Below are 257,076 nucleotides of genomic sequence, written 5' to 3' on the forward strand. Positions count from 1 at the left end.
CAACTATATAAGTAGCTAGTTCGAACTATATAATTTATCGGTTTTTAAGAAGTGTACGAATGTATACGTAGCTTCAAGCAAGCCCTTTATAAGACTTAGCAGTATAGCCGGCAGCGTAGCCGGCATTTTTAGTCCTTAGTACTTATAGAATTTTCGAATCCTACTTAGGCTACGTAGTTATATAAAGGTACTTATATAACCTCAAATCTATAGACAATTAGCTAAGGGCACTAACCAATCAAAAGCATATATATATATATATATAAGGCATTATAGTTTAGTTCGGAAACTGCACTCCTTAGGTATGAATTTCATCCTTTCGTTTACGGTTTAATTCCCTAACTGCTTAGTAGAATGTCTTTATCTAGATCTAGGCAGAACTTATCGATTTCCCTAGAAGTCCTCCTCCTTAAGAAGTTTATACACTTTCCTACCGAACTATTCGATAATATTAAGTACTAGGATAGCTCCTCCCTCGGTATCGGTATAGTATATAAAAGAGCTATAAGGCAGCTCTATAGAACGTTCTACTAGTCACTCGCTATACTAAGGCCGAATGCTAGTTCGTTCCTTAGAACTCTTAGTTATTTAGGAGATATAAAGGGTAGGGTAGGTAGTAACTTCGTATTATATAAGGAGGTAGAGGCTGCTATAGAAGAGGCCTTCAACCTATAGAAGATAGTAAAAGATATAGAGGCAGCTATAGGTCTAGGTACCTAGTTGAATTTTTAGTAGGTAGAGTATAAGGATATTTAGAGGGAGTATTAGGTAGAGTTGCGAAGGCAGGTATATAATATGCTCTAGAAAATAGGGATAGTACCTATAACTATAACTATTAGGCTCTTCAACCTTCCTTATTTTTCCCTGTTTCCTTTTTATAAAAATCTAAACTAATACAAATCAACCGGAATATCTATCTTCATTTAGTTCTTTGAAAAACCTAGCAGCGTAGCTAGTAGCGTAGCCGGCAGCGTAGCCGGCAGCGTAGCCGGCCTTTTTACTCCTTAGTACTAACGGGATTTTAGGAGACTTCTATTCCGTACGGCTAATAAAGTATACTATACTATATATATATACTTAGAGAGTATTTAGAGCGCGGTATATAGCGCCGTATAATAGCGGCTTATTTCGCATATAGAAAAGCTTGTAGATAATACTACGAATATCCTTTCTACTAGAATATCTATCCTACCTAGTACCGTCTCGAATATAGATATTCTAGCCTTTTAGAATCTGATCGAGTGCTTTGAAATCCTTATCTATAATCGTTATACGCTTCGCGTAGATAGCTATAAGGTTGACCGCTAAAATAGTATTAGTATAGTCCGAAAAGAGGTAGAAGAGAAATATATATTCGAAGATACGAACTAGGTAGGCTTCTATAGCCTCTTAAAGGGCGCCTATCGCGGAGGCTTAGAAGCGAAGGTCCGTTCTATAATCCTAAGCAATTTCGCGAATAAGTCGTTAGAAAGGAGTTTTGCGGATTAGGAGCTAAGAACTCTTCTAATATTATCGAATCTTACGGACGGCTACGGCTAAAGAAGGATTAGTAAAAAGACAGTAAGAATGCCGGCTACGCTACCGGCTACGCTGCCGGCTACGCTACCGGCTATAAATAGGACTTACTTCCTAAGCGCTATCGACGCTTCGTACGATTGCTACTAGCAGTAGAAGCGCTAGTTGTCGTCTTACGTAGAGCCTTACCCGCCGTTGTCTTACGCGGAGCCTTACTCGCGACGCCCTTTCTAGTACCGGAGCTAGCGGTAGTAGTAGCAGCCCTCTTACGTTAATATACTATACTCGTTCTACTATTTCCGGTCTTATTGCGACCCGTAGAAGCACTAGGTCCCTTCTTACGAGGCGTCGTAACTTAGTTAAGTAGACTCGCTATTATAAAAGTCGTCGAATTAAGGAAAAAAGTGCGTTACGAAGGTATACGAAGGCGCGCGCGGAGCGAGGGTATTACGGAGGTAGTAGATATAGAGCGTAGAGGTATAGGTATCGATACGAAGGTTGAATATAGCGGTAGTATCGCGGTGTCGCTAGGCAATAGAGTAAGCTTCGCGCAAGCCTATATTATAGTAACGTTAGAGCAAGGAAAGAAGGCAGGTACGGCTAAAAAAGGCAGGCACGGCTAAAAAAGGCAGGTACGGGAGACTTTGAAATATAGCCGGCATATATAGCCGGCATAGTAATAGGCGAAAGCCTCCTTTTAATAAATAGCCGGCGTAATAATAGTATCTTACTATAGTATAGATATTCTTTAGTAATGCCTTTACTAGCTATAGTAATCTTATAAGTAACCTAGGCCTATTGCTAGTAAATATAAGAAATATTAGGTAGGCTATACTAAATAAGCTAGTTATTTAGTAGGAAAAGGCCTACTACCGTCTCTATATGCCGGCTACGAGTGCCGGCTATCGCTCTAAATTCAACTCCGCCCTATCTCGGAGGCTAAGGTACCGAGCGGAAACCCTATAGCTTATATTCACTCGGTTGTCGCGGAGCGCTTATAGGTAAGGTATTAGAAAAGAGTATAAAAAGTACGAGAAGAGTATCCTAGGATATAGGTCGTAAGTAAATAAGAATAGTACGCCTAGTTATTTATATAGTACGTTACTTTATACGACTAAGAGCCTATATTATCTTATACTTCGCTTATAAGACCTCGACTCTACTAGTATACTATCGATCTCTTCCTCGGTCGCTAATACGCTATCTTAATTCTTCTTCGAGTTACCGGACTTAGTGCGCATCTATAGCTATATAATAGCGCTACGTATTATAGAGAATTTCTCGTTAAAGTTTCTCTCTCGTAGGCTTACTATCTGCCTCGTAGTATAGAGGATTAAAGTACTAATACTAAAGAATCTCCTTATAGTTAGGATGCTAGGGCTCCTTAGGACCTTTGTGTTTTAGGTCTAAATAGAGACGTATTATAAACGTTCTATCGCCCTTTCGCTTACTACCCGCTAGGTCGCGATATACGAAGAAACTAATCTAAATATAGCTCGTCTCTATAATAGCCGGGTAAATATAGAGCGCTAGGTTTCTACTTCGTACCTTAGATTTAGGGACGGCGCGGAGATAAAATCAGAAATATAGCCGGCACCTATAGCCGGTAAAAGGATGCGAAAATAGGCCTCCTCCTAGGTTAATCTAACGACTAAATACAATTTCCAACTAATCCGCTATAAACCGACGCCGAATTTTAGCTAGAAGCTATATATCTTTATTTTAAAGAGTAACCCGCTTCGTATAGATAGTAAGGAGGTTTTAAAGCTTAAGCTCGGTTACGAGAAATACCTCCGTAGCTTCCTAAAGAGTACTAATCGCTTTAGCCGTAAATCGTATACTAGACCGAAAATCTAATATAATTTCTCGGACGAGTCGCTAGAAGGGAGTCTTAGGGATTAAAAGCTCGGTCCCTCTTTTATTTTAGAAAAGCCGGATCTAGCGAAGGGTAATAGTACCTAGTTTAAAGCGCCGCTTCTTTATCGTCGAGTCCTGCCTTATTCCCTTTCTTTTAATAGAAAGATAACTTTTCTTCGCGATAGTCTTCGTCCGCCTACTCTTTTTAGCCTTCTCCTATCTACCTATAGCCTTCTTATTTTTCGGTACTGTTTTCCGAGGAACCCCCTTCCTTTATATATACTACGGAGAGCCTTACTCTTCCGATATTTCGTTCTCGCTACGGTCTCCCTATACTTAGCTTGCTTTACCCTTACCCTTTAGCCTCTAAAGATATTTATCTGCGCGTTTAGGCGATAAGGGTATATCGGTAGGACCTAGAAAATTAATAAGCATATAATCGTAAGGAGATATTAATGCTTCTTATCTTCTAGAACAAATAGTCTTCTATTAAACCGCCTTATTAGGTTATCGTTAGATTCGAATAAAGGATAGTAGCTTAAGGAAAGGGAGACAGCCGGCTTAGGAAGGCCCGAAGAGCCGAATCCTTAAGGCATATTTATCTTTAAGAATATAGGGAAAGGGAAGAAGGAGAGGAAGAGCGAATAGAGAATTAGAAATAGTCCGTAGGTAAGCGGGGTCGGTTGCTATAGCAACTAGTCTGTTTAGGTCCTAGGAATTCGAAATACATTTCGGATATATACCGGCTATATACGCCGGCTATATTACTTTATACGTAAACGCTTCGTCTCCTTAAAGCTACTCTAAGCCTATATATATTTCTACTTCTCGACCCGGTATCGCCTTCTACCTCCGCCCTCCTCCTCTTCGTTATCGCTAATTAGGGTTTCGCTTAGACTAAATTTCGCATTCTCTTCGCGCTCCTAGGTTTCTTCGATTTTAAGGTTTTCTAATTCCTCGATCAACTCCTTTAGTATAATCTTTAGTAACCTACCTTAGCGATTCTAGTAGAAGAGATAGTATCAGAATACTATAATAGATTCGAAGGTAGTAGGCGAGTATATTCGATTAAAGCGGCCCTAGTAACGAGCGATACTAAAAGACCTCTTATAGCCTATACCTACGCTCGGGATAGCGAGGACGTCCTAAGCGACCGACGCTATCGTTAGAAACTTAGGCTCTAACCGCTACTATATAGCGAGAATATCGTCTCTGAATTCGTTTAGAAGACCGGTAAGATCTAGAGATTATTAGCCCTCTTTCTAAGCCTACGGGTTTATACTTACTCGCGCGCCGATAGAGATCGAACTCTTCTTTATTCACTTTAGTAGTTGCTTCCTCTTCTACCTCTACTTCCTATCTACGAAACAGGTATAATATCGGAGCCTTCTAAACCTTCTTTTTCTTTATAGGAGCTGTATTTAGACTAGTTTCTTTCCGACGCTCGTAGAATATCTTTTCTAGAATAGTCTAGTAATGCTTCGGCTATACCTCGTCCGCCTTCTATTCCGGCCTCTGCTAGTATATATCCTTTTCTACCGGGTTAAGTAAGTACGTAATACTATAGATATCCCCGAACGAGTTAAAGGTAGTACTATAATATTTATATAACTTAGTATAGGAGGTATCTATAGCTTTCGTTATAGCTACTTTCTAGGGAACGCTCTTCTTAGCTAGCTTAGCTACGGTTTCCTCGAGCTCGTTAAAGAGCTAGTTATAGTACGTAAAGACAAGGTAGATCGTCGGTCCTCGGGTTCTTCTAATCGTAGTAGTAACCTTCGCGTAATGCTTACTAATATCGACGAGATACTCTACTTAGCGCTATTCGGCGGCGGTAAGGCCGAGCTACTTAATACCCTCGGAACTCTAATAGATCTCGAGAGCGGTACGTAAAGTACATCCCCTCGTAACTATATAGAAAGTCGAATCGAACCGGGTCTTAACGTCTTAGGTAAAACGGAGTAGGCGCTAAGGAGGCCGCTTTTGCTATCGCTTATTCTATACGATATTCTAGGTATCGGTTTTAGGGCGCTCGATTAGGTTCTTTTAAATAGCCTCGAATCGGTTATATCTCTATAAGCTCGAGTTCGTATATATTACTAGACGACGAAGCTAGAGAAAAAGAGTTAGAACTATACTAGGTTGCCGGCTATAGGTGCCGGCTACGGACAAAAGTTATACCTTATATAAAACGAGAGCGAGGCTCTCTACCTTATCCCGTCTTATTGCTATAATAAGTTTCTCGACTTTCGACTTTACTTTATCCTTATCTAGGATCTTCTATTAGTCGTCGTTTAATAGTGCAATTTTAAGCGTCTTAAAGAGGGCTCGGATCGCGATTTGAACTATATAAGCGAGGTAGGGAAACTTCTATAGGGATGTAACTAGCAACGACGTCGGCTCCGATTCAATAGGGCTAGGGCTATTAATAGGCTCCTCTTTATCGTTATTATCGTACGTATTGTCGTACGTATCCGGAATCGTAGCGAGCTTAACATTCGGAAGATTAAGCTAGATTGTAGACCTTATAATCTCCTCTACGTACTCGACCCTATCGATACAATTAGTGATTTTAAAGATATATACGAGTAAATTGTATATACAACGCCTTATATAATGTTCGATTATTACTAGCGTTGTCCGTAGTAATCGAGATTAGTTTCGTTATTACGCTAACCCTATCTATTACCGTATAGATAAGCTTCGCTATATCCTTACTAGTATAGGAACCTAGAATTTTAGGGAATCCGATTATAAGTTCCTAGAGTTTCTAATCCGAATTAATAAAGTATAGTATAATCGAGAGGAAGGAGGCTCTTATAGTCCGGCTTAACTAGCTATCGATAGTAATAGCTACTCGGCGAGTATTACGGAGGATCTCCCGAATATCGTCTAACGTAGCCTCTTTATTCTTTTCGAATATAATACGCTAGGTTGTCGCGCCGAGAAATAGGGGAGGGTAGTTTATAAGATATAGGTATGTCTTCTATATAGACTCCCTTTCGTAGAAGTCTTCCGGAAGACCGTTTATAGCTAGCATTTCGTTTACTAGTTGCTTAAAGTCTTCGGGAGAGAAATCGGTAGCCTTTAATCCTAGAGCTTCTTTAAGCGTAGCCTATAATAATTAGCTAGATCTCTACGGTTGATTTAGGTAGCCGGAATCTGTAGCCGGTAGCTGTAGCCGGCAGCTATAGCCGGCATTTTAGAAGATATACCTCTTTCTAGAACGCTGTATCTATATCAACTCTCCTCTCTCCTTAAGATTCCCGATACCGTTTAGAATAGAGATAGTTCGTAGGCGATGAGTTCCTATCCCCTAGTTTCGGGTATTTCAAGATTGAACCGTAGAAGTTGTAGACAATTACTAGTTAATCTTTAAGTCGAGAAGTCGTATAACGGTGCAATGCCCCCTCTATAAAGAACTTCTAGAATGTGTCCGTTCGCTCCTTACTCCCCTATCGCATCGAGTACTTCCGGAGTTTACACTCCTTCGAACGTAAGTATAAAGGGAACTATATCTTATAGACCTATTAATTGAACTGCTCTATATACTCGGGTTTCTAAAGATACGCCTAGCTAGCCTTTTCGAAGATTTCCGGGTTAATACTCGATATTCTTATATCTCCGAACAACCTTCTACTTAGACTCCGTAAAGGTAAGGACTAGGTAGTAGTACCCTATAATGAATTCCTACTACTAGGATTCGGAGAGGATGAATCTAGCCCTAATCGTAGTCTAGGACTCGATAGGCTCGAAGGTAAGTATACGACCTCCTCTCGACGTTATCGCAATCTCGCTCGTATACTAGACTATTTCGACTATCGTCTCGTTATTACCCTTCCTAGTATAGCGCCTAGTGTATATACAATATCGGTCGGTATGTTTTAAGGTTTCGTACGGTAAGGTAAGGACTTAGGAGTAGTAGATATATACTAGTAGCTATAGAGAAACACCCTTTCTTTTATAGCATCGTATCGTTAGGAACAGCTAGGCAGTAAATAGCTAGCTACCTTTTTTTTTGTTTCCTAGCTACCTAACTACTAGATTTTTTTTCCTAGCTACCCTAGCTAGCCTAACTACTAGAATTTCTTTCCTAGCTACCCTAACTACCTGAATTTTGCCTTCTATACGGCGGCTCTCTCCTACTAACGGAACCGAGCTACTATACCTAACGAATCTAAGCTCGTTTTTAGTCTTAATCTATCCTCTTTCGGTATAAGACACTCGATAAGCAAATGCTTAGGCCGAGTCTAACTACGAAACCTAAGACTAACTAATAGCTCTATTAACTAATCCTAATCCTCGAACTCCTTCCGCTTCTTAGTAAAGACCTTAAAGAGCGCTCGAGCTTCTTCGGGTACCTGCGGAGTAGTCGAGATAAAGCCGTATCGCTAAAATAGGTAATCCTTCGGAGGCTTATATAGAGATTTAGAGAATTCTAACGCTAACCTATCCTACTAGTAGCTTAGATTCCGGATATAAGCCCTCTCTGCCTTAGTAAAGATTTTATATAGCAGTGGCACTCTACCTTCGAGAAACGCTTTCTATTTAACTATTAGTATCTGCCGGCTACGAACGCCGGCTATATATGCCGAGTATAGAATAATTACCTATACCCCTTCCTCCTATAGTAACACTTCTGCCGTCCCTAGATACCTAGCCCCGATCGTATTAATCGCAAGCTACTTTGCCTTTATAGACGCAAAGGCTTCGCTCTAATACTAATAAAGAAACTTCTACTCTATATCGAGGATATAAAGACGACTAGTCTCGATTCTAATCCTTGCTAGCTTTTCGTAGTAGCTTTAACTATAATTTTCTAGATTGATAGGACTTATGCTTTAGCCCTTTACTAGTATCTCGTTTCTTTAACTATACTCGATCTACTCCTAGCGCTTATCGTCTATAGCGTTAGGCCCTAAGACTGTACCTGTTACTAGATCGACGTATAGTATCTCCTCGCTTTTTTCAGTTCCTTTATTCGTAGTATTAAGCTCTATCGCGGCATCCTAAACTCTAGCATTATTGTTCTCGGCTATCTAAACATCTCCGTTACTATTAGTCGTATCGATAGAGGTAGCGGCTACAGGTCTGAATGCTATTAGTTAACGTATTAAAGAAAAATATGCCGGCTATAGCTGCCGGCTACGGCTGCCGGCTATAGCTACTAGCTACGGCCGCTAGCTAGATTGACTTACGCTACTAGAACTTTACGCTCGAAAACTAGCCGCAATTCTTTCCTCCTCTTAGCCTTCTCTTAGGTTGTCTTCTTATTCTAACCTTTACCTTTTTCTATAGGCGCTAGCTATCGATAGAATGCCTTATTCCGCGCCTTTCTTCTCTTATCCTTAGCTCTTTTATCCTTATCTATCTTATCCTTTCTCTCGCGGTCTCGTACGGAATTCTTCTTCGTAGAGTACTCCTCTTTAGTCTTACGCTTTTTAGTTAGACGCTTAGGCAAAACAAACTCGCGGTCTTCAGTTCTATCTTCTATTTAGCGCGCGGCGCGCTTCTCTCTTACTATTATAAGGGAAAGGGGCGGGGGCGCAGCGTATAGTAGTTGTTGTCGGTATAGGTATAGAGGAAGAAGTTGAAAGTGTAAGAATATCGCGAAGCCCTAATTGTTGCCGCCTACGTAACGTTATATAGGTAAGCTTTCGCAACTACGGTAACTACGCCCCGGCAATAGCAACTACGCCCTAGCAACGGCAACTACGCCCTAGCAACGGCAACTACGCCCTAGCAACGGTAATAAAGCGTAGTAAATACAACCTAGTAACTATTATAGCCGGCAATCGTGGCCGGCAGTCGAATAAGAGTGTCCTTATAGCAAAACTACGCCCTAGCAACGGCAACTACGCCCTAGTAACGGCAACTACGCCCTAGCAACGGCAAAAGAGCGTAGTAAATGTAATAGAGTTACTATTATGGCCGGCAATCGTAGCCGGCAGTCGAATAAGAGTGTCCTTATAGTAAAACCAATATAGTCTCTAGTTTAAACTAGGAATCTATATAGTTCGAAAAAACCAAACCGGAACTAGGGAGCTAGTTCGCCGCTAAGAAACCAAACTATATACGTTTGGTAGTTCGGAAACCGAACTACTGCGGGGTCTATTAGTTAGTGCCTTTAGCTAATTGTCTATAGATTTAGGGTTATATAAGTACCTTCCTACAACTGAAAAATGCCGGCTACGCTACCGGCTACACTCTCGTATCTTATAAAGGGCTTGCTTCGAGTTACGTAGACATTCTTACACTTCTTAGAAACCGATAAATTCTATAGTTCGAACTAGCTAATCCTATAGTTGCTTAGCAAACTAACCTGAACCAAACTAGATCTTCGGCTTAGCAAACTAAACCAAACCAACCCGAACTACTACGGGGTCTATAACTAACGAGGTCTACCTTATATAGTAGCTCTCGACCGGAAGAACGTACGTATTATACCGCACCCTTAAGCCTAAAGTTCCGAACTTAAGGACATATACGTAATTAGTGCAAATTGGTTTTACCGTATAGCTAAACGACGAGACTACTAGCTTCTAGTATTATAGCCTAAAGATTTCGATCCTTCCGACGTATACGATGCTAGCCTCGAAGTTAAACAATTCTCCGCAATGTCTCTAGAAGACTATAAGATATTTGTAAAGAAGTCTAAAGAAAGAGATCCGAAGGACATCTTAAAGCCTCGCTATTATTACCTAGCTAATGCTTTTAAGAGTAAAGACAAGACAACCTTGCCCGTCTACTATCCCGCTAACGATTATACTATTAACCTTAAGCCGGATACGCAACCTCCTTACTAAAAGGGTTATCCGATAAATATAGAACAACTTGCTACTATAAAGAAGTATTTAAACGATTAATTAGCTAAAGGAATAATTAAGAGGTTAAGCTTATAATACGCCTCCCCGGTATTGCTAGTACGTAAGCCCGGAGGTAGGTTACGAGTATATATTAATTATCGAGCACTTAACGCTATTATAGTTAAGGACCGATATTCTATCCTATTAATCCGCGAGACTCTAGACCGCCTATACAAAGCTAAATAGTTTACTAAGCTCGATATCGTAGCAGCTTTTAATAACCTACGAATACGGAAAGGAGATAAATAGTTAACTGCTTTTATTACCCGCTACGGACTTTATTAGTATAAGGTTATGCCTTTTGGTCTATATAATAGACCTAGTTCCTTCTAGCGATATATTAATACTATCCTCCGCGAGTACCTCGACGACTTCGTAATAGTATATCTTAATAATGTACTTATCTATACTAATAGTATAGAAAAAGAACATACCTACTAAGTCGAGAAGGTTATTACTAAGCTAATAGAAGCTTAATTACCTATCGACATCGACAAGAGCGAGTTCTATATTAAAAGAGTTAAGTACCTCGGCTTATACGTAACGACTAAGGGTATCGAAATAGACCTAACGAAAGCAGAAGCTATTCGAGAATAGCAAACCCCTCGTAATATTAAAGACGTACAAGCTTTTCTTAGTTTTGTAGGGTTCTACCGTCGATTTATCTACGCCTTCTTACGAATCGTAGTACCCTTAACTGCTCTTACGAAGAAAGATACCGCTTAGAACTAGACTAGCGTGTGCGACACCGCCTTCGAGAATTTAAAAGTTGCCTTTACTACTGCCCTAGTTCTATCTTACTTTATTCTAGGAGATAAGACGTAGGTAGAAACAGATTTATTAGATTAGGTATCTATAGGGGTTCTCTCGCAGATAAGGAAAGGTATCTTAGTTCCTATAGCCTTCTTCTTAAAGAGGATGCTTCTAGTAGAAGTAAATTACGACATTTACGATAAAGAGCTGCTTGCTATTATAAAGCGCTTCGAAGAGTAGGAACTAGAGCTAATAATGTAGGATATTAAAGTAGTTTCAGATTACAAAAACCTAGAATACTTTATATCTACGAAGAAGTTAAACCGTAGATAGGCCCGATAGGTAGAGTTCCTCTCCTAATTTAACTTTAAGATTATATATCGACCTAGTCGATAAGGAACAAAGCCTAATAGCCTAACTCGACGATCCTAAGATATATCTAACAACGTCGATAACCCTCGTATCTAGCATTAGGAACGTACTATCCTTAAACGCGAAAACCTCGATATCGTAACGTATTTCGCTATATACTCCGAGGAAGATAGCGGATACGAGTCCGAAGCTAATAGAGGCAAAGAAGTTATTAAGGACAATAATAAGGATAAAGAGGGGGGTAAGACGTCCGATATAAGCGCTAATAAAGAATAGGACACCTCCGTACCTACGCAAATTAATATACAAACGGCTATAGACCTAATGTTTAAATAGGCTTACGAACAAGAAGCTACGTCGTTATTTCTAGCAAGCACCTAGAAGCACCTAGACAACGGCATAGTATCTACGTAGATGCGCGTAAACAAGGTGTTACTAGCAGACTACGAGATAAAAGACGACCGCCTTATTATTAACCGCCGCTTCTATATCTCTACGTTTAAGAATCTTCGGATAAGAATTATCTAGCGCTTCTATAATAGTCCTACTACCGGGTATTAAGGGATAAACCGTACGCTCGAACTAATTACTCGCAACAATCTCTTCTAGCCTAAGATAACCGCCGATATTGCCTAGTACCTACGCAACTGCTACGCGTACCGAAGAGCTAACCTATCGAGGTTATAGAAACCTAGTACCCTGTCCGCCTTGCTTACTCCGCCTAAACTATAGTCGTATATTACTCTCGACTATATTATAGACCTACCTCCTAGCTACGACGAGCACTTAGACAAGGACAAGACTTGCAAAAACATCTTAACTGTTACTAACTGCCTAACAAAATAAGTGCGCCTATTGCCTACCGATAGGTTAGACGCAGAAGATACGGCTTAGTAAGTCTATTACTTTATCTTCCCTACGTACGGAGCACCTTCTATTATCTTTAGTAATAGAGGCACCTAATTTGTTAGCGCTTTCTTTAAGCGACTATACGCACACCTTAGCATTACTTAAAACGTTTCTTCCGCTTTCTATCTAGAAACTAATAGACAATCCGAACGTACTAACTAGACACTCGAGCAATATCTACGAGTCTTTTATATATAATAATAAGACGACTAGGTAGAATAGCTACCTCTCGCGGAGTTTGTAATAAATAACTACGTATTAGCCGCGATAGGACTAATACCCTTCTTCGCTAATATAGGGCGATATCTAAATATAGGCTTCTAGGACCTTCTAGGCCGACCGTAGGTTACTAAGCAACAGCTAGCTAACATTGAGTCCGCTAACGCTATAGTACAACGTATACGCTAGGTCCTCGAGGATTGCCGCGCTTCGTACGCTCTAACCTAAGCTAAGAACACTAACGCAGCGAACACTAACCGCGTAGTAGTACTAGATTACAAGCCTAGCAACCTAGTTTAGCTCGATACCCGCAACCTCCGTACTAACCGATTAAGCAAGAAACTAGATTACAAGTAGCTTAGCCTATTTCCTATCGACAAACCGATAGGGCGACGTTTATATAGATTAACGCTTCCGGACTCGATAAAACTAATCTATCTAGTCTTCTATACGAGTATACTACGCGCTGCCTCTAATAATCCCTTACCCGGACAAGAATAGGTTAATATACCGCTACCGGTATTAGTTACGCGTAACGGCGAAGAGCTAGAAGAAGAATAGGAGCTAGAGAAGATATACAGCTCGCGGAAAGCTAAGGATAGCGAAATATAGTATAAGGCACGTTAGAAGGATAGATCGGAGACTAAGCAGCGATAGGATAACTTCTTACTAGATACTAAAGAGCTAGTAGCCGAGTATTACTAACGATACCTACGCAGGTTGAAGCTAGCGGCTACTAAGGACTTACTACCGGTTAAGAAATATAGACTATCGGTAATACAAAAGGGCTATGCTTCTCTACCGTAAACCGCTATACTATTAATACTAGCCTCTAACCCTAAGAAGACTCGCTACCGAGTAGTTAAGACAGAACCTAGCACTTGCCGCTATAAGAGCCTCACCGCTAGACCTAATGCTACTAGTAAGTTGCTATATAAGCGGAAGGTACGAGGTACTCGTATCGCCCCCTAGGATTTAATATTATATAGTAACGGATATAACTATAGACATTAAAGAAAGGCCTATTACACGTTACCGAGACGTCGTAGGAGCTCCTTATTTAAGGAGGGGAATACTATTACGGAGTAACGCCTAGGTCGGCTATTGCGGCCTAAGGTATTAAGTCTTAGCGAGGATACTTCCTCGTACGCTTCCTTCTACCTCTTAGATAGAACTATACGACAACTCGTCTTCTATTTACCTACCTATTGTTTATTGTCTCGTAACACTACTAGTAGGATAGTTTCGCGTTATAATTCTCTAAATCTCTATATAAGCTTCCGAAGGATTACCTATTTTAGTAATATAGCTTTATCTCGACTACTCTATAGGTACCTAACGAAGCTCGGGCGCACTTAAAGATCTCTTTTAAGAAGCGGAGAGAGTTCGAAGACTAGGATTAATTAATAGAGTTTCTAGCTAGTATTAGGTTTCGTAGTTAGACTTGGCCTAAGTATTTGTTTATCGAGTATCTTATACCGAAAGAGAATAGATTAAGACTAGAAGCAAGCTCGGATTCGTTAGATATAGTAGCTCGGTTCTATTACTAGGAGAGAGCCGCTATATAGAAGGCAAAATTCGGATAGCTAGGATAGCTAGGGTAGCTAGGAAAAGAATTTTAGTAGTTAGGCTAGCTAGGGTAGCTAGGAAATAAAAAAATGTCGCTAGCTAGTTACTATCTAGCTATTCCTAACGATATAATACTCTAAACGGAAGGATATTTCGTTATAGCTACTAGTATATATCTACTACTTCTAATCTATTCGTATAAAACTTTAAAATATACTAAAGAAGATTATATATATACTAGGCGCTATACTAGGAAGGGTAACGACGAGGCGCTAGTCGAAATAGTCTAGTATACGAACTAGACTATAACGACGTCGAGACGAGGCTATATACTCGCCTTCGAGCCTATTAAGTACTAGACGACGATTAGGGCTAGGCTTATTCTCTCCGAGTCCTAGTAGTAGGAATTCGTTATAGGGTACTACTATCTAGTCCTTACCTTTACGTAGTCTAAGTAGAAGGTTATTCGGAAATCTAAGAATATCGAGTATTAATCCGGATATCTTCGAAAAAGCTAGCTAGGCGTATTTTTAGAAACCCGAGTATACCGAGTAGTTTAATTAACAGGTCTATAAGATATATTTTTAAGCAACTAGCAAACGAAATACTAGCTATAAACGGTCTTCCGGAAGACTTCTATAAAAGAGAGTCTATAGAGAAGATATATCTATATCTTATAAACTACCCCCCCCCCTATTTCTCGGCGCGACTACCTAGCGTACTATATTTAAGAAGAATAAAGAGGCTACGTTAGACGATATTCGGAAGATCCTCCGTAATACTCGCCGAGTAGCTATTACTATTAATAGCTAGTTAAGCTAGACTATAAGAGCCCCGTTTCTCTCGATTATACTATACTTTATTAATTCGGATTAGAAACTCTAGGAACTTATAATCGGATTCCTAGAAATTCTAGATTTCTATAATAATAAGAATATAGCGAAGCTTATTTATACGGTAATAGATAGGGTCCGCGTAACTGCGAAACTAATCTCGATTACTATAGATAATACTAGTAATAATCGAATATTATATAAGGCGTTATATATACTATTTACTTATATTTGTCTTTAAAATTACTAATAGTATCGATAGGGTCGAGTACGTAGACGAGATTATAAGGTCTATAAGCTAGCTTAATCTTCTAAATGTTTAGCTCGCTATAATTCCGGATATATACGATAAGAAAGATAAAAAGGAGCGTTAGCCTAGATTTAGTAATAGCCCTAGCCCTATTAGATAGGAGCCGACGTTACCGGTTATATCCCTAAAGAAGTTTCCCTACGTCGCTTATATAGTTTAAATCGCGATCCGAGCCTTCTTTAAGACGCTTAGAATTATACTATCGAACGACGACTAATAGAAGATCCTTAATAAGAATAAAGTAAAGTCGAAAGTCGAGAAACTCGTTATAGTAATAAGACTAGATAAGGTAGAGAGCCTCGCTCTCGCTTTATATAAGGTATAACTTTAACTATAGCCGGCAACTATAGCCGGTATCGATAGCTAGTACCTATAGCCGGTAATCTAGTATAGTTCTAACTCTTTTTTCTCTAGCTTCGTCGTCTAGTAATCTATACGAACTCGACCTTATAGAGATATAACCGATTTAAGGCTATTTAAAAGAACCTAATCGAGCGCCCTAAAACCGATACCTAGAATATCGTATAGAATAAGCGATAGTAAAAGCGGCCTCCTTAGCGCCCCCTCTGTTTTATCTAAGACGTAAAAACCCGGTTCGATTCGACTTTCTATATAGTTTCGAAGGGATATACTTTACGTACCGCTCTCGAGATCTATTAGAGTTCTAAGGGTATTAAGTAGCTTAGGCTTACTACCGCCGAATAGCGCTAAGTAGAGTATCTCGTCGATATTAGTATATATTACGCGAAGGATACTACTACGATTAGAAAAGCCTAAGGACCGACGATCTACTTTATCTTTATATACTATAACTAGCTCTTTAACGAGCTTAACGAAACCGTAGCTAAGCTAGCTAAGAAGAGCGTCCTATAGAAAATAGCTATAATAAAAGCTATAGATACCTCCTATACTAAGTTATATAAGTATTATAGTACTACCTTCGAGTCGTTTAGGGATCCCTATAGCGTTACGTACTTACTAAACCTAGTAGAAAAGGATATATACTAGTAGAAGCGGGAATAGGAAGGGGGCGAGGAATAGCCTAAGTATTACTAAACTATTCTAGAAAAGATATTCTATAAGCGTCGGAAAGAAGCTAGTCTAAATATAGCTTATATAAAGAAAAAGAAGGCTAAGAAGGCTCTAATATCCTACCTATTTCGTAGTTAGGAAGTAGAGGTAGAGGAGGGACTTAAAGTAACTACTAAAGTAAATAAAGAAGAGTTCGATCTCTATTAGCGCGTAAATAAGTACTAAACTTATAAGCTTAGAAAGAGGGCTAATAATCTCTATCGTCTTAGAATTCGTCTAGCATTCTCGCTATATAGTAGCGGTTAGAGCCTAAGTTTCTAACGATAGCGTCGGTCGCTCGGGACGTCCTTACTATTCTAAGCGTAGATATAGGCTATAAGAGGTCTTTTAGTATCGCTCGTTACTAGGGCCGCTTTAATTAAATATACTGGCCTACTACCTTCGAATCTATTATAGTATTCCGATACTACCTCCTTTACTAGAGTCGCTAAGGAAAGATACTAAAGATTATACTAAAGGACTTAATTAAGGAATTAGAAAACCTTAAGATTAAAGAAACTTAGTAGCGTATAGAGAATACGGAATTTAGTTTAAGCGAAACCCTTATTAGTAATAATAAAGAGTAAGAGGGCGGAGGTAGAAGGCGATATAGGATTAAGAAGCGGAAGCGTATATAGGCTTAGAGTAGCTTAAAAGAGACGAAGCGTTTACGTAGAAGGTAATATAGCCGGTATATATAGCCGGTATATATTCCTAATATATTTCGGATTCCTAAATAGACTATTTACTATAGTAACCTATACCGCTTATCTACTAACAATTTCTAAAACTAGACCCCGTAGTAGTTCGGGTTAGTTTAGTTTAGTTTGCCAAGCCGAAATTCTAGTTTAGTTTAGTTTAGTTTGCTAAGGAACCGGTATACGGACCGGTTTGCCGGCTACGTACCGGCTACGGACAAAAACCTAACCTAAAACACGTCTAAATAGCCCGAAACACGTCTAAATAGCCCGAAATACAGATGCAATCGTATAGCATATATAATATAGGGCCCCCGTGCCCGATCCGAGGTCGTCGTATATCGTCGTAGTTTAGTCGGATTTCTCGGAAACTAGCTTAGACTAGCGGGGTAAAAAACTAAACCGGAACTAGACCGGAGGGGTACCGCTAAGAAACCAAGCTATATACGTTTTATAGTTCGCAAACCGAACTACTACGGGGCCTATCTAAAACTCTATTCGCTCTTCCTTTCCTTCTTTCCTTTCCCTCTATTCTAAAAGATAAATATACTTTATAGATTCGGCTCTTTAGGCCTTACTAAGTCGGCTACCTACCCTTCTTATAGCGACTATCCTAATTACGAATCTAACGAGGACCTACTAAGACAGTTTAATAGAAGACTATCTAATTAGTAAGATAAGAAGTATAAATATCTCTTTACGATTATAGGCTTATTAATTTTCTAGGTCTTAACGATATATCCTCGTCGCCTAAACGCTTATAAAGATACCTTTAGTACCTAGAATAAGGTAAGGGTAAAGTACGCTAAGTATAGGAAGACTATAGCGAGAACGAGATATCGAAAGAGGAGGACTATTCGTAGTATATATAAAGCAAGGGGATTCCTTAGAAAATAGTACTAAAAAACAAGAAGGCTTTAGATAGATAAAGGAAGGCTAAAGCGGCTAAAAAAAAGTAGGTAGACGAAGGCTATCGCGAAGAAAAGTTATTCTTCTATAAAAGAGGATAAAGGTAGGTCTTAACGATAAGGAAGCGGCGCTTTAAACTAGCTACTAATACCCTTTACGAGATCTAGCTATTCTAAGACAAAAGAGAGACCGAGCTTTTAATTCCTAAGACTCCCTTCTAGCGACTTATCCGAGAAATTATATTAGATTTTAGGTCTAGTATACGATTTACGGCTAAGGCGATTAGTCCTTCTTAGAAAGCTATAGAGGCATTTCTCGTAACCGAGTTTAAGCTTTCTAACCTCCTTACTATCTATACGAAGCGGGCTACTCTTTATAATAAAGATATATAGCTTCTAGCTAAGATTCGGCGCCGGTTTATAGTAGGTTAATTAGGATTTATATTTAGTCGTTAAATTAATCTTAGAGGAGGCCTATTTCGCATCCTTTTACCGGCTATAGATACCGGCTATACTTCTAATTTTATCTCCGCGCTATACCTAAATCTAGGGTACGAAGTAGAAACCTAGCGCCTTATATTTACTCGGTTATTACGGAGATAAGCTATATTTAGACTACTTTCTTTCTATATCCCGGCTTTATTCGATAGTATTCGTAGTTTAACTACGCTAAGAAGTAGAAGTAAATATAACTAAAGAAGAGGAGAGATTATCGTACGACCTAGGCATTATCGCTCGCCGCTATTTATATAACTAGGGCGACCGAGAAGAAGATCGATAGTATATTACTAGAGTCGAGCGACGACTCTACCTACGAGTCTAATAAAGAAGAACGTATAGCGTATATAAGAGCCGTAAAGAATCCTCGTCCCGAGATACTATCTCTCCCTCCCTACCGTACTTACTCGATTATATAGAATATAGTCTTATAAGCGAAGTACGAGATAATATAGGCTCTTAGTCGTTTAGAGTTACATACTATATAAATAACTAGGCGTACTACTCTTATTTACTTACGGCCTGAATCCTAGGATACTCTTCTCGTACTTGTTTATATACTTTTTTAATACCTTACCTATAAGCGCTCCGCGATAACCGAGTATATATAAGGTATAGGGTTTATACTCGGTACCTTAGTATCGAGATAGGGCGGAGTTGAATTTAGAGATATAGCCGGCACTCGTAGCCGGTATATAAAGACGGTAGTAGGCCTCTTCCTACTAAATAGCTAGCCTTACTAGTATAGCCGAACGTAGTATAGATATTTACTAGATTTCCTAGCACTAGGCTTAGGTTACTTATAAGATTACTATAGCTAGTACCTCTAGCCGGGTCTTTATAGATACTTAGACGGTATATAGTCGTATTATTACTATTATAGTAATAATAGCGGAAGATATCTAGGTAGAATTTCCTAAATTCTCCCTATAAAGCGAGTCGCTATTTTACTATCCGGTAGATAGGTATTTCGATATCTAGACGAGGAAGCCGGTTTAGAATCTAATCGAATTACTAAAGAAAATCTATATTATAGTAGGATGCTATTATTATACTAACTATTTATTCAAAGGAGGCTTTCGCCGTATTACTATACTAGCTATAGGTACCGGCTATATTTTAAAGTTTGCCGTACCTGCCCTTCTTAGCTATACTTGCCTTCTTTGCTTACTCTAATATTACTATAATATAGGCTTACGCGACGCTTATTCTATTACCTAGTAATACCGCGATACTACCTCTCTCGCTATATATAACTATCGTATTAATACCTATACCTCTATACTCTATATTTACTACCTCTACTATACCTTCGCTCCGCGCGCGCCTTCTTATACCTTCGTAACGTACTTTTTTATTAATTAGACGACTTCTATAGTAGCGAGTCTGCTTAGCTAAGTTACGACGCCTCGTAAGAAGGGACCTACTACTACTATAGGCTATAATAAGACCGGACCTACTAGAAAGAGTATAGTATATCTACGTAAGAAGGCTGCTACTACTACCGCTACCGCTAGTACTAGAAAGCGCGTCGTAGGCAAGGCCCCGCGTAATACGACGCCTAGCGCTTCTACTACTAGTAGCAATAATCGTAGTAAGCGTCGATAGCGCCTAGGAAGTAAGTTTTATCTATAGTCGGTAGCGTAGCCGGCATTTTTACTCCTTTTTACTAATCCTTCTTTAGCCGTAGCCCTTTATAAGATTCGGAGGTATTAGGGTATTAGTAAACTCCTTATCGCTAAAGCTCCTTTCTAACGACTTATTCGCAAAATTGCCTAAGGTAGTATAAGGGACTATCGCTTTTAAGCCTCGGTATTAGAAGCCCTTTAGGAGGCTATAGAAGCCTACCTAGTTCGGTCTTTAAATATATATTTCTCTTCTACCTCTTCTCGTACTATACTAATACTATTTTAGCTATTAACCTTATAGCTATCTACGCGAAGCGCGTTACGGCTATAGATTAGGGTTTTAAAGCCCTCTATTAGATTATTAAGGGCTAGAATGTCTATATTTAAGATACTAGTAGGTAGGATAGATATTCTAGTAGGATAGATGTTCTTAGTATCCTCTATAAGCGTTTCTATATATAAAATATGCCGATATTATACGGCGCTATATAGCGCGCTCTAAATAATCTCTAGGTATATATATATATATATATATATATATATAGTATATTATACTCTATTAGGCGTACGGAATCAAAGTTTTTTAAAATTCTATTAGTACTAGTCTTATAAAGGGCTTGCTTTAAGTTATATATACATTCCTATACTTCTTAGAAACCGATAAATTCTATAGTTCGATCCTCCTACTCCTATAGGTACTTAGTAAACCAACCTTAACTAAACTAGAATTTCGGCTTATTAAACTAAACTAAACTAACCCGAACTACTACGGGGTCTAAAGGTAGCTAGTTACTAAGCCTATAAAAGAGGCCTCCTTTAGTAGAGATATACAACTACTAACCTCGTATAATATACTAATCCTATTATACCCTAATAGTGCCTCTATTATAGGGCTCTAATTACTAAGGCCTAATCTATAAGTCTACTATTCTGTTTTACTAAGTATATCTACCTATACTACGATAGGCTATGCTACCTACGGCGGCCTAAACATTATAGCTAGTAGTACTAGTAGTATTAGTTGCCGTCTATTACTACTAAGATACTTAAGGATCTTAATAGTCTTAGTAATCGATAAGTTAACTACAAGTACGACTAGACGTAGTATATTAGTAAGTATAGAATTGCTATTTGTAATACTAAGACCTAGTAGATTAGGATATATAGAAGTACTATCCGAGATAGTTAGAGAATCGGCATTCCTAATAACCTCGACTAACGTATTAATAGATTTTCTACCGCCTAGACTCTTAAGTATAATAAGATCGTCGACTACTAGCGCGTATAGACCGAGGGTATATATACGCCTGCCTACCTCCTTAGTATCGATAGTAAGGCCGGTATTAGTAAGTCTTACGTTGCTAAGACTATTTCGTATAAGCTTAAGGCACTAGTCGATAGGTTTAACTACTTAGAAGCTAGTTACGCTAACTTATAAATAGGTAAACCAATCGTACGGCTTGTGCCTACTAGAGCCGCCGCTAACGGTATTAGAGGCAGTATACTATATGCCTTCCCTAAGCTATCTCTTACGACAAAGGAACATATTTCCCTTAATAGACAGGCCTAAACGGATTTCTAAGATCGGATATCGTAGATTCAATATATAATTATTAATAAGAAGTCAATATTTAACCTTACTATACTCTATTAGATTAATTAGCGCCTTCTTTAAGTCTCTTTCTAAGCTCTATAGAGTTAAGGCGACGCTACCCTCCCCTTTAGAGGTAAATATATTATACTCGTAGGGTATTTTAACTAGTTACTACTAGTAGGGGGAAGCCGCTTTTCTCTTAGCTTATAGATCTACGTACTCCTAAAGACATCTCTAGTTTTACTATATACTAGCAACTTAATAACTCTATTTAGTTAAGCGTTGTTTAGCGTTAATAGAGAAGCGATATAGCTACTCTTATATATAAAGATACCGTTAAAGGTCTTCGTAGTATACTAGCTAGTATTACTATCGATTACTAGTAAACACTTTATAGTCGTATTAGGACCGCTCTGCTATAGGTAGAATAGGACGCCTTTAAGGATTCTATTCGCCTATATCCTTATAAGAAGTAGTTTAGCGCTTGTAGCTATAACGCTTTCCGAGATAGTTATATAGCGATTAGGGTTGCTCGTACTAAGTATACTAGCGGAATCGACGCCGCTAGCGCTACCTACGACGTCGGAGGCAATTTGTATTTACGGCTTCCGGTTTGCCTTAGTACTTGTATTATAGTAATATAGAACTTATAGATAGAAGGCGGCATTATTAATAGTAGCTTAGGCAGTGTCCGTAATATTATCTAGCTAGAGATTAACAATAAACATGTCTTTAGTATACTACCTATACTACTACTTATTAGATTAGACAAGTATAGTAGACTAACCTCTAACGAGGACTTTAGTACTAACGGCTCTCTCGGTATGCCTTATCGCGTTATTCCTATTATTCTAGTCTATTAAGAATAGCTCTATAATTAGCAATAAGATATACGATACTTACCAATACAATTCCCTAGTCCCTATAACAACTATATATACTACTACTATTTATAAATCGTAGGGTATAATACTTAGCTAAGGAGTACTTAATATCTCTAAGAAGGACTTTACTATAGAGTTAACGTATACTAGTATTTCCTATATACGTAGACAAGGCGATATTATATTTAAGACTCTATTTAGCTTCTATAATCGGTTTAAGGTAGGGAAGGTACTACCTACTACTACTACCCGCTATACCGATATACTTCGCCGGCGTCTATAGAGGCTACTCCCTTAAGGCGTTATTCTCTCTTTAATACCTCTAGGACCTCGTACTTAGCCTCGTACTCGAGTCGAGATAGTAGAGTATATACGAAAGTAATAGTAGCGAGCTAGTATATAGCGTAAGCAATAACCCGCCTAGGAGGCCGCGCGGAAGAAGCGATAATTACTATACTATCTAAAGAATATTTAAGTAATTAATCGTATAGAATGGCTCTAGGCTTAGCTTTAGGCTAATCTATAGTTACCTTATATCCTTCCTACTATCGCTTAGCGCTATATAGGTACTCCTCCTAAGGCTTATAACTTTCGTTGTCTGCTCCCTAGTAGTAGGACTAATACGAACCTTATACGGGGGTTCGTTAGCTAGTTTAAGGCCCTCTATCCTAGGTATACTCCTCTACTAATTCAGGTCGTTTAGCTATAGCTACTATAGCTAGCCTCTAGTACTCTCTAAACCAATCTTACCCTATTATCTGTATTATATCTAGTATATATCCCTATATCGACCGCCGATAACACTTCTAGCTTCCCTATATATATTAACGCTAGCCGTAGGAAAGTAGTATATACCCGCTAGGTAATTACCGTTCTAGATTCTTAGCTAACTTAATCTTTAAGTTCCCTACTAAGTAGTCTCTTATATAATTAGTATAGCTACGATAATATACTCGATATAATTTAGCCTAGAGAGAGCGTAGACTTCGGTAATAAGGACTAGTATATAGACTATAATCGACCGAGGCAGCTTCTTTAGACCGCTCCTAGAATTGCGATTAGTTAGCGTAGCTAGAGCCGTGTCCCTATACGATAGGTAGCTTTTTATAATAATAAGATAAGAGATAAGTAGGAGATAGTATACGAGTAGGAGATAGTAGACGAGTAGGATATAGTAGATAACTAGTAGATAGTAGATAACTAGTAGATAGTAGATAACTAGCAGATAGTAGATAACTAGTAAATAGCTCCTAGGTAGGATATAGCTAATAAGTAGTCTATTACTATTAACTAAATAGGTCGGTCGTATACGTACTAAAGTAATTACTCTACTCTAAGTATATATTGCGAGTATAAGCGGCTATCCGCTTATAGTCGTACTATAGAATTGTAGCTAATTACTAAGCCTATTTAGCTTAAGTTACGATATAGATACTAATAAGTCTATTAATAAGCCTATTTAGGTAGAGTTGTAATATAGATACTAAGAAGTATAGTATAGATAGGCCGAGCCGCCCTACGCTACTCGCCTCGGCTTCGCTCGGCTACCCTAGTAGGTATCTATATTCTAGTACCGCTAAGGCCGTACGTGCCTTTAGAAGTACGCGGTTTATAATAATTATAACGAAATTTATCTATTTTTAGCTCTTCTTAGGGAATAGCGTAGCACCGCTAGTACCGCTAGTACTAGTAGTATCTACGGTCGCCGCCGCTAGTACTATTTTAAAATAAAGCTAAATTGTTAGTTAGGTATAAATAGTATAGCAAAATAGAGGTATTATTAACGTACTCTTACGTTAATTATCTATCTATCTACCTTACTATCGCTACTATCGCTACTATTACTACTATCGCTATAATCGTACTCGCTCTATCTACTCCTCTAATACCTTGTTAGTTAGCGCCTATAGTAGCCGTTTATCGTATTACTATTACGCGCCTATCTATAGATTATAGTATAGACTAAAGCGGCGGTTCTGCTACTATACGCCCGCGTTAGGCGGTAGTTAAATTAGTATATTCTACGGAAGGTTCTTAGACTAGCTATCGCTCGTAGTATCGATAGTAGTATTATATCGCAAACGGCTTAATATAGAAGATATAAAGGGCGTAGAAGGTAGTATCTACGCTAGGTACTATACTAGTAAGCGGTATTTACTTTTTAACGCATACGGACTAATATATTTAACGTTATTGCCGCCGGCGGTTAGCTAGAAGCTATCTAGTACGCGCGTAGTAGTTTAGGTCGTAAGGAAGAATTATAATAAGAATAATAGCGGCAGCGGCGCCTAATAAATAAACTTCGTCCTACTAACGTAGGTAGCTTCTTCTAGACTAGCTATTATATTAGGAGCCTACTTATTAATATTGCCGTCGTCTACTACTATATTACTATTAATAAAGGCGTTACGCGTTTAGTTAGTCTACGCCTATAGGTTATTATCGTCGGTTAAATATAACCTCTCGAGCTACTAATTAACTAATAAGTTAGTAATAACTGCTAAATAGCATTACTAACTACCTTAAAATAGTGCTTATAGAGATACTAAATATAGTCGTTATAGTCCTTTAGACTCCTTCTTCTTCGAGAGGTCGTTTATTAACTACGCCGCCCTTACTAGCTTATAGAAGTCTTTTTTTAAAGCTATTAATAATATTATAAAGGAGAATATAGTAGTTAAGCTCTAATACGCCTTTACTAGCTCCTTCTATAGTATCCTATATAGCAAGGTCGTCGATAGGTATACGATTGCTATTAAACTAGTCCTTCTAGACCGTTAAAGCGTTTCTTGCCTCTTATCTACTATCTATTAGCTTCTAGCGGTCTATATACTTATTAACCTGCTTCCGAGATAGCTAATTATCCTTAAACTCGCTATTAAGTAGTATATAGCTATACGGCTAGTACTAGCTAGGGAAGAAGAGGTATAGACACTTAGAAAGAGTCTCTTCGTCGACTAAAGATTTAAACCGAGACTAGGTAAGAGCGCCTTATTTAAAGCAAGAACGTACTATATTATACTACGTAGATATCTTCTTTTATAGGAAGAAGGATAGTTCCTAAAACCTCGAATAACTAGGATTACGGAAGAGTAGCAATTATAGTATAGAAGTTTTACTACTATCGGCCCTACTAAGCTAATAATTGTCTATATTAGGAGAGTATACAAGGGCGCCTACTTGTAACTAGTTACAGACTATCGACTCGTTGCCGCGCCTATAGTAGGCGTAGTAGCCCTCGATATAGCTATCTATACGATTCTTTAGGGAAGTTAGCTCTACCTAATATATACTAAATACGAAGAAATAGCTATAAATACCTATAAAACGCGTAGATTGCCCTAGCGTACGTAAGTATACTAGAGCTCGGCGTACTAAACGGTCTATTCTCGTTAGAAATAGAGGAATAAGGTATCTTACCTTCCGCCTAGTAACGAGTCTTCTACTAACTATATAAACCAACTAGCCTCCTTATAGTCTTCTATAAAATATAGAGCGCTAAATAGGGCATCTTGTGTCTTCTTCTAGCTACGTTAAATACTAAACTTCTTCCCTACCGTCTCGATAGCGTAGCCCTAGTAAAGGAAGATAATAATAGTACTATCGAACGCTATCCGGAGAGCGTTCTATTTACTTATAGAGTTATTAATAATAGATTATCGGAGGTGCTAACTACTAGGCTTCTTATAGTCGGCCTCTAGAGACAAGTACTAGAAGCTAGTCGCTAGAACGATAGTATACTAACTCCTAAGTAGTATATAGGTAGTAGGAAGGTAGCTATTGCCCTTGTTTCGTATAAGCAGGTTAGATAAGAAGAAGCTAGTATTGCTAGTATTATATATAGCGTCTTATAATAGGGACTCGCTATATCTCCCTAGTAGTATAGTACCCTCCTCGGTCGTATAGATAATACTATATTTAATCCCTTTAAAGGTCTCTATACGGAAGATCTAGTACTAATAACTACGCTTAGTAGTACGCTCTTCTACCTCTCGAAATTAGTATATAATACTACTCTTACTAGATATAATATACCGCTTATTACGATAATAATATTACGACTAGCGACTAAGATTATATAGCGTTTAATAGCTAGTAGACTTGCCGCCGATATTAGCGTAGTTATTCGTAGGAAAGTCCTTTACTCGACTCGCTCGTAGCGACTAGTCTAGTAACTTCTAGCCTTTCTCTATAAGATAGTCGTTCGAGCGCCGTATATCGTACTACTAGAGGGTATAGGTATACTAGTAGCAATAGTCGGTACGCTTAGTAACTATATTAGTAGGAGAGCCTTCCTTGCTGTCTTAATATATATCCGCTACTAGACTAACGTTATAATAGTCGTTAGTAGTAAACTCGGGTCTATAATAGCCTCTACTGCCTTCTGTGGCCTTCTTCTTCTTGATCGCCGCCGTCCGTTTCGACCTAATATAACGATAGTATACCTTAGAAACAAACCTACTACTAGTATAATTTACCTTTATATCGGTAACTTTATTACGACTATATATATTAGATATCAGCTTTATACTAGCCGTAAAATCGTTATATAGTAATAGAGTGTCTTTATCGGCGAATAGTAGCGAAGAGCCCTAGAGCTAGTATAGCCGCTAGTAGGCGCTAGTCGCGCTAGTTCTTCTACTATAGCGGTATTACTAAAGTAGTAGAGACGACGAGATACTGTGTATTTCGAGAAGCCTAAAATCAAGCCTCGAACGTGTACAAGTTCGTAGGTCTTAGCGGGAATATAAAAACGTTATTAATTTTAGGTTCTCTACGGACCGAGCTAAGTAACATTTAGCGAGGTACTAGTATATAGGTACCTAGGATAGGTTGTCCCGCGGGCCTACGGATACTTTATATAGAATATATCCTATTCTTCTACCTAGCTTATATCTATGGTTGCGTTAGCTCCTCTTACCCCTCGCTCTAGGCTCGGGAATTTAAGCTATACGTAAAATTGCGATTTGTTAGTAGGCTATACGTAAAACTCGATACTATAGTATATTATAGAGTATATAGACCGGGAAATTAAATAGAGGTTTCCTTTAGGGGCTCGTAGAAATAGCGCTTTCGCTATACTAACTCGTAGCGGCGGCGAGGATATACTAAGTAAGGCTAAATATTAGTATATATAGTATCTTCGTTAAGTAACGCCTCGTCTTATTATAGCTAGTAGAGTTAAGTATTAGGCTCTTACGCGAATAGGCTATTTAGCCGCCGCTTAGTCTTAACGTTAGTCTACGTTAGAAGGTCGCCGTCGTCTTAGTCCTTCTTTATAATCGTAGGTACGAGTTAATAGAGATAGTATTATTACTAGACTCTATATATATATAATTTCGCCGCTCTTTATCGTATAAGTGTATTACTTATAATTACTAAGAATATCGGCATATAGATTACTAGTCTTCTTTAAAGTAGAGGTATTATTAGTAGTAAGAAGACGCTTATTAAAGACGCGTTATAGTAGCTTATCGATAGACTATAACTTAACGTCTATCGACTTAGTCTTACTATTATTATTAAATATAATATAGAAGGCCTTACTATACTTTAATCGATAGCCGCGCGCCTTATTATAAGTACCCTTCGCCTCGCGGAGTATCTTCTAGTACCTAATATTAGCTATATTCTAATCTTACTAAGCAAGTTATAAGCCTAAATTGCTGCCTAATTCGTTTGCCTCGATAGTACCTACTCGAATAGGCTAATTAGGCTGTTCCTTCTACCGCTTCTTTACTCGCTTAGTAATCCGCGTAGACTAGCATTTATACTTGTATTTTTTACCCTTATAGATAGCTATTAGGGCTAAAGGGGCTATATGTAATTAGTATATAACTAGGCCGAGTAAAGCTAGGGTCTCGATGCCTTAGGTAGGGCTTAGCGCTTAGTATTAGGCTAACTCTCCTACCTTCCTCCCTCTTCTCTTAGATCCTTATCGAATACTACTTATACCTACTACCACCCTATCTACCTACTAACATAACCTATATTATATAGTATTCGATCTACCCTTTAAGGGCAGTAGCTAGATAGTCCCTATTTTAAGCTTTTAGTAGTATAGCTACGAGAATTATTAATTTAACTATATTACGCCCGAGGAACGGGACCTATACGTACTATTTACTAAAACAACCGTACTAATTATTAAGCAAGGCCTTCTATACGGCCTATTATACTAAGTTAATCGTACTAGGCTAATACTAACTAATTCCGCTATATCCGTACTATAAGGGGCTATAATATATTATTAGTGCTACCCCTTATTACAATAGCCGGCCGGGCTTATTACAAAACACTAATAACAACCGCGGCGCTTCTAGTAGCGCTAGCAATAACAACGCTAGTAGTATAGTGCCTGCTAAAGAGCCTACTAGAGGGCCTACTAAAGAACCTATAGTTCTAGGTAATAATCTAGAATTGCCTATTAACGATATTCTTAATAACATTGTTAATCGACGATATAGCTAACTAGCCTTTAGCCCCTAACTAGTAGGGAGACTTTAGGAAGCTACTTAAAACAGGCTTACTGCCCTACGTTAAGAATAGTAGCTAAAGGATAACCTCCTCGAGCTTCGCCGCCTTTAGGAAGCCCCGATAACTACTACTAAACTAATAGTAGTACCTTCCTTACTATCTATTTAGAAGAAGAAGGATGCTAAGCTTAAGGACTATACTATGTTTAACGGCTCTAGTCGCAAGTAGTATAATAACTATATACGCGATTATAAGCTTAACTAGCGAAATGGACTTAGGGCTCTTCTAGACGACTATTTATTAGTTGTCTACGCTATGCAATATATTAATAGCGACCTAAAACGCACCTAGGATAACTATTTTAACTCCCTTAATAATTAGACCGCTATTGTAATAGGGGTTATATTAGTAGGTAGATAGGGTAGTAGTAGGTACGAGTAGTATTCGATAGAGATCTAGGAGGAATGAGAGGAAGGCAGGCTAGTTAGCCTAACGCTAAGCGCCAAGCCCTGCCTAAGGCACTAAGACCCTAGCTTTACTCGAGCTAGTTATATGCTAATTACGTATAGCCTCTAATATACGCTTCCCTTCTAAAGGCCGCGCCCTCGTAGCCTTTCTATATTCTAACCTCGACCTCCGCTACTAACTTAGCGAATCTAATAGGCTGCTTAGCCTACGCTAAATTAAACACTTAACTACCTAATTATATAACCGTATCAAACCTTACCTTCTAATACAATGTCTAACTCTAACTACGCTATCCTTATATACAATAAAGTAAAGGGATATATAGCTATAAGAATTAAGGGCTATCGACTAATTATAATACGGGCGCGTCTTCCCTACTATAATAGGTAGACGTACGAGGTATTATAGTACTACCTCCGCTCTAAGTAATGTCGTTCCGAGTTCTTTGCGTCTACTCTAAAAGACCTAGCAATGTCCGCTTCCGAGGGTTTGTACGCTTCCGAGGGTTATTGTTCTTATTATTATAAGGACTATTATTTACTATCGTAGTTTCACTAGCCCTAATTAGTTAGGTTTGGCAGCCTTCAATTGTTAATCTTATCTTATCTTTTTAGAAAAAACACAATTCGTCTAGTTTCTATAGGTAAAGGCTATTATAAGTGCAATAGTTAAGGTTTGCCTCGCTTAAAGGATCGGAAAGATCGAGGAGTAACCTATTATCCGCAAGATCGACCCTAGCTAGCTTAGCTCTATAGTTTTGCCCTTAGTTAGTCTATTAGTCGCTTAACCTTTTTAGTCTCTAAGTCCTTCGAACGGCTTAACCCTTTTAACCTAGTTAGCGTAGTGCGTTCGGCCTTAGGCTATAGTATAGGTAAGGTTGTTTTTATAGGGTAGTAGCGATAACAAGTAAGGTTAGTAATAGCAGCGAGCAGGTAATATTAATAATAGCGGCGCTAGTCGTCTTAGCGCTAACTTTACCTTGCTTCCGATTTCCTTCTTCGACTAATAATATACTCCGTAATACTGTTACTAATATAGCCGCGCCGTCCTTCTATATAAGCGCGACGCCGTCGTTATTATTATTATTACTATCTACGCGCACGCGCGCCGTCCTCGCCGATCGCCTAGGCCTCGAGGCCTCGATAGAAGGAAGGAATAAGAGAGGGCGTTAAAAGGAGGGTCTTATAGGGTGCGCTAGTAAAGAGATAGATTCCTTAAAAGAGTAGGGGATTAGTCGACAGTTATAGCGCGCTCGTTAACACTTAGTACGCGTTCGCTATAGTAGTATAGTCTTATTATCCTTCGTTGCTAACAATTACTTGCCTCTAATTAGTTAGCTAATAGCACTCCGGGGGTAGCATTAATCCTAGGCCTTCTAGTAACATTATAGGCCCTTAGCCTTCTTCTTATTCTTTATACTAGTCTAATACTTATCTAACAACTCGGTTATGTCTTTAAAAGAAGCTTTAGCTTCCTACGAGTCCTACTTAGGTAAATAGCCTTACTACCTTAATAGGTATTCCTTCTTGCCCTGCCTAGTTCGGTGCTTTAGGATACGTTCTATAGACTATAGCTCTTTACCGTTAGCTAGTATCTCTTTATATTTAGTAGGGGCTTCTTTATTAGAGTCTCCGCGGTAGTAGTATAGTTTAAGGAGGGAGATATAGAAGGTGTTATAGATAGTATAGTGTAGTAGGAGCTGTAACTAATAGGCCTAGCTATTGCCCTTCGGTTCTCGGATTCGGAAGGGGCTAATAAACCGTAGTGCTAGTTTAGGGCGTGTTTTACTATTAGGCGATAGGTGTTTGCGGATACGGAGGTTCTTAGTACTTAGTATAACTATATCGCCTTACTTGAAGGTTATTAGCGTACAGTGCTTGTCGTAGTAGGTCTTTTAGTATTCTTGAGCCTTTATTAGCTTATTAGCTATCTTAGTATGAATTTCTCGCATCTTTTAGACCCTCTCGATAGCCGCTAGTATTTTAGGGGCTTAACGCGCTTCCCTTTCCTTACGCTAGGCCTCGAGCGAGGTAAATAGATCTTGTAGCAAGGCAGCGTTTTAGCCTATTACAGCTACACACAGTAATACCTTGGTTAATAAGTAGATACTATTATTGTATACGAATTCAGCTAGTTATAGGAGGTTGACCTAGTCGTTAGGGTTCTCGTTAATATAGCTGCGTAGGTACTGCTATAGGGTAGCATTTTGCCTCTCGGTTTAGCTATCTATTTATAGATAGAAGGCTATAGATAGCCGATGCTTAAGTCTTAGCTATAGGTATATCTTACTCTAATAATAAGATATAAATATCGAGCCTCTATCGGAGACTATCCCTTTAGGGGTTCCCTAATAGCTATAGAAGATATTATTCTATAGCGCTTCTGCTATATTAATAGTAGTCTAATCCTTCCGCGCCGGGATATATCGAGCGCCTTTAGTAAATCGATCTACTATAATAAGGATAGCATTATATATATCCTTACTACCCCTACGCTTAGTAGGAGGAAGGCCTATAATAAAATCTATTATAAGTTCTACGAATAGCTTCCTAGGAACAGGAAGTAAAGACAACTCGCTAAATAGCAAGTACTTTAGTACTTTAATACGCTAGTATACTATATAGGTCTGTATATATTCCTTTATATACCGTTTACTATTTAGCTAGTAGTATATACGCGATAGGAGCTCGTACGACCTCTCTATACTATAGTAACTAGCGAGCTTACTATTATAGTGCCTCTTTAAAAGCTCTTGTCTAATCGATTGTTTAGCGGGGATATAGTATCTGCCCTTAAACTTTAAGTAACCCTTGTTATCGATCGACTAGTTACTCTTACTAGATCGAGTCGTTCGCCTACTTACAAGCTTATCGATACGTTTAGTAGCAAAGGCGTCCCTCTACTAAGTACGTAATAGCTTATCTATAAACGATTAACTATCCCTATTTATAAGGTTATTTAATAGCACCCTCGCTATCGAACGAGGTACGTATTATATATATCTAATAGTACTAGCAGCCGGATTAACTATAGCAGTGCTTTGATCGCTGTTACTATATATAGCGATATCGACTAGGGAGTTATTATAACTTCTCCTATCTGTGTCCTTAATACGTACTGTTAATATAGCAAGAGCATTAATATACTTTAAGCTGTCGCGGAGTCCGGTAAGCCGCTTATCCTACGCTTGCTTATTAATAACACAGGCTATAGCAATCTTATACTACAGGGTTAGAAATAAAGAATTAATATACTAGGTCTCGCTATTGTAATTAGGTCGCCTCGATAGGCTATTAGTAGGGTTACTTACGCCTAGCCGATATAATATATTAAAATCGAACCTAGCGAGGTAGACGGCCTATCTAGCCTATCGACCTATAACCCTAGTAACCTTCGTAATTCTACGGAGGTTGTTATAGTCCGTATAGACCTAAATAGGGTGCTAAGCACTATCGAGATAATAGCGCTAGTGTTTAAAGGCTTCTACAATTGCTAAGAGCTCTTACTCGTAGGTCTCGTACCGACGTTCTATATCGATTATCTTCTGTAAAAAGAAGGCGATTAGGTACTAGTAATTGTTATTAGCCTATTGTAATATAATAGCTAATATAGCGAACTATAAAGCGTTAGTCTCTATACGGAAATGCTTGCTTAGTACAAAATAGTGCAATAAGGGGACTTTAGTAAAGCGCTGCTTTAAACCGTTAAAAGCGGCTTATGCTTTGTTAGTCTATTTAAACTCTCTAGACAGGTTAGCCTTAGTTTTAGTAAGCTTAGTTAGGGGCATTACGTATCGCGAATAGCCTTTAATAAAGCGGCGATAGAAATTAGCGAAGCTAAGGAACGACTATAGCTCCTTAATGCTAGTAGGTATTAGCTATTTAGTAATAGTTTTGATCCGATTAGGGTTAGCCTTTATACTATTAGTTAATACGAGGAAGCTAAGGAAGGGCACCTCTTTAGTAGCGAAGGTGCATTTAGAGGGTTTGTAGTATAAGCTATAGGCCCGTAGGCGGTCGAGCATCTTACGTACTATAGCCTAGTATTCTGCAATATTAGGTAAATAGGTATAAACTAGGATGTTATCTAGGTAAACTATATAGAGGTAGTCTAATAGGCCTAAAAGGGCCCGATTAATGTAGGACTAGAATATAGTAGGGGCATTAGCTAGGCCAAATAGTATAACTAAATACTTGAAATAGCTATAGCGAGTACGGAAGGCCGTCTTCTATTTATTACCCTTACGAATGCGAATGCGGTAATAGGCGTCCTTAATGTCTAATATAGTATAGAAGTAGGCGCTAGAAAGGCGATCGAGGGTCTTATTAATAAGCGGAAGTAGATAGCGGTCTTTAATAGTAACAGCATTAAGTCTACGGTAGTTAACGTATAAACGCAGGCTACTATCCTTCTTAGGAACAAACAGGATTAGTGTACTAGTAGGGCTATTGCTATACTAAATTCGACTATTAGCTAGGTTCTTATCTAGGTACTTACGTAGTATAGCAAGCTCGCGTTTACTAAGGTTATAGAGGGGCCTAAAGGGGACCTCTTTGCCCTATATAATATCGATCTTATAGTCCGTCTCTTTAAATATAGGCAATATCGATGCTAGGTAGTGTTTGAATATATTAATATAGGTTTCTCGAACAGGCTATAGTATACGAGCAAGCTAATTAGGGTCTATACTATTAGGGGGTATAGGTTTATCGTTATCTCTACCGAGAAGATTAGTAGTCGGATCGGCTAAGGCGGAGGCTAGTATTAGGTTGCTAATAAACAGGACCTTAACGTCGTTAGGACACTCGCTAATGTTAATGTATTTAATATCCTCTCTCCTAGCGATTCTAAATCGCTACTATTAACTACCTAAGTCTATAACTATAGTATAGTGCTTAAGAATAGGGTTGCCGATAACAATATTAGATAGAAGGCTGTCTATGTCTACTATATAGGCAGTAAAGTCTAACAAACGCTTATTGCCGAGGTCGTCCTTTAGAACTATAGGAATATAGTAGGCTCTGTAGGTTAAGTGCCGAGCGTTATTAAACTAAGTAAGGGTTAGTAGGTTAGCCCTATTCAATTGTCGAAGGTCTAATTACTTAGCTAGGCGATAGCTAATAAGGGCACTAACTAAATTTCCTAGATCTAGCGTAACCTTAGTCTTATAGTTAGCTCTATACGTAGCCTATATAAGATAGGTACGTATAATAGCTAGTATAATGTCGATGGTTTTACGCCGTATAAGGCTAACAGTTAGTACAGCGCTTATTCTTTTTTCGAAGGTTGGCCTATAGGGGTAGCGTTAGCTACTAAGAGGTGCTTTCGGTACTTAGCGGTAGTATAGTCGATTCGGGCCTAGTCCTTAGGTTTGTCGTATTAGCCTAGTAGATAGCTAGTGCTATTATAGTTAAAGCACTTTAATCCGGTTAGGGGATTGCTATAGCCGCTATTACTGCTATTGTTAGTTAAGCGATTAGTATTATAGGGATACGAGCCCCTTCTACGGCCTCTATTACGGCCTCCTCTATATAGCCGACGGCTACGGCCTCTTCTACGGTCGTTGTTACTATTCCTACTATTGTTAGCACTATTGTTTTAGTAGGAACCTTAGTTTCCTCCGCGGCTACGGTTGCTACGGTTAGTACTAGCTAGTCGGATCCTCGATTCTAGTCGTTACTAAAGTTAGACAGCTCGTTTAGCTGTTTCTACTTCGACTATAAATTGAATACGCGTTAGATTAGCCTATTCGAATATACGGCGGCGGTCCAATTCGAGGATAAGCTCCTACCTAAGTTTTAGGCGTATCTTAGAGATCTATATAGAATTAGTCTTAGCCGGAAGGTCGTCCTCGAGGGTCTTTAAATAGGCCTTAAATAAGCGAGCCGATTAATTAGTCTTTTACTTAGCTCGAAGGTACTAGTCCTAAGCGTATTGTTGCCTTAGTATAGGGTTTCTAAGGGTGTCTAGTATAATAGTTTTGTAGGTTTGCTACTAAACAGCGGTCTAATTAGTAAGGGAGTTAAAGTGGTTATCCTAGGTACGCTTTAGGTCTCTATTAATATATTGTATAGCATAGACGACTAACGAATAGTCGTCTAGCAGGGCCCTTAGTGCGTTCTACTAGTTTAATTTATAATCGCGTATATAATTATTATACTGCTTGCGGCTAGAGCTATTAAACACGGTATAGTCTTTAAGCTTAGCATCCTTCTTTTAAATAAGTAGCGAGGAAGGCCCTACTATTAGTTTAGAATTAGTTATTAGGGCCTCCTAAAGGCGGCGAAGCTCGAGGAGGTTATCCTTTAGCTACTATTCTTAACGTAGAGTAGCGAGCCTGTTTTAGGTAGCTTCTTAAAGTCTCGCTACTAGCTAGGGGCTAAAGGCTAGTTAGCTATATCGGCGGTTAACAATATTACTAAGAATATCGTCGATAGGTAATTCTAGATTATTACCTAGAACTATAGGTTCTTCGGTAGGCCTAGTAGTAGGCTCTTTAGTAGGTGCTTTAGTAGGCACTTTAGCGGGAACTATGCTACTAGCGTTGTTATTGCTAGCGCTGCTAGCGGCGCCGCGGTTATTGTTATTGTTGCTTCGTAATAAGCCGGCTATTATAATAAGGGGTAGTACTAATAATGTATTATAGCCCCTTATAGTACGGATGTAGCGGAATTAGTAGGTATCGACTTAGTGCGATTAACTTAGTATAATAGGCCGTATAGAAGGCCTTGCTTAATAATTGGTACGGTTGTTTTAGTAGAATAGTACGTATAGGTCCCGTTCTTCGGGCGTAATATAGTTAAATCGATAGTTTTCGTAGCTATACCGCTAAAAGCTTAAAATAAGGACTATCTAGCTACTGCCCTTAAAGGGTAGATCGAATACTGTATAATAGGGGTTATATTAGTAGGTAGATAGGGTAGTAGTAGGTACGAGTAGTATTCGATAGAGATCTAGGAGGAGAGAGAGGAAGGTAGGCTAGTTAGCCTAACGCTAAGCGCCAAGCCCTGCCTAAGGCACTAAGACCCTAGCTTTACTCGAGCTAGTTATATACTAATTACGTATAGCCTCTAATAGCTATCTAGTAGCAAACCTATAAAACTATTATACTAGATACTCTTAGAAACCCTATACTAAGGCAACAATATACTTAGGACTAGTACCTTCGAGCTAAACAAAAGACTAATTAGTCGGCTCGCTTATTTAAAGCCTATTTAAAGACCCTCGAAGATAACCTTCCGGCTAAGACTAATTCTATATAGATCTCCGAGATACGCCTAAAACTTAGATAGGAGCTTATCCTCGAATTAGACCGTCGCCGTGTATTTAAATAGGCTAATCTAATACGCATTTAATTTATAGTCGAAGTAGAAACAGCTAAACGAGCTATTTAACTCTAATAAAGACTAGAATCGAGGATCTAACTATCTAGTACTAACCGTAGCAGCCGTAGCTACGGAGGAAACTAAGGTTCCTACTAGAACAATAATACTAATAATAGGAATAGTAACAACGACCGTAGAAGAGGCCGTAGCTAGCGACTATATAGAGGAGGCCGCGATAGGGGCCGTAGAAGGGGCTCGTATTCCTATAATACTAACCTCTCGACTAACAATAGTAGTAATAATAGCTATAGCAATCCCCCGACCGGGTTAAAGTGCTTTAACTATAATAGTACTAGCTATCTACTAGGCTAATACGACAAACCTAAGGATTAGGCCCGAATTAACCGTACTTCCGCTAAGTATAGGAAATACCTTTTAGCCGCTAATACTACCCCTATCGGCTCTTTTAATTAGTCGAAAAAAGAATAAGCGCCGTACTAACGGTTAGCCTTATGCGGCGTAAGACTATCGACGTTATACTAGCTATTATACGTACCTGTCTTATATAGGATACGTATAGAACTAACTATAAGGCTAAGGTTATACCAGATCTAGGCAATTTAGTTAGCGCCCTTATTAACTACCGCCTAGCTAAGCAATTAGACCTTCGACAGCTAAAGAGAACTAATATGCTAACCCTTACTTAGTTTAATAACGCTCGGTACTTAACCTATAGGGCTTACTATATTCCTATAGTACTAAGAGACGACCTCGGCAACGAGCGCTTATTAGATTTTACTGCCTACGTAGTAGATATAGACAACCTTCTATCCGATATTGTTATTAGTAACCCTATCCTTAAGCAATACGCTATAACTATAGACTTAGGTCTCTAATAGTAGCGATTTAGAATCGCTAGGAAAGAAGACATTAAGTACATTAATATTAGCGAGTACCCTAACGATATCTAGGTCCTGTTTATTAGCAACTTAATACCCGCCTTAGCGGACCCGACTGCTAACCTACTCGGTAGTAACGACGATAAACCTGCGCTACCTAATAGCATAGACCTTAATTAGCTTGCTCGTATACTATAGCCTATTTAAGAAACCTATATTAATATATTCAAATACTACCTAGTATCGACATTGCCTGTATTTAAAGAGACAGATTATAAGTTTAATATTATAGAGGGCAAAGAGGTCCCCTTTAGGCCCCTCTATAACCTTAGTAAACGAGAGCTTGCTATATTGCGTAAATATCTAGATAAGAACCTAGCTAATAGTCGAATTTAGTATAGCAATAGCCCTACTAGTACTCTAATCCTTTTCGTCCTAAAGAAGGATAGTAGCCTACGCCTGTATATTAATTACCGTAGGCTTAACGCTGTTACTATTAAGGACCGCTATCTACTTCCGCTTATTAATAAGACCCTCGATCGCCTTTCTAGCGCCTGCTTCTATACTATATTAGACATTAAGGATGCGTACTATCGTATCTGTATTCGTAAGGGCGACGAATAGAAAATAGCCTTCTATACTCGCTATAGTTATTTCGAGTATTTAGTTATACTATTCGGCCTAGCTAATATCCCTACTATATTCTAGTCTTATATTAATCGGGCCCTTTTAGGCCTATTAGACTACCTCTATATAGTTTACCTAGATAACATTCTAGTTTATATATACTTACCTAACATTGCGGAGTACTAGGCTCTAGTCTGTAAGGTGCTTAACCGCCTACGGGCCTATAGCTTATATTACAAGCCTTCTAAATATACCTTTACTACTAAGGAGGTATCCTTCCTTAGCTTCCTCGTATTAACTAATAGCGTTAAGGCCGACCCTAACCGTATTCGGACTATTACTAAATAGCCTATTCCTACGTTAATTAAGGAGCTATAGTCGTTCCTAGGTTTTACTTACTTTTATCGTCGCTTTATTAAGGGCTATTCGAGGCATGTAATGCCGCTAACTAAGCTTACTAAGACTAAGGCCAACCCTTACAAGGAGTTTAAATAGACTAATAGAATATAAGCCGCTTTTAACGGTCTAAAGCAACGCTTTACTAAAGTCCCTCTATTATACTATTTTATACTAAGTAAACAGATCCGAATTGAGACTAACGCTTTATAGTTCGCTATATTAGCTATTATATTACAATAGGCTAATAATACCTATTAGTACCCGATTGCCTTCTTTTTACGAAAGATAATCGATATAGAGCGTCGTTACGAGACCTATAAGTAAGAGCTCTTAGCAATCGTAGAAGCCTTTAAGTATTAGCGCTACTGTCTCGATAGTACTTAGTACCCTATTTAGGTCTATACAGACTATAACAACCTACGTAGCATTACTAAGGTTATAAGGGTTATAGGTCGATAGGCTAGATAGGCCGTCTACCTCGCCGGGTTCGATTTTAATATATTATACCGGCTAGGCGTAAGTAACTCTACTAATAGCCTATCGAGGCGACCTAATTACGATAGCGAGACTTAGTACATTAATTTACTGTTTCTAACCCTATAGTATAAGATTGCTATAGCCCGTATTATTAATAAGCAAGCGTAGAATAAGCGGACTTCCGGACCCCGCGGCGGTAACAAATACTATAGTAGAGTTGTCGTTCTTCTAGTATGCGTTAGAAAGGACGTAGATCGCTCGAGCTATAATAACTCGATTAAAGACATTGCTATCTATAGTAATAGCCTATATAGCGATAGCACTATAGAAGAGGTTATAGTAGTTCCGGCTACTAGTACTATTAGATATATATAATACGTACCTCGTTTAATAGCAAGGATGCTATTAAATAACCTTATAAATAGGGATAGTTAATCGTTTATAGATAAGCTATTGCGTACTTAGTAGAGGGACGCCTTTGCTATTAAACGCATTAATAAGCTTATAAGTAGGCGAAGGACTTAATCTAGTAAGAGTAATAATTAGTCGATCGACGACAGAGGTTACTTAAAGTTTAAGGGTAGATACTATATCCCCGCTAAACAATCGATTAGACAAGAGCTTTTAAAGCGATACTATAATAGTAAGCTTCCTAGTTACTATAGTATAGAAAGGTCGCACGAGCTACTATTGCGTATATACTACTAGCTAAATAGTAAGCAGTATATAAAAGAATATATACAGACCTATATAGTATACTAGCGTATTAAAGTACTAAAGTACTTGCTATTTAGCGAGTTGTCTTTACTTCCTGTTCCTAGGAAGCTATTCGTAGAACTTATAATAGATTTTATTATAGGCCTTCCTCCTACTAAGCGTAGGGGTAGTAAGGATATATATAATGCTATCCTTATTATAGTAGATTGATTTACTAAAGGCGCTCGATATATCCCGGCGCGGAAGGATTAGACTACTATTAATATAGCAGAAGCGCTATAGAATAATATCTTCTATACCTATTAGGGAACCCCTAAGGGGATAGTATCTAATCGTAGATCGATACTAATATCGCACTATTAGAGCGAAATATGCCTATAGCTAAGACTAAAGCATCGGCTATTAATAGCCTTCTATCTATAGACTAACGGACAAATAGAGAGGCAGAATGCTACCTTATAGTAGTACCTGCGTAGCTATATTAATAAGAACCCTAAAGACTAGGTTAACCTCCTATAGCCTACAGAATTCGTATATAATAATAGTATATACTTGTTAACTAAGGTTTTACTATATATAGCTATAATAGGCTAAAACGCTGCTTTACTATAAAACCTACTAACGCTCGAGGCTAAGCGTAAGGAAAGGGAAGCGCGTTAAGTACTAGAAATACTAGCAGTAATAGAACGTGTCTAGAAGATGCGAGAAATCTACGCTAAGATAGCTAAGAAGCTAACAAAGGCTTAAGAGTACTAAAAGACCTACTACGATAAGCGCTATATACTAATAACTTTTAAACAAGGCGATATAGTTATACTTAGTACGAAGAACCTCCGCATCCGCAAACACCTATTACCTAATAGCAAAACAAGGCCTAAGCTCGTACCGAGGTATATTAGCCTATTCCGTATTCGAGAAGTTAAGGGCTCCTCCGTATAGGCCTATTAGTTATAGCTTCCTCCTTATTATACTATCTATAATACATTCTACGTATCCCTCCTTAAACTATACTACTAGCGCGAAGGCGATAAAGCGCCTACTAAGTTAGAAGAAGTCTTAGCCGATAGTAAAGAGCTATAGTCTATAGAGCGTATACTAAAGTATCGGACTAGGTAAGGTAAGAAGGAGTACTTATTAAGATAGTAAGGCTATTTACCCGAGTAAGACTCGTAGGAAGCTAAAGCCGCTTTTAAGGATATAGCTAAGTTGCTAGATAAGTATTAGACTAGTATAAAGAACAAGAAGAAGGCTAAGGGCCTATAATGTCGCTAGAAGAGAACTAGGATTAATGCTACTACCGGGGCGCTATTAGCTAACTAATTAGAAGCTAGCAATTGTTAATAAAAGACAATAAGACTATACTATAATAGTAAACGCGCACCGGTTATTAACAAGCGTCGACTAATCGCCTACTCTTTTAAGAAATCTACCTCTTTACCGGCGTACCCTATAGGGCCCTCCTTTTAATATTTAGGTCCCCTTTTATTCCTTTATTCTATCGAAGCCTCGAGGCCTAGGCGATTGGCGAGGATGGCGTACGCGCGCGGATAGTAATAATAGTAATAATAATAGCGTCGCGCTACGAGCTAGCGATAGTTAGAAGGCGGCGTACGGCTATATTAGTAATAGTATTACAGAGTGTATTACTAGTTAAAGAAGGAAATTAGGAGCAAGGTAAGGTTAGCGCTAAGACGGCTAGCGCCGCTATTACTAACATTACCTGCTATTATTACTACGCTTATAGACACAACCTTACCTATACTACGAGCCTAAAGTACTATACTAACTAAGTTAAAAGATTAAACCTGTTAAGGGTTTAATTAAAACTTTAACTAAGTTAAAAGATTAAGGCTTAAAAGATTAAGTAGACTAACTAAGGGCAAAAATATAGAGCTAAGCTAGCTAGGGTCGATCTTGCGGATAATAGGTTACTTCTCGATCTTTCCGATCCTTTAAGCGAGGCGAACCTTAACTATTATACTTATAATAGCCTTTACCTATAGAAACTAGACGAACTGTGTTTTTAAAAAGATAAGATTAATTAATAATTAAAGGCTACTAAACCTAACTAATTAGGGCTAGCGAAACTACGAACAATAATAGCCCTCGTAATAATAAGAACAATCCCTCGGAAGCGGACATTTCTAGGTCTTTTAGAGTAGACGCAAAGAACTCGGATAATATTACTTAGAACGGAGGCAGTACTACAATACCTCGTACGCCTACCTATTATAGTAGGGAAGACGCGCTCGTATTATAATTAGTCGATAGTCCTTAATTCTTATAGATATATATTACTTTATTGTATATAAGGATAGCGTAGGTAGAGTTAAGCAGTATATTACGCTTAGAAGGTAAGGTTTAATATAGTTATATAATTAGGTAGTTAAGTGTTTAATTTAGCGCGGCTAAGTAGCTTATTAGATTTACTAAGTTAGTAGTAATAGAGGTTAGGATTAGAATATAGAAAGGCTACGGGGGCGCGGCCTTTAGAAGGGAAGCGTATATTAGGGCTAAAGGGGCTATACGTGATTAGTATATAACTAGGCCGAGTAAAGCTAGGGTCTCGATGCCTTAGGCAGGGCTTAGCGCTTAGCATTAGGCTAACTCTCCTACCTTCCTCCCTCTCCTCTTAGATCCTTATCGAATACTACTTATACCTACTACTACCCTATCTACCTACTAATATAACCTATATTACAATAGCTATATTAACTAGTATATTATAGGCCTTTTCTACGTTATAAAAACATTTTTCCTAATCGCGACAATCTTGTTAATAGCCTAACAGATCGCTTAGGATTGCTTAGGATTCTTAGGATTCTTAGGATCCTTAGGATTATAGGTTAAAGATCCTATCGATTCTAAGTAATCGCGAGCGATCCCTAGAACGGGCCGTCCTAAAATTCGAGGAAGTGTAGGGCCTAGGAATACCTAAAATTCCTAGGAACGCAAAGGATACGGGATCTAGAGCCCGACTATTAGAGCCTAACTACTATTACTATACTACTACTACGAGGTATTTTGGGGCATTATGTGCTAGTATATATAATATATAGCGGTTTTATAGGTTATTTTTATAAATAAATTTTTTCGTTAGGGTTTCGCTAAATGTAGCCGAGATTACGACAAGGCTTTTTTCAAAAGCCGACGCTTAATAAGCAGAACTTCATAAAAAAGTATACTCGAGATTCCTTTCTAGATTCTAAGATAACTGCTAGGTATTAAGACTTAAAAGTATATAATAGTCTTATTAGTAAGACGAGCTTTAAGTTCTATACTTTATATTTCTTAAAATAGTAAATTGTAACTTAGAAAAAGCTAAAATACTATATTACTTATTTCTTTTTCCTAGCTTTAGTTTCTTAGGAAATCTAGAAATTTTTTATTTTTTTACAATAATATACTAAAAATAGAGTGCTTTTCTACTATATTACTAAGCCGTAAACCTACTTCAAAAAAAACATACTAGAAGTAGAATTTCTAGAAAAGCGATTTTCTTCTCTTTATATCTTTTTATCTAGAAGGTTTACGGCTTAGTAATATAAGACAAAAATATTCTATTTTTAGTATAGTATAACATACTAATTTTATTATTAGGTCGATTGATCCTATCGCTAGGATCGCTTAGGATCGCTATTTAGGATTACTCGCGATTAATAGGATCGATAGGATTATTATAATCGGGAAAAATGTTTTCGTAACGTACTTGCTTTTTAGATAACGAGCAAAATAGATCAAACAATAGTAATATAGGATTGATACCCTATAGGGCTAGTTTTAGATAAGACCGTCGGAAGTCCTTATAAGCTTATATAGTACTATAAGATACCTTAATCGTACGAGGGCTAGTCGTAGTATTAAGGAGCTATTACGGTAATTCGGAGGTCGGCGTTCGCTAAGGCAGTAGAGATAGTAACGATAGCATACCCTAAGCGATTAAGTTTTCGAGATCCCTAAGGTAGTAGCGACTATTAGCGTAAGGCTAGCCTTCTAGATCGATAATAGTAGGCTCTATAGAACGTTATTTCTTAACCGATACGATATACTCCTAGTAAGCTACCTCTGCTATTACTAGCGATTTATTATACCGGGCTTCTTTGTATACTAATTCGTCCTTAACTACTTACTAGTTATAATTATAGTATTAGTTAGTAGCCCTATACTAATCTCGAATATACTTATAAGGGACCTCCCTATTAATTAGGAATATACCTATCCTCCGGAATACCGACTTTATATTATATTAAGTAAATGTCCTAGCCCGAATAGCTAAGAGTGCCTTAATAAACTTAGATATTCCGAGTTTACTAATACTACGGTATATAGCCTCTAATACCGCTTGCCTATATCTTAGCTTATATACCTAGAATAGGGCAATATCTAAAGGCTATATAAAGTATAAAGTATATAGTTATATGCCCTATAATTAAATCTTATACCGCTTTATAAAGGCTATAAACTCCTTAAAGTAGTAGGAGCCGTAATTGTCGTATAGAAGCACCCTCTATTTTTCTAGATCCTTAGGTCTTATCTTCCCCTCGAACTAGTAGATATAGTATATTATAGTATCGTCGGTTATATATCTAGACTTATTAATAGTAATTAAGAAGTTGTCTTTACCTAAGAACGAAGGTATCTTAGTTAGTAGGTAACGTTATTCTTGCCTTAGGTAGTAGACTCGGACTCGGAAGTAGTAATAGTAGGGCTATAGTAGTAGTAATAGACTTACCTTTCTTTAGTACCTATCGTTCTTATACTATTATACCTTTAATAATTAACTAATAATCTACTATCTTACCGAAGGCATTAACGGTATCTACGATAGTTATATACGTACGGTTGCTATTATAGTCGGTCTAGGCGCGCCGCTTCGTACCTATTATAACGATATACTCGTTACTATCTATTCTAGCTCGGAAACTAGTCTTATAGAAATTCTATATATTCCGCGGCCTTATACCTAGTCGCGAGATTATCGCCTTAAAGCGGCTAAACTAGCTCCTTATCGTAGAAGGATTATAGGCCTCCTTCCGCTATACCTTAATCGGCTTAGACTTAACTTTACTAAGTCTATAGCGCTTAAGAAAGCGGTTAGCCTAGTCTATACTAAATAGCGGTATTATATCCTTTAACGTCCCCTCTAGTAATAGGCTTACTAGTATCTCTATCGCTATAATAACGATTAGCGCTACTAGTAAGAATATATCTATTACGTCTCTCTTTCGATAAGAATCCGCTAGCGCTATCTCCTAAGACTCGCCTAGTTTAGTATTAGTTAATAGACGATTAAATAGCGATCTACGGCCTCTTAACTGCTAGTAGATACGAGAATATAGGCTAGTTGCCTTCTTACTCTTATAGAGCGCTTAAATACTAACCTTCTTATCTAATTTAGCCTCTAGCTTATAATACTTCGAAATAACGCGTTCTACTACTCTCTATATTCTCTCTATTTCGGTTAACCGCTTAGCCTATACTCTTTTTACCTTTTTACCCTTTTTACCCTTTTTACCCTTTTTACCCTTTTTACCCTTTTTACCCTTTTTACGCCCTATACTAAGTTTTATATACGATCCGTATAGTAGAATATAAGGAATACGAGGAATATACGCTTTAGAATAAGGTAGACGCGCCTACTAGGGATTATATAAGAAGTAGCGATAGTAAGGTCCTATAGCTACTATATACTCGGATAAACTAGCTAGTGTAGTATTTGGACTCGTGGTTTAGTACTGCACCTGCCTGGATATCTGTGTGGGACTAGAATATACCATTTAACGAGTTTTGCGTGTGGCCTACTGAGAAAATGCGATTTTACGTATAGCTGGAAACCCCGCGAACAGCGGGGAGGAGTGTCTGACGGAACCCTGGATAATCAGACAACACCTTCGCATCCTCGTCGCAAGCTCCGGCCTATGCCTGTTCACTTCGCTTCGCTCGGATTAGAAGACGAGATGCTACAAGATGTATCTACTGTGGACTTATGCAGCATCGCTGAGATACTAAATCATCTCCGCGTTGCGTCGAAGGAGGCCGCAAACTTGCGCGCCAAGACGGCCTCGATTCTTCTTTCAAAGGTAGCCATAGAATCCTGTTGCACTGCATGGCCGCTAGAGGACACCGCTCTGAAAGCCCAATGTCGGCTTGGCGATCGCTGCTTGGACGACCATCTCGAGTGTGTCCGTCTTCGCAAGGCCAATGGTCTCGTTATCGATCTTGGGATACAGAGTAGCGCCTTCGGTCCAGATTCTTCGCAGTGTGTACAGAGCTGCCAAAGGGTTTGACTGCGTCCAAGCGTCATCTTCCAACATCTTCAGCTCGGCAAGAGTGGTGCAGTCAACACTCCATTTGGCATTCATCTGCCTTTCAAATTCACGCAAGATGGCTTGCGGAGTAGTGACGAACGAATGAACGATGATCGCCTTGCCATCGCACGCTTCTGGATGCCGGAGCACCGCAAGCAGTGCTCTGCCGCAGTCGGCCATTGTTGTTAAAGCAATATTCCCATCGCCGTCTCCGAGCAATACGGCATGCCTGCTATGGACGTCAAAGGTACCGAGTTGTGGCTCACGAGGCATCGACCCTACGTAGAGATCTGCGAATGGACCAGTAACGACATAGGTGTAGGTCAGGCGGCGAACAGCTTCCGACTCCAAGAAGGCGCGAACTTTCAGCTTTGCTTGGTGAGGCTTCTCGTTTGCCGACGAGGCATTGAAAGCGATGTCGGTTCCGAACTCAGATGGAATGAATCGCACGATGCTTGGAGACTGCTCTGCAAGCAAGATCAGGTCACATTGCTTCTCGATTGCTGTCCGGCCCAATGCCGAGACCACAGTGTCGAAGCCTGTGTCTGTCAGCATATATGTCTTTCAATGAGAAGCTTGGACGTACCTTCGTATGCTTTCAGCACATCATAATTAGTATAGTTACCAACAAGGATTTCAGCTCCACGGGACTTGAACGAGTCGATCAAGTCGGCTTTCTTCGCGCATGTTTCTTGGGTGGTGAACAACCCAATACGCTCGAACTGCTCTGTCGCTGCAAGCAATGTATTGAGAAGCGTCTTCCCAACAACACCCGTGCCACCCAGAACGAGGACTTTCTTGCTTGCAGGTGCCATGTACTTGCTCAAACGTGCGTTCGCATTGCGTCAGGTTTCTCCTGATGCCTACTAGTATTCCTCCTCTCCGTAGTCAATCTCAGCACAGCTCTAGCTCCTTACTGTATCCTTCCTTGTTCTCCTTTTGCCCGTTCGGCGGGCTTCTTTTTTGGGTTTGAGAGGCCGTCGCCCATCATCGGCCGAGGCAACTAGAGCTTCAAGCCCGATGGGGTATTTTTTTCATTTCGAAAGCATGGAGGCCCCTGAGGATCTTTGAACTTTGCGGTAGTTGGCATCAGGGCTGATGATGAGGGGTTCAGTTCGTATCAACGTATCCGAACAACGGCAAACGTTTACGCGTCCTATTTACTTCTTGATTATTGTGAACGCGGAAGTGGTCAGTCCCTGTGTGAACACTGCAGTGGAAGGAAATTTTACAAAGACTTTTCTGATCAAGCAATCAAGATGGGCAAGATCGTGGCTGCAGTTGCACTGTCTCATGCTCCAGGTGACTAGCTTCAATTGCCGGACTCTGCGCACACGTTGACTTACGAATGAAGTAAAGGCGCCCTTGGATTTCCAGAGACAGCGAAACCAGATGCTCGAGCGCGCACCGAAGCTGCTGCAACTCAGCTGGGCCAGTCTTTGTCGCGAGCACAGCCCGATGTGATAATCGCATTTCTCGACGATCACTTCGAGAACTTTTACCGCAACCACATGCCAACGATAGCAGTCGGCGTTGCTGAACATCATGTCGGCCCGGCTGATCAATGGATGGAAGCTCTTCGTTTATCGGCGAAAACATATTTTCCTGGAGCACCAGATGTTGCAGAGCATGTTCTCAAGAGCCTCGTAGAGCAAGGGTTTGACGTATCGCGAACCGGCTCTACCGAGTACGGGAACAATGTTTTGATGCCATGGTACTTACGCGTGATCCACTCGTGCGATAATTTCTGACTGTCGATCGTGCCTTCACAGGGTACTCATGAAGGCAGATCTGCCAGATGTTGCCATCATCCCAGGCATGTGCAGTGTCCACCATTGATGTATGTCTTCTAACGTCTCGCAGTGTATCTCAACGTTTTTACTCCACCATTGATGAGATATTCGCGGGCGTATGCTCTTGGAGAAGCTTGTCGTGTCGCGGCCGAATCTCTGCCCGGCGATACTCGAGTGGCATTTATGGCTACTGGCGGCCTGTGCGTTCGGTATCGTAGTAGCGTTGTCGATGAGTCCTTCTGACTGAGTCAGGTCACACTGGCCTCCATACTGGTCGCCGTATCAGAACGGTGACCCGCCGCAGGACGAGTTCCTCAAGCTGATGAAGGAGTACCAGACGGTAGGGAAGAGCGTGTTGAAGCGCGTGCCGGACCTCTTCGTACAATTCGATGCGTACGAGGTGGAGATGGCGGCCAAGAACGAGTATCCGCTGAACAGCCGGCACCCGCTGGTAAACTTCGAGTGGGACCGGAAGTTCCTGGACAAGCTTTGCAGCGGCGATGCTCAGTGGTTGAAAGAGCTGACATATGAAGAAGTCGAGGAGGAGGCAGGGCATGGCGGGTGAGTGAAGAAGCAGATCAGACGTGCATGGAGGAGGCTATGCTGACGCCGGGTGCAGGCATGAGGTGTTGAACTGGGTGGCCATGTCGGGAGCCATGGGCGGCAAAGCGTGCTCGCTTGTCTTGTACGAGCCTGTGATCGAGTGGATTTGCGGGATGGCATATGTCGACTACGGGGACGCGTTCGATGGCGCGGGCACGAATGGCGTGATGAATGGTGCGAATGGCCACTGAAGCATTGAGAGACATGCTGTTGCTGTTTGATCAAAATTGCCTTGTTCCTTAGCTAATTTTAATCAAATAGGCTCACCTTTATTAGGCTCGTGCTTTTCATTAAATAAGGCCAATTTGGTCTAGTTCTAGATGTTGTTTGGTTATGTTTGTATACAAACCGGACTGTAAGATAAAGCTACTAAGTTTAGGAAAGCGGATCCTTACTAAATCTAATCTACTATTATAATATAACTACGTATTAGTATTATTATACCGGAGTAATAATAGCGACTATCTTCGCACTTAATCGAGTCGTTTCTAGTATCTAGAGTAATATAAGAACGTATTATTATATAGCTATAGCTTCTTAAAGCAAATAGCTAGAATCTAGTCCCTTATCTATAATACTAACTTTTACTAAAAATATCTTCTAACGCGACTACTAACCCTTCCTTTTGCCTAATATCGCCTATAGCGGTATAATAGAACCTCTAACTATAACGTAATATACCTATATAATTATCTATACTACGTCTAGCTATTCCGACCGTTATAGTACCTAGTTTTAATAGCTAGAATACCGAATAGCGCGCTAATCCGTTCCCTATATTAGCGTAGGTCTCCTTTAATAAATACCTTAAAAAGAAGAAGCTAAAGGGGTACGATAAGATACTAATAACTCGAGAGTACTATCTATATATTATTTAATAGATTATAGTCGATAGTATAACGCTCGGCTACCTCGAATATACTATACTTAGTAAATCCGATTATAACGAGAAGATCTAGGCTTTATACCGTTTCTAGTAGAACGATAGCAAGTACTAGCGCCTATATATAATCGAGGAGGAAGGTAGTAGTAGGAAGGTTATTTAAGAGTATAGAATCTTTTACGTTCTAGCTACTAAATACTACTAGTATGCCTTCGGATATATACGCCGTAGCGTAGTATCGTACCTTATTTGCGAGAAATTTTACGATATAACAAAGAAGGATATTATTAAGGTCCTTAAGTACTACTAGATATATACCCTAACTAATTACTACTCTACTATATAGAAGGGCGACTTGCTATAATATATATAGGTTAGAAAGACTCTCTCTTAAGTCTAAATAGATTTAATCGACTTGTTAAACGACCCTAATAGCCCTTATCTATACCTTCTATATATAAAGGACTATAAGTCTAAATTCTACCGTATTTAGGCCCTTATTTTAAGAGAAAGCGCCGAGATTGCCTTCTATATTTAGTACTTCGCCTACTTCGGAGGAATTACGGTATTATATTAAATAGATAATAGTAAAGAGTTTAAGAAGGTTATCGAGAAGTTGTTACTATTATATAGTATAAAGATCGCTTATAAAGCGCCTTATTGTTACGATATGACACTATTGCATGTACGATAGCAGGTAGCGGTTACTATCGACCGCTACGGTCGCTATTACTACTAATAGTAGGACTATTATATAGATAGCTTGCCTCGCGGCACCTTAGAGAATATATTAACTTTTGTACCGCATAACCGTTACGATACCTTCGTACTGTAACCGTGTGCCTAGTAACTTAGTAGCTTCGCTTAATACTTAGTTGGCTTCTATACTAACTACTAGTCCTCTACCCGAATCGACCCCGGTCGTTACGGCTACGACGAGAATCGACGCGATTAGCTACGGGTCCTACCGATCTTCCGCCGATTACTACGATTTAACTCCTACCCGTTACGACGGTACCTATTCGATTTACTACCCTTCCGTACTATACCCTACCGACGCGCGAGCGCCTTATCGGCGATCCTATTAGTACCCCGAGGAGACAGTAGTAGTAGTTTCTACCTTTAGTAGCAAGTGCCTACTATACCTAGGTCTAGGGGCAGCCGCTTTCCCTAGGAGGACCTACCCGATAAGCTACGCTTCTCTACCTTTAGTCGGTTCTCCGTTGTTGTCCTCCGTTTAGAGACTATCTCGCCTCTACCCTCTTACTAATAGTTTACCCGCTTGCCGTAGCTCCTTCGGACTCGCTTCTAACTCCGGTAGAAGCCTCGAAATTAGCTAAGCTAGCGGTTTAACCGCTGCCCTAGTACTACAATCTCGGATTGCCGGATATAGAGCCCTATATCCTACGTATCTGTTCCTATATTTAGAACTACGTCGATTATAGCGAGAACTTCGCGACCTAGCTTAGGGCAAAGTACGGCCGAATCGACTTGCTTGCCTTATACGTTCTATATTATTACCCGCTCGTAGGAAATCCGCCGCCTCTATAGGCTAAAATCGAGGAGCTCTACCTAGACGCCCTTAACGGTTATAACTTCCTAGGATAGTAGGTAGTAGATAAAGGAATCCTAACCAAATCGGTTAAGGAGCTTAAAGCCGCGCTCCTAACGGTGCGCGATTTACGCTATTACCGTTAATTCTACCCGGAGATCTATCTACTACCTATAGTAGAGCAGCGCCTACTAGCCCGACTGCCTTAAGTCCTACCGCGGCCTACGGTTTCGCCTATTACTATAGTAGAAACAACTATGCCGCCGGAACAGCGTCCCGGTTCGCCTAATAGCTCGCTTGAATCGGTTTTCTTATAGAGGCTACTTAAGCTACGATACCCGGCGGACGAGAATCCTTAGAAGCTAAGGGGGCCTCTATCTAAGACTTCCTCTAAGGAACTGTTAACCGGGCCTTCTAATCTGTCGACGTCGCCGTTCTAGGATATCGGTCGTAGCTAATTGCCTCTAATAAACGACGGCCTCGCCGACCCGTAGGCTAACGAGCCGCGTAGTCGTTTCTAATATCGTACCCCGGTAGACGCCTCGTAGATAACCGAGGAGATCGATAGGGCGAATATCGCTATATAGCAAAACCGTTAGCGTCGTAATTATCTTCGCGAATTAGCTAGACGGAGAGGAGTCTATCTTAATAAAGTTGTATTAGACTTTCTAATAGAATAGGCGATTTTACTGCTATCGGCTACGCGTAAGCTAAGTCCGCCCTAGCCGAACCCGGTTTAATACAATTACTAGTAGAGGGCAGACGTATATATAAATGCCCGTAGGCATAGCTACTTACGTCGGGGTAGGTTTGCGCTAGGCGATCCGCCTAGCAATCCGCCTAGTAATCCTCCTAGTAATCTACTCGGAAATCCTCCCGACGATCCTCTACTACTACTACCTAGTAACTTCGATCCGGGTAATTCCTCTCGTAAGCCGACGTAGGGTTAGCCTTTGCTCTTTCCGCTATTAGACTTATAGGGTCTACTACGGGAAGGTAAGAAGTAACGCTAGAAACACCGTCGGTATAGGGATAATCCGAGTAAAGATAGATCTTTATCTAATAGTAAGGATTCGGACGACTCCGATTAATCCTTATCGGATAACGATAGCTCCTTAGATAGTAGTTATTATAGACACGCCCGCTGTCGCAGACACCGTTAGTATTATCGGGACTACGTCGCGGAAGCGCTAGTTTCTAAAGCGAGTTATGTCTAGGGGTACTACGCCTGCCTCTAGTAGCTATAGTTCGATTTAGCGTATCTTAGGTTCTTCGATCCTCTACTTAGCGTTACGGATTACGGCGAGGGAGACTACGCCTTAGTTAGGAATAAGATAATATACCGTTCGGTATATGCTTTTATCGAAGCGGCTAAGGATTATACTTATATTATAGGGCGAGAGACGGTTCGTCTTAACCTTTCTCTTTGCTTTCGAGGGGTAGCGCTTAGTTAGTATTATAGTTACCTTTTTAGCCGCAACCGAGTAAAGCTCCGCGGCGGACATAGTCTAAAGCGCTAGGAACGTTGTCTTAGTAAGAAATAGAAGGTCCCTCCGATAAAGGCGATAGATCTCCTCGATAAGTAACGCTACGACTAGTAGGATATCGCTTTAGAGCGTTTAGTAACGGACTTTATTATTAAGACGGTGCGACTCGCTAAGGATACTAGTATACGGAAATCGAACCGGCTCTTAGAAGCTTACCGTCGAATAGACCCGCGCCTCTAATTAAATATAGACGAGCTAAATTGTCGTATAAAGGTCGATAAGTAGGTTACGTACTACGAGAAGTAGGCATTAATCTAGGAGCATATGCTTTCGTCCTCGTCTAATCGTCGCTAAGACGCTACGACTAGGAATAATAGCCGCGCTAGTAAGGCTGCCTAGTAGAACCGATACGAAGGGAACGCCTCTTATACTCTAGTAAGCTTCGCTCTAGTAAGAGCATCCTCTAACTACCGGAACCGCGATACCGACCGACCGAACCTACTACGCCTTACTAACGCCTATTAGCAGAATCGCCTACCTAACGCCTCTTAGTAGAATCGCCTACTACTAGTAGGAAATAGTAAAGGACCGTCGAAGGGTAGTAGCCCTACCTTCCTCCCGAAAGACCTAAAGCGAGTCGATTCGCGCCTATTTAATCGATAGGATAGAAAGCGTAACAATCGAGCTCGTAAGTAGGCTAACTTTGCCGATAATAGTAAGAAAGTAGGCGATACCGTAAATAATGCTAACTAAGCCGACGACGTCTATCGGGAGGATAGTTAGGAGGGTAATAGGGGAACCGACGCGGATAATTATAGCTATTTTAGTAACGCCGGAGAAGACGCCGACTACTTTACCGACCCTTATAACTCCGATTTAGGCTTAGGAGCTTACTTTACAGGCATAGGCGATCGCTCGCTATTAGCGTTAAACTCGGTACTATAGGCTAAAGCGTCCCTACTAGCGGCGATCTAACTATTTGCCTCTACGAAGTACGCTTACAAGATCTATAGGCAGCGATTTAAGTTAGGCAACCTTCTATACTAGTATATTCGTAAGGAGTATATAGGGGCGACGATGCCTTCTACTATTATCGAACGCGTATCGGCAAACCCGAAAGTAATTTAGTCGAAGGCGCCTCTGTTAGCTTAGTAAGGTTACGCATTCCGGAATTAGCAATATATAACTTTCCCCCTTCGGTTGTTACTATTTAGTGCATCTATATAGGTTTGCCTAGATACCGGCTATACGCTTACTATTATAAAAAAAGACTTCGTTTTAACCTATCGCCCGGACGTAGAGGTACGTAAGCTACGCGAACCGATCGAAATCGGCGGCATCGCCGGCGCGTATCGCTCCGGGGAATACGTCGTATTAGACATATTTGTCCTAGTAGCGAAGACAGACGGTATAGTCTCCCTAGTACGAATAACTCGTAAGGTTTACCTAGTTCCTAAACTAAAGGCAAAAATCCTAGTCGGTATAGATACGATTACTCTAGAGGGAATAAAGATCGATGTTCTCGTATAGACGGTTACTATCGCTAGTTAGGATAACGCCCGCTTTAAAGTAGCTATTAAGCGTAAGAAAGGGAAGTCGGTTTAGCGCCCTATAAGGCTAGCGGAGGATGTAATATTAGCGCCGCGCACGGTCGCCCTCGCGCTAGTTAAGTATAGTAGTAACCTCCCTAAGGGCCGGGATTTCATTCTTAACGCCGGTTTCTTAGTCTAGCTAACTAGCAATATATAGGGATTGTCGTTACAAGCTCCGCCTTTAGTAACGGCGTATAATTAGGTCGTAGACGCTAATTTTTCTTATATATATATTCGTAATAATGCGACTACTCTAGTAACGATTCGAGCCGGATAGCTACTCGGTTCGTTAAGTAATAGGACTATTGCTAGGGCCTACTATATCGACGTAGCCGACTATAGACTAGTAGGATTGAGTCCTAACGCTTTTACGGCTATATAGGATATACTAAATATATAGCGGGAATACTAGTACGCGTTAGGCGTAACGATCTACGGTAACGATAACTAAGTAGACTAAATTGCTATAGCAGTCGAGCGGTACCTAGAGCTCTTTACTAATCGCTAGACAGTCGTTAATATTCCCGAGCACGATTACATACCTATCCTAACCGTGCTAAATTACCTAGATCTGTTGCCGCCCCCCTATATAATTAACCTAGGCAAGAGGGATCGTAAAGTAGTAGACAAGATATATAACGACCTGCACCGCTAGGGGAAGATGCAGTATATAACCGAGCCTACGCCCTTCGGCTTTCTAGTGTTTGTCGTATAGAAGCGCGTTACTAACGGTAAAGGTAGTATAATTAATAAGCCGCGGGCGGTAGTCGATATACGCGCCTTAAATAAGGTAACGATCCCCGACAGCTATTAGATACCGCTCTAGGCGGACCTTTTTATATAGTTAGTAGGGTGCTAGTATATTAGCACTATAGACTACCTAACCTTCTTCTACTAATAGGGCGTAAAGCTAGAGGATCGTTACAAATTAACGATTAATACTTATCGTAGCTAGGAATAGTATAAGGTCGCTATTATAGGATATTCGAATAGTATCTAATTCGTATAGCGGAAGCTAGATTAGATCCTTCGCAACTGTCGTAGCTTTGCGTAGGCTTATATCGATAATATCGTAGTATTTTCGAAGACGTTGCCTAAGCATCTCGATTATCTAGAAGCGGTCTTCTAGAGATTAGACGCCGTAAGGATTAGCATTAGTCCGAAGAAGACTTTCTTAGGCTTCCCCTCTACGACCCTTTTAGGTTAGTACGTTAGCGGCCTCGGTCTAGCTACAAGTAAAAAGAAAATCGCAGCGATTACCTTACTTTAGTTCCTAGAGAACGTATAGAAGCTAGAGCATTATCTCGGTCTAACTAATTGGTTGCGGCAATATATCCTATACTACGCGTAGATAGCGGCGCCTCTATAGGCGGAGAAAACACGCTTATTAAAAGGGGCGCTAGTTACTAGCAATAGTCGTCGCCGGCACGTCGCCGTTACGACGCTAGGTAAGAACGATTAGCACCGTAACGAGCTAGTAAAAGCGTTTCGCTTGTTACAATCGATGTTCTACGAGCCCTCCTTCCTATACTATTTCGACCCTAACCGTTGCTTATACGCTAATATAGATTCCTTAAAAGAGTTTAGCTATAGCGCGGTGCTCTACTATGTCGATAGGGACCTAGACCCTATTCTATCTAAGGGAAAGGCGCAGTTGTTTCCTTACTACAAGGTTTAGCCTATTTTGTTCTTAAGCCGAGGCCTAACTTAGGCGGAGATACGATATTAGCCGATAGAGCTCGAATACTCGGGAATCGTATAGATAGTAAAGAAGGTAGGCTATTTAATACATGCTTTATCGAGGCCGATAACTATCTTTATAGACTACTATACCGCGGTCGGTCTTACTAACTCGGTATCGATAACTACGACTACCGATATAGGCAAGTAGAACCTAAAATTAGTAAGAGCATTAATGTTCCTTTCCTAATATCGAGTTAATATAGTTTACCGTCTAGGGCGGATATACCTAGTTCTAGACGCCCTTAGTCGACTTCTAAGGGATATAGAGTCGCTTAAGTTAACGCCGGACGAGGAGAACTTAGACCCGCTCTCTTACTATACCGACGTTATACCCTCTTCGGCCGATCTAGAGGAAGTAGCCTACTTCTATACGATATTAGTAGAGCTAGATCCGGATTTTCGACGTCGGTTAAACCGAGCGTACGATAACGACGAACATTAGTCTAGGGTTTTATAACTAGTTCGATAAGCGTAGGCGCGGAATGCTTTAGAGCGTCTCTATTCGGAGGGAGCTAATATGCCTTCGGTAACGAAAACGCTAGTTCGGTATAAGGGTAGCAAAAATCCGGACCTATTCGTAGGTAATAAGTTTAATAGTCCGCTAGGTATTCGATTCTTCGAAAGGGACGGCCTCTTATATTTCTATAACTAATCTTTAGAGCGCGAGCGGCTCTATATCCCTTAGGCCTTAATAGGCGAGATCTTCGAGTAGGCTTACGATAACCGTTGCTACTAAGGCTTTTAGCGCGTCTTCGACCGTATTTAGGCTTCCTTCTTTATATATCGACTCGCTCGCTACCTTCGCCTCTATTTAGATTATTATTACTAGTGTCTCCTTTTGCGTATCCCCCGGTATACTCCTTACGGCGAACTTTACCCGATCTAGAATACGGAGGGCCTATACTATACTATAACGATAGATCTCGTAACCGCCTTGCCGGTTACGACCGATAGTTTTAATATACTATATACGATTACTTGCAAGACATCTAAGCGGATAGCAGTCGTCCTAGGCAAAGAGGACTAGAAGGCCTACGACTAGGGTATCGCTCTAATCGATAGGCTTTGCTTAATAGATATAAGTATACTAGTAGTACTTATCGCTAATCGTAATCCTCGCTAGCTAAGCGACTTCTTTAAGGGCGTTTTCTCCCGCCTACGTACGAAGCTAGCTACGTCTATAGCCTACTACCCTTAAACCGATAGTTAATCTAAGCGGACTAACTAAACGGTCGAGACGGCAATTCGTTACTAGTTAGCGGATTATTCTAGCGAGGATTAGACGACGTTTATCCTATAGCTATAGGCTACGCTTAACAACTCCCGTAATATAACTACCAGTTAGTCGCCGAACGAGGTTGCTATAGGCGTAAGGACGAATCTCGACTCGCTCGATATACTATACGACTACCCGTATAATAGGGCGGCAGCGCGTAGTCGTATTTAGAAGGAAGTCTAGGACGCGATTACTTAGGCGAACGTAAAAATAAAAGAACGGTATAATAGTAAGTATAAGCCCCTATTCCTTAAGCTAGGCGACCGTATTATACTTCGCCTATACCGTAGTTACGAAGTGCTAGGTTAGTCGTACAAGTTTAGCTACTATTTCGAAGGGCCTTTTACAGTTCTTAAGAAGGTCGAACGACTAGCCTACTATCTCGAGTTGCCGCTATTAATGCGTATCTATCCGGTAATATCGGTTTCGCAGTTAGAAAAAGCTCCTAAAGACCTAGATTCTTTCGAGAGAACTATTAATTACAAGCCCCTGCCTGTCGTAGCTAAGGACGGTCTAGGTTCTAGCGACGAGGGCGATTCTTACGAAATCGAGCGCTTTCTCGGGCGACGGACCGTCGTCCGAAGAGGCCGGCCTATTCTCTAATACCTAGTAAAGTAGAAGGGCTATAGGAGCGCCTATAATGTATAGTATAATATCGACGACTTAACGGGCGCAGACGATCTACGCAAAATCTACGATAACGTATATCCTCTAGAGGAGGTACCGCTATCCCGAACCCTCCGTAGGGTAGTAAAGCGGACGAGAACTCGCTAGCCTTTTTTAGAGGTTGCTAGCTCCGCCGATAAAGGCGAGGCCGGGCAATCCCTCGCGGTTCGTCGTAAATCGATATAACTCCGCGGCGCGACTCCTCCTTCGGAGTCGTAATCCGCCTAGGCGTACCCTTATATCGTTATCGTAACTACGTTACTTAGGCAACCGTTATACGTAGACGCGGGCTATCCCTTATTTAGTATTAATCTTTCTAGCATCCTACGATAAGAGAGCTTTCTATTAATTACCGACGACTAATAGAAACGGCCCTTAAGCGCGATAACTACGTCCGTCGTAGAGAATGTAAAGCAGTAGCTTTTTAGCAAAAATTTCTATAGCACCGATTACGATATAAGCGCCTAAACGTTATATTATTCGAGGCGGATTTATAACGCGCGTCTCGCCTATACTATAAGGCCGATACGTTCGACCTCCTCTAAGGAACGATAGCTAAGGAATATCGTAAAGGCGAGGATCGAGACTCTTAGGACACCGCGATAGGGAATAGTAAGATTAACGCTCCTCGCGGGGAATCGCTACTATTAGACAGTCTAGGATCGGCCGGACAGTCCTTATTTGTTACCGGCTTAACGCCTACGCCTAAGCTAGAGAGTAAGGCAAGCAATAAGGATATAGTATAGGGCACTACGGTCGGGAATTATACGGCCGCGCCTAAGCTAGAGGACCTAACGGACAAGGCGGATATAGTATTAGATACTACGGTCGAGAGTCGCACGGCCGCGCCGGAGCTAGAGAATGTAACGGATAAGAAAGATATAGTATTAGACGAAACGGTCGAGAATCGTATAGCCGCGCCGGAGCCGGAGGATATAATAAGTAGAGAGGATATAGACGTAGACCCTTCGATCGAGGTTCCTACGCTCGCGGCTAAGCTTAAGAATATAGCAAACGGAAAGGATATAGCGCCTAGCGCTACGGTCGAGATACGTACGGCTACGCCTAAGCTAGAGAATATAGAAAACTCGATAAAGGATTCGGTAGGCAAAGAAGATACGATAGCGGATTAGATCGGCGAGTATCGTAGAGAGATAGATAACGCCGCGCTCGACCCGTAATAACCGCAACTAGAGGAAAATAGTACTAACCTAACGTAGACGCTAGGAGGATTTATAATTCTCGCTACGGTAGAAGGCAATATCCGATAGATCTTTTATAAGGCGCTATAGCTTATTTCTACCGATAGTAGCTTAAGTACTAGCGAGGTTTAGACGGTATTAAGCTATACCGCCGAGGATAGGTATATACGGCCTTTCCTAATGTTTACCGAGGACAGATCCGATATAGAGCTATACTACGTATTAACAGACGCCGGCCGGCAACTATTGCAACGATACGCACCGTTATTCCTAGGTCGTAGTCGTATTAACGAAACGCTAATAGCAAGCTTAGCACCGTTGCCCCCGGCTAATAAGACAGACGCGTCCGATTAGGAATCGCTCGATATAATAGCTTAGCCGCAATCGTAGGGAACGCTAGGTAGTAAGTTTAGCACGGCGTAGCGTTAGACTATCGCTAGCCTATCGATAGTGCTTCCGAATCTAGACTATCCGCTCTCCGATATTAGACGGTTTTTATTTCTAAAATATTACGTACCGGCAGTTATCGCGGCGGTTAATCTAGACTACGTTTTCGATAGTAAGTCGTTTATATAGGCGGTTATAGCGCTTACTACGAAGAAGAAATAGTTAACGGAATTAGCGAAGGTATTATTAGACAAGGGCCGACAGATAGGTCGAGCACTCTATAAGGCTATAGCCGACTATTTTATTAATAACGGCGACCCGCCGCCGCACTATTTAGGTAAATAGGAGTTTGTTTAGAAGGGCAAAGCGTTAGAGATTAGGATTCCGGAGGCCGAGAAGCTATAGGACGCTATACCTAGCTTCTTTGCCCTCTACCGTAACGCTACGGCCTACGCGTCTAGTAGCCCGGTTAACGGTGCGGAAAGCGGCCCGACTAATCCCGTCGGCGCGTAGCCTCTTTATACGCCTTCGGCTTTAGAATCGGCACTACTTTTAACAAAACCCGCAAACCGACCGGCTTCGCTAAAATTGCTATCTTTACTAGCGTACACTCTTCCTAATTTACCGCTATTATAGGCACTAGCCTCCCTAACGTAGGCGCCGAGTAACGGCTCGCTGCAAGCGCCCGTACTAGCTCCCCCTAAGCTGCTTACTACTCCGATCGAGTCGGTATACGAAGAATATCTAGACCCTTCCTCTAAAGAACTTAAGTTCGAGCGACGGCGGCTCCGAGGGTAGCGCTCGCGCTAGACTTTAATTAACAAGCGTCTTCTTCGTACTAACGAGATATCCGAATAAGCGGCGATCCGGTAGTATATAGAATACGAGGACTGTAATAAGAAAGTCGATGCACTAATCGCCGCTAATCCTATAGAGCGCAATAAGGCTAAAGATATACGCTTTATCTAGGCCGCGAAACTCGCACGTAACGTATACGCCGAGGACGCAGACGGTCGACTGCCTAACCTCTTTCGCCTACGCCTACGTAAGCGACTCGTCGAATACTATCTAGTAAGGCTTTAGTATTACCTATACTATCTATACCTTACCGCGGGCGATCGGCGCTTCTAGATTCTACGCGAATTGCATTAGTATATAGGTAAGCTAGTTACCGATTTTAAAAGCCTACTCTTTACGTAACTATACTCCTTCCGAATTGTAAACGACGATTACGCCCGTAAATACTCTATCTTTAGAACCGACCTCTACTCGGACGGTTACAATACGTAGTAGGAGATTTACGCGATACGCTTTAGCGAGTACGTAGCGCTTATAACTGCGGGCGAATTAAAGGAGCTTCCTAACCTAGCTAACCTCGATACGAATTTTCTACTAACTATTACTTTCTACTACGCGAAGTTATAGCACCGACTCCTAGCAAATATTACCTGCTTACGCGAGAACTTTCTTAGCTTAAGCACCTATACTAGCGACCTACGATTCTAGCTAGCACTATCTCTAATCCGTAATAGAGCCGTCGGTCTTATAGTACGCGCTATCTTATACTTCCTATAGACGGTCGACCTTGTATAAGAGTAGTTCTACCGCTTCGTCTCGAAGGAACATCGGAATAGCGTTATAGTAGGCGGTTACCTAGTCCTATATAAGCGTAGCGAGAACGGTAAGGATATATCCTACCGCGACTACGGTAAGGAATACTAGAAGATAGGCAAGCGACCTATTAGCGAATATATCGGAGCGACGAAGTATTACGAGATCGACCTAACTACCTACGGCGAAGTCTAGTTCTTATAGATAGTAGCTACTAGACGACTCTCTATAGTGCGCCTACCTCTACTAGACTCCTAGCTTAAGGATTACACCGTTTAGCTACTGCTAATCGGTATAGAGCTTAGTGCCTAGTCGGCTATATAGCTCTATAAGTAGTACGAGTCCTCCCTTAACTCTAGTAGCCTGCCCTACCTATACCGTCGCAACCTAGGTCGCCTAGCTATTACCTAGGACGTCGTCGCTTATACCTAGCGGTATGTTACGGTCTATAACGTATATACGCTTCGTAGCGAGGGCTACACATCCGCCCTCTATACTAATAAGGCGCTTATAGATACTAAGGCTACTAATACGTCGCATACGGAATAGTATACTTAGCTTACTAGTAGCGGTCGCTACTAGAACGGTACCTATACCGCTAATAAGGGCAAAGGTATGCCTCTACTACTCCTTAACCGTTAATGCCTAGTAGACTTTAGCCTAGTCTGCTAGCTAACTTAGATCGATCCGGTATACGCCTTATCTACCTTTATCGCCTATATCTAGACGCTTAAGGACGGCGCTATCCCTAATAGATTAGAGCCCGCGCTAACGCTACAGTTCTACAATTTGCCGAAGACGGCCTCTACCGATCTAGTCTTCGATCCTTTAGGCGTCTAGGAGCGTATTATATAGGGCAATACTATTTTCAAGTACGATAAGATAGTAACGAATAAGAATTACTAGTAGTACAATATCGACTATACTTAGGATCCTATAGGTATATTCCTAGTACCGTTACCTAACTACTCGCTAGACGAGACCGACCTTACTAACGCGTACCTTTTTAGTAAAATTATCCCTCTAAAGCTCGCGACTCGGGCTAAGCCGGTTGCCCCGCTAACTAAGGCGATCTAGCTAAATTCCTCGCGCGCGTTACTATCGACTAAGTTAAATACTCGCTAGAAGCTAACCGCTAGCCCGTTCTTAGCGCCTCGCCTACCGTCGAAGATGCTACTACCGTCTAACCTATTCTCTACGCCTACGAAGGCTCTAGTTACGGCTTAGCTACTACTGTCTAACAATACGGTTGCGTAGCTATAGTATAAGCTCCTATCGCTTCCGATACGCTTGCTACCTTTGCCCGCCCTATAGGAAAACACTATAGGCGCCTACGGACAATACTAATACAATGCGACGGCAATTAGTATACGTAAGCTTAATTTACAAGCTCTCTACTATATGCGCTAGTCCGAGTTAGCAGCAATCGAGGTGCACTAGCTATAATAGATACTAGCTAAGGCGTAGATCCGCGAAGCAACTAAGCGCTAGATAGCCTAGTAGTATCGTCTTTCCGCTACAGTCTTAAAGGAGTCGCTTACGCTATCGCTAACCTATCTTTACTACAATTTCTTACGCGTCGCGCCGTAATAGGCAATCCCTATACTATACCTAATTAACGAGGACGCTTTTAAGCTGCTCGGCAGCGTATAAGGCAATACTACTAAGGATAAGATCGCAAAGCTTAACGTATAGATAACCGACTACTTTAAGCTATACGGTGCTATACGCGACGCCGATACGCTACTATTGCTAGGTACCGACTTCCCTAATATCCCTATCGATTAGTTAGACCGCGCTACTACTATAGCGGACGCAGTTAATACCTCGCTATCCGATAATAAGACTATAAAGACCGTCGCGCCTTAGCCGCAGCTAAAGGCGGTTTAGACTATACCGACTAGCTTACGCGACGCTCTTCGTAACTGTCGTAATAAGCAAGTATAAGACCGACGCAGTTATTACTAGAGAGACACGATTCTATACCTAGCATTACCGTTCTAGCATACTATTTAGGCTTAGCCTTTATACGACGCTATTACGCTCTTTTGCCTTAAACCTTCCTACGGTGCGGCCTGCTAAGGACCTTTGTTTTAGGACACTATAGACAGTACTAACCTTTTTTGTAGGGAGGGAGGCTGTTACGATATAATACTATTGTATGTACGATAGTAGGTAGCGGTTACTATCGACCGCTGCGGTCGCTATTGCTACTAATAGTAGGACTATTATATAGATAGCTTGCCTCGCGGCACCTTAGAGAATACATTAACTTTTGCATTGCACAACCGTTACGATACCTTCGTACTATAACCGTATGCCTAGCACTTATTATCCTTAATCGTAAGGCCTTAAAGAACTAGCTAACGGTATTCTTAAGAGGCGCATTCTTGCTATTAAACTATAACTCGGCGTTCGCGGATAGGTTATAGTAGCGTATAAGGCGTTACGAATCTATAATAATACCTTATATACTACTATAAAGATAACGTCCTTTAAGGCCTTCTTTAACCGTAAGCCGCTAATATAATCTCGCTTTATTATAGCGGAGGTTATAGTAGCGGTAACCGAGAGTAATACAGACCTACTATTTAGACCTAATAAGCTACGTATAGTTAATAATACTATAGACGATAACGAGAGCGCAGCTACTAAAGACGCTAACCGGTATAATACTAAATAGAATAGTAGGAATAGGCCTTAATTTAACCCTAAGAACTTACCTCTTAATCTATCTATAAACGATAACCGGTATAGTAATAGCGATATATTAGTAACGCCTCTTTACGACGTCCGTAATTAATAACGTACGATTTATACCTCTAGCGCTAGTATATCTTCCGCTATAGACTATATAGTAGCCGCTTAGGAAGCCGCTAATCTAAAGGCTAATCGTATATAGAAGTATAATAATCTATAGACCTTCGAGATTAGTAACATTATTAGCTTAGAGATCTCTAAGTAGTATAAGGTACTAAATAGTCCGAAGCTAATTATATACTATATAATAGAGTAATACGAGGACGATAATAGTATTAGCTAAACTACTCTATAAACTGCTATATTCCTAGAGGCTTATTAAAAACTACTAGTATATAAGGAACCTCGTTAAAGGTAATAGCTTCTTCCTCGCTAACTTCTTAGTCTATTCTAGCTATAAGAATAAGGAAATAACCCTCTCTAAAGTCGCTAAACTATAGGCTCGTATACTATTAGTATTATAATACGATACTTTATATATACGATAGTAGGTAGCAGTTACTATAGACCGCTATAGTCGCTATTGCCCCTAAGGGTAGGTATATAATATAGATAGCCTAGCTCGCGGTACTATAGAGAATATATTAACTTTATATCGTATAATCGTTATAATACCTCTATACCGTAACCGTATACCTAGTAATTAGCTTTATATAGTACCTTATACTATATTAAGAGCTATTATCGCATAATAATAATAATAATAATAATAATAATAATAATAATAATAATAATAATAATAATAATAATAATAATAATAATAATAATAATAATAATAATAATAATAATAATAATAATAATAATAATAATAATAATAATAATAATAATAATAATAATAATAATAATAATAATAAGGGTTATATAGTACTAACTAGCGTTTAGAAGAGGCGGAATACGAAGGCCTTACTATATAGAGGTAGTAGATAATAAATAGAAATATAAAGATAGTAGAGATAGTAGAAGGAGGACTATAGTATTTATTAGAGGATTTAGGGCTCTTTCTATATATAATATTAGCTAATTATTCTGTTCTAAACCTCTCTATCCTTTATAAGGCATACTATCGCCTATAGAAGCCTCTAAATATAGTTATTATCCTCCTTCGAACTTAAATATATACTTCCTACTTCTATAGATATACTAAGAAAACTATTCTCTTATATTCTATACCTACTCTTTACTAGGAGATAAGCCGATTATTATATCCGGATACGATAGTAAGTATATAGTAGTATACTAAGTATACTAAGCTTATAAGAGAGCGAATTTAGCTAAAAAGGGCTGTTTTTATTAAATACTAGGGAAGCGCTTTTTTAGTAAATTAAATGAATTCTAGTCAAATAGGCGCTATTTGACTAAAGTAGTAGTCTAATGAAACGGCGACAACATAGCTTGCACTCTGAGAATGCCAAGCCAAGAATCGAGGTCGGGACTCGGTGCCACCCCTCCAACCCTCGTTCGCACCTGCTTTCGTACGTTTCGTGGTGAAGTCTCATGCATCACCAACTCCGTATGATTATCATCCATCGCCAACTCCGTATGGTCATCATCCATCGCCAACTCCGTACGGTGAAAGACAATACCCAAGCACTAGGACTCCGAATACTGCTTGTCGCGCACCCGAAGGAAGATGACTTCAGCATGTCGCGCTGCCGCAAACTCTGCCTCGGACATCAGAGCCCCTGCCGGCGTCCACAAAGTGGTCACGGCCAAGTACACAAGAAAAGCACTGATGAAGCCATAGTACCACACGAGGTCAGCGATATACGACGCTCCGCCGATATCAACTGATGGCTTCACGTTCTTGACCAGACTCGGAAGCGTGGGGCCTCTACACACAACACACATCATCAGCAAAATGTCTCGGCGCGCATCACTTTTTGGAACTTACATGCTTACGAGCATAGCTAATAAAGCTCGCCAGTTCCACCCTGCATGGTAGGCATACCTTCCATTCGGATCGTAGAGCGACGGAACTTCGACGCGTCGTTGTTTGATCAGCCAATAGTCAGCGATACTGATGGCAATGATCGGAGCGAGGAAGATCCCAAGACTGGCCATGAAGTTCAGCAGGCTCTGCGCGCTGGTGATGATCTTCCACGGTACCATGACCCATCCACCTGTGATCGTGCATAGCACTGCTGCTCTCCGTATATTGATATACTTGGGAAAGAAGCTGGCTAGATCATTCGAAGCAGAAATGACGTTGGCAGACACATTGACGCCGATTTGAGCCACCATCCACGCCAGTCCGCAGTAGAAGGCTGCCGCGCGACCTCCTGGCGATTTCCACTTGCTCGCGAGCGTTAACGGATCCCAGACGTAGTCTCCATATAGCACTTTGGACGCCGATGCGCTGATTATCCCGAGAATTGCTATGGAAAAGCAAATCACCGGGAAGAAGGCGCATTGAAAGTACGTGGTTCTTTAACCGCGATCACGCCAATGTCAGCACAGTCTAGTCTCTGGGCATGAGCATGTTCTGCAATCATTGCAGTCTCACCTGGGCTTCTTGAGGTACCGAGTGAAGTCAGAGATATTGGTACCGACAGTCGACCAGCTGCCAGTCTGGGCTGTCAATGTAGACACAATCAGCCATGATTTCGTCCAACCTGAAACTTTTGGCTTTTGGTCCCAGATGTCGCCAGATCCGCCCGCTTGGACGCATACCGCTATTGTTGTTCCAACCTAGTCCCAATCGATCAGTAGGTGATGACAGGGTTTGAACGTGAGAGACTGACAGCAGCAGTGATCGTCACGACGGCCTTAAATACAAAGAACCACTTCAATTTGTGAGGCCGTACGAGAAGAAAGGGCAATTGAATGCACCAGAATAAGAAGTGGCTGAGAAGGCCTTGACTCGTGATGCCAGCGCTCTTTGGCAGATGGTTCGGTATGTCCAGGTAGCTTGGCCAAATGGCAGCCAACATGACGGTCAAAGCAATGCTGCCGGTATACGTCTGAATAGCGTGCCAGAACAGCGCGGTAACAATTCGACAAGCCACTGGAAATTTGCCGCCAGTGTACCCAAAGGCCGCCCGAATCCAAATTGGGAATGGGACTCGAAGATACGCCCTGAAAATCAATAACAAGAGGGTCAGCAAATGTCTCAGACCTTGGGATGCGCTCAAGTTGTTGATTTCTTACCCCGGCGCTCCATTGAACGCTATGGCGAACGACATCACCGCACTCCCGACCAAGACGCACCATATGGCCTCGCGATAAGTCAGGCCAATTGCCAGCACGCTCGCGCCGATTTGCCACGATTGCGCTGAAAGCTATACGCAAGCCTGCATCAGCTTTCAACCCACCTCTACCGAATGTTCACATCGGAGGGTGACGAAGAACTGGCGCTTACTATGTCAGAAACCCAATACCCAAGCATCGAGACTGCGGTCCAAGTCCGTCGTTCTGGAGGCGTGACATCAAGGTCAATATTTGTCCATGTCCCATCTGGAGCATAAGAGGTCTCTTGCTTTGGAAGGACCCATCCTGACAACCGCGTCTTTTCCTTGTCACGCTCTTGAGCCTTTCCGAGTACCTGAGCCATTGCAGTGCTCGAGAAGTTCAATTGTCCCTTGCTACAATTTCGAAAACGGTCAACGACGAGCTCTCTTCTCACAGAGTCCAAAGTGTGGTGCGATTCGACCTCGCAAGTACCTTCTTGTCCAAGAGTGTGCTCGTCTTCGGGCTTTAATACAGCAGCTGTTCATCTGCCTATCTTTGAGACCATATCTGAAGTGCCGCACCAACAAAGCTTTCTTACTTCTCGTGCGACCAAGGATGAGAACCACACAACAGAACTACCTGAACTGTCTATACAGGGAACACGCATGCATTGTATCCGGGTACCGAGTTGCTCGCGCGAGTTGTGGAGGCCTTATCTTTGGGCATGTCAACACCAATGATAAGCAGCCAATACCCTGTCGCTACCTGCATATCTCGACCTCGACAACTCTACCCGGCCCGGAATAGTCAACTTTGCTGTGACGGCCAGTAGTAAACATGCGATGCAAACAAAGGTCGTCGTCTATGCCACTACCCGAAAGCCCTCCAGCATCCGGACCAGCCAAGACCAACTTCCAGCATCATTCCGCGACTGCATGATATAGTAGTCGTCTTTCATGGACGAGATGAAGATAGATGTCGATGAGCTCACCATTGCACAAGTGCACGATGCGTTTCGAGATGGATCTCTTACAGCCGTGTCATTGTGTGCTGCTTACCTGGAGCGTGTCGAAAGATTGGACAAGGCTGGGCCAAGAATTAACTCGACGATGAGTCTATCTGAGACAGCTCTACAAGAAGCAGAAGCCTTGGACATGGTATGGCAGACTGCAGTAGGTAAATGCGAAGATTCCCAGCTCCGAATAGCATTTGCTGACACTTGAAATAACTCCAGAGAAAGTTCAAGGGCATTCTTCACGGAATCCCCATCCTAGTAAAAGATCATATGTCTGACCCTGAGCCAGAAAGAAACCAGGACTTCTGATACTGACTAGCAAGTTTACAGGCAGATACCAAAGGTATGGTAACGACCTATGGCTCAGCAGTGGCCAAGAACAACATACCCCCACAAGATGCATTCGTGGTGACCAAGCTTAAAGAGGCCGGCGCAGTCGTCCTTGGCAAAACCACCTGTGCGGAGTGGGCGGCGACATGGTTCAGCGCGAATGGTGCCACGGACTATGAGTTCACGAAGAACCCGTACAGCTTGGAACATGATGTCGGTGCTTCGTCTGGTGGCTCCGGCGCGGCAGTAGCAGCTAATCTTGCCATGCTTGCGGTGGGAGAAGACACAGGGTAAGTAGTGCGATGGATGGATTTGAGTCACGAGTCATCCGCTGATGTCAGCCTCTTCGTTTTACAAAGCGGATCCATTCGAGTCCCGTCGTCGTTCTGCAATCTCGTCGGCATACGTGTCACCCCTGGTCTGATTTCTCGCAGTGGCTTTTGCCCTCTTGTCAAAATACAGGACACCCCTGGCCCGCTCGCGAGGACGGCAAGAGACTGTGCCATCATGCTTGATGCAATGGTGGGCTATGATCCGCTTGACGAGTACACCTACGTCGCAGCCAATGCAGAGTCTCTAGGTCTACCGAAAGGAGGCAGCTATGCGGCCCGGTTGGAGCAAGGCCTCGATAAGCTGAAAGGCGCAAGGCTTGGCGTCATGAGGCAACTCTTCGGCTCAGACTCAGATCAGCATTGCCACGCTGTAAATCTCGTTGTACGCGACACGCTGAAAGCCTTCGAGGAAGCCGGCACGAATGTCATCGACGTGCACATTGACGACGTCCAGAGGGCCTTCGCTTCCTGTGAGCTCTACACTATCCGATCACGCTCGGACATCAACTCGTTTCTGGCAACCAAACCACATCTCCCGCAAGATCTCGCGGAAATCGTGCCTCAGCAGCCTGCGAAACCATACCTGGATCTCGTGTCGGAGATGGCTCACGGTCCCAAAGATCCTCTCGAGCATCCCGCGTATGCCTCCCGACTTCTTGCACGGGACGAATTGAAACGCAAGCTTGCGTGTCTTTTCGCAGAACACCAAATCGATGCATTGGTCATGCCCGATGTACAGGTGCCTCCACCGCTTCGCAGTGATGCCTACTCAGGGCGTTTCGACAAGGCCTCTTTTCCAACAAATACGTTCCTCGCGAGTTTGACGGGTCTGCCAGCTGTTTCGGTTCCAGGCGGCTGGACAGCGGATGGCTTGCCTGTTGGCTTAGAATTAGTTGGTCTAGAGTACCATGAGCAGCATTTGCTGGAGCTTGCACGAGGCGTGGAGAAATTGAGAGATGCAAGGCGAGCACCACGCGGTCTGTAGGAGGGAACGAACCGCTTCAGGAGCCTTACAAAGAGGGCATCCCCTCTGCCTGCCCCTCGATGGACGTCTAGTTGTCCGCACCAATCAGCACCACCTAGATAACAAGTGTCACCAGCGAACATGCCGAACAAGAAGTTTTCTGGCCAAGCGTGCTGTTCAGCAGCTTGTTGAAGACTCATGTTGACTTCGTGACACGAAATGATTGCACCACAAAGGTGAGTGGACGAGATTGCTTTCACAAGCTCCGGGTAGAGTTGAGGTACGCACGAGAATCAACCTCGACCGGTCGGTACCACCGTTAGAACTTCGCGCCACAGGCCGGCTACGTGCAGATGGGAAGGGGGCCGTGCGGCCGTGCGTGCCATGGACGAGGCCTTAGTGCGGAGCATGCATTCTCGTCTGTCGATGGCGATTTGTGTGTGCACCGACCCCTACGCCTACGCCGCACCTTTGCTCTCGACGGCTTCGGCTTCCTTTCCAGCGTCGGCGTTAGTGCTGTTGATCTCGTGCACTTCATTTTCGGTGAAAGCTGGCTCGTTTGCAATTGTTGTCTTTGCAGAGTCCTCTCTTCTCTCCACGTGCAAGAGCGGGCTCATATATCTCGGGAAGACGCAGCCAAAGACGATCGCGGAGAGGCCAAGCATGGACAGAATGAATCCAGTGATCATCATAGGATCGTATCGTAGGCGGTGAAACTCTGGAAAGGCGAAGCTGAAGATGATCGCGAGCACGGGGCCCGAGATATAGCGCAGAAGCACTGGCCAGAATACGGGTATCTTCCAGTTCTTTCCGCGGCCTACGACGAGATTGAGGTCACGCCTCAGTTGATTGCCGGAATAAAAGGCCAGGTACCAGAAGCGAGCGGCAAAGACATTCCGCTTCCAGGATCGAGCAGCTGGTGTGCTCGGTGTCCTAGCCATAGCAACAGCCAGCAGTGAGCACACCACGTACAGTCCGAAGCCCGCTCCAACACCAGCCGCAGCTATGCCCGTACCATGAGCGATGGTAATCCCGACGAGCAACCCACCAAAATACGCGAAGTTGTAGATGCAGAATGCAGGCAGGCCAGTTTCCGCGACAACGTCGGCCCACCGATAGATTGTAGTACTGCCGACGACTTCTGCAAAGACAACGAAAATGAGTGCCACATTGTTCACCCACCTATCCACGCCATCTAGGAGATAATATCTGGAGCAATGTCAGCGACTGCTCTACAGACTGTAAAGCCAGCGTCGCTCCTCCATTCTTACCCAAATTCAGTGCAGTATGGCAGACAGAGCAGAAAGGCGCCGATCGTCAGGCCAGTGACCACGCACGCACGAGAGACACGAGTATTGGCATCGCATATCATCGTGGCCACGACATCCAGCATCACGAAGGCTGAGCTGTACCCGAGGACGATCAAGGTGAAGAATAGCAGGAATGCCCAGAAGTTGGCTCCAGGCATTTGAAGCACAGCCTGTGATAGGTCAACAATGAATGCGATGTCAGCGATTCTAAATGAGGGCACTGTACCTCTGGAAGCGTGTAGAAGCCAACCACGAACGCACCCAGGCGCTCTCCGTCTTGAGGCCAGAGGCGGAGGAAACCAACGACGCCGAACACTGCAAAGGCTGCGAGGTTCTCAAATAGAAGATTGCTTCCGCAGATGAGGATGGAATCCATGACAGCATTCGAGTACTTCTGATTGTAGGATGCGTAACTCGTGAAGTAGCCAAAGCCGATGCCTGTCGAGAAGAAAACTTGGCCGACCTAGAGACAGCGAGGTGAAAGGTCAGCAGATGTCGCATGCGAGGCGAGAATGTTCATCTTTGCTCACGGCAGTCTGCCATACTGTGCCTGAAGCCAGCTGATCCGCTCTCCACGTTCTCCACAGGAGCCCAATACCCTCACTCGCGTTCTCCAGTGAGACGGCTCGAGCGACGAAGATGACGGTGGTCACAATCGGAATGCCCATGGAAAAGTAAACCACGCGTCCCGTCAGTCCAACTCCTCTTACGATGGAGATCCACATCAAGAACCAGACGAAAACACTCCATGCCACAGTCTCGCCGATCAAGGCGACATGGGGATAGTGCGTGTATGTCACGTCGCCGTTGTCGATGCTCCCGGAGATGGGCGGCGGGTTCGCAACAACCTGGTTGTCGTAGAAGTCGGTGATTCGGCCTTCCCACGGCAATGGACTTGTGAAAGAGTGGCGAAAGTAGGACATGATCCAGGCCAGGTTGACGGTAAAGTAGTGCACGACGACGAAGCTGACAAACACCGGACCGATGCCAACACCACGAAGGCGCCTGTCGATGGCATTGAAGGCGATCATGGGGCCGCCGCGGTACGCTTGTCCAATGCAGACCTCCAGCACGAGAGCGGGAATGGCGATCAGGAATACGGCCAGGAGGTATGGGATGAACCATTGGAGGCCGTGGTTGTTGTACACGACGGACGGATAGCGGAGAAGATTGCCCTGTCCCGCACAGCCTCCCATGGCGGCCAGGAGGAAAGCTGCTCGCGACGGCCATTGGTCGCGGCCATCGTTGGACGTGGGCGGCGGAGGGGCTACGACATTGATCGCTCTCCGGATGGATTGCATCGTAGCTGTGGGCGACGATGGAGCACATGTAGTGAGTGGGTGGAGAGATGAAGCAAAGCGGTTCTTGCCCTCTGTCGCTCCATTCTCTGGCACTGCCAAGGCAATCGTTTGGCTTGGCTTGGCGGACATTCCATGCTGGGAAAGAGCACGCCCCGCCCCGCCCCGCCCCGCATCGTGAACCTCGCGCTTCCCCCCAGCGCTTGTGCGTCTCCATCAACACCTGCCATTTGCGCAAAGATGACGGACGCTTCACAGTAAGCTCGAGAACATGCTGCACCACACTTTCCGCCGAACATTTGCTGATGCTCCTATCCTCGCTCTTGCAGCCTCCTCAATCACGCCCACAAGATCTTCAACGATATCGTCAGCGATGTAGAAGCCCACTTCGACTCCGTAGCATCGAGTCTACGCCATCAGTTCTCCAACCAGCCGCTCCAGCTACCGACACGACGACCGCCGCCGCCGCCGCCGCCGCCGACCACGTATCGACAGATAGAGCGATGGTTGTCCAAACACAAGGCTCTTACCGCTGCCATTGTGGCCTTCGCCGTCACGGGCTCAGTGGCTTCATACATCTACATGAGGAGTCAGAAGCTTCATCGGAAGCGACGTGCGGGGAAGTCGGCCTCTGGCGCTCGTACAGACATTGTCGTCGTCGCAGGCGCTGTCGCAAATCCCCTCACCACCGCGCTATACCTCGAGCTAGAACGGCGAGGATTCGTCGTCTACGTCGTCGCAAACACAGCAGAAGACGAGCGATACCTCCGGAGTCAATCCCGAGCCGATCTCATACCGCTTCCGCTAGACCTCGTAGATCCATTCAAAGCCGAGGGCCAGACGATGCGCTTTCGCACCATGTTGACCCGCCCGCGTGTTGCCTTCGAAGGAGCCGAACCGCACAGACTGCACTTCAAAGGCTTGGTGCTGGTGCCAGATACACAGAGCTCGCCAGCAAGAGTAGAGCATATCAGCAGCGAGGAGTGGTCGGATGCGCTGAATGCGAAGGTGTTGAACACGATCGCGACAACGCAATTGCTCCTGCCGGCCGTCGTCGAGAACAAGGCAAAGATACTGCTGCTGACACCGAGCGTGGCTCCGGCCCTGAGACTGCCTCAACACTCGATCGAGAGTACTGCTTACGGCGCACTGCAGGGCTTTAGCTCATCTCTAGCTGCTGAGCTGGAGCAAGACGCAATCACGCTGTCACATCTCAAACTTGGAAATTTCGACATTCCTATGGTGACAGCAAGGCAAAAGCGAGAAGGGATACCACCGCCGAGACTCCGGCCGACGCCACTCCGCCAGCTGCACGACACCGTCTTTGACGAACTTGTCGCCAAGCGACCACATACACGACTACACATTGGACGCGGCAGCAGAACGTACGATCTTATCGGCAGCATGGCGCCACCATCCTTCATTGCATGGATGATGGGTGCTGGCACAAGACCGAGCCTCGCTCGAGGGACAAGTGACGAGTCTTTGTCTCGAAGTGCTGGCAGTTTGACTTGGGAAAGGGTTGACGAGAACGAAGAAGCATAGAAGTGTCGCACCCTGCCTGCGGCTGCTGTCTTCGCCGAGTGTCTTGTGCGTTGCATCAACGCGATAAGGGATAGCTGGCATATACTATCAGCGCCTGCCATCACGAATCGGTCAACACCTCTGAAGATCCTCAGATGGATTATACTTTCGCAAGGGGCAATCATGAAATCGACGTTGCGGAAAGGTACCATACTCAATTTTAACGAAGATACAGATACCAGCGAGCTATACAGAATGTCCACACATCGAAAGCATCCCAGATCTTGACAGAAAGTGCCCCATACTTCCATCGATCTTCTTTATTCACAAGCCAAGCGGTACCGCGCCTAATTAGATCAACTTCTGGCTTCCCTTCTCACTGTGCTCCGAATCCACGCTACCGCTTGGCCAGCGCGAATGAGACAGTCTTTCCCGCGTCAGGTCCAAGGAATCTTTGCTCTTGTCAAAGCGGCGATCAAACTCGTCAAACTTTTGTTCGAATCGCTCTTCTTCTTCGCGATTTCTCTGTCGCTGCTGCTCTCTGATGAGTGACTGGTGCAGAACCCGGACTGCCGGGTCATTTTTCTGTGGCACCGCCGAAAGTGTGCTCAAATCGACACCGTCTTCTTCTGGCTGTGATTGACCCGCAGGTGGTCTTGGTTGAAAGAGCCTGCCGATTCGAGACACGACAGCACAGGCTTTTCTGTATCGTCGAGTGATCGAGAAAGGTCTGCGTCGCTGGGATTTTGTACCAGGCACTTTGTTCATAATGCTACACTCAGCGTCCGGGCGTAGCAGTGCCTGGCCCAAGGGATGGCCGAGGCCCTGATTCATGACTGTGCCGGTACTGCCTTCTGAGTTTGATGTCTCGTATGAGTATGACATGTTGGTTTGGATGGTTGACTCAAAGTTATGGCCTTTTGCTGTGTCGAAGAAGCTGCCCCCAGACGTTGATATGGGCTGATTGATGAAATCTATTGAGAAGAAAAGGAAGGATACAGATGCTCCAAATCCCGTGGCATATATATTCAGATCGACTTCCGATGTCCTCAGGAGGAAAATCTACTTCCTACAGCCAGAGCGAAGCTTCCAAGATTTTGGTCATAGATGAATGAGGACACATAGTGTGAGGACTTCAAACGCACTGCGACGCAAAATCGGTATAAGTATAACACTCTCACTTCCCATCAGCTTCCATCATCACATCTTGCACGAAGACTTCCAGACCACCATCTCAAGACTTTACTTTACCAAAGCCATCTGCAACTCAACAACATCACTCACATCGACCTACATCAAAATGGACGCCTTACCAATCAACAACCCAAATCAACCAGCCTCAGGCAACAAACGCGTCTTCAGCTGCAACTCGGTCATACTCTGCATGTCCAAACTCGGAGCCTTCGAAACACCCGCCGAAGAGACCTACTGCGTAAAAAACCACGTCCCGGAAGCGCTCCAAGAAATCTACCAACCAGCCAGCAAGCAACAGCACGATGGAATCAACGACAAAGACAGAAAGAAATACTCAAAGCGATTCCGCTGGGGACAACTAAAGAAATCTCCTGCGTACGGACACAATCATGAAGAATGTGATTGTGGGTGCTGCGTGAGGTTGGGAGCGTATTTGGAGAAGATGCAAGCCACCTTGGCGGAGGTAGAGGGGAGGAAATTGGGGCTCTGGACTTCATTTACGCTGAGGAGACAGTTCGGGATTAAGCTGAATAAGAAGGGTTTGGTTCGCGGGAGAGTTGTGGTGGGTGAGAAGTCTGGTAGCGAAAAGGCGGAGTAGGATAGATAATAATAATAATAAGGCTGCGGGTATTGGAAATAAAGCTTGGTAGCGCAGAATCTTGATCATATATTCCCGCATGAAGAGGAATGCAATGACTACGAAATGTCTTAGGCCTTTCCTTCAACTTCAACCAAAGCCTCAGCCCCCATCTTCACAGTCTCTTCAACACCCATCAAACTGGCAAGTTCAAAAACCTCCATCACTTGCTCCTTACTCGCCCTCTTCTCCAGTGTATTCCTAATATGTATCTTCAACCCAGGAGCGAAAAGATGTGTGGTCGCACAGTCGATAGCGCAATAGACCAGCTCCTTGAACCAGGGTGTCAGACTCGAATGACCTTCTTGAAATGGTACCGAGGAGTACTCGGTATAAGCTTCGAAGAATTCTGGGGAGAGTTGGAGGACGGGTGGCCAGGATGCAGACCAGTAGCCTCGCTGACGGATAAAGGAGCCTTTGAGTTCTTGTTCTTTCGGCGAGAGTTTTTCGTCTGATACTCGTGATTCGCCTCGTTCGGCGAGGACTTCTTGGAGGAGCGGAACTCCGACAGTTACAGAATGTACGCCAAGAACCGCTGCAAGTTCAAGAGTCTCGATAATTTCAGCCTGTGTGGCGCCAGCTTTGAGTGCTGCTGCTGTGTGAAGCTGTACTCCCGACGCGAAAAGATGTGTACATTGTGCGTCGACGGCCAGTAGGATCAATTCTTGTAGTTTTCGGGAAAGAGCTTGCTTCTGTAACGGAACTCGACGGAGGTTGTGGTAGGCGGAAAGGGCTTGCTTGAGGTCGGTGGCAGTATTCATGATGTTGATAGTCCTTTATGTGCCAGCCTGGAAAGCAATTCGTTGATCGCTGACTGTGAGAAGGGAAGGCTTTGGCCTAATACTAGTGGTTCAGACGTGTAGGCTGATGTATGATCATCAATGTTCTATCGAACATTCATCTTCGAAGAATGATTGTTTAGGGGATTTGCTGCCGAGGTAGACTTCGTAGCGTATAGTCTCAGCCCACATGCTCCTCAAAGTCATAGAATGGCCATACAGCGTATGCTCTTGAACTGACGCTCGTCGATAATTACAGATCTGGAACTACCTCCACTCAGTCGCTCCGTAGATGCCTCAGGTTGGCGAAGCCAAGGCTCTAGCGGAGCGCCTGACGACAACCTGGGCAACTCTATTACTAGATGATATTATTTCCAACCTTATATATTATATAGCGACACAACCACGCTCATTTTATATAGGACAATGCGAAAATGGACCTCGAGCGCAGCGCAAAAAATTACATACCGTAGTTAAATTAATATATTATCGAGAACTTATAGCTATAGAAATTATATACTTTCTAACCTATATATTAGAATGCATTAGCAGTTCGAGTCGCTATCGAAGTGCTATAGAAAAGATACTAACACTACTACTTCTAATACTAGTAATTAGTAATCTACGCCTTCTTTATACTATAAATCTCCTCTAAGTGTTATCTAAGTTATTAAAGTAATACGTTGCTATAGTATAGGCGCCCGGACTAAGACAGCTAAAATCTACCTTTTTAAATATATAGACCCTAACACTTCTAATACGTATATTCTAGCACTATCTAGCGCGACTAGGCACACTCTAAGAAAGTGTTACGCGTAACTGTTTTTAACCTCTTACGTACAAAGCAACCTATTTATTCCTGCTAAATATCTGCTTCTAATATCCGCAATCGAGTCGCAACGACACTATCTCGGACACCTACGCATACCTATATATATACGTACGCGTATTAAGTAAGTATGCCGAAACAGAGTAAGGCTTAGAGGGCCGCCGCCGTCGCTAGTAGATCTAGAAGAGGTCGAGGTCGGCCGAGGAAAGACGCTGCTACTACTATAGCTAATAGCAACCTAGCTCGCCTTCTAGCTAGTATATCCGTAGTATCTTATTATGCGCGCCTAGAAGGTATTAATATAGCTATACCTTTACCTAATAACGAGGCGCAATACCTATAGCATTTTATAGAGAGATACGCCGATATCCCTAATATATTACTATAGTAGCTATAGCAGGTAATCTACGATGCAATATAGTACCTACAATTAGTCGACGTCTAGCGCGATATTATCGAGGCTAGTATACGCCGTATACTAAAGTAGATATACCTAGAGCGCGATTATTCGCTACGAGACATCTAGGTCGATAGAATTAACGCAATTACCTTTAGACAGTCGGATACACTAATCGCAGTATATACTAGTAAAGGCAAGAGTATAATCTTCTAGTCCTTCTCGGTTTTAATAGGGCAAACTACGATCGTAATTAGCCCGCTTATCTGCCTCGAAGAAGAATAGAATACGGCTATTAAGGCGCTTAATAGAGACATTAAGCTAGTAACCTCGATAGTTATTAATACAGATACGAAAAAGCTAGATCTAGACTAATATAAGAAGATTAAGGATAGCAAAGTCTAGTATATTATTATAGGTCCGGAACAGGCTACATTGCTAGAGTTTCGAGATCTCCTCGCAAAGCCGCACGTTCGCCGCCGCATTAGTCTTATTGCGATCGATAAGGTACATCTAGTTAAGAAATAGAAGGACTTCCGTACTACCTTTACTACTATTAGCTAGCTGCGCTTAATCGTACGCTGCGATACTATCTAGCTTAGTATGTCTATAACGCTGTCTATCGAGGCTAGTATATAACAATACATCCTCGATAACGCCGGCTTTCGCGAAGTTAGCCTTGCGCTATATATAACGAAGATTTTCCGTAGCAGTATCGACCGTCCGGATATTACCTACATCGTTAAACCCCTTCTCTTTAAGGAGCTCGGAAATTATAAGAGTCTATTCTTCGCGATTGCATATAGAGTAAAGGACGGTAAAGCTACTCTAATAGAAATTAATAAGACTATTATCTTCTAGGACGCGCGTATACTAGTATAGGAGATAGTCGAGTTCCTTCGTAACTGTCTAGTATATATAACTAAGGACAGCCTAGATTAGAATAAGAAGTATTCTTATAATCCTATCCTTAATAGTAGCGGCGTAGATGTCTGTCTTACTGTCTCCTTCTATACCTCGTATATCGTAGAAGCCGATTAAAAGGAGCGATATAATATCTTTAGTAAGCGTAGTAGACTAATCCGAGTAATAGCAAGCACCCTAGCACTAAGTATCGGCTTAAATGTCCCTAATATTAAGATTGCGATCTAGTTTAAGTTTCTAATTACGAAGGATATCGAGGATATAGTATAGCGTATCGGTCGTAGCAGTCGCGATATTGTCGGACAGGCGTATAGCATTTTTATATTGCCGTACTAGATATTCGATAATTTTAAGGATATACCGCCGGGTACTATCTCTATCGCTATAATATCTATCTAAACTCGCTCTCGATAGCCGTATATACCTACGCGCCTAAGCTATCTACGAGTAGTCGAGATGCTAGGAGAAGGTATAGAGGAAGAAGACGAATTCCCTAATACTAGTAGTATTATAGACGATAACGATACCGAGTTCTTACAGTCTAGCCGACTAAAGACCTAGACTAAGGATAATTTAGAGCGTCGTAAGAAGGTGCCCGAGCCGTAGCGTCGTATTATTAACTCGTACCTATTACTATTACCGGGGAATCTCTATCCTCGTAAGGTAATTAACGCCTACCTCGGTAAGGCTAAGCGTATATACGAGCTATCGATAACTACGCTAGAAGGCCTCTACTACAATGTCTGCAATCCGGAGGTGTCCGATTTCCTCGATATAGATACTAGAGCTCCTACTAATATAGCGCTATCTAAAGTTACTCCGCCGTAGAAAGGTACTCGCGTAGGATGCGCCTTTCCTTTCGTATATAGTTAGTACGCTAAGCAGGCAGACAAGCTGTTTCCTAATACAAACCGACGCTTCCGGATCGTACTAAGCTTCTTTATACTAGACAAATTTATCTATAGTATATACGACATCTTTACTTATATAGACTCCGCCGAAGATTAGGCATTAGGTAAAGCGCTAGTAGTAGAGGACTTATATAAAGTTGCTCCTAGTCTTAAGCAGTAGAATAATCTAGACGCTTCGGGTAATAGTTTCCGATAGGATCGACTATAATAGATTGTTAATCTTATCGCCGAGTTGAACCGCATCGCTCTAGAGGTATACGTAGCGTAGGAGGAGGCTAAGAAGAAGAAGGCCGATAGCCGCAAGAGCGCAAAGGCTAAGGGTAAGCAACCTAACCGCGGCGAGGACGTTAGTGCTAAAGCTAGAGCTAGAGTTAGTATAGACAACTAGTAGATAGCAGATTAGGCGTCTTAGCTAGAGTAGCTACGCCCTTAACGCACCCGCTTATAGCAGCGGACCGACGACTAGGCAGCTATACGTAAAGCTATTAAGAAGTCCGCTAAGGCTAAGTCTACCCGCAAGCTCGCGATTGCTAATAAAGCTCGTAAAGCCCGTTAGCGAGAGACTACTATTATAGAAGAAGAGGCTCTAGTAATAAGAAGCACTCGTAACTACCCTACCCGTCCTACCGTATCTATATCTACCGGAGATAAGCGCCGTGCCTCTCCTTCTTAAGGCTGTAGAGTCTAGAGTCTACTACGCCCTTTAGAAGCGACTCTTCGTACCGCCGAACAGTCTAAACATCTACTTAATGCCGCTAGCTTAACGACTCGCGGCGGTTGTAAGCGGAAGCTATCTAAGCGTAGCGAAGGCTTATATAGCATAACTAGTAGCAGCCGTGCAGGTAGCCGCGTAGGCAGTAAAGAGGGTAGCTATAGTCGTTATTCGTAGTCTTAGGAGTAGGAAGAGGAGTAGGTAAAGTACTATCGAGCGAAGCGTATAAAATAGTCGTAGGTGTCGATAGTCGTAAGTATCGTAGTTAAGCTGCTTCTACGAGGGCTAGCGTGTAAGAAACTAGCTATAGCCTATACTAGAAATGGCGCTAGAAATGGCGCTAGAATAGCGCTAGAAATAGCGCTAGAAATGGCGCTAGAAATAGCACTAGAATGGCGCTAGAATTAGCACTAGAATAGCGCTAGAATTAGCACTAGAATGGCGCTAGAATTGGCACTAGAATAGCGCTAGAAATGGTACTAGAATTGGCACTAGAATTGGCATTTAATAATATTATATCCTTATAAGCTCGCTAAGTCCTTGTCCTATCCCCGGAAAAGTAAGCCGTAATACTACGCTCGATCGCGTTACTTCTACGAGTATAGGCCTAGTTGAGTTGCTTCTGCGAGAGCTAGCGTATAATGCCTAGTTAAGTTGCTTCTACGAGAGCAGGCCTAGTTAAGCTGCTTCTGCGAGAGCTAGCGCTAGAATTGGCACTAGAGATAGCGCTAGAAATAGCACTAGAATTGGCGCTAGAGATAGCATTTAATAAGGTCCTTCCTTACTACCCTTCTATTATATCCTTATAAGCTCGCTAAGTAGGCTCTTCTATTATTTCTATTATGTCCTTATAAGCTCGCTAAGCAGGCTTTTCTATCGTGTCCTTATAAGCTCGCTAAGCAGGCTTTTCTATCGTATCCTTATAAGCTCGCTAAGTAGGCTATCTATCGTGTTCTTTACGGCGAGGGTTTGTAGATAGTCGTAGGTATCGATAGTATATAAGAGCTAGTCGAGAAGCGTAAATTCGAGGAAGCGATAAGGATACTAAGTCCCGCTAAGACCCGGATTTAGTATTATAGAGCGCTTAATTAGTAGGATTAAACGTTATAGCTACTTCCTTCTACGTCTTCGCAATGCCGACTTTGCGACTTTTATAGTAGTATTGCTAATGTAGCGAGATACGTCGATTTAGCGCGTTTCTAGCAAATAGCGCTAGCGAAAGTGTCTAATACGATAACGACGGCTGCCTTAGGCACTAAGAACCGCCTCCGAAACCCGAGAAGTTACTAATACTAGCGAGAAGTTACTAGCGAGAAGTTACTAGCGAGAAGTTACTAGCGAGACTAGCGAGACTAGCGAGACTAGCACTATACTTATTGTACCGCAGCTATTAGCACTATAATATATACGGTAAGGATAGATACATAGGGCGATAACATATATCGAGCGCTCGTAAAAGCACCCTTCGAGAAGCTACGACAGCCCTCTTACGTTAACGCCCTCTATTGCTTAGACTCTCCCTAGAACGATTATTCCGATAACTAGTTACTATATAAGGCAGAGAAAACGAACAGTAGCGTCCGGGGATCTAATTAACTAGCAGCACTAAGCGGCTATAGAAGTATATACTCCGAAGTATACTAGTATTATATATAGCCTATATACTACGCGCAATGCGTAACAATTAATGCATTCTATTACTAACTATAGCACGCGAGGTATATAGGGAGGGACTTATTAAGCGAAACACGACAGCGATTACTAAAGCGACACTTATTAGTACCTAGACAACAATAGAGTATAACCGCGCCCTTAGTATTAGAGATACCGTAGAAAAGGGTTGTCGAGCGCGTTGCAGTCGTATAGCAATATTAATGCGCTTACTAGAATAGAAGAGGAGGCGTACTATAGTTAAATAGCAGTCTTAATGCGCAAAGGGCTGCAGTCGTATAGTAGTGCTGCAGTCGTATAGCAGTAAAGAATAAGACTAAGACTAAGCGCCTTCGGGCTTAAGTACACTAGAGGCCCTTACGCACTAAGGTTATTATAACTAATAGTCCTAACGAAGGCGTTACGCCGACTTAACTAGATACGCGTATATTATCTTGTAAAGAATCCGAACGTAGGAAGCCTATAGCCGCTACTTAAGGTATACCTTACTAAAGAGTTTTTACCGAGTTAGGCCTAGCCGCTACTTAAGGTGTACCTTACTAAAGAGTTTTTGCCGAGTTAGACCTATAGTAATGCTACGAACCTATCCTATCTACTTAGTAGGAAGGCGCTACCTTTAGCTACTTTCGGTATACCTTACTAAAGAGTTTTTACCGTTAGCTACCGTCGGATAAGCTATATCTATCTAAGACCTCTACGACGTTCTAACAAAAACTATACTCTTTCGGTTAAATGCGTAGTCGACGCCTACTAAAGCTATAGTATACCTACTCGCTAGGAGAGTCGCCTTCGCAACGTCTTGCGTCGACAAAGCCTATCGGAGACTAAAAGGACTAAACAAACTACCTGCCGAGGAACCTTAACTATTAGACAAGCGGCTCTATCGGTAGCAAGCCGTAGAACTAGTAAGGAATAGTGTTAATCGCTATAGAGCTACCTATATACGATAAAGAGGTATCGATACTATTACTATTAAGAGCCGACAGCTAGTATATTGCTAGGGGTATTAGTATATTAGTATGTATATATAGAAGAAGAAGAAGAAGTTAAGGTTAGAAAGCGGAGGTCGATATACGCCGCGTAGGTAAAGTTTGCCTCTACTAATAGCAGTACGACAATAGCAAGGTAATAATAACGGCTATCTATTATCGCACTTTCGAGGCAAGAGCGGCGACTATCTCCGCTAGCATATAACCGTGCCTAAGGCTATAAGGCCTAGGAGGACATAGACCTAGGACAGTATAATATTACGTCTTAGATATAGTAACTAGCCTTTGCAATACCGTCTAAATCTCGACTATTACTACTTAACTCTCTATCTTAGCCTATATCGGACTAACTGCCTCTACCTAGCTAGCTCCGGCCTTATATCTCGCTATCTAAGCTAGCCCTAACAAACAGACTGCTACCCTAATTCCTAGTTAGGTCTATTTCCTCGAGATTGCCTTCTATAAGCTTATAGAAGCTATTACTCCTACGAATCGCCTATACCTTATTATTCTAGCTAGTAGCGGCAAGAGGACTACGATCTCCTCCGCCCTCTTCGCGCTTAGCAGCATCCTTATTATGTTTATAGCGAAGTGGCGGGCTAGCACGGCCCTTATATAGGCGGAGATTAGCAGTGTTTAGCTCCTCGATAGTAGTAGCAAGCTTGTCGTATCTAAGCTGCTCGATATTATCCGAAAGAGCACCGGCCTTTCTCTACTAGCTAGCCTATCCCTCGGTTAAGATCTTCTCGGCTAGGTTAAATACTATAACAGATGTATCTTTGCGGTTATAAGTGTTGTTGTTCTTAATACTAAGACTAGTACGGAAGATCTACTTAGCTACGCGAGACGCTTCGTAGTTTAAGGCGACCTTGCGGAAGGTTGCGTCGATACTATAAGTAGAATTAGAGTACTTCTTTATATCCTTAGAGTAATCGTAGTTATAGAACTTAACTAGTTTATTAGAGGCAAGAGCATAGCCCTTACGATCCCTAACTACGATACCGGAAGCAAGGATCGCCTCTTATAATACTTTATCCGCCGCGTTACTTAACAACTACCGTAGATAGACTAGCATACGGCTATAGTTAGTTTAGCGATTACTTAAGAATAGCTAAATAAGCAGATCGACGATATAGTAGAGATATCTAATATCCGCTTTACGTACTACTTTCTTAGTAGTAAAGAAGAGGATGCATATCTATAATATACGATATATAGTAGTAAAGGCCGGATCCGGCGCGTTAGGCGGTAAGCGGTTAGCCGAGTCCGGCAGTGTTGTTAAGGAACTAGATAAGGACTTATCGCGCCCTAGAGCGCTAGTATCCGTCGAAGTACGAGCGCCGCTACGAGCGCTACTACGAGCGCTACTACGAGCGCTGCTACGAGCGCTGCTACGAGCACCGCTAGTACCTATAGAAGCACGAGCGCCGCTAGTACTCGTAGGAGTTAGCACTAGTGCTAGAGTCGCTACGCCGCGCTAGGCGTTAACCGTAAACAGCTTCTTATATATCTTTAATAGGATATCGATATATTTAACCGCTCTTAGGTCTTTAATAGCCCTCTTTATCGCATTAAGACGATTCTTATCTCCTCGAATAGATAGCATCTTGCCTTCGTCGATTAGTATTTAGGCGAATACTACGACAATGCGGCTATCGAAACTAGTTTCTACTAGTCCCTATATAAGGAAGAACTTAGGCTTCTCGTTGCTAAGATACTTTAGATTTAGGAAGCGCGCATCTTCTTAGAAACAATAATTAAGTAGCTCTCTATCCTTATTAGTATTCTAGTAAGTCTTTAGTAGGCCGTAGAGGATATTTATAAAGGTATAGAACTATGCTAGCGAGGCAAGGATAAATCTACGAGTATCGTACGCGTTCTTGCTCTTAACACTCTCGAATTAAGTGCTTCGATTATATATATTAGTTATATTATCCCCGACGGAGATAACTAGCCGCTCCTTAAAGAAGTCGCTATCGCGATTAAGGCCTATAAAATTAAGGAAGAGGTCGTCTATAACACCGTATATACCCTTAATCGTCGCCTTATCGTATATAGATAGTAGTATCGAGTATACCTTCGGAGGATCTATCTTTAGAGGCTTAATCTTTAGAAATGTTAGATAAATAAATTTAGTAGACGAAGACTAGTTCTTTATATACTAATCGATCTCTATACCGAGGAGCTTACCGAGCGCCTAGTCTATAAAATAGGTAGCGATCTATCGACTATATTAGTTGTTTACGATGTTATTAATAATGTCGCTCGGGTCGAGAAGGACATCGTACCGTAATATGCTCTACTTTAGGCTACCTTTTAGGATATATAGATTGCGGGCGATATAAGAGGTAGTAAAGCTATTAAAGGTTCTAGTATCGCTAGTAGTCTACTCGTGTATTCTACGTTAGCGATTGAAGTTGTCCTAGTATATATACTATTAACTGTTATCTAGATCCTATTTAAGCGTCCGGATTGCCTCTATCTGCGCTTTAGCATTCTCTGCTATAATACGCTAAATAGTTTTATACGAAGATACGATGCCTATATTATTAAGGACCTCGAGTATATAGCGAGGGCAACTACTAGCTACTAGATATATACTAAGGGCCTTATAAAGGCGAGAGGCATTAGTCGACGCGATCGAACGAACTACGATACCTATTAGTACGGTAATACGCTTTCGCATTATTTTACGCGAGTCTTCGAAAACGTATATACCCTTATTAGCCTTCTTATTAGGTAGTAGCTCGTTCCGTAGCATGTCGTACTATAATAGCGCCGTAGTTTTAATCTAGGCGTCGATCGTAGCTAAATCGAACTCGGTTATACTATCCTTAGAATCGTACTAGTCGAAGAACGGCGTACTAACTAGTTGCTTTAGCTGCCTATATATAAGTCGCCTATTAGTAAGCTTCTCGTCCGAGAATGTATCTATAATATACTTAAGTCGGCGGCGATAGGTTTATATACCTAGTTGTCCTACCTATCGCTAGATAAGCTTAATTAGACCGATCTAAAGACGCTCGAGTTCTTCTATCGCCTTATTAAACTCTTCTATAGGCATACGCTTCTCGCGGTCGAGGCGCTTTGCCCTAGTCTTCTTATCTTCGATTATATCTTTATCTTCTTTATCTACATTATCTACATTATCTGCATTATCTACATTATCTACATTATCTGTATTATCTACCTTTGCTTAGTACCGGCGCTCGTAGGTAGGATTAGCGTTCGTATTCTCCTCGTCGGTTTCCTCTTTTTTATTACTTAATTTAGTATCGATATTATCTTTATCGATATTATTAATCTCTTCCTCTTGCTACTCCTCGACTACCGGTTTAGCTAGATTACTAACTAGGCTAGCGCGAGCGGCCTCTACTATAATAGCTATAAGGCGCTCGCGTCTTATAATTTCTATATCGTTCTATAAAGCTTCTCGACCTTTAGTATCGTTAAAGACATCGTCTACTATCGACGTAAGCTATATACCTTTCGATATAATATTAATCTATTACTCGAGGTCGTCGCTATCTCCTATCTCTTTATCTTTAGGACGCTCGGGCAAGGCGGCTTCGCCTATTTCTTCGTCGCTAGAGGATATAGCAGCGGCGGCGGCAATTAAGGTATAGTTATATAGATCGCTCGAATTTAGAGAGAAAAGGCGGCGGAAGAGGAAGTCTTTTAACTAGAGCTAGAAAGCGCGCTGCTTGCCGGAGGCGGCGTTAGTGCTTTGTGTTATATAGAAATAGACCTACTTAACTAAAATAGGCTTAGATATTTGCCTACTATAGCGACAACAAAAGAGCTCGACTTAAACGCCTATAATACGCTTTAAGAGATAGACGCATATACGATACGGCGCCCTATATTAGAGCGCTGTTTATATAATAGTCGACTAGATAAAGACTTCCTCTATAGGTTAAGTATATCTTTAGAATACGATACGGCATATATAAACACTTTATATATTCCCTAGTCGCCTTTGTAATAGCTATAAGCTTATATACATATCGGGAATATTAGTAGTAGTTAGGGATTTGATGTTTTAGTACTAGTTTTAGTGCTAAAGCCGGCTTTAAGAGTAACCTCTACTAATTAGCGATTATCCTTTAGTACTATACTTTATACGCTGCTACCTTATATATTTCCTACTTGAAATTAGACGCGCTACAAGCTTATACTAATGCTATATTTTTACGGTATTGTTAGTTGTTAATGGATCCTAGGTATATACGGTTTTCCTAGCTAGAAGCTAGAGTCGGCTTCGGGCATCGACTATATCTTTATAACATAACGTCGCATAAATATTCTAAATAGACAGAATGATTCCAAAATGGCCATTCTACGCCGCCTAAGCATAGTATTAATATATATTGGCGTACGCAATATACTCGTGGTAGGAAGTAGTCGTTTTGCCCAGCTTGTCGTCAGGCCCTCGCAAGCGAGGATCAGTGCCTCAGGTACCGAGCTTCGAGGGACTGTGTGGAGGTAGATCTGGAATATATAAGCTCTTTCGCCCTTTTGCAGACGACCAAGTCGGTATGAGCCCTCACCCTCATTTGAGACCCGAATCAATTAATGAGTAGCGGCTCTCTGCCTTTCTCCTAGAAGCCGTTCACGGCCATCAAATGCTCCCTTCTGGTTCTTGCAAGGGATCCGTGCTCCACGATAGTGTTTAGGCGCCAAGTTGGTCTCGATTTCAGCACGCGTGTACTTGATGTGCAACTCGTCCTTTGAGCCTGTGTTGCGTATCGGGAAACCTTCTATCAGTCTCAGCTTGACCCACAGAAGCCACTTGATGGGTGTCGTCGTCTCCTTGGAACAGAACGGTGCATGGGTGCGACGGCTGATATATTTCGGTACGGCGTTGTCTGTCCGGTTGAGATACATCCATTTTTGCAGAATGGTTGAATCAGCGATCACGGGGAGGAACGCTGAGTTGACTATGCGAACAGTCGAAATGCGAAGCGTTTTTCAGCGAGACGACCGTTGCCGGTATACTTTCTGCCCCTTTGTGATTCGGCTACAGCGATCAGTATGCGCTCAAGAAATTCGTGCATCCGCTGAAACAAGCGAGCGAAAAGCATTGGCACATGCGCAGGCCCTAAGTCCCGCAGAAGGACATATCCTTTCGAGTTATGCCGAAGAAGTAAGAACCAGAACCAATGGTGATCGTAGTTTTGTCACCGACCTGCTTCGCATGATGAACACCGAGCTGACCCTCAACGTCACCTCCATCAAGCTTGATACTCCTAAGCGGCGCTGACAAAGATACAGAACCGGTGCTACCAGCCGGCGCAGTGACATTATAGACGAACAGCTTCTCTTGCCTCTCCCACTTCGCAGCAGCTCTCCCACGCACTGAGAGATACTCCGTCGAGGCGAAAGTGACATTCGGAACACAGATGGGCTCAAAATCTATGCTTCGCCAACCGATCGAGGTTTGAGATTGCTTCATCCCAGCCAGGCCATAGATCCAAGTATCGCCGCAGTCGAAGATGATATGATCAAGACTGCCGTTGCCATCATACCCCTCCCAATGTTCGGGTAAAGTCGTGGCTCCTTGCTCCAAGAAATAGCCGTAGCTGGGGTAATCGGTCTTTGCCATCAATTCGTTCAGCAGATAGTCGTAGGCGTGAGGTAGTGTCAAGGCTCGGAAGAGAGGCCCTAGGCCGACTTCGCCGACAGTCCAGTGAGTGCCATTGTCCCTGATTGATCGGATGAGATGGCGATAGACTGCTTCCACATCTTCTGGATTGACAGCGCCTATATCAATGAGCGGAAAGAATCTCAAGGTCTCCGTAAGTGACGTAGTGCTTCCATGCGAAGAGGATGATAGACACGCCCCAGTTTGGAGCCAAGTCAAAATTGTAAGGTGAATACAGACCAAACACGGTGAGCTGAGGAGCAGTGGTGGGTACATTGCCTTGCTCATTCTGCGCATCTACAATCTGCTTCATTAAATGTCTGCCGTAGGCTCGAAGGTCATATCCAAAGAAGATCGGATCGATCGCGATATGCAGCTGCTCCAGCCAGCCCATTTTCTCGCGATGCGGGCAGTCCGTCATGACGGAGTACATCTGGTTCTGAATGCTCTGGTCTGACATTCTGTGAATGTTGTTGAGCAACCCGACACTCGTGTCTGTACTGCCGACTCTGCCAGCGCTGACGCGGATTCTCAGAGCAGTGAAGTCCTGTTCTTTCGGCGTGTGGTTCATCCGTGAGATTCGCTAGCTGCCACTCGCTGCGATCTCCCTGCGGCAAGTATTGAGGGTCAATGTTCTGCCGAGCGTCATATTCTTCACCACCGTACCATGACGCTTCTAGTAGCGGACCCTCGGTCGTAGTCAGCCATGTCTCATCCGAGATGATCGTAAAGTCTTGGCCATCGGAGCAAGTCACTTCCAGCTGGGCAATGAGCTTGAGTGGCACTGGGGCACCAGCTGCCTTGAATTTGGCATATCGACCACCAAGTCCCACATCGGCGGTGTAAACACCTTTTCCAAGTTCAACAACCAGGCAGGACAATCGGTCCAGGTCTTAGCAGCTCAACGACATCATAGGAAGAGAAGAATAGCGTCTTATTCATGGTCGAGTAGCTTGGCTGCAGAACCTCTGCAGTTACCGGCTGACCGTTGATTGCTGGCCACTGCATGCCGAATCCGATATAGTGGAATCTGGCACGTTCAGGCACGCAAGTGAGGGAGAATTCTCGCGCGAAGACAGGCAATGAGCATGTCGAGACTCCGGTGGAGTATCGTCATTCTGCCACTCGCCAGTCGGTCGCGAGGCGTTGCTTTGGCAGCTCGCTCGCGTCAGCGATGACCGAAAGATCAAAGCAGATGACAGTGCGATGAAAAGGAAAGTGGCCAGGATGGCAGGCATTGGAAATGCATATATTGGCATGGGTGAAGGATGAATCCCGCGGGACATTACAGACGAGATTGGGGTTGTCATATGTATGTTTGTAAATTGGTGAAGCCAAATTCCACCCAGCCAACCGCATCCCCAATTGCCCTCAGACGCTTCGCTAAGGCTCGCTATCTTCCCCGATTTACCAGTAGTAACAGTCACAGACTATCCCGTTGTCTTCACTACTGCTTATCAGTGTCCTAACAACGGATTGTAAGTACTGCTGAGGCTCACACCCATGCCTGCCAAGAATGTGTATAACCAGTGAGAATGATGCACTACCCAGATGTTAGATTAGATCGAGGAGTCTTAATAGAGTAGGGTGGCGTACGTCATTATATTCAGTGTCATTGATTAGGTCATGGCACTGGTCTGCATCTGCTTTAGCGCAGTTGCTCGCCTAGAGCAATTAGACAGAAGACTCAACCAGGGTTAGAACGTGTAGCATACACCGGAGCCTCCACCAAAGCCTGGATAACCGCAAGTCGGTTGGTCGCTAAGAGCGTCGGCTTTAACAGTCGGCGCCTTTGGTGCTGCGAATACATTCGAACTTAAAAAGAATAGAATAATAGACCAACGTGTATGCATCGTAGACTATTAGCTAATGCTTGGTTCGAGTCGCTATAGTAGTAGAGATGATACTGCTTCGTTGCTATAGAGGACCTAAGTACCTTTATAAGACATTTGGCGAATACTATCATTCTTTCTCCAGGTAGAGGAGCTCGGCAGTCTGTAGTCGCAGGCCGTATCTCTAAAGATGCGACGATGGTACGCTTGCGATGCCTAGAAATGGGCATAAGATAAGTTTGCGATACCGAGGGGCAGGTGTACGTTTGCCATGCCTAGGACCATGCATGGAATACGTTTACGATGCCCAGAAACAGGCATACGTTTACGATGGCTAGGAACAGGTATATGTTCGGCAGTAGGCTCGAGTAGAGAGCTGTATCTATCAGTCGAAGGCGTGCGCAACGGCGGGCTCGAGTGTATATCGATATCGAGTAGGGAGTCAATTACAGAGAGTAACGGGCCGTCTTATTCGTCACGCTTCCTGCCATGGGATAATAGTATCATAATACCGACCAACACGTACCACTTTCCGACTGCGGGGGGCCCCTTCTCTCGGAAGCTTTGCTTTGCGTTCAACACAGCTAGGAACAGGGAGAGCTGTGCTGTATTGCGTACATGATTCTTCGGAGCGAGTATGGCGTCGGCCGAGGCAGTCAAAGCACTGCAGAGTCTTGTCAGAGCTGCCTCCCGGTCGGGTGCAGTGCGAGTGCGAGCACAGCGAAGGGCAGTATGTTCCGAATGCCTAGCGAGGCGAAGCAGACATGATGGCGAGAGCGGAATGGCTCCCAAGACAGCGACGGCTACTTCGTTCGGGCGTGCGAGTCGGGCGGCGGGAGGGAGAAAGAGCATGGGCGTGAGCATTTCAAGACGGTATATGGCCAGTGTGTCCGAGGTCAAGCAGAGTTCGCATGGGCCGATTGCAGAATACGATCGCAGAGTGGAATCGGGGCGGCTCCGGGACGACGAGCACCAGAGGACTATCATCCAGGCTCTGCAAGATCTCCACGATGCCTTGAGCACCTACCGTCGTCCGAAAGTCGTCAAGCCGACCATCGCTTCGTTGACGCCGACGAAGAAATCGTTCCTCGGATCACTGCTGGGCAAGAGCAGGAGCAGGAGCAGGAGCAGGAGCGAGAGCGATGGAGGCGTGCGAGACATGAAGCCACGGCGTGAGTTGCCGAAAGGCGTGTACATGTATGGAGACGTGGGCAGCGGCAAGACGATGATGATGGATCTCTTCTACGACACCCTCCCCAGCAACATCACGCACAAGACACGCATCCACTTCCACAACTTCATGCAGGACGTGCACAAGCAGCTGCATCACATGAAGATGCAGCACGGCAACGACATGGACTGCATCCCCTTCGTGGCGGCCGACATAGCGGCGCAGGCGTGCGTGTTGTGCTTCGATGAATTCCAGTGTACAGATGTGGCCGATGCCATGATCCTGCGCCGCCTGATCGAGAGCCTGATGGCGCATGGCACCGTGCTGGTCACCACGTCGAACCGCCATCCGAAAGAGCTGTACAAGAATGGCATCCAGCGCGAATCCTTCCTCCCGTGCATCGCCCTGCTCCAGGAGCAGCTGCGCGTGCTGAATCTGGATTCCACCACCGACTATCGCAAAATCCCGCGTCCGCCGTCCGGCGTCTACCACCATCCCCTGGACCCGGCTGCGAAGCGACACGCCGAAAATTGGTTCAAGTTCCTCGGTGATTTCGCCCACGATCCGCCCCATCCTGATGTGCAGCACGTGTGGGGTCGAGACATCACCGTGCCAAAGGCCTCGGGCAAAGCTTGCTGCTTCACATTCAACGAGCTCATCGGCTCTGCCACCGGTGCTGCCGACTATCTCGAGCTGGTGCGGCATTACGATGCCTTTGTGGTGACGGATGTGCCTGGCATGAACTATCGATCTCGAGATCTCGCCCGCCGCTTCATCACCTTCCTCGATGCCGTCTACGAATCGCGTGCGAAGTTGGTCTTGACCACTGCCGTCCCCCTCACCCAATTGTTCATGTCGCGAAACGAGATTGACGACGTGATCGAGGAGGCATCTACATCTACCGACGCTGCCAAGGCGGCGAAAAAGACAAAGCAAGGCAGCGACGTGGACGACGCGATGCGCATGATGATGGATGATCTCGGCATGAACATGGACTCCTTGAAGAAGAGCAGCTATTTTACCGGTGATGAGGAGGCCTTTGCCTTTGCTCGCGCCTTGTCTCGCTTGACTGAGATGGGCAGTCAAGAGTGGATCGAGCGAGGTCTTGGTCTGGAGGCGCTCGGTGGAAAGCAGGATGCCGACACATACAAAAAGGTGCGAGGCCAGTGGCGCCAGGACAGCTACTAATCATTTCGCTTTGTATACGTGCTTCAAAATACCCCCTGCTTGCGACCAATCATCATTTCCCATATTCAGCCTTATCCGACCTTGAAAACTTCTGTGATAAAGCTTATATTTCGACTGGCGACATTGATTCCGGTTTTTCTAAATCGCGGTCACGGAAATTCTAAATGGCGCTTTCACATGCCAAGCCTGCACACACACACACTCCCTCCCTCCCTCCCTCCCTCTCTCTCTCTCTAAACAAAGCCGGCACTTATAGCGACCGAGGAGCCCCCCTCGCGGCCCAGAAGGGTGGTTGTGGAGGAGGCGATTCTGTGACCTCCGAATTTGACTGAGGACAAGAGGACATTTTTGATCACTCGCATGTACAGCTAGCTCCACATCGCGACGGAGGACAAGATGGTCACTCCATATAAAGGTCACATCTTCTCCCTGCAATATCTGTTTTTAGAGTCATACAACACGAAGCGACTTTCACAGAAAGACTGCCATGATGCACGGAACGTACAACCAGATCAATCAAATCTCCAAAATGCTTCCCGCAAATCCACCTGCCTTCTGTCAAATGGCTAGATGGAGGGCTGCTGCCGATCCATCAGGTCCAGACGCCAAAATCCTCGCCAGCAGCATGATCTCAGCAAACAGCTCAAGTGCCAAAGATGGCAACGATTTCGACGATCCGTTCGGTATCAAAGCCCTCGAGAGAGCCGGCATAATCCTCAAAGAAGCCCAATCATCATCATCGCCACCCGACTCTGCCATCTCTATCGACAGCACTCGCACGTCGACGAAAGCGTCAACATGGCCTTTTATTTCCGGAGACTCACGAAACCTGTCTCCACCCTCCTCATCTTTCACCAGCCAATCCTCCACTCCAAGCGTACGGGGTTTCCACTGGAAAAATGACACTCCGATCGATATGAGTTCCATGCCAGGCTATCCTTCACTCGCCGAGTGCTCGGAACGGGATCGAAAAGCCTATCACGTTTTCCAAAGGCAACATCCTGCGTCGTTCTCGAGAGAAGAACATTATCGAGCTTCACAGTCTTTTGAGCCAACGTCGGCTTCCGACTATGAGCCTGAATCTGAGCCTGGGTCTAGGTCTAGGTCTAGGTCTGGGTCTGAGGATATCACCGGCGTAGAAAGACATGATTCCCTGCTGCAACCTCTTTTTACCAACAATCCTCTCGGCGATATCTGGGCCAGTCTGGAAGCTCCAGACGAACCGACTACCCCTGCCGCCAGCAAAGAATGTCGGACTTTCACACCGCCATCTGCGACTCGAGTCGTCTCTGGTATGGGATACCGGACCAGCAGTCCTTTGGAACCTTTCCCTGCGTTTGACGTGACTGAAATGACAGGAGCGAAGCTGATTGAGGCGCCTCAATCAGAGAAGGGAATCGATAAGAAGAGTAAGGGATATTGGAGAGGATTGTTGAAGAATGCGAAGAAGAGGTGTATGCCAGGCTCGTTCTTGGGCTGAGAACCGTGTCGGGGGGTTGAAGAAGCAATTGTCGAGAAGTTTGTGATGAGAGAAGCCGTGATAACTAGCATGCGCGAGCGACTTATTGTGGGTTATTAGTATGAGGATTCAGGTAGGTCGCACTCACGATAACTCGCAACAGTCAAGCGTATAGTTATTAGTCCGATAGTACGTATATCGTGTCGATTACCCTCTCCGGCCTCGCTGTCCTCGTTCGCGCTATCGGCGAGCTCGTCGTCGCCTCTATATCGTCTAAACACCCTATACGAGGTGTACGATGAAGTGAGTGAGGAAGTCACGGCCGATGCTGGCCGGAAGGAATGTTCCTATTTTTAGTGATGGCGTTCACTCTTCAGGTTTAAGCTTCAGCTTCGAACAGGTCGATGGCAGAGACAGTGTATATGAAAAGAAAACAATGCCTTGACCAATTCGCTATGCATCAACAGAGATGTCTGTCTGTCGCTCACCCACTACCAGGAGGAAAACTCAAAGTCGTCATGTCGTTAATAAAGTAGGAGCAGAGCAGGATGAATGCACACTTCCTCGAAGCCGCCAGGAGATGTATAGCAAAGGCCTCCTCTGTGGTGCATCTCATATCTTCCATCCCATCCCTGAGTCCTATGCCATGCCATGCGCCACACCCAAATCATCGCCAATCAAGCAGTTCACTGCCTCGTCCTTGCTTCCCGTCCGTATAGACATATGTCCACCACGCGTTTGCCGCTGTCGCCAACAAAAGCTTAGCCCGTGAAACGCCACGCAGGTATCCGAAACTGTATATCCACCACCAACCATTTCCAGGTCTGGCAACTTGTCCCTGAAGCGAACGGGTATCATGAAAATGCAGCCACATGTCAGTAGCAAATGAGCCATCAACTCCCTCCTTGGTATAGACTCGCGCTACGAGCCTTCCAGTTCCGCCACTTCAGGCACGTCTGCACCAGCGACAACTTCGCTCGACCTGGAGCTGCTGTCGTTGGCAGCCGCTGCATCGCTCTCGTTCTCGCTCTCGTTCTCGCTCTCGCTCTCCACTGGCTTCTTCTCATCCACACCTTGCTCGCGGCAGAGAGGACATGAGTTGCGACCAGTGGTCAACCATTGATCGATGCACTCCTTGTGAAACAGATGGTTGCACTTGACAAGTTTGCGTGCAACCTCCTTCGTTTCGAAATCGCACAAGCAAACAAGGCAACGTTGGTCGTCGTCCAGCACGACGCGCTCCTCGCCTTCCGTCGCTACAGCGACAAGAGCAGCGGTTTTGGCGGCATCTTGCGTCATGCCGCCATCGCTCTCAATGGTGTAAATGCCGCCTGCGCTTTGCACGTCCTCGTCGGTAGCGACAGGTGCTTTGGCCGGCCCGAGCAGCGCTGATAGCAGCATCATGTCTTCGTAAGTAGGGTTTTCGGTGAACAGACTGGGCGTCGTCAGAATGGGATGGTTTTCGGGATAAGAGCCGCCAAGCACGTAGATGATCCAGCTACGCGAGTCATTGCTGCTGTTCCGGTTGTCGTGACTAGTCGAATCGGTGTCGTTGCTTGTAGATGAGCGCGACAGTGATGGAAGGTGATCGGGCTCGACCATGCCATTCCGCCGTGGGTGACCAGAAGCAAATCGAGGGTAGTGAATGTTTGGGGCTGTATCTGAGCGGCGGTGCAGACGATATGGTTCTGAATCCCCGAGCAGACCGGTAGCGGAGTGCATAGAGCGTATTGAAGCCGTCTCTTCAGTGTGAGCGCTGAGCGGACTGGTTGCCGAAGCGCGGTGCAGAATACTATTACGTCGAGAAGTGGAGCTTTCGAAATCTCGCATGCTGTTGGCGACAAGTGAGGTCGGCCGCGAATGGTTGGGCGTGCTGTTCCTGCTCGGAATGCGGCTGAATTCTGGACTTGGGCTCGCAGGCGTCGCAGGCGGTGGACGAGGCTCAAGGTTAGAGCTGGAGCTCGCAACACTCCAAGGACGTTGTCTACGTCGGTCCGGAGACCGGTGATCTCGCTGGTCGTCCATGCGATCGCTCAATCTGCTCCTGCCCATGCCAAAGCCTCCCATACTGGCTCGCCTCCTGTGTCTAAAGGACGTGCCGTTCTGCGGCGGTCGCAGGATAGAGTCGATGCTATCGTGACCGTGTGTCCCGAGGGCATGTGCCGGCAAGGGGGTTGGGAAGTTGCCAAGAGCGTCAATGAAGGGTGGCAGGTCGTCACCTGGAGAGCCAGTGCCAGAGCCAGAGCTGGAGTTTGGAGAGATGGAACGTATACCTACTATGATTATGGGAACCAGACGTCCTTCGTCGCCATTCGCGCTCGCCGAGTCACTGGCTGCATCATGTCCTTCGGAGACGGGCGAAGGGCCGAAGCGAAACATTCGGAAGAAGTTCAGAGGTTGTCCATTCGAGCCGGCAGCATCGCCTTCCGAGTCGGTGCTGCCCTGTCGGAGAGCAGATGCTATCCTACCATTCTGCAGTGCTCGAAGAAATCCGTCAAAGCTTCCATCTTCGCCACTGCCACTGAGATCTCCCAAGCCAGTGCTGCCAGTCAGGCTCCTCGCCTCCCTCAATGCATTGTGGTCATCTCCCATCAAAGTGGCTGCGGTGGCGGCTGCAGCCACGCTCAGCAGCCTGCTGAGCATGGCCGCCTGATCCTCATTTCGGCTTGGGCGTACAGATGATATGGAGGGCGATGCGTCGTCGGGAGAGCGTCGGCGGCGAAGTGAGGCAAGATGTCGGAAAGGGCGGTCGGGTCGCAGGACATTTAGTCGTCTGCTCTGAGTGCGATGTGAGCTCTCGGAGCGGGGTGCAGAGTCCGAGTCGGGTGGCTGATGGCTGAACATGTCGTTCTCGAAGCTGGACGAGTGGCCGATAGATGGCAAGCGCGGGGGGGGAAATAGGCCGTGGTCGTCGTGGGTGCTGTCGACGGCGCTTCGCATGTACGAGTTGCGCGGTAGATGAGAGAGGAGGCTTGGTCTGCTGCTGGCGTGACTGCTATTCCGGTGAAGCATTTCATGAAATCGTGAACGCGTTCTCCGGACCAAAGTGGCACTGCGCGATGGCTCCGTGTCGACGATGGATCTCTCCGGCTCGTCGTCGTCGTCATCGGCAGGGCGGGTCCAGAGTGAGGAGAGGCGGTTGTGGGACATGTTTGCAGCGCGTCGCATGCGGATTGGGAGCAGGTCGTGGGCATCGTCTCGCTGTCTGCTGCTACTGCTATGCGCTCGCTCCGAGGTCGACTGCAGTATGCGCCGCACCGCCACCGATGCCCTCCTGGTGGGGCGTCGGGCGTTGCTCGAGCGCTGCTCAATCTGCTGTATTGGCGCTTGGCGCTGGGGCGACGACGACGAGGACTGGGACTGGCCCATGGTCCAGAGGTGCGCTCCGCCTGGGACTTTGATGAGAGAGAGTGCCAACTGCGCGTCAGCTGTGCCAGCTTCGGTCACTGCATGCCTCCTTCCGCCGTGGGGTGCGGCTGATGTTGCCGCCGACAGAGCGAGAAACGGGGTGGGCGGAGGCGATGCGAGGCGATGCGATGCGATGAGCGGTGTTGGGAGAGCGGATGTGAGATGGCGGTGGAGTCAGAATTGCGCGTTCAGCATGCGGCGTTTACGGTTTAGCATCCAGCATCCAGCCTGCAGCAGGTAGGTGTAGGTGTAGGCAGGTCATGCGCTGAGCGGCGTGGAGCAGGGATCTACATTTTTAGCGTGGTGCGCCGTCTTGCATGAAACGGCAGCACAGGCCCGCCCACGCCGACGCCTATGATAATAATAATAACAGCTACGCCCACGAGCACTGTCTGAAAGGCTTAATAAACCACTCAGCGGAGTCCGCGTCGCCTGGGGACTCTGCGTCCTGCAGCGAACGGAGCCAGGCCAAACCAGCCCTTTCTCTTCCCCATCTCAGGTCTGCGACAACCCAGCAGTATCGTATCGCCGTCGCTCCACGGCCCACGGCGACGACGGCGTGACATCGCTTGCCGGAATGTGTTGGTGACAGCCACCGCCACTCCAATTTCTAGAGGCCCATGGCCCATGGCCCATAGCCTACCTATAGTTCGACGAGGTCCTCCGTACATCAGACTTGATGCCTTCCTTCGCCCCGATCTACCTCACACCCGCTTCACATCACTCGTTTCTCACGCGCGAGCAGAAAGCCGAGCGCAAGCGCAAACGCAAACGCCATGCTGGCGATAGCGATGAGCATGAGCATGAGCATGAGCATGAGCATGAGCAAGATCACCAAGGCCCAGCGGTCAAGGTCGAGCAAGACCACACCGAGCCACGAGTCCTCCATCCAGTGAACAAAAGAGATCAATATTATGTTGCCGGATGGTCTCGAGACGAGCCCTTGCTTGCATCCAATTTTCCCCATGCCGCTGCGAAAGTCTCGCCCCAGCCTTCACTCTCCGTGGAAGCGGAACTTGCGCGCTCTAATCCCCCCCTTTATGCTCCGAAGCAGACCTCCGACCACCCTTCCACCTCCCTGAGACGCAAGCATCTCGATAACCTGGCAGCAATTCTTCACAAGTGCATGCTCAATCATGATTGGCAGCGCGCCTCGAGGACCTGGGCCCTCATTCTACGCACCTCTCTCGATGGCAATGCGCCCGACATCAGGCTGCATGGACGCTGGTTGATTGCCGCTGAACTCTTGATGCGACAGCCTAGTGCTGACGACCAGGAACAGCTGTCCTCGGCCTCTGCGCCTGTGTTCTCCGATGAAGGCTTCAGACTGGCACGAGACTACTACGAGCGTCTCATCCTGCAGTACCCGCACAGACACAACACCCCACCTTCTGCCTTCAGCGCCAAAGTGGTGTATCCAGCGCTCTTCAATGTGTGGATCTACGAAGTCCAGCACCGCTCGAGGCGTGCTCGAAAAGCCAATAATGCCACAGCTCCCGATGCATCAGAGCTCGACGAAATGCAAAGTCTCAAAAGCGACACCTCCGAGCAACGAAAGGCTCTTCATCAGCTCAAGGCCAGAGAGCTAGCTGACGCTTTGCCCATCTCACATCGACTGGATTCACTGATCGACGCACCACCATACGATTCTATGGCAGAACTCCTGGAAGTCAGAGCAGCGCTCAGCCTGTGGATGTCAGACCTACATAAAGCTTTGGCCAATTTCGATAATGAAAGCTTCAATAGCACATCGGATCATGAGGATGCTGCAGAACCTCACGTCTCGAAGAGTCAGCATCAGGTGATGGCCGGTCAAGAGAGGTCGAAAGCTGTTAGTATTCTGCAGAAGATGTTCGTCAATGGCATGGAGCTCTCCGACGTCTCTCTTGCCATTCTCGAAGAAGAGACGGTACTTGGAAACAATGACGAGGGAGATGAATGTCTGGCCTTGCACGAGACATGCGCCATCGGTGCCATCGGCCCGACGTGAACCCCGCCCGCGGTGCCCAGTGCCCGGTGCCAGGGGTCCGGTGCGGTGCGGTGCCCACATTCCACGCCTAAGCCTGAGGCCCTGACCTGAGATGCAACAGCTATCCTTGCCTTGCACCTTCCACCAAGCACGTCTTTGTGCTGCCAGACGGCATTGAAACATGTCTCTTTCCTGACCTCCATCGCGTGTAGCTGATCAGTAGACAAGCACTCATTCCCCATGGATATCGCCGCAGATTCCTCGCTTCGCATTCGCCTCACCAACAAGGAAACTATCATGAATAAGCAGACCATCTACTTTGGCTACGGCTCCAATCTTTGGCTCTACCAAATGCGCCAACGCTGCCCTACGTCCAGGTATCTTGGCATCGCCAGACTGAAGGGCTATAGATGGATCATCTATGGTCGAGGCTACGCAAATATTGTCGAGATCGCAGGCGACAAGCAATCGAGCTCCGAACACGACGACAGTGAAGAGGTGTGGGGCTTGGTGTACAGCTTGGAAGAAGAGGACGAGCGTCGCCTTGACAGGAACGAAGGCGTTCCTGTCGCTTATCAAAAAGAGCTGATCGAATGTGAATATTGGGCATCTGCAAAGAACCGCGTTGTCGAGAATCGTAGCTGGCATGATCGCCTCATCTACGAGCGGTCTGGTCGACCGGATACCTCGAAAGATCCACACAAAGTCGACATGCTTGTCTACATAGACCGCATGCGGACTGAGCCCTCCGAGCCGAAGGAAGAGTACATCTACAGGATGAACATGGGTATTCACGACGCGCTGTACGAAGGAGTGCCGAAAGACTATGTGGAACAGGTCATGCGGAAATTCATTCCGGAGAGAAACGAAGAGCCCTTGATCGAGGTAGCAAGAAGACCGGCGCTGGAATTTGAGGACGAGGACAGTGATGGCGGTGGAGACGAGGAGCTCTGAACACATCGTCCAACGCAACACAGCGACCGTCAAGATATGCCACGAGCAGGTACTTCTTGCCGCATGATCTGCTTGCGATTTCGAATCACATATGACGCGTGTGAGCACCACGTTGGCCCGAGAATCGCTTGCTCCTGTCTTCGGATGATCTACTTCAGTCTCAAAGTTGCTGAATAGTCCTGTCGCAGTGCCTACTTCGTCCACGTTTCTAGACACGTGTCCTCGTCAGACAGCTTTCTAGGAGACAGTGAACGGCGTGGGTTCTCGTGACTAATTTATACGAGCCTGTTCGCAGCTATAGGACGATGATCTACTTCACGTTTGAGTGTGTGCTTATTAGATGGCGTCCCGCGCGCTTCAACTCGTCTGCATCTCAACCGAAACGCAAATCTCGCTCGTCTAGGCAGGCTTGTATAATAAGACGATGAGCAGTCTCAGTCCACCACAGCGCCAGAGCCGCAGTGAGCACACAACTACCAATCTCGGAATTGATGGGATGAAACGATTCCGAGAGTCCGAGATGTATACATAGGACCTCTGGGAATGTGCCCAACCAATAAATGCAGCGGAAAGTTTGCACCTGCTTTAGCCTTTAAGTGCTGGAGCATCTCCTTGGAGTCCTTGCATTGGGCAAGGTTGACGACAGGCTAAATTGACGCTCGGGCCGGGAGACAGTTGACTGCCAGGAACTGTCGATTGGAGAAAGCCATTTAAAGAGTGTGCAGTGCTCTCTTCTTGAGAATGGCATCTAGAGCAGGAATGAGCGCGGGAGGCGTGTCCACGCTCTCACACATTAGGTCAATGTCGTATCGGACTGTTCCCTGGCTTCTGATATGAGACATGTCGCACACCCGAACGCGTGAACAGAGTCTCTGATAAAAATTGCGCTAGTTCGGGTGCATCCCCTTGTTTTGTTCAAGGAAGGTTGTCGTCCGACTTAAGGCTCGGGCCTAGCTACATGGCTTTGTCGGAGGATAATACATGTATGTACATACTGGACGGGTCGCTTCTCGCAGACATCGTACGCTTCCAGTTAGTACAGCTCGAAGAGCAACACAGGCCTCTCTAGACAATAACAACAACAACAACAACAGCATGGATCGAGATATTAGCGAAGACCTGAATGCCAAGGATCTCTTGGGAGTTCCTCCTCCTCAAGACCACCGTGGTAACCACGTTGGTGTTGGAAGATTAGACTTATTTCCAGCCGCGCGGTTCCAGCTCCGGGGTTCTGTCAAAAACGTCGTTTGCCTCTCTTATTGCATGCTACGCAATTAATCGATCCGGTCGCCGAATTTGCAGCTGATTGTGCGGTTGTGACTACTACTGCTGACTATTGCGAATACACTTCAAGCTCATCCCAGCAATGCCTGTGAACATTGCCCAAGCGAGAGCCAAGACCTCTATTTTCCAACAGCGGCACGCGCATGGATCTGCACTCGCCTCTCACCTCTTTCCTCCATCCCCGATACATAAGCTTGACAAAATCCTCTTCCCCGTGAGACTTGCCTGGTTCTTGCCAAGACATAGCATGAGCACCCACGACAGAGCAACATCGTAGCACTGCGTCACACGCTGGAGTCTGGCCGTCTACAGGGATCAACATGAAGCAGTGATGATGCGCTTTCCGACAGTTGTTCTTCCGGCACACCATCGAATGAGGCCTGAATCTCACCAAATCGTCTTCCACATCACCACTACTGACTGTGCGCAATCCCGCTGATGGCATGGCTCTGTGGACTGCAGGGAGGGAAGGACAAGAACAGGCAGAGACCGATGTCGAGACTGTCCACACTCATTGGAACACCGTCATCATTGGGCGAGACGCTGCAATTCCGTGGGTCTGCACGAGCAGGACATTTACCACATCAAATCTTTCAGAAACCAGCACACACCTCGGACGCGCTTCTCCCCTTCAATCAGCATCGAGAGCGAAGGGCCAGACCACCGCAGACAGGAGGGACCGGATTGGAGCTCGTCAGCTGGAGCGTCGCCGTGCTCGATGCTCAAGCTCGCAGCTGTTTCGAGATCGAACATGAACTGGTCAAAGCGATCAAAACCATCGTCCCTCCGACTACGTCGGTTGATGTGAGTCTCGAAGCGGAAAAAAAAGGCCCAAAAGAAACCCATCCACGCCACAAGAAACTGACTCTCTCGCTCTCGCCAAAGCAGTGCACAGTAACAGTGACGCACACCCTAACCTCGTCTCGCGTAAAAATCGTCGACATGCTCCTCCCCTGGTCTTATTCCCTCGTAATCAAAGACCACGTGCGAACCGAATGGCCCGTTTACGCCGAAGACCACGAACCGTTGATGCCCGAAGAATTCCTCACCACGACCATGCCGGGCCCCACATCGTCAATGCGAGGCACCACATACGACGACGAATGGCTCGCCGTCCTCACGGAATCCAGCGACATCAACGACATGGAAGAACTGGCGTCCAACATCAAATCCTTCCTCGAAGCCATATACGCAGATGTGCAACCGACGGGCAGAACGTCTCAGGGAAAACATCTGCCGGTATCGACGACGCTCACGACGGAGTCGCCGGGCGATAAAGAACATGCGAGCATTGTGCACAGTGGGTTACTGCTGGGTGCGCCGAGCACGGTGCGGGAATTGGTGAGCAGGTTCTTGTCGCAACAGAAACATATTTTGAGGATTTATTTGCGGCCTGCGACGGATCGGGTGCGGGAAGAAATTGAGAAGAGGAATCGTAGGGCGGGGACGTGGAGTGAGAAGGGCGCGGCTCTGGCGAGTGTGGGGAGACCGAGTGTTGAGAGGTGGAGGACTATGTATGGCGATGGCAAGGTCAGTGGGGAAACGAACGGGGGCTGATCCGGAGAAGGCAATGGGTGCGTGTTGGTCGGGTTGGCTGGGTTTGTAACCAATGATACCCTCTCCTTTGTCCTGATTCGGCTAGGTATTTATCAGTTAGGTGCCAATGTACATTCCATCCATCTCACAAGCTCATACACAGACATCTCACGAAAGAAATTCCGGGACCCCCATCAACAAACATATGCTGCTCGTCGTCCATTACGAGAAACGCCAAATCCACTTCGCTCAAGAACGCATCATTATCAAACATTACGACTCAACCACCACGACAGCAGGCGGAGCTCCAAGACGATTGAGACTGTCCATCGCAGCAGCAGTCTCCATCTGATCTTTGGCCTGCTCGGCTTCTTTCTCCTCGGCCAGCTCTTCAACTTTTTCCTGCTCTTCTGTCTTCTCTGCAGAGGTAAGCAGTCAGAGTGTTCCAGACACAAACATCACCCAAAGGGCAGCATGGGTGAAGCACGTAAGTAAGAAACCCTGACGCATCCTCGTTCTTACATACCTTCTCCCTCAGATGCGGATTACAGGTCGCAGTGGCATTAGAGGAAGAGTGCTGGTGCAGGATTTCTTACTTACTGCCAAGAAGTCCACCAACGATGGGTAGAGAGGAAAGTTTGTTTCCACCTCCCTTCTTCTTCTTCTTGCTCTTGTCCTCGTCAATCAGACCGAAAGATGCGAGAAGCTTGTTGATACCCAGACCGCCGAGAAGTCCGTTGACGAGACCTCCCAGACCAAGACCATTGAGGAGTTGACCGACGAGACCCAGGACACCTGCGAGGAGAAGTCCGACAGCAGCCAGAATTTGGAATAGAGGTTGGGTCATCAGACTCCAGAGTGGATTGAGCTTCTTCTTGGCGTGAGGCATGTTGTTCAACTTCTTCTTCGCATCGTCGATGGTTGTCACGACAGTAGTTGTCAATTCCTTGAGAGTCTCTGCAAGTCGGAATTCCTCAGGAGTAGCCTCACCGGTTCCCGCACGACCTTTGGCTTGAGCTGCGATCTTGCCGTCAGGATCCAGACCACGCAGGGACCCATTGCATTCTTGCAGTATGCGGCCACCTTCTTCAATGAGAGGCTTTACGTTATTGACCAGTTCCTCCTCATCAAGTTCGTCCTTGGGAGTGTTGTCGGCTTTCTCCATGTGCTCTTTGATTTGCTTGCAGATGGGCTGCATGCGCTCGAGAGTTTGCTGGGTGATGCCGCACATCTTCTCAGCAATCTGTCGCTCCTCTTCACGTTTGCGAGCTTCCTCGAGTTCGTCTTCGGTTGGGCCCTCATACTCATCTTCGGCGATGTTCTCAATCAGTGTGACTTCACCAATCTTGTTGCCTTCTACGTCGACGACGTTTCCAGCATCATCAATCTCTTGTCCGACGCAATGACCGAGATCACCCATGGTAAGCTTGCCCATCAGATCTCCATTCTCGTCACGGACCTCGCCGTCCTTGTTCACACGCTTGCCAGACATTGGGTTGACGCGACGTTCCTTCTCTTCGGGCTCCCATCGCTCGGCTTTTCCGATCTTGTTTCCGTTCTTGTCGAGGATGTCTCCATCCTCGTCGACAGTGTGGCCCAGCAGTTTCTTGATGTCTCCCTCGATAACACGACCGATGATATCGCCGGCAGGGGTAGTGACTGTTCCATCCTTGTTGATTTGAAGACCGTCGAAACCAGCAAATGGACCTTCTTCTGCGTTGACACCAGTGATCGTATCTGCTTTGCCGATGACATTGCCTGAGTTATCCCAGATCTGGCCTTTGCCATCGACCTTCTTACCGACCAAGGTGCCAACGTCACCTTCGACGACCTGTCCAATGATCTGGCCAGAGCCATCAACAGCGTAGCCAGATTTGTTGATAGTGGTGTTGGCAAGGATCGAAAGATCTTTTTCTTCAACCTCTTCCTCGGTCCAAGGCTCGGCGTGTCCCTTCACGTTGCCGTACTTGTCGATGATATCACCATCTTCATCGACATGGAGTCCGACCAATCTCTTGGGCTCTCCCTCCACAATCTGTCCAACACGGTTGCCATCTTGGTCTTCGACGAAGCCGTCTTTTACCACTCTAAGGCCCTCAAGTCCGGCGAATGGACCTTCGGGACGAGCAACTCTCTCGTTCTCAGGTAGGATCTCGCACTTGCCGACCACCTTGCCAGTATCGCCATAGATGAAGCCGTTCTCGTCACACTTGCGGCCGGCAAGCTCAGAGACATTGCCCTCGACAAGGCGACCGAAAGGAATGCCCTTGTCGTCAACGACATACCCTTGCTTGTTGAGATATTTGCCTTCGAGCGCACTGTTGTCGAGTGGTTGCTCTTCCTCTTCCACCAACGGCTCAGCGTGGCCTTTGGTGTTTCCGAATTTGTCGATGATGTCGCCATCTTCGTCAACCTTCATGCCAACCAGGCGCTTGGCATCTCCTTCGGTAATCTCTCCTACGACATTGCCATTCCCGTCCTCTACCTTGCCATCTTTGACGACGTGAAGGCCTTCGAGACCAGCAAAAGGTCCCTCCGCACGTGCGACACGCTCGTTCTCTGGGATCGGCTCGCAGCGACCAACTGGCTTGCCGCGATCATTGTGGAGGTAGCCCTGCTCATCGCATTGACGTCCCGCAAGCTCAGAAGCGTTACCTTCGACGAGACGGCCGAATGGTGTTCCATTACTGTCGACAGCAAAACCTTGCTTGTTCAGTGTAAGGCCGTCGAGAATAGAGTAGTCGATCTCGCCCTCTTCTGGAAGGCGCTCAGCGTGACCTTTGACGTTGCCGTACTTGTCCAGAATGTCTCCATCCTCATCAACCTTCATGCCGACGAGCTTCTTGGCATCACCTTCGGTGATTTGGCCGACTGTATTGTCCTCTTCGTCTTGAACATAGCCGCCCTCGACGACATGCAAGCCCTCGAGACCAGCGAACGGGCCCTCGGCTCGCTTCTGGCGTTCCTCTTCTGGGAGTGGTTCGCAGCGGCCAATGACCTTTCCTTTGTCGCTGTAGATGTAGCCGTTCTCATCACACTGCTTGCCAGCCAAGTCGGATGGAGAACCTTCTACAATCTTTCCAAATGGAATGCCATTTTCATCCACCACGAAGCCAGACTTGTTCAAGGTCAACCCATCGAGAATCGTGTAATCCAGTGGCTCTTCTTCAGGCAAAGGCTCGGCATGACCTTTGACATTGCCGTACTTGTCGACAATGTCTCCGTCCTCGTCCACGGACAAGCCCACGAGACGCTTCGGGTTGCCTTCGACGATTTCGCCAACGACGTTTCCGTCTTCATCAGCGATTTTGCCGCCTTCAATAACGCGCAGGTCGTCCAAGCCGGCAAATGGGCCCTCTGGTTTGGCCTCACGTTCCGACTCCGGGATCAGCTCCACCTTTCCGATGACAGCTCCCTTATCGTTCCAGAATTGGCCTACCTTGTCGAGTGGCTTGCCGGTGAGTTCTTTGGCACTGCCCTCAACCAGGCGTGCAACAGGAATACCTTCGTCGCCAATGACAAGTCCAGCTTTGGTGACCGTCTTGCCTTCGAGGAAGGAGAGATCGGGTGCCTCTTCTAGAACCTCTTCTTGCTCTTCTGGCACGTAACGTTCGGCATGTCCGACGACAGAGCCCTTCTTGTCGATGATGTCGCCGTCCTCGTCAACAACGCGACCGATGAGCTTGCTAGCTTCGCCTTCAGTCACGTAGCCGACAGTGTTGCCGTTCTCGTCTTGGACCCAGCCCTCTTCGACGACCCGCAGACCTTCTAAGCCAGCGAAGGGAGCCTCCTCTTCCGGCTCCTCTTGAGGTAGAGTCTGAGCACGGCCAATGACATGGCCCTTGTTGTCCCAGAATTGGCCTTCAGCATCACAAGTCGCACCAGACTTGGAGAGCTTCTTGGGATCGCCCTCAACAAGTTCACCAACGACAGCACCATTGCCATCGATGAGCTTGCCTGACTTGTTGACCTTGAGGCCTTCCAGTATGGACAGAGGAGGGAGCTGGTCGCCTTCCTCCTCCTCTTGTGCCGACTCTTCCTCTTGCGGCTCCTCTTGCTGTTCCTCTTGGTCGCCGATGGGCAGAGTTCGAACGGTCCCAAGAACGTTGCCTTGGTCATCGAGAACTTGACCCTTGGCATCGATCTTCTTGCCTGCAACTTGTGCGAGGTCTCCGCTCGTGAGTTCGCCAATCGGCTCGCCGTCCTCGTTGAGGACTTGTCCCTTCTTGTTGACTTTGAGGCCTTCGAGGATTGACACAGCGGGAGCTTCGACCTCCTGTTGAACCTCTTGAGGGAGGGTGCGAACGTGGCCGACGACATTGCCATCCTTGTCGATTACTTCGCCGACAGCGTTGATCTTCTTCCCAGCACACTTGGAGAGATCACCAGCCGTCAGCTCGCCAATCTCTTCGCCATCTTCGTTGAGCACCTTGCCCTTCTTGTTGACCTTCAGGCCATCCAGAATATTAAGCTCAGGCTCCTCCATGAGTGGTTCTGCGACTTCCACCGCTTGGTCTTGCGCGTCTTCGATCTGTTCTTCTGCCTGGTCTTCAAGCTCGCCAAGCTCCTCGAGAAGCTCGCGAGTGGCGTTCTCTGCGGCTTCGCCAGGCACGACGCGGACGTGGCCGACAAGCTCACCCTTCTTGTTGAAGACTTCGCCTTTGTCGTTGGCACGAGCGCCGGCACAATCACTGAGCTCGCCATCGGTGAGCTCACCGATCTCCTCTCCATCATCGTCAAGGATTGTGCCCTTCTTGTTGATTCGCTTGCCATCGAGGATGCGCATATCCAGCAGCTTAGTAAGGCCGGCGAGCTTCTCAGCGGCACCCTCGGCAAGTTCGGTCTTGCCAAGAATATTGCCCTCTCCATCAACGAGATTGCCTTCTTCGTCAACCTTGAGTGTCTCTGGCTGAATCTCGCCCTCTTCGATCTTCTTCTTGAGGTCTTCGTCGGCGACATTACCGAGGACAATGCCCTCCTCGTCAACAATTTCGCCAGCTTCGTTGAGCTCCTTGCCTTGTAGTGCCTCGATGCCAGGAAGCTGGTCTTCAATCTCGGGGGGCGATTCCTCGACTTGGCCAGCTACATCTTCAGCACCCTCTTTGACACCATGGACTTGCTCTTGGGCATCCTCGGCGACCTGCTGTGCTTGTTCCGCTGGTTTATAGATGCCTTGCTGAACAAGCTCTTCTGCGTCCTCGTGGATCTCTGCGTGACCAACGACGTTTCCGTCTTTGTCGATGAACTCGCCTTGATCGTTGAGTGTGGCATTTTGCAGCTCTTGAGGGTCGCCATCGATGACACGACCAACAGTGTTACCATCGGCGTCGTAGATGAGGCCATCAATTTGGCAGGTGAGTCCTTTGAGAATTGAAGTGGAAGGAAGATTGGCGGCGGCTTCGTCAACTTCCTCCTCAACTCCATCCACGGCATCATCAGCTTGATCTTCAAGTTGGCCAAGGTATGTCTGCGCATCTTCTGGAAGTTCTTCGCCATCTTCTTGGGCTCGTTGAAGTTGACGCTTGATCTCGTCTGGTAGGAGCTCTACGCGACCAACAAGATCGCCATCGTCATCCAGGATCTCGCCGTCATCACCGATTGGGTATCCGGCCAGATCTTCAGCGTCACCTTCAGCAAGACGACCAATTGGATTTCCTTCTTTGTCGTACGCAAGGCCCTCTTCGTCGACTTCGAGGCCTCTGAGAACTGAAAGATCGACCGGCAGGCCTTCAGGAACTGGTAAATCGTCCTTGACACCATTGACAGTGTCTTCGGCCTGGTCTTGGGCGTCCTCAGCTGTCTCCTTTGCGCCATCGACCGCTTCGCCAGCCTGGTCCTTGACGCCGTCAGCTGTCGCCTTTGCGCCACCGACCGCTTCGCCAGCCTGGTCCTTGACGCCGTCAGCTGTCGCCTTTGCGCCACCGACCGCTTCGCCAGCCTGATCCTGGGCGTCCTCAGCTGTCTCCTTTGCGCCATCGACCGCTTCGCCAGCCTGATCTTTGACGCCGTCAGCTGTCGCCTGAGCGCTTCCTGCAGCTCCCTTGACATTGTCTGCAACACCTTCATCTTCGCCGTCGCCAGCTTCATCAGTGGTTTCGCCTGCGACCTTCTGGCCTTCTTCAATGCCCTCTTCTGCCGTGCCCCGAACACCTTGAGCGGTATCCTCAACACCTTCCTTGGCATCGTCGCCTGCTTGTTGAGCGGCAGCTTTCGGATCCTGAGAGGCCTTGCCTGCTAGGCCCTGAGCCTTGCCAGCTAGGCCTTTAGCACCAGACAGCAGACCGTTGCCCTTCTTACCTTGCGGTTGCTGTTGCGGCTGCTCCTGACCTTGCTGTGAGCTCTCGTCGTCGTCGGCTGATTGAACAGTGTCGCCGGCCTTTTCCGTGGCGTCATCGGCAACGTCCTCGGCCTCGTCGCCTGCATCTGATGAGAAGTCCTTCGTTTGTTGCTGCGCTCCAGAAATCGTGTCGGCTTCTTCTTCGTCATCGTCGTCATCGTCGTCCTGGACTGGTTCCGGTGCTTGCTGCTGAAGGCCCTCCTGGCCCTTTTGGCCGGCTTGAGTGACTTTACTCAGCGGTCCATCATCTTCGTCGTCGTCTCCGGCAGAGCTCTGGGCCTGTCCCGCTTTGCTTTGAACATCATCAGCCATGCTCTCAGCCTCTCCTGTGACCTCTTCAGTTTTGCCCGCGACATCTGGTCGGGGTGGAAGCTTCGGTGAGTCGGTCTCGGGCTTCTCAGGCTGAGCGGCTTTTGGCGTAGATGGCACTGGCTTGCTTTCTGATGTCTGTGCGGGTCTCTGCGGGGTTTGGGCAGGCTTTCGTGAGAGCTTTGTCGGAGTTTTGGGAGTGCCAGTCTGCTTTCCTGCTGCCGGAGATGGTGCCATGATGTCTGAGTCGCCAGTGGTTGCTGGTGTAGGGTTCGGGGAAGCGCAAAGTCGAGGAGACGGAGAGGTTCTGGTTGGGGTGGGTGGAAAAGAGTAGTAGGCGTATTTGTGAGAATTGCTTGACATGCAAGCAACGTGCGCAAGCTATGGCCCAAGGGAAAGGGGAAAGTGCTACGGTAGTTATAGCTATGCGAGCTATCAGGGCGTGTGGAGGTTCATGAGCGCGACACCAGCAAGCGTCAGGATGGCATCAAATGATGTCAGAAGCGCTTGCCGACATTGGATGTGCAGCAGGGATAGGGATAGGTGGCGCGTGGAGGCGTGGTGAGAGGCGCGCGACGCAAGAAATGGTCGAGAGTCTGCCCACAGTGCCAGCTTTCTGGGCCGATGCCGATGCCGATGGGGATGCGCGCCACATGTCCATAGTCGCAGAGCTCGAGATGTGTGTTTCCCTTCTGGCAGTCAGTCTGAGGCTCGCTCGGTCGAGATGTGCAGGCGGATGCGGGCTCGATGCCGATGCTGTGTGTATACTGGAGATGGCCGGCCAATGGTCGATGGAGAGTGCAGTGCGACTGCCTGCACGGAAGCGGGGCTCGGGCCACAGCAGGATTGTGTAACAAGAAGAAATGCTGGATGAAGATGGAATGTGAAGTGCGTGAAGTGCGTGAAGTGCGAGAAGGTTTAGACGGCGCGGCGGAAACAAAGTTGACGACTGCTGTCGCAATAACCAGCATCAGCGCCAATCAGCGCTCTCGCCGATGCGGACGCCGACGCCGACGCCGACGCACTGCATTAAACATCCAATATCAGTTCTTGTGCCAACTTCTGCCACGGTAGTGCAAGTGTTGCATCATACATCATACCGTCCGACGTGACAGTGACACTCGCAGCTTCCTGTCGCTCTCGATGGCGCCTCCCATCGAACCGTCCGTCTCCATCAATGCACTCCGAGCTCAGCACTGCGCATCGTCCTCGCCTGCCGTAGTGTCAGTGTCAACATCATGATACGCGACTCGTCCCTTCCCAGCACATACATATGTAGAACTTCCAGTAGTCTCCACCGCACGAGCACTGCAGCCTTGCAGCTGCCGTTGACGTCTGCATGACACTACTGTTCCAACTTCCAACCATGCGAGACAAGGATCCCCACCCTGTTCCTGCCAAGATCGTCATCTGTGGCTTGTGGCACGAGAGAGAGATCAATCTATCGAGGACAATATCTGCATCAATCATCATGTACTCAACCCGCAAAGACCCCCGCTATCTTCTGTGCCACCAACATCCGCCTCTTCCTTCTCCTCCTTCGCCACTTCAATTGACACCTGCGGCGGCGACGCGCGCGTCTTTGAGGAACGACGAGTGTTGAAAGGCGTCGCATTGTTTGATGCCGATATATATCTCACCTCGGGCGACATGCACATACGGCCTCCAGCAGCAGAGATTGATTGGGAAGAGGTAGCCCCGAATCGCCGCCGCGCCGTGATTCGTCAGGTCTGATGCCTCTGAAAGACGGATCATTCATATCCTCTTGCTCCGTTGGCCCTGAAACCCGACACAGTCGTTAAGTGCATCATTCGTATGCTCCTGGTCTTCGGTGTTGCTGTCATGGTAGTGACAGAAGACGTCATCTCCGACACTCTTCGAGTATGAATGTTCGTGCAACATCGGGGCCATTCGCACTCACAACCAAATGCCATTTCCACGTCTTACTTCGCTCGCAAAGAAGGAAATCTCCTTTTCGTTGGCACCGCACCGCACGCGACAACGAACCGCTTTGCCGAGCACACATCGGGCCAAAGTTAGGGCGAGCGGGTTGTGATCGTCTTTGCCGACCCCAACCTCTTCATCATCCGAAAACTCTTGCTCTGACTTCTTCTCTCCTGCGCCTCCTGGGCAAGAACCTGTCTCTCAATCTCCGCACTCTGACTCTTGTCCTTCTCCATCTCAATCCGCTTCCTCTTCTCCTCAGGATCCAACACATCATGTATACTTTGCTTAGCATCTTTCGCCTTCTTCTTGACCTTCACGTACCCTTCCAACCCCAGAATAACAGCATATGACCGGCTGACGTTCAGGCGGCTCAGGTCTGCTCCAGCTTCCTTCAGGCTCTTGAGGAATTCGCGGAAATTGCGCACCGGCGGCGCATAGTGTCCGGACAATGGAGATAGTTTGCGGATCTGCCCGCGTTTGATTTTGATGAGACCTGCCGCGGCGACGCGCGCGCCTTTCAGGAACGACGAGTGTTGAAAGGCGCCCGATTGTTTGATGCCGATGTACAGGCGGAACGAGGTGTCGGCGACGAAGATCCACGTGTTCCTTTTGGTCGTCTTCCGCAGGAGGTGATTCATGAGCGCATCGACGCTGACATGGTTGAGTTTGGACAGGCCTTTCGCGTCGTGGAACTCTTCGTTCGCATATTTCGACGCGTCCTCGTGACTACCAGTACTGATCTTGCTGCCTATCGACGATGAATCGCTTGATGTGTCCCGCGGCTCAGCCTTCTCGCCCGTAGTCACTTCTCTCCATGTCGGCTTATCTTCGGATGAATGCACGATTCCATCAATACTGTCTTTGAAGTCTGGGCTTGTCGTGATCGCCTTGCCATCCTTATCCCACACCAATAGACCCTGCTCATCGATTCGGACAAGATACTTTCTCCTCTCTTCAACACTGAGATACCTGACCTGTTCGCGCTCCAGTCTCTCGCGTGGCCGATCGGGCAGATCCAGATCTTTGCCCTCGCCATAATCTAGCCAGTAGAAGAAGTTTTCCTTGGTATCGCTCCTCATCCACTCCTGGTGGTATCGTCTCAGAGAACTGCCATATCTGTGCTTCTGATCCACCTATAAATCCTTAGCTAGGTTTCGAGGTAAAGTATAAGCTCGAGTAAACCAAACCATCTCCAGAAAGTAATCCAGTCCCATCATTTTAGCATACTTCTCTCGCTCCGCCTTCTTCGCGCGCTTCTTGGCCATGGACTCGGCATGGCTAGATCGATCGTCGCTGTCGCTCGTGTTATCGTCGCCAGCGTGGAGCGCGATCTTGCCGGCTTGCGCCCAACGACTTCGTGCTCGCTCCGTCCGAGTCTGGGATTCGTTGAAACGTGCTGATCTCGACATCACCCGCGTGAGCTTGTTATACTCGGCTTTTGTCCAGCTGTGTCAGTTCGTGCGATCGCAATTCGAGCTCACCATCCGCCTTACCATCTTTGAGCCCCTACGACATATCAGCGCCGTGCATGCGCTTGAACGTCAGTTCAATGTCATTACCTACCTCTAGCCATCTGGTGCTGGAATCAAGTCCATACCCCTTCAACGCTCTGCGATCTCGATGGCCTTTATATGTTCTCTGAATTACCTCAGCAGCCTTCGTCCTCTCATCGACCACCGATTCGCGCCGTCTTCTGGCACGTATCTCAGCAGCACGCTCATTCTGCTTGCGCTCAATTTCCCTCAGCTGCTCGGGCGGAGGGAGATCTAGAGGGTGTCGAGCCTCCGTCGCCTTTGATTCTGCCTCCATATCGGAGAATGATTCATTGATGATAGTACTACCATACTTCGGCAATTATGGAGATGTGCCGACTTGTGGCACGCGCCAAGTCATAAGTTATTAGTGTTTCCAGAAGATCTCTAGTTTATTTTTACTGGGTCTACATTACTAGAAGACTTGTTAGACTATTAGCTATCACTATTAAAAGCTCTTATAAAAGTAAATTTGTTTTTTTTAAAAAAAACTCTATAGATCTGTTCTTAAAGCATTGTTAACTATTTTAATAAACTTTAAATAGAGATTTTAGAATAGAGCTTTTAGCTAAGAATGGTTGTTTGAAATCTAATAGTTCTTTAATTTATAGATATTATTTATATAATTTTTTTATTACTACTATTTCTAGAGAGAAAAGTATATAAAAGAATTTATTACTATTGTTTCTAGATAGCGTATCTAGAGTATTATAGTATAATACTAAAAAATACAAATAAAAGCAGATCTTTTTATTACTACTATTTCTAGAGAGAAAAGTATATAAAAGAATTTGTTACTATTATTTCTAGATAACAAATCTAAAGTATTATAATATAAGACTAAAAAATACAAATAAAAGCAGCGGTGTTCTAAATAAGTGGTAAGAAGTTTCGAGTGGAGTAGACAAGAGCGCCTTGGTCGCCTTCTGTAATATACCAACCATTACAAATCAAAAAATACAGCCTGGCTTTATGATAAAGCATTAGAAGGTCCCCTGGTCCACGTCCAAAGCCCCTCACACGTCACTACTCTGTGGCGAGTGAGCAGAAAGCTACGGCTGTAGACAAGGATTAAACCTGTTTCGCAAGGAACGCCCGCGTAACATTTGGCGACCGACGTGGCTGGAGAAATGCTTGTTTGTACGCAGGACGCAGAAGTCGAGGAAGGACGAGGCGATGATCCAGGACTTTGCGTTCATCATATAGCCTGAGGGTAATAGGGTTCATCTTCATCACCACGAGCCACACACGCTATGGTTGCTACCGATCGTTGAATTGCTGCATCCAATTTCGTGTATGGCCTCTTCGATGTACGGGCTCATTGTTTGTGAAGTTTCACGAGCTCACGGTCTTCTTTGGGGAGGTATGTTAGATAATAACCATTCTGATCATTGTAAATTCAAGGCTTTTGATCCCTGGTCAGAGCTGACCGTTCTCAAACCGAGTGTAACGGGGCGTCGGCGACCATCGAAGGACTCATTGCGAGAGCGGATCGAAGGATGAGAAAGTATGCATTGCCTGTCCATTCTAATGGCCCTCACGCTCTGCTACAAAACAAACGCCGTCTCTCCCGACGCGCGAACAAGAAACTGCTGTAGTGGTATCATGAAACTCAATTACTCCCCAATTTGTGCGCCATCGTCATGGAACTCCTGTGGTGTCGAAAAGGCGTATCAGCTCCATCATCATATTCCTACATCATCGGGCCAGCTGCATTCATGCCATTCATCTGGCCGTAAGGCAACATCTGCGTATGGTCCATCATTCCAGGATACTGCGCCGGGCCTTGATGTTGCTGCATCATGGCATACGGCATTTGATGATGCGCCTGCATTTGTGAATGGTCTTGCATCGGATCGTATTGGATCTGGTCTTGGACCTGTGGCTCGGGCGGCGCGCCTGGCTGGACCTGCATTTCGGAGACCATCTCGCTTTCGTCACCTTCATCAGCTCCAGCGATGGCTCCAGTGTAGTCATCTGCTTTCTGGAAGCCGCCATAGCCGTCCGTTCGAGCAACGATCTCACCAGTCTTCTGCATCTTCGTGCGTAATTGACCCATCTTACGCTTCATGCGTTCGCGAAGCATTTCATCGTGTATCTGCGGAACCCAATCGCCTTTTGTGAGATCCACCAGTTGATACAGGTCGCGGTACATGGTCTCGAATGTGTCGACTTGGTTCTGAGAGAACGCGTAGTACCCATACTGGTGCATAAGATCGGCAAGCAAGCCTTGAGCGCGCAGTGGCCATATGTCCTTGCTCTGCACCCATTCAGCAGTGAGGTGATCTCGTCGACGACTACGACGCTCCAAATCACGGAGCATTCGCTCCTGACGCTCTGCTGTCCGACGCTTGGACTCTTCGATTTTTTTCTTGCTGCGAGAATCTCGCTTCGGCGGCGTGGGAACAGCCAAGCCGGGCTGGTAGAGGACACTCGTGCCCTGCGTTGACGGTGTGGAGGTCTTGCGACTCGAGGCCGGAGTGTTCTTGCCGTTCTGCAGTCGTCGCATCTTCAGCTTGAGCTCAACCTCCCGCTTCTGCAGTGCAATTTGCTGGAGCTGCAGCTCGATTGTCTCCTCGTCCTCTGGCAGGTCATCGTCGATGGTGATGCCAGTATTGGTGCTGAAATGATTCTGATGATTCTGTTGCGGAGTGTGTTGTGCCTGGAGTGCTTGCGCCAGCTGTTGCTCGGTAGTCACAGCCTGCTGGGCCATGGGCGCATATGGCGACTGGTATTGCCCGTTGGTCTGCACGGGCGAAGCATGCTGATCATCATCGTCATCATCGTCGTCGTCGTCGTCTTTGGCATTGCCTTTCCGTTTCGCGTTGCTCTTGCCCTTGATCTGGAACTTGTCGCCCTTGCGTTCGAAAACTCGACGTATGGTCCGCGTGCCGACTACGATCTTGTGCGTGTCGTACAGCCACCACAACATGTCGTCGACCGACATATTCTGGTTCTGCTTGACATGGTCGAACAGTGCCTGGCATACACGCGATCAGCTCGCCGGACGCTTGGGGCAGGGTGCGTATGGGGCATATGGGCATATGGGCAGCTGGCTTACCTGCTCAATCTCGGCGGAAAGCACTCTGTGTCTGCCGGTTCGCGCCTCTGGAGGTTTGCCAATGCGCCCGGTTCGCTCGAGCTCCAGCTTCCATCGCCTGTTGTCATCCGTCAGACACGCTGCTGGCAGCCGGCATACACACTGGCACTATTTTGGCTGGCAGAAACGCGGCCACGGCCAAAACAGCGCGAGAGCGAGCATACCTGATCGTGCGGTCGCTGACGCCCGTTTCCTTCTCGATCGACTCCTCATCGCGACCGGACTCGAGAAGCGCGCGCACTGTGTTCCGCTGCTCCTCGCTATATGCTCGTCCCATGTTAGAACGACGCGAGTAATTCGCTATATGGGACAGGTCGGTGGATAGTCAAGTCGTCGTGACAAAACGTCCGGCGGCACATCACGACTTAAGGCGCAAATTCAGCTCCCAGCTTCTTCCCGCCTCGTCCTAGCTCCCGTCACTTCCCTTCGCGGGGAACATGGCACGTGACGAGACTTTGGCGCCTGCGACTGCAGTACAGTGTCAGGTATAGTATTTAGACAATCTTCGGGTCTTTGCAGCTATCTCAAAGTACATAGATAGCCCGTCATTTCCGCCAAGACGTACAAGTAGCCTACTCGCCACAGGGTATCCGAAAAGTGACCATGTCCAGCGTGCTCCCATTCATCCCCTTCCTTCAAATGCTAAGATTCACACTTTCGCCCGGCATCCTGTTTCTGCTCTACCACAATTCACGAGTAATAGAATGCCTAATGTATCAAATTCATTAAATTCGGGCTGGCACTGGCGCCTGTGAACCCATTTGCCTGACCGTCTCTTGGAGTTGTTGGTCTTGGCTGCTCGCTCCCGATCGGCCGCGCGTTGCCAGACTGAGGACTGCCAGCTGCAGGCGCCTGACTGGGCGCCTGGCTTGGTGGCTGTTGCCCAATCGACGGCGCTATCGGAGCCGAACCTTGCTGCTGCTGCTGCTGCTGCTGCGTCTGTGCAATACTCTGCTGTTGAGCGTTCATAGGATTGGGAGGCCCAGGCAAAGGAGGATGCTGCGGCGTAGCTGAGGCTGGTTGTGAACCAGGTCTGCCAAAGGGCGCATGGGGACTAGAATGCACTGGAGGTCCAAGCGGATGCAACTGCGCCGGATATTGACCATCTGATCGAGGCCCGCCCATCTGCGAATGCTGCGGAGGATGTTGGTAAGTCGGAGAGTGCAAAGGTGGCTGCTGTGAACCGTGTGGCGACGACTGCACAGGCGTATGATAGCCGTTCAAGTGAGGCGGTCTGGGTCCTCCTGGAGGTCCGTAATAAGGTGCTGGAGGTCCTGGCGAGTGCTGTGGAGGAGGATAACCATAGCTGTTCCCATGGCTGCCATGCCGTTCATGCATTGGATGCGGTGGAGGCACGCCATGATATCCGTTTGGCTGTTGACCAAAGGGTGGCGCGTAAGGGTGCGTAGGCGGAGGATGGCCCATGTGGTGCGGCGGCGGTGGAGGATGGAATCCACCTCCGGGCATGCCGTTGACAGGTGGCGGAGGAGCAGGAGTCGGGCGGACAGGTCGATCCCACACCAAGAATTGCTCTTCAATGGACGGCGTAGGAGCGGGTGGCTGTGATCCACGATTGAACTCGAGCTGAAGTGGGAACTGTTTCGGTGGCGACAGCGCTGGTCGGTCTGCGCGATCTTCCGGCGGTGGTGTAGGATCCGTCTTTCTCTTGACGAAGCACTTGTGGCACAACCACTCTGAAGGCTGTTCTTCTTTCTTCTCTGTTTCGGCCTGCGACGGCTCCAAATTGGCCGCTGGATTCCGGAATTGAGGCAAGCCATGGGCATGAAACACGTCGTCGTTTTGGTCGACTCTGATAGGGTCGCCAATACCACCACGAGAATCGCCGTTGGCTTGGGCAGGCACAGCAGGATCGGCTACTGGAGCACCGGCGGGTGCGCTTGGAGAGCCCTCGCTGGGACGACTGTCGCCATTGACAGGCCTGCTTGGTGCAAGCCGATCTGGCATACCTTCCCAGGCCCGTCCATTGGCACCAGGAGCCATAAAGCGAATGTGCTGCCGCGGCGGCTCAGAAGGCCTGTTAGGCGTCTCGGGGCCGGCTGCGCTTCGGTTGGCATCCGTGATTTCTCCCAAACTAATGGACACGCGTCGCTGCTCTGGAGACTTGGCATCCTCTTCCTTGGCCTGCCGGAACACTGGATGCCAGCGAGGCGTCACATCGACATTACACTTCATGCACTTGCGACCATTAGCGGCTAGCACGTTCGAGGTGTCGTTGGAGCTATCGTCAGCTTCGACTTTCGTCTCGGCCACAGAAGAGGTCCTCGCTCCACGCCTGACGGCAGCAGCAATGCTGTGCGCACCTGATTCTCTCCTGCTCGCAGCCAGAGCAGAAGCGGGTTGTTGACCCTTATCCTTAGTGATTTGAGCCTGATGAGCCTTACGCACGGTGCCTGTAAGTGTCAGATCGGCCTGCTTGTATGCCGCCACATATGTCTGCAGAGCGTTCTTGCCAGTCTCCTCGTTTATTTCATCGATAGGGTGTAGCACAGTTTTGGCGCCGATGGGATGCTCCTTGCAAATTATGACTGGTGTCACGGCGCCAGTTTCCTGGCCCAGAGTCGCGGTGATGACTTGATCCTTGCGTGATCCTTTGACAGGCGTCACATCGAACCCAAATGTGTATCCTGACTCGAATGCGCAGGAGACGTGGAAAGGTGCTTGACAGGTGAAGCAGTTGACGCAGGCGCCGGAATTCTCGCGGAATTTGTTGTGGTGGTCTCTGTTCTTGCACAGCTTGCAGACGGCTTCAAATCGGGCCGCTGGGATAAGCTGAATGCCCTCCACGACTTCGAGAGCTTCGGCATTACTGAAGCGGGTCTCAGGTGCCCAAACAGCACAGTTGACGTGAACCCAACAGTTTCCAGCAGTCCGCTTCAGAGGCTCGCGAGGGATGACAGGTCGGTGATGTGACAGCTGCTTGCTGCGGTACTCCGCTCTCATCCCGTCGGCAAGCTCTTTTTCCAGTCGCTCCTTTTCCTTTTCTCGGTCTGTTTTCTTCTTGTGGGAAACCTTTGTTGGTTCGACCAAATCAACGAGTGTTTCTTCGGTCAAGCACAAGCAGCATGAGTAGTCTGTAGACACGGAAGGATTGCGGTCATTCTGGCACTGATCGCATACCCAGTAGACTTCGCCATTGGATCGCACACCCTCGTTCTTGTTGACGCCAAAGCACCTTCGATGTACAGTGAGCTTGCAGTGCGCACAAGCAATTGTGTCGTCGACGCCTTTGCATACAGCGCATGGCAACACTTTCCACGTCGGCTGCGCTGGTATTATGGGTGGCGGTGGTGGAGTTGGCTCTTTTGGAGGAGGCGGTGGTTTTTCGACTTTCTTGGCTGTCTCGGCTGCCGCGAGTGTGCCATTCTTGTCAGTCTTCGACTTCTTCCTAGGAGGCTCTGCGCCCTCGATTGATGGAACAGAGGGCAATGACAGTTCCGGAGGGTTATTGGCTGCTTCGTTCGCGGCGATCAGCTCGCGCATGAGCTCCTCGTCAATCTTGCGTTTGAGTGCCTTGCCACCTCCAGCAGCAACTTTCTTAGCCACCTCGTCGATTTCTTCCCACTGAATGGCATACTTCCGCCAGAGACCTGCGCATCGAAGGCACAAGGCAAGCAGTGGCCTGTCTCTCTTGTCCACCTTGAGGCCTTTCTCAGGTGCTGCAACCTGCCCCGGCGAGACTCCTGGCGCGCGCCGCCATTGCCGCGAGTGCATAGTGTTGCAAAATTTGCACTGGAATCCTCGTCCCTTCCTGGCCGCCTTGTTGCTGTCGAATGCTGAATCGTCCCCATCGTTTGCCAGCTCAGCCTGCAGTTTAGCACCGGCATCACTTTCAACCTTTCGCTTCTTGCGCCCTCCATAGTTGCCCCAGATCTCTCGGCCTTTTGGCGTCTTCTTCCAGAGATAGTAGAACCGGACAATGTCTGAATGTGGTAATGCCGTTTTCATGTGCAAGCGAATCGATCGATGCTCGGATCCATATTTCGCCACTCCCTCCTCAAACTTGATCAGGTCTGATTTGCTCAAGACTGGTTCGTGGAGGTCTCTCACGCGATCCACTTTCGAGAGTTGCTTCAGCGCTGCATCTACGTTGTAACGGTTCTTGGTGAGAAGTTCGACAGCCTTGTCCAGGAAATTGGTGCCGAAGGGAGGAACTCCCACCCCGCGAGCATGAGTCTTCGCCTTGTCGGTATACGACTTCACGAACATGTCATTTCGTGTTTCCAGGTCCTCCTCATGCTGCCAACTCATGTCCATTACTGTTGATGGAGATACTTTTATCTCGTCGTCCGGACCTGGCATCTTGAACAGTAAAGTCGCTGTGCACCGGGGATCTTTGGCGTCGTAGTCCTCGCCACGTGCTACGTAGCCTGGAGGTTCGTCCTGCACCCATTTTGGACGCTTTGCCTTGTCTTCTTTGTCGGCTTCGATCGCTGCTAATGATTCTTTGGTGAGCTTGCCTTCTTTCTTCTGTGCACCACCCTTCTGGTAGCGCTTCTTGATCTCAGCTGGCTTCACAAGTTCCACAGGCCGGCCATGCCACATGTTGACATTTGCCTGGTGACGTGGCCCCAAACGCGAACTTGCTCGTGGATAGATTGCTCGGTCGTCGTACTGCAGCGCGTCCTCGACTCTCGCATGAATACCTAGGTATCGCATTGGCCACATCTTCGCGAGAGCAATTTCCGCTTGAGTCGCTGGATGCTCATCAATAACCATGTCATCGCCACTGGGACTGGGTGCGCGGGTGGTGACATTCGATGCCCCGGGTAGCTCTTCCTGCTCGACAGGCTCTTCTTCTTCAGCTTCAGTCACATGGCCGCTTGCTGGAGTGTTTCGCGCATCCTGCTTCTTCTCGGAGGCTCTGCTGCAAGGCCCGCAAGCCCAGGCGAATCCACGAGATGGCTTCTTGGGTAGCGGCGGCTGTACACAGTTCATGTGATACGAGTTCTTGCATATCGCGCAGTCGACAGAGTCACTCGATGCGCAATATCGTGCGCATCGCTTGCACGACTTCGCTGCGCTGGTCAATTCCTTGACGCGACCAATCTCGACGACAACAAACTTCCATCGTTCATCAAGCGCTTTCTTGACCTTCTCCGGCACGTTGACGATCTGCGACACAGGTATACACTCGTACGAGCGGCGGATGAAACGATCAAAGACCTGCACGAAGTAGAAGCAATCACGCTCCTTGCGATATGCGTCCAGATCGTCAATCTCCGAGCGATGCTTGATTGTGCACTTGCCTCTTAACGACGTAAGAGGGCATAGGTCTGAGTGCATGGTGCCGTAGACCAGGCGGGTATCGCTGCTGAATCGTTGCACATCTCGAGGTCGATAATACCAATTGACACGCAGGGAGTCTACGGGCGAGTTCGGACCGTCTCCGTCGACATGGAGAAATTCCATGACACGACAGACATAGTACGGATCGCCTGGCGGCTCGCACACGAGATACACGTGATCTGGGATTGGTTGTTAGTTAGGCTCATCTCAACTCAGAAATGTATCGGGAGCGGGGTAAGGCTGCACCTCGCCCTGCAGACGCCTTTGCCAGATCAGGGGAATGGATGGGGCTTACCGTTGACACTCAGCTTCGTCCCGTCGTCGGCAATGAGCTCGCCTTTTTTGTTGAGACAATTGCGATGCTTGGAAAAGGTCATCACGTTGGTCTCACGTGCCAACAACGATGATGAAGTTGCAGGTGCAGCCGACTTTCGCGACGCTGCTGGGGGCGGCGTGGCAGAGGCTGCTTGGGACTGCAACGAAGTCGCAGCGGCGCCGGCAGCTTTCCGCTTCTTGGAAGTTGGTGCAGCAGAAGACGGTGCAGGCGTCGACTCGTTGGTACCCGTGCCGGTGCCATTGCCATTGCTGTTGACGGCGAGAAAAGAGGCCGAGTCCTGCGCGCGTTTCGCGTCACTGGCGCTGGCGCTGGAGGCCGATGCAGCAGGTGAGTCGTTTGTCTTCTTCTTGGTCGTTGTGGTGGCGGCAGAGGAGAATTCAAAGTCCATGTCCTGGTCTTCGGCGTAATTGGGTCGCGCATTGGTCCGATTGCGGGAGCGCGTGCCATACGTGCTTTCGGCGGCCATGGCAGCGTCCAGATGATTATTGTCGGCGGGCGCAGACGACTTTGCAGGCTGAGAGGCAGACGTGGACGTTTGTGCTGTTCGTGGAGCGTCGTGTGGCATCACGGCATCGCTTCTCGGCGGTGTCAGGTCGGACGAGCTGCCACTGCCACTGCCGCTGCCACTGCCACTGCCACTTTGATTGTCCGTGGCTGCGGGACTCTCGATCTGCGCATCTTGGGGGACTGCGCTGTGGTTGATGGCCTGGAAGGAGTTGTTGTTGCGCAGACTCGACGCTCTGGCCGCCGGAGTGCCGCTTCGTGACGCAGGTTGGAGCTCATCTGCGGCCGCGGCAGGCTGTGCCATGACGGAAAGCAGGAGTGTCGTGAACTGACACGCTGTCGCCCAAGTGACACATTAGTCGAAAAGCATAAGTGTCGTGTCGAAAGTGCAGACTCCCGGCGGGCGATGCGACCACGCCTTGGCAAGGGAAGGCGCAGGCGTGGCGATGGATGGATTCGGTGCTTGCCAGGCTCACAACGCCTCGATCGGGACGTGAAGTACGGGAGCCTGACACGACCGGGGATGAGCGGCCGCGCGTGATTCGGCGTCGATGACCACCGGCAGATATCAAAGGTGATGGGGGTCGAGACGTAGAAGGGTAGAAATTGGCGCGCGGCGGCCTAGGTTTGATGAGGGAGGATGAAAGCAACAGACCGGAGCAGAGAGCCACGCACTGCGCTAGGAATACAGAACATGAGATGCATGCGCATGGGCCCCAAGCCTCTCGGCACGCTGGCAGTGGCAGGTGTGCCTCACGCCTCACGCCTCACGCCCATAACTTATCAGGCCAACACTCCTTCCATCACCCAGAACGCTTGATTCATCATCGCGCACCCACGCGCATCTCCATCATCATCGTCTGATCACGCCTGATTGCCACCGTGCCGAGCAGATGACGCTATGCCATCGATGAGTTGAAGCGCCGCTGGCACACTCCGCGCACTTCTTCTGCAAGTCATCTATCTCCCTTACGGCATTGCTCGCCCTCACTCATGCACCAACCCGGATGCTGTTGCCACCCAAAATACATGCACAACTACTGCGAAACATGACAATGGACACGTACTCGAAAGATGAGTCGCTGCCTCAAATATACGCCGTGTCAGCGGCAAAAAATCGCATTTTGTGCAGACCTGCCTCTCGAGGGGTCTGAAACTCTACATATGTCTTGTTCCAAGCCATATCAGCAGGTGCATCAGTGTTTGAGAGCGGCATTAGAGGAGATGGCCATCCCTATTTGACACGTTTGTCTTCCTTTCTGCGTGAAGTGACCCGATAAAAGCGGCGCCGGAAGAAATCACGCTAATCCATCTTTAGAACCAGGATCTCGGCTCGAGCGCACCTCGTCTCGTCTCAGACACAGACCACACGCCCAGCCAGCCAATAGCTCGTTCTTGACACTGCCCAAGCTAGAGGCAGTCTAGCTATCTAAGAATAGTCACTATAGCTAATATTACTGTACACTGTAGAGCTTGAAACTAAATCTATGAGTGAACTCTATCTAACATTTTAGAAATCTAAATTCTTTTAAAAAAACTTTTAAATTAATATCTTTATAACTGTTACGAATAACTAAGAATTAGACATCGAGTAGCTATAGACTATATATAGAATAGATATATCTAAAACTATAGAAATTACTTTGCTAGGCTATAGGCTATACTATAGAAAGATTAAAACACTATACTAGCCTAAATAGATCTAGGAATTAAAGTTTTTCTTAGCAATAAAGCAAATAAACTAACCGAACTATAACTAGAACGATATTACACTACCTAAGCTATATAAACTATAAAAATATTTAGAAATTAATAAAACTATCTTAATTACCCTAGTTAATAGACTAAAAATAACTTTTTTCCTATTTACTAAAATAAAATATACTTTCGTTCTATACTACTAGGTAATAAATTGGATTTTTGAAAGTTTTTCTACTAGTATTTTTTTATACAATTCATTGCTTTATAATATATATAAAACCATGTTGCCCAAACTTTAGTTTCAAATCTAAATCATATCTAAAGCCATCCACACAGTACCTGTCCGGGTAGTAGCTCCGGAATAGTGTAGCGCTGCCTTGGCAATCTGTGCTCTGAGACTGGAGCGCATCACTTCACACATTAGGCGGGAAAGACCGCGTCACCAGATCTCGGTCATCATTGGCATTGGTATTGCCGTCTTGATCGCGCGCGAGACAGACGGCAGTTCCCGTTTTATTCTCAATTGCAACACCACTTGTGTCGCCTGAGGCTATCGTGGCGAACGCAACTGCACCGAATTTTTTGAACCAATTTTTCCGCACAGCCACTCCATGGATAATATTGATGCTAGATGCTGCGTATCATGACATCCGCGGCGAAGAGGCTTCCTATCCCCAGAAATGGGGTCGACTATAGAGGCAAGATCGTCTTGGCCCCAATGGTCCGCAGCGGCGAGTGTCCATCGCGATTGCTGGCGCTGAAGTATGGCGCGGACCTGGTCTGGGGCCCGGAAACCATTGACAAAGCTCTTATCGGCACGACAAGACACGAGAACCCAAACACAAGTACAGTCGAATTCACAAGAGTGTCATCAAATGGCGCCAAGAATCCGACACTTAGTCCTGAGCAGCGGGAGAGCGTCATATATAGACTGCATCCAGGACGTGAAGGAAAACAATTGATCTACCAGATCGGCACCGCGAATCCAGAGACTGCTGTCGAAGCAGCGAAACTTATAGCCAAAGATGTGGCTGGGATAGACGTCAACGCTGGCTGTCCAAAGCCCTTCAGCACTAGCGGTGGCATGGGAGCTGCACTTTTGAAGACACCTGAAAAATTGTGCTCAATTCTTCGTGCGCTGGTAAAAGAGGTTGGCGAGCCAAATGAGATCGGTATCAGCGTCAAGATCCGAATATTGGACGAACCAGAAGACACAAGAGCACTCGTGGCGAAGCTTTGCCAGACTGGAATTATCGGGCTTACTGTGCATTGCCGGACAACACCAATGAGACCACGCGAAAGGGCCATTCGAGATCAGTTGAAAATGGTCGCCGAGACTTGCCACCAGGCGGGAGTCGCTTGCTTAATGAATGGTGATGTGACCAGTCGCGACGAGGCGCTAAAGCTGATAGAAGAGTATGGCGTAGACGGCGCAATGATTGCGACTGCTGCGGAGACCAATCCTTCGGTATTCCGTGCAGAAGCAGACGGTGGCAAAGCTGATTGGGAAGAAGTTGTGAAGGAATACGTTAAAACATCACTCGAAGTTGAGAATCGATGGGGCAACACCAAGTATCTTCTCGGGCAGATGATTCCCGGCAAGCAAAAAGTTTACAAGCAAATGATGACCACCAAGAGCTTCAGCGATATTGTGAAGGTGCTTGGCTACTCGGATCTTGAAGACTTGGCCAAGGATGTTGACAAGCGTTTGGAGATTGGCGCGTATGAGAAGCCGAAGTTGACAAAAGCGGAGCGCAAGGCTCTCAACAAAGCCGCGGCAAAGGCGAAAGAAGCAGAAAAAGAAAACACGAACTTAGACGAGCAGGGCAATGAGAGCGAGGAGAGGAGGAAACTTGCCATCACTGCTGCAGGCATCAAACGCTCAGCGGAGCAAGCGCAACTTGACATGCCGCCAGATATTGCTCGCGAGCGAGGACCTGGCTCGGTCTCGGAGAATGCATCAACATTGGCCATCTAAGTGGACGACGAGGTCAATGATGACTTGTAAGATCAAGAGCAAGGCGTTTGGTACCCTACAAAAAAGCGAGCAATTGAGACTTGAATGGACATGCGTTCAAGACCAAGAGCTGGGAATTGGACACAACGAAAGGAGATCCCTGTATTCTGCACCGGAACAGATAAATACTCATGACACTTCAGTAATACTACTACCAATCCCTATCCTTCGTATGTACATCAATACCACTTTTTGATCCGGTAGATCGATCCGATGTCTCATTTCATCGAAACCGAATTACGATCCTTCAGTGATCGGGTAGATAGATGCTCGCGTGAGTTTGAAGTTGAACATGTAGAATCGCTTTCTTCTTGCGAGAACCGGGTTAGTTGATGTGCAGAGAAAAGAGGTAAGGACTTGTTGTACTTACTTAATCATCCTATTAATCTCTGGATTCCATACTCTTTCGGGCGGTGTGTGTCAGGTGTGGTGACTTTGAGCTCTCGGAGGTGGTGGTGGGCTGAGGGCAGTAGAATCAGGAGGGGTGGGATGACGCTTGTGAGGATCATCATTGCGAGATCATCAAGTTGACAGTTTAGGATAAGGTCCAAATCACAGGTACACGTGCCTATCGAATCTGGTTACCAGAGTCCTTTGATGCCCAGCGATAACACACCCTCCGACCGGCCACCCAAAATATGGCCTCCTTTTTCCTCCATGACTCTAATCATTCTTAATGGTCAACTTCCCCTTGATACACCCCAAAACCTCCCCGTTGGGACTCTTCAACTCAAGTTTTCCCGAATAGTGGTGTCCTGGAAGCTTCTTCGGCAACTTGATCATCTTCTCGTGTTTGAAGGGAACATCCAAAGGACAATCGAACGCTTTACAAGGATCAAAAGCACCGCGAGGACCTTGTGACCCGTGCCATTTCACGCTGTAGTGGACTTGGGAACCGGGAGGGAAGTATTGATCGTTGGAGGTTGTCATTTCGTAGATGATTTTGAGGTCATCGCCTCTGGGAAATGTAGGTTAGTATGTGGTCTGGGAGATTCGGGGGAAGATGTGGCTTACTCTCTTGGGTGCTCGGGTTCGAGGGAGAGGTTGGTGATTTGGATGGGTCCATTGGCGGATTGTGAGTCGCAGTACTCGAAGTTGGTGTTGCCAGGAATTGGAAAGTCTTTTTGTGGTGCGGCCAGGACAACTCCGGTGCAGAGGGCCAAGGTAGCTACTGTACAGGTGATGGACTTCATCTTGATAGTTGCTTCGCTTGAGGCTGGTTAATGCGAGTGAGAGGAAGATACTGATGTCGGAGAGATGAAAAGGAGAGATGTAGACAATGAACTGAATTTATAGCTGTGCGTATAAGGCCGTCCCACATCATCTTGTGCCAGTTCCATCCGTTGCAGCAATAGGTTCCGAATCGAGGCATCGATGTTATGTCCAATTGGTCTCGCGCGACGAGTTTTAGCAGGTGTTGGTGTGGAGGCAAAAGCCTTCTGGCCCACTGAGGTTACTGTGATGGCGTTCGACCCAGAGTTTGCTCTGGGACAGCGACTTGATCTTCTCACTCAGGCCTGAATATCCTTCTAGTACCCACTGGCACAGAAGCCTGTGACATTTGAAGACCATTTGTAGTCAGCCCCAGGCCTTTAGTTCCACGGTACGGGGGACTGCGAGCCGCGCTTGTAATTCTCATCATCTCATGATTTCGTAACACGTAGCCTTATTCTCAAGGAGCATAGTTCAGCACACCTTTCAAAATCCAAACTTCTCCATTCTTGACTCTGCTGACCACTCGCTCCACCTCCACATCGCCAGGTTGGACATATGCCTTGCCATCTTCCACTTCCCACCAGATCTTCGCGCCGCCAACGGTCGCTACTTTGTCGCCTTCCTTCCAAGGCGATTGCGGCACAACATGCGCCTCAGTAAATCTCCTCAGATTTCTATGCGCTCTGTCTTCTCCGTCCGCTCCTTCGTAGGCATTTGCGCCCAGTGCAGCATATTCTCTCGGGTCTTCCCAGGGTTTTCTAGGCAGGGACGTAATAGCGGAGTTTATAGGTGCAAGGACTGTGGTGTTCTCGGATGAGTTGTCGAGGCGATCGGAAACGGTGGAGATGTCTCGTGTGAAGCCTGCGAAGATGTTGATGCGGCGCTCATTGCCGATTACGTCGGACAGAATCACGTCGCCCGTAGGAGGCGGTGGGGGCGCATTACCGTCTGAAGAGGGCGGAAGCTGAATAGCGGGAGATGAGTCCATGATGGGTTTCTGCTGGTATCTAAATTGTACGCCTGAGCGCGCGGCGTGGTCGGGACTGAAGGGTTTGCGTGGCATGAGCTGAGCCTGTGCGACGAGGCTACAGGCAAGGAGTGAGGATGCTACTACGACTGTACGCATGTCGTCTCATTACATAGAAGTTCAGAGTATTGTTGTTGTTACTGTACTGTGGTGGCGCTGGTTCTTGCTCCTGCGACGGCTGATGTCGGGTTGGCACAAGTGGACGTCATTGCAGGTGACTTCGCGTCAAGTGCTTTCGCGTCGCCATCGCGTTTCCGGGGTCTGTCCAGCGACATCATCGCCGCAACACTTGTGGGCCAATAATGTCTATAGTATGACAATGCTGCGGGACAGCAATACCTCTCAACATAATGCCATGCTAGGAAAGAAGATACCGCATCCCAAGTCCACCAACTTCGATGACGATGATGGCGGCGACGACTTCGCGACACCTCCAGCGAAGCGCGTAAAGCGCGACATCACAGACTTTGTCAAGAAAGAAAGTCCGAGCAGCACAGCGAAGACTCGGAGGGACATAATACCCGACTCAGAAGACGACAGCGACCATGAAGATCTCGTGGAACAACCGCACACTCGCCAGACCGATCTTGAGACGGCTTTGCCTGCAATCGAAACGGACAAGGAGGCCATAGAGGCGTATGAAGCGTCAAGAGCTGCGGAACAAGCAGGACTCGGACTACAAGAACGTCTCGATGGACGCAAATGGATCCGAGGCAAGACCTCCATCTACGTAGATGCCTTCAATCTGGCACTGGAGACCGTGCTCGAGCAAGAGAGTCATCTCTTCAACGACGCCGAGCATTCCGTGTTTAAGCAATGGCGGGAGCTGAGCTACGAGGGCCAGTATTTGTACGTCAGACTGTTCTTGCGCAAGACTTCGAGTTGGCACAGGATCAATCGTCTTGGCTACCACAGTGACATTGCACATCTTCAGGCAGCTGTGGACGAATTACAACTTGCACGACATCTCCCAAGTCACTCGTCGCAGAGTCAGCCCAATCCTGGTGAACTACACCCGCCACAGGGTATTACTCTTGGCGAGGGCTTCACATTTGCAGACAGGTCACAGGACTCTATATCTACGTTAGAGGAGGCTTCGTCGCTGCTGCTGTTAGACGAGCTGAAAGCTCTTGCAAAAGACGCGAAGGTGCGAGGCAAGAACAAGACAGAGCTTTTGGAAAATCTCAGAAGGACAAGCGGTCAACAGTCCGCACTTTCCCGCTTCGGCAGTTTAAGACGATCCGATACAAACGACACTACAGCATCGGTCGGATCGAAGCATGAGGATGAGTCCAGCAGAGAGGCCACTCCTGGCAAGCTTGAGAATCGCGATGCGCACTTTCTCGAAAAGATCATGGCAGAGACTGGTCCATGCATTCGCCTATCACTGGCCACCCTAAAGCTCTTCGAACGTGTACACCTGGTGTTCTATCGTTCTACTGAATGGACTGAGAAGTCACTGACCACCATCATACTGGCTCGGATCGCAAGGCGGAACTTTCCAGAGTACATTGTGTCTCGCTCCGCCAGCATATTTCCCTCTCGATCGATACTCCTGGAGTTCGAAGCATCTGTAAGGACGCAATTTCGAGTGGATAACATCCTTGAGTTCAATGGAACACCTACCAAAGAAGGCCTCGAAGTCGTTCTTGAAATATTCAAGGAGATCCATTCCCGTTGGCGAATTTTGCTGGCAGAAGAGCAGCGAAAGGAAGACAGCATATACAGCACCGGAGAAGGAGCATACCTGCGACGACTTTCACCGGCATGGGTGTATACTCGCATAGTCCACAAGGCTGCGTATGTTCTTGGAACAGGTAAGTTCAAGGATCACAAGCGAGAGCATGAGATCCTCTGCGAGCTGCTGAACCAGCGGCTGTTCCACACGTCCAGGCGCGGTGACTGGTATCAGCGAAAGGCATTGCTCGAGGAGCACTACATGCACCTGCATCTGCCTTCTCCAGCAGAATGCAAGGATATCGAGGCCAAGAAGAAGCACTGGAAACGTGTTGCTCTCAGCACTTGCGAAGAAGGCTTGCAAGATCAATTGACGCATTTGGTCTTTCATCGCGACCTGCAGAAGCGGACTACGAAGTTGGAGAAGCAGTTGAAAGTACCCAAACGCCAACAACACAACTTCGAACATGTCCGCTTGACCAAAGCTCAAGAGCGAACCTTTGAAGGCATACGTATTGAGCGCGATCGGTCTGCCAATGGAAGTCGTCGCAACAGCGAGCAGATGTCGAAGCCTAATACAGGCAACCGTGGCGCAAAGACAATCTGGCTCGATCCAGCTCTGGACATCAAGAACGAAGCAGATGCCGACAACAAGGACAACAAACTTGTTGAGGGTGAATGCAGTGTGGAGGAGATGTGCCTCTCATCATATCGGGCTTTGGGCTGGAAAGGCTACCACTGCGAAGGCAGGCTCCTGCGCACTCTGGTCGGCTACCTTTTCTACGATGTACTGTTTGTCTACATTCCGAATGTCTTCCAGACGGCATACCAGACGTGTCCACTGGACCTGCACTCTGACGCATTTTACCCTAGCCGGATCAGCGAAGTCAATGCGCGCTTAAACGAGATCAGTAACGGCCAAGCTGCCACTCTCATTGAGCGCATATGGGATGAGCATCATGAACGCGAGACCTGCGTTGTAGGACTTGACTGGACGTACGCTATCGAGGACTTGGTTGAAATCGCTGCATGCTTTCCACCTGCTGCGCTTTCGACTGTGATGAAGGTCATGGTCCAAGAATACGCGCAACGTGGAGGTGGTGTCCCGGATTTGTTTCTATGGCGCCCGGACAGAGAAGATGGAAAGGAAGGAGGCGAAGTCATGTTCTCAGAGGTGAAGAGCGAGAACGACCGTCTCAGCGATACACAACGAATGTGGATCGATGTGCTGTCGGGTGCAGGCGTGCGAGTGGAGTTATGCCATGCAAAGGCTAAGGAGGTGAGAGAAAGATTTTGAATATGAAGGCCAGTTGAGACTCCTCGTAGCATGCATGCCCAAATCCGCCCTCCAAACATGAAATTATACAAATCGACAAAGTCTGACAGTTCACACGCCTCGGACCTGCTCTGGCATCTACCGAAGACTCCTTTGCTCATCCTGCTTACCTAAGGTTCCACTCCAAAGCTTCAAAGCTACCAAGTCAATCCCCGCAGCCTGATACGTTCACCCAGCGATTCAACCAATATATACGCTCCGAGTATTGCAAATCCCAACCAAGTCAGCCAATATAGACATCCCAAGTATTGCATATTCCAATCAACCAAAAGCAAGGAGATCTGGTCTAGTGGTAGGGCACAGGCACCTCAATTCGTTAGAGGTGGGCAATTCATTAGCCCATGTTTCATTCCTTGATTAATAGGCATGTCCTGGATGTCAGTTCGATTCTGACGGTCTCCAATATCTTTATCCCCCTTTTGGACTTTTCGCGCGATTTTCTTTTTCTCGATCTCTTGTCACAGCTTACAGCTTTCTTGCCTCAACTGAGGATATGGCTTGACGGCTGACAACAAATGACTCCCGATTTCTTCCATTTTGAAACATGTCTTGCATTTCTTTTCATCTCTCTACCTCAGCGGTCTGACGTGGGCTTTCAGTCACTTACAGATATCCTGCTACAGAATTTCTGCACGAACTTCCGAAACATGGCTCGCGACAGCGTTCGATGTCGCAGAGGTAAAACGCTAAGATACAGTCCTCTGGAGGAGGGATTGGGCCAAAAGGCGGCTTCACGGCGTCGCTGCATGATGCTGAGATGCTCTGAGGGAAGCAAATGTACATCGGCTTTGAACAGGCGACGAATGAGAAATCAAGACCACGATCAGTGCTTGCTTACACTTTCCCTCGCCATCCAGATACATGGGAAATGATACCGCACTTCAACGCCACTGTGCCTTGACATGACTATCTGTTCAAGCCATTTCAGGCCCTGCGCAAACTCAAAGGCCAATCTTGACGCTGTTGAACAGTCTCGAGCATGCTTGAGACGTAAAATTTGTGTCAAGAAGATAGACATATCGTCCTCGGCATGATAATTTTCTTGACCCAACCAAGATATTCGTCGTGATTCATTTTTCTTGTCTCCGTCGCTTCCGATCTGGATGCGGCTTTTTATGAGATCATCGGGAAGACTATCGTCGAAGTCGAAAGCTGATCTTGCTTACGTTGAGAGCACATCTCTTCCTTGCGCCTATACGGAGGAGCCGGCGATGAAGAGTAAATCGTAATGACGCGGCAAGATTTTGCAACCGAAGAAGTTGGTATTCAACGCTTTAATGCTACCTATATAAAGCAATCAATCTCGCCCGTGTTGACATGGACGTCTCGGTAGCAACTTGCCGGATTAAGTATTCGCGATTCGCATCAGGATGCTGGCCCTTCCACAACAGGCAAAGCCAGTCAATCATTCGAGGAGATACGAGACCCAGACAGGCCCACAGCCAGAACTTTCCATTCTCAAACTTCTATCGTCTCCTACCTATCGTCGGCTTCACAACAGCACTGCCCTTCTTAGCCGGCGCCGAGTGAGGTTTCGCGGCACCACCCTTCTTCACCTCACCTCGCCCACCATTCAGCTCCGCCTCAGCTGCCTGCTTCTGTGCGGCCCTATCCCTCTCGATTTGCAGCTCCAAGTCCGCTTTCTTCGAGTATTCAATTTCTCTCTTCCCTTGAATAGCGGAATAACCCTTCTCCTTCACACTATAGAAAACTCCGCCCAAGTCCGCCAGCCAATGAGCGTCTACCGCAGTCGCGACACTCATATATTCCTTCGAGGTGAGAATCAGCTCGTGGTAGACTACATAGTCTGGTGGATCACCTGAGTTATATAGAGCTGAGGTCGGGTGAAGTGACATGGTAACACTTGTGCGCAGGTTCACATATTCACCCAGACCTTTTCTCTTTGCCGCTTGGTGATAATATCCAGAGCAGATGCATTCCCTCACGACATCGAGATCGTAGCCACAAGAGGTTATCTCCATTTTGTGGGAAGTCATGATGTCGGCGATTTGCTGACGAATCTCCTGGGCTCGGCGGAGTGCCTTGGGGTGAAGAAAGTGTTGGACACACCATCGATCACGGCAGCCATTAGCGACCCATTGCTGATATACTGTGAGCAGGGTGAGGTGATCTGAGTCGTGAACGAAGAACTTCTCACGCGCAGCATCGGCTTCTTCGAGTCGCTCTTTAGGTCGATAGAAGACTGAGGGCACCGATAGCATGCTAACGATCGTAATCATCTCCTCAGCACAGGAGTAAGTTGTACTCGAGGTGATCACCAGCTTGGCAAGGGACGGGTCCATAGGAAAGGAAGTCATCAGTCGACCGAGTTCTGTGAGCTCCCCTAGATTTGTGAGCGCCCCGAGAGCCCACAGATCGAAGAGAGACGTCGTGATAGTGTCTTGTGGAGGTGGATCCATGAAGTCGAAGTCCAGAAGGTCTTTGACACCAAGCGACTTGAGTAGAAGTACAGTATTGGCCAGGTTGGTGCGTTGGATTTCAGGAATCGTAGCAACATAGAATTCTTCTTTGAAAGCTCGTTCGGTGTAGAGATGGAATGCCCTTCCAGGCCCGGTACGGCCCGCTCGACCTGCGCGCTGCGATGCGTTCGCTTGGCTGACAGGTGTGATTTGGAGCGTGTCCATGCCTATGCGCGGGTTGTAGACCTTGAGTTTGCTGAAGCCGCAGTCTACCACATACATGATTCCATCGACTGTGAGCGACGTTTCCGCAATATTGGTGGCGACAATGACCTTGCGCACGCCCGGGGCTGCCCGGTCGAAGATCTTTGCTTGAAGGTCGGCCGGCATTTGCGAGTAGATGGGCAGAATGCTGAGTGGCGGAGGATCATTGAGCTGCGCAAGTCGTTCCGCGACCAGCTCACAGGTGACCTCGATGTCTTCTTGTCCGGTCATGAAAACGAGGATATCGCCTTGTCCCTGGCTGACATGAATTGCCAGGACTTGACGCACTGCACTGTCCACGTAGTCTTCGCATGGTGATCTCGAATATTGTATGTCGACTGGAAAGGTGCGGCCTGGAATGAAGAATTCTGGCGCACCGCCATAAAAGCGAGAGAATCGTTCGGCGTTCATTGTCGCCGAGGTCACGATGAGCTTCAGATCTCGCCGGCGAGTGAGCACTTTCTTGATGAGGCCCATGAGAACATCGGTGTTGAGGGCTCTTTCATGCGCCTCATCCATAATTATGCAGCTGTAGCGGTCCAGGTCGGGTTCGTTGAGCGATTCTCGCAGAAGCACACCATCCGTCATGTACTTGATTGAGGTGTCTTTGCTCGTGCAATCCTCAAATCGAATAGCATAGCCAACGGTGCCTCCCAGAGGTACCTCCATCTCTTCCGCGACACGCTTGGCCACGGACATGGCTGCCACACGTCTTGGTTGCGTGCAGCCAATCATGCCGCTCTTCGCATAGCCATCTTCATACAGGAACTGAGTGAGCTGAGTGGTCTTGCCGCTTCCGGTCTGACCGACCACAATGATGACCTGATTATCCCTGATCACCCTCAATAGCTCTTCTCGAACTGCAAAGGCCGGGAGGTACTCTCGTTGCTCCCGTAGCGACTTGGACCGTGAGAACTCCGACTGTCCAGAATCCTTCTCCTGCTTCTTCATATGATCAGCGAATTTTGAGCCCTTGGACGTCGCTTCCGCTTCCTCAGCACCAGCTGGGGCAGCAGAGTCAGTGTCTTCCTCTTTGACGCCCATCACATTGCCGAGGGCGGTATTGGCCAGACTCGTAGCTTCCTGTGCTTGCTTCTGTCGCTCCTTCTGTTGCCGTCTTTCTCTGACCACTTTGCTTCCTTTCTTGGCAAATACGGCCATGTCGCTTTGCGGGTCTTTGACAGCACTGACAGGCTCTAATTGCTTCGTAAATACGGTCTTGCCGTCGAGAAATGGCGGCTTGATATCGTGTACCAATAGATGGATCCGGATATCCTCATTTTCGTCATCCAAGGCATAGTCGGCTCGAGTCTGGGCAACGCTCGAGGCGAGCATGCGATTCGCTTCCCACGCATCGTTGTCCTTCTGGCGTTGAATGAACTTTGGATTTTGCCTGGAGCGCACAGCCATCTTCCTCTCCAGAAGCTCTCGTTCTCTTTCCCGATCTGCCCATGTGGTATCCTCGCCGCCGAAAGGGTTATGTGCGTCGTCACCTAACACTGCTCCATCTTCCCCGTATGTATACCAGTCGCGATCTAGGGCGGCTGCGTTTTCGCTGTCGACGCCCGCTTCCGGGCCATCGAACTCGTGTTGCTTAGGCCTTGCGGAGTCGCCATTTTTGGAGGGATGATTTCGATTGCGATGGTGCTGGCGGCGGGCTGGCTGTGCTGCGAAATGCTCCGAGTCGCGATGGTCGTCGTAGTCGATTCGTCGTCGCTTGGCGCTATGCTCGCTAGCCATTTTGATGAGGCCGCTCGGAAGGTGGGAGGTGGCAAGAGAATACTCACAGTCGATTGGCGTGCGTGCGTGCGTGCGTAGAGCACTGGTGTCGCGTGGAAGAGATGAGCTTTGGCGACTTCCGGTGTTGTTGAAGTGAGCAAATGGTCTAGAATATGCCGTCCCTCAGCCGCACACTGCAAGCACTTCTTAACTTCTTACGCGAATGATTGCTCCGAGTATCTGCAGCTGTTCATCTCTACATAATAATGACCGACGCCTCGTACTCATTATCTGCCTCCGAAGGCCGCCTCGCGTAGGCTCACAAGATGCTTGGCTGTACTACCGACTGCACTGCCCAGCCGAGACCAGCCTTCTGCAACCACTCAGCAGTAGGGGAGACCGCATGCGCCATCTATCTATCGCGAAGCTTCGTGTATCTCTTGTTTCCTTGCCTTCGATTTCTCCCTTTCTACATCCCGCCTCAGTGCCCCGCCGCCATTCGTCCACCAAGACCATGGCGGATTGACAACCAAAATGAGCAAGATTCTCAAGTACAATACTCGTCTGATTCGTTTCCAATGGCTACTAGAATATTGCTCAACAGGCTCGAAAATTTGAACCTCATCCTAGATTACAGGCAAGGTCCCATGACTACCTCAACCTGGTTCTCGACGATTCCTCCCTGAGATGTCGATAAAGGTGCGAGGGCTGTGGCGAATCCCTTCAGGCATGGTGTCTGACCATTCACAAGATTTGTAGCAGCAAGAACACTCCGTGTCAAGACGCTGTTCGAACACAATTGCATTTTGAACGGAGTCCGACTGTCAGACGATCTGAGAGTGTTGGCGTAGAAGCGTAGACGAGCATTGTTCCTTGCCTTTTGTAAACATTTCGTGCGAAGTTCTTTTGAGACATCTATAAAAGTCAGCGCTGTGAAGTCGTTCTCGAAAGTCCGCGAGGCGTATTGGTCTCAGATGCTTCAACATAATTGGTGTTTTGCCTGTGCAGAACCATTGGGTCTGCACAAAAACGTGCCAGAAACGTGTTCGATGGATCTCGAAGTCGTCCAAAGTCTGGTACGGGCGAGGTTAGATAGAAACGTTTTGAGCCAGACTGCCATGACCGAGAGGGATAAGGTAGTCCACTCGAGACGGAATTGGAACCAGCAATTCTTTCTAAGAATCATGTTCGATGGAGACTGGTGCTGAGGAGGTCGGTGTCGAATTGACACAGGTTGAGAAAGAGCAGAGGAGAAAGAAAGAGCTTTGGAGTGAGGTCGCAGACTTGGGGAATTGCCAAGCGTTTTCTATATAATAAAGATGGCGAACATAAAGCTTTCCAACGCGTGATACAGGCTGGGATAAGAAGTGGTTCAATATAGTACTACTGCGGCCAAGCAAGAAGCTGTAATGGATGCACAAAGAGGTCCCTGTACGATCGCTCCGAAAGCTCCGACTTCGCGTAGGACGACGAGGTGGCAGGTGGCAAGAACGTCTATTACACAGTGTCCAGCTACCTCTAAACCATCCAACACCCAACACGACCATGTCACCAACCTTCCAAAAGATCCAACCCTCCCTCCCCGTAACCTCAATACCCGAATCCATAGCCTACTACACCAAAACCCTAGGCTTCAGCATAGCAGGCAGAGACAGAGATGACCACACATGGCTCTACCTCCCCACAGACGAGAAAAACGAAGATGCACAAAAAGCCGCCGTGAACCTCTACCTCCGAAGTAAGTGAATAGAAAAATTCTCATGCATATGCTTATCTCAATCTCAAGCTAATCGACATATGTAAATTTCAAGGACGAACATTCCCATCGATCCCCAACGATGTGCAATTTGGGAAGGTACATATTAGGATTTCCGGAGACGATGATGAGTTGGAGAGGCTTTTGAAGAAGTTTGAGGCGGCTGGGGCGAAGGTTCTGAGGGGTGTTGAATTTCAGCCTTGGGGGTTGAAAGATTTTGAGGTTACTGGTGAGTTGAGAAAGGTTGGAAATGTGTTAGGATCATTGCTAATGTGATGACCAGACCTCGATGGCGTTCGTGTTGAGTTCTGAAACGTGTCGCGGATAGTGCTGACTTCTTGTAGAATATTTTGAATTTCGATCAAGCGATACCTGGGTGGCGGCCACCAGGGTAGACTGTGTGTAGGGGCTTTATTCATGAGCACGAGGTTCGAAGCCGTCGTCATGAAGCAGAGATAGTGATTGCGTATGGAGACCATTCAGAAGCACATGAGCGGTTGTCTGTCGCCATTATCATCGCTCAATGCTACAACTTTGCCACGTGGGACGAGGGAGGCCAGGTTCTGATCTGAAATTAGCAGGGCATCCAGAATCGTATCATTCTCGCATTATGTAGGCCTCAAGACCACACTGGGTCTCTCACAGCTGATGTCCAGTCTTCTTGACAGCAGCCTGATATGCTGGCTGAGCCTCACAAAGGTCCAGCCACTCTTCGATCTTAGGCCACCTATTTCCCATTGTGCCCAGCTCTCTCACAATGATGAATCGGGCGGAGAAGTGCATCATGACATCCGCCACTGTGAGCTTATCCCCAAGCAAAAACTTCCCACTACTCTTCTCCAGCTCAGATTGCAAGTAGTCCATATCCTTGATCAAATTCTTGCTCATGCCTTCTTGAGTCTTCTGAACATCGCCATCCTGCTGAAACCATTTCGCGTACAGACAAGCCAGACCGTGGAGCAAGAACATGCCCTCGGAAGCGTGCACCCATTGAAGTGCTTTGTAGCGTTGCGGATCGCCTGCAGGAGCTAGTAATTTGTGCTGCTTGTCGTACTTGTCGCACAGATATCTGGGTTCACAGTTTAGTTATGATGTCGCCCAAAGAATTCTGATTGACATTGTCACATACTCGCAGATATTACCACTTTCGTAGTACATTATGCCTTCATCTTCGAGTGAAGGAAACTTTCCAAGACCGCCCGCCTCTTTCTTGAACGCCGGAGGAGCAACGCCATTTTCTCGAGGTGCGAACTTGAGTTCATAGTTGAGACCCAGCTCTTCAAGTTGCCAGGCAGTACGGATCGAGCGTGAGGCTTGGAGGAAGAACAGCTTGATACTGGACATGATGTGAAGGATGGATCCTAGGGAGTAAGGAACTTGTACTCTAGAGAAATATGTGGGAAAACCGAAGGATTGAAGAACTTGCCAAACAAACCTACCGCGATGCCAGCCCGCCCATGTCGCCGTCTCTTCCAAATTCGTGTCTCCAGCGTGTACCATGACGTCCCAAGATCCGGCAGAGTTGCGTTGTGTACGCTTAAATGCCCCGCTCTGGTTGAGCACCATGGAGCGCCTAGATCCCCAAGGCACAATGCTAATACCTTGCGAGCTCTGTCGAGGTGTTCCAGCTCTTACTACGCGGACTTGCGGACATTATTGCAGCGCGAACCCATTCGATGTAGATCTTCTCGGCTTTTTCAGATGGAAATCGGTTGTGTATGAGGCTCCTATGGCATTTGGGAATCCCGTATGGATCCTGGGAAATACTGGGGCAAAGGCACGTGGCAGTCTCAACCTTAGACCAACTTCAAATTACTGAACCGCAGTACAACCACTTCGGATCATCATGTATAAGAGCAAACGGCGTAATCTGGATGATCACAAGCCTTCTCTTGGGAAGCAAAGCGGCGCAGGGAGTTGATATTCCTTCCCGTCGGAACAACGAAGCACATGATGATACATACGTGCTCACAAGTACCTCAGTCCAAAGACTTGGAAGAGAAGGTCTGCACAGAACAACTTCACGAAAGTTTACTCTTTTCACACATTAACTGGGTAGATACATCGGGGTCTCGCACATGCATGATAATCATTCAAACATCTCACACAGTCCCTCAAAGGACTGTAAGTACATAAATACAGCATTCTCATCTAAGCCTCATACTCCTTCGCCTTCTTCTTATCACTAGCACCCTTGACGAATCTGCTAAGATCCACGACAGGAAGCTGGAAGGGGAAGTCGAGAGAAGCGAGCAGGATGGCAAAGAAGATCCACCATCCAAGCATATCGGTGACAAATGTCAGAGCTCCTGCTGCGATGATGTAGGTGTTTGCGCTGGCGGCTGCGGCTGGGGTGCCCTTTGCCAAGTTCCAGTATGCAGCGGCGAGGAGACCGAAGGCTGGGACGAGGGTCATGAAGATGAGGAAGAAGACGAGGTTGGTGCGGAGGGCGAGGATCATGTAGAGGAAGCAGAGGAGGCCCATGAAGAGGAGGAAGAAGGCTGGGGAGAGGATGTCAGTAAAGCTTCTTGGATAGGGAGGAGACGACGTTTGATGATGATGGCTTACCGAATGACGCGTTGAAGCCGACCGTATCGAGGCCTTTTGCTGGCGCTTGTGGGTCTGGAGAATAAGCACCATATGCGTTGTAGAATGGTTGCAGGGTTGCGGCGAAGGCGAGCCAGAATGCACCGAAGCTACCGAAGACGACGAATGGGAAGGTGTTGCCAAGGATGAACTGGGGGTGAGAGTGTTAGCATCAAGCGTTCTCGCTCTTACTTTCGTGATTGGTGTGGTCGGGCTCACTTCTCCAAGAGATCCGAGAATCATGAGAAGACCACCGAAGAAGAAGTAGACACCAGTCGAAGCTGCACCATTGCCACCGGCTCCTCTCCAGCCCATCAGATCGCACGAAAGCGGTGTGAGGGAGAGCAAGAAGCCACACAGTGCCCTGAAGAGTGAGTCAGATTTGGTCTAGTTCGAGGCAGAGGCAGAGGCAGTTCTCGCGCGAATCCACTTACAATGGAGTTGGGTTACCAAATGTCTTTCGGAGATCACCAGAGACTTTGTTCTGCGGCGAAAGATAGATCTTCTCGAAAAGCTCGGGCGAGATGGAAATGCTGCCGGAAGTCTGGATCTTCCTCAATGCGGTGCCTGGGTCGGTGTTGCTGTCGAGATGGTAACCTACAGGCGCAAGCTATCAGGATCGAAATTCAGGTCACACGATCAGCTCGTTCAAGCTCACCATTCTCGAAGTCCTTCTCCATTGGAGCATTCGCGTGGTTGGCAGCAGTCAGGTTGGCATTCTCCTGCGTCGCGTTGTAGTTGCTAGCGACTTGGTTCGACATGATTGGTATGCTGTGTCGCCAGTGCTGTTGCCGATGGTGTGTAGCACAGAATCGCTAGGATTGCTATTCCAAAGCAACAATGGGGAAGGCACGCTGGAGATGGCACACAGGGCCAAACGGGTGGAGAGGAGCAGGGAGAGCTATCTTCTTTATGATTGCTTCCTGGACGGAAGGCCATGGCTCCGCACTAAGGTGCCGGAAGCTAGGCCAGTATTTCGATGCATCACGCTTTGACCCCGTGGAGCAGAGAGAACGGCATCTTGTGGTCGAGCAGCAAGCGAAGCTCTCTCACCACGCGTTTTTTGCCTGGCGCCATCATATGCTGTCGGCGCGGCGCGTGCATAAGACGTTGGGAGCTATCCAAAAGGGTGCTAATGCTCTCCGCACCCGCTGCTGCGGTTGGACGCAGCCTGCCGTTCCTTTCTTCGTACCTTTCCCATTTGACTCGCCCACGCGGCGATCCGGATGGCTGGGAGACGAGTCACGGATGAGAGGGTCGATATTGACAATGGCCCCGGGTTCGAATCATCTGCGAAAGCCTATACAGGACCGCCATCCCGATGTGCCAAGACTGGTCCTGTGAGGCCGTCAATTCATTGGCAGTGGCATTGGATTGTTGGTGGTGTGCAGTTCGCTGGCGTGCGTGCGTGCGCATCGCTCTGTGGTGCTGAAGATGACCGCGGACAAGCGGAAGGACGGACGAGATGGAGGCGTCGCGGTGGCGGTGGCGGTGGCGGTGGCGGCATGAGTTGGGAGCGGTGCCAAAGTAGAGATCGACGCCACCACTCCAGAAGGGCCTTAGCTCTTTGCGGGGGAGCTCTGGAGAAGAAAGTGCGTGCTTGTTTCCTGCAGTATGCACATCCCGACCTCTGACTCGATCGTCACGGTCACGGGAGGGAATTGTTCGTCGTTCACATACCTACCACGCCGTTCAGCCGCCTCCGCCCCCAGCCCAGACGCCAGACGCCAGACGCCAGACGCCAGACGCCAGCCCAGCCTTTCCAATGACGCTTACTTCCTTGTAGGGGCCCCAGCAAAGCAAAATGCCAATCGAGTTGCCATACTTTGCGCAATTTCTCGGCAGCAGACATCGTGACATGGGCTAACTTCGCCGGAGACAGGCAAGTGCTTGCCTGGCACAACTTCCCCCGAGGACGATTGTCACATGCTTGCCTCGAAAGAACACTCTGATGATCTCCTCCGAAGTGCCGGCTGGTCGCCAGGTGGCTTCGTCGTCAAGCAATTTGGAATCGACCCGTTCTCGATCTCGGACGCGGCCGGCCCAAAGAGATGAAAGGCTGTCATGCCAGGCTCTCATACGTCGGCTCACCGCCAGGGATGGAGAAGGCTGGAACAAAGCTGCAGCCGTGAAGACTGACTGCATTCTGGTGTGAAGGTTGTAGGTCACTCATCAAGGTACGGAGGTACATTTGCCGCTCCCCTTTTCATGAGCCAAGCTCATGGATAGCACTGGCGCCAGCGGCACTGCAGAAAGAACCAGCATTGTATTCTTTCTTAAGTCAAGGTACTCTTGCAACCAGGAATTGGTCAACAAGCTCAGTCCAACCAGCAGCTGTTTGATTCAACGAGCAACGCTTGATATCTTCTCGAATACAGACTCACAAACGACTACTCATCAACACGACCATGTGATACACGGCGTCATTTCGAGTAGTGTTAAATCAGCTATCGGAGGCGTACACCAACATGCCTGCTTCTTCTCTCCTAGCCGCTCCGCTCGATACCCCATTTCAACGCCTATCCAGCAATTCACAACTCTAGCTGCAGTTGGCTCTAGAACCTCCATTCGAAGCGTTCGGAATGCACCCATCCCCCTGCACCTTGCACGGATGGTCCTACCAGCATCATCATCAGCTCTATCACTAAAATCAACAGAATCGAGACTTATACATACCTGAGAACACAATTGTGATACACCTCCTTTCGCGACTTCCGCAGGGCTTGGTCGACATACACCATCGCCGCCGTTCGTTAGACCGCAGTCCTAGAATTCCGTCAATATCCAGGCCTGTATAAAACTCTCTAGATTTGGTTAGGTAGACGTACCCATCCGAGAACGAAAGAACACATGAGTCCCATCAACACGAAAGAAAAGTAGTAGGACTTCATGTTGGGTAACTCGACCTGCAACTACAACCTACAGCGAGAAACGGGTCGCAGTTCATTGTTAAATATTCCTTCAACCCCTGCGGTACGGCAGTGGCCTTGACAATGCTGCCTTGTTGGAGGACTCGCTAATAAGAATACGACGAATATGCAGTACATGGTCCAGCATACACACACCGTCTTCCAAAGTTTCGGTGGTATGTATCATTACTGTATATCCTGTAGAAGAACCTCCGAGCCCTGCGACTGCAGGTTTGGACCCAATGGGAGAAGCAGGATTATGCCTGTATTGAGTTGGAATCTACCAATCGGGCGGCGGACGCTATCGTGATCTTGCTGCTATGTACATGGGCATGCCCTCCACGCTGCCGCAGGGTTCGAGAAATGCTTGTTCAAGTATACATAATCACTCCACCGACCTTTTCCGGACCGCGTCCTGCTTTTCCCTGGTCATCTTTGCAATAGCGTCGATGTCAAGCACTCTCATTTCATCGCCTAGGCGCTGAATATCGCGCTCTAGCTCGCCCATGTGCGCCTGGACATTGCTGTCCACCAACTTCACAGTTCCATGCGTCGTATGTGCCATGACGGCGCTTTGGAGCTCCTGCAGGTCGGCGTGTGATTTGGCAATAGACTGAGCTATCGCATCAGCAATGCCCGTCTCGGTGCTGCTGGCCAGCCTTGCGAGCTTTTCTTTTTGCTCACGAGAATGGATAGCAAGAAGCGGAGTGAGCTTTTCGACGCCAACCGTCCCAGGTGCACGAATGTCGTGCTCTTTGAGAAAAGTCACAGCAGGATCTTGCGTCTCAGAGATATTCGCTTGCACTAATCGCAAAGGCTTGAGCCCTTTCAATTCAACCTTGTTAGGCATTGGAGATGTAGGTGCCCGAGCACCTGCTTTGGCTTGTTCGCTTGCAAGTGCCTCGTCCAGAGTGCTCGAAATGGCCCTGAGAGTTGACTCATGAGCATTCAATCGCAGTATGTGTTCACCGATGGCGTCCAGTCTCGATATTAGATACAACAGTGCTGCGACTGTGTATTCACTCCATTTCGCCTTTTGCATATTCCTGTCTGCGCGGGCGGACATCAAGCCGCGTTTCAGTGACTTCCTATATTGATGGTCAACGACAATCCCGACCAAGCCATCAATTTCACCCGCCAGTTCGTGGAGCTCCGCCCGAAGAGTTTCGCGCTGTTTAGCTTGTTGATCGGTGAAGTCTTTTGGTGGCGCACGTTTTCGGGAGAAGTCTACCATGCTGTCTTTGTAGACTCGGTCCAGGCGGGTTTGGATCTCTTGGATGGAAAGAAGCGATAAAGTTGAACAGAGCTGCTCAACCTCGTCCGCTTCGTCGATATCGCTGGCAGAATCGGACAACTTCGGGAGCAACTTTTGCAGGCCATCAAGAAGCCTGTCATCTTTCTCCAAGAGGCGGTCAACATTGGATGGAATGCCACCCGTACTGGATTCAATCTGTTTCATAGACGCACGCAGCAAATCCGTGGTCGCTGAGGAGAGATCGTCGATGTTGAAGTCCAATTGTGCTTTCTCATGAGCAAATTTGGTGTGTTGCGTATCTGACCCATGACTTCCAGCACGAGCTTTGGAGCTCTGACTCTGCAGCTTTCTCAGAGCGATTTTTTGCTTTCCGAGCATCTCGCCCTGCCTTTCCAGAGCGGCAGTACTCTCCTCGAGGCACTCCATTGCAGTCTCGAGCTCCACCTCAGAGAGCGGCCGTCCATGTCCTGCCGGCTTCGTATTCGTATCGATTCCATGTCTCTCGTAGAAAGATAGTTCCTCCTTGGTCAAAAGGGTCGCGGGTTGCAGATACTCCTGGACCCATTGGACGGCCTTGTTTCTCGTTTTCGGGCCTTCAAACGCCCACGCGACATCGTCTTCACCAAGGTCGATGTTGCGCTCGTTGAGGGCGTGTATCAAGTCGCGCATCTCTGCGGACGCCATGACTGCCCGAGCCCCCTTCCAGCAGACATATGCTGTTGTTGCTTCGGCGATGCGATTGCAATGGCAATGGCCAAATTGGCGGCCATGGCCATGCAGGGGCACAAAGCAGACTCCGCGGCTCAAAAGCTTGTGCCGAGCAGGCCAGAGCTCAACGCTCGAGTGCACTTTCACACTTTCACCGCACCACACCAACCATCACCGTCTATCGCAGAAATGTTGGAGCGAATAGCGCGGGCCTCGATCGCGAAGCAGCTTCCGCAGCTGTCACTGCTCCAGGGTGGAGCTCCGCTGTCCCTCCCCGCCACCGCCCGACAGCAGACACGAAATGCGACGTCGTCATCTCTGCCCAACGATGCAGCATCGCGTCGACGGAGGGCTGTCACGGTGGTCAACGATACTGGAGCTGTGCCGTGGAAAGATCTGACCCTTGGCGAGAAGGCCGCCCGTACGACACAACAGTCGTTCAACTTCGGTCTCGTGCTCCTCGGCTTTGGACTGACTGGAGGCGTGGCTGTTGTACTATGGCTCGAGGTCTTCTCTACAGACAGCAAGACGGCATACTTCAATCGAGCGGCCGACAGGGTTCGAGCTGACCCGAAATGTCGCGAGATCCTCACTGGAGAGAGCATGAGCCGCAAAAGAGATGTGCAGGCTTACGGCGAGCCAAGCTGGAGCAGATGGGCAAGGAACAGAATCATCGCGAGCCGATTGGAGACGGATAGAGCTGGCGTCGAACATCTACATATGCATTTCTACGTGGAGGGAAAAGCAGCAAAGGGTACCGTGAATCTGCACATGACGAAACGACCTGGAGAAGACTTCGAATATCAGATGCTGGCTCTCGATGTGCCTGGCCAGCAGCGATACTACCTGGAGAACGCCAGCAGCCCGCAGAGAAAGGTCGGAAAGATGTTTGGCGTGAATTGGAATCGTTGAAGCCATATCACAAGCTGTCTGCACCTTGCTCGATCTGGACGTATGCTTTCATACTCTTGCGGCTGGTCATCTGACCCTCCATATCACGGCGCTGCTGCCAACTCTTTGCGCATAGCTTCCTTCACGATGCTTCCGCAAAGCTTTGCATGGGGGTTCGTGTGCACAGCGAGGGCCTTGGCAACTTCATTTCCATACAACCCACCAAGATAGAAGAGCCGTGATGCTTCCTCCTCAAACCTGCTCTGGCTCCAGACCTCGCCACCAAAATCCACAGACTCTGCGGCAGGATCACGATCCAAATCTTTCGATGCGGCATAATACAACGCGCCAAGCTGTGTGAATGCTTGCGCAAGCAGACGACCTTGACTTGGTGAGACTGCATCTTGCTGCCTTGCCGGGGATGCAAATTCGATACACGATTGAAGGTCCGTTACCGCCGCTTCACCTGCTGATTGTCGCTCGAGGTCTCTTCTTGACCTGGTCTGGCAAAGTGTGTTGCGATCACCGTACATCCATCGGCGAAGTTGAGCACGATTGTTCCGAGCAGATGCGTAGTCGGGGTTCGCCTCAATCAAGTCATCCAAAATTGATAAAGCGTCTCGATAGGCCGTTTCCTTGGTAGACTTTTGCTTCTCGGCTTCGTCTATCAGGGAGATGGCCTCTTTCTCTCGAGCCTTGAGTTGACTTAGTTTCTCTTGATCTTGTACATGGCGATCGGTTGGCAGCTCTGGGTCTATGATCACTTCGACCTTTGTCGGAGCGCTTTCCGGATCAAAGACTTGAGCGAGGACTTGGGCGTCCGCCTTGGAGAGCTGAGCTTGGGACATTGTGCTGGAAATCAGAGGGTAGAGGTGGTATCGAATGAATGGCTTCTAAGTCAGATCAAGCGTGACACCCATGTCATCTGTGGAAGTGGTGGCCAGCGGAGGAATCGTCCGTTGCAGCGCGGCTTAACTCGTTATGCCGAAGCACGTGGGCTGGGTGCGCTCGGCTTTGTTCAACTTTCCGCCTTGAAGCGAACGTCACGTTGTCTGGACCACGATGAGCCGCTCGAGATTGCAGGCGAATGGCAGGAACGTCGAAAGGGTTTCACGTCGACCGAACGGTGCAGGTACGATATGTAACACAAAGTGGTAGGTCATAAGCGTTGAGAATCTTTCACCGTCGGACTTTCCACATCTCTCATCATCCGCCTTTGTTGTTCCAAGCGCTCTTCCATCTATTGTCGACTGCTTTGGCGTCTTATAACAACATGGCACCAGGAGCGCTACTAGTGACGGGCGAGAATGGACGCACCGCTCCTCTCTACGACTCAGATTCATCGGCTCCTTCGGTACAAGCACCGCAAATGAACGCTGAGTACCGAGGATACGACCATGTTGCCTGGTGGGTGGGCAATGCCAAACAGGTCGCTCAATACTACATCACCCGCATGGGCTTCCAACCGGTAGCATACAAGGGCCTCGACACTGGATCCCGTTTCATAGCCAGCCATGTGGTACAAAGCAACAAAGTCCGATTTGTCTTCACATCACCAGTCCGCTCCTCAAGCCGGCAGACGTTACGAGAAGCTCCTGAACACGACCAAAGACTCCTAGACGAGATCTACGACCACCTCGACAAGCATGGTGATGGCGTCAAAGACGTCGCATTCGAAGTCGACAACGTCCACCTAATATACCAAAACGCCATCGCCAACGGCGCATGCTCCATCACACCACCTCATATCGACTCCTCAGACGAAGGCGAAGTCCTCTCAGCGTCAATCAAGACATACGGCGACACAACTCACACCTTCATCCAACGCACAACTTACACAGGTCCTTTCCTCCCCGGCTACCGCGCCATCACAACTCCCGACCCAAGCAACCAATTCCTCCCCCCTATCGACCTCGAAGCCATAGACCACTGCGTCGGAAACCAAGACTGGGACGAAATGGACTCAGCCTGCGAATTCTACGAACGATGTCTAGGTTTCCACCGTTTCTGGAGCGTCGACGACAAAGACATCTGCACAGACTTCAGCGCTTTGAAATCCGTCGTCATGTCTTCCGGCAACGACGTCGTGAAAATGCCCATCAACGAGCCCGCACACGGAAAGAAAAAATCTCAGATCGAAGAGTACGTGGACTTCTACAATGGGCCAGGAGTCCAACACATCGCTCTACGAACTCGAGATATCATATCCGCCGTGAGCAATTTGCGGGCTCGAGGTGTCGAGTTCATCGGCGTGCCGGATACGTATTATGAGAATTTGAGGATGCGGTTGAAGCAGAGTGGGACGAAGTTGAATGAGAGTTTCGAGACGATTCAGAAATTGAATATTTTGATGGATTTCGATGAGGGGGGGTATTTGTTGCAGCTTTTCACGAAGCCGTTGATGGATCGGCCGACGGTGTTTATTGAGATTATTCAGAGGAATCATTTTGATGGGTTTGGAGCGGGGAATTTTAGGAGCTTGTTTGAGGCGATTGAGAGGGAGCAGGAGGCGAGGGGGAATCTTTGAGAATGGTACGTTTGCATGTTTGGTGGCATCGGGTTGACGTTGAAAGTCATGAGTTTTCGGTCTTCGTGGTCCATTGTCAACTCTGCATTTTGTATCGGACTCGTCTCCTTCCCGGTCTCGATTCTCAGCAGGCGAGATTTGAACTGCCTTGCCTCCTCTTAACGCACTCCCGTATGTCATGTTTGCGCACCCCTCGACGTTCTCCTCATCGACTTGAGCAGCAAGCATGTGTTGATCAAGCTGAGGCTGACAATCGTCCCAGTCGTCGAGGCTTGCGATAAGACGTTGGATGAGTGCGGTGATACGATCCATGCATGTATGTTGGCATTTTTTGGCGTCGACGATATTTTGGAAGTCGCTCACATGCGGAAATGAAGATGTGTGGAGACATTAGTTTTCATTGTAAACGTCCTGGTCACGATGCTTAGATGGACATGGTCGCATTGCCCTTTCCACCAGCAGTATGCTGTTCAAACCACTTCGTCAAAGTAAACATACTCGCTTTCGGCGTCCTCGTCAAGTCCGTATAGTTGACATACTGCAAGCCGAACTTAGTCCTCAGACCAGAACCCCATTCGAAATCTAAAGAACAAGATTGTCAGTACACACATACTCACATTTCAGATCTGCCTTCCAGTACTTACTATCAAAAATCGCCCAAGCCCAAGCCCCAGTCACATTGACCTTATCCAGCACAATACTCGCCAAAATATTATCCAAATAACCCTGAATATAATCCGCACGTCTCAGATCCCAGAGAATGGTAGTCAAACTGTCAAGCTGTCCTTCAAAAGGTTCCGAAAATCCGAATTCTGTGACTTGAATGTCTGGGACGGAAGGGAATAAGTCTTCTGTGATGGTCTTCAGAAATTTGCGGATTCCTGTTGGAGTGGATTGGAGCCAGTTTGCGCCGGGATCGGCTGATGGACCGATTGGGAAGCCATCTGATGCTAGAGCCCCGGAACCGGCACATTCGGGGAAAGATGGGTGGGAGGAGTTTGAGGTGCAGTCTGTGAGATGACCGGGAAGGGCGTAGGAGTAGAAGGATGTGTAACCGTCCAGGGCGAAGAAGTCGCAGCTGCCTTTGATCATTTCCTTCTCGGAGTCTGTGAGATTAGGGAGGAGAGGGCCGAGGGTGTCTTTCAGGGTTTGTGGGTAGTCACCATCATTCCAGGGGCCATGATTGAACCATCCGAGTACGAAGTCATAGTTCCGCTGAGTGGCGATAGCATCGGCGTCTGAAGTGCTGTTGGGCTGGAAGTAATTCGCGCTGTTCTTGAAGGTGATTCTGCCACGGCCTTTGAAGTCTTCATGGTACCACTTTGCAATCTTAGCATGTGCGAGCAGAGTGTAGTGGCCGCATACGAAGCGAGCTTCGTTGCCTCCGGTGATATTGTGGTATGCAGGATAATATTTGCCGGCCGGGTAGTACGAGTACTGCCAATTGCAGTATTGTGGTTCGTTAATCGTGAACCAGTGTTCGACATATTGATCGTATCGTTGGATGATGAATGTCGCATAGTTGAAGAAGTCGTCAATGATCTGTCGATCGGTCCAAGCGCCATATCTGAGCTACATCAGCCATTGATTCGCTGTCACATCGTACACGAGGGAACTCACTCATTGAAAAGTGCTAATGGAGTTTCCCAGTGGAAAAGCGTGATGGCAGGAGTGATGCCATTCTCCAGCAAAGAGGCAATCACATCATCGTAGTGTTTGACTCCAGCCTCGTTGACAGGTCCTTTGCCGAATGGAAAGATCCTCGGCCAAGAGATGCTCGTCGCGAAGGCAGGAATGCCCAAAGCCTTTAACCTTGCAAAGTCCTGCTTATACAAGTAGTAATGCTCAGCCGCGGTGTCGGCTGTGGTATTATCGGCCACCTGGTTGGGGACACGATGAGATAGCAGGTCCCACAACGAAGGGCCTTTGCCTTCATCCTTAGCCGCACCTTCGATTTGATACGACGATGACGACACGCCCCAGAGGAAATTTTCAGGCAGCTTTTCGTTGACTATCTCATTGATATACGTGGGAATATGTGGATGTAAGGCTCCAGGCTGGGGAAATATCGATGGCTCTGGAGTTGGAGACACTGTCGTGTTATAGACTCCCGTAGCGATCGGGCCTACTTGATTCCAAAGGAAAGCTAGGCGTTCGTTTGAGAAGTCAGTCTGCACTAGCTGCGTGCTTGCCAGTGAAGGGTCGAACGACGTCGATGTGAATGTGGCATTGGTCTTCGTTGGCACTGGAAACGAAAGGCTGGATTGAGCATAAGCTGTGCCTGCAAACACAGCGAGGAGATGGGCCAGGACCATCGCCATGGGAATAGAGTGCTCGAGAAGTACGCTGGGTACTCAGTGTGGGAGCGAGAGGACAAGGACTATATAGATACGTCTTCGGTAAAAGCCCATGTCTTGTCTAACAGTCGCTCATCGCTTCTGTGTGGAGGTGCGGAAGCTATTCGTCCATTTGACCCATGCCCGGTCGAGTCAAAGCCGAGTGGTCATTCTTCTACAGTATCTGTTCTGCACAAGACTTCAGCTTCAGCTTTGGGCACGGAAATGCATGCTCCGTATATGGACGATCTGATATGCAAGCAAGAATTTGCAGCGCACGCGACCGGAATTTTGGGAGGCACAATCCTCCATCCGAAGAGGTGTACATTCTTCCTCACTGCTCGGCCATATCGCGAGCTCCTGTGACCTATTGCCTCTCCAGCAATCGTCTTGATGCTAAACTGGATCAACTACAAATCTGTCATACCTTCTTCAATCTGCCGTATTCTCATCTGAGGACAAACAGTCGAGCGAGACGTTCAAATCAAACCACGCCCCTTGGGTATCCTGTTTGTGCACTGTCATCCACACACACCAAACGCTCATAACTCCTTGTCGCTTGTGCGCTACCCGCCGCAGACTCAGCAGGGTCCTGGCGCTAGCAAAAAACATCGAGGAAAGATCATTTCTCCCACATTACGCCTCATTTCGGTCCCTTCGTCCTCAAGGGCAATTTGAGCTTGAACTGCTCGCTCAATCGGCCTTGTGCGCCCACTCCTTGCCTCGCGGCTTGTTGCAGCAGATACATTCTTTTTGCCATCATCTTATCATCCACGAACAACTCAAAGTCGAGCAGAAAGCAGAGAGTGACCTCCAAATTCATGAGCTGATTATTGCTCAAGCCCCCGACTTTAGCGATTCTCTCTTGAGCCCATTTGTTGTCCTCTAGTGCCTTCGCAGAGACTCGAATTGCTGCCAGCGCCAACCGGTGTATGGTTCGACTGGTTGCAGGAACCATGAGATCCGATACGCACAGCTGGTGAATGTATGCAACAGCTCCCAGATACACGCCGGAAGAATGCGGACACCAATGGTGGAAGCGAGTCAAGTAATCATGCAGCGTGAACGGCGGTGCAACCTTCGAGAAGAATCGTCTTGCTATTGCCGCATGCTGCAGTGTAATGTCCTCCGCATGTGCACCAATGGTGACGGTGATGGGTTCGTGCGGGTGTGCCTCGGGACTACCGATCTCCAGCTTGGGCAAGTCCTGAGAACTGCTTGTTCTGCTGGGCGTACTGCTTGCCTTCCTCTGGTGTTTCGCTACGCCTAATCGTGGTGTGGTAGGTCGTGATACGGGTGGGGTAGGAGGGACATCGCCGGTCGTGCTCGCCAGCTGATCAAGAGCATCAATGAGCATCTTGAGCGCCCCGAGAGCGGACACACTTGTTATGTCCCATATCTCGCTCTCCAGACGCAGTGGTATGTCGGATTTCTCTTTCAAAGAGGGGTCTATCGGCTGGGCGGCAGCCTCATCGTGAACATTAGGGTCGGGCGGCGGCGGAGGAGAGGATATCGGTGCCGTATCGTCTACGACGACAGCGGTGGTGGTGGAGCTTCCATTTTCCATTCCAGCTGGAGGAAGCGCGCTCTTCGCGTGGAGGCTGTGGGAAATGCGTGCGAATCAGGCCGGGTCGACGAGGTTCCGTCGTCAAGCTCGCATGAGGCATGTGAATATGGATCCGCTCTGGACTCGGTCCGCTGCACAGGGTGAACATCAGCAGGCGGGGAGATGGTGCTAGTGAAGATTGTCGAGGCAGAAAGACCGCGTGCATTTGGCACGCGGGCAGGAAAGCCTTCTTGAGGCGATCAATAGCGTATGTAGCGTGGCCGGCCTCTGAGAGCTAGCCTACGCCTACGCCAACGCCTACGCCGACGCCTACGCCGGATACACATATGTAAATCACATGCCTACCACTTGAACCGAAGTGAACCGCGATCGGCATCTTTGGCTACATCTCATGTACATTTGTACGAGCGAGACCAAGGAGCAGCGACGGCATTTTGTCTCACATATACATCATGTCACCAAGATACAATACACGCCTGCACCACTAGTACTGAAGTAGTGCTGCACGCCTTCTTGGTTCGCGTCAATCGCCAATACTCCTCATGCACGTCAGCGAGACACAGATCGCGGGGAACACCTGGCCGTGCGCACAACAGCTCAGCCTGCTGCAGGTGTTCGAGTCTTCGCCAAAGGCCGTGAGGAAGGCGACGACTATATCCACGGCAATAGCCTGCCTATACCGCACTTTCATCCGGACTTGCTCCCACTTCTGGCTATACTGGAAGAAGATCCATGTCAGCGAACGATCCAGAACAATTTCTCTTGCCAGCCCTGCAACCAGACAGGCATCCAGTTATGCAGGTACACCGTGGCCCAATGCCAGTCTGACACGTGAAATTGACTTACCCTCACAATACGCCTCCATTGACGGGATTGCTCGGTTGATGATATCGCCAGAAAGCCAGGCAGCATTCCAAGCCGCCCACATCCAATCTCTGCGCCAAAGGGCGTAGCTTGACACGACGCAAGGTCAGTAAGCATTTCCACGCCTAGGATTCTTCCACTAGACTTCCGGCCACAAAACGAGGAAAAATCCGCCTAAAGTCGAGAACTTACCGCCATAATTGATATTTCTCGCCAGACTCTACACGCCCCCGGAGTACGGCCTCCTTTTACTCCTCTCGTCCTTCTTAAACTCCCTGCTCTGAATCTCGGAATACCATTCCAAGTATACACTGATCCCGAACAAGACCTTACCAACCTCTACGCTATCTGGTGGAAAGACCAGCAGTCCTCCGCAGTTCCTCTGTTCCAGCTGCTGCTGAGAGGTATAGTCCCATAACGCGAGAAAGGCGTTGTAACTGTTCCACTGCGTTTGATAGACGGAGAAGAAGCTCGCGAATCCTGGCCCGAAAATTTCTTCTTTCTCCGACGAAGAGTTTCCAATATATTTGCTTCAAAGAGCTACCCACTGCCAAGCCGAAGATGAGAGTATGGTATAGGCTCAAGCCAAGAAATGTCATCGGCGTTGACAATGGCGTGGCCACCGGAGTCCCGCCAAGTTTGCGCAAGACCTCAATGCCTAGTCCAGATTTGAGAAGGTACCATTGTAGAGGTAAATCGAGTATACGGAGTGTTACGAAGATGATGGTTCCTGGTAGTGAGTGTTGTTCCTGCCCAGAAGAAGTCAGTGGGCTTGTAGCCTGTTGATGATGGACCTGGCGAGACAAGTCCATTTTTTTCCCTGCGATTTTGGCCCTATTGCGGCTTACAACAGTCATAGAGTAACCTTGCTTGAAATGCTAGGTCATGATGACACTTGTGACACTTCAGCGATGCCTCTTTGCTCCCGGTATCTCACCTATGCTATAATGAAGAATGGAGGGCTACGGAGCAACTCAGGTTGAGGGCTTGGCAGTTTTCTCAGAGGTGTTTCTTGCCAACATTCCTCCCATTCTTTCTCTCTTCAGCAGCGGCACCTCGATTTATCATACATGGCCACCAAGCAGTGCAGCTCTGCTGATTAAGTTACCACCCCCAGCAACAATAAAGTGTGCAAAGCACTGTGAGCAGTTCGCAGCGGCGGCAAGGATATTGAGTTCGTGGATCACAGGCTCGTGGATGACAGATACGGCCCTTACCAGCCTCAGTCGCCTGAGAGGCTGAGCATCCGGACCAGCAACTAAGCATTAATGTTACGAGCCTGATCCGTGTATAGATGAAAAGGCTTAGCTCGTACAGCTAACTGTCCTGACTCCTCGACCTGCCACGCAATAGGTAGTCCGCGGTCATAATGGAGCTATCACGGCCTGCGGAGAACAGCTGCAGAAAGTTTGATCGAAGAGCTCGCCGAGGCTTTCTTAGCAGACCAACCAAAGTGGTCTCAAAGTACTGTACTCAAGTGGCATGATTATTGAATCGCTGCACCACGGGTATTTATCAAAACTCTCGTCAGGTGTATGACGGCAAGGCCCTCGGACTTGACATGGTGGGAGGCCGGGATGGTAAAAAATAGAAAGAACGCAAAGCTTAAAGCTCCAACACGCGGCTCGCTCGTGCACGAATGCATGGGCTGCATATACATACTACAGCCCACCTATAAAAACGGAATGCCGCGGTAGGCTTAGATAGATAGGTCAAGATGCTGTCAAACTCCGCAGTTCCCTCTGTTTTGTGCTTCGGACTGGTCTTTGGGAGCCTCGGGTGTCTTGCGAGCTAGGTAGCTGGTATACAGTACATAACGACCTGGGAGACGTGGTGGTGAGGATGGCCGCACTGGAAGAGCTGCAGGCCGCGCAATTGGAATTCGTTTCACCGGTCGCTGGTGGTGCGTTACAATATACCGCGGGACAGCAAGTTAATGTGAGCTGGAATACGCCTTGGGCTTTCACAAATTTGGAGGTTTTCCAAGGTCCGGGTGAGGATGGGACTTTTGCAGTAGACGTGCTGGGAGGTGAGCGGTATCATGACTGGCATCCGAAGCAAGACGAATGCTCACAGCACAAACAGCAAGCCTACCTCAAAGTGAAACAACATACCTGTGGAACGCCTCATCTCTGCTCGGAAGCGACCTATCGGCCCCATTCTACTTCAGACTGCAGAAAAGCGATCTGCCAAACGACTGCGATACTTGTTCCGCAAACAGCCCCAGTTTCTCAGTCGCAGAAACAAATCCAGTGACAACTACAGCGGCTGCTTCAACTTCGACCATGGAGGCCGCTCCGACATCTACAGCACCGACCGCCGCGACCACAACGGTAGATGTGGCCGCCGCTGCCTCGTCTTACATCGCCGCTCAAACAGGCCAAAGTCATGACGGCCTTTCCATTGGCACCAAGCTGGGCATTGGCCTTGGAGTCGGACTTGGAGCTGCGCTTCTGATCGCGCTACTCGTGATGGCCTTATTGTTGCTGCGGCGGCGGAAGCGTAGGTTTAGCAAGCAGGAGCCAAATTTCCTTCCCGTGCATCGCGAGAAGGAGTTTGGTCAAAGGCAACCTCAGATGCAGGAATCAGTGCCCGTCGATTCGCGACCACAGACGGAGTCCGACAGCAGGTTTTCAGGTGTTGCTGATTCGTTCTGGACAAAGTCTAGTGGAAAGACGGGATCGTATCATGGTCCTTTCGAGTTTGAGGATGAACAGAAAGGTACTCCGAGGCCTGGATCAGAGAGGTTGTTCACGCATCCGGTGACTCTAGAACGAATGCCATCCATTCTGATGCGGTTCAGGTCGTAATGGAGGACTTACGATGTACCTAGATCATGAGCAATGAGTAATGATTTCATGTCCAAGATTTGGCGATGGTGTCGACGTGCCTTATTATATGTGCGTAGATTGCAAGCAATGAGTGGTGAATGCCCATCCAAGACGTGGTGACGGTGTTGATGTTGCTTGCATGTTGGTGTTTCGGAGAAAGCGACTGCTCCGCGACTCCGCGGAAGAGAGTCTTGGCGTCGAGCAATGTCTCAGATGGCAGCGCAGCGTCGATGCCGCCATCGAATATTCGCATTCCACGCAGCGAGCATCTGCTTGCCGATCGCACGCAGCGATGTCAAAGTCACTGCATTCGCCCACAGCGCGACTATTGCAGTCTTCGCGACTATTCTCGCTTCCACGACCTCTTCCATCGCCAGCCCTCGACAATGCATCCGCTGCTGGGCAATACCGCAATTCTGACAGTGCAACACTGCCATACCCAATCTATCAAGCCATAACTACTCCGGCGCCAGCTCAGTTCCGTGGCGATTGGGGGTTGAAACGATCGATACCCAAGAAGAAACTTCTTGCCACCACCCATTCGAACACTTCGGTCATCAGAGTCGGGGCTCAGGATACTTGGGAACACATCACAGACTTCGAGAGCGCTGGCGATCATGTCCAGACTGAGCGGAAATGGAGGCAGTTAGGCATTCCTCTCGTGATCAAGGAGCCCAGAAGCACTTATTCCAACGAGCGAGGAGCACCACAAAGTGTTTACGATGAGGATGTCGACAACACAGATCGGGATGTTCTGGACGCTGCACCTGGACCAACTCCGACAGATGGAAAAGGACGTCCCATTCTAGGACTGCAGTCCAAAGCAAAGCAAAGATGGAAGTACGATGGGCCTTGGATACCAGGGATGGACGAGGGAGAATTTGAAGACTACATTACTCGCAGACTGAGCAAACGAAAAGCTGAATTCGCGAAATTTGTGATGACGCGCATTCTGGAAAGGCGGATACACGATGAGGAGAGGCGAAATCGTGAGATGGGGCTGAGCCCAACTCTCAAATCTAAGCGAATATCAGAGCTGCATAAAGAGGTGAAAGCGAATTACGAAACCGAGGTGAAGAAGATGCGCGATGATCACGTTGTTCAGAATCTGGGCTCCGAGATGACAGCGGCCATCTGTGATTTCTTAGATCTGCCGGGCATTCGCATGACTGGTGCTACTTCATCAGCGAAGACGGCCGGTCTCAGGAGTATCGTAGCAGACGTGGTGTCAGACGCTGGCCCACCATCGACACACCCAGGTGCTGGTCTCTCGCACATTCGAAGCAATGCATTCATGGAGAATCACCCGTACTGGGGGCCGCAAGCACATAGAACACCTGTCAAGGCTCGTGTCATTCGTCCGCGAACGAGCGCTACTTTCACCGAATTGCAAGCCAAGCTTGGTGTTGCAGGTGTTGTGGCCAGTGATCCTATCGCCGCATCGTATAATCCAGTCGCACGCGCCAATCTACCAGGATATACAGAGGAGGAGAAAGAGCTTCACTACCTTGAGGCTGATCGAATGACGCACGTTCTGGATGAGAATCTGTCTGGCGGAAACAAGATCTGGGTGCAGCCAGAGACTGCCAGCATTGATGAGAATGGCCGCATCCAGCTTCAAGTGAGTCGTGGTGACAAGGAGGCTATTGCTGTGAAGAAGAACGAAGTCGAGCAAATTCATGCGGCTAGGAGTGCCAGCTTTACCGGAGCTGGATATGTTCCTCGCCCAGGACCTGGCGAGGCTGCGAACTATGGGTACAGCCTTCCGGACACCAGACCTCAGCAGATCCGACAACCTAGATCGAGGGTGGGCGGATTTGATGCAGAGTTGGGCAGAGCGCCTCAGCAGGGGCCCATGGGCGCGGAGGATGCCACGGCCAAGATCAAAGAATTGTTGTATCGCGTATCGGGGAAGAGGTAGCGCGGACGGTACTTAGTTCTGATATGCATAGCCGGCGCAGAAGACATATAGGCTTGTGTACATACTGCCTGCCTTGATTTCCTTGTAAAGCCGCTCCTACCCTGGCCTGGCTGTGTGGCTTGGCGAATGCTGACTGTACACCTGAAAGGACTTCACAGCTTCGGCCAAGACCATCTTCTCTTCTCCAATGTTTGCCAAATAGCATGACCAAGAACACCATGCCTCTGAGGCCAATTGCAAACCCGGACCTGCCACCGCCGCCATCCGGCAAATACCCAGCAAAAGCCCACGCGAGACGAGTCGCCAAATGGATCGCCGAGAATGGAGGTCCGACCAGCGGCGTTATCTATCTCGAAGGCCAGAGCACCAAGATGACCGAAGATGACGATCAAGCGAGCCACTTCAGACAACGACGGCACTTCTACTATTTGACGGGCTGCGACTTGCCAGATTGCTACTTTGCTTACGACATTGCTTCGGATAAGTCGACTCTATGGATTCCGCCAGTAGATCCGGAATATGTCATGTGGGCTGGCCTGCCTCTGCTTCCCAAAGAAGCGCTTGAAAAGTATGACATTGACGATGCGCTCACAACTGATGATCTGAAGTCGGGGAAGTCAGTGGTTGCGATGCTGTCAAAACAGACACCACTGATTCTTGCCATGGAGGATCGCGCTGATCTGTCGATTTTCGAGCTTGATGCAGTCAAGAACTTCCAGCCTGAGATCAATTTGAAGTGGCTGCGAAATGCCATTGAGGAATGCAGGACTGTCAAAGACGACCACGAAATTGCCATGATCAGACATGCCAACATCGTATCCTCATATGCTCATGAGCAGGTCATGGCATCTGTGACTCGCGCATCCAATGAGCGCGAACTCAATGCTGTGTTTGTCATGCACTGTCATGCCAATGCCTGCAAAGAACAAGCATATGGATGTATCTGTGCCTCTGGAACTGCCGGAAGTACCCTGCACTATGTTCACAACGATCAACCGCTCGAAGGCAAGGACAATATTTTGCTCGACGCAGGTGGCGAATGGAACTGTTATTGCGCAGATATCACACGGACCTTCCCAATCACTAAAGACGGAAAGTTCACGAAGGAGAGCAAGGAGATCTACGACCTGGTTCTGCTTATGCAGAGCGAAGCCATGAGCCTGATCAAAGCTGGCACGATGTGGGAAGACTGCCATATGAAAGCGCACACCGTCGGCGCCACAGGGCTGCAGAAACTCGGCATCTTCAATAAGGATCTCAGTATACAGCAGATCTTGGACTCTCAAATCATGACTCGCTTCTTTCCGCATGGCCTCGGACACTTTCTGGGTATGGACACTCACGACTGTGGAGGTGGAGCCAACTACGATGATCCGAACCCATACTTCGCATATCTCAGAAAGCGAGGGCCGTTGCAAGCTGGAAACGTGATCACGAATGAGCCCGGGATTTACTTCCGTAAGTATCCTTTGGAGGCCGAGCTGCAGGAAGGTAAGTGGGACGGCGTGGTTGATCAGAGCGTGCTTGCGAGATATTGGCGTGTGGGAGGTGTGCGCATCGAGGACGATATCGTCGTCACTGAGGATGGCTGGTACAACCTGACGACAGTGAAGAGTGACTGGCAGGACGTTGAAGCGATGGTGCAAGTTGGCGCTCTTCAAGTCAATGGTGTATCGCATTAGTGGACTGTCTGTGAAATTTTGGAGAGCAGAGCGAGATCATGACCGCGAACGACAACGAAGGACACAAACGCGTCACATGGGTTCCAATATTCATTTGGTAGATATCTGATGTCGAAGTACGAGCTACCAAGAGCAGCCCCGTTGCTACCATTGTGATAGCTCGAAGTTTCCGAGTGATGCTGCAGATATCTATAGGGGCACAGCTGATCGAATTGACACCATGGCCAGGAAAGAAACTTCCTTGGCCTCACACTGTGGAAGACATGCATCGATTCGCCTCACGAGGTACCGGGTTGGTAGGAAGACTTCTGTGGGAAGTATCTATTTTCGAGGATGTCGCGTCAGGCGGCATTCGCTCATCTAATGCTACCGTGGTCATTATCGAGGTCGACACCAGCGATCCGGACGTCCCGAGGACTTGCGATCTTGTTAGATCGAGCTGCCGGCCTCTACGAGACATTAATGCTCCTGCGGTGATCTTTGACGATTTTCGCTTTGACTCTGGCCAGCTCTCTGATGGCGTTTGAGTGCCCGACGCGCGGCCGTGCCTTATATGGTCCAACATAATACACGATAGACGGTCAAACTCATCGAATCGGCCTCTCGAACACAACAATCTTCTCCACGTTGCCACTAAGTCGGCGCCAGCGCATGTTCGGCGCTATGCGATTGAAAACGACGACGGGATGATCGCAGTCGTCACTAGAAGATTTCGAGTCTTCGGATGAGCTGGAGCTAAACGACCCTCTCCTTGGGACAGAAATCTGTTGCTGTGACTTCAATGGACTTCTGGAAATGTCTCCGCTCCAGATGCAGTCGTTGCCTGAGTAACTCTCAGCTTTTGTTCGAAGACCTCTTGGTTTTGCATTATTACTGACCGTCGAGTACAGAACTTGGCTGAAGAGATATGCTTCGGTTGGATTTCACATAGGCCAGGATGTTTGGTGCGTTTGTGTAGACAATTTTTGGAGATTTACAGCTACCGCTACTGCTGTGAGAACTGCTGGTAGTTGTTCTTGATACGCTCATTTCGTTATCTGAAAGAGAGTTTCAATGGGGTTTGGGTTGGTGGTAAAAAGAGCTTCTGGACCTTGAGAGATTGGAGAAAGAATCGCAACCATACGGAGAACCTGCTCTTTATCTCTAGGGCTTTAGGGGTCACATCTTACTGCAGAGGAATGCCTGGAAGCGCTCTGATCAGGACGCCAGCCAGGCTTCGAATAGCCAGAGCTGTCGCATCGGACCCGCTCTGCTGAGCTTTCGTCTTGCGAGGACCATCGCAATATATGTTGTGTATCACACCAAATAGCACAGCCCCAGGCCGTAGGTAATAGTAAGCAGGGATATCTGCAAAGCATCGGACCAATCGAGTTGACACAACAAATTAAGCGACGGCCTCACACGCTGCTCAGCAAGCGAGGTTACAGATGGCAAATGACTACTCGTCGCACGCGGAGGTCTTGGTTGTGACTCGGTCTGGAGTCTGTCCCATTGTTTCAAGAGTCTCATGGAATAGACTCATTCATCAGGGGAGGCGTGGGCCACTTTTAGCAAGAGTCGATTATGATTCTTTACATCCTCGCCCTTCACCTGAAGAATATCTCCCTTGCAAGTCATCGTCAGCTCTGACAGCGCAGCTTGCGTGAGGAGTCGGGGCGGAGATGCATCCAAATGCATTTGAGAGTGTCAAGGATCAGGAGAGCTGCGCCGATGAAGGTGGTCTACTCGAGCCACCATGATGATGATAAGCCGGCTGTGGTTGCTCGGACTGCTTAGAACAGCTTCTTCGGCAGAGGGCGGCTCACCGGCGGCTGTGCTGAAGAGAACTGGAGCGGCCGCCAGTCACACTATTACCAAGCCGTCTACCATTGGCCTTCGCAAGAGTAGCTCGTATGCCTCCTGTTGGTCTAGGGCACCAGAGGCCGTGCGACCAAAACTGCGGCTTTTCACGATCGCCGAGCGTGCGCACTTGTAAAGCGCAGAGCCTTGTGAATGGGAGCATGCATTATTTGAAAGTCCACTGCCTTCCCCATGGCAGGTAATACACCATGGGCGTTTTCAGAGATGCCATAGGCTTATGGCCGTTCTTTCCCAATCGTCATCCGGTGGAGGAGCCAGAAACCGAGAAGGAAGATGAAAGCATCGGATCGAACTCCACGTTGGTAGAAAGCTTCACTGGAGAAGCAATCAGTGCGCACCATCCTCTCAGAGGACAATCTTTAGTAGCCAAACTTGAAGACCCGTGGGCACGCAAGAATGTCCTTTGCTTGGGTATCTACCGACCCCATCCATCGCAACTAGTACGAGTGCTCACGCTGGGCCACAGATGGCGGAGGAATCCGAGGATATGCTTCGCTACTGATCATTCGAGCTCTGATGGACAAGATCGCAAAACTCGAGAGTCAGCCCGGTGATGGTTTGCGACCACATGCAAACAGCTCAATGTACGACCGATGCAGAAATCTTCTGGGAGATGGCAAATACAGGCCTCACCACTATTTCGATTACTTCGTGGGCACGAGCACAGGAGGGTGAGCTTGACTCGAATGGTTCCTCCAAGCGAGCACTGACGAAGATGCGTAGCTTAAGTGCCATCATGCTCGGCCGCCTTCAGATGACAGTGGACGATGCCCTCGCTTTGTACGATATAATCGGGACTAAGGTCTTCGCTCACCCACGAGATAGACTTATTCCAAAATGTCTAAAAAAGTTTGCGAAAATGATTCGGACCAGGTTCGATGAAGAAGAGCTTGAAGATGCTCTACGTGAAGCGATCGATGAGCAACTCAAGGCAGAGATCAGCAGGACCAATGTTTCCAGCAAATCGGAGGTCCCACTACGGAATGAGAATCCAGATGCCGCACAGACGTATGTGATTCTCCTTTGCAGAAGACTGTTGCTAACGATGTGCAGCATTGTTGTCGCGTGGGGTGGAAGCCAACTGCAAGATAGTTGCCTCTTTCGAAGCTATGATCATCCACCTCCGGCACCAAATTTACCGGATGAGGAGCGTTATGGACATCTCAAGCCGTACAGCGCATCACCTGCACCAATATGGGCAGTCGCCCGAGCAACGAGTGCTGCTCCAACGTACTTCAAGCGGATAAAGATCGGGGATGGAGAGTTCTGGGATGGAGCAGTTGGCGAAGGTTGTAATAATCCCGTGAGACTGGCTTATCACGAAACGAAGCAGATGCACCGCTATGATCGCCCGGCCGTCATACTTTCCGTGGGCACTGGGCCAAGAGATGATAAAAGTCAAGACATGTCCAGGAACTCTTTCAAAGAGATGATTCAACTTGCGAAGCAGAAGCAATGGAAGTCTTCGAATGCCGAAGAGACAGATTATCGTTTTCGGCATGATATTCTCAATGGCGTCAACGAGGCTCTGAAGGGCGAAGAAAAAATTGAGTATGAGCGGCTGAATCCAGAAGGCATCTCATCAGTGAAATTAGACACTTGGCTGCCTTTGCGAAGCAGAGAGGGCAAATCTGGAGGCGCCGACACCAAGCTCTTGATGGAGACAGCTGTTGAAAAGTATCTCGCGAAGAAAGACGTCAACGAGGCGCTTGACCGCACAGCAGATTTGCTGGTCCGAAAACGGCGGAAGCGAGCAGCAGTGGAGGACTGTGGTCGTTGGGAGAGATTCGCGATGCACGTTTTTTATGGCTGCCCGGACTCAGTCTGCTCAACCGAGTCTCTATTCAAGACGAGAGACGAGCTGCGTGAGCACGCTTTCTATCGCCATGGCATTGTCTGGAAAATTGAAACCAAACATAGCGCCAAATGGGACGATCGAAAATATGCTTGTCGATGGGACGGCTGCGGACAGAAATATGTGCCGGTCTTTGAGACGGAAATCGACTTCCGGGACCACCTGGAGAGGTTTCACAAGCTGGAGTCACCCCAAATCATGGATTATGACGATTATGAGCAGTGGCTAGATGACGGTCGGGAGCAAGGCGCGAACCGGTCGAGAAGTAACTCCCGTGACTCTCAGATATCAACGAAGGGCCGGCAGACGCAGGGTATCGGCTGAGCTCGCTGTATTGATACATTTCGGGTGGGGCTGGTTGTCGTGCTTCCGAACGTGCAGATGGAGGCTGCATTGTACTTGTAAGCTATTTCGTTGGGGTGGTCGGCAAGATGTGACCACGGCTCACGATGGCTGTTGACGGCCCGGATCATCCTGCACATCGAGTGTATTTCAGTGTACAGCAATGAAGCTGAAATCGGCTGCTTTCAGCTGGGTGGTCCCACAATGCATTGAGCGTGCTCTCATTCCACGAATAGTATTATGAGCTGAGTATCCACCTCCTTTGATACAGCAGCAGAGCAGCGGCTCTGCTTTGCTACCTCCAGCAAGGCGCACCCCATCCGCCAATGACATGCTCGGATTGTAACTGCAGTACAGCCTCGCTGCTGAGCTTACAGCAGAAAGGTGTAAAAGACACTTAGTCGCTGAGGCAGCTGCTACGCAAGACTTTTGTGCATTGAATAGTATGCGAGTCGTCAAGCCATCGTGATCTAGTGCTTTCCATACCATCATGGTTGAGATCCTGAAAGAGGAATTCTTGAGGAACGCGCAGCAGGAGGGAAAGTTTCAATGGCATAAGACCGAATTCTTTGTGATAGAGAATCCGTCGGTAGGCCTCTCTCTGGCCTCTTGCGACTGTGGGACTGACGTGTTCTAGAGTCAGCCTGTTTGTTACAAAAGGCTGCAAAGCACAGCGAGCACGCCTGACTCCGTTTTGCCATTCGAGCTGTGCACTAGTGGGACAAAACGAGACAGTCCGCTGAATCGACAAGCTGGCTCGCAGATCCAAGGTGTTCTGCATTGTGCTTTCCAGCGCACAAGACCGCAGCACATCAGTGGCGAGAGTGATGTCTTGCCTTTCCAGAACATAGCGACTCTGCGCGAAGTTTTCGCAGAACTAGATCTGCCCTCATCGTACTTCCTCATCGCGAGCGGCTCTCCGGCAGCATGTCAATCGCAGACATTGTGCGACAAAAGGGGGCATCCTGCTCGCTACGAGCTCACGGCTCATTGCGTGACCAAGCGAGGAGACTGGGCTATGGCACTGTCGCACAAAGCCAATTCTGGAAAGACTGCAGTCTTCTGGAGCGTAGACGATCGCATCAACTCGGATGTGTTGGTGAATAACTTGGAAGCATTCAAAGAGTACGCCTTCCATCCAATGCTTATCCCGTGCATAATGTTCGCCGAGACGCTTCGTATGAACAAAGATCGGCGCTCAGACATCAAAAACAAGCTCCGCAATCTTGAGTATGCCGTGCGGAATCAGGGTCGAAAACGTTCATTCCATGCCTCTGAGCTTGACGTGGCCAATTTGCGATTATCTGTTCCTCAAGACAACTTTCCTGGGTTATTCGGGCAGCTTAACAGTTGTAGGAGAGACCAAGAGAGCCAAGAAGGTCGACGTGAGCTCTGGAGAGCTTTCCATGAAGCCATTGAGGAAGGCTTCGGGTACGCAGAAGCTGCTGTGGTAGACTTTGCGAATGACGAGCAATTCCGAATGCATTACGATTTGAAGAGCTGGTCGCAAATCACGTGGAAAACGCTGCAGAGCCTGCATGCGAGGGACGAGGACCATATCCGAAGAGTGAACCACGCAGCAGACGAGGTGAGATGCCATTTGGAGGAGCACCGGACCCCGTGTGTTGACCAGAATTAGCTTGGAAACATCATCCAGCAGCGAGAGACCTTGCTCCAGGCCAGCATCGCGAGGGCTGCTCAGCGGGATAGCGAAGACATGAAGTTCATTGCGGTGCTCGGCTCCATCTTCCTGCCCGCAAGCCTCATCGCGGTATGCCACCTCTTGTATTGCTTTGTCACATGCCTGATGCTCACAGCGGCAGACCATCTTCAATGTCCCTCAATTCCAATTCTTGCCTGGTGCGAAGCTTTTCGGGGCGTATCTCGGAATCACGGCGCCGCTCATTGGCATTGTCGTTCTTCTTTGCTTCAGAAGAAGTCGTCGGGGCGTGCGACGGAGGTGGTTGATGAGACCATGGCCGAGAATGTCGAGTCCCACGAGTGAGAGCATGAATGGGCGAGACGATCAACTCGCCGCACAGCGCACAAATTCCACGTTCGCGGCCTCAATTGCATAGCATGCACACGAGATGTTTTCAAAGGCACGGCCCATTCGCTTGGCACCCGCCATCGATCTATCTTTCCTTAGTCGTCATTCCGGTCGGTGGACATGAACTGATGAATGCCATGGGCGACGTCGTAGTACAGTGCTGAGTCATCAATCCCAGCATTCCTGGCACTCGTGCATGTTCCTGACATGATAGTCTGAGTCTGTGCACCGGCGATGACGTCGAAGTTGGTGCCCCGCTGCTTCCCGACTTGGAAGCTGGAAAACATCAGCTTTCACTCACCAAATTGCCAGACATCCAACGCAACGTCAAATTTCACATCCCGATCCATAACACACAGTCAAAATGGTTGCAGAATCACCAGAGTTCAAGAAGGCGGTGGAGGACAGCCGCAAGCTCAAGTCCAAGCCGAACAACGACCAACTGCTCGAGGTAAGAGCATCAAGAATGGCTAGCAGAAGTGAGGGCTGACATATGCTCTGAAATAGCTCTATGCATACTTCAAGGAGGGCCGAAAGGAAAAGGCGGAGGAGGCGGGCATGTTTGACCTGAAGGTAACTCGAGAAATCCCATTCCCATCTCACTTCCGTGACTGGGCAGAAGCTGATTTCCGATATCTGTGTAGGGCAAGGCCAAGTACAAGGCATGGAAAGAGGTCAACGAGAAGAACCTCAGCGCCGAAGACGCACAGAAGCACTACGTTGAGCTGGTGGAGAAGCTGAAGAATGAGCTCGGATATGACGGTTAGAGCTGTGCTCTACATGGAGAAGAGTAACGGAGACATGAGAATCATGCAGCAATGACATTTGCATAGCTATACCATATGATGATACTGAGATATCAATCTCCTGGCTGAAAGAGCCCACCCAGCATGCGGAGATTCCACACTCATGCTAACGAAGCAGCAATTCCCAGGTCTGTTGCATTCTAGTCGAGGAAGGAGTGATATGCTACGAGCTTACGCTAGACACAACTTAACTTAATAAGAAGTACCAAAGATACTACTTAGGTGGCCGGCGCCTGCGTGTACTACCTATTGTGTGCAGAGCTATTCCTATAAACAAGCATTAACTCATCAATTCCTCCTGTCATGGTTGCCCTTCGATTCTCTGCCAAGTGCTGTGCTTCCTCTAACCAAACATCAATTCCTGACTCAGACACTACGAGATCTCTGAGACCCTGTCCTCCTCAGCGCGACTTTCTTCCACTCCGATGGTGGCAATCCATTGAAAGGTCTTACCGTACCTCGCCCGCGATGCATCCTCGAAACCTCCGAAGCAAATGGAGGATGCATCTGCAGCCAATCTCTTGATCAGACATCATAGCCACTCCTCCGTGCATCCTCTGCACATGCTCTCGGACTCCTTGTACGCCTTCGAAGAATACTCCCTCATCCGCATTTGCGTCGCAGATGCCACAGCAGATCGCTTGCCACTGGTTATTTATCTTGACTACGATCGGGTAAGATGGATGGACGACGCGGGGGTAGTAGTTCTTTGAGGTCGCGAATCTTCCAGGTGGCGTCGAAGACTTTGGGAGCGTTGACGACCTCAAAGATTCCTTTCAGACCCGAAATGGTTGCCGGAGTTTGTAGATATGCCTAAAATAAGTCAGTCACCTACATTCCGATGAGTTTCAATGATTCCGTGTACCTCGAACTTCTCCATAGCAAGCGCCTTCAGAGCATCCATCGCCATGTGGTGGGCAAGGAAGGACATTCGTGCGTGTACACACATTCGCAGCTCTGGATCTTCCCATTCATCGTAATCAAATTTCTCCTCGTAATCGCAGGTGTACAGGAAAGAGATCATACGCTCCACGCTGTCCTCGCCATACATGTCGACATCGAGCGTGATCTCGGGAGGACTTGAGTGCTCTGCTTCTGCCGCTGTATTCGCATCTGCAATCGTTTCTGCCTTCGCCTCTGCCTTCGCTTTAGCCTCTGCTTCAGCCGTTGCTTTTGCCTCTGCGCAAAGCTTGTCAAGAACGGGCGAGTGTAGACAGCACACAAAGTGATGCGCTCTGTGCGAATATGAGCCGCAGTGAATTGTGACGTCGGACAGGTCTTCGCGACCGCGCAGAGCAGTGAAGTTGGTCAAGAGCGCAAGCTTCGCATTCTCAAGCGCCATAGTATGCGACAAGGTATTGGCTGATACAATGGTTGTTGTAGATCTACATGAGTGTTGGTGTGTCTCGTGTCGAAATGGTCTGTGTGCGAAGTCGTGTTTGTTTTGAAGTTGATGGGATGAAGCTGACCTCAGATTTCAAGCGTGAAAGCAGAAGCTTGAAACGCTCCCGTTGCCAAGCCAAATTAGTAGTTATAAACAGACTGAAATTCTATTCCAGCACCTGGAGGCGATGATAGCTTAGTGGTAGAGCGTCAGATGATTAATGCCTGATGCGACCGTGCCACGGACTCCACCTATCCTAAGCAGGAGCTTCGAGGCCAGTGATGTAGCGGGAGCGTGCCACGTAATTCCAACCCGTGAACACTTTTTTGCCCCCCAGGCGCTTCCTTTTGCTGGTTGTGCGTTCGAATCACGGTGGGTTCGAAATCCATCAAATCTTTTTGCTTTTTGCGTGCGCACATCCATGGACCCACTTTTCTTCTCGTATCACATTGCTCAAAGCACATGATGGCCACGACTCCCCGTCTATCAAGTCAGATTTTAGAAGCCGAGAACAATACCGATCTCAGCCCAGCTTGTGAACTCAAGATTTCAGCTTCTGTCTACAATGGTCACTCGATCGGCCGACATGCCTTGGTCTTCGCCAATGGGTCGTGGACATGTTTGGACCAGCAGGTCTCTATCACAGCGTTAGCCTTTTCAACTTCAGACTTTTCAGTGTCATTCAGATACCAAAGACGCGCTGAACACCTAGCAAGAGCTTAAAGTGCATTTTCCGAGGTCAGTCATCAGCTTGCGGAGGATCGCTGGGAATTACCTTCTCAAGCAGCAGATGTACAAAAGTTCGAAAAACAAGATATGCGAACGAGACGTAGCAGCATTTCCTAGTAATGACTGCGTTTGTCAAAATAAGATTGGCATGAGGTTGACGTGGAAGTCGAAGGAGGAGGAGGAGGCGAGGTGTGGTCGACTTTGAGCCCACGAAAAAAGGCTAGCGCAGGTTTCTGTGAACTTTGGATCCACAATGGCTGCCAAGAACCATGAACATTGTAGCGATGGGCATTGCATTCGCAGTACAAATGAGCAAGCTCTTTGTCGATTTGACGAAATGCAGACAGTTTGAACTTGAAAAGGAAGTCGAGCACAAGTCCAAGGAAATAAATATTTTGGAGCTTTGCTAAGACGCACCAACTTGCACCATGAACATCCAAGTTTACCACAAGAAAGGTAGTAGTGATAGTCAGTCTTCCTCTCTTTGTACATCTCATTTCCAACAACTCTTTATACGCGCGCACTTCTGATCCTTATATTCTCAGTGGCAGCTTCGTATCGTCAAAAAAGCAAGCTCCCTCATGCGCCTAGACGCCACGCTCAGCATGTTCATCTTGCATTCTGGTCTGCTTGCTCAAAATGCCACGAAATCCCTCGCGAATCGCTTCTCAAATTCTCGGAATAGCTTTGGAGAGATCTCGTCACTGCTGTTGCCCTCGACTTTCCAAAGGACGCCTCTGCGGTCATAATAGTCGAGTAGTCCACGGCTGTTGTCCTCGAAAGTCTTCAGTCGGTTCCTCCAAGTTTCTGGTTTATCGTCTTCTCGTTGAATCAATGGTTCTCCGGTCACGTCGTCCTTGCCCTTCACCTTTGGGGCGTTGAACGTCGTGTTGTAGACCCGCCCACTTGCAGGGTGCACCCATCTGTTGCTCATGCGCTCGGCAATAATTTCCGCTGGAGTATGTAATTGAACCGCGAGATTGACGGGCACCATCTTTTCTAGCTGCGCTGCCTGTGCTTCATTGCGAGGGAAACCATCAAGGACGAACGATGCGTCCGGATGGTCGCTGTATCGATAGCCAGTGTCAAGATCCAGTGGCAGATTGATCCAATTGTCCGGGGGTAGCCCATCGTTCGCGGCGGCAGGGTTGAGGTCTGCACTGGCGGAGCTGTAGTTGAGAGTGATGGGCTGGATGCCGTCTGCTGGGATGAGCCAGCCTTTAGTAGTGAGAGCGTTGCGAATGAGGCGCAGAATCATCGAGTCGGGGACCAATGCGCCTCGGTTCATAAGAGCCTCAGCCTGAATACCTGGTCGATGTCAGTATATATAGTGGAGATTGTGTATCGACATGCGCACCAAGAGGAGTGCGATTCCGAACATTGTCGCGCAATAAATCTCCAGAGCTGATTGCTGATAACTGAGGGAATCGCTTCAGCAAGCGTTCAGTTTGTGTGCCTTTGCCGACGCCCGGTGCGCCGATAAGAATGATACGCGCTGCCTTGCGCAGGCTGAAGGTCGTCATTGTGTACGCGATCGTAATACTGAGAAGACCGTGAGCGTGAAGGCGTGTGCGATAGTGGATGTGTTGTTATCGCTGAGCTTGTGATATCGTTCGGCGAATTGGTGATCAAGACTCGTAAGTCTCTCGAGGACTGCGACGACTAGCTTGTATCGTACAGCGCCATGGTGAAGGTCGATTGAGGCAGGCAATAAGGAATAGAAAGGAGCGAAGGCTGAATGTGCTGCAGACGTTGTTCAACAGTCAGCGGAATAGTCAGGGCGCGCTGAGATGCACGGCGAGTAGCGAAAGCGACGAGATGGAGATGCGGTCGGCAATGGAACTGGCTTCCGCAATGGATCCATCCCACCTCACTGACGCCGAGGCCTGAGCACGGCCCAGATCCCGTGCTCTCTACAAAGATAGCGCAGGAGTGATCAGCATGATGAAGACCGTTTTCACGTGGGCGAAGTACATGCATGTGATAGCATTTCATATTCACTTCGCCTGAGATTGCTTACCATTCTCGTTTGCGGCATCAACCCGTGAAAGACGCTCCTCCGATGCAGCCCGGAAATGCCAAGGCGTCGCTCTCGCCTGCTTCGCTCCGATGCCCGATGTCCGATGCTCGAACCCTTGCCCCTGACGTGAACAGCAGGACTTCTCTTCAACATCATCACCCTGCGCCTGCGCCTCTACACCACCTGTCCATCTGCGCCTCCTCCACCCTCTGCTGTGACCACCATATCACAGCATTTACACCGTGCTGCCGGTCAGCATGATCAACTCACGCTATTCGGCGCAACTTGCGCCCCTATTACTTCGTCATGGCAGTAGAACAGCTTTTTCTCGAGCTGCAAGACTTCCTCGACACATGCCAGCAGTCGCCATAGTAGTCCCGCGCCATACGATCTCGACCGAACGATCGCAACATGGAGAGAACCAAGGCCCGCCACCCGGCTTCAACATGGACCAGGCTAAGAAGCCACTTCCAAAGGACGCCGACAAGTCTGCCCCTAAGAATGCTGCCGACCAGAAGATCAGCATCCCTTCCGCAACGCCCTCAGAGAGCGCACCCACCACTGCGTCAGAACGGCATGCTTTGAATCAACTGGCAGCGCAGACTGCTGCTGAGAACAAAGACGCAGAGAAGAAGGAAGTGGCCAAGAAGGAGGAAAAGAAGAAGATGACTCTGTGGCAAAAGGTCAAACACGAAGCGCAGCATTACTGGGATGGCACGAAGCTGTTGGCGACAGAGGTCAAGATTTCCTCAAAACTTGCGCTGAAGATGGCAGCCGGATATGAGCTCACACGAAGGGAGCACCGCCAGCTGACCAGAACTGTGCAAGATTTGGGTCGACTTGTGCCATTTTCAGTGTTCGTGATTGTGCCTTTTGCGGAATTGCTGTTACCTGTGGCTTTAAAACTCTTCCCAAACATGCTCCCTTCTACATATGAAGGGGCCCAGAGCAAAGAAACTAAGGCAATGAGGCTGCGGACATCAAGAAAGGAAGTTTCCAAATTCCTGCGTCAAACCATGAGGGAGTCTGGTCTTCCCATTTCTGCCGCGACTGCGCAGAAGGAGGAGTTCACCGAGTTTTTCCGCAAGCTGCGTTCGACGGGCGAGGAACCAACCAAGTCAGACGTCATTAAGGTCTGTAAGCTGTTCAAGGATGACTTGACCTTGGATAACTTGTCAAGACCTCAGCTCGTGGGTATCTGCAGATACATGAACCTTGGCACATTTGGCACAGACGCTATGCTTCGATACACGATCCGACACCGCATGCGACAGATCAAGCGCGACGACAAGGCTATCAGCTTTGAGGGAGTTGATTCGCTCTCTGTCCCTGAGCTGCAGAACGCATGTGCCGCACGTGGACTGCGGACGCATGGCATGAGTCCAGCACGTCTGCGAGATGATCTCAGGCTTTGGCTGGACCTCCGTCTCAAGTATGGTGTGCCAAGTACTCTACTTGTGTTGAGCAACGCTTTCATGTACGCTCAGGGCAAGGAGAACGAGTTCGATGGTCAGCTCTCAGCACTGCAGGCTGTGCTTTCCAGCATTCCTGAGGAGCTCTTCCACGAGATCGAACTTGAGGTCCACACTGCAGAAGGTGCCACCACCAACAAGCAGAGACTGCAGGTCATCAAGGAGCAGCAAGAGCTCATCCAAGAGGAGAACGAGCAGGCTGAAGAGCAGAAGGCTTCAGGTCGTGAAGAGAAGGTCAATGACAAGGAAGATATTGACGAGAAGACAGAAGATCAGAAGCACGACGAAGCACTTGCCCAGAGTGATTCGAGGCATCAGGAAATGTTGGAAGCAGAGCAAGATCTCGAGAGACAGCAGGCAAAGTTTGAGGGCCCAAGTGACAGCAGATTGGAGGAATCCAGTGCTGGCACCAAGGACGGACCATCTCCTACAGCCGAGAAGGTGGAAACTTCTGAGAAGAAATAGATTGCATCCAGCGACAGCAAGGAGCATGGTCAACGGCATTGCGGGAATGTGGAATATAGAGCATAGACTGGCACGGGCGTCACGTTTGCTTTTCATTTATTGATACGGCGGCGAAAGGCTGACCTAGAAGGCGAGGCATGGCAAGGACACTGTACCACGGTAAAAAGGACGCTACTCAATCAGCGTCATCACAAAGCATCGATTCTGCAGAAGTATGACTTAGAATCAGAACGAAGCCAGCGTTCGTGAGAGCCAAGGCGCAACAGTCTCGTCAAGTCCGTTTAGAGAGCACAGATGCATCAACTCCGATTCCTGCTGGCCGCTACTGGCTACCTGCAGAATCTCATCCAAAGACTGGCCAATTCATCAGCTAACGCCAACTAACGCCATGGCTGACAGCGTATTACGCAGCAATCACCAGCGTCGCAAATTCAAGTATAAAGTCGCGTCCATAGTTCTGGCATGCTTTCCTTCAAGAATTCATCTGCTGCTCACCACCAAGACCAACAACACAGTCCAGCATGCCACCGCCAAAGGGAGTATGGAACCCCATTGAGGGCCCAGGTCTGTCTTCACGCATTCTGGTGCACAAATTAAATCCTAATACTACGCAGCCGACTATACCATGACCAAAATCGTCCACAACGATACCTATCCTGAGATCGATCCTACAAAATCGGACTACACTGGCAAATCAGTCTTCATCAGCGGAGCAAGTCGAGGTATCGGTCGTGCAATCGCGGTCTCCTACGCCAGAGCTGGAGCATCACAAATCGCCATCTCAGCACGAGGCGACCTCTCAACAACAGAGTCCGAGATCAAAGCCGCAGCCAAAGCCGCGGGACGAAAGGAGCCAAAAGTCCTACAGGTCAAAATCGACATAGCCGACGAGAACTCCGTTAACGAAGGAGTCAAGAAGATTGAGATAGAATTCGAGAAAGTCGATGTTGTGATCAACAATGCGGGCGTCATCCACATGGAGAAAGAATCCAAACTTCACCAACAAGATTCTGGGAGATGGTTGCAACAGAGTAAGACCTCTTGTCCCTTTCATCTCCCACACTACTGACATGTCAATCCAGTGCAAATCAACATCTTCGGCACCTACCTCCTAACCCACGCCATCCTACCCCTCGTCCTGAAATCCTCCCTCAAAACCCTCATTTCCATCTCCTCCGTCGGAGCAACCTGTATCACTCCCGGTCTCTCCGCCTACCAAATCTCAAAAATGGCCATGACGCGCCTCCAAGAATTTCTTGCGGTGGAATACGCCGATGAAGGACTCGTGGCGTTTTCCGTACATCCTGGAAACGTGCTTACAGATATGGCAGGAGAGATGGATGAGGATTTGAGAAAGGTTTTTACGGAGAGTCGAGAGGTTTATGCGGATACTTTGGTCAAGTTGAGTAAGGTGAGGAGGGAGTGGTTGAGTGGGAGGTATGTGAATATTACTTGGGATATGGCTGAGTTTCTTTCTGAGGAGAAGAGGCGGGAGGTTTTGGAGGGGGATTTGTTGAAGTTGAAGATGGCTGTTTGAGGAATTAGGAAGGAACTATTCGGAATTGATCGAATTGACAGAGCTTATGCCCCTGGGCCCGTGTGGACAGGAAACCGGAGTGGATGAGGGAGTTTCGGATTGAGGGGGCGGTGCAGATGGATGCGAGGTATGAGGTTGTGGGGAATAGGGAGAGGGCGGAGGAAATGAGTAGAGAGACGGGGATGAGGGAGGGAGTGTAGGTAGCATCCATTCGTTGCATCTATCCGTTGTTTGGAATTTTTAGTCAGGCTTCTTGCCAGTATCCGCCCAACTAGCCTGAATACTCTCACACACAGAAACGTAATCTTTCCACTTCTGTTCATTCTCCACCACATCCTCTCCCGTCCAGAACATCGTCCAATTACTATTCGGAATCTGCCAACTTCCTGTCGCGCGTTCGAAATACCATTTGTTGACCGGATTGTCTTTGCGGCTTCGCCAGCATACGCCTCCGGGGAAACAACTTCTAACCATTGCCTGGAAGACGATATCCGCTACTCCGCTGCTGCCTTGTGAGGTTTGGAGGACGGCGAATTTGTCGAGGTAGGGGACGAGTCGATTTGGGTCGTTCACGCCGGGTGGCATTTCCCATGTTAAGATGGCGCCGCCTTCGTACTGTCCTGCAACGATGATGCCTGCGATGCGGTCTTTGACGCGGTCGAGGTAGTTTTGCACGTTGAGTCTGCGACGAAAGCTGTCTTCGATGAGGTGCACTAGCCGAGGAAGATCAACTCGCGAGTCCTCGTCTAGTCGCAGCATACTCTTGCCGTCCTGAGGTCTTTGCCATCCAAGATACCGGTCAGCAGCTGGTATGATGATCAAAGGCATGCCTCGTCTCAGCACGGTGCTGGCTTCTGTGACGGGCGTGTTCGGATCTTCACCTTCTGCATGAGCTAGACGGGCGGCTGGTAAGGAAGAGGAGATGAGTGGCTTGTTGGTGAGCAGATTGTGGATCAGTGGATTCTTTTGCCGTCTCGTTCCTGCTCCAAGTGTATTTGCTTTTGTCGCTCGCGAGGAGCTTGCTGCTTCCTCTGGTGTCGTAATCAATGCGGAAGATGATGGAGGTAACAATTGCAAGCATTTTCGGACCAAATCCAGATTGTCACGATGCTGATCGTAGAAAGCTGAACCTCGAGGATGGCTGTGGTTGCGCTCTGCTGCATCTGCATACTCTGACAGCTCTTGCTCGATTTTGTCGAATTCCTGCTCCAGGTTGATGAATACGTGAGCTCCATCTCCGCGGTCTTTGCTTGGAATACCCCCTATGGCATCTAGCACAATTATGCGATCGAGCGAGATTGGTTCTGGAGGACCTGCTATCTGCTGCCCGGCTGAATCAACGCCGATCAGGTACTTCGTGATAGTCGTCATGATGTCTGCTGCTGCAATTTGCACTAATTGCCCAGACGCGGTGTACGCCAATGAAGGAATAATGGGTACCATGCCGCGCTTTAAAGGATCGATCAGTGTGTTTGGCATGGTGACGTGCAGCTCATGCGTTTCTGTTCCATTCTCCCATACGTCTTCCACCACTTCGAGTGCGTTAGGAACTGATCGGGCTCCTTCAGAATTGTGGCGATCAATAGCATCACACAAGCGATCGGCCTGCTGGGCGAAAGCTTTGCGAAGAGCCTTGACGTCCACCAGTGAGCCTGCATACTTCTCGGCCTGGACATTATTGATGTTGATGTCCAGTACCAATATTATGCGCATGTCGAGTTTCACAAGCTGAGCAATGGTCCGAGCCAGTCCATCTAGAGTGTCTTCGTCAATGGCTTCTGGCGCTTTGAGACATGCCAAGGCCACATGAAGCTCTTCTTGCGGTGCCGCTTTGGCTTGTTCACGAGAAAGTTCGTCGGATGAGAACTGCGGCACGTCTGCAATAGCTCTAGATGGCGCATACAGACCACCCAGATTGACTCCAGTCTTTTCCAACCTGGACTGATCCGCGCGATTCCGCGCATTCCGGTCTTCAAGCAGTGCATACAAATCTGGCTTCTCGCCTTGCGAATCCTTTCTCGGCCTGTTGAATCGTGCCAGATACTGCTTCGCGTCTCGTTTCGTGGCACTCGCACTGAGCACGTTCATGAGCAATTCCCGCTGGGTGGCAGGGTCCTCGTTTCTCGCGGCATGTTTCCCATTGACGGCACTGCCGCCGATGCTGGGGGAGGAAGGTGTGGTATAGAGTCTTGTGCATGGCCGAACACCCGCTTTAAGACTCCCGAACGCGCTTGCCTTTCCACACGCCAACATAGAGGTAGTCATTTTCCATGTCGCTGAGGCACGGAAAGTGGTGCTCGGTCGATGTTTGCCCAAGTGTGAGTAATGTGAGTAATTTGTGGTGCAGGGTGGGCAGTTCGGCATGCCCCTCGGATCTGATAAGACTTTTCATTTGCTGATCCGAGCCGATTAGCTCACGAGGGCCAGCGTGGGTGGCCGCTGAACGACCGCCGTTGCAATGCCACGGCGTGTGGGGAGGTCGGCGTGTAGTCTACATGTAGTCATAGACGGTGGGTGTTGTGCTCGAGCACCGGAAACCGAGAGACATTTGGTACGAACATAAATGCCTCGTTCTCGGTGACTAAGCGATCGACCAGCCTCTGCGTGTCATTGATGTTACAACACTAGCCATACTATATCCCTGTCACGAAGAGTCATAACAACGAGTGCTATAGAGGATAGAGGTTGCAGAGTTCGATAGCTTTGCCGCATGAAAATAATGTCGTGGAGAAGTCGCGTTGCAGCGTCGCCATGAACCGGGCCGAATGTTTCTCCGAAGTAAACAAACCAAACAACATTTGCATCAGGGCCGAGCACAACATCAACGCAGATGATGCGCGCCCAACGACAACGATACTACAATATACGACCGGAATCATGCGGATCATAGAGCTCGTCATTGACGGCTTCAAGTCCTATGCCGTGCGCACCGTCATCGCCGGCTGGGACGAGACATTCAACGCCATCACTGGGCTGAACGGATCGGGCAAATCAAACATCTTGGACGCCATATGTTTCTGCTTGGGAATTGGCAAATTCGAATTGCTGCGTGCGAGTGGCGGTGCGAGCGATCTCATCTACAAGCGTGGTCAGGCCGGCATCACAAAGGCCTCGGTCACTTTGGTATTCGACAACAGCGACAAGTCCAAGTCGCCCATAGGATTTGAGGAGCACAAAACAATCAGCGTCACGCGCCAGATCGTCCTGGGCGGCACCAGCAAGTATCTTGTCAATGGACATCGAGCCCAGCAGCAGACCGTGCAGAACCTGTTTCAGAGCGTGCAGCTGAACATCAACAATCCCAACTTCTTGATCATGCAGGGAAAGATCACCAAAGTGCTGAACATGAAAAGCACCGAGATTCTTGGCATGGTGGAAGAAGCGGCAGGCACGCGCATGTTTGAGGACCGACGAGAGAAGGCGCTCAAGACTTTGGCAAAGAAGCAGACCAAAGTGGAAGAGATTGAGGGCTTACTGAAGGAGGAAATCGAGCCTAAGTTGGACAAGCTGCGAAACGAGAAGCGCGCTTTCTTGGAGTTTCAGAGCACACAAAGTGATCTCGAGCGCTTGACGAAGCTCGTGGTCGCGTACGACTATGTCAAGACTAAGCAGAAGATGGAGCAGAGTGCGCAAGATCTAGCGGCCAAGAAAGAGCGAGCAACACAGCTGGAAGAGAATGGTGAAAAGCTGCAAAGGGAAATCGGCGTCCTGGAAGAAGACAAGGAGAAGGTGCGTGCTGCAAGAGATAAGGAGCTCAGGAAGGGCGGCAAGTTCGCGAAGCTGGAAGACGCTGTCAAGGAGTTTGCCATTGCTCTGGAGAGAATAGATACACAACTCGAGCTGAAGAGATCATCTATGGCAGAGGAGCAGGAGCGATTGCAAAAAGCGCAGGCGCAGGTCAACGATCTGGAGAAGCAGCTGAAGCAAAAGACGGCAGCACACCAGATGCTCCAGCAGAAATTCGAGGGTGCAAGCAAGGAGCTCGAGGAACTGAAATCTGAAGTCGAGAAGAAAGAAGAGCTTCTGCAGACTTTGCAAACCGGAATCTCTTCCAATGCAGGCTCAGATGGCGGATATGCTGGCCAACTCGCTGCGGCACGCGACAATGCAAGTAAAGCGGGCACAGAAGTGGAACAGTCTAAGCTGAAGATCACTCATCTCGAGTCGCGCATCAAGGAAGACGAGCCCAGGGCGAAAAAGGCAGAAAAGGAAAATGCTGGACTGCTGAAAGACATGGAGTCGCTACGAGCACAAGCCGCGAAACTGCAAAAGGAGCTCGAGAAGTTGGGCTTCCAGCCCGGCAAGGAAGAAGAGCAGCAGGCAGAGAAGGCTCAACTGGAGAAGCGGATACGCGTCTTGCAGAACGATGCAGAGCGTATGCGAAGAGAGATGATCAATATGGACTTTTCGTACTCAGATCCGGAACCAAAGTTCGACCGCAGACGCGTCAAAGGGCTTGTCGCACAGCTATTCAGCCTGCCGGACTCGTCACTTGAAGCTAGCACTGCCCTAGAGATTTGCGCTGGTGGACGATTATACAACATCGTCGTGGACTCTGCCAAGACATCTTCTCTGCTCATCGATCACGGCAAGCTCAGAAAGCGAGTGACAATTGTGCCGCTCGACAAGATCGATCCGGCTCGCGCACCAGCGGATCGCGTAGGCAATGCGCAGAAGCTATGTCCGAACATGGTTCATCTAGCCATTAATCTGATCGGCTACGACCATGAGATCGAGAAGGCCATGGAGTACGTATTTGGCAACACCTTGATCTGTGCCAATGCAGATACAGCGAAGAGGGTCACTTTCGATCCATCTGTGCGACTAAAGAGCGTGACAGTGGAGGGAGACGTATATGATCCAAGCGGTACTCTCTCTGGCGGATCCGCAGCCTCAGGTGGCGGCGCCCTGCTGAAGCTGCGCAAGCTTAATGCAATTACGCAAGAGCTTGAGAGTGAAGAAGCGAAACTTGCTGCGTTGGAGCAGGTCATGGCTCGCGATGCGCAGAAGTTGAAGAGCGCGCGTCAAATGAAGCAGGAATTGGACCTCAAGACCCACGAAATCCAGCTTGCAGAGTCTCAGATTGCCAGCAATTCGTCAAGTAGCATCATTGCTTCGGTGGCCGAGATGAAGGAGACCATTGTCGCCCTCAAGGAGAAGATCCAATCGGCAAAGAAGCGTCAGACCGAGGCCGAACAAGACGTCAAGCGTGTTGAGAAGGACATGAAAGACTTTTCGTCCAACAAAGGTGCTAAGCTTGAGCAATTGCAAGGAGAACTTGAAAAGCTGAAGACTTTACTTTCCAAGACCCAAGCATCAATCAAGCCTCTTCAGCAGGAAGTCAGAGATGCAAGCATTGATGCCGAGCAGACTGGCAGCGATCTCTCAGCCGCGCAAGAAGAGCTCCATGATGCCGAGACGACGCTGAAGGGTCACGATGAAGAGCTTCAAGCACAGTTGCAAGATCAGAGCAGCACAAAAGAGAAGCATGCTGAAGCTGAGGCCGAGCTTAACGATGAAAGAAAGAAACTCGTCTCGTTCGATCAGGAGATAGACGAATTGGACAAGGTGACCAAGAGCAAGACGAAGCAAATTTCAGACGAGAAGCTTGAGGCTCAAAAACTCGGACACGCCATCGATAACTTTGCAAAAGCTCAGCAATCTGCTTCGCAATCTGTGCACGGCCTAGAAAAGGAGTATGATTGGATCTTGGAAGAGCAGTCCTCCTTCGGCAGATCCGGCACTCCTTACGACTGGTCTGGACAAAACATGAATGAGTGCCGATCAAAGCTTAAGAACATTCAAGAAAGATTCCAAGGCATGAAAAAGAAGATTAATCCTGCGGTGATGGCTACCATCGACTCGGTGGAGAAGAAAGAGGCCAGCTTGAAGCAGATGATGCGGACCGTCATCAAGGACAAGCGAAAGATTGAGGACACCATTGATGAGCTCGATAAGTACAAGAAGGAGGCTCTTTTCAAGACTTGGTCCAAGGTCAACGAGGACTTTGGCCTCATCTTCAACGACCTCTTACCAGGCAACACAGCCAAACTCGACCCACCTGAGGGCAAAGAGATCAGTGATGGTCTCGAGGTCAAGGTCTGCTTGGGCAAGGTCTGGAAACAGTCTTTGACCGAACTTTCCGGTGGTCAGCGATCGCTGATTGCGCTGTCGCTGATCCTGTCGCTGCTGCAATACTCGCCTGCACCCATGTACATTTTGGACGAAGTCGATGCCGCGTTGGATCTTTCGCATACCCAGAACATTGGCAGACTGATCCGCACGAGATTCCGAGGCAGTCAATTTATTGTTGTCAGTTTGAAGGACGGCATGTTTGCAAATGCGAACAGGATTTTCAGGACGCGGTTCATGGACGGCACGTCGGTGGTACAGGCTTTGACGCCGGCTGATATGAAGTAATGAGCAGGAAGAGGATATTAGTCGATGTTGATGTTTTGGGGCATGGCGTTTTGGACAAAGGATTACCCACGATCTCGTAGTTGCGACTTTGTAGAACTTTTTTTTTTTGTAGGCTTGACCGAATGCATGCCGTTATACGTAGCCGTACGTACGTACTTACGGACAGATCCGACCTTTACTGGTACCTAGGTAACACTGCATGTGGCTTGTAAAGGCAGAGTCTAGAGTCTAGACTTGATATCTCAACTCTCAGCCTCAAACGACTTGCAAATCTCGACAGCTCTCTTGAAAGCATCCAATCCAGGAGGTCTATCAAATTGTCAGCCGGTCTTGCTGCGTCCTTTGTGTTAGAAAACGCCATCCATCCAAGAAATTTTCCCAACAAAGCGAAGATGGTACTCAGCCTCTCGCCTTCGTGCAGGTGACAATCATCGTCATATTCACAGTAGCATTCTTCGGAGCCAACCATTCACCATGTGGCTGGGGCTTAGGTTCTCTTCGCGTTCTGCGTCATTGTTACCCTGGCCTTCGCTACAGACAAACGCAAGCAAGAGTTGAGCGTCTATGCGAATCGAATCTCCTCGACCTAGCGATGACATGGACTTCCATGGTCGGGGACTGGCGAGGTGTTTGTGTCAACGGATCATTCGTCGAAATGAAGGAGAGAAATGAGATTTATGAACTTGACCGTATACATTCGCTTCGCAAGACACCTCATTGACCGAATGCTTCACGCTTTGCTGAGGTTTGAGAGAGGATGGATAGAATAATGCAGACGGAGTCGCAGGCTTCCTGCCTTGGATAATGTGATCTCTTGGACTCCCGTGTCAAAGCTCTTGCGTGCCTGAAGGTCGTTCGTACAGTTGCTTCTCTATTACTACACTGAATGTCGATATATCAAGCTCCACTTAAGTACATCCCTTCAAACACCGACTTGACTCCCACCGGCCCGAGTGTGCCAGGGTGCATTAGCCGAACCTCCTCATATCAAAACAGCGTCTACTAACCAACTATACCAATCGCACATCACCTCACCTCAGAAACCCAACCCAACCCAACCAAACCAATGCCCCCTCCCCGCCGCCAAAACAAAGACCACCTCCTCTCCACCCTCCCACCCCCCTTCTCCGACAATGATGCTAACGGGAACCTGCGCCCAAAAATCAAATCCCGCCTCCCCACCTCCCCTCTCCTAGTAATCCTCGACGACGACCCCACCGGAACCCAAACATGTCACGACATCCAAGTCCTCATGACCTGGGAAATCTCCACATTAAAAGCCTCCTTCGCCTCCTCAACCACCTCCGCAACCGGAGGGTTTTTCATTTTAACGAATTCTCGAGCTTTACATGCCCCTCAAGCTCGCTCACTGCTCCACGAGATTTGTCAAAATTTGAAAATCGCGGGACGGGAGACTGGGGAAAAGTTCGAAATTGTGTTGCGATCGGATTCGACGTTGAGGGGACATTTTCCTTTGGAAGCGGATGTTGTATCTGAAATCTTGGGGGAAGCGGATCTGTGGATTCTCGCACCGTTCTTTTTGCAAGGGGGGAGGTATACGATCTCTGATGTGCATTATGTTGAGGAGGAAGGGGTTTTGGTGCCGGCGGGCGAGACGCAGTTTGCGAGGGATGCGACGTTTGGGTATCAAGAGAGTAATTTGAGGGATTGGGTTGTGGAGAAGAGTGGGGGGAGGATTTTGAGGGAGAGGGTTGTGAGTTTGGGGTTGGAGGATGTGAGGGTTGGAGGGCCGGAGAGGGTGAGGGAGTTGGTGATGGGGTTTGAGAAGGGGAGTGTTGTGGTTGTCAATGCGGCGAGTGAGAGTGATATGGATGTTGTTGTTTTGGGGATTTTGGATGGTAAGTGGATTGTGTTTGCGATTTGCGTGTTCAAAGCTGATGTTTTTGCCAGCGAGCAAGTCTAGGAAGTTTCTGTATCGCAGCGGCGCGGCTTTGGTTTCTGCTAAGTTGGGTATTGCTCCAATTCCACCGAAAACTGCCGAGCAGCTGCATCTCGATCCCAAGGTTGGCGGCTTGATCATTGCGGGAAGCTATGTGCCCAAGACGACTGCTCAATTGGAGGTGCTCCGAGAGAAGAGCGGTTCGAGGCTGACGACGATTGAGCTGCAAGTGGATCAGCTACTTGAGTCCGAGATGAGCGCGGATCTTATCATCCAACAAGCGCAGGAGGAAGCTGCACGTGAGATCGAAAGGGGCCAAGACGTGCTCGTCATGACCAGTCGGAAGCTCGTGACAGGTGCGGATGCTACAGAGAGCCTGAACATTGGTTCAGCAGTCGCCCGAGCGCTTGTGCATTTCTTGAGCGGCTTGACATCGAGACCAAGATATGTGATTGCCAAGGGTGGCATCACGTCGTCAGATATGGCGTCGAAAGCACTAGGCATGAAGATCGCCACTGTCGTGGGTCAAGCGGCTCCAGGTGTGCCATTGTGGGAGTGCCTGGAAGAGTCGTCGAAATGGAGCGGCATTCCTTACGTCGTGTTTCCAGGTAATGTGGGGTCGAATGATACCGTATTCCAGGTAGTTGATGGTTGGAGAGGACGATAATGTTAGAGCTCTCAAGTCGCTCCATCTGCTTGGCCGTTCTCGCTTTGCTTGTTGGCCAACGACTCTGCGGCGAGTACTTCCTCATCATTCTCAGCCCATCCATACTCATCCAGATCCTCGTCTTCTGAGTCTGCAATTTCTTCATATGCACGTTTGCGAACATTCTTGGCGGCTTGGGGTCCAGCAGTCGGCGAACTGCTCGTCAAATCGACCTCCACATGTCTCTCCTTGACGAGTCCGCGCTCAGCAATCTCAAATCCGATGGGGTTCCTAACGTCTCCAACGGCATCGAGAGGCATGAGATTTCGGCCTTGGCATTTCTGAACACCAGCAAAGCGGCCATTGAAGTCTTGAAACACGACCGTGCGGGACCAGATACCATTCTCCCATTCTGCGCCTCCAACTCCAGGTGCTATAGCTGCCATGAGTCCCTCATCAGTGCGCATACGTGAGCTGCAGCCGGTGGTGACGATTACTGCCAAGTTGTGCACGGCGGCAAGCTTGTTGAGTGCCTTGATCAAGGATGCAAGAATGGCGTATCTACGACCGGCCTGCCATTTCTGCTGTTCTGTTCGATTGCCATTGCCATTGCCATTGCCATTGTTCAAAGGAAGTCGCGGGTAATCGAGGTCGACCAGGGAATTTACATCATCCAGCACAAGCAGAGTCGTTGCATGCGGAGGAAAGGAAGGCGGTGGGTGCACAATCCAAGCCAGTAAGTGTGAGAGAGTGGCGATTGACTGGTAGTGGAAAGAATCATCGACCAACGGCTTTCCCGATTGGTCTCTGGATGTATGTGGATGTGCACGGATGGCATTCATTCGGGCCATACTCAGCAACGTCGCACAATCGAGCCACGCGACTTTGCCGCCATCCTTGATGATTGCCTCGCGCGCAGCTTGAGAGGCGAGAGCTGTCTTTCCCGAACCCGCCGGGCCCCAGATCTCGGCAACTTTGCCTCGCTCGAAGCCAGCATGGGCGTTGGCGTTGGCGTTGGCGTTGGCGTTGGCATTGGCGTTGGCAGACTGCTTGCCACCGATCAGGGCATTGTCGAGATCCTTCACGCCGGTGGAGATGCTCGAGATACCGGCACCCGAAAGACGTTGAAGCGCGTCTGCTGCAGATTGCGTTGCCAGTCGATCTGTCTTGGGTCAGAATATGTCACGATCACTGCCCATGTTGGTCGAGATCTCTCACGCGTCGAGGTTGGCCCGGTTGTTGGAGAGGGAGGTGCCGTGGAGGAGGATATTGATATGTTGATGACGGGAGGAGGCTCAGACATGCTGCCTGGCTTCAGAATGTGGTGTCAAGTCGTCAAGTCGCGTCGAGATTCCATTCGCGTGTTGCCGCGCTTTCGCCGAGCCATGCTGCACCCACTTGAAATGAAAAAGTCAAGCCAGTAAGGAGTGAAGGAGCAATACTTCGATTTTCTGGCTCAGCGCTACCCGTCTACAAACAAAATAATGAATCGATTGAATCCAACAACGACCGCCCCAGTCACTGCTATCTCATGCCCCATGCCCCATGCCCCATGCTCCATGCCCCATTCCGATGCCATGCAGTAATGTCATCATCTCCGGCTGAAACGCACCACGCTCGAACGCTTAGCAAATAATGCTACAATGCTCAACTCTCATCCGTCTCAAGGCCCGCCCTTGGGCGCCTGATTCCATCGCTTGAAGTTCCGCACAGAAGCGTGCATGGCTACAAACCTCGCTTGCTTGGGGTCGTAGCAGCTTTGCACATCCAAGAGCACCCTGCCACGCGACCCTCGCACTTCCACCAATCCCTGTACCACGAACGTCCCTCGCGGCGGCTCCATCTTCTTTGGATTCCACTGCTTCCTGATTGTCGAGCTGAAGGAATGCATGGCGATATGAAGGTCGTGCGTGCCCTCCCCGCCGAGAGCATGTCCAGGCATGGGCACCTCAAAGCCGAATGGTAGTTTCTTTGCTCCCTCGCTCCCTGTTTTCGGCGCTTCTGTACTCGTCGCAGACGCTGATGAACGACCAACAATAGAGCTGGCATTACCATCGGCGTCGAGTTGCGCTTTCCCACCAACCTGTTTCCCATCTCTAGCAGCCTGCCGCTTCTCCATCACCTCGAGCGCGTGTCGATATCGCTCTTCTGGACTGAAAGGATCTTTGCCTTCCCACCCCAGAAGCTGCTTGATTCTTCGAAAGTGGATGCCCGCCAGAACGCTGGTAGCCGCCCACAACGAATCAAACGCAGCCTTGGGATAAAGCGCACGCATGAGTCGCCACTGCTTCTCCGGCGTCACTCTCTGCTGACTCAACGCCACAAAGCCATCGCCAATCTCAATTCCGCTTCGCTCGTACTCTTGAGGCGGGCCATCTGGAAATGAGATGTCCAGCCAGTATTTTCCTATCTTGGCATCCTTTCCCAACTGCTGCTTGATGATCGGATGCTTCTGACAGTTCGAGTATACCGTCTGAACGAGTTCGTCCTGAATCTTTTTATGCCTTTGCTTATCTTTTGCAATCTTCACAAACTCCTGCCACTCTGGATCACTGCCTTTATAGAATGTGCGCGGCATCTTTTTGCTCCAAGTGAGAGGAATGAATAAGCTGTCTTCCGAGGCATACCCAACGTCCTCCCCATCCTCAACTTCTTCCTCTTCTTCCCCTCCCTCGTCTTCTACTTCCTCGAGGCTCACCTCGACTGATATGCCCGCCGCCCTTGCGATTAGCAGCACATATGCCATCATCGCGCCACCCATGATCACAGAGATCGCTACACGCTTCACAGTGAGGCGTGGTTTCTTGAAGCGAACAGGCTGAAATCGTACGGTCCCGCCATTTTGCCGAGATGCGATCTGTGACAGGAGTCGTCTTTGAGGGACTTGAATTAGACGAGGTGATTGTGTGTGTGTTTGCCGCTGTTGCTGCAATAATCGAGTGAGGCGAGGCGGACGTATGGGCTGTTGCCGCAGCCGCAAGGTACGGGGAAGCATGTGCATGTCGACGGCTGAAAGAGTCGTGGCGGGAGGGCGAGAGAAGTGGTGAGAGGGTGTCGCTATCGATATGACATGTGCGCGATGTTGCGGAAATGGCTAGAAGTGCCGTGTGTGTTTGTTGGTCGAGATGTCGAAAGTGAAATGTGGTGAGGTGATAGAAACAATCGCCGGCCGTCTTCTCGAAGGTTTCGGTGGCGGAGGAAGCAGTTCCGCTGACGATCAATCGACCCTGGAAGCGAAGGTGAGGCTTGGCAGACCGCGAGCTCTCTCATAGAGGCACGGCACGATAGCATCAATACCGCCACCGCCATCTCATCGCCTCGCCTCGCCACGCCACGCCACCGACGATGAAGCTCACCACGACGGGCATAATATCAGCGCTATGCTGGAGCGCGCGCATCGGTTCGGCCAGCACCGCGCATATCCTCACATACGACCCTCACCCGCAGCCTAGACATGACCCGCATTCGAGAACGCTGTCGCCCGTGCCAGCGAGGTTACTGCTCGCGCAAAGGGCAGGCGTGGAGGACTATCATAGAGCAGATATAGCCAGGGACGAAGTGATCGATGCCATCAATGCCTATGGACTGCGGCATCGCATGTTCACGGAGCAGCGTGATGGCCCAAGGAGAGCTTTGATCCTGGTCGAAGGCGCTGAAGGGAAAGAGCGTATGTGAAACTCCATATATTCGCGGGCTTCACTCTGACTGTGAATATCGCAGTCGACAGCCTCCGCTCAGCATATACGTCTGTGCAGGTGTCTCCAGCACCGGCAGCGCATGCCAGCAAAGGTCTGTTCGTTGACCTCATAAAGCAATCTGACCCACGACCCCTCGCAGCCCTTTCGGACGATGCGGTCCTTGCCAACATCAAGGAGACGAACAACGTCGTCGTGAATGGCGATATGTTCTACGTCGCTGACTCGCTGGCCGATGCCAGTGCAATGTTCGAGAAGCTTGCGAAGAGCAACGAGTGGAGCATTACCGCGCTCATCTCGCCACCGGCAGACCTCTCTGCAAAGCAAGGAAAGGAAGAGAAGTTCCAATGGGGAACCTACGAGATCCCGCAACGGCAAATCAAGGCAAAGCGAGACCGATCGCCAAAGGAGGAGCCTCTGACAGAAACACACGACTTCAAGCCCGTGCAGAGCTTCTCTGCTCCAGCCTCCTCTTTCGCCAACAATACTACACCACTTCGCGGCATCCTTCCGGCCTGCTTCACCTCGCAGTCCGCATGCGAAAGTGCAACAAGGAACTGCACGGGACACGGTGAATGCAGCAAGAAGTACCACGATCCCGACTCGCTGGCACCCGGTGGCAGTACAGGCCTGGACTGCTGGAGCTGCCAGTGCAAGTCGACCAAGAGCAGCGATGGCAAAAAGACGACTGTCTGGGGTGGACCAGCTTGCCAGAAGAAGGACGTCAGCGTGGAGTTCTGGCTGATCGCTCTCTTCACCGTCGGTCTGGTCTCGCTCATCGGATTTGCTGTTGGCACCCTGTTCTCGATGGGATCGGAAGAGCTGCCGAGCGTTATCGGCGCAGGCGTATCAGGGCCAACGGCGAGGAAGTAGAAAGGATAATTTGGGGAGTGACGGAATATGTACCAGAAGCATTGGCGCGGCGTTCGGCGCGAAAGAGAGACGTCTATAAGTGCGAGACGGTATGTGATATGTACCACCTGAATGTACAAGTTTGATATGAGTCTGCTGAATTTGACAGATTGCCTCACTTCCGCCACTCACTTCTCACTTAGGTTGCCTCACTTCTGGGCATCAACATCGTGATATCTTATCACACCATCGGACCACATCAAACCTCGCCACCTCTGCGCCTTTCTTCAAACAAACAACAACCACCTTGATCCAGGTTGGCAACTTGCACGTTCCAACCGGTTCTGCTCGCCTTTTCTCGCGTTAGAATCCGCGACGCGACCGCAGGGTGTCCACCATGCAGCATGCGCTCGACAAGTACTGGCGCCTGAAGGAACCGGCACAGTATGGCCGGCCAAGTCAATTTCGCCGACTGCTAGCCGAAGCAGGATACAAAGAAAAGACTCGATCTCCCGAAAAATACCTGGCGCGCATTCAGAAGGGTCTTATCTGCTACGATAAGTGTACCGATGCCGAGCTTCGCAAGTTTGCAACGGATAGGCGGGCTCACCGAAACCCCCAAAAGGTACGCTTTTTGAGATCGGTGAATGCTCTCATCGTCGTGTTACTCACCCTTCTCTGCAGGTTGGCCGGGCCACTTTGATCGAACACCTTGAGATGGCAGATAGCAGGCTTGAATTCCGTGGCTTCATGGATCTACCACCTGAACTTCGCAACAACGTCTATGAGCTCTACGTTGCAGACTTTCCGACCTTGCTCACGCCCTCTCAGCCACCCATCACTCGAGTTTCCCGTCAAGTCCGCGACGAAGCTCTTTCGACATTCTACGCGTGCTGCGACTTCAGGATCGAACTCTTTCGGTGTTCCAAGATACCTTTTCGTTGCACATTCTCAATCCAGACCATCTGCTTCCTTCAAAATCTGCGAGTCGTCGATATGGGTCGATTGAGTGGTCTCACAGTCAACTTTCTAATTATGAGAGGGAAATTCAAGATCTCAAAGAGCATCTTCAAGCTCGTGAAGGACAAGACTGACAATTATTCGGCCATTCTCGATGAAGAATGGTACGCCGGAAACGATGAGCGTCGGCGCGAGGCTCAGAAGGGATGGGACGACTATCTTAAGGAGAGGAAGCTGAGCACGGGAGAGAAGAAGCTCGAAGTAAGATGGAAAATGTCTTGAATCGGGGTGCCCTGACTAACATATTTTCAACAGATCGGCGACATCTGGTCGCTTCGAACATTCATAGAGGCTTAAGGTGGGCCGCCTCACCCAGGAACGCTCCTCCGCAAGGCGGCCGTACGTTCCTGCAGTATACTCAACAAAAAACGACGCTTCGACATACCATACCCATTTGCGAGCATTGATAGCGACCATCGGGACTTCAGGATCGTTGCCCACGCTATAACAGCGATGCTTGGTCCTCAGCGCTGCGAACTCTCCCAGAGATAGTTTCAGCAGGCCGAGCTCATTCAGACTGCTTCAAGATAGGGCAGTGCTTACGATATCATGAAAATTCATCTTACTTGGAAAAGCAAATGTTCCAGTCCACCATCCATCCCATCATGTGCTTCTCGGAATTTTTCGACGGAAATCAAGCGGCACCTGATGCAGACCGTGTTTCTTCGCTGACAGTCACAGTGCTCGATACATTGTGAAGGGCGGCCGGCTGTCATACAGCAAGTTCCGTGGATATCAGAGCGACAAGCCACATGCCCTGCCCTCAGCGCTTCTAACGAATGCAACAACCATCGTGGCAGAACTAAAGAAGATCTCCGTGCAACGAACAACTACATGTATGTATCCACCATCGACGGCAGGCCCAGCGCGCACATTCGACACTTCCCAGCGCTTTATTTAACGGGGCAGGAAGTTCCCGTGATGACGAAGGAGCGATTATGTTGTGTGGATTCATAAAGCTATTCTTGATGTGAAGGCGAATGAGTACGTTTTTCAAGGAGGAAGAGAGAGAGAGGATGGAAGGATTCAGGTTATGCAGGTCGAGAATTCTAGGTAGCATGAGTAGGTCTGGTGCTCAGATTCGGTGAAGCGAACGTTTTACCGTCTGGTAGAAGGTTTCGTTCTTGTTCTTACTGTGACTCCTGAACTAGCAACGGCCTTCGTTGCATTCGTGCTCCCACCTTTTGTCGCCTGATTGATACACCTCGTGCATGCGCTCGCTGATCCGGTCACTCCTGGCTGGCTCGGAGGGTGGTAGAGATGCTTCGATCGCGATCAGAGTGGCGACGACGGGGATGAATATGCTGATCCTCCAGTTGTGGCCTGTGTGTGCAACGTTGGAGTTCGTTTCGAAAAGGCTCGAGGATGTGATGCACATGGGTCAAGGTGATGCGATCTAGGCAAACGTCTTTTTGATTCTCTGGAGGCGATTTCTTCGAGCTCTGCATCTCTTAGAGATTCAAATCTAGGAGAAATTGCGGTCCTGCTTCGCACCTTACCAAGCCAGCGTCAGCTTGGGGATGACCATTATGGCTTGTGGGTGACTAGGTGCTAAATGTCGCTGCTCGATTTCCCGGTGCAGGTCACGGTCATCTCATCGACAACGAGACGTCGTGCAAATGAATATACCATGTGGTGCTGCCAAGTCGATATAAAGGTCAACAAAAGCTGAGGCCAAAGGTCTTGGGTTACGCTGTCCGTTGCAAGTAAGATCTTCGGGCTGGCTTTGGACGCACAATTGGTCTTGCAGAACACATTTTCGTGTGCGTCTTCTCCAGAACTCTCCGCTTTCGAGGCATGGCGCATGAGGTCGCATGAATTATTGCGAAGGTCATTTATGATCCAGACGCTCCATCAGCGTTTCCTCGCCAGTCTCCTCACCCTTCTCGCTTCCCACCATGCACGCCATACCGCCATGCCATATAACCTGCCACGCCGACCATACTCCCGACTCCAGCTCCCCCAGCGACTCTCATTGCCCTCCGCATTCCCGTCACCTTCACCGTACTCTGCCGCAAGGCCGCCATCGCTCCAACCACAGTACCAATCAGCGACCAATCATCCGTTTCAACTTGTCCTTTATTCTCCAATAGCCGCCACGACCGATCCCGCCACTCTATCTCTTCTCTTCCATACATTCTTCCATAAGTCGCAGGCACCATGAGCGCCGTCGTTACGAGAGCCCATCGTCCAGTGATAGGTAAAATCGCTGCACGTGCTATTGAGCTTCTGCCACGAACGCAGCCGTATGCAGATTGAATTGCAACCGAGCCAAGACCGAGTGTTGTGCCTGTTTGGAAGCCACGATAGAGGACGTGGCTGTAGAGGAGCGTGTGTGAGTACGGCTGCTCTTCTGCATAAGGGGTGTGAGGGAAGAATCGAGACATGGTGATGCTACTTTGCTGAATGTGAGAGGTGCTCTTTCTGCAGTTGAAATGATTAATATGTCTGTGTATGGCTGTGCTGTGCTAATATTTCGTCAATCGCGAGTATTTGTGCCTACCTCTGCCAGCTTATCACCATCCCAGCATCGAGCTCGGTGATACCGTGGCATTCTAGCATTTGCAACGGGTACGTACGTACTCCTTCAAAGCCACAGTCGAAGAGAACAGCGGAATACCAGGTAGAGCTCCCACCTCACGTGCACGGAGATTAATTTCGCCGCCATCCCAACCAATCACAAGCATGCACCAAAAACCCCCTTCCTACTTCAACCTCACCACCTCATCAAAAGCACGTTCCACATCAAATTTCGGCGGTGCAACGAAACGCGATCACTCCTTTTCCAGCTGACTAGTATGGTGGTACGATAGCGAAGAAAAGCGAATTTCCGGGCGGTGGCATTTTCTTTCCTCCCTACAGCACCAAAGAAAAAGAAAAAAACAATGGCCGACAAGAGTACGTCGGCAATTCTCGAAGCGAGTCGGCAGCTGGAAAACGGTGGTGCTGATGAAAGTGCTATAACAGAGAGACCTGCTCCATCATCAGGGAGCCTCTCGGAGGAAGGACTCAAACACTTCAAGACGTACAAGTACTCTTCCGTCGACCTGTCGCCGATTTCGAATTATATTTTGAAACATTATGTACGTACAATCATCTTGTCTCCTCGAATTTTTTTGGCTGGTTGCTAGAAGTGTCATTGACGGTTTGAGTGTAGTGGAATTACTGCGTAGAATGGTTACCGTTATGGCTGGCTCCAAATATGGTCACACTCATTGGATTCCTCTTCGTAATTGGGAACGTCGGGTTGCAACAGCTCATGGATCCGGATCTTACTGGACCTCAGCATGCTTGGGTATACTACAGTTATGCTTTTGGGGTTTGGGCATACTCGACTATGGATAATATTGATGGCAAGCAAGCGAGACGGACAGGCACTTCTTCTGGACTCGGAGAACTGTTTGATCATGGCATTGACTCGCTGAACTGCACTCTGGCATCCCTGCTCGAAGTGTCTGCAATGGCTCTTGGCCCCACGCGCATTGGTGCTTTGACAGCCCTCATACCCTGCTTGCCGATGTTCTTCTCGACCTGGGAGACGTATCATACACATACCCTGTATCTCGGCTACTTCAACGGGCCAACAGAAGGCTTACTCTTGGCTTCAACAATCATGCTGCTTTCTGGAATTCATGGTCCTCAAATTTGGCACAAGCCGTTGGCGGACGTGGTGGGACAGAAGGAAGTGCTTGGCTCGATGTCCATGGTCGATCTTTGGGCTGCGATCCTCTTGATCGCGTTCTTCACAGCTCACTTGCCGGGCTGCGTGATCAATGTGGTCAGGGCAAGAAGAGCAAAGAATCTTCCGCTTATGCCAGTATTCTTGGAGTGGTCGCCGATGATCGTCTTTAGTGGAGCTCTTGTTGCATGGCTGGGCTCACCATACTCCGCATTGCTCCAAGACAATCATTTGTGCCTACTTTGCCTTACGTTGTCGTTCGTCTTTGGTCGCATGACGACCAAGACCATCCTCGCTCACTTAACGCGGCAACCTTTCCCATACTGGACAGGCTTGTTGGCTCCTTTGGTAGGTGGGGCCATCATGGTGAATCTTCCATATATTGGCTTCAGCCCTGCATCTTCGGAGATTCAGCTATACTATCTTTGGGCGTACTTCGTGGCATCGATGATTGTGTATGGTCGATGGGCGTATGTGGTCTGCACTGCAATCTGCGATTATCTCGGCATCAACTGTCTTACGATACCCGAGGAGAAATGGAGAGCGTTACAAGCGCAGAAGGGCAAGAATTCATGATGCGGCGGCATTGGATCCGACGACATGTAGAAGGCATATACTCAGCTAGTGAATGAAATGGACGCTCAACGCTGCCATATAAGTGAACGATGGAGGAGATTCAAGGTGTTGGCGGCCATTTTTTGTCGAATTCGATATCGCTGGCGGCATTGTGGGAGACGCAACTTGGTTGCACAAGTGGTGAGAGGCCATTATTACAAGTAACTTCAGCAGGGACGAAACGGCAGCTGCTACGGAGGTGATGTCTCGAACGCGATGCTGCTGGAGCATTTCCGGTGGAAGCGCGCGTCTTCGTACTAAGCGGTCTGGACTGATCATCGGTGACTCTCTCGGCACAAATCACATGGACAATGCATACGCCACGCCGTTCACAAGATCTCGCCACAGGGCTGCATGTAGCTGAGGGTCGCATCTGAGGCAAAGGACCGAAGGCAAGGCACGATGGCGTGCTGAGGATGACTCGCTCAGCATTTGTAGGCTGAGAAGGCACGGCGTTCGTCGTCGTCGTCGGCTTGGCGAGAGCTAGGTTGGATCTGGTTGTCGGCGTCTGACGGCCTGTGACAATTCGACTCGAGGCCGTTTGCGTCGAATTTCGCCGCGAAAAAGACCGGGCCTTGCCCACTACCTCCGTTCAGGCCTTTGTGCATTAAGGATTACGTTGCGCGGTGGTGAATTGGTCAGATTGCACGTGATAGATTTAAATTAGGGCTAGCTTCCGTCTTTCCGAACAACCAATCACACACTACTCTACCTAATCCTTTGCCTAAAGGCCTGAAGCTAAACCGCTAATTTTCATCGTGGATTCCGCTATTAAAATACGATCTCGCTATACTAACGACAACTAGCAAATCCAATACGAGGAGGTTATAGCCCTACTAATTGCGAATTAGAATATCCAAAAATCTCGTATATGCGACGTATATACGTTAAGTTATACTAAATCCCGCGAGGCGACTTTATTTATAGCTATCCGCTGCTAGCGCACCTAATATACACCGAAACAACAACTCCTAAATCTCGCGTACCTAATACTTAGAGGTCCTTAATTAGGGCCTTCCGACTAACTTATTTGCTATAAGTAACTACGTGCGACTTCTTACTATCGAGTTCTCGTCGAGGCGGGAAATAGAGGCCGTAACGACCTCCTTCAATCTTAACCGAACTAACTCGAGGCCCTTCGTAGAGTACTTCTCAATTACTTTAATAAGACACTCGAGTGCCTACGGTATAGTAGTGCTAAGTTCTCGTTACTCCGGCGACGCTATTTACTAGCGGCTTAGAAGGCACTAGATTTATTACCCCTAATATACTCGAAACCTCCGCGAGCTCGTAGATCTAGTATTTCCGACTAATATTGCTATAAATACCGTGCTTGTGCGATACCGCATTGTTAAGATATAGCTAAATAGCAGACGCGACTTTAGCTAGCTACTTAAGTCGACATTTCGAATACTAATTAATACCCGCGATACTAACCAATATAAGCGGCTCCGACTTGACTAATTAAGCTAACACTTCCGAGCTCAATCGTCGTAGCGGAGATAATTAGCATAGCTCTTCTTATCTAATAGAAGCGCTACTAATATCTAAACTAGACCGTCGTAGCGAAGAAGATATCGGCCTGCCGCCTCGACTAGACGATAAAGACAAGGAAATGCCTACTCCGGAAGACCTATCGCTACTAGGAGAGACTTCCGATATACTAGGCCCTTTATCCGATCTGCTAGGTCCTGCATTCGCTAGTGCATTCGCCGGTCTAGTACTCGATAAAGATCGCCGCCGCTAGCGCTAGTACTATAGCGACTACTATAACTCTAAGAACATACTAGGCGATAAGGACCGCTTAGCTGCTCGCCGCTAGCCTACTCGCCTTTAGCCTGCTCGCCTTTAGCCTACTAAAGAGCGCGCTGCTCCTCGCCGCCTACGAACCGCTAATCGCAACATTACATATAATTAGCTAGTTAATAATAGTCTAACTAAGGATAAGGATGCTAATATAGATAAAGAGCCGTAGAGCGAGGGCGAACTAGAGCGTAAGCGCCGTACTAGCAATGCCTCCGATAATAACGATCAGCCTATTTGGCATTCTAGTAAGCGCGGCCTCGATAAGATAAACGACGAGGAAGAGGGCGAACTCGAGCCTACTAGCAATCGTAGTCCGCGCCGTACACTAAAGTAGAAGTACGCCCTCGCTATAAAGTACCTTGCTTAGCTTAAATTACCGATAGAGAAGATGTTGTTTATATAGTTTAGCAATAAGGGCACTAAGACCTATCGTAAGCGGGTGCAGGCTATACAAGACATGCTATCTAATAAGCATCTTATTAGTGCTATCTAGCTGCGAGCTGAGGTTAAGAACTTAATTAGCAAGAAGTTCTTTAATGCGTATAAGCTAGAAGACAGTCTTGCCGTACTACGTCGCCTATCCGAGATATACGATGTAATCTATAATATCGCCCTAAATTGGTACCGCCTTCTCGAGGATTTTATACTGCTAAATACCCGTAAGGATACTATATAGCGAGCAATGTCGTTCGAGGACAAGCGGAACATAATGTAGAAGCGTATCTATACGATTACGTATATAGTAGTGTATTTAATAGCACTAAAGCGGGCCTCCTAGATGCTAAAGTCGCTTAGCCTTCTGTTAGTATATGTTAGCAATCTTCTAGCACCTCTTATCGACACCCTCTATAGTATAGGTCTGCTTCCTACGTATAAGACTATACAAGCCTTAATTAAGAAGAATGCTAATACTTAGCGGCTGAAGATCTTAGAATGGGCTAAGTTGTATATCTAGTAGATCTGCTACGACAACTTCAATCGCTAGGCAAAGCGGAAGGACTAAGGCATTGCCGACAATAATGAACAGGTCAATATTACTAACTCGTATATCGCCCTCTACGAGGATATATTAGAGGGTAGTTTAACGTAGGATATACTAGACCGCTCGAAGCTAGTCCTAACTAAGAACATTATCTAAAACATCGACAATAATAATGCTATTATAGCAGTCGAAATGTACTAGCTCTACGAAGCTTGTATATATGTATTTGGTAACGCGATTAAGACGATCTTCAAGGTAGCGAAGGATACCGGCAACCTAGTCGAAGAACTAGTATATCCGGAGATTGACTATAGCTTCCGTAGTAAGACTCAGCTACTAGCTATGCCTCTATCGTAGAATAATGAGATCTCGAATAAGGGCACCGCCTTAGTACACGACGATATCTACTAGGGCAATCTAGGTCTAAAGCTAGAGGATCCGATTTTCGATAATAGATTAATTATTAACGTTAGTAATCAGCTAACTATCGAGCGTATATTAGCTATAATCTTTAGTAGTATCGAGAACAAGGCTGCATACGATAGGAAGTAGCATGTCCTTCTAGTGCCCGCTTAGTTCTACATCTTTATAAACCTATACTTTATACTATTCCGTACCTATTAGAACAAGAACAAGGCCGGCGATCGTATAGACTTCTCTCTATTATCGGATGTCGATTTCTAGGGTATAAAAGAGGTCAATCTAAAGTTACTAAAATTCTTCCGTATATAGAGACTACTAAAGCGTTGCTTTAAGGCCCGCACCGTCGCCGTATTCCTCTAGATTATAGTTAACCGTAGCTATATCTCTAAGGATCTTGTTAGCGAAGGTAACTAGACCCGGCCTAAGGTCGTTAAGTAGGCTATTGTCGAGAAGATGTCCGCTACTGAGTATATAGATATCCTAAAGGAGATATATAAGCTACTCCTATTACTAGAAGCATAGGAGGGAATGCCTAATCGACCTGCCTCTACCGACAATAGCGCTGCACTAGCTAGGCTAGATAGGGCCTTTACATCTATATATAGACTAATGAAGGAGATCTCTTTGTTTCTACGCGTCCGCTATGCTATCCGTATATAGGATATCGGTCACCTTCGTCGATGCGTAGACTATACGATCCCTATATTCCTTAGAGCTAGACAGAGCAACTATAGTCGTCTAATAACCTATTTCTATTTCCTCCTCAATAAGGGTAGTACTAAGGACCTATAGAAGGCGGTCCTTGCTACTGCAACAGTTAATTAGTCTAGAAAGAAGGGCTATGCTGTCGGTAGTAATAAGATGATTGAGCTTATTAACTATGCCCTATCCGAGGACTATAATCGCCTTACTAATTCGACTTATAGACTTGCTACTGCCTTTAAGCGAGTATCGATAAACCGAGAGTTATCTCGCCTTATCCGCGATATATTTAAGGAGAATTCTAGTGTCTATCGGACTAGTTACTATACTAATAAGGACATTAGCGCGGGCGTATTTAATCGAGCTAATAAGATCCGTATCGATAGGTTCGCGAAGTAGCAGTACGGAGATTTTACGCTCTCGGACGATATCTAGAATATCGGTGCAGATTAGATACTATTAGTCGTCGAGAACTTTAACGCTACTAACTAGAACTTCATTCGAGGCCGTACTACGGTGCTAGAATCTAATGCCTTAGAGGGTCCTAATGCTGCAAAGCGCCTAGATAGTGTTGATTACGGTCTAATTGAAGATACAGTACTTAATCTAGAGCGAGATAATATATAGGTTTAGCTTACAAATAGTACTGCTTAGCTATTCGAGGGTGTAGAAACCTAGGACCTAACTAGTATAGGCACAGGCACTGGCGCTAGCGCTAGCAACGGTGGAGTAGAAGGAGCTAATATAGGTCTCCTCGCACGCATAGGTAGCCTTAGTAGTAAGGGTGGCAGTAACTTTTAAAGGAACAGAGCATAGAGTATAGAGCATAGAGTATAGAGCATAGAGCATAGAGCATAATATTTAATGTATTAAGGTAGGACTATTCTTGTCTAAGCACTAAACCAACGCCTGTAATATCGTCGTTGTCCTATAGCAGCTCTAGATTGTACGCGCCTAGCGGCGAAGTAGTAGCGGTAGACTAGAGTGCGTGCCTTAATAGCTAGCTAGGCTAGGCGTACGATAATGGCTTAATAGCTAGCCGGGCTAGGCGTACGATGATAGCTTAATAGCTAATAGCTCCGTAGACTAGAGTGCGTGCCTAGCGGCGAAGTAGTAGCGGTAGACTAGAGTGCGTGCCTCGTCGGGAGTAGGTTGGAGTAGAGGTCTCTGCTATTAGCTTCGCTTTAGACTTGGTTCCTATATGAATTCAGAGCGCCTAATGCTAAAGGAGGCCTCCGGTAATTTCGATAACTGCTAGCAATTCTAGCCTTAGGCATAGCGTTGAAAGTGCGATAATGTATAGCCGTTATTATTGCCTTACTATTGTAGCGTGAATGGCGCAATCCTATTAGTAGAGGCAAACCTTACCTGCGATACGCTAATATAGACCTACGCTTCCTAGTTCAACTTCTTCTTCTTCTATATATACTAATATACTAATACCCCTAGCAATACACTAGCTGTCGGCGTATGTAATAGTATCGATACCTCTTTGTCGCATATAGGTAGCTCTATAGCGATCAACACTATTCCTTGCTAGTTCTACGGCTTGCTACCGATAGAGCCGCTTATCTAATAGTTAAGGTTCCTCGATAGGTAGAGTTTGTTCAGTCCTTCTCTTAAGGTCTCCGATAGGCTTTGCTAAGCAAGACGTTGCGAGGCGACTCTCCTAGCGAGTAGGTATACTATAGCTTTAGCGGGCGTCGACTGCGTATTTAACCGAAAGAGCATAGTTATTGTTAGAACATCGTAGTGCAAACTGCAGAGGTCTTAGATAGATTAGCGGAGGTAAAAACTCTTTAGTAAGGTACACCTATAATGCGGCTAACGGTCTAACTCGGTAAAAACTCTTTAGTAAGGTATACCTTAAGTAGCGGCTCGATAGCGACTCTCCTACTAAGTAGGTTAATAGGTTCGTAGCATTGCTACAGGTCTGACTCGGTAAAAACTCTTTAGTAAGGTATACCTTGAGTAGCGGCTAGGCCTAACTCGGTAAAAACTCTTTAGTAAGGTATACCTTAAGTAGCGGCTATAGGCTTCCTACGTTCGGATTCTTTATAGGATAATATACGCGTATCTGGTTGAGTCGGCGTAACGCCTTCGTTAGGACTGTTAGTTATAATGACCTTAGTCGTTACGTGAGGGCCTCTAGTATACTTATTAAGCCCGAAGGCGCTTAGTCTTGGTCTTTACTACTACACGACTGCAGCACTACTATACGACTGTAGCCCTTTGCGTATTAAGACTGCTATTCGACTATAGTATACACCGAACCGAACCGATCGAAAGCGTATTAAGACTGTTATCCGACTATAGTACGCCTCCTCTTCTAGCAAGCGTATCAACATTGCTATACGACTGTAACGCGCTCGACAACCTTTTTTTTTCGCGGTGTCTCTAACACTAAGGGCGCGGTTATACTCTATTGTTGTCTAGGTACTAATAAGTGTCGCTTTAGCGAATGAGCTATTATTGTTTCGCTTAATAAGTCCCTTCCTACATACCTCGCGTACTATAGTTAGTAATAGAATGCGTTGATTGTTACGCATTACGCGTAGCATATAGGCTATATATAATGCTAGTATGCTTCGGAGTATGTACTTCTATAGCCGCTTAGTGCCGCTAGTTGATTAGATCCCCGGACGCTACTATTCGTTTTCTCTACCTTATATAGTAACTAGTTATCGGAATGATCGTTCTAGGGAGAGTCTAAGCAATAGAGGGCGTTGACGTAAGAGGGCTGTCGTAGCTTCTCGAAGGGTGCTTTTACGAGCGCTCGATGTATGTTATCGCCCTACGTATCTATCCTTGCCGTACATATTGTAGTGCTAATAGCTACGGTGTAATAAGTATAGTGCTAGTCTCGCTAGTCTCGCTAGTCTCGCTAGTCTCGCTAGTCTCGCTAGTCTCGCTAGTAACTTCTCGCTAGTAACTTCTCGCTAGTAACTTCTCGCTAGTATTAGTGCCTAAGGCGGCCGTCGTTATCGTGTTAGACACTTTTGTTAGCGCCATTTGCTAGAAACGCGCTGAATCGACGTATCTCGCTATATTAGTAATGCTATTGTAAAAGTCGTAAAGTCGGTATTGTAAATACGCGGAAGGAAGCAGCTGTAACGTTTAATCCTACCAATTAAGCGCTCTGCTATACTAAATCCGGGGTCTTAGCGGGACTCGGCATCCTTGTCGCTTCCTCGAATTCACGCTTCTCGCCTAGCTCTTATATGCTATCGATACCTACGACTATCTATACCTACGACTATCTATACCTACAACCATCTATAAACCCTTATCGCAAAGAACACGATAGAAAAGCCTACTTAGCGAGCCTATAAGGACATAATAGAAGAACCTGCTTAGCGAGCTTATAAGGACATAATAGAAGGGTAGTAAGGAAGGACTTTATTAAATGCTAATTCTAGCGCCAATTCTAGCGCTAGCTCTCGTAGAAGCAGCTGAACTAGGTACTATACGCTAGCACTCGCAGAAGCAGCTTAACTAGCACTTGTAGAAGCAACTCAACTAGGCATCCTATATTATACGCCGGCTCTCGCAGAAGTAGCTTAACTAGCTCTCGTAGAAGCAGCTTAACTAGCACTCGCAGAAGCAACTCAACTAGGCATCCTACATTACACGCCGGCTCTCGTAGGAGTAGCTTAACTAGGCATCCTATATTATACGCCGGCTCTCGTAGAAGCAGCTAAACTAGGCAGGGTTAGCGGCGATAGCTTAGTGCTAGGCCTACACTCGCAGAAGGACAAGGACTTAGCGAGCTTACAAGGACATAATAGAAGGGTGGCTATAACGGATCTTGTTAATGCTAACTCTACTGCCAACTCTACTGCCATTTCCAGCGCCATTTCTAGCGCTAATTCTAGCGCTAGCTCTCGTAGAAGCAACTCAACTAGGCCTGCTCTCGCAGAAGCAACTCAACTAGGCATTACACGCTAGCTCTACTATACGCTAGCTCTCGCAGAAGCAGCTAAACTAGGCATTACACGCCAGCTCTCGTAGAAGCAGCTAAACTAGGCTAGCTCTCGCAGAAGCAGCTAAACTAGGCTAGCTCTCGCAGAAGCAGCTAAACTAGGCTAGCTCTCGCAGAAGTAGCTAAACTAGGCTAGCTCTCGCAGAAGCAGCTGAACTAGGCTAGCTCTCGTAGAAGCAGCTAAACTAGGCCTGCTCTCGTAGAAGCAGCTTAACTAGGCCTACACTCGTAGAAGCAACGCGATCGAGCGTAGTATTACGGCTCACTTTTCCGGGGATAGGACAAGGACTTAGCGAGCCTATAAGGATATAATAGAAGGGTAGTAAGGAAGGACCTTATTAAATGCCAATTCTAGCGCCAATTCTAGTGCTATCTCTAGCGCTATCTCTAGCGCTAATTCTAGTGCCAATTCTAGTACTAATTCTAGTGCTATTTCTAGTGCCATTTCACCGCCAATTGCAGCGCTATCTCTAGTGCTAGTGCTAATTCTAGCGCTAATTCTAATGCTAGCGCCAATCTCTACCACCTACTCGGCAGATACTAGGACAGGATATCGTCGTTAACTCTACTACTACGGCTACTCGCTGCACTCAAGCTCCTCGCACGCGCGCCCTCGCTATATAGACCCTTAGCAGCCTAAGTAATGCGAATATTGCGACTACTACGACGACTAATATAAGCTTGTATTAACTGCTTAGTTGCTTCTTCTACGGTAATATCGTACTCCTCGTCGACGGCCGGATTAGCAGAAGCAGAAGCAGAAGCAGAAGCAGATTAGGCTTGGCTAGGGTCTAGTTAAGCACTACGACGACGACGCTTCCTAGCGGGTAGTGCGTTACTATTAGAAGGACTAGTAGCATCGTTGCTATTAGATAGAGGGTTAGATAGTGCCGCGGTAGCAGTCGTCTGCTAAGCCTACTAAGCCTGCTAAGCCTGCTAAGCAAGACTATTCTATATACTAGACTAGCGGATAGTGTTCGCAAAGGCAGAGCGTCTTAGGGACTGGTTTAGGTCGCGTAGGTCTGCCTCTATTTCCTCTCGGGTCCTAGGTGCTACTAGCCGTAGTTCGGACGAGCTACCTTTACCTCCTATAGTCTAGTTATAATGCTCTATAATAGCAGCCGCTATATCTTCCTTAGCCTTCTTTGCAGCCTCCTCTTTCGCCTTCTATTCGGATTTATATGCTTCCTAATCAGCATATACCTGCTTAGTAATGCTAATAATAATAGCTAGCAATTCTTCGAGGTTATCCTTGTATTACTAATCATTTAGTTCTAGTGCGACCTGTAATAGCCTATCTGTGCTAAGATTCAGATCCTCCTAGGCATCGTATAACCGAGCAAGTAGGAAGACCTCCGATATAGACTACATTAGTCTGTCCTTTATATATATACTAGCTAGTATGCGGAACAAGCGGTTCTTACGCGGGTATAGGGTATCGACCTTCTCCGAGCACTACTTCTTAATATGTTTGAGTGTATAGCTAGGTCTTGTATCTTTACCTAGTAGATTGACCGGCTTAATACGCTTTATCGGTAGCTCGGGTAGCTTAGCTATTAGGTTAGTATTATAGATGTTGCAACAGTCCTTTAGATCTAGCTAGCCTAGCGGATATAGAAACTAAGTTAAATGCTCTCTATAGTGCTCGTTTATTACTACGCGAAAGTAGCGACTAGGGATCTTAAGGTAATCGTTTAGCGCCCCTAGGAAGATCTTTGGAATCTTCTTTCGGCTCTCTAACTCAGACGTATTCTAAGTACCCTCCTTAGATTTGCCTTTGCGACGGGGCGTATTATCTCTAGTATCTGTCTTAGTGTCGCTATATACATTATCCTAATCGCTCGCGCCGCCGATATCCTCGCTAGGAAGCTCTTATCGCAGTCTACTAGGTCCGGTAGCGCGTGCACGACTACGACTACGACTACGACCTCTGCCTCTGCTACGACTACGACTACGACCGCTGCCCTGCGACTGCGACTGCGACTATATCTGTATCTGTGTCTGTATCTATGCTAGTAGAAGAATAGAAAGCATACTAGCGCCTTCTAGCATTCGCTTAATATGATCTCCGGCATAGTATAGTACAAAGAAGAACGCCCGAGGCCGATAGAAGTATAGTGCATCGAAGAAGCCCTCTAAGTTTAGGAGGGCTAATCGCCGCGTAATGCGGCTAAGTCGCTACTAAAGGTCTCCGGCATTCCGAGTTATATTAAACTTCCACTAGTATATATCTGCAATGTCTAGCACATCTAAACTAATGCTAGCGGCGGTAGTTGCTACTATATAGCGAATATTAGAGTCTAGCTTACAATACTTATCGTACCGATTATCCTAGTCTAGCTTTAGTACCTTTGTAGTATAGAAGGAGATAGTGCGGTAGACATTAATACTAGGACCTACGCCGTACTAATATCTCTTAGTAGGGTCCGGATTGTCCTTAGTCAAATACAGTAACTAGCTACGGGCGATGTCGACGAAGTTAGCGATATACTTATAGCCGTCGATAAATACTAAGGACTTGCGTATGTTCTATAGTATTGCTAATCCCTTCGTAATCTCCTTCTCCTTAGGAATTGGCGGATACGATACGGCATTGTCGATTACTATATACAATATATCGTAGTCGGTTAGATGCTCTCTCGGAATAAACTTAATAATATAGGTAATCTCTAGGCGATTAATGCTACTGCGGATAATCTTAGTCTTATATAGGTTAGGTCCTTCCTTGCGTATACCGGTATACTTAATCGCATACTTAGTATACTCTTTATCTATAGTAGCCGAGGTTAATAGTATGCTAGTGTCGGTGCGTAGGTGATCGCGCATTTAACTAACCTACGAGTATTCGTCGCGGAAGCTAGAAGGCTCGCCCTAGTTATAGATTAGGTATACCTCGTCAATTATAACAAGACCGACCTTCTCTCGTATATACGCGTCGTTAAGCAACGAGAGGAACTGCGGTGATGCTGCCTGTTCTAGGCTAAGCAGAATATACTAGATCTTGCTATCGAGGATATTCTTGAATATGCCTAGATCGATCTTCTTAGTTTCGGTAGAGATATGGACTAAATATATAAGGCCATTTGTGTTGCTAGCTATACGCTCGATCGCTGCTGCTTGTTCGGTACCTAAGCGATTCAGTAGTACGACTTAGATAGTAATTATACCGGTTAGTATTGTAAAGCCCTAGAATGGTAGACTCTTTCCCTCGCCTATACGAGCAATAAATAGGACATTATTCTAGCTATAGATAAGTGCATATATTACTATCTTCTATAACGGTATAGGGATATATGCCGAACTAGGATGTTTGAAATCGAGGAGTTTAGTTAAGCCCTTCTCGATGATTTCCGCCTAGTACTAAACAGTCTCCTTAAATTAGCCTACTTGCTATACCAACTCCTAAATACGCGCGAGGGATGTCTCTAGATCTATAATCTTCTCGATACGCCGCTTAAAGTGCCGCGCCTATTCCGACTTTAGTTAAGGCAGCTTCATCGGAGGGATACCGAAGTCTAGACGTACGCGTATAATAGCGGAGCGACCTAGCAGTAGTACTTGATATAGTTCTTAACGCTCGAGTTGCTGCTTCTTCTAGCGCGCGGCCTTCTCGGCTAGGCGCTGTTTGCGGCGGACTTTATCGCTAGCTATGCTAAATACTAGATACTAGATGCTAGATGCTAGATAGACCTCGAGTCGAACTTCTCGATTAGCGGCGATTCGCTTTAGCGGCCTCGGTGTCGTTAATCGGATGCGGATCGGGTGTTTGATCGTATAGGATATAGCTTAGATAGCTTTCTCCGGCGGCGGTAAGGTCTAAATTGGACTATCGATTTAGCGCACTTTAATAGGCGGCGGAGCTTGCGGAACACTTAAAGTTTGCTACTACGTATTAGGTTTGTCGAGATTAGGCTATAGGTTGAAGTTCTAGATATTAGAGGCTAAAGGGTTGGTTTGCCCTACTAAGTCGAGGCGAGTGTGCGACTGAATTACATAGTAGATGGATACGCGGAGGTTGTAGAGGGCACTAGAAAGGTGGACCCCCTGCACTTCGTTAACGTAGAAGGGCGTCGTTTGTTTGCTCGTAAAGCATATAGGGGTAGGCAAACGAGTTAGTCGAGAGCAGCAATTTACGTTTATCGATAATAACTTTAGCATTTCTAAAGCGACTAGCTTATTAAAATAGCGGATGTTCTTAATCGCTAAATTATCTAGGTCCCGTCTCTATGAAGTACTATACTGCGACTAATAGTTGTTAAGCTATACAGCCTATTCGACATAAAATATAGTAGTAGTAACGCAACCTGCACCCGCCGAGAACGGTTTAGCTTTAGGCGCTTCGCTAGAATGAGATCTCGAATGGCGCTAAACCTAATCAAGAATAGTCTCAAAGCGGAAGTCATATGCATATAACGAATTCTACGTATACACGTCGCATACACGAGATTTTTAGATATTCTAATTCGCAATTAGCAGGGCTACAACCTCCTCGTATTAGATTTGCTAGTTGTCGTTAGTGTAGCGAGATCGTATTTTAATAGCGGAATCTACGATGAAAATCAGCGGTTTGGCTTTAGGCCTTTAGGTAAAGGATTAGGTAGAGTGGTGTATAATTGGTTGTTCGGAAAGACGGAAGCTAGCCCTAATTTAAATCTATTACGTGCAATCTGACCAATTCACCACCGCGCAACGTAATCCTTAATGTACAAAGGCCTGAACGGAGGTAGCTAGATAGGCCGTCTACCTCGCTAGGTTTGATTTTAATATATTATATCGGCTAGGCGTAAGTAACCCTACTAATAGCCTATCGAGGCGACCTAATTACGATAGCGGGACTTAGCAATCTATTAACTTATTGTTTCTAACCCTATAGTATAAGATTGCTATAGCCTATGTTATTAATAAGCACGCGTAGGATAAGCAGCTTACCGGACTCCGCGACGGCTTAAAGCATATTAATACTCTTACTATATTAATAGTGCGTATTAAGGCAAGAGCTAAGAATACAGACAGGAGAAGTTATAATAACTCCCTAGTCGATATCGCTATATATAGTAATAGCGATTAAAGTACTAATATAGTTAATCCGGCTGCTAGTACTATTAGATATATATAATACGTACCTCGTTTAATAGCGAGGGTGCTATTAAATAACCTTATAAATAGGGATAGTTAATCGTTTATAGATGAGCTGTTACGGGCTTAGCAGAGGGACGCCTTTGCTACTAAACGTATAGACAAGCTTATAAGTAGGCGAAAGACTCGATCTAGTAAGAGTAATTAGTCGATCGACGACAAAGGTTACTTAAGGTTTAAGGGCAGATACTATATCCCCGCTAAACAATCGATTAGATAAGAACTTCTTAAGCGACACTATAATAGTAAGCTTGCCGGTTACTATAGTATAGAGAGGTCGCACGAGCTACTATCGCGTATATACTACTAGCTAAATAGTAAGCGGGATATAAAGGACTATGTAAATACGTATACCGTATGTCAACGTGTTAAGGCACTAAAGCATTAGCCTTTTAGCGAGTTGTCCTTATTGCTAATCCCTTATAAGCCATTTGTAGAGCTTATAATAGATTTTATTATAGGTCTTCCCCCTACTAAGCGAAGAGGAAGTAAAGACATCTTTAACGCTATCCTAGTCGTTATAGACTAGTTTACTAAGGGCGCTCGATATATCCCGGCGCGGAAAGATTAGACTGCTATTAATACAGCAGAAGCGCTGTAGAACAATATCTTCTGTACCTATTAGGGGACCTCTAAAGGGATAGTCTCTAACCGAGGCTCGACATTTATATCTTATTATTAGAGTAAGATTTGCCTATAGCTAAGACTTAAGCATCGCCTGTCTATAGCATTCTATCTACAAACAGATAGTTAGACCGAAAGGCAGAATGCTACGCTATAGCAGTACCTGCGTAGCTACATTAATAAGAACCCTAATAACTAGGTCAATCTCCTATAACTAGCCGAATTCGTATATAATAATAGTGTCTACTTATCTACTAAGGTGTTACCTTATTTCGCTATAATAGGAAGCAACCCTGCGCTGCTATAAGACCCCCTATTGCTCGAGGCCGAGCGCAAGGAAAGGGAAGCGTATCAAGTACTAACACCTAAGACACTAGCGGCTATTAAGAGGGTTCAAAAGATGCGAGAGATTTACGCTAAGATAGCTAACAAACTAGCGAAGGCCTAGGCCTATTAGAAGGCCTATTACGACAAACACTACATACCGATAACCTTTAAGCAAGGCGATATAGTTATACTAAGCACTAAGAACCTCCGCATCCGTAAGCACCTATCCCCTAATAGCAAAACAAGGCCTAAGCTCGCACTAAGATATATTAGTCTATTCCGCATTCGAGAAGTTAAGGGCTCCTCCGTATAGGCCTATTAGTTATAGCTTCCTCCTTATTATACTATCTATAATACCTTCTATGTATCCCTCCTTAAGCTATATTACCTACGCGAGGGGGATAAAGCCCCTACTAAATACGAAGACATACTAGCGGATAGTAAAGAGCTATAGTCTATAGAACGTATTCTAGATTATCGGACTAGGCGAGGCAAGAAGGAGTACCTCCTAAGATAGTAAGGCTATTTACTTAAATAGGACTCGTAGGAGGCCGAAGACTCGTTTAAAGATATAACCGAGTTGTTAGATAAGTATTAGACTAGTATAAAGAATAAGAAGAAGGCTAAGGGCCTATAATGTCGCCTAGGAATAATACTACCCCCGGGGTACTATTAGCTAACTAATTAGAGGCCGGCAAACTAGGATAATAAGACTACACTAGGCGCGCTACGACGCGTTAATTAATTAATCGTATACTCTTTTAAGGACTCTACCTCTTTACTAACGCGCCCTATAGGTCCCCCTTTTATTCCTTTATTCTATCGGGGCCTCGAGGCCTAGGTAATCGGCGAGGACGGCGCGGCTAGCGCGGCTATATTAGTAACAGTGTTACGGAGTATATTATTAGTTAAAGAAGAAGATTAGAAGCGAGGTGAAGTTAGCGCTAAGACGACTAGCGCCGCTATTATTAACATTACTTGCTATTATTACTATATCTACTAAGACAACCTTACCTATACTACGAGCCTAAGGTACCTTTAATTAAAACTTTAAGCCGCCTAAAAGATTGAGCCTATTAAGGGTTTAATCAAAACTTTAACTAAGTTAAAAGATTGAGCGACTAATAGACTAACTAAGGGCAAAAACTATAGAGCTAAGCTAGCCGGGGTCGATCTTACGGACAATAGGTTACTCCTTAATCTTTCCGACCCTTTAAGCGAGGCGAACCTTAACTATTACACTTATAATAGCCTTTACCTATAGAAACTAGAAGGACTGAGTTTTTTAAAAAGATATAATTAGTTAACACTTAAAGGCTACTAAATCTAACTAATTTAGGCTAGTAAAACTACGATAGTAAATAATAACCCTCGGAAGCGGACAAACCCTCGGGAGCGGACATTGCTAAGTCTTTTAAGAGTAGACGCAAAGAACTTAGTACGACATTACTTAGAGCGGAGGCAGGGCTGTAATACCTCGTACGTCTACCTATTATAGTAGGGAAGACGCGCTCGTATTATAATTGGTCGAAGGCCCTTAATTCTTATAGATATATATTACTTTATAGTTTATTGTATATAGGGATAGCGTAGTTGGAAGTTAGACATTGTATTAGAAGGTAAGGATTGACATAGTTATATAATTAGGTAGTTAAGTGTTTAATTTAGCGCGGACTAAGCAGCTTATTAGACCTGCTAAGTTAGCAGTAATAGAGGTTAAGACTAGGACAAAGACCGGCTATAAGGGCGCGGCCTTTAGAAGGGAAGCGTGTATTAGGGCTAAAGAGGCTATACGTAATTAGTATGTAACTAGGCCGAGTAAAGCTAGGGTCTTAATGCCTTAGGCAGGGCTTAGCGCTTAGCGTTAGGCTAACTCTCCTACCTTCCTCCCTCTTCTCCTAGATCCTTATCGAATACTACCTATACCTACTACTACCCTATCTACCTGCTAACATACCTATCTTATATCGAGTCGAGGCTCTTCTTTAGTCTGCCGGTCTAGTAATTCCTTAGGTTAAGCTAGACCTTATCTCCGATACGATATACCGGCGCTAGAGTTCTAGTCTTATTCGCGCTATCCTCCCGTTTCTATACGGCTATTACGGTTACTCGCGACAGATCGTTAAGTAACTTCTTATTACGTATAAGCCGAGGCTTCTTTAGAGAGGCTAATATAAGCGGGAGGCAGAGACAGAATAATTAGTATAAAGGTAATTCTAATTAGTAAGTAGGTAATATAAGTTAAACGCCTCGAGCTATAAGGGCATTCCGGCGTTCCTAAATACAAAGGAGATATCTTATCTATAGTCGTAAGCGACGTAAGCGACGCTATCGCTCTCGACCGCTCCTATCGCTCCTAGTAAGATAGAGCGATAGCTTAGCCTACTAGTCTTAGCGTCGCTCTAAGATTATATAAGGACTCTAACTAATTAGATCCGTAATACTATCCCCCTCCTTAAGCGGAATAGTCCCTTATTCCGGAACTTTCTAATTCTAACTTCTTTATTATACTAAAGTTATCGAAGGACTTGTCTTCTCGCTAGCGTAAGGAAAATATCGCAAATAACATCCTCGCCGACTGCCTCGAAATACCGATCCGCTGCTTTTATTACGAATAGGCCGGTAAACCCTATAAAGTCGATCTTCGTTCCGGTCGCTGCTCCGAGTACGCCCTATACGGCTAGTCCTATAATATACAAGTTACTCGTATAGAGTATAAAAAAATCCGGAAGGCGCGCCTAAAGATAGCTAAAGATCTCGAAGCGGCCGAAGAGGAGGAGGACCTCCTTACGCGGAAGCTTTTCGAGTATCGCGTAAAGGTCCGTCGCTTACGTAAGTCGCTACGTATAAAGGAAGATCGGGAGGTACAAGCTCTTAAGGCAGAGGAAGCCTCTATTTAATAGGCGGAGGAGCTTAAAAGAGAGCTAGGCTCTTCGCCTATAGAGCCGATATTATTCTCGTTGCCTACTAACGAGCCGTTTCCCCTAGATAGCCGATTATAGATGTTACCTTATAACTAGAGTCGTCTAGATAGGATATCCTAGCCTATCTCTAAAATCCCTAGTAGGAGTGCCGAGAGTCTAGTGTCCTAAAGGTATATATTTTTAATGTTTCCTGTCTATTTTATCTTCTAGCTAGTTAGTCTAGTAGTATAATTCTTAGCTATAAAAGACATAGTTGCTAGGTACGCTATTAGAGTCCCCGCTCCTCGAGCTATACTGCCCTAGGTCGTTAAGAACTCTAAGGCGCTATAATCGATAGGGTCTAAGAGGTCGTAGGTTTAATTCCTATACTAGTTATTTCTTTTTTGTCCGGTTTTGATATTTTTTAATTATCTACTAACAGTTCTACAGGTTTTCTTTTAGTTCCTAGGTATTTTCTAAATGTAGGTATCCTTTCTATTTAATAAGGTATTTCTAACCTTACTAATCTAGGATTTCCTCGACTTCAAACTCATTTTCTTCCTTAGGTTAGAAGTAAAATGTTTCTTAATATAGTGTTTCGGCGTCTATAGGTTCTAGTATAGAGATATAGAATACTAGGTAGATTTTCGCGTCGTCCGGTAGTTTAAGTCGGTAATTAACTAGTCCTTTAGGCTTATCAATCAAAAATAGCCCGACTTTAACGTAGTCTAGTTTCTTAGTCGATCTCCGGGTTTTTAGATTCTTTGTTAGGAGGTAGACCTTATCCCCCTTTTTTAGCTAAGGTGCCATTTTTCGTTTAGCATTATATAGTCCCGTAATCTTTTCTTAAGACTCGGCAATTGCCCTTTACAATTCTTTATACACCTGCTTTAAGTCTTCTAAAGCGACTATCGCTTTATCCGCGTATAGATACTGTAAATACTATTCCCCGAACAGCTACGGATGTTTCCTAAAATTAGCGAAGAATAGTATCTCTTTCGTAGTCTTAGATTGTTAGTTGTTTAGTGCAAGTTGTACTATAGGCAATAGCGATACCTAATTGTTTTATACGTAATTGACGTAGTGCCGTAAGTATACCTCTAAGGCCTAATTCTTAACTTCCGTTTAGCCGTCTGTCTATAGATAGTATACCGTTGATAGCTTGTGCTTAATTCTAAGTGTCGCTATAAGCGTCTTCTAGTAGTTTAATATAAAGAGCTTGTCTCTATCCGTAATATAGGTCTTTAGAAATCCGTAGTATCGTACAAGTCTATCTAGTACGAGGTATCCGAGTTGCTCTACTGTACTTGCTTCGTTAGTAGGAATAAAGTATGTATATTTCGTAAGCCTATCGACTATAACAAGTATTATGTCGTAGCTATGTCCTATAACCGGATCCTTAGACTTCGGTAGTTTCGTAATAAAGTCTATTGTAACTTCGTCCTATAGTTTATCTAGTAGCGTCCTAAATTGGATATGTCTATATCTAGCGTGTCTATTAGCCTTATTACGCTAACATTGTAGACATTTCTTAATATATTCTAGAACTCGTTGTCGCATATATAGGAATCCGAAGCTTCGCTTAACTAGTTCTATTGTTTTTGAAACTCTAGGGTGTCTATTTTCTAGTCCGTCGTAGTGTTGTCGTATATACTCCGTAACTCGTTCCTTAGGTACTTAGTATTTCCTATGTTCGATTGGAAACTGTTCTTCTATGTCCTAAAGAACTCGTATAATATAGTTGAATTCTTTTGTATTAGCACTAAGGCTTCCGTCTTGGTTTGCTTTTAATATCTGCTACTATACTAGTTCGTAACCCTCTATATAGTCGCTACGGCGGCTTAGTGCGTCGGCTCGTCCGTTCTCGCGTCCTAGGGTATAGCGGATTTCGAACTTGTACTGTCCTAGTAGCTCCGACTAGCGGGCCTATCTTCGGGTTAGTACTTTAGTCGTAGTAAAGTAAGTCAGATTCTTATAATTAGAAAGAATCGTAAGACTTAGTACTCCTTCCGCGTATACTCGCTAGTATTGCAGTAATACAACTATTGCAAGTAGCTCCTTATTATAGATGTCGTAGTTCTATTCCGCGGGTAACATCTTTCTCGAGTAATAGGCTACCGGGTGTCGTTTCCTGTTATACTCCTATATAAGGCATGCTCCTATAGCCCTATCTAACGCGTCTGTTTCTATCTAGACCGCCTTATTCCTATCGAATAATCGTAGCGTTAGCGTAGAAACGCATTGCTTCTTTAGCTGCCTAAACGCTTCGTCTTCCTTCGTGCTCTAGTTCTATTTCTTATCTTTCTTTATAAGCTCCGTAAGGGGTGCCGCTGTCTTAGAGTAGCCCTCGATGAATTTTCTATTATAGTTAGCTAATCCTAGGAATGATTGTACGTCTTTAACGCATATAGGCGTTAGCTATTCCTATATTAACTTGGTTTTTTCTAGATCGATCCTGATTCCTATAGTGCTAATAATAAATCCTAGGAATTTAACTTCCTTCTTATAGAATTCGCATTTCTTAGGTACAGTCTTAAATCCTACTTAAGTAAATCGTTTAAAGACGTCCTATACTATTCGTATATAGTCCGCGAGAGCTCCCTTAGTATAGACTAAGATATCGTCTATATATGCGATAACGTATACGTCTAGAAGGTCTCGGAGGACTTCGTTTATAAGGTCTTAATATAACGCTAGGGCATTTGTAAGTCCTATAGGTATAACTAAGAATTCGTAAAGCCTATATCTTATTCGGAATGCTGTTATCTATTCGTATCTAGCTGCTATACGTATTGCGTAAAACGCATCGCGTAGGTTAATCTTCGTATACTAGTCTAATCTAGTTAATCGGTCTTGCATTTCTTCGATGTTCGGTAGTAGGTACCGATTCTTAATTGTAATGTCGTTAAGTCGTCTAAAATCGACTACTAGCCGTCCTTCGTCTAATCCGGCTTTCGGAACGAACATTACTAGTAAGGCTGCCGAGGATATCGACTTCCGTATCTAGCCTTTTTCTAATTTCTCTTTTAGCTACTTGTCTAGGGTTTTAAGCTCTTTCTTAGATATTACGTATAAGGGTCCCTATAGAGGCTCTTTCCTAGGCTGTAAGTATATCTTATAATCCTATAGTTAATGTTTAGGTAAGGCTGCCTTGCCTCTCTTTTCTTTAAAGAGTCGCTTCTACTTACTATACTTTTTAGGAATGTCTAGGTCCGAGATTCTAGTTTTATTCTTCGATAGCGTATAACTTCTATCCTTCCTATAATCATTATTATAACCCTCCTAACCTAACGGTAGTATCGATCCGGGTTGAATACGGTTCTCCGTAATTCCTGTCGACGTAAACGTCTTACGAATCGCCCTACGTTTATTAATCTTATCTGCCTGCGAACGCTGCCGCTATATAGGTTAAATGCCGATTATACAGTCGTATTCCTTAAATGTAAGTACTCCCTTTCTCTAGTCTACGACTAGGTTATACCTTCTTAACTAAGGTATGCCTAATACAATATTATAACTAGCTATATTAGTAACATCTAAGACAATCTCCTCGTAGTACTATTAGATAGCTAGTAGTAACGGTATCGTTTCTCGTTCTATACTAGGTAGCGGTAACCTATCTACTACTATAAGTTTATACGCTCCTTCTCTTCTGCTTCGGGTTGCGATCCCTCGGCTTTTAACGAATAATTCGGAGGCAAAGTTCCCGCTCGCTCCGGAATCTATTAATACACTCGTCGGGTGCCCGTTAACGATAACTTTCGTACGGAAGACTACTATTAATGCTTAAGCGCTTTCGGTATTAAGGAACTCTCTTAGAACGCTCTAATCTAGAGAGTTAGTCCGTTTCCTAACTAATTAGTAGCCTAACGTTATTCTAACTAGTTACGGATCCGTAGTCCTGCCGTTCGTGCTTCTTCGGTATATAATTTTTCCTCGAGGGTATCGTTATATACATCCCGTCCCTACGCTACTATAGCCTTTCGGTATTGCTAATTTAATCGCTAGACCGTCTAACGTATATCTTAAGTAATAATCGTCCTTTCGTCGGATAGGACGTATCCGTAGGGCGTAATTATACTTCCTATCGGTACTCGCTCCGTAATAAAGTTATAGTACGTATAGTCTATAGGTATCCGGGGGTAATTCTAGAATTTTGCCCGTAAGCTTATCTAGAAATAATCAAATTAGATAGGATCGACCTTCCGTTATCTATTAACCTTTAGAAACATTTCCTCGTATTTGCGTACTAGATGTAAGGCGATTGTTCGCGCTGCTATAGGTGCATCTATCGTAAACGTAAGGATCGTATCGTCGTTAATCCCGAATTCGTCTTTACTTTCTTTATTCGTAGTTTCTTCCTCGGTATCTAGACTTCCTTCTAAATCTTCTTACTATTCCTCCTCTTACTAAGAGGACTCCGGTACTTCTAGGATAGCTCCTAACTCCTCCCTAGGAGGGAATAAAGCTTCCGGATCTCGGTTTTCTTTATCGTCGGTATCTAAGCAAGATTTATTAATCGTTTCTTCTTCTAACTAGGATTTCGTATCTTCTCGTACGAGTCGCCTAATCTAAGGGAAAAATCCTGCTTCTACTTTAGTAGAATAATGAATTTAGTATTAGTCGTCGTAACAGAATCTCTAGTAAAGGGTTCTATATACAGGTTCTTGTCGTCGTGCTATTATATAGATTTGTCGTAGCTCTTTCTTTACGACCTCTGCGTAGGTCCTCGGCGCGTTATTAATAGAGTATAGCTCTACTACTATTCGGTAGCTTTCTCTGCCCGAGTCCTTTCGTTGTATTATATTAAACTGTTCGCGTCGCACTATATTTTTGCCGCGGCAGTTCCGTGCTATATAGCCTTCCTTGCTATACGTATAGCAAGTTAATCTTCCTACTTTCTTAGGCGAACTCTTGCCTTTTCTTCCTTTAATTGCTCGACCCTTCTAGGTAGCGTCTAGCTCTATTAGTTGCGTACCGTAGTAGTTGTTCCCCTTTAGTTTATTATAGGTACTATAGTTTCGTCTATTATCGTATCTAGGAGTATAACTAGCTTTTCTAGAAGTCTTAGAATCGTAACGTCGTTCTAAAGCTCGTTCGTAGAGCCTATCGTCGAGATCGATCGTAACCTTAACTAATATTCCTATATTATCTATTTTTCTACCGTCGCGTATAAGCTCGTCTTTAACGTTATTCTTAAGACCTCGCCGATATATTGTTATAAGAGCTTCGTTGTCCTAATCCGTAAGTTAGGCGTATTCCTAAAATTTAGCGGCGTAATCGGTATATAACCCCTTCTAAGTCAAATATTAGATAACCCTAACTGCGGTAGCAACTTCGTTAGAAGATCTAAAGACCTTCTTTATCGTACGCTTGAGATTTTCGTAGCTTACGAAGATTCTATCCGAATTGTCGGTCCCGTTGCTATCTAGATAGGTCCTAAGAAATAGTTTAACCTAATACTAAGCCCTGCCTCGTATAAACGTCGTTACGAAGACTGGCTTTAAGTTATCTTAAACCTAGTTAAATATAAAATACATATCTATCTAGCTAACCTAGATATCGAACTTGTCTCGGTCGCCGTAATAGAAGTCTAGCTTTCCGATCTTAAGAGAATCGTTTCCGGTATAGGTTCCGAGTGTATTACTAGCACTAGAGGTAGTACGTCGAGTACTGCCTGTCTCGCTAGGGGCGGGAGTTCCCCTTCCGACTTGTAATAAGGCACTTATCCTAAGGGCGTTTAAAGTGTTACGGTTACTCGCGACAGATCGTTAAGTGACTTCTTATTACGTATAAGCCGAGGCTTCTTTAGAGAGGCTAATACAAGCGGGAGGCAGAGATAGAATAATTGGTACAAAGGTAATTCCAATTAGTAAGTAGGTAACATAAGTTAAACGCCTCGAGCTATAAGGGCATTCCGGCGTTCCTAAATATAAAGGAGATATCTTGTCTATAGTCGTAAGCGACGTAAGCGACGCTATCGCTCTCGACCGCTCCTATCGCTCCTAGTAAGATAGAGCGACAGCTTAGCCTACTAGTCTTAGCGTCGCTCTAAGATTATATAAGGACTCTAACTAATTAGATCCGTAACAACGGCTTCCGCTATTTATACTTAGTATAGATCTAAGATCTACTTAATCTTGTTTACGAACTCCTCCGCCCGTTTCGCCGTAGTTAGCCGTCTATCGATAGCTAGATCCTCTTCTAGCGTAACGGGGGAGGTAGATTCGTAACTATAAGTCGCGAAGAAAGAGCTTATTCCTAACCCCGCTTAGTGTCTCCCGTTAAACGCTAGTTCTACCGTAGGAAGCTATTAGTTCTAATTAGACTATATCTAGTTAATATAGTTCCGTAGGTAAGCTTATACGTCTTAGTTTACGCGCTCCGGACCCCCGTTAGTTTACAGGTAGTAGGCGGAGCTTAACCTCTACTTTACGCCGAGTAGTCGATATATCTCCCTCTAGAAAGTGCTTGTCTAATTCGTATCTCTATCGCTAGTAATAGTACGAGGAAGTCCGTAGTACCTAACCTAGTATTTTAGAAATAAAACCGCGCATTCCTCTGCTTTTATAGAGGGAGTACCGATAAGGGCGATCTATTTGCTAAGGCGGTCTTTAATTACCTATAGATACCGGTTCCTATCTAACTCCGGTAGGTTAGTTATAAAGTCTATCGAGATTTCCTAGAAGAAATAGTCGGGTACCGGTAGGGTTTTTAGGAGGCCGTATTTGTATTCTCTCTATACCTTATTGCATCTATAATAGTTATAGTTCCGTAGGAATTGCCGCACCTGCTTCGACTATAGTAGCTAGTAAAAGTCGCGACCTAGTATAGAAGTAGTAGAATCCCGGCCGGGGTAGCTATAGAGCGGTAAGTCGTAGATCGACTAGATAATCTTTGTACGTAGTATATCCTACTATAGTTCCTTAGCCCCTATGTCTTTATATTCGGTTTCCGTCGTCGCTAGGGCTCCTAGAACCTAGAGCTTACCGCGGTAGCGAAGGAACCCTTTAGGGTCTATTATATAATCCCTAATCTAAATTTTTGCTTTAATTTCCGGTTGTAATATTCTGCCTCCCTTACGGATTTTCCGTACTACCGTCTAGTATACTATATCTTTCTCGATAATGCTCTTCTATATATCGTTTATCTCTAGGTCCTAGAATAGTTTAGCGCTTTCCGGCGAAGGCTACGCGGGCTCCGTTTCGTTCGCGAGTAGGGATAACGGGCTCGCCTTCGTTATACGCGGGAAGCTACAGATAGTAGCACTAGAAATCTAGACGTTTTCCGGCTAGTTTAGAGAGAGGTCCGGCTCTAAGAATCTCCGGAACCTCGAAAGCTTGTCGTCTTAGCCTAATGTATCTTATTCCTTCCTCGATAAGGCGTCCGGTAGGATAGCTTCGATTCCCGGCTAGTAGACTAGGGTAAACTAGTACTTCGCTAATTCTTCCTACTATCGGATCTGTCTTTCGGATAGCTAGCGCTTTACTATAAAGTATTCTAGGTTCTTATAGTCCGTCTAAATCGTAAAGGGGCTATATAATTTTAGCTCGGAGTCCTAAAACTTAATACTAGATACGACTGCGAGCATTTCCTTATCGTAGATATCGTAATTAATCTCCGCCTTATTTAGTTTCTTCGAAAAGAAGCCTACCGGTCGGCGGATTCCCGCCTTTTCTTAGATAAGGGCGCCTCTAATCGCGAACTCGCTATAATCCGTCTTAAGGAAGGTAGGGAGGGACGGGTCCTACTAGGTAAGTACCGGGGCGCGGTAGAATTTGTCCTTTAGCGTTTCGAACGCTTTATCCTATTCTTCTCCCTAGGCGAATAGGGTTCCCTTACCGGTAAGCGCAGTTAATAGCGCAGAGATCTTAGAATAGTTCGGTACGAATATACGGTAGTAGTTCGTAAATCCTAAGAAACGACGAACTTCCTTTTAGGTCTTAGGTACTACCTATTTTCGTACGGCTTCTACCTTTTCGGGGTCGGCTAATACTCCTCCTTCGTCGGCGTAGACGATAAATCCTAGGTACTTAATCTTTTTCTAGGCGAATTCGCTCTTTTTAATATCGAGGTAAAGGCCTCCGTCCTAAAGCTTCTTAAGTACCGCTCTTACCTTACGGAAATAGTCTTCCCTTAACCCGCTCGAGTAGATAACTACGTCGTCTATATATACTAACGCGAAGTCGTCTAGATACTCTTATAGAAGAGTATTAATATACCGTTAAAATATAGCCGGGGCTCCGGATAAACTAAACGAGTATACTAGCTATTCGAACGAGCCTAGCCTCGTCCGGAAGGCCGTCTTATACTCGTATCCTTTAGCTATTCTAATCTTATAAAAGGCCGAGACTACGTTAACCTTAGTTAACTACCGGACCTCCGTTAGGTTCCTTATAGTGTCCGGGATTAGTAGGAGGGGGTATCTATCTTGCTTCGTTAGAGCGTTAAGCGCTCTATAGTCGTAGTAGAACCGCAGTCCTCCCCCGGGCTTCTTAACGAATAGTACGGGCGCCGCCGCTTCGGAGTTCGCTAGTCTTATAAACCCCTTCTTTAGGAGCTCGTCTAGCGACTTCCGTAAGACTAAGAGTTCTTATTTCGATATACTATAGAGCGGACCCTAAGGGAGTTAAGGCTAGGATCCGTCTAGTTTCTCCTAGAGTTCTATCGTATAGTCGATATCGGGACGATAGGGCGCTAACTTATCGGCTTCCTTTTAATAAAATAGCGTAGCTATATCGCGAACCTCTAAGGGTAGCTTCTTCTTTAGCTCCTCGATCGTCGGGTATTCCTTCGTCTTTAGAGCCTTTTTAATGTCCTCGGTAATTGTCGCGGTAAGTAGGCTTCTTATAGCGTTAATCGTAGCGATATTCCTATTCGTATCGACCTCGCGGTAATAGCGCCCTTCTTTAATCTAATACCGAGCCCTCCCGTAGTAGTACTATCGTTTCTTAGGCGCGGTCCTAACCTTATTATATATCTTCTATAGGTTCCCTAGGATAAGGGGAAAAGCTAATCCTAGTACGACGTAAGTATATACTATTTATTAGAATTTGTTAATTTCTATCTAGAAGGCGACGACTCCTATAATTTTCGCGTCTTATATTGCCGACGACGCTCCTTTTACTTCTCGGGACTTACGGCTAATATAGCTAAGTCCGAGGCCTTTAGCTAGGCCCGTATTAATTGTAGCGTAATACTAGCATCCTTCGTCGATAAGAGTAGAAGTTCCGACGTTATTTTCGAGGACTATATCGGTATATATAAGATTCCCGTTTATATCCTTTTTAACTTCTTCCTATTTCTTTGCCCGTACTCTATCTACTCCCGACTCCTAACTACGAGTAGGAGTTACTCTTTTCCCGAGTTAGAACTGCTTAAGTCCGACTATTCTTCTATATCCTTTAGAATAGGTTATACGGAGGCGATACTAATCTTAGTAGGCTAAGCCGGCGGGGCGTACGGGCAATCTCGAATACGGTATCCGCTCGCTCTATAGCGGAAGTAGAGTCTTTTCTCCTTACGCTTCTCTCTTTCTATAGAGTCGACCTATTTAGCCCTAGGTTTCCCCGCCGTCGATTGTTAGGCTCCGCGGTTCTTTCTATAGGAAGCGTTAGTTTAAGCGGGATTTATAACTACGTCTCTATTAGAGTCGACCTTCGGGTTCGCCGCGGGGGCTATATAGGGGGGAATAACGACCGTAGGACTCGCTACTTCTTTCTTCCTTTCTTACTAGCGTTTCGTAGCTTGTTTAAACTAATCTATCGACTCGAGGTTCGTTATAATCCGCTCGACCTCCTCCGTATAGAGATAGTAATCCTTAATCTTTAGTATAGCGGTAGTATAGGTCTTAGCCGCGTTCGAGAAGGTATTCTTTAAATACCCGATTTTCGTATCGTCTATCTAATAGTCTCCGCCTACGCTTAGTAGGAGGCCGTCGAATTCTAGCTAGTAGTCGTACTAAGGTTGTCCCTAGGAGTGCCTTAGGGCTTAGAGTTGCTCTAGCGCCTTTATAGCTTCGTTGCTATCCGCGAAGACGTCCTCGAGTTACTAGAAGAAAGCTTCGGGGTCCTTTCCTTTCGTAAGGCTTCCTCTTTCCTAGAAGTAGCGTATCCTAGCGCGTTCCTTTACCGGTAGGGTATCGTATACGGTATCCTAGTAGTAATCTTCGGAGAGCTTTAGTTTTAGCCTAGAACGAACTCGGTACGAACTTCTTAGTCGTAGTAGGTAGTCCCGGAACGACTCGGCTTTCCTATCCTACGATAGTAGTTTCTACTCGTAGGACGCCGTTACGTTTTAGCCGGAAGCCGAGAGAGTTTCTAGTAGTCCCTTTAGGATCTCGTTCGTAGACTAGTCTCGTACTAAACTAGCTTCGGGAGGCCCGGGCTAGCGAGACGCTTCCGCGTATTAGAGCGCGGAACGAGTAGCTTATAGCTAGGCTTCTATCGTCTACTATCTAGTATAGAGACTCTCGAAGGTACGATAAATCTCGTCCCTAGTTATCTCTAGTGCGGTAGGAATAGCGTTCCCCTAGCTATCTTACTCGGGTTCCTAATAAACCTTAGCGTTTCCTATTATTAGCTAGTAACCGGCCCTATACCTATAGGCTAGTTTTGAGCCTATATAAGAGGCCTCCTTCTATAGAGTAGACAGATTACTAACCTCGTATAGCATATTGTTTATATTACACTTCTATAATGCCTATGTTGCAGGGCTCTAGTTATTAGCCTAAGCAACCGTCTTGTTATCCTATTATGCTAAACATAGCTACCTATATTGCTATAGGTTATATTACCCTCGGTAGCCTATACTATTACTATAGGTAGTAGTAGTAGTTTTGGTTTCCGTCCTTTATTAGAGCCGAAGGTAGGGCTATCTCTTTATATCTAACAGGTTCGGGTATGTTAAAGGTAGTCTCTAGGTACGAATAGCTATAACCGAAGCGAGGGCACGATAAGAGCCTACGATACGGACGATACCGAAGTATCTTAAGGGGCCGTTACGACAAGTAGAGAAACCTCTTAACAAGGGCATCGCTTTAACCCCGAAAAGCTACAAACCCTTAAGCCTATTACAGCTTAGGGCCTAGTCTATAACTATAGCTAGCTTCTAAGGACTCGGCTCTAGGTCGAAGACCTATTTAGTACCGCTTGCTTAAGATAAGCCCCGCCTAAGGAGGAGATAGATTAATTACCTATCGGCCTTGCTTAGTTTGCTAAGACTATTTATACGATAGCAATTTCTAGATTACAGGTCGGATACCTAGACAGTTCCCCTATTAACTAGGTAGATTGCTTCGGGATTCGCTGCCTCGTTCGGATAGTGCTTAGCCTTCTACTAGAAAAAGAAGGTCCCCGCCCCCCCCCCCTCCCCCCCGCCTAGCTAAAGGAGATACAAGCTAGTTTCTAGGATCTAGGTATAAATAGAGATTGTAGTCTCTCCCTCCGAGCGGCTTTCGTCTAATACTAAACTTAGCTTCTAGGGGTATATAGGCGACCCCTAGGAGGCTAAACTCTAATACTACCCTAGGGGTAATATTAGAAGAAAACAGCCTAGTATACTATTTTCTCGCATAGCAATATCGAAACAAACTAAACCTACAATATATACTAAAAACACTTTCCTATAGTATTTCATTTTAACTACTTTATAACAATCGAATAAGCTCTAGCGAAAGCGAGCATTACGAATTAGCGGAATCTTTAGAATCTAATAACCTACTAGACCCTATTAACGAAGAAATCAGGCGACGACTAGTTATTATAAGCGCTATCGAACTAGGGGCTGTCGAGCCTTCTACGCCCGAGGCCCTCTATAATGTCGTTATAAAGATAATTTAGGGGCAAACTAATCTTCTCCGTTAGAATAGGCGTCGCCCGCTAGAGCTAGGAAGCAGTAGGAACCCTCTATTTAAAGGGTAGAACGCTACGGCGCACGTAGAACGCTTTAAGGACAACTTAGCCGAGTACGGACTCGAAGAGGAGTCGGACTAGTACAAGGTCCGGTCCTTTACGAGGACTACTATTACTAAGCTTTACCGAACCCTTAGAACCCTAGTTAGCTACCTAGAAAAGGACGACAAGTCTAATACCGACTAGGAGGTCTTTAAGCAGGCCTTTATAAGGGAGTATCGGGATCGCGATAGCCGTCGCATTAAAGGCAGTCGTACGTAGCTTAAGAACCTCTATATAGAGAGGCGCACCGAAGATAACGACCTAAAGGAGTACGTCCGCGAGTTTGTTAAGTTAGCGGACGGTATCGACTAGTAGGACCTCGAGAATTCTTAGAGAACGAGGCTGCTCCTTAAAGGGTTGCCGTAGTCTACGGCTAAGCGTGTCTTCCGTCGCTATAAGCTTAGCGAAGCCAATTCCGAGACCTTTAGGAAGTATAAAGAGGTCCTAGAGGCTGTTAAGGACGACATTAACAGCTCCGCTAACGCAAAGAAGTTTATTTACGGCGAGGACCGGAATAACCTAGCCTAGGTAAGGAACGATGCCTCGGGAACTAGAGGGCCTAAGTTTCTTCCTAAATCGTAAAGTAGTCCTAGTACCGTAACTCCTACTATTACTAAGCATTCTTAGGACGTTGCGGACTTAGCTAAATCCCTAGCCTAGCTCAACCTTAATGCGAAAGCACTATAGCGAGTTAGGGAGGTCCTTAACGCTAGTATACTAAAGGATATACTACTAGTCTACTAGGTCTCCGATCCTAACTACCCTAAGGCCCCTTTAGTTAACGTCTACGCTATACGGAAGATCTATTCTAACTTAGATAGCAAGTGCTAGATATGCGGCGGTTTCAAATATGTTTAATTAGACTGCCCTATCTAGAAGGAGCTTCTTAAGAGGAAGCTCGTTATATAAGTAAATAGTCGGTTCTACTATACCGATACCGGCGATAAGATTAACTTTAAGTAGGATCGTAGAGCTCCGAAGCTGCCTTAACTTAGGAGTCTTCTAGAGAAGAAGTATAGTAGCAAGATCGAGTTTAAGGACACTAGGAATAGTACCCTCGCCGCTATTACTAAACGAGAAACTTAGAAGGTTAGGGCAAAACAGGTTAAGGAGCGGAGCAGTAATAGTACTACTAAGCCTATTAAAGTCAACTTTGTGTCTTAGGACCCGGACGCAGTTACTAATGTTTACGCGGTTACTAAGAACAGTATAGATGTCTACGCTGCTATAAGGTCCTAAACCTAGTCCTAGGGCAAGGGCAAGAGCCCGTAGAACCCTACCCGCCCTAGTGCGGCAGCCCCTACTAGGATACTTAAGAAGTAGGCAGCTAATAAGGCTAAGAAACAGCGAGAATTAGTCGCTAAGACTAAAACACTCTAGACAGCTAAAGACCGTATAACCCGAGCTAGTATAGCTACTCCGGAGGTACTAGAAACTCTAGATATCGATATAGAGGATGCTGCTACCGACCTTAGTAGTACCCTAGGCCTAGCTAACCCGCCGGCCTATAAGCGAAAGTTAGCCGACCTAAAGAGCTTTCGCTTTAATAGGTATATAAAGAAGTATAGCGCCGGGCCTACTAACTCTTACGATACGAAGGCAAATGCTCTCTTCTAGGCTTTATAGTTCCTAGACCTTAAGTCTAACGTGTCTATAGGAGAGCTTCTAGTATACAGTTTGCCTACTAACCTGTTCTAGAGCCGGATTCCTAACGATGCTACCTTTATAAAAGACCTTGCAGCCCTCTAACGCAAACAGGGGCGAGAGGACTATATCGACGTCTCTTCCCTATAGTTCCTTCCTAAATTTTTAGGGGCCTAGGAGTTAGTAGAAGGCGAATTAGTGACCTACGAGAGCTAGGAGACTATCGATAATACTAACGAAGAGGGGATTAAGAAGATAGGCCGAGGGGATAATAATAATGCCGACTCTGCTTCGGTTTTAGTTTCTATTAAGGCTGTCCGATTTACTAGCTAACAAATCGGTCGAGTAGGACTACCTCGACCTAAGGAACTTTACTCTATCCCTAATAATATAGACCTTTCCGTAGTTACCCGTTCCTTTACTGTCGTTCCCGCTATCTATATTTAAGTTACTATTAGAAGCTATAGTTAGCAGTTGCTAGCAATGCTTAATAATAGTTTAGAGTTACTTATTATAAGTAAGCGCTAGGCTAAACAGCTCCGACTGCTAATAAACAGAGATATTTCCCTTAGTATATAGGGAGTAAATAGGGAGGTTGCGCTAGTAGGTGCCTACTATAATGTTATAGTAAACGCTTTCGGCATATACTTTTTCTTTACCTTCTAGATTGCCGCTAACCCGAATACGCTAATTATTCTAGGTCGTCTATAGTCTCGTATAACCCGGGATATCTAGCGCAACTGCGACGATAGCTCCTAGAAAGGAACTATCGCTAACTAGAAGGGCAACCGAGTCGTGTTTACTAGTTATATCGGAAACACTAGCTACAAATCCTACGAGGATATCCTTGCTACTTCTAAACGCTCTTCGGGAAACGCTATAGCGCGGTTGTAAGACCGGTAATCTGCGCTATAAGTTAGTATAGCTTAAATAGGTTATATCTAGAGGTGCGCCGCTCCGTACGATAAGGCTAGTTTCTAGGCTCTATACTAAGAAGACGAATGCTCGAAGCGATAGCGAGTATAATAGTATAACGACTACCTAGTATACGAATCTCGGTAATAATACTATCGTAGGCATCGCCGCCGGAAGCGGATCTACCCGAGCCCGAATCCGAACTAACTAATTAGAGCGCCGAGCTAATGCTACCCCGGGGGTGTTATTAGGAATCTAACGTTTTCGCCGGAATTATAAATTAGGATTACTAGCTATATACCTACCGACTTAAGGAGACTTCTAATAAAGTTTACGCGCTGTTCTATTACGCTAATCTCCGGGCCTAACGTTAAAGAGAGAGGGCTCGGGTATTACGAGCGGTTAGTATATATACCCTATATAAGAGAGTAGCTAATAAGATTAAGCCCGTAAAAGGTAGCGTATATATAACCGATAGGTCTAATCCTAGCGGAAATCCTAACTAGCGACAAAAGTGCCTTAACCGCGAAGCGATATTAATACCTAGGGATAGTCTATACGACTAGAGGTATATTACTAAAAAGTTCTCCGCTATTCCTAGGGGATCGAGGCTAACGCCGGAGAGACTAGCGAATATTAAACCTAGCATCGAGCTTTCGGATCTTAAACTAGATTTACTATACGAGCTTCTATACAACCGCGAAGCCGTATTAGTATATAACTTTATGTATCTAGGTAGGATTAACCCGGAGGTTGCCCCTCTATAGAGGATCCGAACGATCGAGTATAAGCCTTAGGCTTACCTAGGGTTTAAGCTAAACCTAAGCCTAAGAGGTATAGTTAAGGACATAATACGGCAGCGTATAAAGGCTAGCACCTTAGAGCCTTCCTATGCCTCGTATCGCAACCTATACTTCCTAGTTTAGAAGAAGACAGCTCCTAGGGAACTAAAGAAGTACCGTCTAATTAACGCTATATAAAAGTTTAACGCAGTTACGATTAGAGATACTAACCTCCCTCCGGAGACTAATAGGTTCTCGGAAGCTTTTGCTAACTATATTGTAGCCTTACTAGTTAATGTTTTCTCGGGCTACGACTAGATCCCTCTCTATCCTAATAGCCGCGACCTTACTAGTTTCGAGACATCTCTTAGGCTATATAGACAAACTACCCTTCTATAAGGGGCAACTAACTCCGTAGCCTAGTTCGTTCGTATTATAAACTAAGTCCTCGCGGCCTATATCTCCTATATAGCGATGCCTTTCCTTAACGATATCGGCATTAAGGGCCCTAAAACTAGGTACGACAATAAAGAAGTAGAGCCTAGTATCCGTAGGTTCTTTCTCGAACATATTTAGAACCTCGATAGTGTCCTCTACGACCTAGAGCGAGCTAACCTAACGGTGTATAGGGAGAAGCTCTAGCTCCTATATAAGCGAATAAACATTGTCGGGTTTGTAACTAATAAGAACGGCCGCTATCCTAACAATATACGGGTCCTAAAGATTGTGTCCTAGCCCGACCCTACCTATTAGAAAGATGTCCGGATCTGGCTTAGAGTAGTCTCCTACTTCCGTATCTAGGTCGAAAACTTTGCGTTAGTATGCAAGCCTCTATACGCCTTACTTAAGAAGGATACAGAGTTTAAATAGACCTCCGTTTACTAAGCCGCTAAGGACAAGGTTACTAAGGCACTTGTTAGCGCGCCTACGCTTACCTCTATTAACTACTCGGAAGGCGTAGGTCTGCTAATTGTTACTGTCGACTCGAGCGGGGAAGGCTACGGCGAGATACTAATATAGTATAATCGTAAGGAGCCCTCCTTACGTTACCCTATCCGGTACGAGTCCGGTCTATAGAAACCTATTAAGGCCCGATACGATACTAGCAAGCGAGAGTGCCTTAGTGTCTATAAGGCTCTTAAGAAGTTCCGACCTTAGCTCTTTAGAGTATTCTTTCGCCTAGAAGTCGACGCTTAGACGCTAGTCTATTAACTTAACCGTATAGCCTCCGACCTACCTAACTCTACGATAGCTCGGTAGGTTGCCTAGATCTATTTATTTAATTTCGACGTCTTCTATGTTCCTAGCAAGAAGCACACTAGACCGGATAGCCTTTCTAGAAGGCCTGCTATAGAAGAAGACATCGCCGAGATAATAGAAGAAGAGGATGTCGACGCGGTTATTAACCGCACCTTCTTTACTACCTTCTATATTAACGCTATACCGGTAATTACTAGGTCTACTACTAACGACTAACCTAGTAACTAGCCTAACGAAGACTCTGCTACTAACGGCGAGGACTAGGACGATACTAAGGTAGGCGAACTAGGTAGGGATAATATCCTTAATAGGGTCTACTCCGACGACTCCTATAATATCGCCTACTTCCTTACCTATACGAAGAGAGCTCCTAGTCTGTTAAAGAGTTAATACCGTCGGGTTATTCGCTATTCTCGACGATTCCTAGTTAAAGATCGAATCCTTTAGCGACAAGCGATAGTTAATATACCTCTCTAGCGTATTATTAACGATCTAGTAGCCCGATAAGAAATCCTTCGCTCCGTTTACGATAAGCTCGGCTACCGGGCGGCGGAGGGCACCTTCGATGTCTTTCGTCGACGCTACTAGTAGGACGGCGTATAAGCTAATATCTCCCGCTACTGTAAGAGCTGTCCTAAGTGCAACTTTAGGAATAGCTACCGGCGTCTAGGAGAGCTACGTATCCCTACTGCCTAGTTAGTTAGGGAGCGGTAGTATAGCGATAGGGTCTATCTTAGCCGCAATAATAGCCTATATATTATTCGAGAGAGTCTTTCTCGATAGCCGAAGGCCTATTATTTCTATAAGGGTTGCGGTGCTATTAATGCCCGTAATATAGCTACCTTCCTATTTAAGGATCTGTTTTGCCGCTAGGGAACACCTTACGAGGTTATCTTAGACAACGCTACGAACAATATAGCTAAGGAGGTTTAAGCGCTACTTGTTTCGTACGGGGCGAAGAACGTTCGCATCTCCCCGTACTATCCCTAGTCGAATGCTATTATTAAGCGCAGCTATCGGTTGTTAATTAATGCCCTATCTAAGATAACTAATAGTAGCGATAGATTAATAACTTTCAGGCATCTCCGTTGTCTAGCCCTTCTCTAGGCGGACCGAACTACTATTATCGATACGACTAGACTTATACTAGCGGAACTTATAATTAGGAGGGACGCCGTTCTTCCTATTAAATTGTCCTATCGTACGCACGGCGTTTACGATTAGGGGTCTGTTTGTACTAGGGCAGATCTTCTTACCCTACGGGCTAAGGCTCTTAAGGATATAACTACGACTTCTTAGGAGGGTCTTGCTCGATAGCGTCGCCTTCGGGAGGAAGCTAAGTAGTATTTTAATAACTATAATGCTATTAACTAGGAACCTCTAAAGGTTAGGGATCTAGTCCTTCTATACCGGTCCGAACTAGAGTATAGTTACTCCTATAAGCTAGCCTTTAAGTAGAAGGGTCCTTATAGAGTAAAGGAGGTCCTTTACTCGGGTTCCGTATACCTTCTTTAGGAGCTAGATAGTGCTACCTTAAAGCACTCTCACCCTCGGGCTAATCTAAAGAAGATCGTTAAGTTACGCGAACCTACCCGCCCTCCGCTAACCGAGGAGGAAGTTAGTGCCTCTATAGACCCTCTGCCGTCCTTAGATGCCTATCGGGAGGAGGATCCTACCGCTATTCTAGATCCTGTTCTACTTAAGAACTATACCTATCCCTAGATTCGTCTTAGTAAGCTATTAGGAATAACTTAAGAACAAAGGGAGGGTTATATACGGATTAACTATATATAGAGCGTTTCCGATATTAATTCCGATTCTAATAGTAAACTAGACTTCTAGCTATCTAACTCTAACTCCGAGGAACCTAACTAGTCTAGCGATAAAGACCGCCTAGAATTATAGCTAGACGACCCCGAGACTAAATAATCGCATATCCTTTCCTGCCTCTGCTACGTTGCTTTCCTTGCCTCTATTAACTATTCTCCGCGCTATTAATATAGCGCTGCCCTTTAGCTTTAGTCCTTACTGCCTATTCCTAGTTCCTACGGATATTGATGCTCTTAGTTATTGCCCTCCTTTGCTTTTACCTTGTCTATTGTTTTGCTCTTTTGTCTTTTGCCTTCGATTAATATTGCTATAGCTTTACTCTTTTTGTATTTCCTTAGAAAAGAACTGTACGAGGCATAACTTCCGAATAATACCCCGGGGGTAGCATTCGGAAGCTAGCCGAACCTAACCTCCCGCCCTTCTAGGACTACTTCCCTCTAGTTTCCTAGTCTCTAGCAACCGCCCTTAGGTAGCAACGATAATAAGATACTCCGCTAAAGAAGATCGTTCCTACCCTAATTAGTATTAGTTACGTAGGACACTAAGAAAGGGAGGATCCCTCTCCCTTCCTAGCTCTTAGATAGACGTAGCAACCTAGGCCTATAGCCTCTAAGAATAGGGACCTTAGGCCGCTAAGCTTAGTGTCTAGAAGAAAGAAGAACGCACGGGCTACGTTTATATGCCTGCTACTATAAAAGGTAATGCTGCATCTATAACGATAGTGCTATAGGCTAATATAAGCTACGCTAGGCCTAGGCGATTTGCTCTTAGTTGCCGAGCATCTCTAGAGAAAAGCTAATACTACCCCGGGGGTGTTATTAGTCTTGCTAGCCTTACTACTATAGATTACTACTAGGTACTCGAACTAACTAGTTACATTTCGAGTACGCGGGAATCTACGAAAGCTAGAGGTTAATAAAGGCGCGTAGTCGCTACTAGCAATTAGCTAGATCGATTGTTAAACTTTAGCTGCCCTACTAACAAAGGAGTCTCGTATATAGCTTTACTTTTTAGAGTCTATATATAATCGTTATCCGTTTGCTTTACCGGAATATACGGACTACGCTACCTTCGTACCCTATTTAAGGCGAGCCTTCTAAGCTCTTTCTTCTACTCGAGTACTAACTAACTTACTACCGCCTACCCCCCCCCCTCTTCTATCTAAACCCTTTAATTATTATTAATAAGCTACGAACGTTTTTGCAAGCTCGTTACTAACTCCTTTCCGCTCCGGTCGACTAAGATATCTTCCGGCGCCCTAAATCCGCTAGGCGCTAGTAGTAGTAGCAACCTACTAGCCCTAAACCTAGGCGTACTAGTCCCGATCGAAGCCCTATCCGATAGCGCCTTAGCTACTACAACTAGCCTCGAGCACTGCTTCTAGATCGTTACCGCCCTTAAAGACCCTTAAGAGAAGATCTAGAACGCTCGCACCCTACTACGCGTTATTAATAGGAATATTAAGAAGGCTGCTATCTTAGTTACGTACGGCATAAACAACTTACGTTAGTCTATCGGTAAGCGTATCTTTAAGCGCGAGGTTCTTAACGATATAGATATTAAACAAGCCTTTCCTATCGTCTATAGCCTCGAGACTACTAGCACCTAGATTCGTTTGCGCTTTAAGACCCTCGACTAGGCCTTCGAACATTAAGGAGGACTAAGCAGTCTTCCTAAGAGCCTTGTTAACTTCGCCTACGGTAGATAAGAGCGTACTAAGTAGGTCTCTTCGTTCGTTAATAAGTATAAGGTCCGTCGTTAAGGCGCCGAGCATCTTTCCCGTACTATAATCTATCGTATATCTATCGCGAGTAAGAAGGTAGGTAAGCAGTTACTTAACTTGTCCTTTACGCTTAACGACTTTACGATAGCCTACTAGAAGAAGCACTACGATGCGATTGTCTAGGTCGATCTTAACGTATAGACAACTAAGGATCTACTAAAAGAGAAGGGCTATCGTATTAATAGTACAGGTTTTATTGTTAAAGGTTAAGAGGCTCCTATCGTTAATGTCCTTAAACGCAAGGCTCTTCGCCTAGAAATAGAGGCCGATACGGCTACTAGTCTCGCGCTCGCTACGGAGATGTAGGCTTAAGACCGTCGCTCGACCCGTAACCGTAAGGTCCCTTAGGAAGTTAAGGACGAGCGCGCTAAGGCCGAAGCAGCGCGTAAGAAGGCATTGCATGCTCGCTAGGCCCTCCGCAAGGCTACTAAGAAGTATAGCGCCCCTTCTAGTACTAACTATAGTACTAACTATAGTAACTCGGATGTTAATATGCTAGATATACTACTAGAAGATGTCTCCTCCGAAGGCTCCTTTAGCGAGCGTAGAGATAGAGGGCTCTCGCTAATCCTATTAACTAAGAACATCTATAGTTCTTATAAGGGCGACTCTATTACGTACCTTATTACTAAGATCGATATAGTTCCTAAAGCCGTAATAGGCGAAGCTTCTACCGCCCTCTCTATCTATTAATAGCTCGACGACCTTAGTAAGCTAGGAGAAGAGCCGTTCTCGATATATGCTAACTATATTAAGAAGGCCGCTAAGGTCTATAGTCTCTATGCTAGTGCTAAGGCGAGTGTCCTCGTCGGTCGCCTATTAAAGATTAGTCGCGAGGTTCCTAATTAAGACGCCTTCGCTACCCTTAAGGCTAATTAGGCCTATACTAACTAGTTTCCTAGACGCCCTATTGCCGCCCCGACATCTCTAGGACTCTACGCGTTTAACCCTACTAGTACTATTACTCGCGCCCTTACGCTAACGGATCGCTAGAGCAAGTTCGTTACCGGTATTCTTAGCTAAGGTACCTCCTTCGATCGCTTTCGCTAGACTAGTAATACTGTCTTCCCTTAAGTCTTTAGTTAGTTATAAGAGCCTCGTAGAGCATATCTTCCTTTCCTTATCGACCTAATATAGGAAGAGTTTAAGATATACCTTTAGTATATGCGTAATATGCCTAAGTCTAAGCAAGAAGGCCGCAATGCCCTTTAAACTTATAGTATAAGCAACTAAATCGTCCGCTAGTATCCTGCCCTATAGCTCCTAGCTATCGCCCTTCGACCTAATTACGTATACGAGCTTATCTCTGTCCCTAAGCCTACTAAGTTCTTTAAGGTTAGCGGTACTTACGAGAACTGTCCTTCTAAGGAGTCTACTCGTCTCGGATAAGATATAGTTAAGCTCGCAGCTAGCGAGAGTGCTAGTTACCTACGTATTAAGGTCTGTCTTATGTCTAAGGATAAGACTAGCTACTCTACTATTATCGAAGGCATATATTAGCCCGAGGTCTTTACGAACTAGGTTGAGAAGCTTAAGGCTCGTAGCCTAGTCCCGCTAAGCAAGATCGGCAAGCTTACTAATAAGTACCTTACCGACGACGACCTCGACTATATGTTCGATAGTTAGCCTAATAGTAAAGGGCGTAAAGCGGAGTAGATCCTTAACCCTCTAAAAGAGTGCGAGGTCTCTATTTAGATGCTATACCTGCTATATAGTAATCTAAAGACTAAAAGCAACCGTATATTAATTAACCTAGGCTACTCTCGCGTTATTAACGGTACTAAGGTTAAGGGCTACGAGAACTTAACAGTCTCTTAGGTTGCTAAAGCGCACCGCAATCTAACCGCCCTCCTAGCCTCTAACTCCTTCGTACTATTCGCTTTCCCTACGGCTATCTTAGTCGAAGGCCTCGGTTGTATCTCCGACGCCCTAGTTAGTAGGATTCCTTAGTTAAGTTACGTTATTTAGAACGAAGTTAAATAGATCCTCTAGCTTAATAACGAGGGACTTAAGGAATATCTATACGATTAGGAGAAAGCTGCGACGGAAAAGGCTACTAACCTCCTCGTTAATTAAGCTTTCTACGAGGGACAGTACTTCGGTACTAATAGCTTTAACGTATACGGAGGAGATTTCGAGAGCCGACTAGCAGATAAGGTTATTGCTAGTAAGGATTACGGCGCGTTAAAGCAATAGTAAGTCTGTATAGTGTTGCCTAGGAAGTTGTTTTTGCATAATTATAGCGTCTAGGATTAATACTACCCCGGGGGTGTTATTACAGAGTTCTAAGAATAGCCTTAGCTAAGAGCGCTAAGGATGTATATATGTTTGTTTTAAGCGCGCATAATGTAAAACGTGTCTAGTTAGACACGAAGAAAGGGAGGGATATTAGCTAGTAACCGGCCCTATACCTATAGGCTAGTTTTAAGCCTATATAAGAGGCCTCCTTCTATAGAGTAGACAGATTACTAACCTCGTATAGCATATTGTTTATGTTACACTTCTACAATGCCTATATTGCAGGGCTCTAGTTATTAGCCTAAGTAACCGTCTTGTTATCCTATTATACTAAACATAGCTGCCTATATTGCTATAGGTTATGTTACCCTCGGTAGCCTATACTATTACTATAGGTAGTAGTAGTGGTTTTAGTTTCCGTCCTTTACTATATTAAAGATCGAACCTAATATTACGGGTAAGCAACGCGTACGTAGATACTAGATATAAGACTTAATAGGTTCGATAAAGAGCTAAGTCTATCTACGTAAATCCGAATAGTTTTATATAGTACGCTAAGCGCTAAGTAGTAGGTTAGAGTCGCGTAGGCCGAATGCCTAAGGCTAGCGCTTTCTATCTAGAGCGTAGCCCTTTATACCGAGTTATTAACAATTACCTATTTTAGGTACTAACCTCTAGGCTTCTTGTAATCGGCCTATAATAATAAGTGCTAGAAGCTAGTCGCTAGAACAATAGTATACTAGCTCTTAATAAGTATATAAGCGATAGGGCGTTGTTTGTTATTCTTATCTCGTACGAAGAGGTTAAGAAGATAGAAGCTAGTATTGTTAGTATCGTACGTAGCGTCTATAGATAAGAACTCGCTATATCTCTTTAGTAGTTTAATGCCCTTCTTACTAGTATATATAATACTATTCTTAAGCCCTTTTGAAGTGTCTATTACGAAGGTTTAATAGCAATAACTACGCTTAATCGTACGCTCTTCTACCTCTTTAATTTGCCGTAGAATAGCGCTCTTACTAGGGACAATATATCGCTTATCTTAGTTATAATATAGTAAGCTTCTCGCTAGGTTATATAACGTTTAATAATAGACAGAATTGCCGCTAATATCGCTATAGTTGTCCTTTAAGAAGTCTCTCGTACGACTTACTCGAGGCGATCTATCTAACTTCTTTTAACTTATCTCTTTTAGGTATATATTCGTTCGCCGCGTATCGCTATACTATAGGTTATAGGTATACTTATAGCGATAATCGGTACGTTAAACAACTACTCTCGTCGGTTTAGTAGCCTTACTATCGTAGTATTATAGTATAATAAGGCTAACTTTATAAGGCTTAAATAGCGTATATTCTAGCTTCTAGCGACTAGATATATCGTCGACCTTCTTCTTTTTTGCTTCCGCCGCTTCTATCCGCTTAGCCTTAATATACTTATAATAGAACCTAGAAACGATACTGCTATTATAGTCTCTTTTAGGGACTATTATACGAGTATAGCTATATATATTAGATATTAGTTTAATAGCAACAATCTATTTAGTATAGGATAGCGGTATATCCTTATTAATAAGGAAGAGCCTATCGCGAAGGACGCTAAGATTGCTAAGCGCATCGCTATTACCTTTAGGTATAGCGATAACTAGTAGTTTCTCTATTATAGCGATAATAGAGGTAACGAGGTAGTAGTAATTTAAAAATTCCTAAAATTATAACGCGAATATATACGAATTTTATAGTCTTAGCGGGGTATACAAAACGTTATTCAATTGTGGATCTCTACGGAATACGCTACCCGAGAATTAGCGCGTTGCTAGAATACAGACACCTATAATAGGGACAAGCTTAACGAGCTAAGAACGGGGAAGGGAAAGCTTGTCGCGATCTGATCTTTAGACTTCATTACAGTAGACAGCAGCAATTCATTACAGCTCGCGTGTGCGCTCTAATGCAACACGCCACCGCATCGCGCACGTAGCTCGTTATATCTACGGACCGAAGTTAGCGAAGCAGTGCACCTTCTTACACGCTTTTCTAGAGCCCCGGGCTTTGCAGAGGAGGGCACGGCACGGCGATGCATCCTCGAGGGCTCGAAGTCGGAAGGGTAGCGGCAAATAGAACTATTGTAGTATTTAGAAGTGCGCGCTATAGGGTCGGAGGGCCGAGTTTCGGTTTCTGCTAGCTGCTACTATAATTAGTTAGCAACTTGGCGTTCTTGGCAGTCTAGATCTCTACTACTATAGCTAAATTCTATATTGTCGCTGTTTTAATAGTATAGACCCTTTTAAGGTATTATTAATAGCGCGCCTACCTAACGATTAGCTTAACGAGATAAAGCGCCTCTTCGACGAAGGTCGCCTATCGAATAATAGCATTAGCGACCTTATAAATATTGCTAGGCGCACTATAGACAAGCTCTATAATAACTATAAGTTATTTAGTATGTTCTATATACGTAACCTTATAAAATTAGGGCGCCTACGGAAGCTGCTACTAATCTACGAAGATATATATATTTCCGGCTCTTTAAGGTACCTATAACTAATCCGCCTCTTACTATAGCGCATCCTCGAGTTCCTTACTAATCGACCGATAGCGTACTAAGATAAGGTAATATAGTATCTATATAACGAGTTTAGCGTTGTCGTAAGCTAGCCGACGATATCGCGTATATTAAAGGAGCGTAGGTAGACGAGGAAGAAGGCTTTTCGTATCGCATATAAGTAAAATAGCGAGCTACGCGATAACTTTAGAATATAGTAAATAGGCGTGTCGCCGGATAAGGTCGTTACTATCGATAAGAGTGCTTCGAATAAGCGTACTAAGTAGCGGAAGTATAGATACGGTCCTATTAATCGTCTAATCTATAAAGAGGGTAGTATCGTACGGTCGAAGAGGTAGAGTATTCTACCTACAATCGGGGTTAATAGATACCTTTAAGGCACGCTTATTTACTAAGGCTCTATTACCGGATTAATGTTCGAGTACTAGCTAAAGCATACTATTCTTCCGCAGATAGAAGCAGGTATAGTGTTAGTTATAGATAATGCGTTAATCTATCGTACCGACGGTATAAAAGAGGCGTATCGACAAGCAGGTATATACCTAAAGATGCTACCGCTATACTTACCGGACTTCAATCCTATTAAATTGTCCTTCTCGTTACTAAAGGCATAGGTTAAGAAGAATATCTACGAGGCTAACTGCTTTGTCGACTTCGGACAGTTTATAAGGCATGCTATTAACGAGTTAAATATAGAATAGTACGTAGAAGCATAGTTTTAGAAGGCAGGTTAGAGATACTAATTACACTTATTATATAAACTCGCTTATACTAACGACTCGCTTATACTAACGACTATCTCTAGCTTAGTAATACGGCCTTTTAACTCTTCTATTTCCTGTCTTATTTCCTCTATAATTGCACGCGCAGTATTAGTAGTATGCTCCTTTATTATCGCTTCTATATGCTATAGATCTAGCAATACTAGCTATAGCGATAAGCTTCTTAAATTGATAGCTAACGGTAATACAGTAGTCGCATCTCGTATAAGGTCCTCGTCTTCTTAACTGTCGGCAATCTACTAGGAATTAGTTAAACCTATAATAATACCTAATAGGCATACCTCTAATACGCTACCGGTAGCTATTGCGACTAAAGAGCCTAGAATTTGGTAGGTTCTAAGCCGTTTATATCGCTAGTATTACCTTAAGTTCATTTAAGGCAGTGCTATCGGTAGGTCGCTGTATTCGTATCGGAATCGAGTGTCGATCCGGAGAGTATAGCTTCGAAAGCCGGAATCTATATCGACCGATAGGCTACTACTACAATACTACTATAATACATCTATACTATCTCTTCGGTAGGAAATACTACTATTAATACCGCTAAACAACCTCCCGTTATCCGTTTAAAAAAATATGCACTTATAGTAAAGATATAGGCTCGGCAATATATTAGAAATTTACGACTTCTAGTATATTCTCTATACCGAGACTGCCGAAATTTCGGCTTCCGCTCGGCGGTTTAGCTTAGCGGCTCCGGACCTTATAAGCTAATTTTAACTACTTCGACTCGATACTAGCGCAATACTATAACGCATTGTTTTTTATTCCTATAAGTATAGAGAGCCGAGTCTATATCTATCTAATACACCTCTAAGTTATACTATACAAAAATACGTAGTATTAGTAGAATAAGAAGCGACTTTAGTTAAGCTAAATATTAACTTCTAAGCCGCCGACCTATACCCGAAAATCTACCTCGCTTCTATACTAAAACAGCGCTTCTGCAGCTAACTAAAGAATAGACCGTTAGACGACTCGTTAATCCGACTAAGCCGCTGCTTACGGACTTCCTTGTCGAAGTATCGACTAACTGTAGCAACAAACCGAGCGTATTAGCCTTCTTTAAGTCTAGTAGCAACCTAACGGCTCAATTTCACCTTCCTTAGCTATTTAAGTAAGAAGTCGCCTTCTTTAGCGAATATACGCTTAATATTAGCTATATTAGCGTGTCGCTCGGTCTAGCTGCTACTTAATTCTTCACGTAACTAGCTAAAGAAGCCTATTAATTCTATGTCCGCTATATACGATTAATAGGAAGCGATTAAGGCTAGAATTGGACTTGATTGCAGTCTAGCTAGTAGACTAGAAGCTACTAGCGGACTAGCTATACGAGAGCGCTTTTACGGAGCCTGTTAGCTATAGTAATTATAGATTACTATAGGGGTTAAAGAGCTAATAGCGGCTATTCTAGTAGTCCGTAGAGTCTTAAATAGATTAGCAAGTTGCCTACCGCGGTTCTTCTATATCTTTAAGGCTAATACTAAGCCTAGATTACCTATAGTTAGGCGCCCTTCTTTAATACCCTTAATCTAGCGGCTTGTAACGTTAGGATAGATCTTGTAGTAGTCTTTAGCTCTGTCCGGACCGCTAAACTAATACAAGCTACCCTTGTTAAGGCAGTATCTGTTCTTGTAAGGCTAACGCTTTAACAACTTATAGCGAGCGTTAGTTAACGAGCCGATTAAGGTAGAGTTATTGTCGTCGGCTCTAGCTTCTAAGGCATTAGATTAACCCTTAACCTCGGCCTAGCTAGCGTACAAAGCGTCTAATTGCTATTAAGTTGCCGTATTACGAGTAGTGCTAGTTCTACGGTTATTACGACGACCCTACGCCTACGAGGGTCTACTTAGCTCTACGGTTGTCTTCTGCCGCTCGATAGTTAGTTTAAAGTCTAGTCTTAGGCCCTTCCTTCCTTAAGAATGCTAAGAGGCTAGTATATCGTACGTACGTTAGAAATTGCCCTTCTATATACTAGTACTGCGGAAATAGTGCTTAGTTTTAATTTTATTCGCTAAGGCGACAATCTCTAAGCTAGCTAACTTGTAGTCGTCGTCGTTAGAGCCGGTTGTAAGCTAATTAGCGTACTAGGTATAGAATTCCTTATAGTAGGAGTCGCTATTGTTATTAACCTTATAAGGAAAGCACTTACTCGATAGTAGTAACCGTACGTTAGCTAGATTAGCTATTGTCTACTATAATACGTAGTCGAAGACCTCTCGCTCTTGTTTAATAGCTTCGTCTTCTTCTTCGGCCGATATATAGTCCTCGTCGTCGATACTAGTTTGCTAGATTTGCTAAGTGTCTACTAGTAACTCGTCGTTAGTATTAGAGCCTTTACTTAGCTTAATAGTCGGCTCTCGGCGGCGCCTCTTATTAGTATTGTTAGTAGCTCGGTTAGTCGATTGCTAAGCGAGAAGGGCCTCCTTCTTCTTCGAGGAAAGCTTCTATAGTCGTTTAGAAGCTCTAAGTATAGCGACGGCTTCTATATTAGCCTCCTTCTTAACCCTAACTGTTACTAGAGGACCTAAGTAGGCAGTAGTAAGAAAGGCTTTCGTTCCGTCCCTAGACTGCCTCCTATTTTATATAGAGAGTGTGGGTCTACGGAAAAACTAAGGGTACGCGAAAGTCACGAGGTCTCCGCGCATGGCGCGCACTTCTGAATACCGCAATATTGTGGAGTGCATTTCGCGTGCAGTTGGAGCACCGCGCCACCTATTCTAGCCTGGCCTGGCCTGGCCACCTGGACGCCGGGCGGACGCCATGCAGTCAGACGGCCTCGAGCGAGCGTATATGCGCCGCTGCCGTATACATGGTGAGTCTAGAAGCAATCCAATCGAGCGGCCGAATCTGCGAGACGGATGGCTGCTCCATGATCTCCTGTACTGTACGGCTGTACCATGATGACTCCACGAGCTTTCTCCGCAGCATCCATGCACCATGCCATGTTCTGTGCACGGCCCAGGCTGCACGCAATTTGCCGTGGAGCAGCGGAAAGCACGTCGTCCGTCGAGTGCAGGCGGCCTGCTCACATCTCGTTGTTTGACTAACCTGTTCCGATACGACTGCCCGTGGCAATAATGGTCGCATCTCGTCGTATGTAGTGCTCACTGCTGACTGCTGACTGCTCCCAGGCACACCGACAGGCGATGTGATTAGAGTTGGGGAGCCGCATGCTATTCGGCCCGGAGCTCAGACCCCTTTGCCAGACAGGAAAGCTTCCTACCTTGGGGAAGCGCACCTGGCGGCATGATGCATCGCACATGGGAGCTGGAACGTGTATGGCTGGAGACGTGGGTTGTCCTGTCCCTCGATACTAAACCGAGCCCCAGCTACCCGCCCGAGCCCCAGCATAACCCGAGATTACGAGATCGGCTATTCTATACAAAATCGCGTGTAGAAGCGGATAATCGCGTCGCTGCAGCCCCTACGACCGGGCAACCACTACTATACTGCTGCTAGCAGCTATAAAGCTAAAGTTTGTTAGCAAATTAGTAGTATAGCAAAATTCAAGGTATTGTTAGTTGCTATCTACTTAGGTCTAAGCGGATTACGACCTGCAGCCTTGTAACTACGTAATGCTATATATACTAGCTTATATTAGTCCCTTATTTGCTAACTAGCCTACTGCTATATATAATACTACTACTAAGTAAACTAATAGTACTATTACTATAGTATCTAGTAATAAAGTAGCCGCCCTATTAGCTATATAAGCGACTATTGTTATTGCTAGTACTAGTAGTATTGCTAAGCAGCCTATCGTTATTATTGTTTATACAATGCCGCCTACTAGCGGCTATAGTTAGCTTATTGCCTCGCTCGCTCTTCTTCCGCCTATAGACGTTAGTTCTTACGTACTCGTAGGTCCTTAATCTCTCGGCGAAGTAGATCTAGCTTAGAAGGTAGCTCCGGAGCAGCTAGAAGTAAAGACTCGACTCGTAGATTATAGCACTTAAAGCCGCTTAGATAGTAGGCAGAGCTATACGTATAGTTAGCCCTCTAGCAAGGGCATTATTAAGTGCGGCATTAGCTCTTTACGCACTTATAGTGCTTAGCAACCGTCGTCCGAAGCTATATAAGAGATACGCCTAGTTCTAACTTAAAGTTAACTATTCTAGCGGTTATTGTCTTCTACTTCTTAGTAATAGCAGTAGTGTTTAAATTGTCTAATTCTCGAGCCGTTGCTATACGCTTAGTGCTATACAAAGTAGCCTTACTAGTTATAGGTTTGCGGTTGCTATAGATTACCTCTAGCTCTCGTAAATAGACCGTTTTGCGGAAGTTAATAAGCTAGTAAGAATAGAAGTAAGATAGCAATAGCATAGCTCGAGGGCCGCCTATCTTAAGAAGCTGTATAATGTCGTGTTTATAAGGGTAGCCGTAGGTCGATTTTGTATAGTTACTATAGGTATAGTAAGGACAGCTATAGGAATAGGCCGAGTGCTTAACCTCGTTGCTATTATCGTTAGTTATAGTCTATAGAAGGTCGACTGTACGTAGATATTGCTCCTTTACTTCTAGTAAGCAATAATTACTAATTATACGAGCTATACTAGACTAGAAGGGTCTAGTTAGTGCCTTATTGCACCTCTTAAGGTTCTTAGCAAGGCGAATACGACGACGATCGTAACCTTCGTACTACTAGTTAAGCAGGCTCTTAAAGAGTAAGAAGATGTCGTAGCGGCTACTATAATTAAGCTATTGTTTAATACGTCTATAGGTCGACTCGATACGAGAAGTAGTCTTATAGCCGAAGTGTAGAACCTCGTTTGTCTAGCAGTAAACAATACGTGTCTTATAGCGCTACTAGTTCTTTTCTAGGTACGCCTTAAATATAGGATATACGTTGTCTAACTTCCGAGCGTTGTCGTTAAACTCCTACTTAGTTTAACTACGAATAGTATATATAAAGAGCTTTAAGAAGCGGCTGGTTTAAGGACTGTCTATCTAGCCCCTATTGTCGGCTTTAACTTGTCTAAATTCGCCTCGTTCTTTACGGACTCGAGTTAGTATATCTTGCTATAGATGCTAGTTATAGACGATATTCTTAGACTCCGGAAACTTATTATTAATAGCTAGCATAAGCGCTTCTTCTCGATTAGTAGCTATAATAAGAGGCATTAGACAACCGGCTTGTTCGAGGCCCTTCCGTAGTAGACATAATAACTTTAAGAAGTCCGCTTTATCTAGCTTCGGACGGACAAGACTAATACTAAGCTTAATCGTATTATTTATAAGGCCGGCGGTAACGATATCTATTAGCTCGAGGTTATAGATATTAGTAGAATAGGTAGTGTCGATAATTAGTATATATAGCGTGTTCTTAAAGGCTTCTAGTAACCGTAGGTAGAGGGCAACTATAGAACGAATAGCCCTATTTTCCGGATTAGTTTCAACCTCGTAGAAGATGCCGTTTTCGTCTAATAACTTAACTATCCGCTAAGCCTAGTTTATCTCTTATCGAGCATTAATATTGCGAGACTAGGCAACATTGTGTATATCCTTAGGCTTTAGAATAATACTACGGTCGCGGAAATAGGCTATAATCTTCGAGGTTAGCATTCGCGCTTACTAAAGATCCTCTAATTGCTCGAAGAAAGCCGCTATCCTTAACTTCCGCCGTACTATAGCAAGGGCGACGATATCGTCCTTCTCGTAGTTATAATAACAATAGTTATCTTCTAAAGAATAGCGGATTACCTATTTACCTTCTAGTTGCGCTAGATCGATAGTAACGGCGTAGAAATAGAACCTATAACCTATCTTCTTCGAAGTCGACTTCCGCTTTATCTCTTCCTTCTAGGTACGCTTATCTAGTAAACCGTAGCAACTATATACGAAGAGGTACCTGTATTTAACCTTATTCTTGTTCTTCTACGGCTTGTACTACTTAAACTTATATCTAGTCGACTTTCCGAAGGTATAGACGTACTCGATAAGGGTATAATAAAACCTAAATATTAACTCTCGTAGTAAAGGTCTACGGCGGCGCTCTTTTAGCGAAAATAGGTGCTTCTAAGGTCGTAGCGACACTAACCTATTATTAGACAAAGCGACACGCTCGCAAGGTAGGCTTAGTAAGCGATAGCGACCTCGAATACGCGTCTCCGAGACAAATTAGACCTCTTCCTACGACTTAATATCTACTACCGCTAGTAGCGCGCCTTTAATACCTTTAATACCTTTAATACCTTTAATACCTTTAATACCTTTAATACCTTTAATACCTTTAATACCTTCTACCGCCGAGAGCGCGCTATCTATTACTATTTCTACCTCTTTAATATCCGCCGCCGCCGCTACCGACAGCGCGCCTTCTATACCTTTAATACTTTCTACCGCCGAGCCTTCTTCTACCGCCGAGAGCGCGCCTTCTACTACTACCTCTGCCGCGCCGCCGGCGATAAGATTATCGAGAAACTCTTCGTATAATAGAGATTTAGCCATTTTCGATAGTTACTAGGTAATCTACTGCAAAAGGGGGAAGAAATGCGAATTTTAGGTATATAGTAGATTCGAGTAGAATTCCTTCCTAGGTAACGCGCTACGCGCCCGTCGACAACACTAACCAAGAACGGAAATAGCCTATATTAGGTAGAAAGAGCACGTAATTCTATACAAAGCCGATTCTACAATGGTGCTAGCCTCGGGTTATGCTGGGGCTCGGGCGGGTAGCTGGGGCTCGGTTTAGTATCGAGGGGTCCTGTCTGGTCTCGTGGGCATGGACCCCTCATGGATCTCATGCTACCGTTCCAGAGTGCGCGCATGGACATGGACTCCACGGCTGCACATGTTATAATTAAGCTGCCGCCCTGGTAGAATAGCATCAAAGGCCAACCGCCAACCACCAACCGCCAACCGCCCACCGCCCACCGGCCCTCACCTCCTCTCCCGCCGCGGCCTCAGAGTCTTCCTCATCCTCGACTTGGTCGCCATCGTCGAAGGACATCAACATGCCTATTACCATCAAGCCTCCACCAGGCACCGCCGGTGCAGCATGGCCTGCCATCGTCGTCGGTCTGTTCGTCGCCTTCGGTGGTGTACTGTTCGGCTATGACACAGGAACAATTGGTGGCATTCTGGCCATGCCCTACTGGCTGAAGACCTTTTCCACTGGATACACGAACCCAAAGACTGGTGGACCAGGCATCACATCTTCGCAGTCCTCCGAGATTGTCTCCATTCTCTCTGCTGGAACCTTCTTCGGTGCCTTGACTGCTGCACCCGCTGGAGACTTCTTCGGGAGACGATGGGGATTGATGGTTTCCACCATGGTCTTCACCCTGGGTGTTGTTCTCCAGACTGCCGCCACCGCTATCCCACTCTTCGTTGCCGGACGATTCTTCGCTGGATACGGTGTGGGCATGATTTCCGCACTTATCCCCCTCTACCAATCCGAGACCGCACCAAAGTGGATTCGTGGTGCCATTGTTGGCTGCTACCAGCTGGCTATCACCATCGGTCTCCTTCTCGCTGCCGTCCTTAATAACGCCACCAAGGACCGCGACGACACTGGTAGCTACCGCATCCCAATTGCCGTGCAATTCGCTTGGGCCCTCATCCTCTTCGGTGGCATGCTGCTGCTTCCAGAGACTCCACGTATGTGGATCAAGCGTGGCAAGCCAGAGGAAGCTGCAAGGTCACTCTCGCGACTCAGGAGATTGGACGTCGACCACCCAGCACTTGTCGAAGAGTTGGGCGAAATCACCGCCAACCACGAGTACGAGCTCTCGCTCGGTAAGGCCACATACTTCGATTGCTTCAGGGGCAACCTCGGAAAGCGTCTCGCTACTGGTTGTCTCCTTCAAGCCCTCCAGCAGCTCACTGGGTAAGTCTGTCTGTTGGCATACACCACGACGTGTGAGAGAGACTTGTGTTGCTAACCACTTTCCCTTCGCGTTTTGTAGTGTCAACTTCATTTTCTACGTAAGTGCAAACGCAAACCACTCCCCCACAAATCGGCGCTGCCACTGACATTCCCACAGTACGGAACTTCATTCTTCAAAAACTCCGGCATCACCAACTCCTTCGTCGTCAGCATGATCACCTCCGCCGTGAACGTGTCCTCCACCTTCCCAGGTCTGTGGATGGTCGAGACCTGGGGTCGCCGCAACCTCCTCCTCTTCGGCGCCATCGGCATGGCTGTCTGCCAGTACATCGTCGCAGGAGTCGGTACAGGAGCCGGTCTCGAGAATCTCGCCGCACAGAAAGCCCTGATCGCATTCGTCTGCATCTACATCTTCTTCTTCGCCTGCTCCTGGGGTCCATGCGCCTGGGTCGTCACGGGCGAGATCTTCCCACTGAAAGTGCGCGCCAAGTCCCTCTCCATGACCACCGCCTCCAACTGGCTCCTCAACTGGGCAATCGCCTACTCCACCCCCTACCTAGTCGACGACGGTCCAGGCAACGCCAACTTACAATCCAAAGTCTTCTTCATCTGGGGCAGTTTCTGCTTCGTCTGCATTTTCTTCGTGTGGGCCTTGATCTACGAAACCAAAGGTCTCTCTCTCGAGCAAGTCGACGAGCTGTACGCCAAAGTTCCCAAGGCATGGCACTCCTCCAAATTCGTGCCCACCGTCTCGTTCCAGGAGGTCCAGGAGGTCGGTGGCGATCATCGCAAGTCTAGTTTGGCGGATATTGAGACTGCTGTTATGCGGAAGAAGTCGGTGGGTCACGAGGAGACTGCTGTGGATGAGAAGGATTAGTTGGAAAAGAAAGATTGGCCACGATCTGTGGGGGTTCATGGTTGGTTAATTGATATACCTACGTGTCTAGCTTCCGAATATACCATGGCGATTTTGTTTTAATTGCAATATGCGGCCTCATTTTCAAGGCCTATAACGGAGAACGTTTTCGTCTCTCACTCAATTGTGAGAGTAATCGATTTCACGCACCGACACCGACACCTACTTGTCTCGAACGGAAAGCTACAGATAGTCTTGGTGAAGCAGGAGTGAGTGACCAGAGGTACGATTTGCTGGCCAATACCATCTAGCTTTGGACCTGCGAATCGAGATCGACGTTGATATTCACTCGGTGTGCGAGGAATGTTGTTGATCGTGTGATCTCGGCAGTGCCCGCCGGCATCGTTCTTGAAGGTCGTATTGATCTTCGATTGCAGACTGATGTGAGGTTATTGCAAGGGATTTCGGTCCTCGATGGTCGTTACCACAGTTTTCAGGCCGACGTTGTAATCAGTAGAGCGGAGCGTAGCCATAATGACTGATACAAGCAAGCAATGTGTCTGAAAACTTGAAGCTGATGTAGATATGAAACTCGAAGCGCAGGTTCATATACATATACACAGCTTAAAGAAAAAGCATCTCACACTCAGAGCGCAGGACAGGACATCCAAGCAAGCAAGCAAGCAAACCAGGCGAGAAAAATCAAGAAATCCGCCGTCACGATGATACAGCAACCTCGTTGTCCTTCTCCAACATCTTCCTCCTCGCCGCCAAAATCATCTCTTCCCTCCTCCTCTTCAACCCCTCAGCTCTCGCAACCTTATCCGAACTCCACCCACGCGCCATCCTCTTCTGCTCCTCACTAAGCACAGCCTCCTTCCCCTTCCCCCCAACTCTACTCTGCAACCCATACCTCGTAATAAGATCCGGTCGCGAAAGCTCACTCTTCCCCGCCGAAGAAGAATTTCTCGCACTACCAGTCGTCGTCGCAGGTGTGTTGGGGAGATCAGGTTGAAACGTCGGTGGTGGAGTCTCCAGGCCTCTTCCGCCCAGTACTCTCTCGGTAGTCGCTTCCACGCTGCCGCCGTTTCGTTGTAAGTCCCACGCTATACTGCGTCGGTCGAGTTGCGGGAACATGGAGGCGACTTGATCGATTTGTGCGGGATCGACGGGTCTTGATCTTTGCGATGAGCGGTTTGTGCCGCCTGTGGTGGTGGTGGGCTTGCTCATCCACCATCGTATCGCGAGGAAGCCGACGACTGCGACGGCGATGATTTGGGGGATGTTGATGGATGTTTGGCTCTCGTTCGCCATCGCGATGGTGTTTGAGGTGCTCCCAGTGGCGTAGAGATATTTTTTCGGACTGGTCGTGTGATGTCGTTTGACGTTGTTGGTCGGGAGGTTGGAAGCGGGTGCACGTCACAGTAGGACAAAGTTTTTGCCGGCGTTTGCTGAGGACAGGTCGGCTGCAGACAGAGAGGCTTTTGTCTGTGCGGAGAGTTGAATGATTCGTGATCGTGAATGTCTGGTCTAGGAAGAGAAGAGAATGAAAGTCGGGCTGCTTGTGACGGTGTTCTGGACTTTTGGATGCGCTTCGGCATCATCGGCGCGCGGCATTCACTCGGCTGCGGCACGTGCGCTTGGACCCTGCTTGGCACTTGCCTTGGAAGCACCTTGGCACCTCCCACCGCACTCCTAACAACTTCGCCGAAACTCCCTCACAAAGGTCACTTGTGTTCATCGGCGCCCTAGGTTCATGAGGGAGATTCAAGGCGTTCATCATCAAGGTCGTCGGCAGTTTACACCACCGACTGCAAGATGTCATACGTCTGGTAGCACAGAGCGGAAGCAGAATTGTGTGTTCTCAAACAATCTGTGACTGCCTAGATGGCCTACATAGATCTTCTCTTGTCTGACGAAGCTCACGAAAATTGTACTCTGATCCATCTCAACCCCAATACATCCCCCACCGGCCCCCACCGTTAACAACATCAACAAACTCCCTAGCAATGATGCGATCCGCTTGCTCACTAGGATGTAAAGCATCATACCACAGAAAACTGTCCGGGTTTGGATCGGGCATGCAGTCTTGTCCCGTGGCATTGCAATGACTGTTGACGTACCCCGTCACATTCAAAGGAGCTGTGCCGTTAAGGTAGGCGGCGGGGTTGTAGTAGATATCTGAGATCTAGAGGGACGAGCGTTAGCAAACAAAAAGGAGTGAAAGACCTTCGCGAGCTGACTTACCAACCCATGCATATCCATCACAACAATTTTCGCCTCCGGCATGGATTTCTTGACAAGGACTTCAAACGGAGTCTGAAAATCATAGATCCGATTAACAGTCACAACCTCTTCCTCCATTCGATAAGAAATCTCTGTGCTATTACTTGGTTTGTCAGGCCAATACTGATTTCCCGGTCCAGGACCAAGACCTCCATTCTCAGGCGTCGCATAAAGCGGAGCAAGATTTAGAGGCGCAACGTTCTGCAGTACGAAATATCTCCCACCGTTTTCGTAGATCCGTTGAAGTTGCGCATACACGCAATCCGTGTAGTTCACGATATTTGTTCCCTTGACTTGGGAGTCGGAGATGAAAGCGTAGTTGCCGAGATCGTTTGTTCCGATCCACATCGAATAGACGGTTTCGTCTGAGGGGGTGATGAGGAATCTCTGACCTGAAGATGGGATGATGTACTGGGAATCTGCGATGTAGGCAGGGATTTCATATTGTTCGACAGCGGGAAATGGAGCGTTGATGTAGGAGAATGTTCGGGGTGTGATGTTGTTGCTGCAGACGGCGCCTGAGACGGCGTAGTTGTAGAGGTTGACTCCGCTGTACTGTTTTACGTATTGGGGCCAGATACGGCCTCCGTCTGAGGCGTGGTAGTTCTGAAAGACGTTAGTGAGTTCGGACTGAGAGATTTCGGAGAAAATTCGAACGAACTGTGGGATTGACCCAGCCTACTGGCGGGGCTTGACCGTCGTGATCGCTGAAATAGCCCAGTCGACTGTCATCGGTATAGCTGTCGCCGAATGTGACGAGGGTGGTGAATTTCTTGAGATCCCATGAGTTGAAGCTGGAAGGCTGGCCGGGTTGAGGATGACCACCCCAAGGTCCATCTCCATGGTATCCCGGAGCGTAGCCTGGTGGCGAGGCTAGTGCATGTCCTGCCAGCAATAGCAACTCAAGTGCTGTCGAAAGAGACATGGTATTGACGAACCTTGCGAGAGACGAGCAACGCACAAGATTTCCACTCACCGTCCGAAAAGCTTACCTTTGTAGGGCGAGGTGGAGTCTGTGAGGATCAGATCAGCCGGGATGCCACATGCAGATGTTCAGGTTCCATCCGTGCTCAAAAGCGAAAGGTTGTGGGATATAGCCGTGCGTCATCATAAATCAACTGTAACACGAATAATAATAATCTGCACGATGAGGTGGTATGGTTGACGACCTTCCGAATTGAGCTTGGATTGTTTGCGGGGAATAAATTATTGTGGAGCAACGGATCTGAACAGGCTGAATTGCAAACGCGCCTATTTTGTTCGCGAGTCGGTACATATCTGATCGTTCAATCGGGACAAGCGCTTGATAACCATCTTTCCAGAGCGCGTGCGCTTTCTCTCGCATACCAAAGCTTTTGTGTCTGCCGTACATTTTCGAGTGAAGCTGTAATATTACACGATCCTCCCGCGGAAGGTGCCAAGACGAAACGCCGGTGCCCATGCCCTCATTCAAGAATGTCGTCAATCGTAAAGGTCGTTATAGTCGTCCAGGCTCGCGGTACTTCATCACACCACGCCCTTTGAATTTGACAGGCGGATCGAAATCATCATAAGCACCGCCGCCGAGCCTCCCGTCGCTGAGGCGGTTCTCATCCTGGTATCGATCTCGATCACGCGAAGGTCGGTATCTATCATTGCCTCCCCGATGGCCGGCAGAATACTTGTAGTTGTCATCGCGACGTGGACTCGGTCGATATCGATCCCCTTCAGGATCCCTCCTGACTTGTCTGTCGTATTGATTCGGCAGGCTTCTCCGCCTTCGCTCAGACTGAGCACCCTCATCTCGGCGGTCGAGGTGTCTGCTTGGAGACGGGCTGCGCTTGCGTTTGTGCTTCTTCACAGGCGAGTGCTCCGCATCCGACATGCTCTCCGACTCTTCTTCGATCGGGTGCGATGACGAGCGTGATACTGAGCGGAGTCGTGGCCTGCCTCGCAATCCCTCATCCACTACATTGTCACTCTGCCGCCGGCTTCTTCGGCCATTTAGAGGGCGTTGATCTGGTGTTGTGTCCATCTCATCACCAGACCCATCGCTCTTTCGCCGCCTGCCTCTCTCGTCTGCCTGTGGTTGGGCAGTTGTCTCGTGTATCGAGTCGCGCTTCTGCTTCTTCCTCCGCTCTAGCTCTCCACATTTGGCGACAAGAACAGGCTCCACAGGTCTGTCATTTTTGTCCACTGCGACTTGCGAGATCAGGCGCAGCGTCTCTTCCCCAGATACTAGCCGTCCAAACAGGGTGTGTTTGCCATTCAAGTGCTCACATGGCTCTAGCGTAATGAAGAACTGGCTACCGTTTGTATGCTTCCCACTATTCGCTGATGCCACCAAGCCGGCCGCGTCCATTGCGCGCCAGTTGAGATTTTCATCTTCAAAAGTTCCCCCTCCGTATATGCTTGTGACGCCAGTGCCATCGCCCTTGGCAATGTCGCCGCCCTGGATCATGAATTCGTCGATGACTCGGTGGAAGGGAACTTTCTCGTAGGACAGGCCATTGTGCTCGCCTGTACACAGCTGGCGGAAGCTGCTGCGGTGTTAGTGATTGTATTCCATGAGCTCGGGAGGCCGCGGATCTTGTGCCTGTGCTAAGACTTACTTTTCTGCAGTGCGTGGTACTTTGTCCGTGAACAGCTCGATTGTCAGCCTGCCGGCAGGCCGCTCGCCGATGTTGACGTCCAGGAAGACTCGTGGTCGATTTGTCGAAGCCATGTTCAGGCGGTCTGCATGAGTTCGCAGCACGGTAGAGTTATGGGGCCGCAGTAGTGGGAGGGAAATGCCTGGGGGTGGTTGATCACGCAGCCACTACTGGTGCAGTAGATTATTGTGGGGTGCTGCTGAGAGTTCCACTGAGAGTTGCAAGCTGCTAGGCGATGTCACTCGGTCACTATTTCGTGCAGCTCGAATTGTCCCAAAGTTCCGAAGTTGGAGAGCTTCGAGCAGGGTGTGACTTCTTCAGAACTTCAGAAGTGTGCTTTTCCCACCAAGACGAGGAGATATGCTCTCACGAACGGTCTTCGGATCTGAGAATGCACAATGGAGAGGAGGGAGAGTGAAGGACGAGCAGGGCGACGACGACGACAATTCGGGAGAGGAATGTCCCGCGCGGCCTGTCTTGACTCATCTCAACCGTCCAAAAAGCCACTTCTCGTGAACCGGTATGATAGTACACGGACCAGCGGCTGTACAGCGAAACACGATTCTGTGAGCGACGACGACGACGACGAGGCGACGTATTTGCATCACCAGCACACAGGTTCCTTGTGACACAGAACCAGGCCCTCCAGCTGACGTCGTCGATCCATGTCGGCGAAAGCAGGAACATGTTCACGACGGCATGTGGGTCAGTATCACATGCACGCAAGACTCGCGTGCACGTGGCGATGTCGTGGTCGCTCAAGCTACAAGACAAACCCAAGCGCCGGAGCATGTTCTCGCGCGCCTCAGATCTTTCTTCTCCTCGGCGCAGCCATAGCAATGCAAAGATGAAAAAAAGCGCAAGAATCTTTCCTCAACCACTGGCTAGGGCTGAATGAAAAGTTGCTGCGCCGTACCACAATGGGTTCAATCGCAGTGCAACACACCATCAGCTGGTCCGACCGATGGACAGACTTCAGGTAGAAAGACTTCGCACGATACCCTATCTATACATGACCCACTCATGCAGCTCGGGATCGCGCACTCCTTGGACGGCAGCAGTAAAGGTGTCCGAAGGGATCTCACTGCCTGTGCTGTCCTCGGACAACAACTCAACTGTCGGTCGACTTTCTGCTGAACACGTACGGGGAGAGGTGAGGTGTTGTTGAAACACCTGCTCATCCGCGCACAGAAAGAAGAGGATGTCTGCGCGATGAAGCGAGAACTCCAATCCGCCGATCGAGTGCTGCTTTCTCTGATATCTGGTTGCTCCATGAAGTACAATCCGCAAGGATTACGTACAATATCCCCCTGATCCCGAAAATGCGCTCAGGCTGTTTGACGACCTTCGTTGCGCGTAAGCTTGACCAGACTCGCGACCTTCGGCGTTGATGGTGGACCGCCATGCGACGCTTCTGGTGGTGAGTCCCATTCCCAACGAATCTCATGGCAAAGGACCGTCTGCGGGGAGAACCAACTGCGGTGTTCCAGTCCAAGTTCGAGTCCGCACCATGATAATTGCAGACAAGCAAGGACCCGCGCCCTATTACGTCGAACAGAGTTCCTCTACAAGAGCGTTACTGAAAAGCATTCCACTAAAAGAGAATCACTGTTCGACATTTTTCGGCCAACAGACTTGGGACAGTCATTAAGTGGTGCAAGCTTTGGCGAAGTTGAGGAAAGGAAGAGAAAGTCGGAGCGTGGAGGGGGAAACGCTTATACTCTCTGCGCAGGCAGGAATGGAGCATGGACCACCTGATCCCTGCCTAGCGCTTCACATGCGCGCTTCGAGTGAGCGACATTGGTGACGCAACCCTACAAACGGGATTTCAGTCGCAGTCTCGAACCTTACCCAGGACTCTGAGAGTGACACGAGGTTGCCGGTCCCGCGCGAGGTCTTGTATCGCATTGCAAGCATTCCCGCAAAGCAGCGCCTATTCTGCGAGCTTCACAACACCACCCGAGCTCTGAATTATGAATGCATCGAATGATTTCGGTAAGCTCTAGGAAGTTTGCCCAATTCATTGAGACATTAACGGCAGAAGTAAAAGCATGGCTGTTGAAACGGTCTTTCCACTAAGGACAAACTGCAGGTCTCGCTTCAAGCTCATAGAGAGTGTCAACTCAGCATTGAGACACCACCTGCTACTCATGGCTCACAATGCAAATTCACTCATCGCTAATAAGGAACATGAAACCATGTCCCACCACCCTCCTGTTCCCCATCAACATAAAAATGCAGCGTTCTCATCTCCAGCATGTCTCCTATTAGCACAGCACAACACACTCCAAAAGCGACGAAGAAGAAAAAGGCAACATGTCACAAATCCTACACCACGACCGCAAGAACAAACCACTCCAGCAACCAAAGAATACCGAACCAAAACACAAACCCCCAACAAAAGGGGAATTGCGACAACAGCAGAAACAGCAACAGCGGAAGGAAAGAGGAGGTGGGCAAGTGGGGGGAGAAGGAACCGGGCTCGCCGGCGTGCAAATGGAACATCAGGCAATGGACCAAGTGTGAATGTGGTACTGGGGTTGGTGATTGAAGGAATTGCTCTGGTGCAGTTGATGGCGAATTCATGGTGGGCATAGCGAGCGTCGCACGAGGAAGGGGTTCAAGAAAGAGAAGAAGATTGACTTTTGATCCATCTTCGTGAGCCGCTGATAAGCTGCGCTGTCGTCTAGTGCAAAATATTGGGTACAGTACAATGCAAAATTATGCACGCCTTCAAAGGAAAAGTTTTTTAACATCTGCACCCATGCTGATGTCCCCAAGAACGCCAGAGATATATGCACCTTATATCCTCCCACCCCTAGCATGAAACCTCTCTCCTGTACTGGGTATAGGTTTCTCCGCGCGGATACACCAAAGAAACAAATCCTCGATTGGAAGCAACACAAAAAACACCTTATTCGCCAAAAATGCAATACAACAATACACAAACGCCACCATCGCATCCAGAATATAATGATTCGCAGTCGCGAGGATGGTGATGAGGATCATAGTCGGATACAAAACTCCGAGCGCACAGTAGAACGTTTTCCAGAAAATGTTCTTGTTTGACTCGAATTTCTCAAATCTGCGGCGGAAAATTCCCGAATGGTAGATGAATGTACAGCCGATGACGAAGGAGTATCCGAAATGCATGCTCGGCATGGCTGCGAGGGAGTTGACGTGTTTTCCGGTCTGCCATAGAGAAGCTGCGTCTTCCATGTGGACTGTATCCAGAAACCCATACTCTTTGGGCAGAAGACGAGGCGGCATGACCGGGAGGAAAATGAAAGTCATAAAGGCCATGAAATTCGTCAGGGTCATTGTTCGTCGGATCGTCGCGAACGTAGAGTGTGAGGGTGCTACGTAGTAGTACCAGACAATAAAAGCCATGGAGCCTGGGATGTGGATGAGGGAATAGAAGCGGTCGAGGAATGTGAGCAAGTCTTGATGGCCGTGCATGAACCATTGTTGGATGTCGAGCTCGCGGAATGGGAAGACGAATGAGATCCAGGAGAACTGTTCGATTTCTAGAATGGTGAGGGCATGATCTTGGGCCGCTTCCCAAATTCCTTTGCCGGCGAAGATTTTATTGGAGAGGACTGTGGTCATGCGGTAGAAGAGGTAGTTCAGCACCCAGTAGAGCATTTCGACGAGGAAGGGAAACTTTTGGAAGAGTCGGGAGTGGATGTGGTTCTTGAAGCGGGAGGTATTTGGGGTCGATACTGTGCAGAGACCACAGCAGGTCCTGGACTTTGGCAACTGTTTCTCCTGAGCGAAGGTGGAATGTCGATCATCATCGTTGTCGCTGTGGAAGTCGAAAAGCTCGGTGTCTTCCGAGTCTCTGGGCGATTGGTCTAGGATGGATTTGTAGGAGAAGCCTCTCCTCGGACCAAATATGCTGTAGTCTCGGCGTCTGGTCAAGATCATGCCTCCAAAGAGGATGGTCACGAAGATGACTGCCTCTCCCCAGTTTGGAAGCTTGAATTCTGGCTTCGCTGTCCATTCCGCATAGTTGTCGAATACACCGTCAGTCAGGTTGTGTGTGAGCTGTCCTCCTGCTATTTCCCCTGCCATGATCCACGCTCTTTAGTCTTGGTCTGTGTTACAATATCTCCCCGTGGCACCTGCACCACTCCAGATCTGCTAGTGGGTGTACTGTATGTGGGGCGACTCGATCGAAGTGCCGATGTCGAAGTGGAGGAATAGATTGATTTGTAGAGGACTCGCTGTGCTAGCCAATGGGTTGTAGTCGTGGACGGCTGACCACTTTCACGTGGCGCCTGTGTCTTGGTCTTGGTATGAGCTCGGGAGGATCAGCAAACAGAAGCTCAGACAATGCTGTGAGGTATTGCAAAGAATAAAGCAGGGTAGAGAGCGGAACGCCGTGCGGTGAGCGATGCAGGAAAGAAAGAGGAGAGAAAGAGTGTAGGCTTCACTGACGAGTTTCAAGATGCTGCACTGCCAAACTCCGCCATCGACTCCTTCGACGTTGGCAGTGCAGTCTTGGCGGGCGTCGAAGGAGCATCAACGGAAACTGTCGCGTGCTCACTTTAAACGACATGATGAGACAGCGACACAAAATCAGAAAACGGACGGCATTGTGGAACACAATAGTATTGACCTGGTCAGCTTGCAACAATTGATATCGACGCGGCTCAAAATAATCCTTGTTGATGACATCTTGCTGTCCAGGTTGTCACGGCGGGCTATCAACAAGGTTGGATGCCGCTCCGCTCCGCTCCGCTCCGCCCCGCCCCGTCCCTCCCGTGAAAAGGAGCACGCGACAGCATCCATGGATCGCTCATCAACGCCACGCCCTCCACAGCGACATCGACATTTTTAATCGCTTCTGCAGTTTGCAGAGCCTTCCAGGTACGGCATACAGACAGCGATGTACACCACCGCGTCTTGAAAACCTGCGGCCTAGCCGGCCTTAGCATTACAATGTGTACAAGGATGTATCCGACGCGTCTCTCCGAGCGTCACCGATGAGCAACCACCAGCCTCGAGAAGATGACCCCTTGGCGGATTGGACGACAGCAATGAGTGTAGCGGGCCCCAGAGGCGCTATGCCATGACGCCCGGAAGTGCTTCCACATTCACACTCCATGCCGTTATGCCTCCGAAGCAGTGGCGGCTGGTCCAGTGTCCCTCGCAGGACCGTCTCCGAACCATCAAATCCAATCCACTGGTCGTTACAAATGATCTGAGACCACTACTTATTGCTGGACTATGCTATCTGCTGATGTTTGATTCGAAGTCCAAGGCTTAGAGTATGGTGGGGACAACTGGTAGACGTCAAAGATGGTGTGGCCCAAGACTTCAGCCATAAAATTCCATGTGGCCAGGAAAAAGTGCCATGGAGGACCACGATAGTGATGTCGAGCCAACCGCCTGTCCAGTTGCCGCGAAGTGCCAATCATCCTAGCCTCAAGCAAGTCTGCGCACTGGAGATTGTCCTCGATCCTTGTGACATGGTCCTGAAAACCGATAAGTGGTACAATTTTCGCAAGATGTATAGCCGCGCGGAGTTCGTTGTCAACTTGAAGCCTTTCGTCGGCATAGGTCTGCACTTGGATAAGTAGAAATTTTAGCACGTGAAGCGTAATCGCATAGTTAGCCTTAGAAGAAACTGATAACAGGTGATACGTATAAGACAAAAGTATAAAATAGAATACTTGTGGGTTTTTCTAACCTATTACTATACTAAATTAATTTTAATTTTAATCTATAAAAGTAAATATTCTTCTAAAAGAAACATTTTTAACTATAGATTGTAATATTTATATATTACTCTATATATTACTCTATATATTACTCTATATATTACTCTATATATTACTCTATATATTACTCTATATATTACTCTATATATTACTCTATATATTACTCTATATATTACTCTATATATTACTCTATATATTACTCTATATATTACTCTATATATTACTCTATATATTACTCTATATATTACTCTATATATTACTCTATATATTACTCTATATATTACTCTATATATTACTCTATATATTACTCTATATATTACTCTATATATTACTTTATTTTTTAATATTTTTATTTAGTATACTCTATAACTAGCAAATATAACTATATAAAGTCTAGCAGATAGTATTTGTTCTATTTACTATTTAGAATAAATATAGTTCAAATTTCTATAGGATCTATAGGAATAATTATCCTAAATTAATTAAAATAAATTCAAGCTACCTCTATACAGGCCCTTACTAATACGCTCGGTAGCAATTTGATTAATATTAATTAGCTTGCTAAATCCTTGCGTAGTAAGGGCCTAACGACTGAATCTACGACTTTAACACTCGCATATACGAGATATACTATATTACTAATATATATAAATATTATAGGTAGATGTCGTAGAATGCCTATTTTCGAGTCAATCTACTAATTTAGAATATCTGCGCGACGTTGTATTGCTAAAGAACAATCGATAAGCGAAGCCGACTCTAGCTATAGCTAGGAATCTCGTATATCGCTTAGAATCGTTAAAACCTAACAACACTGTAAAAATATAGCAATAGTATAAGCTTGTAGCGCGGGTAATTGTAAATAATAAATATATAAGGTAGAACAATATAAATTGTATTACTAGCGGATAATTGTTAATTAGTAGAGGTTACTCTAAAAGCCGGCTTCTAGATAAGCCAATCTCGACAATATCTAAACTACCGAAATACTAACTACGCTTAACACTCTCGATATACATATACGCTTATAGCTAGTAAGAAGGCGATTAAAGAATGTATAAGGCATTTCTTTGCGTCGTTTTATACTACGAAAGTATATCTAATTTGCGGAGGCTTAGCGCGTAGATCGATTTGTTAGCTCTATTCGTTTACTATATAAACAGAAGATATAGGAGCCGTAGCAACGATTATACCTACTTTAAAATAGCAGCGAACAATCAGAGACGAAGGGAAGACAGTTAAGAAGGAAGGGAGGACGAATAGAAAGCACTATATACTAGGGCAGAGGAGGTGCTAAAGGCGGAAGATAGAAGAACCCCTAAGAGGGCATATAGGAGGATAATCTTAGAACTCCTTAGAGGACTGAAAGCAATCTATAACTAGGCAAGCTACGTAATCACAAAGGTAGCTAATACAGTCGTAGCAAAGATTACGAAAAAACAATAGGAAATAAGCCTAAACTACCGCACCTAGGCAGTAGTAGCTAGTTAGGAAGCGCTAAAACCCCCGAGGACAGTAGTTAGAGTCTACATTACGGACCTATAGGAGCAAAAGGAAATCTAAGGACTTATAGGGAAAGAGATTATAGAAAGAATTGCAGTTAAAGAGGTAATTAGGGCTAGGAACGAAGGTAAAGGGGTAATTAAGCTATTTATAGTATAAGAGCAGGACAAAAAGAAGCTAGAAACATAAAAAGAATAGACAACTAAAATAGGGAAAACAGCAAAGGTCTCCTAATAGCAATTCATAATTATAGCCTATAGTATAATAAGAAGCTTTAAGGAAGAACAGGATATTAAGAGCCTATAGAGACAAAACCAAGCTATATGCTTAGGCCTAAAGATTACAAAAGTGGTATAGATTAAAAGGAAAATCGAAGAGACTAAGAAGCAGTCTTCCCTAATTATCTAGGTAGAGAGTATAGAGCAAGCTAATATAGTACTAGACTAGGGGTTATTCTAAGACTTCGAAAGATTAGAAACAGAGATATATAGAATTGGTTATAGGATAATATA

General features: G+C 46.8%; 65 protein-coding genes and 1 non-coding gene across 66 annotated transcripts; 30 read left to right on the forward strand and 36 right to left on the reverse strand.

Moving 5' to 3' along the window:
• Positions 1-45,986: 45,986 nt before the first annotated feature.
• Positions 45,987-46,996, reverse strand: MYCFIDRAFT_37493 (uncharacterized protein; the record flags this gene model as incomplete). Its single annotated transcript, XM_007931486.1, has 2 exons — positions 45,987-46,720; positions 46,768-46,996. The coding sequence occupies 2 exons, from the start codon at positions 46,994-46,996 to the stop codon at positions 45,987-45,989; spliced, it is 963 nt and encodes a 320-aa protein (XP_007929677.1).
• Positions 46,997-47,386: 390 nt separating this feature from the next.
• On the forward strand, positions 47,387-48,848 carry MYCFIDRAFT_212272 (uncharacterized protein). Its single transcript, XM_007932106.1, has 6 exons — positions 47,387-47,483; positions 47,541-47,895; positions 47,954-47,997; positions 48,045-48,174; positions 48,227-48,535; positions 48,594-48,848. Exons 1-6 carry the CDS (start codon positions 47,441-47,443, stop codon positions 48,766-48,768), a joined length of 1,056 nt encoding a protein of 351 aa, XP_007930297.1. The 5' UTR covers positions 47,387-47,440; the 3' UTR covers positions 48,769-48,848.
• A 16,478-nt stretch (positions 48,849-65,326) lies between these two features.
• On the reverse strand, positions 65,327-67,286 carry MYCFIDRAFT_64453 (uncharacterized protein; the record flags this gene model as incomplete). Its single annotated transcript, XM_007931601.1, has 6 exons — positions 65,327-65,567; positions 65,628-66,161; positions 66,240-66,424; positions 66,478-66,811; positions 66,884-67,014; positions 67,095-67,286. 6 exons carry the CDS (start codon positions 67,284-67,286, stop codon positions 65,327-65,329), a joined length of 1,617 nt encoding a protein of 538 aa, XP_007929792.1.
• Positions 67,287-67,869: 583 nt separating this feature from the next.
• On the forward strand, positions 67,870-69,566 carry MYCFIDRAFT_142619 (uncharacterized protein; the record flags this gene model as incomplete). Its single annotated transcript, XM_007932107.1, has 4 exons — positions 67,870-68,076; positions 68,139-68,191; positions 68,243-68,539; positions 68,609-69,566. The coding sequence occupies 4 exons, from the start codon at positions 67,870-67,872 to the stop codon at positions 69,564-69,566; spliced, it is 1,515 nt and encodes a 504-aa protein (XP_007930298.1).
• A 437-nt stretch (positions 69,567-70,003) lies between these two features.
• Positions 70,004-72,156, reverse strand: MYCFIDRAFT_64454 (uncharacterized protein; the record flags this gene model as incomplete). The annotated part of the gene is made up of 4 exons (XM_007931602.1): positions 70,004-70,754; positions 70,817-71,025; positions 71,082-71,318; positions 71,386-72,156. 4 exons carry the CDS (start codon positions 72,154-72,156, stop codon positions 70,004-70,006), a joined length of 1,968 nt encoding a protein of 655 aa, XP_007929793.1.
• Positions 72,157-72,531: 375 nt separating this feature from the next.
• MYCFIDRAFT_142354 (uncharacterized protein) lies at positions 72,532-73,698 on the forward strand (the record flags this gene model as incomplete). The annotated part of the gene is made up of 1 exon (XM_007932108.1): positions 72,532-73,698. A coding segment is annotated over one exon (1,167 nt), but the record flags the coding sequence as incomplete, so codon positions are not given.
• Positions 73,699-74,977: 1,279 nt separating this feature from the next.
• On the forward strand, positions 74,978-75,469 carry MYCFIDRAFT_81123 (uncharacterized protein; the record flags this gene model as incomplete). The annotated part of the gene is made up of 1 exon (XM_007932109.1): positions 74,978-75,469. The coding sequence occupies one exon, from the start codon at positions 74,978-74,980 to the stop codon at positions 75,467-75,469; it is 492 nt and encodes a 163-aa protein (XP_007930300.1).
• A 110-nt stretch (positions 75,470-75,579) lies between these two features.
• Positions 75,580-76,269, reverse strand: MYCFIDRAFT_81124 (uncharacterized protein; the record flags this gene model as incomplete). Its single annotated transcript, XM_007932110.1, has 1 exon — positions 75,580-76,269. The coding sequence occupies one exon, from the start codon at positions 76,267-76,269 to the stop codon at positions 75,580-75,582; it is 690 nt and encodes a 229-aa protein (XP_007930301.1).
• An 11,552-nt stretch (positions 76,270-87,821) lies between these two features.
• Positions 87,822-88,935, reverse strand: MYCFIDRAFT_81125 (uncharacterized protein; the record flags this gene model as incomplete). Its single annotated transcript, XM_007932111.1, has 2 exons — positions 87,822-88,483; positions 88,605-88,935. 2 exons carry the CDS (start codon positions 88,933-88,935, stop codon positions 87,822-87,824), a joined length of 993 nt encoding a protein of 330 aa, XP_007930302.1.
• A 2,138-nt stretch (positions 88,936-91,073) lies between these two features.
• MYCFIDRAFT_37462 (uncharacterized protein) lies at positions 91,074-92,555 on the forward strand (the record flags this gene model as incomplete). The annotated part of the gene is made up of 1 exon (XM_007931485.1): positions 91,074-92,555. The coding sequence occupies one exon, from the start codon at positions 91,074-91,076 to the stop codon at positions 92,553-92,555; it is 1,482 nt and encodes a 493-aa protein (XP_007929676.1).
• A 23-nt stretch (positions 92,556-92,578) lies between these two features.
• Positions 92,579-92,917, reverse strand: MYCFIDRAFT_178223 (uncharacterized protein; the record flags this gene model as incomplete). The annotated part of the gene is made up of 5 exons (XM_007932112.1): positions 92,579-92,593; positions 92,636-92,669; positions 92,709-92,725; positions 92,758-92,784; positions 92,816-92,917. The coding sequence occupies 5 exons, from the start codon at positions 92,915-92,917 to the stop codon at positions 92,579-92,581; spliced, it is 195 nt and encodes a 64-aa protein (XP_007930303.1).
• A 34-nt stretch (positions 92,918-92,951) lies between these two features.
• Positions 92,952-94,167, forward strand: MYCFIDRAFT_178224 (uncharacterized protein; the record flags this gene model as incomplete). Its single annotated transcript, XM_007932113.1, has 5 exons — positions 92,952-92,995; positions 93,021-93,986; positions 94,019-94,040; positions 94,072-94,092; positions 94,135-94,167. The coding sequence occupies 5 exons, from the start codon at positions 92,952-92,954 to the stop codon at positions 94,165-94,167; spliced, it is 1,086 nt and encodes a 361-aa protein (XP_007930304.1).
• A 190-nt stretch (positions 94,168-94,357) lies between these two features.
• MYCFIDRAFT_87921 (uncharacterized protein) lies at positions 94,358-97,164 on the reverse strand (the record flags this gene model as incomplete). Its single annotated transcript, XM_007932114.1, has 1 exon — positions 94,358-97,164. One exon carries the CDS (start codon positions 97,162-97,164, stop codon positions 94,936-94,938), a length of 2,229 nt encoding a protein of 742 aa, XP_007930305.1. The 3' UTR covers positions 94,358-94,935.
• A 97-nt stretch (positions 97,165-97,261) lies between these two features.
• Positions 97,262-98,071, forward strand: MYCFIDRAFT_178226 (uncharacterized protein; the record flags this gene model as incomplete). Its single annotated transcript, XM_007932115.1, has 6 exons — positions 97,262-97,622; positions 97,657-97,663; positions 97,693-97,722; positions 97,757-97,812; positions 97,845-97,981; positions 98,015-98,071. 6 exons carry the CDS (start codon positions 97,262-97,264, stop codon positions 98,069-98,071), a joined length of 648 nt encoding a protein of 215 aa, XP_007930306.1.
• Positions 98,072-98,377: 306 nt separating this feature from the next.
• MYCFIDRAFT_4626 (uncharacterized protein) lies at positions 98,378-99,127 on the forward strand (the record flags this gene model as incomplete). The annotated part of the gene is made up of 1 exon (XM_007931391.1): positions 98,378-99,127. A coding segment is annotated over one exon (750 nt), but the record flags the coding sequence as incomplete, so codon positions are not given.
• A 561-nt stretch (positions 99,128-99,688) lies between these two features.
• Positions 99,689-100,345, forward strand: MYCFIDRAFT_142157 (uncharacterized protein; the record flags this gene model as incomplete). The annotated part of the gene is made up of 2 exons (XM_007932116.1): positions 99,689-100,015; positions 100,058-100,345. The coding sequence occupies 2 exons, from the start codon at positions 99,689-99,691 to the stop codon at positions 100,343-100,345; spliced, it is 615 nt and encodes a 204-aa protein (XP_007930307.1).
• Positions 100,346-100,374: 29 nt separating this feature from the next.
• On the reverse strand, positions 100,375-101,442 carry MYCFIDRAFT_178228 (uncharacterized protein; the record flags this gene model as incomplete). The annotated part of the gene is made up of 10 exons (XM_007932117.1): positions 100,375-100,397; positions 100,435-100,553; positions 100,599-100,615; positions 100,665-100,717; positions 100,769-100,882; positions 100,926-100,965; positions 101,003-101,130; positions 101,161-101,250; positions 101,304-101,410; positions 101,438-101,442. 10 exons carry the CDS (start codon positions 101,440-101,442, stop codon positions 100,375-100,377), a joined length of 696 nt encoding a protein of 231 aa, XP_007930308.1.
• A 26-nt stretch (positions 101,443-101,468) lies between these two features.
• On the forward strand, positions 101,469-104,637 carry MYCFIDRAFT_208855 (uncharacterized protein; the record flags this gene model as incomplete). The annotated part of the gene is made up of 11 exons (XM_007932118.1): positions 101,469-101,521; positions 101,553-101,661; positions 101,700-101,843; positions 101,876-101,925; positions 101,959-101,978; positions 102,008-102,186; positions 102,227-102,891; positions 102,931-102,970; positions 102,995-103,163; positions 103,194-103,605; positions 103,634-104,637. The coding sequence occupies 11 exons, from the start codon at positions 101,469-101,471 to the stop codon at positions 103,668-103,670; spliced, it is 1,878 nt and encodes a 625-aa protein (XP_007930309.1). The 3' UTR covers positions 103,671-104,637.
• On the reverse strand, positions 103,758-110,042 carry MYCFIDRAFT_104018 (uncharacterized protein; the record flags this gene model as incomplete). The annotated part of the gene is made up of 5 exons (XM_007932119.2): positions 103,758-105,820; positions 106,232-108,583; positions 108,686-109,147; positions 109,337-109,472; positions 109,530-110,042. Coding segments are annotated over 5 exons (5,526 nt in total), but the record flags the coding sequence as incomplete, so codon positions are not given.
• Positions 110,043-110,714: 672 nt separating this feature from the next.
• MYCFIDRAFT_208858 (uncharacterized protein) lies at positions 110,715-111,727 on the reverse strand. The gene is made up of 2 exons (XM_007932121.1): positions 111,083-111,727; positions 110,715-111,024 (listed from the first exon to the last, which is right to left on the reverse strand). The coding sequence occupies exons 1-2, from the start codon at positions 111,282-111,284 to the stop codon at positions 111,002-111,004; spliced, it is 225 nt and encodes a 74-aa protein (XP_007930312.1). The 5' UTR covers positions 111,285-111,727; the 3' UTR covers positions 110,715-111,001.
• MYCFIDRAFT_183775 (uncharacterized protein) lies at positions 110,715-111,809 on the reverse strand. The gene is made up of 2 exons (XM_007932120.1): positions 111,083-111,809; positions 110,715-111,024 (listed from the first exon to the last, which is right to left on the reverse strand). Exon 1 carries the CDS (start codon positions 111,564-111,566, stop codon positions 111,360-111,362), a length of 207 nt encoding a protein of 68 aa, XP_007930311.1. The 5' UTR covers positions 111,567-111,809; the 3' UTR covers positions 110,715-111,024; positions 111,083-111,359.
• A 38-nt stretch (positions 111,810-111,847) lies between these two features.
• On the reverse strand, positions 111,848-113,636 carry MYCFIDRAFT_156905 (uncharacterized protein; the record flags this gene model as incomplete). The annotated part of the gene is made up of 4 exons (XM_007932122.1): positions 113,322-113,636; positions 113,252-113,264; positions 112,946-113,193; positions 111,848-112,891 (listed from the first exon to the last, which is right to left on the reverse strand). The coding sequence occupies exons 1-4, from the start codon at positions 113,565-113,567 to the stop codon at positions 111,848-111,850; spliced, it is 1,551 nt and encodes a 516-aa protein (XP_007930313.1). The 5' UTR covers positions 113,568-113,636.
• A 3,747-nt stretch (positions 113,637-117,383) lies between these two features.
• MYCFIDRAFT_104083 (uncharacterized protein) lies at positions 117,384-122,497 on the reverse strand (the record flags this gene model as incomplete). Its single annotated transcript, XM_007932123.1, has 3 exons — positions 117,384-118,024; positions 118,484-121,876; positions 121,993-122,497. Coding segments are annotated over 3 exons (4,539 nt in total), but the record flags the coding sequence as incomplete, so codon positions are not given.
• A 1,096-nt stretch (positions 122,498-123,593) lies between these two features.
• Positions 123,594-123,937, forward strand: MYCFIDRAFT_178234 (uncharacterized protein; the record flags this gene model as incomplete). Its single annotated transcript, XM_007932124.1, has 4 exons — positions 123,594-123,638; positions 123,671-123,729; positions 123,758-123,806; positions 123,857-123,937. The coding sequence occupies 4 exons, from the start codon at positions 123,594-123,596 to the stop codon at positions 123,935-123,937; spliced, it is 234 nt and encodes a 77-aa protein (XP_007930315.1).
• Positions 123,938-124,882: 945 nt separating this feature from the next.
• Positions 124,883-127,117, forward strand: MYCFIDRAFT_190471 (uncharacterized protein; the record flags this gene model as incomplete). The annotated part of the gene is made up of 2 exons (XM_007932125.1): positions 124,883-125,961; positions 127,090-127,117. 2 exons carry the CDS (start codon positions 124,883-124,885, stop codon positions 127,115-127,117), a joined length of 1,107 nt encoding a protein of 368 aa, XP_007930316.1.
• A 413-nt stretch (positions 127,118-127,530) lies between these two features.
• Positions 127,531-128,612, reverse strand: MYCFIDRAFT_212276 (uncharacterized protein). Its single transcript, XM_007932126.1, has one exon. The coding sequence runs from the start codon at positions 128,595-128,597 to the stop codon at positions 127,929-127,931; it is 669 nt and encodes a 222-aa protein (XP_007930317.1). The 5' UTR covers positions 128,598-128,612; the 3' UTR covers positions 127,531-127,928.
• A 204-nt stretch (positions 128,613-128,816) lies between these two features.
• On the forward strand, positions 128,817-131,506 carry MYCFIDRAFT_204898 (uncharacterized protein; the record flags this gene model as incomplete). The annotated part of the gene is made up of 1 exon (XM_007932127.1): positions 128,817-131,506. A coding segment is annotated over one exon (2,656 nt), but the record flags the coding sequence as incomplete, so codon positions are not given.
• A 280-nt stretch (positions 131,507-131,786) lies between these two features.
• MYCFIDRAFT_t63 lies at positions 131,787-131,913 on the forward strand. The gene has a single exon. It is a non-coding gene; the product is annotated as a tRNA-Sec (tRNA).
• A 1,064-nt stretch (positions 131,914-132,977) lies between these two features.
• On the reverse strand, positions 132,978-135,935 carry MYCFIDRAFT_81140 (uncharacterized protein; the record flags this gene model as incomplete). The annotated part of the gene is made up of 1 exon (XM_007932128.1): positions 132,978-135,935. One exon carries the CDS (start codon positions 135,933-135,935, stop codon positions 132,978-132,980), a length of 2,958 nt encoding a protein of 985 aa, XP_007930319.1.
• Positions 135,936-137,419: 1,484 nt separating this feature from the next.
• MYCFIDRAFT_212277 (uncharacterized protein) lies at positions 137,420-138,278 on the forward strand. The gene is made up of 4 exons (XM_007932129.1): positions 137,420-137,652; positions 137,726-137,899; positions 137,954-137,964; positions 138,015-138,278. Exons 1-4 carry the CDS (start codon positions 137,460-137,462, stop codon positions 138,063-138,065), a joined length of 429 nt encoding a protein of 142 aa, XP_007930320.1. The 5' UTR covers positions 137,420-137,459; the 3' UTR covers positions 138,066-138,278.
• A 31-nt stretch (positions 138,279-138,309) lies between these two features.
• On the reverse strand, positions 138,310-139,014 carry MYCFIDRAFT_142152 (uncharacterized protein; the record flags this gene model as incomplete). Its single annotated transcript, XM_007932130.1, has 2 exons — positions 138,310-138,689; positions 138,813-139,014. 2 exons carry the CDS (start codon positions 139,012-139,014, stop codon positions 138,310-138,312), a joined length of 582 nt encoding a protein of 193 aa, XP_007930321.1.
• An 807-nt stretch (positions 139,015-139,821) lies between these two features.
• MYCFIDRAFT_142753 (uncharacterized protein) lies at positions 139,822-140,851 on the reverse strand (the record flags this gene model as incomplete). Its single annotated transcript, XM_007932131.1, has 4 exons — positions 139,822-140,171; positions 140,239-140,407; positions 140,476-140,620; positions 140,691-140,851. Coding segments are annotated over 4 exons (825 nt in total), but the record flags the coding sequence as incomplete, so codon positions are not given.
• A 1,516-nt stretch (positions 140,852-142,367) lies between these two features.
• MYCFIDRAFT_212279 (uncharacterized protein) lies at positions 142,368-143,152 on the reverse strand. The gene is made up of 3 exons (XM_007932132.1): positions 143,085-143,152; positions 142,933-143,022; positions 142,368-142,873 (listed from the first exon to the last, which is right to left on the reverse strand). Exons 2-3 carry the CDS (start codon positions 142,995-142,997, stop codon positions 142,654-142,656), a joined length of 285 nt encoding a protein of 94 aa, XP_007930323.1. The 5' UTR covers positions 142,998-143,022; positions 143,085-143,152; the 3' UTR covers positions 142,368-142,653.
• A 398-nt stretch (positions 143,153-143,550) lies between these two features.
• On the reverse strand, positions 143,551-145,104 carry MYCFIDRAFT_81145 (uncharacterized protein; the record flags this gene model as incomplete). Its single annotated transcript, XM_007932133.1, has 1 exon — positions 143,551-145,104. One exon carries the CDS (start codon positions 145,102-145,104, stop codon positions 143,551-143,553), a length of 1,554 nt encoding a protein of 517 aa, XP_007930324.1.
• A 366-nt stretch (positions 145,105-145,470) lies between these two features.
• MYCFIDRAFT_101597 (uncharacterized protein) lies at positions 145,471-146,031 on the forward strand (the record flags this gene model as incomplete). The annotated part of the gene is made up of 1 exon (XM_007932134.1): positions 145,471-146,031. A coding segment is annotated over one exon (561 nt), but the record flags the coding sequence as incomplete, so codon positions are not given.
• Positions 146,032-146,123: 92 nt separating this feature from the next.
• On the reverse strand, positions 146,124-146,867 carry MYCFIDRAFT_37789 (uncharacterized protein; the record flags this gene model as incomplete). Its single annotated transcript, XM_007931507.1, has 1 exon — positions 146,124-146,867. The coding sequence occupies one exon, from the start codon at positions 146,865-146,867 to the stop codon at positions 146,124-146,126; it is 744 nt and encodes a 247-aa protein (XP_007929698.1).
• Positions 146,868-147,249: 382 nt separating this feature from the next.
• On the forward strand, positions 147,250-148,644 carry MYCFIDRAFT_212281 (uncharacterized protein). Its single transcript, XM_007932135.1, has one exon. It carries the CDS (start codon positions 147,293-147,295, stop codon positions 148,544-148,546), a length of 1,254 nt encoding a protein of 417 aa, XP_007930326.1. The 5' UTR covers positions 147,250-147,292; the 3' UTR covers positions 148,547-148,644.
• Positions 148,645-148,970: 326 nt separating this feature from the next.
• Positions 148,971-150,867, reverse strand: MYCFIDRAFT_81150 (glycoside hydrolase family 1 protein; the record flags this gene model as incomplete). Its single annotated transcript, XM_007932136.1, has 3 exons — positions 148,971-149,128; positions 149,191-150,113; positions 150,167-150,867. 3 exons carry the CDS (start codon positions 150,865-150,867, stop codon positions 148,971-148,973), a joined length of 1,782 nt encoding a protein of 593 aa, XP_007930327.1.
• A 787-nt stretch (positions 150,868-151,654) lies between these two features.
• MYCFIDRAFT_23319 (uncharacterized protein) lies at positions 151,655-152,008 on the reverse strand (the record flags this gene model as incomplete). Its single annotated transcript, XM_007931406.1, has 1 exon — positions 151,655-152,008. A coding segment is annotated over one exon (354 nt), but the record flags the coding sequence as incomplete, so codon positions are not given.
• A 4,428-nt stretch (positions 152,009-156,436) lies between these two features.
• On the forward strand, positions 156,437-158,065 carry MYCFIDRAFT_143415 (uncharacterized protein; the record flags this gene model as incomplete). Its single annotated transcript, XM_007932137.1, has 3 exons — positions 156,437-156,895; positions 156,962-157,495; positions 157,658-158,065. 3 exons carry the CDS (start codon positions 156,437-156,439, stop codon positions 158,063-158,065), a joined length of 1,401 nt encoding a protein of 466 aa, XP_007930328.1.
• Positions 158,066-158,283: 218 nt separating this feature from the next.
• On the forward strand, positions 158,284-159,835 carry MYCFIDRAFT_156918 (uncharacterized protein; the record flags this gene model as incomplete). Its single annotated transcript, XM_007932138.1, has 1 exon — positions 158,284-159,835. One exon carries the CDS (start codon positions 158,284-158,286, stop codon positions 159,745-159,747), a length of 1,464 nt encoding a protein of 487 aa, XP_007930329.1. The 3' UTR covers positions 159,748-159,835.
• A 2,237-nt stretch (positions 159,836-162,072) lies between these two features.
• On the forward strand, positions 162,073-162,415 carry MYCFIDRAFT_9528 (uncharacterized protein; the record flags this gene model as incomplete). Its single annotated transcript, XM_007931400.1, has 3 exons — positions 162,073-162,157; positions 162,221-162,278; positions 162,331-162,415. Coding segments are annotated over 3 exons (228 nt in total), but the record flags the coding sequence as incomplete, so codon positions are not given.
• A 51-nt stretch (positions 162,416-162,466) lies between these two features.
• MYCFIDRAFT_199363 (uncharacterized protein) lies at positions 162,467-163,786 on the forward strand (the record flags this gene model as incomplete). The annotated part of the gene is made up of 1 exon (XM_007932139.1): positions 162,467-163,786. One exon carries the CDS (start codon positions 162,467-162,469, stop codon positions 163,784-163,786), a length of 1,320 nt encoding a protein of 439 aa, XP_007930330.1.
• Positions 163,787-166,199: 2,413 nt separating this feature from the next.
• Positions 166,200-166,876, forward strand: MYCFIDRAFT_58715 (uncharacterized protein). The gene is made up of 3 exons (XM_007931578.1): positions 166,200-166,305; positions 166,362-166,427; positions 166,499-166,876. Exons 1-3 carry the CDS (start codon positions 166,219-166,221, stop codon positions 166,619-166,621), a joined length of 276 nt encoding a protein of 91 aa, XP_007929769.1. The 5' UTR covers positions 166,200-166,218; the 3' UTR covers positions 166,622-166,876.
• Positions 166,877-167,483: 607 nt separating this feature from the next.
• Positions 167,484-168,002, reverse strand: MYCFIDRAFT_199365 (uncharacterized protein; the record flags this gene model as incomplete). The annotated part of the gene is made up of 1 exon (XM_007932140.1): positions 167,484-168,002. The coding sequence occupies one exon, from the start codon at positions 168,000-168,002 to the stop codon at positions 167,484-167,486; it is 519 nt and encodes a 172-aa protein (XP_007930331.1).
• Positions 168,003-169,151: 1,149 nt separating this feature from the next.
• On the reverse strand, positions 169,152-170,533 carry MYCFIDRAFT_70854 (adenylate kinase). The gene is made up of 2 exons (XM_007931610.1): positions 170,131-170,533; positions 169,152-170,081 (listed from the first exon to the last, which is right to left on the reverse strand). The coding sequence occupies exons 1-2, from the start codon at positions 170,294-170,296 to the stop codon at positions 169,408-169,410; spliced, it is 840 nt and encodes a 279-aa protein (XP_007929801.1). The 5' UTR covers positions 170,297-170,533; the 3' UTR covers positions 169,152-169,407.
• A 475-nt stretch (positions 170,534-171,008) lies between these two features.
• On the forward strand, positions 171,009-173,006 carry MYCFIDRAFT_212284 (uncharacterized protein). The gene has a single exon (XM_007932141.1). It carries the CDS (start codon positions 171,051-171,053, stop codon positions 172,728-172,730), a length of 1,680 nt encoding a protein of 559 aa, XP_007930332.1. The 5' UTR covers positions 171,009-171,050; the 3' UTR covers positions 172,731-173,006.
• Positions 173,007-173,251: 245 nt separating this feature from the next.
• On the forward strand, positions 173,252-174,267 carry MYCFIDRAFT_38021 (uncharacterized protein; the record flags this gene model as incomplete). The annotated part of the gene is made up of 3 exons (XM_007931518.1): positions 173,252-173,294; positions 173,345-173,761; positions 173,813-174,267. 3 exons carry the CDS (start codon positions 173,252-173,254, stop codon positions 174,265-174,267), a joined length of 915 nt encoding a protein of 304 aa, XP_007929709.1.
• Positions 174,268-174,455: 188 nt separating this feature from the next.
• On the reverse strand, positions 174,456-176,391 carry MYCFIDRAFT_167512 (uncharacterized protein). Its single transcript, XM_007932142.1, has one exon. It carries the CDS (start codon positions 176,353-176,355, stop codon positions 174,508-174,510), a length of 1,848 nt encoding a protein of 615 aa, XP_007930333.1. The 5' UTR covers positions 176,356-176,391; the 3' UTR covers positions 174,456-174,507.
• Positions 176,392-177,144: 753 nt separating this feature from the next.
• On the forward strand, positions 177,145-180,687 carry MYCFIDRAFT_37540 (uncharacterized protein; the record flags this gene model as incomplete). Its single annotated transcript, XM_007931488.1, has 1 exon — positions 177,145-180,687. The coding sequence occupies one exon, from the start codon at positions 177,145-177,147 to the stop codon at positions 180,685-180,687; it is 3,543 nt and encodes a 1,180-aa protein (XP_007929679.1).
• A 1,066-nt stretch (positions 180,688-181,753) lies between these two features.
• On the forward strand, positions 181,754-183,254 carry MYCFIDRAFT_37434 (uncharacterized protein; the record flags this gene model as incomplete). Its single annotated transcript, XM_007931484.1, has 2 exons — positions 181,754-182,557; positions 182,607-183,254. 2 exons carry the CDS (start codon positions 181,754-181,756, stop codon positions 183,252-183,254), a joined length of 1,452 nt encoding a protein of 483 aa, XP_007929675.1.
• Positions 183,255-183,265: 11 nt separating this feature from the next.
• MYCFIDRAFT_38016 (uncharacterized protein) lies at positions 183,266-184,405 on the reverse strand (the record flags this gene model as incomplete). The annotated part of the gene is made up of 1 exon (XM_007931517.1): positions 183,266-184,405. A coding segment is annotated over one exon (1,140 nt), but the record flags the coding sequence as incomplete, so codon positions are not given.
• Positions 184,406-184,560: 155 nt separating this feature from the next.
• Positions 184,561-184,812, reverse strand: MYCFIDRAFT_178252 (uncharacterized protein; the record flags this gene model as incomplete). The annotated part of the gene is made up of 3 exons (XM_007932143.1): positions 184,561-184,605; positions 184,632-184,703; positions 184,738-184,812. The coding sequence occupies 3 exons, from the start codon at positions 184,810-184,812 to the stop codon at positions 184,561-184,563; spliced, it is 192 nt and encodes a 63-aa protein (XP_007930334.1).
• Positions 184,813-184,896: 84 nt separating this feature from the next.
• On the reverse strand, positions 184,897-186,149 carry MYCFIDRAFT_204907 (uncharacterized protein; the record flags this gene model as incomplete). Its single annotated transcript, XM_007932144.1, has 1 exon — positions 184,897-186,149. The coding sequence occupies exon 1, from the start codon at positions 185,992-185,994 to the stop codon at positions 184,897-184,899; it is 1,098 nt and encodes a 365-aa protein (XP_007930335.1). The 5' UTR covers positions 185,995-186,149.
• A 424-nt stretch (positions 186,150-186,573) lies between these two features.
• Positions 186,574-187,932, forward strand: MYCFIDRAFT_212285 (uncharacterized protein). The gene is made up of 2 exons (XM_007932145.1): positions 186,574-186,900; positions 186,954-187,932. Exons 1-2 carry the CDS (start codon positions 186,579-186,581, stop codon positions 187,799-187,801), a joined length of 1,170 nt encoding a protein of 389 aa, XP_007930336.1. The 5' UTR covers positions 186,574-186,578; the 3' UTR covers positions 187,802-187,932.
• Positions 187,933-188,680: 748 nt separating this feature from the next.
• On the forward strand, positions 188,681-189,370 carry MYCFIDRAFT_183787 (uncharacterized protein). The gene is made up of 2 exons (XM_007932146.1): positions 188,681-189,001; positions 189,056-189,370. The coding sequence occupies exons 1-2, from the start codon at positions 188,777-188,779 to the stop codon at positions 189,095-189,097; spliced, it is 267 nt and encodes an 88-aa protein (XP_007930337.1). The 5' UTR covers positions 188,681-188,776; the 3' UTR covers positions 189,098-189,370.
• Positions 189,371-190,677: 1,307 nt separating this feature from the next.
• On the reverse strand, positions 190,678-191,187 carry MYCFIDRAFT_37873 (uncharacterized protein; the record flags this gene model as incomplete). Its single annotated transcript, XM_007931512.1, has 1 exon — positions 190,678-191,187. The coding sequence occupies one exon, from the start codon at positions 191,185-191,187 to the stop codon at positions 190,678-190,680; it is 510 nt and encodes a 169-aa protein (XP_007929703.1).
• A 377-nt stretch (positions 191,188-191,564) lies between these two features.
• On the forward strand, positions 191,565-193,131 carry MYCFIDRAFT_87937 (uncharacterized protein). The gene is made up of 3 exons (XM_007932147.1): positions 191,565-191,698; positions 191,768-191,883; positions 191,958-193,131. Exons 1-3 carry the CDS (start codon positions 191,686-191,688, stop codon positions 193,053-193,055), a joined length of 1,227 nt encoding a protein of 408 aa, XP_007930338.1. The 5' UTR covers positions 191,565-191,685; the 3' UTR covers positions 193,056-193,131.
• Positions 193,097-200,864, reverse strand: MYCFIDRAFT_178257 (uncharacterized protein; the record flags this gene model as incomplete). The annotated part of the gene is made up of 8 exons (XM_007932148.1): positions 193,097-193,119; positions 193,144-193,195; positions 193,231-193,383; positions 193,419-193,454; positions 193,496-193,518; positions 193,546-193,692; positions 193,744-193,774; positions 200,835-200,864. 8 exons carry the CDS (start codon positions 200,862-200,864, stop codon positions 193,097-193,099), a joined length of 495 nt encoding a protein of 164 aa, XP_007930339.1.
• A 25,207-nt stretch (positions 200,865-226,071) lies between these two features.
• Positions 226,072-234,467, reverse strand: MYCFIDRAFT_178259 (uncharacterized protein; the record flags this gene model as incomplete). The annotated part of the gene is made up of 4 exons (XM_007932149.1): positions 226,072-226,083; positions 234,249-234,318; positions 234,345-234,365; positions 234,406-234,467. The coding sequence occupies 4 exons, from the start codon at positions 234,465-234,467 to the stop codon at positions 226,072-226,074; spliced, it is 165 nt and encodes a 54-aa protein (XP_007930340.1).
• Positions 234,468-238,361: 3,894 nt separating this feature from the next.
• Positions 238,362-239,086, reverse strand: MYCFIDRAFT_178260 (uncharacterized protein; the record flags this gene model as incomplete). Its single annotated transcript, XM_007932150.1, has 6 exons — positions 238,362-238,553; positions 238,592-238,648; positions 238,672-238,698; positions 238,734-238,759; positions 238,799-238,932; positions 238,974-239,086. The coding sequence occupies 6 exons, from the start codon at positions 239,084-239,086 to the stop codon at positions 238,362-238,364; spliced, it is 549 nt and encodes a 182-aa protein (XP_007930341.1).
• Positions 239,087-242,572: 3,486 nt separating this feature from the next.
• On the forward strand, positions 242,573-244,633 carry MYCFIDRAFT_212288 (uncharacterized protein). The gene is made up of 3 exons (XM_007932151.1): positions 242,573-243,563; positions 243,643-243,661; positions 243,721-244,633. Exons 1-3 carry the CDS (start codon positions 242,689-242,691, stop codon positions 244,438-244,440), a joined length of 1,614 nt encoding a protein of 537 aa, XP_007930342.1. The 5' UTR covers positions 242,573-242,688; the 3' UTR covers positions 244,441-244,633.
• Positions 244,634-244,979: 346 nt separating this feature from the next.
• MYCFIDRAFT_212290 (uncharacterized protein) lies at positions 244,980-245,930 on the reverse strand. Its single transcript, XM_007932152.1, has one exon. The coding sequence runs from the start codon at positions 245,731-245,733 to the stop codon at positions 245,137-245,139; it is 597 nt and encodes a 198-aa protein (XP_007930343.1). The 5' UTR covers positions 245,734-245,930; the 3' UTR covers positions 244,980-245,136.
• A 437-nt stretch (positions 245,931-246,367) lies between these two features.
• MYCFIDRAFT_37663 (carbohydrate esterase family 16 protein) lies at positions 246,368-247,630 on the reverse strand (the record flags this gene model as incomplete). The annotated part of the gene is made up of 3 exons (XM_007931501.1): positions 246,368-246,607; positions 246,667-247,311; positions 247,367-247,630. The coding sequence occupies 3 exons, from the start codon at positions 247,628-247,630 to the stop codon at positions 246,368-246,370; spliced, it is 1,149 nt and encodes a 382-aa protein (XP_007929692.1).
• Positions 247,631-248,824: 1,194 nt separating this feature from the next.
• On the reverse strand, positions 248,825-249,409 carry MYCFIDRAFT_37890 (uncharacterized protein; the record flags this gene model as incomplete). The annotated part of the gene is made up of 2 exons (XM_007931513.1): positions 248,825-249,224; positions 249,297-249,409. Coding segments are annotated over 2 exons (513 nt in total), but the record flags the coding sequence as incomplete, so codon positions are not given.
• A 2,728-nt stretch (positions 249,410-252,137) lies between these two features.
• On the reverse strand, positions 252,138-253,409 carry MYCFIDRAFT_190498 (uncharacterized protein; the record flags this gene model as incomplete). The annotated part of the gene is made up of 1 exon (XM_007932153.1): positions 252,138-253,409. The coding sequence occupies one exon, from the start codon at positions 253,407-253,409 to the stop codon at positions 252,138-252,140; it is 1,272 nt and encodes a 423-aa protein (XP_007930344.1).
• Between the last annotated feature and the right edge of the window lie 3,667 nt (positions 253,410-257,076).

Source organism: Pseudocercospora fijiensis (genome assembly GCF_000340215.1).
Source record: "Pseudocercospora fijiensis CIRAD86 unplaced genomic scaffold MYCFIscaffold_8, whole genome shotgun sequence".
Lineage (NCBI taxonomy): Eukaryota > Fungi > Ascomycota > Dothideomycetes > Mycosphaerellales > Mycosphaerellaceae > Pseudocercospora > Pseudocercospora fijiensis.

Excerpts from the sequence above, each read along its gene's own strand:
- MYCFIDRAFT_212279 (XM_007932132.1), bottom strand. The coding sequence starts at position 142,997 with ATGGTGTATGTCGACCAAGCCCTGCGGAAGTCGCGAAAGGAGGTGTAT. Across the intron at positions 142,874-142,932 it reads TATCACAATTGTGTTCTCAG|GACCATCCGTGCAAGGTGCA; the intron begins GTATGTATAAGT and ends TGATGCTGGTAG.
- MYCFIDRAFT_167512 (XM_007932142.1), bottom strand. The coding sequence starts at position 176,355 with ATGAACGTGCTCAGTGCGAGTGCCACGAAACGAGACGCGAAGCAGTAT.
- MYCFIDRAFT_212277 (XM_007932129.1), top strand. The coding sequence starts at position 137,460 with ATGTCACCAACCTTCCAAAAGATCCAACCCTCCCTCCCCGTAACCTCA. Across the intron at positions 137,653-137,725 it reads CGTGAACCTCTACCTCCGAA|GACGAACATTCCCATCGATC; the intron begins GTAAGTGAATAG and ends GTAAATTTCAAG.
- MYCFIDRAFT_212285 (XM_007932145.1), top strand. The coding sequence starts at position 186,579 with ATGAAGCTCACCACGACGGGCATAATATCAGCGCTATGCTGGAGCGCG. Across the intron at positions 186,901-186,953 it reads AGGCGCTGAAGGGAAAGAGC|TCGACAGCCTCCGCTCAGCA; the intron begins GTATGTGAAACT and ends TGAATATCGCAG.
- MYCFIDRAFT_87937 (XM_007932147.1), top strand. Across the intron at positions 191,884-191,957 it reads ATTATATTTTGAAACATTAT|TGGAATTACTGCGTAGAATG; the intron begins GTACGTACAATC and ends GTTTGAGTGTAG.
- MYCFIDRAFT_212288 (XM_007932151.1), top strand. The coding sequence starts at position 242,689 with ATGCCTATTACCATCAAGCCTCCACCAGGCACCGCCGGTGCAGCATGG.
- MYCFIDRAFT_212284 (XM_007932141.1), top strand. The coding sequence starts at position 171,051 with ATGATCAACTCACGCTATTCGGCGCAACTTGCGCCCCTATTACTTCGT.
- MYCFIDRAFT_212276 (XM_007932126.1), bottom strand. The coding sequence starts at position 128,597 with ATGCGTACAGTCGTAGTAGCATCCTCACTCCTTGCCTGTAGCCTCGTC.
- MYCFIDRAFT_183787 (XM_007932146.1), top strand. The coding sequence starts at position 188,777 with ATGGGTCGATTGAGTGGTCTCACAGTCAACTTTCTAATTATGAGAGGG. Across the intron at positions 189,002-189,055 it reads CGGGAGAGAAGAAGCTCGAA|ATCGGCGACATCTGGTCGCT; the intron begins GTAAGATGGAAA and ends TATTTTCAACAG.
- MYCFIDRAFT_212272 (XM_007932106.1), top strand. The coding sequence starts at position 47,441 with ATGGGCAAGATCGTGGCTGCAGTTGCACTGTCTCATGCTCCAG. Across the intron at positions 47,896-47,953 it reads AACAATGTTTTGATGCCATG|GGTACTCATGAAGGCAGATC; the intron begins GTACTTACGCGT and ends GTGCCTTCACAG. Across the intron at positions 48,536-48,593 it reads GAGGAGGCAGGGCATGGCGG|GCATGAGGTGTTGAACTGGG; the intron begins GTGAGTGAAGAA and ends CGCCGGGTGCAG.
- MYCFIDRAFT_208858 (XM_007932121.1), bottom strand. The coding sequence starts at position 111,284 with ATGATGATTGATGCAGATATTGTCCTCGATAGATTGATCTCTCTCTCG. Across the intron at positions 111,025-111,082 it reads CTACTGGAAGTTCTACATAT|GCGAGGACGATGCGCAGTGC; the intron begins GTATGTGCTGGG and ends ACACTACGGCAG.
- MYCFIDRAFT_183775 (XM_007932120.1), bottom strand. The coding sequence starts at position 111,566 with ATGATCCGTCTTTCAGAGGCATCAGACCTGACGAATCACGGCGCGGCG.
- MYCFIDRAFT_58715 (XM_007931578.1), top strand. The coding sequence starts at position 166,219 with ATGGTTGCAGAATCACCAGAGTTCAAGAAGGCGGTGGAGGACAGCCGC. Across the intron at positions 166,306-166,361 it reads ACAACGACCAACTGCTCGAG|CTCTATGCATACTTCAAGGA; the intron begins GTAAGAGCATCA and ends GCTCTGAAATAG. Across the intron at positions 166,428-166,498 it reads CGGGCATGTTTGACCTGAAG|GGCAAGGCCAAGTACAAGGC; the intron begins GTAACTCGAGAA and ends ATATCTGTGTAG.
- MYCFIDRAFT_212281 (XM_007932135.1), top strand. The coding sequence starts at position 147,293 with ATGGCACCAGGAGCGCTACTAGTGACGGGCGAGAATGGACGCACCGCT.
- MYCFIDRAFT_212290 (XM_007932152.1), bottom strand. The coding sequence starts at position 245,733 with ATGGCGAACGAGAGCCAAACATCCATCAACATCCCCCAAATCATCGCC.
- MYCFIDRAFT_70854 (XM_007931610.1), bottom strand. The coding sequence starts at position 170,296 with ATGACGACCTTCAGCCTGCGCAAGGCAGCGCGTATCATTCTTATCGGC. Across the intron at positions 170,082-170,130 it reads TCGGAATCGCACTCCTCTTG|GTATTCAGGCTGAGGCTCTT; the intron begins GTGCGCATGTCG and ends GACATCGACCAG.